Here is a 221,081-nt window from a genome sequence, read left to right as displayed (position 1 = left end):
CTGTGTAGACTTAAAAAGTGGAAAGGAAGCAATGGTGGTATGTGCAACGCTTTTTACACGGTGGTAAACCAAAGCTGTAGTTTGAGACTCAGCTCTCTTTTTGCTGTTTGCAAACACACCTCTTGTTGAAGAAGTCGTGTTTTATTGTAGTAACTCCTTTCCTGGAGTTACTTTGTACATCTCTGAATATCTCTGTAGTGCATACAGCCAATCTTTCCTTGTAACACTGAGGGCTTCTCTTCTGCAGTCTGATCCACTGCTGAAGACTCCCCAGGTGGAAGAGAAACTTTATCAACTGCAGAGTCTTGAAAAATAAAAAATCCCAGTTATGTGATAATCAGCTCTCCAACTAAATACCTTGCTAGATATTTGAGAGAACTGTCAGTAAAAGCATTGTGATGCTTGCTGGATAAAGTATCCAAAACCCATGCAGAATTGATATAATTGGGCCAAATTTGACTGGGAAAGTTCTCTACTATCAGAAGAGCCAAGCTTTTAGTGTGGTTGCTGGACTTGAATGTGTTTTGAGGGTGATATATTCACAGCCATGGAGCAATCTTATTTCTAGCTGAATGTTAATTTTTGTAGTAGTCCTGTAATGAGACCCATTCGTGACATTTTTAGCACGATGTTGGTGTCCGAGCAGAAGCCAATACTGGATGATCAGCAGCTGTTTGCTTAATTTAGCAAGCCTGTTAGCAGAGATTAATAGAAGCATCTCTGAAAGCTGGATGGTCTAAACTCTGATTTCTGGTGGAGCCACTGATTCAGTCAGGCTGATCTTGAGTAAACCACCAAACATTCCTGCTTCAGATTGCTGGGTGTGAAGTACTTGCTGTGTAGTTTTGCTTTGTGTGTTGACACAGAGTTTGCTAAGACAAGCCATGACTCCCTTCTGTCCATATTTGCATTCCCCCATGAAAATGCTAGGGGACAAAAAACCCAAATTAAAGAAAAACCAACAAACTCTTCAGGTCAAAGAAATAAGTTGGAAAAAGTGAAATTATGACCTCTGTAAAGAAAGGGGATGCTGGGTGCCTCTTCCTACCTCGAACCCAGAAGTGTTGATTTTCCCTCCAGGTAAGCTGTTTGAGTGTGCAGTCAGATACGTGTTTGTGCTGAATGATAAATGGCTCTGTGATCATTATTTAATGAAAACCACACATGACGAATTATCAGGCAAGGCACTTTGTTCTTTGCTGTAGAACACATGAAACAGCCCCTAAAATCTGTCAGCCTGCTGGTGCTGTTTGTGTTTTTTTGGAGATGGCTGTGTTGGTAGCAGTTGGCTCCTGCTGGTCTAGGTTGAGCAGTTAATGGCTATCGAATTCCTTCAGCATCAGTAATGCCAGCAGCAGACTGGGGTTGACACAGGAGACAGTGATTTGAAAAGAGGGAAAGTCGAAGTTAGTGATGCAGAAGCACGGTGGGTGCACACACGTGGGACAGCAGGCTTTCCAGAGCTTTTGCTGACAAGGGATGCAATTAGTTAGAGCCAAATCCACTGGGTTTTGCCTTGTTTGTTATCCCTAAGGACTGCTGTTTGTTCAGCTGCTTTTCCACTTGTCTTCTCTTTTCAGTATGAAGGACTGTCTGTAAATCAGTCTGAAATGTTAAGCTGGCATGATTCTTGCAGTCAGAGACTGAATTCTGTTGGAAAATAGGTGAAATTCTCCAGCTATTGAAACAGGCTGAGCAAACATGTAGGATATACTGCCCTTTGGGGACCTGTGGTGCCATCGGGGTCAGATGTGGCTGGAGACACTGTCACAGAAACCCTCTCCTGGCTGTGGGGCAGAAATGAATGCTACAGCCATTTCTGCAATGATTCTCTGGAGTAGAAAATGCAAATAAGGAGATGGCTCCATGTGCACGTTTCTCCATTTCTCCATCCCATCCTCTTTTAAAATTGCGTCTATAGATTCGATTTTGATTGCTCTGGGCTTTCATAAAGGTTTGCTTTGAAATTTAGTCTGAAATTCTGCATTGCTCTACTTTTAGTGCCAAAGCACCAAATATCCTTATGTGATTGGCTCCTACCAACTCTACTAACAAAGTCCTTTCTTGAGTTAATTCAGTTACAAAAAGGTGTTTCTAGAGGATATTTTGTGAATTCCCAGTGAGCAAGTATGGAAACTCCATAATTTTTTAAATGTCTCTGTACATAAGGGCTCACCAGAAAACCCTCTGGAGCCAAAGGAAATACTCTAATCCGTTCTAGTAGTGAAAATCCTATTAAATCAACATATTTTCTTCCTCTTTTTATAAACTTTGTTTTATCAACAAATTTTGGGTTTTACATCATCCTTTTTCCTTGCATCAGTTCTATCCTCTTGTTGCTGTGGGTAATAATTGTTGTAGCTGCTGTTCAAGGATCATCATTTGGAAGGAGAGTCTTGTCTTATGATGATGAATGGTTGGGAAACAATAGCTTGATTTCTTATAAGCATGCAGTGCATCCTAAGCAGAGCAGCCTCAACTGGAACTGGTGAAGTCTTTGAAATGCAATCATCCACTTGAGCTGTAGCTAAGTGTACCATAAATGTTACTGACCTCACATCTGCCTCAGTTAAGGATGTGTCTTGGCTGGGAAGCAGACAGCAGGGTAATCATGCTGACCATGATGCAGAGCTCCCAAAGCAGCAGCTGCCTTGCTCTGACTTACCCTTCTAATCGCCACCTCACTCACCTGACCCAAAGCTACCTTTGCTGCACTGAACCATATCCAGCTGGGATAGATCACCAGCTCTTGTCACTCAGAGATGCCATCACAACCTTTCCCCTCATGTGAACGAGCTGTAACTTAAACCAGAAGTAAAAACTGTGCCATGTGAGTTACAGGCGTGTGTTTCTTTCCCAGTGGGAGCCACATATCCAGAAAAAAAAGCCTCATGTCTAAAGCTTGCTCCTTCAAATACAGTCAGTGGGATAACTGGGGGAAGATAACCCAGACAGGGCAGAAAATGAGGTGCAATGAGTGTAATTTAGGCTGTAAATGTTGTCAGTGACAAATTAGACTGGTTTTAAGAGCAGAGCCAGGATCAACAGCTCTGTTTATCTGTCTGGATGAACAGGAGCTGGGTTTAGAATACTCAGAGTTTGTCTCCGTTTTCACATTAATAACTTGCAATTAGAACTTGGTGGATGTGACCACATTTTTTTGAACAAGTTATCCTTTTCCAGTAAGCTCAGAAGAAAATTTTAGTTCTGGTTAGTGCTAAAACATTACTCAAAAACAGATGCCAGTTTGACATTTGCACCTTTGCTTTTTCCACTTATGCTTATCTTAGGATAACATTCTCAAGGACATGCACACTCGTGAATACACAGTAGTGGTGTCCCTGGTTAGCATTTTCTCAAGGCCCGGTCCTCACGCAAAAAATGACATGGCCAAAACCTGTGTCAGTCATGGTTTTAGCTGTGCATGGTTCCCTGGGGCAGAGGGGATGCTAAAAGTATTCTTATGCTTTCATGGGCAGCAGTCGAGGGCTCTGGAGTGTCTGGTGTCACACGAATGCAAAGCTCGGCACTTCTCAAAGCTTGATTCCTCTAGTACCCCTCATCAATGAATCTGCTCTTCTCTAATTACTCCTCATGCCTCAAGCACTGTGGAAAGATGATCTGATTGCATGAAACACTAGATCTGACTCCTGCTTTAGTTAGAAAGAAAAGCAGCAGACTCATTTTCTGTGCCACCTTGAGCTTCTTATTATGGACATAAAGTTAATAATTCAACAAGCCCCTTCCAGCCAGGACACCCTATAAGGAATACTTCCCTTCTTACTGGACCAATAAAAGAGATTCAGACACTCAGAATTTATGGGATTTTGGTGCAAATGAGTTGCTTTCTAGTGAGTAGGTGGGTGCTGCTCTCCATCCAGTGAGACTTGGGGTGGTGTGGAGGAGGAGCTGTCACTGGGGAGGGGGTGCTGTGAATGTCTCTGCGGGCTGGGGTTGCATCATTGCCACTGAGATTTAGTGAATACAGTGTCCCAGCAGCTGAGCCTTTACAGAAGGGCAAGCAGAGGAGAGGGAATGCCAGTTTTACCTTTTAATAGAGGGAGAATAAAATACTTGGTCTGTCGTGGGGAGAGCTGCTATGATTTCAGGCACTGCCATTGCCCCAGCTCTTACAGACTGTTGGGAGGAAAGGGTTACCACTCACCCCCACACACAGCCAGCACTGAAGGGGGAAAACTAACTCCTGAAGCCAACATTTTAGTGGAGAAAAGGCCCTCTAATGAGAGTATGGAGCAAGCCCAGTGCTTGTTACTATGCTGATTGGGAGTGACAAGTATATCTCTGAATATTAGGGAAGTAGTTTAAAATATGCCATAGTTTTTAGCATAATAAGATGCACTGCAGATATGTCACATCCATTTTATTCTCTACAGCTGTTTACAAAAGGAAAAAAAAAACCCAAACCCTGAGATTGGAGCAGCTGTAGTCACTCAGCTGTCAATATGGGACAAGGCTCTTTCTGTTCTTTTATTTCCACTTCACTCTGTTCTGCTGCACATATTTGGCTGTTCTGTGAATTTGCAGATCATGAGATTTTTTTCAAACTGCTTTTGATCTATACAGAAAGACTCACCCCGTTCTCATTTGAATTCATTAATACTTTGAGTAGGCATTTTAATTTTATGTTTACTGGCTTGTTTCCCTTTGTAATGTTATCTAACTGACAAGTTTGTCATGCTCTGCATTACCTTTAGACTTTTGAATCTAAAACATTTCCTCTTTCCTGAAAGCTATGATAATTTTTAGAGATGCTACAAAGGCATCTTCATTTCCTCAGGAGAACCTGAATTACCCTCAGCTTTGATTACTATCAAATCAACATTGAAACACGTAATTTCTTTTATAGCATGAACAAAGTTTATTTTACACCATCAACTGTAGTTTGAATTGTAGTTTAAAAATCTGCTTAAGCACTAACAGCAGCATTTTGTTTGTGATTTCCATGCCAGGGAAGTCACAGCATTAAAGGAATTTTCTGTGTTGGAGTTTTTCCCATAAAGGTCTGCTGTCTTTTCCCCAACAATTGTGAATTTAGCACAATGTACAGAATTTTAGCAAGAACCCTCATTCCTAAACATTTGGCCAGAAGGATGAGGAGAGGCTGTGGTTTCTGCTGATCAAGCACAACCATTTCAGTGGAGAAAATGCACTACAGCTGGTCAGACAATTGATCTCATTGGTGGGGTAGTGCTGTCTTTGGGGAGGGTATAGATGTTAGCAAATCACCAAACTGTGAATCATTCACTGTCAGAAGCATTTGGCTTGTCTCTTCTTTAAGTTCTTGTGGTCATGTGTGGTACAGTGGGCTTGAGAAAGGAATGTGTTTTGGATGACCAGGATGATGAATGTATGATGCTTCACATTTATTTGTAATGTCCTTTTTATACTTAGAAATTGCTTACATGTGTATCTGTATGTAAATAAATGTTTAATCCTTTCCACTTGGTGTCTAAAGTGTTGGATTTGTTTGGTTTTTGATTTGGACTGCAAAGCAAAGTTGCCTTAAGTACAAAGCGTTCAATTGACGTGATTTGACGTTAGACCAGCAAATGAATGGCTACTGAGGATTTTCTGCTTGGGCTGAGCATACCGAGGCTCTTACAGCACTGAGACCGCACAAAAAGAGCAGATGTGGAGCTGCTGCCCATGGGAGCAGGGTCCCTCTGCAGTAGAAGAGAAAAAAAATACTCAAATTAGGAGAAATTACAGAGATTTGAAATGCCAAAGAAATGCCAACATCAGGCACTAGAGGGTGGCCTTTGACAGAGACACCCTCCACCCACTGACCTTGCAAACCTGTGGCAGGTTAAACTCTTGTTCATGCAAGATGCTGGATTTGTGTAGGATAAATGTTGGATGACGGTTGGATGCTTTGCTTGTCTTTTATTCCTTGACCTAGTCATTTTTTGTTTTTTAATGCCATTCCTACTGTTCAGCCTTCAACTTGCTGTTTTCATTCTCATTCAACTCCCCTGGAGTTCCCCAGTGAACTGTCTTCCTCAAGGCCTAGAATCCTTTTGCAGAAGATCTCCCAGTTTAAGGCTTTTTTCTTTTGGTAAATACATAAAGTTTGTGCTCGGACTTCTTCTGGGGCTCAGGTTTCCTCCCCTGTGCTCTGCCCCACATCAAAGATGACTCCTGCTAACACTGATGCTGAGAAACGAGCTGTGAAGCTTGAAGACACCATGTGTCTTTTTTTGCCTCTTCCACTGACCTTGAAGCTCCTTCCTTGGTAAATGTCTGACATGAGGGCTGGACCATCTGCTCTTGCTTCCCCAGGAAGCTGGCAATTTGAGTCAGTGAGAGAACAGAGAGGCATTTGGATAGGGAAAAGTCCCTGTATGCTTCTAGGTAGGTAGGAGGCAAAAGGAGGGGAAGAAAACATCCTTCAGATGCTCAGACCTCTTGGGATGTGAATATTTACTGAAAGAGAGGAGGGCTGGAGTGTGTTGCTTTTGGGAGTGATGGCTGGAGAAAACAGACCAAACTCTTCCTGGGGAAAGGTAAGGGGTACGTAAAGAGTGGCAGCTCTTCCTTCCAAGGAGCATGTAACCAGTGCGATGTGCAACCTTCTTCTTGTTCAGCAGGTGTAGCAGCAAGGGTACAGCCTGTGCCAGGCTTTGCTGAGGGTGAAAGGAACGGGAGCACACAAAGGCTCCCTGCAAAAAGTGAACAAGCTGCCCAGGGTGCAAGGCTGACTGACTACAGGAGCGAAAGCAAGAGAGCTTTTTGTGCCTCTCTACCATCCTCTCATGGTCAAAGTCTCTCTACCAAGCATGTGGGGAGCTCTGCCCAGAAGATGTCATCTTGCTGACAGGGGCCTGTCACACAACAATACTTTTTGCTCTCACTCTGTGTGCAGTCCTCTTGCACAAAGCACAGGAGATCTGAGTGCCCTGCTTTAATTTCAATGGTATGGCACAGACAGTTCTGCCTAATTTAAAATCTAGTCTTGATTTATGGATTTCTATGCATAGGGAATCAATCACAAAACCAGTGTGCATTTTCAGGAGTTTTATTACCCTCAGAATTAAACATGCTGAGCTTTAGTCTTTTTGTAAAAGCTTATAATTATAATCACATCAGCCTGCACCAAAGCTATCACTTACCCAAGTATGTGAATGAATTGTCTGCTGAAAAAAAAATCACTCATGCTGGACCAAGCATTTCATGTCAAGATGCTGTCAGGTATATGATGTAGAAGCTCTAGCAGTGTTTCACAGCCAACTGCATCAAGTCTCTGGTGTCTCACTTGGATCAGCTCTAACTCCTGGTGATAGAGCGGGTATCTGTCCAGTTCATCACAAGGGAGTGCTTAAAGAGCCAGTGATAACTGCAGTACCCTATTATGTGCTGTAGTAGAAAAAACTGGTTTCAAGTCTTATGATGCCTTAAAACCTTTTTCTGTATTGCCTTCCCCATGCTCAGTGATTTGGGTATGAGTAATGCTGTCTTTCACTTCATTTCTTCTACATAAGCTATCCATGCAGATTTATAATTTCCAGGCAGGCAACATTTCTTCCTTCTTTTCCACTTGCCCCAAGGGTTCATCAAGTAGGATTTTATTTGCAATACATAAAATCTTTTCAATAGGCATAGCACTTGGTAAATGCAGGCATGAGTCCAGGCCTTTTCACTTGGCCTCATCCTGGAGCCCTGCCCTACCCTGACTAAAGGAGCCCTGGTGTGGTTTTGGTGCCCTGATTTGCTGGGCTAAAGCTCAGCTGGACAACTCAGCAGCAGCTTGCGAAGGTCTTAAAAACTTCTTCTGGCTGTGCCAGGAGGCCTTCACAGGGAGCTCTGTGTCCTTTACAGCACAGCCCTGCAATGCTCTGCTGTCACTGGCACCACACTTAGCAAGCAACTGCACTCACAGGTTACCTTGGTCACCAAACCAGAATGGTTTTGGGTTGGAAAGGACTTCAAAGATCTTTTTCCAATCCCCCTGCCATGGGCAGCGACACCTTCCACTACACCAGCTTGCTCAGAGTCACATCCAACCTGGCCTTGAAGGCTTTCAGGGATGGCGCATCCACAGCTTCTCTGGGCAACCTGTGCCAGTGCCACACCACCCTCATGGTGAAGAATTTTTTCTAGGTGTCTAACCTAAATTTCCCCTCTGTCAGTTTAGAAACATCATCAGCTTATAAATTAAACATTGTTAAAAATTGTGATGTCTAATTCTGCTCTGTCTCTCTCTTTGCTATAACAAGATGTTCCTTTTTCTTCTGTTTATGTCTAGGGTTCAGGGACTGCAGAGCTCTAGGCTTGGACCTGTCAGAAGAAATCTTGCATCTCTTTCCACTGCCATCTGCTGTTTCAGGATCCTTAAATACCAGAGGAACTTTTGTGGTTTGCTTGAGATTCTTGCTGGGGACAGCAAGAAGAGATAAGGTCTTTCAGTGATCGCCAGAGCTGTGCTCCATGTCCTTTCAACACCAGGCAAGTCTTTGAACCTGTGCCTAGATTTCAACTGTAAATAAGGAGAGAAAAAAATAACCAAACCAACCAATGCTGACTTGAAAAAGCTTCTTTGTAGAAGGAATTTACCTGTGCAGACCTGCTGCATAACCACGTGTAACTTTTTCTTGGGTCAGCCCACAGCCTCAGCACACCTGCACCCTTGGCAGGAGAGGCTATACCTCATTTATATCCTGCTCAGCCACAGGAGAAGCTTGTTTGATTCCAAATACCCTTCTCCCTCCCATTTCTCAAGGGAAAAGCATTTGATTAGAAGGTGCAGAAGTTACTTTTAGGTCTGTTTCTGGTTCTACAAGTGTGGTGCATCCCCTTGGGCCACAGTAGGACCTTAAAACACTCACTCACAACAAAATGTCAGCATTTTCAGGCTGCTCAGATCCTGTGCCACCAGATTCCCACATCCTTCTGCAGGACCTGATGTACAAGCTTACAAGCAGCAAATCCAAGATTTCTCTGTTCAATGATCCTAAATGCAGCTGGTTTGGATTTGGGATACAGAAGACCTAAAAACATGGAGAGGGAAGACACTGCTAGGAGCCTGCCACTAGCAGTCTTTAACTTGAAAAAGCCTGTAGGAAAACTGGGGCTGCTACCAAGCTCTCAGGATGGCCCCCTCCACCCAACTCAAGGCTGTCACAGGATCCCAATGGGCTCAGATACAAGGCACCATCAAATCTTCCATGAAAACTTGGCCCTTCTCCCGAGAGTCAACAGGCAAGAATCTGGAGTGGACATGGATTCCAGTGTTGCTCTTGTGATGAGAAGACAGCAGTGAACATTAAAACACTTCACCTACTTGTACTTTATGAAGTGAGATCTAGTCAATACTGACACATTTACAAAAGTGTTTATTGCACATCCTAATTAATTTTCAAGAAAATATAGTAACTACAAATTCTAATTTCCCTCATCTCTGTGGTACAAAGGTCTGAAAATGAACCTAACTCCTCTTTGCAAGACATATGCTGACAGGTGTATAAACAATTTAACTTTTAAATAGCTCTTTTCTTCTACCAGATCCTTCCCAAAAGTTTAAAAAATTAAAAAGAACACAGCATAGAAATGTATCTTTCCTAGTATTCTGGCTTCTTGGTAAAAGGGGTCCGTGCTTGGAGGAACAGCTCAGGGGACCAGACAGTTGGCCTTTCCAACACAACCCCTGAATAATTTCCACCTGAGAGGTGATTCTCACGTTCTGAAGGGGAACAAGTTTTCAGGACAGGATCATTTAAAAACAAGGTCTTGGTGACACTTGCAGATAAAGGAGTTGTTAGAATCTTGGCTCTATCCCCAGGGCTTATTCTCTCATTTTGGATGAGAGATTCATCATTTTCACCGTTCTTTCTGCTTTCAGAAATAGGGTTGCTGCCAGTGTGCCCACAGGTGGATTGCAAGTCAGCAGCACAGCTAACTGCTTTAAAATCTAAAGATGCAGTTGGTTTCAGCCCTTTGTTTGAAGATGCAGGGATCCACTCCTCCAAGCTGGCAGGCAGTTGGCTGCTCATGAACTTCTGGGAAGCAGAGCTACCACTGTCTTTGTCTTTCCTGTTCCTTGGTCTCTCACGTTTCACTACCTTGCTGGTAAGCTGCTGCAGCAGAGTGTTCTGAAAGGAAGACCTAGATCGCTTGCATTTGGAATGGATTTTAGTTGGATTTTTAGGGGTGAAGAGGGTGATAAAAGAGCTTCTTTCCCCAACAGGCCATAGTTTTTGCAGAGGTTTAGTCATAGGAGTTGACTGTGAATAAGGAACGAAGTCCTGAGCACAAACTGAGCTGCATTCTGAATCCCAAAAGGAGTAAGTTACAGGTGTGCTGTGCTTGCTAAAAGCACGAGGGGACCTGGGCAGGGATGAGCTCAGTTTTGAACTGTAACAAGGAACACCTCCAGGAGAAAGCACTGATTCAGCTGTGACCTTCTCTGTCAAAGTATCCTCCTGTATTAAAGAATTACATGATTTATTTAAGAATTCCACAGGTTTTGCCACATCTCTTACACTTGCATCAAAGAGATCAGCAGAAGCATTGTATCTGCCTTCAGGGAGGATGTTGTTCCACTGCAGCTCTTTCCTACTAACACTTTTGAAGGTATTATCTGGCAGTTCTGTCAATGGTTTTAATTCTCTTTTATATATACTTCTTGCATTGTTGGGAATTGGTGGATCAGCGACCTGGCCCCCTGTGAGTGTAAGATCTGTTTTTTGGCTTGGTGTAGAATAGTTTTCTTTATTTTCACAAGAAGCTAAACAGCTTTCACAAGCAGAATGCACACAGGGGGCTGTCTTGCTCTTTTTTAAACAGGAGGTTTCTCCATGCAGCCTAATAAAAGACCAAGATGAATCTGCAGGGTCATTATTTGCTTCTTTGGACTGCACATATCTGCTCTGAGAAACAGAAGGCTCTGGTGTAACTGGTGAGGATGCTCCACCTTCTGTGAGGGTTGAAGATAAATCACTAGGGGAAGATTCATATTGTGAGACATCACTTGGAGGGTTTGCATTTGACTGAAGACAAGCAAAAACTGTGGTCTCCCAGCTGTCATTCCTTGCTGGTGGCAAGAGCCTCCCTGAGACACTGGCTGCAGGCAAATCACCTACAGCTTGCTTGGAATATGATTTCTTAAGATTTACACCTAACTTGCTACTTTCAAGATGGACAAGTTTGCCTGCATCAAGGGTGGGTGATGTTACAACACTCCTGCCATCCTCTATTCTGGCTAACAATTCATTTAGGCTTTCTGAGAATGGGAGTTCTTCCCAAAGCACAGAGTCCCTCTGAGACACTCCAGCTACGTTTACGTGATTGGGAGCTGAGGCATCTCTCTTGCAAACAAGGGCATTGTGGGATTTTTCTGCGTAACAATAATCTCTACTATCAGTTTTTGGGTAATTGTTTTTTACCTCAGGTTCCAAGGGATGTTGTAACAACTTGGAACTGTTTCCATGTGAACATTTGGTGTTTGAAGAGGAAACTCTCTCCAATTTATCAGTTGCAGAGATACCATCAGTACAACTAAGCTGTGAACTCGATTCATTATCCTGCTCTTTATCCCCTTCCTTCACAGAAGAGATCAGAAACTGTGAGTCCCAAAGAGTTTGATTGTTGAGGCTTACACTGCCCAATTCTACAGAGACAGGCTTCTCCTCTTGTTCCTGCTGTTCACTCACCAGCTTTCCCACTTCCAGAGTGGGAAAGTCTTCCACTGTTACCCAAGCAACAGATGAAGTCAGACCTAAGGATTGCTGCCAGCACCCTAAAAAACTTTCCCTGCCACTAGACTGAACAAAACAGGAGCTCCTGCTCAGGCTAGACAAGCTGCTGAGCTCACTGAGAGGTTCATCTATGGGAGCTGATGACGCATCAGGTAAATATGAGCTGTCCTTACAGCTCCTGAATTTTGCCGACTGCAGGAGACGATCTAAGTAGCTGATAACAGTGAAGCCAGTAACAGCAGCATTTGGCGGGAAGATCTGACATGCCACAAGGTTTTTCGTACTTCTATTAATTCTGGAACACTTCTGCAAGGTGCTGCTGGCAGCAGAATGGCCTCCACCTTCCCTTGCACAAACCTGGGTGGGGGGAAAGAAAACAACAAACCAATCAACTTAAAGAAAAAAATATTAACACATGTCTTTCAAGTGAGGAGTAAATTTAGATCTCCCTTTTTGTCAGGATCTGCAGGGGAGAGAATACAAAACAGCCTGTCACACAAGGCCCTCCCTGGGAAATAAACCCTGGCAAGGGCTGTAAAGGGCATCACAGTGAAAGGTTCTTTGCTTGTTGCAATTACAAATTTCGGAGCTGGAAAAACAACCAAGAACTCTGAGAAAGGACTTCACAGAAAATTTCTTCCTCTCTTTAGGGCACTGAATGCTTCCGGGCCTCCTCTAGTGGGAGGAGTGTGAATGGCTGGCAGCCTCAGGCCAGTGCTTTGCTTTTATGCAGGAGGCACTGGGCAGCACTTGAAACAAAGCACTGTGGTACCAGACACTTGACTTGGCAGCTCAGCTGCCAAAGCCAGCGTGGTACTTTCTGTGCACTACATCCGTGAAAGGGAAATAAGCTAGGACCTTTATCTGCTCTGATTTTTTCAGAGAGCAGTGTTTCAAAGGAGCTTCAACTGCAATTCTTTATAAAACCTGCTTCTCTCTACACTGAAATTACCGGTGAAAAATGACATTAAACAGAGAGTGAATTAGCTCATATTTTAAGAAGTGGATAAACCCTTTCTCATGTACCCCTCAAGGTCTGGCAAAGCCACAGAGGCCAAAAAGCAGATATAGTTATCTCCAATAACCCTCCTCTTCCCTCAGTCTGTGCAAGGTTTAAGGCTGAAGGCTGTTAGCCAAGGATAACATCCTCGTAGGTAAGTCTTTAAAAGTATCTTATGTTGACTCTGAGTATTATCTGGGACATATACAACAGCTGAACACAACTATACAGAAATTTCTACAGCCAAGGTCTGAGCAAAGTCTCTGAATGTGTGTTCAGCTCTTGTGTGTGCAGGAGCAGCCACAAGGCTGGTGACATCTAGGATTAGTTATATTTGTCAAGGCATCAGGCCCAGAGACCTGGTCAAAGGTTGCAGGTAAGTAAAATTAATCCAAGAAGTTCTCCAACTTCCATTACTTAAGATCAGTAATAAGCTGTACATCAGGAAAAATCTCAGTTCAGATACAACCTGTGGGAGAGGCAAAACACCTGCCAGGTAGGATTTAGTTCACAGATTTCATAATATGAATGACTCACATAAGCACCACTTGAAGAGAACTTTGAAGACTGTTTCTATATAAATACTGCTAAGAACTAATATTTCAAAGTGTGTTCAACACTTAAAAGAGCCACCAGTGCAGATGTTGAACAGCTGTACTTTAACAACATTTTGAAAATGCTCTTAAATCCAGAAATATTAAAATGCTACAAGGGGATGTGCTTGTCCTTACATTTTAGACTGGAAAGGAGAATACATGGCATAGGAAAGGTAGGGCAGTGCTTGGACAGAGAGTCTGTTTCTTGCTCCAACCGTACATGGTTTTTTTACAGGCTCCAAGCTGTTACTGATATGCACAGGAGCTGGCATTGCTCAGGCTCTCCAAAAAGCACCCTGACAAGCTGTTAAGCTGACTATTGCCATTCAAGATGATTTTTGGATGTGACTCATTCAAAAAAAACCCAAAACGACAGGAGTTTTGGGGAAAAGAAGCAGAATCCTTCTCATATCCTAGCCTTATATTTTCTCAAATTCCCAAAAGAAGCTGTACATGAAGCTTTGATAACTCAGTCTATGCCCCTAACTGGCAACAGAAACTCACTAAAAGGTCATAATGTGGATTAAAAGTTACCTTCACTCCAAATATAAACCTTTTTCCAATGAAACAGGTTTCCACTGCTTGAACCAATGCTCTTGTAGTTGACTCTGTGTTTGTTTCTCCTGACAGCTGATTGAAGTCTTGAATATACCTAGAATAAAAACACATGGAAGTACTGGACCAACAGAGGAAGAAGCCTTATGTAGCATTTTAGCTGTAATATAGTGTTAATGAGAACACATGGTAAGGAAAAGATTTTGTGCTAGCTTCAACTAAACTCACAATGAAAACAGGAAAACCATGAACCTGTAAATTAAATTCTTTAGTTCACCTAACTTGTTAGTGAGATAAAGTAAGCAAAACAACCACTCTGAACAAGTTTAATACACACACAACTTTCAGGTGTTCCCCACGTGGTTGTGATTTTTCTGCCAACACGGTGACTGTACAATGCTGGTCAAGATGCTGCTATTCCTTACACATCCTTCCTGCCCAGCCTTTACAGCATGGTGGTATCCATGTAAGACTTGGAAATAACTGCTTTTCACAGCTAACAGCAGTACAGCAGTGTAGGGCAGAATGCTTGTCATGAGCATGTCATTAATCTGCTAATATGCCACTACAAACAATTCATCTTTGAGCCAGGCATTGGGAAAGTAAAAGACTAGGGAAAGAAGCAGGGAATCTATCTGAATATCCCATCCTGGCAGTTTCACATTTTGTTGTTTGTTGTTTCAGATTTTAGAAAATCTGAAACCTATAATGTGGGTGGTCATGGTCTGAGGACTAACAGACTTTCTTAGAAATTCCTTCTTTCTTCAGGAAAGAAATCCCTTCTTTGGTCATAGTGCCAAATAGTCACAAGGTGCATTCAAACTCTTAGAAAATAAAATCCAGAGGCTCTATCTAGAAAAGCCAACTTACTTAAACAAAGGAAATTCAATCATCTCAAAAAAAAGGAGAAAGGACACAAAGAAGAAGCCAAACCAATCAAGCAGTGAGGCTCACTTAACAGGTAGTAGCAGCCTTCAATAGACAAGTGGAGGATTTCTTCTACTACCTAGAAGTAATCCATCTCAAAACATCAAGATTTCAGGAAGAAACAAACTTCCACACTTTCTCAAGGTGATGGGTACCAAGAAAATGCTGGAAGGGAGCACTTCAGCAGTTACTTCCCACCATCTAGGCTCATTGCAGCTTTTTTTTAGGCTGAATAAATAGCAGCAGATATATGGTCAGACAATCTATTCCTTACCTCTGCAGATTCTCTGCGGTGACCCCAAAGAATGGATCTAAGCAACTTCCAAAAACAGTGATGTCAAACAAATCATTAGTGTCAGCAATCTTTAGGGACAATCTATATCTGTAGCTTGCATCTTTAGCTTCACCTGTGCAGCCACATTTTAGACAGATGAACCTGACAAAAGACAGTAGAAGGATAAAAAAGATTGAATAGATGAACTTCTGTTCATCACTGCTGAGGCAAGAATTTATCTGCAGCCGTAAATATTACTACTATAATGTATCAAATATTCCATTAAAAACTGTAAGATTTTTTCCTTATTCTTTACTCCTTGAGGCATTAATCTTACCAAAGGCTCAGAGCAAGATGTGTGTATTATGACAGAATGCCTCTGGTTTCTTTCACTGATTTATTAAATGCTAGCCTGTTGTGAAATTGAAGGGACAGTGGGTTTTGAGAGATTGTTGGGGTGCAATTTTGAATTTCCTGCGCGCATTTTTCTCACATTTCATTCTGGTTTGGGATTTTTCTTCCTACAGCTTGAGTATAAATACCTAGGTTTAAAAAATAATCAGGAAACAGCACTGTTATTTTGTACTTCAGTATCTGAAACAACAGATATCCTTGTTTTACAAAGTCAGCTCCTTCCATTTAGTGCTGACATTCATTGATTTACTGTTCTTCTGTGTGTCAGAGATTTCACCCACCACTGCAATTAAAAAAGAAAGCTCATCCCTTTCTGGACATGCACTCAGTGAAGAGGCATATAGGACTACCAGGTGCTCTGCACATGTAGAATGAAATGAAAAAAAATAAAATCAGGATTTGATCTGGAGGGGCTGGATTTTCACCACTTTGTTTAGTGTTCAGCTAACAGACATCCCCAAGTTAATGGAAATCAGTACATGATTCCCAAAACAGGACATACCTCCTGGAATCCAGTATCAGCCTGGAAAAGCAATTTTGACAGGCAGGATAGATGAAGCAGGAATTCTGGATGGAAATCACAGAGGCAGCCAAGAGTCCCTGCACACTCTTCATGTGCTCACAGCATCACCTGAAACGAGTAAGTTGAAATGGTTAGAAGAGTTCTCATGAGGTGTTAATATCAACTGCTTTCAGTTGGGTTATTTTAACATTTTGAACAGCAACCTTCAGGAAATGATGATCTCTTTTTGAAAAGAGAAATTCTATTAATTAGCTCTTAAAAATAATAAAAAAGGGATAAAATTATGCAATATGAAGGAACTGTTCATGGCATTTGCACACAGATCATGCAAATTCTCACTTGCATTTAGAAATCTTTATCAGAATTATCCTTGGGCACAGCATTGCAGGAAACAGCTTTCTAATTATTTTCCTTAATTTAGAGTGAAGTCACAACATGGGGTTAAAAACTGAAGTGATTCTGCACTTGTAATTCTACAAATGTTTCAACCCCAATGACCTGGAGAGGTTACTCAGAAAATCCTGAAAAAGGCTCACAACAGCAATGATGTTTGCTCCTATGTCATGCTCTTTGAGCTAAAAGGGCAGCTCCTGGTCAACAGAGGCTGCACAAATTTGACAAATAAATGATGAACTAAACATTTAAATAAATAGGAATTAAATTATCTTTATTCAGTATTCAGTATTTTTATTCAGTATTATTTCCTGCAGATTTATTTTGGCTTTATTATACTATACTATACTGCCCAAAACATCAAGTTTTAGGAAACTTCCACTATTTTAGACAGACAACTTTTTTTTTTCTCAGCAAACGTTAAAAAAATGTAGATAGCAATCACAGAATCCTGGAAAGGCTTGGGTTGGAAGGGACCTTAAACATCACCTAGTTCCAGCCCCAGTGCCATGGGCAGGGACACCTTCCACTAGACCAAGTCACTTGGAGCTCAGCCAATCCCAAAGCACAGAGCTCCAACTCAAATGGCCAAAATGCTCTCTACAGCTCAAACGACTCCTTAAAAGTCTGTATGTGCACAAGCTCTTTTATCACAGCTGTAGCTAAATATAAATATCTCTTTGATATAAACTGCAGAATAGGAAGGGAATTCCACACCTTCATCCCAAAACTCTCTCTGAGAGGCAAAAGACCAAAGAGATAGAAGAGACTCAAGTATGGCTTTTACAGGTTAAAACAAAAATCCCACATTCTATGATCAACAATGATGTTTTGTTCATATTTTGCCACCAGAAAGTTAAGCTTACAGGCTGCTCCTTTGCCCTTTGGAACACCTTTCTCAGCATATCCTGGTAAAAACAAGTTCTGTAACACTGAGTACTGGAAAAACGTGAGTGACTGAACTCATTGCCTCTAAGTAGTTCAGATTAAAAAAAAAAAATCCCAGTATTCCCTATATCTGGAAAATGGAGGTAGGAGAAGGGAAAAGCTGTAATAGGGGACCAAAGAAAATAAGAAAAACCCCACTTTTTCAGAACATACATATTAATAGAAACTAATTTGACTCAGTATGTTGAATGGTGCATGCCCTCAACTCTTACCAAAAGGGAACTATTTTGTTTGAGTAACAAAGATTTTGTTTTAGCCCAAGATAACAGTAAAAAGCACGTGGAAAATACATCAATATACAGAAAAGGAGAAATAAAGTCTGATTTTTTTATTGCCCAAAAAGGTGGGCCTGGAGAAACTAGCACGTGCTTCATTCCCACCCGTTTTCAACGCAGAACTCCAGAAACAAAGTTTATGTAGTTCTTGTTACCTGCACTTTTATGAGACATTAAAAAATACACAACAAAACAAAAAACCCCTAACGCACACTCCAGAAAACAGAGAACACTGCAAGTATTAAACTGAAATACGGGAGATAAAGCACAGCGTGGAAGTGCTCACACAGGTTCTGCCAAGAGCAACCAGACTCAGGATCTCCACCTCCATTTCCCTTTGGAAGAGCTCACTACCGGGAGGCAGACTGAGAGAGGTCGGCACCACCAGCTCTGTTTCACTTGAACTTTTTGTAACAAACCAAACAACGCAAACCTCAGCGCCCGGCCGGGCAATCCGAGCCCTGCAGCTGCACTCGCTGCCTTCCCGCGGCGCGGCTCCTGCTGCCCTCTGGCGATGCCGCGGCCTCGCTCTCCCTAAGGAAAACCAAAGCACGTCAACACCTCTCGCTCCCGCTGGCACCCCTGAGCCTGCCCGAGGCGGACAGCTCCCCGGGGCCGGGCCGCTCCCACTCTCCCGGGCCGGGCCGGGCCGGGGGCGCAGCGCGGGCTCTGGGGGCAGGGCGGCACGGCGGAAGCGCGGCCGCTGAGGGCCGCCGCGGGGGCGGGGCGGGGCGGCGCTCAGCCAATCGCCACGCGCTCCGGGGGGCAGCGCGTCCCCTCTCCGCCAATCACAAAGCGAGAATGTCGGAGAGGCGAGACGGGCGGGTCACGTGCTTCTGGCCGCGTGGCCGAAACACCTATGGAAGCCGCCTCAGCCAATCGCGAAGGCGCGCGCGAGCCAGCCGCCGGCCGGCAGCCAATCGGAAGGCGCCGCTGGTTCGGGCCCGCCCCTGCACGTGTAGTTGGCCCCGCCCCCAGGGCCCCGCCGCTCCCCCGGGGCAGCCCCGGGCGGGGGAGCCGGGCCCTATAAAGCGGCGGGGCCGGGCCGGTGTCCGCTTCTGCTCCCGCCGGTCCTACGGGCCCCGCCGCCCCGGCCATGCTGCGGCTCCTCCTGCTCCTGCCGCTGCTCGGCGCGGCCGGCGCCCTGCCCGCCCCGCTGCGCCGCCGCCGGAGCGCCTCGCTGCCTGCCGGCCGCTACCTGACGCGCTACCTGAGCCAGCAGGTGGGAGCCCTTGTGAGGGGAGGGAGCTCCCTGGGGAGCTGGGGCACCTTCCCCTGTCACCAGCCTCCCCCGAGCCGCAGGCGGGACGCGACTATTCGCAGGCTTTAAAAAAAAAAAAAAAAGGCAGCCCAAAAAATCCCGGAATGCCGGTTCTCCTTGGAGGAAGGTTCCGAGCCGTGGGCGTTCGGTTGGGTGCGGTGTTTAAGGTCTTGCTCTCTTTGTCTCGTACTCCCGCGCCCGTGTCAGCGCGGGGCTGCGCTCCGCACATCGCGCCTGCGAGCCGCAGCCGCGTCCGGATTGTTTTGGTTCTGTAATCACAGAATGGTTTGGGTTGGGAGAGACCCTGAAGGTCCGTCTAATTCCTTCTTACCCCTGGCCATGGGCAGGGATGCTTTCCCCTGGATGGTGTTTGTCCATTTATTTCTTACCTTTTTTTTTTTTTTTTTTTTTTTTATGCGTTCTCCTTAGTCTTCGCACGTGTACTTGTGGCTCCGTAGCCTGTTGTATTAGTGGCTGGTTTTCTCAGTGATTTTCCATGGCCTTTCCCTAGGCAAAAAGACAAAACAAATTCCAGAGCTCCCAGCCCCAGGGGGCACAAGGCTCCTCTCCTATCTTGGTTCTTCCTGGGAACCAAGGTTGAGAACAACTCCTTGGGATACATTTCATGGGCAAAGTACAGCTACTACCAAAGAGGAGGCCTCCAGAGAAGGGGCTTGACCTGGGAGGGGGAATTGTGTCAACACTTATCTTATTAATTGGTGCTTTTTATCAATCATACTGATTGCCAAAAAACCTATAAAAATGTACGCACTCCTGTGGGGCTGGGCTTTTGTGAACTGGCTTTTTTGGGGACATCTTTCCATAGCTGCCTCTGAAACCCTTCAATAAAGGTTCACTTTTATATTACCTCCTTAGTAAAATTATCTCGGGTTTCATTTCCACTTTAGAAAAAAAGGCAAGTATGGAACATGGGACAGATTTCTGTTAACTGACTTGAGCTTTGTCATCCTGTGTCCTCCAGCAGCTCGTTGGTGAAATCCATGGCATGTGGATAGAATAGAGGGCTCTGCAGTGTTGTCTTTAAGTGTTGGTGTGATTTTCTTGAAAGCCACTTTGTTCACAGGTTTTCATAAAAACAGCAGTTCCTTGTGTGCGTCGAGCAGTGTCTGCAGTGTGCCCTGTTCTGCACCTGGGTTTCCTAGGGGAGGCAATGGTTCTTTTTGCGGGGAGGCATAGTAAGGGAGCAGGAGGTTTTCCTAGTCCTTCTACTCTCTTGGTTTGTTCAAAATCAGACTTGTGACGTGTGTCTGAATTTCATGCCCTGCTCTGCACGAGGAGTGGTGGGGAGGAGAAGGTGTTTAATTTAGAATAGAATAATAAGAATAGGATAGTTTAGGTTGAATAGCATTATAGACTAGAATAATTTAGATTGGAAAAGACCTTTGAGATCATCCATTAACCCAGTGCTGCCAAATGCACCACTAAACAATGTCCTCAAGTGCCATGTCTACACCTCTTTTAAAAATCTCCAGGGTTGTTGATTCAACCACTTCTCTGGGAAGCCTGCTCCAATGCTTGATAACCGTGTCAGTGAAATTATTATTTTTTAATATTTTATCTAAATGTCTCTTAGTGCAACTTATGGCTGGGCATCTTGGATGATACATGGATTGAATACCTCCTGTTTCAGCTTTGTACAAGGTGAAGTTATGGTGGAGTGAGCAAAATGGGAAGATTACGCTCACAGAGAGAACAGATGTAAAGAAAACAGATAACCTTTGTAAGATTATACTGAATAGCTATGGAATAATTTTAGGGTCAAGATCCCTGTCATTTGAGCTGGAAGATAGATTTGGAATTATTTTAATGAGAAATCCATCCACTGAGATTACAGTCTTCTGCAGATAGTGTTAATAGTTTGGGAATGCTCCAGCTCCAGGGATCTCCCTGCATAAATCATGGAATTCCCATGTCTTGACAACATCTCTGCCTCACGTTCACTCGGGATATGGGATTTGTGTCCCTGCATTAACTCTTCTAACAGCCCTGGAGCTTGTATGGTGAGCATTCTGCAGATAGCTTCTGCAGTGTGTGGCCAGTGTTGGCCAGGATATCACTCCTGCAGCAGTGGTGTAATTAACCCTAGTTGTTGTGGCACACTGGTTGTTGCACATTGCTATCATAGTATCAGTGATACTAATTCTGTGCTGTGCCCTGAGCCACCCTTTGTCACCATGTGTTACACCTCTGTCCTCGTCTCCTCCCGGGCTGTGGTGTCACCTGGCTGTTCTCCTCAGCTCTGGCCCTGGCAGCCCGGGTGCCATCCAGCTGCCAGCAGAGCTGCAGCGTGGTTGGGACCTGTGGGTTTTGGGACATAGGTAGGTATTGAGAGACAGGAGGGAAGAGTCACAGTAACAACCTGTTGTAAATATTGATGCCACATCTTGTTCACCCTTCTGTCTCTTCCTCTCATGCTTCAAGCAAGAGCCTGTTGGCTGAGACTGGCTGCAGAAAGAAGGGAACCCATTCACCGGCCTGGAAATCCTTGCTTTCCTTGTCCAAAGACTTACTAATATTGTTGAACAGAGCATGAGAGGTGTGTGTTCATCAAAGATTTGACTTCTGCTGCTTGGCACTTGAAAGATACAGGGGTAGCACGAGAGGTCTAATCACATGGAGAGCACAGGACACACTACCAGTAGCACAGCGTGTAGAACTGATAGCATTCAGCCCTGATAAAGCATGCACTCAGGGCTGCTGTCTGGGGATTTGTAATTGCATTATTATTATTCTGTAGTGCAACATAAAAGCTATGATTAACATGTTAAATAAGGTGTGGTGATAGTTTGCCACCTCTCAAGATTGTTGAAGTTTAATTACTTACATTATATTTCTTATGACGTGAATTACCTGCTTGTGTTCCTTGCTGCCAGTCTTTCTTTTTAGCTAAGGTTCCTGCTTTGATTCTTGTTTCTCTCTTTGGTGGTTTTCATCACAAATTGAAATAATTTATCTAAAAAGTATTCAATATAAAAAATACTTCATAATATGGCAAAATACCATGCTGTTACAAAGGAAATGGTTTTATACCTATTAATATTAAAAATACCTTAAAATAAAGTCTTTTAATACTTAATACTTCTACAGAAGAAAACTCTGAAAGTGTAAATAGATTCCTTACATGATTTGTTGCCTAAAAAGTTACTTCTTGATCACTGTGAATAATTTATTACTGCTGCACATTGGAACCTCTGGGCATGACAGTCTATAGACATGTAACATTGTTTGAGGGTCTAGTGTCAACTTTTACTGTGAATCAATGACATTTAAGTCTGTTTTCATAAAAATGGGGAAATAACAGGGTCAGAGTTAAGTTCAGTTCTCATTGCATTGAACTTCCTCCTGTTTACCACTTTAAGTGTCAGACATCTGTGATGATGAGGCTAAAGTCTAGAACATTGAGAAATCAGTCAAGCAGTGCCTGTGTCAGTGTGATCTTACCTTGTTTGGTGATCTGTGTATGTATTTAATAACTTTTATTATTTTGGCTTGGAGGTATGATTTTTTTTTTCTTTTCCTGTCCCTTCAAAAGTGACTGATGTCTTTCAGCCCTCTACTCCTCCTATGTATGAGTGAAATTACCCCAGTGAAAAGGTACCTCATGCAAACCTAGAAGAGGAGATGGCCCTTGAAGGAGAAACTGTGCCATCAGCCACATCTTTAACAAATTTTATCGTTTTGGGGATTATTATCTCCTTTATAGCTTTTCTGAGGTACTAATGTGACTTTTGTAGGCCTGTTACACAGTTAGTTGTGATTTGTGTGTTAAATTAATCCATCCAAAATGGAACTTGACAGAGAGAATGATGTGTAGAATATATAGAGCTGTATCAGGATCACCATTGTTGGGATGGCTTCTTTGCAAGCAGCTGGATCTGTGACCACAGTTCAAATTCATTGGAATGACTTGGTGAGGCATCCAAGACCCATCTAGTTCCATTTACCCAAGCAGAAATAACCTTACAGCATACTGAGAAGGGTCTGGAGTCAGTCAGTTCTGACTTTTGGGGAGCCTTGTGTTGTACCTTTACATCTTTCTTTGGTACACATACCAGTGTTTCAAAAACCAGAGCCTGAGGACTTGTGGTGCTTTATATGCACTACTGCTGAGAGCATGATGCCTTAAAATTGCTGATATTTGAGGGCTTCTCAGTGACAAACTCATCTTAGAAAGGAGAGTGGACATGGTGTCTCTTCACTCAATTTGATAATTGATGGCTGTGTGAGACTGTGCTGAGGAACCCTTCTCCTCAATCACAGTTTGTGAACTGCTATGAATTTGTCTAAGAACCAGTGTAACAAGTACAAATTAATTTTTATTCAGCAACTTACTGAGTGTGGTCCTTCAATCAGATTGTCTTTTGAACTAATACATGTCAGTTGTGTCACCCCTGCCAAAAGAAGGATTCTGATTGCATTTCATAACTTCCTAGGTTTCACACTGATGTCAGTATCTCATAATAAATTCACATGCAAATCTTTGTGCTCTGAAATGCATCCACATTTCATATTGTGTGTACATAAAAGGAAGATATGTTGAAGCTTCAAAGTGATGACGTTTAAAAAGTAATGCAATTTGATCCTTTCTGGCTTTGTCAGGAGTCTTTAATACCCTGTTTTCTGTTACAGACAAAAGTTCTGAAGTATAGAAAATAAAAGCCCCGATTGAAAATGTGAACATTAGAATGGATATAAATGTTTTTTAAACCTAATGAGATAGTTTTAAATCATAGGTCTGAAACTTGCTTAGGAAGACACTGAGATGGGTTGAGGTTATAATTTTTAATTGTGGTTAGCATCTTATTTAGCATCTTATTGTGACTCAGGTTGGTGTCTCAGAATAGTAACAGATGTTGGGAATGGTTACGAGGGGTTTGTTTTTCATGCCTGGCACTGTAATACAATAGCCCTTTTGGCTTCTGGTGAAGGAAAAAACAAAGTGCTTTTTACAGAGCCCCTTGGTACCAATTAAAAGTTGTGCCGGTGTTTAGAGAAGAAGTGGTGCTGATGTTTGTCTCTGAGGTGAATTACTTGGAATAATGTGTTTTACTCATCAAGTAGTACAGGAGTACTTGGCAGCTCTTACTCTGTGATTTCATAGCATGATTTAAAATGGGAACTGTAAGCTATAAACCAGAAACAATAGCTCTTACTCCATGAACAGGAAAACGGGGAAGTACTTGTTAAAGCTTGTCAGTGAAATTTTATTTTTATGCACTACTTATCAGTGGGGTCACAATGCAGACATCAGCTTCTCAAATTAATCAGGAAACAATTTCCTCACAACTTGCAGCCTCTTCCTTTAAGTGAGCAGTTAATACTAGTGACTCAAAAAACATCAATGATCACTGCTGTCTCACTAAAAATGAGCATATCTCACTAGCTTTAATTGTTAAAAGCTGTACTAGGCCACTGAAAGATTTCTGATAAACTGTCTAGATTAAAGTCTAAAGAACAAAACAGTAAGAACTGCCTGTGGCTGAAGTAGCAAGCCTTTCCTAAGCCAGATGTGCATGAGAACTCCTGTTACCTCCATTGAATTTGGCTTGTACCATGAGATTCTACAAGTTGAAGCAGAGTCTCAGAGCTGATTTTTTTTTTGTGGGGAGATATGGAGGAAAATGAAGTTCAAAATGAAATTTTATGCTAATGAGTTCTGTATCTATTCATGTGACTTTGAGGAGATCAAGACCAGCCATCAGCGTAAGAAGCTGTTGTAGATCGTGCAGATAATTTGTAGCATTTTGCCAAGTTGGTGAGAGACCAAAAGTCACACTTGATTATTTCATTTTAGGCTTTCAAAAACCAAATTTATTGGTTTATTTCATACATCCTATATTTGGATTTTATATCTAAAGCAGTAAAGCTTATAAGAAATTTAATGGGGTAAACCAGGCTGTACTGGGCCATCTTACTAATACTTGCAAATGGTTAATTTCTTTGTTTTCCAGGTATGTAAATTCAGAGAATTAAATAAACACAGAAGAATAGGAGTTGCATTTTTTTTAAGCACAGTCAGTAGATAGCCTTTGCCTGTGGTGTAATGGGATAATTTTCTTTTTTTTTATTTTAAATTATTAGTTTGACTCATGCTTTCGTTCAGCTCTAGCATGCATGTAGTGTGTTCTGATATTTGATGCTGTTATAATGCTGCTGTCAGGTGTGCTGTGCGTGGTTGTTGTTCTCTAAACACACACAGTGAGCACAGAACAGAGCTTCTGATCCTTGTGGGCTGTTGTTTCTAACTTTAAATTGATGTAACAGCTTTTCCCATTGCTCACATCTGCAGCCAAGATACAGAGCTTATGTACAAGTTCACCCTTGTGTCAGGCTTGAAGCCAAAGTGGTTATGTGAAGATTAGCTGGAAAAGGTGCTTGTAGAGTGAAATTTGAGATGCGACTCTTTCCTGCAGAGGAGATGGCTCACTGAAAAGCCTACCTGCATGGGATACCATGGAGCCATGATACTGTGTGATGTCCTTTCCCTCTGATTACCAGTATGGACACACTTGATGGTGCAGGGAGCCACAGATGATATTTCCCTGAATGCTGCTGGTTTCCCCATCATCCTGTCTACCAGCGTCTTGCAGCCCTGCAAGCAGAAGTTGTTCCTTGGTGTTGCAAGCTTGCCAGAGTAGCAGTTGCTACGTGGTATTTCTGCTATTGCATAAGGGCTGTAGAAGTAATTGCTGCTTTCCTGCTTTCTTTTGTGGCATTTTCTCTCCCCCCACCTCAGTGCTGATCAGAATTGGTGGCTGCTAAATGCATGATCCACAGTGGCACATATGAAACATTTAGCCTTTTAATACTGATAAATTGCCATCTCTGCACTGAGCTGTTGTCATTTAGTCTGTGCTCTGCCTAATTAGGATATTATCTGGATAGACGGCAGGACAGTTTTCCTGTTTGCTGTCATTGTTCATCTCTACTTCCTTGGATCCTCTTTTCTAGGATTAGCAATAGAAAATATAATACAAATAATAGTGGTTGAACTATGTCTGGGAGAATGATAAAGCAAATTTATTTGTAGTTGTGAAAATCTGGGAAATAAAACAATTGCAACCTGGATTAAACCTTCTAAAAATGTTTAGGAAAGTAGACAGTTCTAGACCTTTTTGGGGGTAGGGGTAGAGCTGGTTTAAATATTTAATTTGACTAAGTAAAAATATTATCCTAGATCTGAAATGCTTTTATTCCCTGTGTCTTTAAACAAAAAAAGAAAAATTGAGGAAGTGTTTCAAATGAGAACCATGTTCATCCGAGAAGATGAAACTTTGCAAATTCTTTTGCTTAAGCAATTAGTCCTACATAGAACTTTAGGTCACTCCTAAAAAGCCTGGAATGCTTTTATGCTGCTTAATCTGTGACATATTGACATTTCACATCCAATTTTTTCCTCTCCTCTGAAGTTAATCCTCTGAATGTGATGGATTTGTAATTTGATCTGGAAGGCACATGGAAAAAATTAGTGGCCTTAGCCTGTTAGGGGTCTGAGAGACCTTGCAAAGGGTAACTTCGCTCTTGCTGTAGTGTTCTTGGTGTAGTGCATCTTTGTTCTTTTTTCAGCCTTGAGAAATCACACCTTGTGAAGAAGGGCTCTGAGCTGGTTGTTCCCCATGCCTTGCCCCATCCCTTGTCCTGTGGAAGAATATCACCAGGAAAATAATACCTTGAATCAAATCAATGATGTGAACATTTGGGGTGTTTACTGCCATAGTAGTTAGTTGCAGAATTGTGTAGCTGGTGGAGTCGGAGCAGCACAAGCCTCTGCATTGCTCTGAAAAGAACCAGGTGGCAGGAGAATGGAGACTGGTTAAGGAGTGACAGCAGTAAAGCTGATTGAAGAGATTCCTGCCTTGGTCACCCATTCTCCCCCTTATGTTGGAGCTTTGTGACTCTCAAGTCTGGGACAGAAAATGTTGATAGTGCCTGTGGGTAGTTCTCCTTCCAAATGGAGGAGTTTTAACAGAGAACAGCATCTTCACTGTGTCTGCTGGAGGATTTTAAAGCCTAAACATGTTTATGGACTTCATCTTTACATGGTAAGCAGAATCTGGAGGTTCAATTGCAGCACAAAACTATTAATGGTTTGTGGAAGTTGAAATCAATTTGTTTGTGTTCTCATTAACTGGTTGGGCTTCCGACATAAAAATAACCTTTCATCATGTACTGTTTGTTTCTAACAAGGGCTGACCTGAGTACCCTGGTGCTTTCCTACAGCATATCCTGTAGCTGTTTAAATTTTCTTTGGTCTTTTCAAGTGCCTGTCCAAACTGTGTGACTCAGGACAGGAGTAGAGTTCCTGTCTGAAGTTTTCCTTGTTCATGTGTTTTAATCACTGAAGAGATAAATCAGTGCTAAAAATCAGACTTCCTTAAACATCATCAGAAGAGCAGGTGCTGTGATTTCTGCATCATAAGAGAAGCTTCAGAAAGATACATGAAGTGTAGAATCATAAACACATTTAGGCTGGAAAAGACGTTTAAGTTCATCAAGTCCATCCGTAATGTTACAGTGCCAGGGTTGTCACTAACCCATGTGTGTTATCAAAGACCAGTGTACTCTCAAGGAAACAGTTGCAATGATAAATTCTTTCTATTACAAGGATCCTAAGCCTGCATTTGCTTTGGGGGCATATTTGGCTGGAAGCTCATTATAGTCAAGGAAATCTTAGTAACAGTTGCCCTAGACCATTGCAGTAGTTGAATAGAAATTGGAAACTATAGTCAAAAAGCATGTCTGTTGTGATCCATATGGTTTGGTAAATGTGATGGATTAACAAATAAAATTAAATCTGGTCAACAAAACCTCTGAATTATGGAGCTTGTAGAAAATGACCATGACAGAGTCAGTCTTGGCTTGGATGAACGTACTCTTTGCTGGGTGGAAAACTGGCTGGATAGCTAAGCCCGGTGAGTGGGGTTAAATCCAGCTGCTGGTCTTCTGGAGGGCAGGAAGGCCCAGCAGAGGGATCTGGACAGGCTGAATCCATTGTCTGAAGCCAGTTGTATGAGGTTCAACAAGGCAAAGTGCTCAGTCCTGCCCTTGGGTCACAACGACCCTAGGCAGTGCTACTGCCTTGGGGAAGAATGGCTGGAGAGCTGCCCAGGGTAAAAGCATCTGGCAGTGCTGGCTGACAGCAGCTGAACAGGAGCCAGCAGTGCCCAGGTGGCCAGGAAGGCCAGTGACATCCTGGCCTGGATCAGCAATGGTGTGGCCAGCAGGACCAGGAGAGGGATTGTCCTCTGTACTGGGCACTGGTGAGGCCTCACCTTGAATCCTGTGTTCAGTTCCCTCCCTGCAAGAAGGACTTTGAGGGCCTGGAGCGTGTCCAGAGAAGGGCAGCAGAGCTGGGGAAGGGTCTGGAGCACAAAACTGATGAGGGCTGGCTGAGGGAACTGGGTGTTAGTCTGGTGAGGGGGAGGCTGAGGAGAGACCTTAATGCTCTCTACAACTTTTGTGAAAGGAAGTTGTGGGGAGGTGGGTTTTTGTCTCAAGTAACAAGCAATAGAATGAGAAGAAACGGCCTCAAGTTGCAGCAGGGGAGGTTTGGACTGGATAGCAGGAAATCTTCACTGAAAGGCTTGTCAGGCACTGCAACAGGATGCCCAGGGAAGTGGTGGAATTGCACCTCTGGAAGTGTTCAAAATCTGTGTGGATGTGGTTTCTTGGGGATGTGTTTAGGGGTGGGCTTGTCAGTGCTGGGTTAATTGTTGGACTCAGTCTTAAAGGTGTTGTTCCAGCCTAAGCAGTTATTCTAAGCTATGATCCTGTCTCTTAAATTTCTGGTATTCTTTATGTCTGAGACTTTCCAGATAGTGGGTTACACAGCCTGATTCAAAGAGGTGCAGTTTACATCTCCCTGCTCTTCCACAGAGCACTAAATGAATATGCATTTCAACAGAGGGGTGCAAATCTTCAGTCTCTGCTGTTCCTTGCACAACTATCAGCCTTGAAAGCAAGGAAACACCTCAATCCTTGCATTTAAAATTCAAAATATGAAACAAAGCTAAGCTTGACTTTTTTTTTGGTCTTTTTTCCCCCTCCCTTTCCTGCACTGAGCAGGACAAACAGGGAATCTTAGCAGTTACTGGTGGGATGAAACCTCAGTCCTGGCAGTGTCAACAAAATCTGTCTTCACCCCCTCCTCCTTTGTTATACAGACATGACAAGAAAGTCCCTGCCCTAATGAACTTCAAATTTGAATAGGGGAAGCAAAGGTTATAAGAGGAAACAAAACTAATAGGGCCAGCTGATTGAACTGGAGTCCCTCACAGCCCATCAGGAGTAAAAGCAGGAATAGAAACACATCAGTGAAATCCCAAGGAGTCTGAGTTCTACACTGCTGTTCACACAGGAGGATATCCTCAGGCTATCCTGTATCTTCCTGTCCTCAGGAAATAATTCAGACAGGATGAGCCCTCAAAACTGCTCCATGGACATGTGGAGAGTAAAGCACAACTTTATATCTCCTGGCTTCTCACCAGTAAAACAACTGGCTTGATTTCACATGAAATATCGAATTTGGGAAAACAAAGCTGTTGCATAGAGGATTAAAATTCAAGGCATCATAGAAAGGCTTTCAGACGCTCACAATCTTGCCAGAAACCCAAAAGCATAAAACCAGCAGATGCTGATTTACCACCTCAAATGATATTAGATGCTTTTAGTTAAAAACTGCCCTGTGAATTATAGTCTTTTTTTAGTAAAGGCTTGGCGTTGCTGCCCTGTCTCTGTAGTTACTGATGACCTTAAGGTGCTGCTGAGAAGGAAGTGGGTTTTAGCCCACATGTCCTGTTTTGTCTTTGTACTCTACTCATTGCCCGAGTTCCTGAATACTTCCAGAAGTACATTAAGCAGGCTAACATCTGTACAATAACTAACATCTGTTGAGCCTTTTTTGTCTCTTCCCAGGGGAGATGTGTGACAGAGTGGCTTGTTTTATTTTACATGGACTTTTAAAATAGCAAAAAAGCACATTACAAAAAACCCACCTTGAGATAAGTAATCTTTGAGAGTTTAACAAAAGCACATGGTACATGTGCACTTATAAGATAAAGATACAGAAAGGTGCTCCATAGTTCAAACAGAAGGCACCAGGGCACTGTTCCTCCCAGTGTGAGTTTGTTCAGTAAACCAGTCTGGGGAAGGTGCATCACCCTGAGCTGATGAGCTGCACTTCTCTGTAGAAAGTTTCTCTGAGCTGAAGGATCAAGTCAAAGCTGCTGATTTGATCCTTCAGTCTGGTGCTCTCATCATCCTCATGGGCTCAATGCCTTGTGCTGCCCACTGATGTTTGTCAGCAGCCCTGCCTTGGGTAGCGCCTACAGACTTCCATCAGAGCTGCCTGCCTCCAAGCCATCTGCTGTATGTTTGCTTTTATTTTCCCCAAATGCTTTGTGAGTCTTTGGACTCAAAGGTGTGCAGGAAAATACGAGGCTTTCTTAATCAAGCATTGTTCACAAAGGTTTTTTGTATGTGAAACTGAAATTTTTGTTCACTTTGCCATCCTGCCTGCCTCTGCTGACAAGAATTTCTCTTAAAAACTTATTCATAACTTATGAGCTTCAGTGCTGCTTTTTCTAATTTTATCCTTCCTCTTATTAGTATCAGAATGACTGTTCTTGTGTCAGTAGATCATACTTTCATCTGTAAAACATTTCTGTTGCATCACTGATCATGACTGTGTTGTTGTTTTTATCAAACTTGACACATAGTCCTCTTTACAGAAGCTTAGAACTTTGGGCTGAGTAACTGGTTTGCATTAATTCTAGAATAGTTTCGTTTTAGAAGTGAACTATGCCATCATCTCTTCAAATCTCCCACACAAAGCAGGGCCAATTTAAAAATTGTTTAGGATTGCTAAGGACCTTGTACTTACTGCTGACATCCTGGACACAGTTGTAATTATGAGAATTTTAATTGGAAAAACCACATATCTGCCGGTATACCATTACCATTGTTTTAACCAGCAGTTAGGTATTTTAAATGTGTACGAAACAGATTTTTTTTTTTCCTTTTTGCTGTTTTAGTCTGTTTCTAAAAGTCATTGCTTTTATCTTCATTTGTGTAAGAGTGGGGAAAAAACCTTTCTGGTTAAACTTTTTAATGTCATCTGCTTAAGGAAAAAAAGCTATAAAAATACCTGTTTGATTTTCGTACTACAGTAGGCATCACACAGTTGCTGGAGTTTATTACCCGTCTGCATGCCTGGTCTATAAAGAATGGTGAGATAAAGCAATTGTTTGACTGAGACCCTTGTGCACCCCTGTGCCCAGCCCTGCATGCTCCTGCTGCACTTTGGCTACACAACAGCTCCATCTGCTGTTCCTCAACTGCAGCTTTCCCTGGGTGTCCAAACCTTTCACCACACAATTTTGTATTGATTCTTGGGCTTCTTCCCTCTGGCTTGAAAAATGTTAACAGTTTTTACTCTTGTGAGAAGATATTCCTTGGGATACCTGCACGCGGTGTTTTGATGTTCTAGATTTAGAATTTCTTTTAATTTCTTGGCAATAACCAGCATTTGTGACACTATGTTTTCTGAGTGCCTAACAAACATTAGATTTTGGTTTGGTTTGGATTTTTTTTTACTCATGTTTTATGCCTTACCCTTAAAAAGACAAGTTAATACAAGGTACGAAGCCCCATCATCTAGAACTAGAGGAGTTTCTTCTTTTAAGCTGAATAATAGCTACTTGTGATTTTTTTTTTTTTCCCTGGAGAAGTCTGGATTTGTGTTTGTTCTGCCTGGGATCTTGCATGTGTCCATGGCTGGATGTGCTGTTTGTATGACGAACAGAGGCAATTTAGCTGTTGTGGGAGTATCAAATTTCTACAGATTGAGGGAGGAATGGGAAAGAATAACATGGCTGATGGCAGTGAGGGAGTGTACAGCGTGTCAGAGTCAAGACAGAGGATCATGACTCTGATCAACATGGTTACTAAAATCACCAAAAGAGAGCTTAAATTCCTGTATTTTTCTCCCTCTTAGTTTTGAAAGACAGACTCACTAGAGCATTGTAATTTTGCCGTTTGTTTTGGGGAAGCAGATTTGCAGATCACATCAGAGGAAAACTCCAGTAAATCACATCTCTAAAGAAAACCAGCCATAATTTGGGAAAAGATGTACATGTTGGAGTATCACTCTTCTAATTTTCTAGCTCCTGTGAAATAGGAACAGTTTAGAATCTGTTCTGCACAATGCCCCATTGGATAAGATCAGCCTGGTATCAAAAATTTTCTTTTTTTTTTTTGTTTGCTTAGGTTTTTTTTTTGTTTTTGCTTTGGTTTTCCCCTGTGCACTCTTTTTTGTCTGTTGCATGTTAAGTTGCCTGCACTGGTATATATCTTTGTAGTTAGGAAAGTTGAATACTTTTTGGGGTGTAGTCCTCTAGCTGGCACTCTGGCTTCAGGCAGGAAGGATGCAGAATCAAGTTCTAAATCTAAATATTTAATTTTAGATGATTCCATAAAAGGCAAGCAGGACACATGGGCCTGTTTTTCCTATCTCTGGCAAGCAGCCTAACAAGAAATTTTAAATAGAAAAATAATTTCTCCCATTTACAAACAGACGTGGAACAAAAAGATTTGTTAGTTGTACTTTCTAACAGTGTTGGAGTTTATCAACTATGTAGTGACTTTTTAGATCTGCCTTAACTGATTGCTCTCCTTAATTGTCCAAAGGTCTTATGACCAGAGACATTTTCAGTTGCTGACCTTGTTCTGCCTTTCTGCATTGAATCATTCTTAATAGGTGAAACTAAAATTAATAGCTGTGCAGGTGAGTTGTCAGTGTCAAACAAGCCCAGCGTGTGTCGGCAGTACTGAAGTTCAGTAAAAGAGCCCTGATAGCATCACCATGTACTTACGAGTAAGGAGCAAATGGCCTCCCTGTGGAAAACTATGAAAGTACTTAAAATAGTTTTATTTGGGTCTGGAAGCAGTCACTGAAGTTACTTATTGAAGGCAAAGACTTTGTCTCTCTTGTCTGTCCACACCATGCACAGACCTCCATCTGCTCCTCCTGCTGTTGTAGCAGTGAGCTGCAGCAATCCTCCCGCCTGAGTCCAAGAGTGAGTAACCTCTAAGGGAGTTAAGAAAAGACATTTTGCAACATTCTGTGCATCTGAAATAAGTTCCTGTGCTCTCTTTGACCCAAAACAAATGTCAGTACCTGGTAGTAGCTGGATCCTGCAGGTCAAGCGTTAGGCTTTTCTGAGCTGCCTAAAGGAATCCACCTAGCAGGTTACTGTGATAACAGCAAGTGCTTGGATTTGGGTGCAATCTGCTGCTCTTCAGCTTTATCTTACAGATGTTCCCAAAACAGAGAATGTGAAAGTCTGTTTCCTGTAGCAGCTGAGAGGTGTGGCAGAGTTTGGGTGTGAAGGCAGAGGGATGGGTGAGCAGAGATCCTCAAGCCAGCAGATGTCAGCCTGTTACCACCAGCAGGAACAGGAGAAGGTGGATTGATGTGCTGATAAAAGTCAAAATTGGGAAGCTACAGGTCATCTTCAGCTGATGAATAAAAACAGTAAAAAATTGTGAAAACGTGGTAATTAAGTAGGATAGGTCTTCTGGTGTAATTCTGTGGTTTGGTTTGTGTTTTTTCTTTTATATTTCATAGTAAAAGCCTGTATGTGTATTCCAGAATAAGATTATGCCTGTGCAGGGAGTTACTTGTAAAAGCAATTTACTTGTAAAAGTAAATTGGATGAATTCTAAGGAAAGAGTTGAGGTGGATGGTGAATACAAAGCAGTGTGAGTAAAAGATGGGGAAAAATGACCTTAGGAATTGAATTTCTAATGAGAGAATAAATCTAACACTGTGGGATTTAGGTTAAGGGGTATGATGTATATAGGCTGGCAATATTTGTAGAGCAGTGGTAAACAATAAAAACACTTTCTAACAAGAATCTGTTTAAATTTAATTCTTATGCCAGGAGGAGAGAAAGAAGAGGTGGGATTTTTGTTTGGTTTTGTTTTGGAGTTTTTTTGTTTAGTTTGCTGGGTTTTTAAAATAATTAGGCTAGTAAGGTTTTCCTGAGACTCAAAACATCCTGTGATGACTCTTTTAACTTGTTGATACAGTTTTATTGCAGGAGGTGCTTTCTGACCTCTCAGCAGATTTTTCCGACTTCCTAAATATATTTAGAATATCTGTTCAGTAGGATGCTATAAAAGGGGCGTGGATTTTCTTTCTTAATGCCTGAAGAGAGCATTTCTTCAGTATATACACCTGTAATTTTGGCTATTTTTTTCACAAAGCAGAAATAATTTGATGAATTAGGAATATAAATTAATTTAATGACGTTTTTAATCTGTTAAGTAACTGTCAGCACTCCCAGTGGGCTCTAGGATCAGTTCTAGCCTTCTGACCGTGTTGCTGATGCTTGTTCTTCCAGATTGATCACTTTGGGTTTGATGAAAATCGTACATTCCAGCAGCGGTACCTGGTAGCAGATCAGTACTGGAAGAAGGACAATGGACCAATTCTGTTTTATACAGGCAATGAAGGAGACATCGAGTGGTTCTGCAACAACACGGTAGGTGGGAAACAGTGGGATTGCAGTCCTGCCTGCCAGTAAGGGCATGCTGAAAAAGTGAGGAGGAGCAAGAAGACATTCACAGAAGGGCGTTGAAGGATAAGTTTGTAATGATTGCTGTGATGGTTATAGGAGGAAGAGGAAGCTGAACAAAAGCACAGAAAAAGTTTAAGGGGGTTCAGGGTCCTATTTGAAGCCCAAACAAACCAAGGAAGGGATACACTTCTATTAAAATCCTGGAGCTGTGAAGAAAATTTCTAGAGGAAACACCATAGTTGCCCTGAGCTAACAGTTCAGAATTTTGGGCCAAATTAAATTTATCCTAGTACTTTAGAGTCCCCAAGTAAAATGGAAGGTTTTCATGTTTAGAAAAATATGTGAAGAAAACTGGAAATCAGAGCCAGATAATTCTTGTTCTCTACAGTACCTGTGGAAGTTTTTACTTCCTGACTGATAAAAATGCAGAATGGAGTGTGTGGGTATTTTTCAGCCATTTCAAAACAAAGTCCAGTAACATGACAGGAGGTGGCATGTGCTCAGCTCAGAGCCACCAAGAGCTGCTTGTATGCTTTGTGCTGCCAGCCAGTGATCTCTGTCTGCTTCTTCTCATAGCTGGTGGTAACAAACTCTTATCAACAAGTTGTACTTATTTATTAGTTGAAAATAACTGTATTGCAATGCTCTAGATTATTGTTTATTGCTAAACAAGTTTTGTGTTTTCTGTAATGTAGTCCTAGGTCAAATGCATGCTTTTCTCCTGTAGCCTTTTTTATTTCCTGGGTGTTAAGCTTGTGGCATAGGAGTTCTGTTAAATTTCCTTTGTGTGGTCACAAAACAAGGATACTTAATGTTTCGCAGCATTGAATTATACATACTGTCTTTGTATATATCACCTTCCCTGGGTTGATACCTGTTTTGTGTGTTTTCTTAAGTGATACCTTAAAACCAAATTGCACTCTCTCTTTCCAGTGGTATTTTGATAGTGATATCTTTCTAATCAAAGAATTGGAATACACTAGACTGAAACTAGAGACTTTTAAACCATTTTAATCAATTATTTCCTGTGTCTGTTTTCCTCCAACCAGGGTTTTATGTGGGATGTGGCTGAAGAGCTTAATGCCATGTTGGTATTTGCTGAACATAGATATTATGGAGAATCTTTGCCCTTTGGGAATGAGTCTTTCAGCGTAAGTGTCATCTTTTGTCTTCTTAATAAATGTATTCCATACAAACATAATTCTGCATTGTTTTAATTCTTGCCAGGGCATTGAGTGTTAACTTGAGTAATATATAACTCTTTTGTAACTATCAATTCTAGGGTTAAAAAATAAAACCAAACTAGTTTTTTTTTAGTGCTTCAAGGGACACCTGCAAAGAATATTTCGTTTGTTCTCAGACACAATTTGCATTTCTGATTTTAGCTGTAGACCTGATTTTAGCTGTAGCTGCTGTGGGGAATAGAAAGAATGTTGCTGGAAATCACTTGTGCTGTCCATAACCTGCCTTCTTTCTCTCAGGATTCCAAGCATCTCAATTACCTGACATCAGAACAAGCTCTGGCAGACTTTGCAGTACTTGTTGAATACTTAAAGACAACCATTGCAGGAGCCCAGCACAGTCCAGTCATAGCTATTGGAGGGTCTTATGGAGGAATGCTTGCAGCCTGGTTTAGGATGAAGTATCCCCATGTGGTGGTTGGGTGAGTGTGCTCCTCCTGCTTAAACAGAGCAGGCATTTGTTACTTCTGTGCTATAAATATTATTGCTCTGGGAGAAGTGCCATAATTCAAGCTGGCTTGAATTTTTTAGTGCTGGGAGAATTCAAGTTACTTTGAATTTGGGAAGAGGCTCTATTTGCCTAACAAAGGCAACTGTTGGTCAGCAGGTACTGGATGCTGTATTTTGTCAGAGTTATCTGTTAGATTTGTGAAAACAACACATGAACACTGACTTGGCACCTAATTTTTTAGCATCTGCAGACTTTAGGCAGATCTTTAATCTCTTTAGTACCTTTGGAAACAAGCTAGAAAGTATATTTTTATGGACTGGGCCTCTCTTCATTTGAGTTCACACAATGCCTAGTGAGAAGGACCTAGCTGATAGATGAGAATAAAAAACAATAAAGTAATCAAGTCTGAATTTCTGCCTTTTGTTTGCTGATATTGTACCGGTGTCCAAGACTTACATCCTCTGTCAGCCTTTTGCATGCAGATCTGTGGAATAATTTTGCAGCATTATGGTTAGTTCACCTAGAGCACAGTGTCCAAGCTGAATTAAAAATGCTGCCTAGATGGTGGCTATTGGGGAGGGTATGGAAGTCCCTTCTGCAGGGGTTCAGGATGTTTTTATGTCCCTTTGCAGAGCTCTGGCAGCCTCTGCCCCAATCTGGCAGTTTGGTGATTTGGTTCCATGTGGCACGTTTTTCAGCATAGTGACCAATGATTTCAAAAAGAGTGGCAAGGGCTGCTCAGAGAGCATCCGGAATTCCTGGAATGCTATTAACCACCTTTCCTCAACAGGTAAGACCTCACCAGTGCTTTTTCAAAGAATAGTAAAGATCAGGAGTGTGTTATGAATTTCACCTGTGTATGTATTGGGTTTTTTTGAAACTCTGTTCCTAGTATTGAAAACTTTAATCTAGCACTACTTTTAAATGCCTGTTTTGTAGTATTACAAACTTCTTTCAGGCCTGGTGGGATGCAGAATCCAGGTCCAAACATTCCTAAGGTTAGATAAGGACAGACTTAAAATCAGAACCTCAAGGCTAATATTCCTTCTGACAAAATAGACCAGATAGTGATTACTATACAAAAAGTACTTTGCCAAATGAGGCATTCAGGAAAAGAAAATTACTGCAGTCACTATGAACTCAATGACAGGGATTCAGTTGGACTTGAGGATATTTTCTAACCTAAGTGATTTTGTGATTATACAACTACCTGAAAAGAGGTTGTAGTGAGGTGCTGACTAAAATTTGATGTGCTGTGCTTGTATGTGTGTGGAATAGTTTCACTAAATTAGTTAGGCTAAGCGAAAATGTTTTTTAGTAGCAGCATAACTGATGCATGTTAATTGTACAGTACATTAAATATTGTTTTATTAATTTATTAAAGATGCAGGTTTGCAGTGGCTGTCCAACACATTTCATTTGTGCAGCCCCTTAAAAACTCTTCAGGATGCTGCTGTATTGAAAAGTTGGCTGAGTGAAACATGGGTAAACTTGGCTATGGTGAATTATCCCTATAAAGCTGACTTCTTGCAGCCTCTGCCAGCTTGGCCTATACAGGTAATTTAGAATCAGTATCTTGTAGAATTGACTATTTGGTTTAATTAATTCTCTCCTCCTCTCCTAGCTTGTACCTTTTCCTTTATTTTTTTGGCTCCATAGAAGCAATGTGCTGAGAAAAGACAACCAAGATAATATCTTGTACATATCTTGGTTTATTGCATAACTGCCCCTTGTAGGTCTTACAGGTTATATCAACAGCCCAGAAGAAAAAAAGTGCCAGGGATGACTGAGAAACCTCAGCTGTCCTGCAGAGCTGTTCTTGAGTAGCAGAAATGCTGCACAAAAAGCACATGCAGTTAGGGTTTGTGATGTGAGACTTAGCTGACAGAGCTTGCAACTGAACAAGTTTTGAGCCTATGTCCTTTTTGATGTGGGAAAACTAGTGAGAGAAAATGTGGATCTCCACAGATATATTCCTTGCAGAGTCCCTTTTCAAAGCAGAACCTCTTTTTACACTTGCAAGCCTTTGCTTGTGCAGTTCTGTTTTTTCCCTGGAGTGTTCTTATTCTTTTAAGACTCTGGTTGAATTTCCCTGCAGGACTTTGGGTTACTATGTGAGGTAGGTAAGATATAAGTATTTTAGGCAGCAGCTAATGATAAAATAAAATCTTTCCCTTGTGTAGAGCTGCCTGATGGAGGAGAGAGGGAAATGAATCTGTCCTGTGTGGCTGTCTCAAAGAGCAGAATAAACACCTTGAAAGTTATTTCTGCTTATAAACCTAACCCAGAAGAGGCCACTGCCCATCTGGACAATACTAATGTATGAAATCTGATCCATATAAGCTGTTAAGATACTTCATTTTCTGAAACAGTAGCCCTGTTAGGACTCTGAGGGCAAGAAAGGGGGAGGGAGGTGTGGACTTGATGATCTTGAAGGTCTTTTCCAATGTTAATGAGTAGCTATATATATATATATATATATATGCATGTATGTCTGTATGTACGTTGTTTAATCTGTTCTCTCTTGTGAGCTGCCTACATCAAACTGCAGGGAACCCCAGTTGATACCTGAAGCTTCTTTGTTAGATATCTGTATGTACTGTCTTTAATTACAGAGGTACTAAATACTATTTATTAAATATAATCTATTTTAAAGTATGGGAAATGGATTGAAAAATTTGGTGAGTGAAACATTAAGGTGGCACTGTTGGGTTTTTTAAAATTTTTTTTTAGTCAAGAAATACAAAGTTACAGGTTCCTCATAGTAGCATGCACTACACATATATGATACTACATTTTGTGATAATCAGGGTATATAACTTCATAGACACTTTCTGGAAATGGTCTGATTGTACTTGGGAAAGACTTGAATATCCTACCAGGTGTCCTGTATTAATACTTAATTCCTGTAGATTGAGACAACTTCTTATCTCTTCATTGCAGGAAGTCTGCAAGTTCTTGAAGGATCCCAGTCTCTCTGACAAATTGTTGCTGCAGAATGTTTTCCAGGCAGTAAATTTATATTACAATTATACAGGAGAGGCCTCATGCTTAGATGTGTCGCAGACTGCAACAAAGAGTCTGGGTGAACTGGGTTGGTACTACCAGGTATGGTCACCAGTCTTTATAAGTTGCAAGTCAGTGGTGATTTTTTAATTTAGAGCTGATGAGAATTGTCATTTAGCTGTCAATATATTGTGCCAGAAGTATTGATGTACTGATGACAAACATAGTCACAAACCAAGTGTGATTGTAGTGGGGAAGGCAAGGCAGGAAAGAGAAGCAGCTTTCCCAGGAGGTTTAGACTGTATCTTCATTATCTAGCTACTTGTTGAGTTCCAGCTGTTCCTATAGACTGGAAAATTATGTTCAGCAGACAATTGTAAGTTGTGTAGGGCAGTCAATTGTATGAGGTCTAACAAGGCCAAGTGGTGGGTCCTGCACTTGGGTCAAAACAACATCATGCAGGGCTAGAGGCTGAGGGCAGAGTGGCTGTAGACCTGCCTGGTGGAAAAGGACCTGGAGTGTTGGTCAACAGCAGCTGAACATGAGCCAGCGTGTGGCCAAGAAGGCCAGTGGCATCCTGGTCTCTATCAGCAAGGGTGTGGCCAGCAGGATCAGGGCAGGGATTGTCCCCTGTACTCAGCACTGGTTGGTGAGGCCTCACCCCAAATCCTGGGCCCTTCACTACAAGAAAGACATTGAGGGGCTGGAGCATGTCCAGAGAAGGGCAACGGGGCTGGGGAAGGGTCTGGAGCACAAGTGCTTGAGGGAACTGAGGTATTCAGTCTAGAGAAAAGGAGGAGGCTGAAGAAGGACCTTAATGCTCTATACAGCTCCCCGAAAGGAGATTGTAGGCAGGTGGGTTCTGTCTCTTAAGTAATAAGCAATAGAATGAGAAGAAATGGACTCAAGTTGTACCAGGGGAGGTGTAGATTTGAATATTAGGAAAAATGTCAAGCACAGAAACAGCTACAAAGGGAAATGGTGGAGTCACCATTCTGGAGGTTTTTAAAAGATATTATGCACTTAGGTACATGGTTTAGAGGTGGACTTTGCACTTTCTGGTTTATGGTTGAATTCAGTCGTATAAGATCTTTTCCAACCTAAATGACAGCTAGGTAGTAATTACTGATCAAATGCTGTTTGAGCCTGCCTTTTAAATAATGCAGTAAGAGCTATTGGATGTTCTCCTCAGAATATACTTCATTGACTTGCCCTTTCTTTCAGGCTTGCACTGAGATGGTGATGCCCTTGTGCACAGATGGTGTCCATGACATGTTTGAGCCTCAGAAGTGGGACTTTGATGCACTTTCAGATGAGTGTTACAGGATGTGGGGAGTGAGGCCTCGCCTCTCTTGGATTCTTTCCATGTATGGAGGAAAAAACATCAGTTCACACAGCAACATCATCTTCAGGTAAGCCTCGATTCAACTGATGGTCTAGAGTCTTCCACCAGTTTGGGTTTCCTGGGTAGAGAATCTGCTCCAAATAGCAAAGGGATCTGTCTCCAGCTCTCCAGCTGAATAAATGATGGGCATGCTTTGTGTTGCTATTGAGAGTAAAATGGTCAGTCTGCAGTGGCCAAAGAAGCCAACTGTTCTGTTACTGCCTGTGTGACTCTAAAAGAAGAATCTGAGCTGGGATTCTGCCAAACATCATCTTTCCATGTGGATTCCTTCTTACCTTGTGGCCAAATTCCAGGTTTCCCATGCTGGTAAATTCCTACTTTTATGAACCCAAAGCACTGTTGCTTTACACACAAAAGGAAAGTCTAAATGAGTTCTAGCTGTAAGAATCTTGGTCACCAAAATTACTGCTCTGAGTGATAGCCTTGTGAAGGGGCTGGCATTGCATTCCTTCTTCCCTTTCATACAGAACAGAGCGGGAAGTAACTGGGAGTTTTTCTGTTACTGCCAACAGCTCTTTCTTTTAGTGGCATTTAGGCAAATTTCAACAAACTTATGTAAGATACAAAGATGTTTCTATTTTTGTAAGAAATACTGGTAATACAACAACAGTTTGTCTGAAACACCCTTGTATGTGGACAAAAAGTGAAATAAATGTTTCAGTCTAGCACAAAAAAGTAGCCCATGCTGCTTGCTCCTCTATTCAGCCTTCACTTCCCTGATTTTTGAGATTAAACTCTGCTGTCTTTAAAGGGAGGTTCATGTGGTTTTACTTGTGCTGTGAGGTGATCTAGGAGAGTATTGTCTATCCATCAGGTTCTTATGTGGGAGGGAGGTGTTCCACAAACCCATTGAGACCTCAGGAGTCCTTACTTGCTGTACCCATTGCCCACTGTGGGAAGCTCCTGGATGTTCCTTGGTGTTCTGGTTAAAATTTTACAAGGTCTTTACATAAAACACCTTGCCATTTCTACAAACCAAGCTCAGAATTAGTCTTTTGGATGTGGAAGATAGGTATGCATTTTAAAAGTAGGAAGTTCTCACTTGAATTGTGGATTATTTTCTGGATCACAGCTGTTAGTGTCAGTCTGTTTGGCTGCAAAGGCCTTTTGCTTTCCTCTTGTTTGCTTCTTGCCGTTTCTGTCCCAGCAGGATATCTACTCTGGAGGGAGAAATCCCACCCTTTTTTTGAAAACTTTTTAATAAAAAAATTTTGTTGGTTTCCCTTAGTTTCTGCAGAGTGTTGCTTATTTCCAAGGCTGCACAGCTCTGTACAGTAGAAATCTGCTTTGTAAGCAATAGACAAACAAATCTAAATAAGTGTTTAAGAATTTATGCCAGCTGAAGGAGCTGGAAATGAGAAAAGCCTGAAAGCAACCAAATGAATGTTAAAGTAGTGCTGTACACACAAAGCTTTTGGATCTCAAGCTGGGATGTTTCTCTTCAAACAAATACATTGTCAACACTGTACATTTTATATAAGAGCCTTTTATCCTCAAACACTGCAGAGTGCTTTACAAAAAACATCCCAGTGTTTACCAGGGGATGTGGCTCCCTATGGGGTGAAAAGGACTGTGTTTCAAGTGACAGGCAACTTGCACAACAGTGTAGAACAGGAAGGGAAAAGTACTCCATCTAAAGAGAACCACTGTAGGGTGGATTTATCCAGACGCAGTGGGATTTGGCCAGGATGCTCAAACTGGTGCTGCTGCTGCTTCTCCCTCTGTGAGCAGTACATCACTCTGCACAGTCACACTCTTGTTTGTACTGTGTGGGATTAATTCAGGGAATCCCATTGCCATTCTGGTATCTTCCTGGAGTTATGCAATGTGCAAGTGGTTACTTAGGCTGTGGGCAGGTGGTACTTGCCCGTTCTAGTTATTAAAACTAGTCTGAGGAAATTGAGGGTTTCAGAACACTATTTCCCCTTTCCCTTCCAGCAATTTTCCTTCCTCTTACTGGAACATGCTGTGCAGTTGTTGTGGAAGTGTTGCACAGTGGTGGGAAGAGACATTTTAATACTGTTCGTACATGTGGTGGCAGAGAGCTTGTAGCAGTTGTGGTGTCTCATCATCAGTGTACTGTGGTAGTCAAAATCGGCCCAGGTTATATCAGCCAGTATGAAATTTGGTGTGCACAGTCTAAAAATGGGATTTTTCAATCTCAGTGAATCACACCTGAGTTGTAGGCTTCTAAATTAAGGCACCCACGTATCCTGTCCTGCACTGGCATGGGAGAGGCAGAAAGTGAAGGCTCTGTTTTAAGAGATTCTGGTGCTCTGTGCAGAAGGGAGAATTGTTAGCACTAAAGGAAGGAATGGAGGCAGAGAAGAGAAGGCAGAACAATGTGTTTCTGAAGAGAAAAGGTTAGAGAAAAAAGTTAACAGGAGGCATGACAATTGTGGAGGGTGGTCACGTTAAAAAAGGATGCACAGACAGTGCTGCTACAACTGTGTAAAACTTCTGGGCAGGACAGAAGGGCTGAAGAGAATATAGGAAAGGGAACTGTGTGCTGTGGGATAGGCAGAACCCTATGTATGATGTCAAGGAAGTATATTAATTGAAAACATGCTGATTTTTGCACTATTTTTTTGCTGAAGTCCTGCTTGCCTGGCCACTGCTAGAAAGAAATTACTTATTCTTTCTCTTCTTTTGCTTCTTTGGTTTATACTGGGAAATTCCTGTCCTGTGAGATGGGCAACTGAGTACTTACATGCTTGCTTAGTTTTAACACATAAATAATTGATTCCAGTTGGAATGATCTTAATCTGCAAAAACTGTAAAGATTTATGATTTTGTGGTGAGCCCTCCATCCCCACTCCCTTCAAGTTTCACTTCCCAAACTGCATCAGTGCCTCTGGTGCCATCCTTTGGAAGGAGATGCAGAGGATGCAGCCAGAAGCTCACAGAAAAGCCTGTGGCATGCTTAGTTTCCACATGACTGGGACCAAAAGATCCAAGTTCATGTGCATCTTGAGTGCCTCAGCAACTCATTCCCCTGTTGCCAATGTGCTCTGCTGATTCAGGTGACCTTTTAAATCCAGTGCTTTTGGCTTATTGGGTAGCTCTCAATGCTTTTTGTTTTGCAGATACAAAATGTTTCTCTTGTCCTAAGTCATGTTTAGAATCACTGAAAGTAAAGAACTACTGAGACTCAAGATACTTAGTCGTTTTGGTTTTTTTCAGTGGTGAAACAAGTAAAATATTAGTTTAGACCCCAGGTTTTTACTTCTAGTTATTTCCAAAAAAGCTTTTTAAAAAATTCATTATTTTACTGTTATTTTCTGGTGCTACCATTGTGGTATTTTTCTAACTGTATATCTCTGTGTCAAGGATGTTTTAATTTCTTAGCTTCTTCTAGAAATTTACCCTCTCATGCCACAGCCCTGACATGTCCTTTTGTGGGCAGGTCCAGTGTTTTAAGTGAGAAACAGATCTGGGTTTGTGTAGTTCCACAGGTACATGAATGTTGCTTTTTTTGTGCAGAAAGATGGGCCATGTGTGGGAAGGTCATTGCAGTAAAGGAAAATAAGATGTAGTAGGGGTTGTTGGGTCAAGTCCAAAGCTAGGAATAGGAGATGGAAAGCTCTCTCCCAGCTGAGCCATTGGCCTGCTCTATTCTTGGAGCCATATCTATAGTGTAAGGAATTTTTGAAATTGATCTAGGATGAGGAAGGAGGGGGAGTAAATGGTATTAAATTGCCCTGTCACAGAGGAAGAGTCAGTTTAGACAGTTAAGGGATGTAATCTTCATTTTCATATGGTTGTTATTAAAGTCAGGGCACAAACAAACCATCCAAGCATTTCTTTGCAAAACCAGGTTGGCACTCATCTGAGATAGCAAAAGGTAGAACTTCCTAAAAATTCAGCTCTTAAGGGACTAGTGAGTAATTTGTTTATGACAGATTGTGAAGAAGGAAAGTGAAGTGCTTTGGTTTGGGAGTTTGGGCATGTTTTGGTAGAAGGAAACCTGAGACTTTAGTGATAATTACAGGCGGCAGCAGATTTCTCTTCAGAGGCTTTTGCACTTCTATAGGTTATTATCTGAATTAGCAGATAATTAATGAGAAGTGTAGCCTTACTTAAGCTGCTGATAGGTCCATACCTCTGTCAAAAAGTTGCTTCTTAGCAGAGGGGTGGGCAAAGACATTAAGTGTCTATGTGAGCTGCAGCCTTGCTGCTGCCGGCCGTGCACATGTACCCTAATGAAACAGTTTCTCCTTACAGCAATGGCGGCCTGGATCCGTGGTCTGCAGGTGGGGTGAGCCAGAACATCACCAGTTCCCTGGTGGCAGTTGTGATCCCGGATGGAGCCCATCACCTGGACCTGCGCAGCCGGAACCCTTTGGACCCCAAGTCTGTGCAGCAAGCTCGAGCCATGGAGATCTGCCTCATGAAGGAGTGGATTGAAAAGGCCAGGCACAGCCACTGAAGTGGTGCTGCAGCAACTGTGGCCATTGCACCTCTCTTGGCTTTGCTGGGAGTAGGGCCAGGCCTTGTGATATGGTCATTGGAGCATTTCCCTCCTGCTTCCTCACCTGCCCCACAGGTCACCATGGCTTGTGTCCATGAGAGAGGCAGGCAGCAGATGGATGGAGAGCATTCTCAGATGATAAACTCCAGTCAAAGTGCATGGATTGAGCTGCCTGCTCTGGTTTGCTTTCCTCTTCTGCTCTTTTTAAATGCTGTACTTTACTGCACAGTAATGGGTTCCTGTTCTAGGCTTGTTGTTCTCCTCACTGCAATGAGCAGTTGTTCCAGCTGCTGGTGCATCCAACAGTGGATTACATGGGAGTGGTGTTGGTGGTGAAACTCCTGCTGCCTCCAGTGTGACTGAATTTCAGACATCCTCTGCTGGTGGAGATGAGGGAACAGAAATCACATCTTACTGTGATGTTTGGTGGAGATGTAGGGAAGGCTGGGGAAAGTGGCTGTGCTGTTTGTAGGGAAACTAAACCCTTACCCAGCCCTTACCCTTTGGAATCGGTGTTGGAAAAGAAATGAATATACAACTTTTTTCGTACCTAGTTTTCCAGCAGCTTATTGATCGGTGGATTTTTGTATTCTGTGCTGTGCTGAATGGTCAGGGCTGGGCCCAGACTCACTCTGCTGATAACTGGCTGAGCATGTAGAATCTGCATCAAGATTTTACTTCTTCTTTTGCTGTGAGTCCTAATTCTGAGATATCTGTCACTGTCTGTGCTGGTGGTTACCAAAGAAAACTGAGTATATTTTGTGTATGTGTGTGTATCCCTCACAAATACTTAGCTTTTTAAAATCAGGAAGCTTTTGAAGCTATTCTCTTGAAGAGCAAATGTGACACTTGTGCTGGCTACATCTTATGAAGTGACAAATAATTGGGGCTGTGCCTTGTGTGGGTTCTTCCCTCCCCTCCATTCTGTGTATTGTTCAAATTCTGCATGATCTGTTTGCTGATGGCTCTTCAATAAAAGCCTTTTAAAAAAAATTGTTTGCTGGACTAACTATTGAAAACACAGAATGCAGCTATTCCCTTGGATCAGCCTAAAGCCTGATGCTGAGCTCACCAAGCCAGGTGCACTGGGCTTTCTGTAAGGCTTCCAAACCAGACAAACTGCCCTGATTCATGAGACAGCATATTTGACATTAATAAATGACTGGGGCTGTCCCCTTGTTTTCCAGCTTTGGCTTCATTCACACTGCAGCCCTTCTTCAGAAAGGATTCTTTGCAGTTTAAAGGACAACTCCATTTTAGAATAACTCAGGCAAGTTTTCATGTCCTCAGACTCCTAAAATTCCATCTCTGTTAAAAAGTTTTCTCAGCTTTGCTGATATGTCTGACAGTTGACTATATTCCTAAGATCCCACGTGGCCTTTTCTGTTTCCAAAGAGAACCCAACACTGAATTTTTATCTTTTCAAGCACTCCTCTGTATCTTCTTTCTAATAGATTATCTTTTTCCTCATCTAGTGTTAAACATGGCATTTATGTTCAGACTCTGCAGTCTGAACATTCCTGTGCTTTTGAGCAAGGTAATTTAGAGACTCCAGAGAACAAGGCCAGGGCTAAAGGATGAGTTGTGTAGGATTTGCCTGAATCCTGTTGGTGTTCCCCTTTTCCAATAGTTCCAGTTTCTGCTGTAAATATACTCACTCAGGGACTCTTAAAAACATTGAAACATTTAGAATCATTGGATAGAAACATATCCTTGATTCTTTTGAAACAAAATGTATTGGTTTTTAATCAATCATGTTACAGCAAAGTTTTTAGAAATGCTGTTTTATCTTCTTACACATTAATTGATGTGTGGTAGTGTCCTGGTTTACTGTGGTATGAGAAATGAAACCTATAAGACTTAAGATAAATTTGGGGATTAGAAATTATTTAATGGAGCAAGCAAGATCCTGGTCCAATTGCTCCCACTAGTTCACTGATTGCTCAGTGTGCTACTCCAAGTGAAAATTTTGGGATAAGCTTTTCCATGTTGTATAGATAAAGATGTGAGCAGCCCAAATTAACAGCTACTCTGTTATTCGTCAGCTTGTGTCTCCTCTCTCTCCTCTGCTAGTGAACTTACTGTCTCAGGAAGCAGCTGCTGCTTTGTTGTATGGAAAACACTTTTTAGTTTTAAGCAGCATAAGTAATTAAAAATTTCATTCCTCTTTCTCTATTCACTCCTTTCATAAGCAAGAAAGTTACCTTCAACAACATTTAGGACAACATGCAGTTTTTCAACTTTAAGTTTTGTGAATTAATACTTGCAAAATTTTCTTCAGAGGGGTTTTGTTTGTGTTTTTTGTTTCTTTGGGGGGGATGTTAATACTCTTTAATGTTCCATACTGTGTCTCTCTGTGAGACTGATTCAAGTGCATTTTGGATCAGGTTCTTATTGGTTGGACCAGTTTATGAATTATGTGACTTGTTTTTATGGTATTTTTAATTGATTTTGCTTTTATTCCCATCAAGCTGAGTAGTCAAAATTTTAGGCCTTATCTCAAACATGCAGACTTCATCTTAAAATCCATGTGCAAATCTTTGAATGCTACCAAGGGACTGCTTTGTGGTTTGTCTACCTTATCTAAATGTTAGCTCTCCTCTGTGTTTCATACAGGTGAGAATGAGTTGGGCCCTAACAAATGGTTGATGTATCTTTCCAGGCATATGATGATGGGCCATACTTTGTCTTGGGCTTACGTAAGTCCTTGGCTTGTGTCAGAAATTACTGGAATTTAAGACTGTATGTTTCCCACTCACTGGAAAAATGTAGAAGGAAAAAGAGTTAATGTTTTCCCTAAAGTCTGAATTTTAGTGGTGAGCCTGCAGTTTGTATCAATAAAAATACATGCAAATAATGACAAGTTTCTGAAACTGGATTTTGTTTTGCAGGGACATCAGTTTTTATCCTCTGGCAGATTTCAAGCTCTGTGAATGACATTGTCTGGTTTGTACTTGACTCTTGAGGAGCGGGGGGAGAGCTGGTTGCAGGAATCCGCGAGTCACGCACGTGGCAGTCAGGATGGCAGATGGTGAGTCTGCACCCCTTCGGGAGTTTCTCACTTCACAGCTTTGGCTGTGGTGAGGAGCAGGTGTATGAGCTGGTTGTTCTCTGTAGGTGACCACACTGAATGCAGTCAAGCTACCTATAATGGGAAAAATCCATTTTCCTTTTGAAAGCTTTCCCAGGCAAACACACGTTTCCCACATGTCCGTACTGAGGAAGGTTGTGAGGACAGATCTATAGCATCCCCTGACCTGGCAAGGAGAGGTTTTAACCAAATAATTAACAGGGCAGAGCTAAGCCTGCAGACTCTTGGCAAGGAGCTAAATAGGTTCTGCAACTCATTTGTTTGTAGGATAATTTTAATTTTGAAGATGATCAAATATTTCATCATCAAAAGAGTGTATAGATAGGTAATTCCCTCCTGGAGCATGGATTCTAAAGCACAGGAATAATGAGAAGTTTTGTCTCCCATGCTGTCTGCCCACCAAGGATGTTACAAAAAATGTCATTATGCTTTAAATAAAGGGATTTCTTTTTCTACCTCTGCTCTTAAAAGGGCTATTTAGCTGTTGTGAATTGAATCTCTAAGGAATAATGAGTGACCTAAAGAGCTTTATGTACGTTAAAGACAGCACATAGACTCTTGGATATTTTAGTTCCTTGCAGGACTAATGGTGGAATTATTGTGCCTTTCTGGCAGTCAGGAGGACACTATGCAACCACTAAACATGGGATGAAAGAATACAGGGGCTTGTATACTCCAAGCCTCCGTTTTTAGCTCTCCTCTGTTGATTCAGAACATCATTGTCACAATGTAACTGGCATCTTACTGAGAGTTAATACTGTAGCCTCTAGGTTTTAGGGGTTTTTTATAATTAACCTCTCTGTGGTTTTAAACCAAAGCCTTGATCTTACAAAGATGACTTCAAATCTGTCATATTTTTAGACTGTCTCTGTCAGAAAACCTACAATAGTTTATTTTGGCAGTGCAGGTTAGCAGAAAATGTGCAGTGAAGCAGTGGCAGAAAATATGAACTGAAGATATCTGCAGTAAATTCACAGTGCTTAAGTTCTTTTTAATTTCCCTTCCATTGTTTAAAAAAATCCAGATTTATCATCTAAAAGTGCTGGGCATTGGAGCTTCCACTGGTCTGAGCAGACTTGTGCTCCTGTATTGTTTGCATTCCTCAGTTTCCCAGTAAAGCCTCCAGCAGGAACATAAGCCTTTCTTGTTTTACCCCCCAGCCCAACTTTATTTTACCAGCAAATCTGATTTCATCCAATGCCTTAAGGCAGTGTCCATCTCTGTACCCTTTCAATACAAGCCCAATGAAGAAATTTCTTTACAGGAGAGTTAGACTGCTGACAGCTGACTGTGCTCCTACCCTGAGCCCTGCTGGGGTGGGGACCTGTCCTGTCCTTGCTCTGGGGGTCGCTGGGGCGTGATGCACAGACAGCAATGCCCTCAGCCCCCACGCCAGGGAAGGGTGAGGATGTGCTCCTTCACACGGAGCGCCTCACAGCTGTGCTCTGCCAGGCAGGAATCAGCTCAGCCCCAGCTGTCGCTGCTCCTGCAGTTGGGTTTTGGGTGCCAGATATTCAGCAGAGGAACATCGGCTGTGGGGGTGTAACCTGTGGCATCTCCATGTGTAACAATGTTCTCTCCAAAGTCCTCAGTGCTGTACCCAAGTGTTTCCTGGGTGTGGAGCCAGGGCTCCCCAGGGTGGGTGCGGCTCTCAGGGGCTTTTCCCTCCGCTGGTGATTTGAAAAATCTTTTGGTTCCATCCCCCAGTTTAGAAAGTAGGGGCAGTGAAACACTGAGACCGGGAATAGCAAATCCCTTCCGTTTGTCTTGTTGTTTTCTAATGTATGCGACCTCTCTGGGTGGTTTAAGCGGTTTAGGTACTTTCTATAAAAGGGATCTTTTAATGACAAAACTAATGTGATTATCTTACCAAGTGTGAGAGGCGTATTCAAGGTTTAAAGAAAATCTGTTAGAATAGCTGAATGTATCTGCTTAATCCTTTCTCTAATGTGGGTGGACAATGCTCTGGGAAGCAATTGGTCTTTCTTTCTTAGAGTAAATGCCTGGTCTCCAGAGGTAGGAACTTGTTTGCAGCTTTTTATACCCTTACGCTTCACCTTCTAGAGAATACAAAGGCACAGGAGAGAGGCAGAAAGCTTTGAGAGGCCAAGTTTTACCTCAAATAGCTGGGGGTGTAACCAATACAGGGCCAATTCCGGCAGGCTGCTGAGCACTCTCTGCTCCCTTTGACTGCCACCTGAATAGAGGGTCCTCCTTTTTTGCCCTCCTGCAAAACCACACTCCCTGCAACATGGAATACAGGAATGCATTGTCATTTCTGAGCGTGTGGTGAAGTCGTCTGCAGTTCCTTGGATGACAAGACCCTGTCTGGTTTTGTGCTTTGGGTGAGCAGCCCTACCCGTGCCGATCCAGGGCTTTAGACCCTAAGGTCCAGTCTTCCATATCAACCCCTTGGAAAGGTTTGCACCTTCTGACAAGTTTTTTCAGGGTGGTGCCTGAGCAGGGGAGGAAGGACAGCACCAAAGGGTGATGCTGTGGGATGCAGCCACAGCTGGACCTTGTTTGGCACCAGCCTGGTGGTGTTCAACTTCTCTGCTGTTCATAGGCCTGTGCTTGTGATTCTTTGGTTTCACCATGTCCATCTGAAGGCACAGGTTTATGACACATTAGGAAATGTTGTTGGGAACAGTTAGCAAGATAGGTAGAACCCCCCATGTTGCTGAAGCATTTAACAAAGCAAGTAGTGGCTCTGGGACTCTAACAAATGGATTTGGCTTTAACAGCAGAGACAAACATGTTGCATTTTCTGATTTGTTTTCTGAGCATCATCAAAACAGCACATCAGGAGGAAAAGGATATTGAACTATTGCTTTGCCCAGTTGGAATGAAACACCATCTCCTCTCACCACCCAGTAAAGCAACACAGGAAGAGGAGGTACCTCAACATCAGGGTGTTTTCCTTGTGAAGACAGACACTCATTTGTTACTATAGGACACGAGACAACATGACGCAGACATGCTGCTGTTCTCACGGCAGGAAAAAAGGAAGTTGATTTTCTAACTCCAACATTTATAGATTTCTAAAGGTGACAGTGGATTGGAGAGTGAAAGTGCCACCTTTCCAATGACACTGGACAAACCAACAGTCTATCAAATTTCTCCTCCTCCATAAAAGAATGCAAAACAATAAGTTGTTTACAGAAAGTGTATGAGAAAGTTTGCTACAAGAATGCAAACATCAGAAAGCTTAAAAAATCAGGGCGACACTCAGCTATACATCTATATCTCATCTGCCTGCCTTGACTGTGGACTTGATGCTGGGTTCTCTGTTGTGGAGAGAGAGACAGTGTTCCAGAACTTAGTGCACCACATAAAAACCAGTCCCAGATTGTATCAAACTGAATATTCTGAAGGAGGGAAAAGGATTCTGCACGACTGCAATGAGTCCTTCCCAAAGGAACAGGATTTTGTGCTTAGTCTCATGAATGCCATGAAGTTCTTGTCTCCTTCTTTCAGCACACGTATGAATGGCCACCCTTCCTTCAGTTCTTCCCTCTGACTTGGTGTCATCTGCAAGGCTAAGACATTCCAAAGAACTTGAAATCTTAGAACAGCATAGCTTCTTCATTGTCTTTCTTGTGGAAGATATGCTTGGACTAGTTTTGAAAACCTGGTTTCTTTAAAACTTTGGCAGCACTGAAAGGCTGACCACCTTCTTGCTGTCTGCATCCCTCCATCAGTCCTGTCATGGATTCTCAGCTGAGATCTGATCAGCTGCCAAGATAAGGGAGGGAAAGCTTTGGCTTCTCTGAGCTTTAGAAGTGATGTTCAGTCCTCACAGTCTCTGTGCTGCAATGAAAACAGGGCCCAGTAATTTCTGAAAGGGAGTGAAACAGGTTTAACAGTAAATCACTGTCCACAGCTGGGATGAGGAAGAGGAGCAGTCTGGGCTGCCTCCATACAAAGGTGAGGGGTTTCTTTTGGAGGTGGTTCATAGGGTCAAACAAGTCTGAGAGGGCTGTGGATGGGATCACCAGTGTTTCATCACAGGTGTTATATAATTATTTCATAAGTGGGAAATTTGGACCAGAATAAGATCAGTCAGGTCTAGGCTGTTTTTCTTCGGAAGGAATTATAAACATTTTAATGTATATCTCTGTCCAAATCTTCAGCGGTGCTCCAGGGCTGCTCAGCATTCCCTGGGAAGCTGTCCAGTACATCTGGGCAGATGCTGAGGAGTCATAAGGAGTGATGGCAGGCACCACTCAGTGTGTCACTATTTCCAAGACTGGCTTCCCAGAGCTCTGCTTCTCCACCTGCATCAGTCTGATACGAAGCAACCCAACTTTTTGCAGTGTCTGATGTCTCTTGGTGTTCCTCCAAGCATCTCACAGATCCACCGACTGTGCTCAACCCCTTGGCTGAGGCAGGGTCTGATGTGAGCCCCATTCCTTTGGTTTAAGGGGAGGACAGCGTGCTCCCCTCCACGGGACACGTATCTATGTGCGAGCTCACAGATGAGGGCAGTGCTTGCTAGGCAAACGAGACTAATAAATGTCGGGGCAGCAGGAGGTGAGTGCAATCAACTGTGAGAGCCTGAGTTATAGTGGTAACCTGCTGAATTCCTGGGTCACGAAGTAATTTACAGAACAACCCCGATGTCATTCAATAATTACTCCGACAGCCCGGGCCCCGGGGGGCGCAGCCTCCTGCCGCGGGTGTTATTAATACCATCAACAAGCAGCAGGATGTTGGTGTGAAGAAAAGAGCCACAGCACAAGCGTGTGAACCTGAGGAACAAATGGAAAATGGTATTAGTAGGATATTGTACCAGACTCTGGAAACTGATCTATCTTGTCCTAGCAAGTCATTCAGCGAAATATGAATGTGTCCCCTGTGGCAGTGGAAGTGGCTGATGGCAGTTTGCAGCAGAGGGGGAGGAAGATCCGTGTGTCCGTGCTGCTCATTTCTATTGCCCAGCCTCTGCGATAGTCCCCATGGAGACTGAACGGGAGCGGGGGGAGGAGGTGGTTTCCAAGCGCCCCAGAATAATTTAAATTAATATCCAGTGAACAATGTAAACCTTCCCTTTGACGTGGCGTGGGAATAGGCAGTCACAGCACTCGGGCTGGGTCAGCCAAAAGGGAAGGTAATGCCACAGCCCGGGATTTGATCAGCAGAGTAAGCCAGGGGCTCGACCTCTGCTGCCTCAGTTCCTCCCTTCCCTTCCTACCCCCCATCCTCCAGAATGTCGAGAATGGCAGCAAAAATACCTTTTGGTGAATGGATTTCTGGATAGAAAGGATGTATAGGAAACCTGCAAGTGGGTGTAGAGGGCAGTGCCACCTGCAATCTGTGTGGACCTTGGCATGTGGGTGCCAGGAGATGCAAGTGCCAGCAGGGTGGCGTTGGCACAGCTGTGCTTTAAAATCATTTCACAACACCACTTTGGGTTTTCTGAGCTTTTCTGTCCCACTCCAAGTTCTGTGTGCTCTAAAGGTGACTGCAGGTGCACAATAAGGAATTATGTGGGCAAAGTCTGAAGGGAATCAAGGCTGATGTAAATCTGAGTTGTTTCTCAGCTGGGAAATGACAGCAGAGGGCTACGTGCTACTTTGCTTTGATCTGGTACACATGGCAAATAAACAGAGCCCTCCTGGTTCTGATCCTTCCTTGTGCAGAGGAGCACAGAGTTTATTTAAACATGAGGGCAAGTGATTCTCCAGGGCTTTTAGAGCATCAGAGCTCTTCTTGGCCATTATGTCAGGGATAAAATAGCAGACATTGGCCTATAGCAGAAGAGGCTTAGCCCCAGGGCTGTTACCTCAGGCACTCCTTGGTGGATCCATGTCCTTGCTTGATCCACCCACCACGTGTGTGAGGAATAGGCCACCACCACTGACTGGGAAGTGACCGTCATGCCTGAGGTGCCCTCCTGGAGCATCTCCGGCCACAGGGTCAGGCTGTTACAGGAGCAGTAGCATCAACACTTTGACTTGGGGTATGAGATTAACTCAGTGGTCCTTTTTGCCACTTAAAAGTGCAAAATGAGTAAATCTCCACAAAATTTTGTGGCAAACAGAAGCAGGCCATGCGGAGCTGCCCAGTGGCAGGCAGTACCCTGGATGAGTTCATCCTCCACTGGGCACGCCTGGCATGTGAGGAGTGAACACGGCCAATTCACTGCTTTTCATAGGCTGGATAGAATCCAGATGTTTGTGCAACTAAATCAGAATTAAGCAGAGGTCCAGCAGCTGATAAATGTTCATCTGCCAAGGAGAAGTGCCCAGGAACCTGCAAAACCACCAGGCTGGAGAGAAGCCCAGCAGGCAGGCATTTTATGACTTAGACAATGCAGGGAGGCACAACACTATAACTGTGTGGATGCTTCATTCCTAAAAATGTTCAAGGTGTTGGGTGGAGCTTTGATCAATGTAGAGAAAGATGCCCCTATCCATGGCAAGGGGAATGGACTAGATGGTCTTTAAATGTCCCTTCCAACTCATTTGATCTAAGGCAATGTGGTGATGGGATTTCTGGCTGGGGACCAGGGGGAAGTAGGATAGATGAGTGTGTCCTACACCCATGGTGAGCAGTCACAGCCTGAGGTTTAAGAAGCAGCTCAGCCATACAAATTGTTCCACTGGCCACAAATGACTTCTTTCTGTGATCTTTTTCAATATTAGAATATTTCAATAGAGACCAGCACTCTTTTTCAGTTCTCAGTTCTGCCTTTGTGCTGCCAGTGCCTATCAGGCAGACAGGAGGTCTGCAGAGTACTGCAGGCATTGATGACAGGAGGTATGGGGGCATTCTGGTATTAGTTTTAGACTCTGGGCCCTTCCTTTTGTTCACAGTTTAGCAATACATTGCTGGTGACCTCCCCCCCATCTAACCTCTCTCACTGACTTTTCCTACACAGCACTGACAGAAGTGACTGCAATTTTGTGCCTGTGCTGCTTCTCTTGATGAGACCCAGGAAAAAGGGGTGAGAGATATGTTATTGTGATGTTATCACTGTTACTGCCTAAGAAGAGGATTACCAAAATTCTTCTATTTCCTCTATTTCCCCTTTTGTGCTCATGCACGGATGTTGCTACTGATATTCCCTGAATTCCCCTGAAAAATAAAGAGTGTTTTATCCGTATTCCCCAAGTGCCCAATACAAATGCAAATCAGCTCTGGGCCATTGGTTTGTTGTTTGGTTTTTTTGTTGTTTTTTTTTTTTTTTTTTTTTCCCTGTCTGGCTAGCATTGCTTGGCAGGTCTTTTCTCGCTTGCTTCTTTTCCTCCCTTTCCTTTAGCTGGTGTGTCCGAAGCAAGGTTCCCAGGAGGGTCAGAGACCTGCTTCATTCCCACACCTCTGCCCTCCTCTTCCTTCTCATCCTGTTGCCAAACTTGTGTCTTTATTAACCCTTTGTGCAGAAAGATCTGAAGGGCTAGAAATAAACCAGAACTCACTCAAATTCCCTAAAATAATAGTCAGGTGGGCCACAGTGGTTCCAGATGAGAACAGTCAAGCCATTATGTTGTTTTGCTGCTGCTCTGCACAGCTCATCCCTTGGACAAAATTGAGTAGGAAATCACAGCTATGGGGACCCAAGATCAGAGGGAGTAATGATTCTGAACTTTCCCATCACTTTAAATAAGTCAGGATTTTTAGGTAATAAACTACCTAAATGAGTGACTCCTATATCCCACAAGTGGGATTTGAAACAGGGGGATTTAAACTAGCGAGGCTGGTGAAAGTCACCAGTGCTCTAAACCCCTTGGGCCAAAGCAAGTGCCTACTCACTTAGAAAATTCATGCACAATTTTTTAGAAAGGACAAATAATAGACTGAGTTGCCAGGTTAAAGCCATGCCTGCCCTTTCTTCTTCTGCAGTTGGCAGTTTCATTATGTGCCCAAATTTCAGTCTGATGCTGAGATGTCCTCAGCATCTCTTGCCTATTTTAAAGTAAATTGCTTTTAATTGTATTTAAAGCTACAGCTGAACATATTTACAGGTTATGTTTAATATGTACAGGATTGCTACGGGGAGAAGTTAAAATGAGACACCAACATCAAAATTCAGCTCTAACAATCCGGCCAAAGGCAGCCTGCAGGTGCTGTGATCCGGAGCTGAGCATCACTGCCAGGGGCAGCCATGGACGTGGTCAGGATCCTCGCCTTCTTCCCATGGGTTTCAGATCAACCAAGAACTTAAATACACACTGACTAGCGGTGCATGAGCAGCTCCTGCCTACAAAAAGGTTCTCGCAATGGGCCTGGCTTTTGGGACACCCTTAAACCCCAGCAAAGGGCTGGTGAAGCCTGGGTGAGGCTGAGGGATGTAGCTTCCTTCCCTGCCTGGGTCCACAAAAGAGGCTTAAGAGCCCACAAATCTGCTGAGCCTCTGGCTTCATGTTGTGGTGTTGGGGCCCATGGAGACCAGGAGCTATCTGCTGGGGGTGAATGACTTTGTGTGGGAACCAGTAAGACCCCCTGCATCCCTTCATTGCTATTTCCCATTTCCCAGGTGCTGACACCAAGCAGTTTGTTCTGCCCTCAATGCTGCAGCTGAGCTTGTTCCTAAAAAAAAAAACAAACTCAAAGGGAAAAAAATAATTTGTGTGGGTTTCCTTCTTCCCTTTTCATCTTCTTTCCTGCTGCTATTCATTTAGCATGAAATAACCCTCCAAATCAATCCGGAAGAGATAATTTGCAACTGTTGCTGTTTTCCCATTGCTAATTGCTGGTTTGAAATCCCATTCAAATCGCCCTGAATACACAGTCCAATGTTCCTACACTAAGTGCCTACCAGGTATTTTTCCTGATGGGCTTTCATTTCCTTGCAAAAAACCCCACAAACAACCAGTCCTGGATCAGTGGTTGGATTTAATGGGACAATAGCATCTCCATAGTACATCTTGTTTCCGAAGCAGAGCAGTGTTTTGGCAGGAATCGACCTCTGCTGAGTTTCACAGGCCTGGTGGCATGTTTTGGTACTGGCAGAGCCAGAAATGAAGCAGTTAATTGCCCTACTGGGAAGGAGGAAATTTCTTGTAAAAATCCAGAATCTGGTTGAACAATGTGGCCTTTTATTTTTCAGCCTTGGAATCAAGCCTGGCTGCCCTTGTAAACAAAGAAAGGAAAGAATCACTGAACCAACCCAACACATAAAAACTGACCACGTCTGTCTTTGAAGTTCCCTTTATGTTGTTTGGAAAACTTGGGATTATAGAGATTTTTTTCTTTTTTTTTTTTTTTTTCTTCTTCTCCTTCTTTTTTTTTTCCCTTAGAAAAAGAGGGATGGAAGTTAAGGGAAACTTTTTCTTAAACAGAGCAGAAGTCATTAATTAAGTATCCCATTCATACCCGAGGCACCGGCTCATCAATCAGATTTCTTATTAGCATTCTGATGACCCGCCTGACCCCCTGTCTCTGCACTGTCTGCATGACGACACCGAGAGGCAGACCACACACCGAACAGAGGAGGAGGAGGAGGAGGATTATTCGGCACTTTTCCTTGCTCCGGGGCGGGGGAACCGGGCTGGGGAGAGGAACAGTGATGGACGTTGTTGTTTTGGGTGGAGGCGAGTCAATAAGTGGCTCCTGGAGAAACAGCCCTGAGAGCCTGGGAGAGTGACTCAGGAGGTGTCTGCTGCGTGCACAGCGCTGCTTCGGGGCTGGGAGCAGGGCTTGGTGCTATCACAGGGTTATATCAGCTATCACAGGGTATCTCTGCTCCCACCGTGGTCACAGGGAGCTTAAACCCAGCAGGAAGAACAGGATTTTAGCACAGTGACTCCTGTCAGGAAATGACTGGGTCCTGAAAATGTGCTGGTGGCTTTGGGCTCTGTAAGTAGGCTGCGTCCTCAAGGTGGGTAAGAGTCCCACATTACCAGTCCTCCAGCCTTTCTCCTTCCAAGTTATCCTAATTACAAGCACTTATCTGATTAAATCTTTACACAACTTATTTTGGGCAAGGTTTTTATGTTAAAGAAAAAAAAAGAGGACAGTGACAGCAGCAAGCTGTGAGGTGGGCACATCTTGAGAGAAAATGCAACTGCAGCAGCCCCTTGCTTAGAATGGGAATTTACACGTGCAAACACATGCTGACAGCGTGCAGGGTTGAAGGAGTGTTGGTTCAGATTAGGTATAAGAAAGAAGTTCTTTGCAATGAGGTTCAGAGACACGGGTTGCCCAGAGAGGAGGCGGATGCCCCATCCTTGGAACCATTTGAGGCCAGGTTGGATGGGGTTCTGACCAGCCTGGTGTAGCTGAAGGAGTCCCTGCTCATTGCAGATGATTTTAAAAGTATTCCATGATTCTGTGATTGCTGGTGGCCCTGACCAGGGAAGGCCGTGGCCAGTGGAGGAAGGCAGCAGTGGCAGTGTGAATGATGTGCCCGTGTGCCTGCCACAGGAATAGAACCACGAGTATGGCCCTACTCTTAGGGCAACTTGTTACCAAGAGTTGGCTGAGATTGCTAAATGAGATTTGTTTTGACAAGTGTTCTTAAAATAAAACATTTTGACTCTTGAAACTAGGGTTGCTATTCTCCTATTTCCTCATTCTTTTCTGGTTCTCTTTCTCTTCTTCAAAAGCAAAAGTATATTGTTGCAAGTAGGCCTCTGGCCAAGAATAATTGGCATAAACTCCATGTATTCGAGAAGGCTGATCAATAATCTTATTAAGAAACCTATTGCTCTTTTTTATACCCTAATTGCCTACAGGTGGAATTGATTGGTCCTCTAATTAAAACACCATCACCACTGTCTAATTAAGAAACCACCCTTTGGTAAACAAATCTCCATAACACATTCCACATGTTCACAATGCCAGGTGCAGCAACATAAGAATCGTTTCTCATTCTTTCCCCTGATCTTCTCACAGACTTTCCCAGAACGATGCCTGGCAAAGTTGTGCCAGGCATTGTTCTGTGGCCAGAGAGCTGCTGCCACAAAAGTACAGTGGTGTGTTTGGTGGATGGACAAAAGGAAATCTGGGAAATGTGAATAAAATTTCAAAGTTTATAATGTATTGTTGGTTTGAACCTGACCAAGTGTCACATATTCTCCATTAAGTCTCACAACCCTGGGGAGTTACCACCATAGACATCTCTGGCCTTAGGCAATATTCCCTGAGTTGTGCTAAAACTGGTAGGGATTAGACACCTTTAGGAGTCTGAGCCTCAGGATTTAGCCTAACAAGAAAAGTCCCTCTGGACAGCAAATTGCATCTTCTCTCCAGCCAAAACCCCAGTGTATGAAACATCCTTGTCTTTGGGGCTCATTCTCAAGGCAGAGGGTTGCTGTGACAAATAAAGGGAGCACGAAGGTCCTTCCTGGAGATGCAAAGATGTACATCAGTCTTTGCTGAGCAAGGAGGAAGGGAGAGGATGGAAGTGAAAGTGGGCAGCAGTTTCATGTGTCAAGTTAAACACCAAAGCAGCCAATTCCTGAACTCAGGGCTTCCCAGCCCATGCAGGAGCCTTTGGCACAAAGCTACAGGAACTCTTCAGCTTGCTGTCCCAATGGATCCTCAATTGGGCACCAGTGTGAGGGGTGCAAGTCAACTCCTTCTGCCCTGTGTTCTGAAATTAGCATTTTGTTGTGGTTTAACTCCAGCCAGCAGCTCAGCCCCACACAGCCATGCACTCATTCCCCCCACCTCCTCAGCAACACAGGGAAGAGAATGGGAAGAGTAGAAGTGAGAATTAATGACAGTTTAATAGGTGAAGAAAAAGCTGCACACAAAAGTAGAGCAAAATAAGGAATTCATTCCCCACTTCCTATGGGCAAGCAAGTATTCAGCCATCCCCAGAGGAAAGCAAGTAATGGTGACTTGGAAATGTTTTCTTAAACACCAGTCTGAACATCCCAGGCAGCCTCTGTGGCCCCAAGTGCCCAACTTTGACTAATATTGTAGAGGTATAACCATCCCCTCCTTGGCAAGTAACTGTGGACCAGGGCCAGCAGGATCACCTGGGGCAAGGATAAGGGCAGGTCAGATATCAGATTATCAGTCAAAGTAGCTGGAAAGTGGTTCCCTGGCTACTGACACAGATGTATCTTCCATGTGCTCAGAAAGGGATCTGTGCATCCCAGACACTTTTAAAAAGGCCGTATTTTTTCCTTGGTGATTGGAAGAGTGCCTTGACAGACAGCTCTTAATGATGGTACCTGACCCAGAGCATCTTCCCAAAGCTGCTTCTGCTCTCAGAGCCCTAAAGACTGATATCCCATTGGGTTATTGCTGGACCTCTCTACACAGCCCTTCCTGTCATGGAGAAAATCATGGATGGTGGGCACCATTGTGAGGCTCATCTCCACACCTCCATCAAGCTGATTACTGGTGTGTATTCTGCAGCTGGGACACAGAAAGGAATTAAACCCGTCACTTCTTGAGTTGTTAAGGGGGTGGTTTAGATATTGACAGTAAAGTCTAGTTTTCATGGCCCTTGTTAACCTAAGCAGTGCTCGATTTAATTCCTCCCTGAAGTATCAGGTGGGGAAAGACTTCTATGTGGAAGATCAAATAATGCACAGAATTGTGAGGAAGAAGGCTCAAACCCTCTCCAATCTCTCTCTGGTGCAGCAAACAAGGTCAGCTGGGTACCAGTTTGGTGGCTGCTGTTCTGGTGCTGGACCATCTCACACAGCGGTCAGGTATTGTTTGCAAAGATGGCATAAATTAAATTACATGGAAAAAAATTAAACTGGATCTCTGTTGCCAGAAGCTCCTCTTATCATTTCTGTAGCCTGTTCACATTCCCTGGCAGATAATTGCCATGACTAACATTTATCTGACACAGCCAATTTTGCCACCAAAATCTGTTTTCTGACCTTAGCTGACTCTTCACAAACATGACAGCTCCCCCCACAATAGCATAAACCCCAACAAAGCTCTCCTAGAAAATATATCGGTTTTGTGGGCACTACAAAATCAAAATAAGATGGAATGAATGCCTCAGAGAGCTGGATGGAGAGGTTGAGCGACTGTTATTTCTCTGTTTTAGTGGTGGTTTCCTTCACCTGATTTGTTTATTCTGCTGTTGTCTGTTGTATCTTCAGACACAGGGACACTTTGTGCAGTCAGATGGCCACGCTGGAGAATGAGCTGCCTGCCACATTCTTCATACCAACCTGACTTCTGGGCTTCCTTCATCTGTGATTTTCTGTATTTCCAAGAGGTCTGTAAGGCAGGAAAAGCTGGTACAAGGGTTTGGCAATGCAGTGAAGGGCTCTGGGTGTTTGATCAGCGTTCAGGTGAACCTGTCAAGAGTGAAAAAAGGACAGGTTTATCTTTTAGCAGCAATTTGGGCTGTTCACCATGGGGCTGTGTGTGATGCTGGCTACAGACAGTGGTGGGAGCTGAGGTTGAGACAGAGGAAAAGGAAGGACCACGACAGATGTGCACAGGTCTGCCTGTGGCTCATTAGCAGATTTCTAATCTAACAAGATTCTGCTGCCCTGACCAATTCCCTCTGAAGCTGACCCAAGTTTCCACAGATCTCCACTCAAGTCATGTGCATTATAAACCCTCAGTCTGTCCTCTGGGACACAGACTGGGCAGGATCTCAAGGAGCCCTTGCTGGATAGATATGGGAACATTTCATCCACAACGATTTTTTGAACACCTGATACTTAAGTTGTCTTTCTCAAGAACGAAATTTTGCAAGTGAATCTGCCCACCCCTTCCAAAATCCTGTTAACACTCCTTCTGCCCTCTTTCACCTTCTGATTCTTCCTCAATGAAGCCCATACCATCCCATGAACCAAAATCATGCTTCTAAGGAAAACCTTTAAATAGTGCATCTAGGCCATGTGTTAACTCTGCAGTGGTCCACACCTAGTGGTCCCCACCTGAAGATCAGAGATGAAGGCTCCAGACTGCAGAGATGGCACAAAGATGGTATCTTGTGCAAAAAAAATGTCACCAGATATACTCAAAACAGGTATACATAACTTTCTCTGGGCGAAATTGAGTGCATCATGTTTGTATCTCCATACCTTCATGTCTGGCTGCTTGTGAGGGTGACAGGCTCAGAACTGGCTTGAGTCACTGGCAAAATTGCCCACCCTGTCTGTGTCTGAAGAGGTAGTCTGAATCCTCTCATCCCTCAGGGCTTTCCAATGAATTCTATTCTTCCTCCTTGTGATGCCACTAGAAGACTGAATTTTGTTGATATTGGTGAGTCTCCCCATCCAAGCTGAATGACAGCTCCATATTCCCTTTCAGATCCTTCTTAAAAGTCCCTTTCATAGGCCCACAAGAAATAATTAGAAGTTGTTTGGAAGATAATGCCTGTCCTCACTTTCATTTTCCTGAGCATCCAGTCATATGAACAAGGCTTACTACATCTGGCAAATATTTGTTGTAGCGTCTGTACATTCTTGGCATGAGGCTAATTATGGATTTTTTTATATATTAGTAGACTTTCTAAATCTAAAAGTGGGAATAGGAGGGATTAGATGACTTGGAGATTTTTTTTCCCCTTTCCAACTTTGTTCCTTGTCCAGTTTAAAACTGCAATGAACAAAAGTCATTACTGGATGGGAGTCTCCCCCTCAAAAAAGAGCGTGGTGACCTCTGGATTTCTAAAAACCATTTTCAGGACATATTGGGCACTGGTTTGACACTTGTAGCTCCAACGGATGTTGGGACAAGTTGGCAGGTGCCCTGAGTTCTCCAGATCTGGTTGAGATTAGTTTGATTAGGTTGATAATGGACCCTTTTCATGGTCAGCAGGAAAACAAGGTCAGCAGCATCACTGAAATAGGGCAGGGAAGTTACTCTGGAGCTGCCTGTTTCTCCCCATGAATAAGAGATCGGGATGAGATCATGTAGGGTCCTCTTTGACAGCCACAATCAATGGCTTCTGAGTATTTCTTGTTAGGTTGTCATTTGGCAGTCTGGTGGGCAGGGTCTCCTTATTGAGGTCCTTGCTGAGCTGGGTGACAGCTGTGGCGATGGCTGTGCCATTCAGGCTGGCACAGCCGGGCTCCACACGGCGGGGACGACAGAAACCCTTGCACAGCTCACCCGAGGGAGGGTGGGAAGCAAAGAATCCCTGCATCCTCCAGCTGGGAAGCCCTGAGAGTGCAGGAAGGAAGATGAGAGCATGGGCAAAGCTTGAATCTGGTGCTGGAGGCCCAGGCCATGGAGGATGGTGCTGCCAGGCCCCATCGCGCCTGGCGCTCCGGACACGCCGAGCAGGAGCAGCACGTTCCCACCGCCGGGCGCGCCGCGATATGATGGCGTGCCAAAGGAGCTCAAGGGGGGGAATATCCTGGCATAGAATTTAAAATGTGCTCTAACCTTTTCTGCAAACTGAAAGCAAGAAAAATGCTCATAAAACTAGTCTTTGTGCACAGAAAGAAGTCCGTTTTTATACTGTTGCTAAGTTCCTTATTGTTTTCTGGCTGTTTTTTGTGTTTCTGTGGCAGCCTTTTCTGTGGGCCTCTTTCAGTGACTTAGCTATATTGGCCTGCAGATAATTAGATCAGTGCTATCATTTTCACTGTCCTTTTTCCTCTGGAGCAATTTGCATGATAATGGCAGTTTGTTCGACTCTCTCCCTCCGTCTCCCTCTCTCTTTTAACCAGACACCATTTCTAAACATGAAATAATTCAGGGAACAATCTGTGAGTGGCTCTGTTAAGAAAAGACTGAAACATCTGGTTAAGAAAACATTTCTGGTAACCCAGAATCCAATATTTATGTCAGCTATGGCTTTAAAAAAGATGCATTTTCTTAACAGCATTTTTAGTTTGTATTTTAGTCTACATGCAGTGTTGGCTGTATGCAAAGCTCCTAACCACAGTGTACTCCCACTCTGGGTATATATGTCTTTATTATATGTTTATTTAGACAATTTATAGGCAAATAAAATATTAAAATCTAAACTCCTAGTGAAACCTATGACAGGTACCATTTAAAAGGCAGCTGTGCCCCACAAACTGGTTCTGACCCCTCTTGCTGTGAGCTAAGTATTTTGTCCCACAAGATATGCCCAAATCTAAGCAGGAGAGCAAACCCATTGAAACCCAGAGCTTGGCCTCGGTGGCTGACACTGGTGTTGTGGTGATTTAGGGTCTGGGGCTTCCCATGCCAAGGGTGGGCCAAGGAAGCTCTTTGTGCAGGAGCAGAGTCTCCTGCCGTGCCCAGGTCCTGCAGACCAGTGGTCATCTCAGCCTCCAGGCTGTGCTGCACCACTGAGAAGATTATCTTTGCTGTAAGAAAGGGGTCTTGGGACCAATTCCTGCTCCTGATGAGATTAAACTCCCTGCAGACATATCTCAGCAAGGGAGAAAAATAAATAGTGAAAAAAAAATTAATAAAATTGATCCTGGTATCTGAAGAACGTGAAATTAATTTGGGATTTTGATTTCCCTGTGGCAGCTCAGAAAAGGAATATCAGCTGTCCTACACCTGATAATTTTTCACATGGATCTTCATGTCACTCTGGCAAAAACATATTCCTGGTCTGGCTTCAGACCTTGGAGGGCCTCTCAGAGCAGCCCAGTGCTGCAGTGGATGGGTGGCAAAGCTGGGAATAGAAAATCATATTTGCCTGTTGAGTTAAGCTTATTAAAGATGATTTGAAATTTCCTAATAGGCAATTTTTGATAGGCAAAAGTAGACACAGTTTTGATAGCTTTCTAAGTTAAAAGTAAAACAATTAAAATTTCCACAGTTGTTTTTCTTTTTATGAGAAAAATATTCTTGTAAAGAAATGAAGTTTAACCAGTTTTCATTTATTTGAATTAACTAATTATTTTTATTTAAATACTGGAACATGTTGCTGAACAGTATTTTTACAGATTTATTTGTGCTGCAAATATCTCATAACAATTGTAACACACCAGAAAAAGCTTTACCCTGTGGGTAAATATCTGTGAGGATTGGGATCTCTTGTTGTCTGCCATGGGGTCACACAGAATTACAGAATGGTTTGGGTTGGAAGGGACCTTAAAAGTCTAATTCCAAACCCCTACCATGGGCAGGGACACCTTCCACTAGACCAGATTGCTCAGAGCCTCATGCAGCCTGGCTTAGGACACTTCCAGGGTTGGGACATCCACAGCCTCTCTGGACAATCCATTCCAGAGCCTCAGCACCCTCACAGGAAAGATTTTCTTTCTTACACCTAACCCAAACCTATCTTCTTTCAGTCTAAAGCCATTCCCCCTTGTCTTGTCACTCCATGCACTTGTGAAAAGCCCCTCTCTGTCTCTCTTGTCACCTCTTTAGGTCCTGGAAGGTGCTTGAACATTTCCCCAGAGCCTTCTCCTCTCCTCATCTATCAGCTGAGCTGCACCATGTAAAGGAGTAGGAAAGGTTATGACAACGCTGCTGTGGTCAGACGTGCCTGAAAATCACCTTCAAGTCAGAGAGAAGTCACCTCCAAGTCAGCTGAAGCATCATTAGAGAGCTGCCCAGAGTGGCAGAGAGTGCTGATCCCAGGCCATGGGAGAGCTGGAAGGACAAGCAGAGTTCAGCTCACAGCTACATGGAGCAAAGATGCCACAAGTCACATGAAGATGTTGACATGGGGTTTCATGGCTCAAGAAAATTGATTATTCCCAAACAGAGTGCAGGGACAGGGAGTGGCTTACCAGAGTCATGAGAATTGCTGATGCCCAGCAATGTGAAATATTAAATCCACCAAGCAGAGTTATTCATCACTTGATGAAATTCAGTGGAAATGGCTTCACTGGGAATGGGACCAGGTCCAGAGCATAAATCCTAAAGAGAAGGCTTCTTTCTGAAACAGTGTTGCCAAGCTGTGTGTGACCAGGATCACACCCCAGAGGGCACCTGGCTCTCCTGTGCTCTCCCCTGTGCTGTGGATGGTGCCTGGCCAGACCTCTGAGGGGCACTGAACTCCTGTGGTGTCAGTGGCCCTTCTGGGATACATGAAGGCTCCTTTGCAGCATTTTTAAACCCTCACTATTTGCATCAGGTAAGGTTTGAGGAGCTCCTCCCTTCCCCAGAGCCACACAGCCCCTTCTCAAAGCCACGTAGCACCTCCTCAAAGCCTGCCAGGGACCAGGAGATCAAACAAGCTGGTCCCTGCCAAGCAAAAAAAAAAACAAAACAAACAAAAAACATTAGAGGTAAGATAGTCTGCAGCACACAGGACAGTGCTTGACATTACTTGCTGTCTGATAGCATTTCACATTTCTTCCAAGCAGCAACCTGCACTACTAGAGAAATAAAAGAAGGAATTTGATCCTAAGCCCTGCACATTTACCTTCAGGAATGTCTCTGAGTGAAGATGAAACCCCGAAAATTTAAAGGAATACACAAGAACTGAGGACAAAAAAAAAAAAAAAAAAAAAAATTCACAACAGTATGAAAACTGATTTATTTTCTAATTAATTTTACGTACTTGTAAATGTTTTCTCATAGAAAATTTCTACCAGTAGCCAAGTGCCAGATTATGAGCAAGACTTAATGAAAAACAAAATGAGAATTTCAAGGCCCAAAACCCTTTCCTGAAGATGCCAGTGGTGCTTTTCTCACAGCTCTTGCAGTGGTGAGTCACCAGCACATGAGGTGGCTTATCAACTTATTAAATGCACTATTTTTTTTGACAGAAAAGTTCATGATTTTGCAATTCTTGTGGGATTTTGATTTACTCCAGGTAATTTATAATCAAACTTTAAATACTTATAGACAATTTAGGTGGAAACCTGCTGCCATCACCTTATATATTATATACAAGATCTGAATAAAAATCACAACAGTATGAAGATGAGGGTTTCTTCAATCAGCAGGTTTATATAAGGAAAAATTAGCTACAATGTGAAACGTGAAAGCAACATAAAGTTTTTTAAGCTGGTGCTGAGGTTTCTTTTCAGATGAGCCTCCCCAGGAGTTAGATTTGGACATGGTCCCTTCCCCATTGCATGCTTCTTCTTATCTTCTTGTCCTTAATTTCCAGTCTACCATCACACAGATAGTTTCTCCCTACAATATTTCATATATAAAGTACAGAACACAGGTGAGAAATAGGATTTAAAACTGTCCAGATGAAGGAGAGTGAGATGGTTGTGATGGAAGAGCTGATTCACTGCTCCAGGTTTACACGGGAGTAACCTCATTGAAATAAGGAATTTCACTCCTCCAGAACCAAGACTTGGGTCAGGCTCAGCTGAACCATGGACTTTTGTATTCATTCAGAGGATTAAATGGAGTCTCCCATGTTTTTCAGCTGAGTCCTGCACACCTGACATGGGCAAAACAACCACTGCACTGTGAGCAACATGACAGAACTGGGCACTGAAGAACTGGACTGCATAGCACCACAGAATTTCAGAAAATACTGACAATCTGGAAATAAAGTGTCTCCCTCTGGACTTTATGAACTCAGTTCCAGTGGAAACTTTGCCTATATAAAGTTGATGGGATGAGGCATCTACATACAAATATTAAATTCACGTTAAGGGGACTAAATTTGGCTTAAGTGGAATATGCCTTTCATCTCTCCTGGTTTTACTGAGTATTTTATTGCAATTCTTTCTTTATTAGTGGGAAAGAAAATCAGTGTGTTTTAAAATTGTTCCCACTGTTGTGAGTATAAACTTCCTGAAGATTTTAGCCTGTTTGCAAGAGATTGAGTAAAATAAAGATTTTTTTTTTAGGTCAACATTTTCTTCTGGCAGACTGAGCCTGAAGTGCACTTTATTTCCCTTTAATTTAACAGCTCCAGCAGCTTTTCCAGTTAAATCGACTGTTCATTATTGAGCCCATTTATGAAGGGCTGTGCAGTGCAGTTTAATGAATCCCTGGCACAAAGCTCCCTTTCAGTGTAGGGAAAGAATAGCAGCCTATTTAGGTCCTGTAGGGCTGTATGTCAAAGGCTGCCTATAATACTTGTCAGGGAAGGGCAGAAATTCCCACTGATATAAGAATGTGCAAGAAATCAACTTTCACAACCAACTCGCCGATTAAGACGCGATCAGGAAATGAGTCCGTAGGTTGGGAGCGGTGACACCTGTTTGGGCAGCCAGATTTTCCCATAACTCCATCACCATATGGGCCATACAACCAGGAAGGGGAAAAAAATAAAAGAGAGAGCCCTCCCTCCCCTGTCGCAGAGATTTTCCTACTTTCACGCTGCCTTCCTGATGCCACGATGAAAGGAAAATGGGTGTTGTGAATTGTGAGAGCTGGGCTCAGCGCTGGGTTTGGTTTGCCTTCCCTAGGAGAAGGTTTTTGTAGTGATCGTAAGAACATGGAACAGTTTGGGTTGGAAGGGACTGTAAAGATCACCTGGTTCCAACCTCCCTCAGTGAGTGGGAACATCTTCAACAAGACCAGCTTGCTCAAAGCCTCATCCAGCCTGGCCTTGACACTTCCAGGGATGGGGAATCAACCACCTCTCTGGGCAACCTGTGCCACTGTTTCACAACTCCCATCATAAGACATTTCTTCTTTATATCAGCCTGAATTTATTTCCTTTTAGTGATGAGGCACAGAGTGAGATGTTCCTCCAGGCTGAATCCCAGTGGGATCCTGCCCTGCCATGGCAGAGGATTTACCCTGGGACACTTGGACACTGAGGTGGGTGGCTCCATGAGCTTCACGAGGGCAGACAGAGCCTCTGCAGCTGGCTCCAGTGAGGAGCTGCTCCACAGAAGTGCTGGCACTGTAACGCTGCCCTCCACTACGCAAGGCTTCCTTGCTTGTGGAAGCTGCTCTCCTTTCTGTCCAGCCTTGTCGGCAAGGATAACAAATTGTTCTTCTTGTGAAGGGCTAGATCGTGTGGCCATGAGCTCAATCTGTGGCCACAGCAAAGCATTAGTGATCAGGGCATGCTGCTCCCTTTGATTCTCAGAGTGACTGTGCCCTGGTTTTCCAAAAAAGCCAAGCTTGATGCCAAGGGTGTTACTCCCAGAAGCCTTTGTTCAAAAACCAGAGGTGGTTGAGATGCTTCTCCCTCTAACAAGCAAGAAAATGAACAAAACCAGATAAATTTCCTATGCAAAAGTGGGCAAAAAAAAAAGCAGTATAACCCCTGGAGCCCCTCAGTAAGCACTGAATGCTCTCCTGTGGGATGAAGGTCTGGGGTGGTGGAAGCAATTCTGCAGCCACTTCACTCACCCCAGTCTGTTAGGGGCAAAGTGCAGGGAAAAGGACATCTGGTCCAAAATTTTGCCTGGGGTTGGGGCTATTTTGTGGGTCTAAACTCAGCATTTCCTGGACATTAGACCCTGCTAGTGAGCTCAGGTGGATAGCTGGGCCTGAGAGTCACCACGAGTGGGCTGAGCATCAGCATCCTGAAAGGGCACAGACAGAAGACAAGCAGGCTCATACAGCTGCTAGAAAAGAGATGTTTTTCAAAAATAACCAAACTGCTGTTTCCTTGAAAAAAATTCAAGTTTCTTTACAAGTTGTTGACATCATGTGGCTTAGCAAATTTCCCTCCAGGCATTGCCCAACTCGGGGTAATCAGCTCTGCCTGAGAGAACACGGAGAATGAGCATGTTTAATGCAATTATGAAGGCTTTCTAAATCTCCAGATCTGGTTGAGAATATGTAAATTCAGCTGCTTAGCACAACTGAATGCAAACTTTCCTTTGCATGCCTGACAATTGTTTTAATACTCTCCAAGTTTTAGGAGGTAATAAAGTCTCCCGCTAAACCGTAGCTGAGCTCTCAAAGCTATTTAATTGAATGAATTCAGCCTCACAGAAGAGAAGCTGGGGCTTTCAGCTCTTTTTTATCTGAGCCACCGGATATTTATCCACTCTGCATATAATGCCACCCAGACTCATTAACAAACCCTTTAGACAAGCCACGGAATATTGCTGCTACGATGCTGAAGCGGATGCTAATTTGAGGACAACTTCATTGCCGCTCCATTTGAATTATTTCGTGTTGCTCACATAAGAAACAGACCCAGACTGTCTGCACATCCTGTGAAGGACGGCGACCCCCGTTTTCTAGACCCATGTGCAGTTCAAAGTGGCCTCACAGGGGACGCAAAACTATCTAGTGGAGCACACGGGGGATGTATATGTTGTTCTTTACATTTTCCCATCAATAAGGGAGCTTGGAGCAGGCTGCAAAGCTTGACAGGGCTTGACAGGGCCTGAGGGTAACAGCTCGGGTCGTTAATCCCTGTCAGTTGTGTTCGAGATAAGCAGTTTAAATCCACCTTCTATGCAGACATACTCATTCTGACATGGAGAGATACATAAACTTCCCATAGCCCTCTGCCTACCAGGGCTCTTTTGCTTCAATTACACAGTTACACTCAGAGCAAGTCCCGAAATAAGAGAGACTCTGGGAGCCTCCAGCTGAGCGAGTTTTGCAAAGGAGACCTTGTCCAGATGGGCTGGCACCAGAACCCAGGCTGTGCCTGGGACTGTGAGGTTCTGCCTGCCGCTGGGACCCTGCTGAGACCTGGTGGGAGATCAAGAAAATCAGCAATCCTGTTTTGTAGAGGATATTGAGCCTTCTTTTCCTCTCACGAAATATGTGCTTTCTCCTCTCTTCTCTTTGCAATACTTGCTTTGCATGCAACAAGTGTTTCAAACCACAGCGAGGTGAATTTGGCTGGTTTTTCCATTTTACCACTAGTTACAGTCCTAGGAGCCTGTCTCACTTTCCTTCTGCAGTTTTGCTTTCTGGTTTTTTCCTTCCAATACAAATCTGCTGCATTTCTAATGAACCGATGCAGACCATGAAAACTCACTTTATTTAATTCTAAATCAGATATGGATCTTCATTCAATTTTGGACATATAAAAGCATTGAACATAAATCTGGACCTGGGTTGAGGGTTGTTCTGCATCAATGTAAGAGTTGTTTGAAGGCAAATTGTAATACTTTTCCCCATAAAAAAGACAAGATAGTTCTTTCAGGAGCTGTTAACAGTACTTTAAGTGGCCACTTCACTAACTTTTTTACCTTCTATGTGGAAGATTTATACTGCTGCTTCACTAAATCCATGCAACACCACAAGCAAGGTGGTCTAGTGGAAGGTGTCTGTTCTCAGTGTAGGGGAGTTGAACTAGATGATCTTTAAAGTCCCTACCAGTCCAAACCATTGCATAATTTTGTGACTTTAACTCCAGTCATTTGAAAACTCTACTGGATCACAGCTCTGAATTTTCTTAGGACTTGACTAGACAGAGAATACACTATGTAATGTGCATATCAATGAGCTTGGAAAAAAGCATCCTTTACAAATCAGTTTAAGTGTGTGTATCCTGGTGGCTGTCAGAGCCAGAGCATGTCCCCGTGCCCTCGCCCCCAGAGCCGTGCAGGCGCCGGGCCTGACCCCAGACGGAGGAAGATGTTTTCTGCCAGCTGAGCAGCTGCAGCGCGGGGGACAAGACTGCCGGGGTCTGAAGGGTGCTGTGCACCAGCTCTGGGGTGCCTGCGTGTGTCTGCTCAGGTGATGCCTGTGCACCTGTCCCGGGCTGTGTGTGTACACCTGTCCCAGGGCGGGCGTGTCCAGGCCCCGGGGGTGATGCTCGTCCCGCCCCGCCGCTGCCGGTGCTCCCGCCCGGGTCGGTGCCTTGGTGGGTGCAGCCGGCCCGGCCCCCGGGCTCCTGGCGGGGAGGCGGGGAGGGCCGGGGCCAGCCCCGCTCTGATCCCTCCTCCTCCCCCTCCTTCCCCGCCCGCCGCCTTTTCCCCGCTGCCGCCGCCGCCGCCCGCCGGGCGCATCCCAGCGGACTCTGTCGGGACTCGGGGCGGCGGCGCTCGCCGCCGGCCATGGCCGTGCCCGCCGCGCTGCTCAGCCCCCACCACCTCCTCTCCTTCTGCTTCCCGGCCGCCGGCGGGCTCCTGGGCTATGCCGACCTGGAGAAGGGCTACGAGGGCGGCGGCGGCGACGCGGGGGACTTCAGAGAAGCCACCCGGGACCTGCTGAGCTTCATCGACTCGGCTTCCAGCAACATCAAGCTGGCGCTGGACCGGCCGGTGAAGTCCCGGCGGAAGGTGAACCACAGGAAGTACCTGCAGAAGCAGATCAAGCGCTGCACCGGCATCATCGCCGCCGCCGCGCCGCCGCCCGCCTGCCCGCCCGCCGCCTGCCCCGCCCGGCCCGCGCCGCGCCGGGAGCCCGCGCCGGCGGCGGGCAGCAGCCTGCAGAGCCGCAGCCTGGCCGCGCTCTTCGGCTCCCTGCAGCGGGGCCGGGGCGCGCCGGGCGCCGCCGAGGCCCGGGCGGGCGGCGGCGGCGCGGAGAAGGCGGCGGGCGGCCCGCGGAAGGTGCCGCTGCGGGACCGCAACCTGCCGCCCTCCTTCTTCACGGAGCCGGCGCTGCCCGGCCCCGCCGCCCGCGGGCCGCCCGCCAAGGAGCCGGAGAAGGGCGGCGGGGGCGGCGGCGCCGAGGCCGCCGAGTTCTTCGAGCTGCTGTGCCCCGAGTACGGCGCGCTGCTGCCCGAGCACGCCGCCCCGACCGACGCCTTCGGCGGCCGCCTGCCCGCCGAGCTGGGGCTGGAGCACGGGCTGTACGAGCTGCCGCTGCCCGCCGGGCCGCACCCGCTGCTGGGCGGGCTGCTGTACCCCGAGCCGCCCTGGAGCCCCGCCGCGCCCTGCAGCCCGCCCAGGAAGGCGCCGGCCGAGCCGCTGCGCCCCATCTACCCCGGCGGCGCCGAGCCCGTGCCCGGCGGCAACGAGGAGCCCGGCGGGCCCCTGCCCCCGGGGTTCGCCCCCTTCTTCCCCGAGTGCCCGCTGCCCCCGCCGCAGCCGCCCTACGACTTCGGCGGCGGGTACCACCGCGGGGGCTACCCCGGGCTGTAGGGCGGCCGGCGGGAGCGGAGCCCGCAGCCCCGCCGGGGCTCCCACACTCCGCTCCTGTGAGAGCCCCGCGGGCACGGCCCCCGCTGCAAATAAAATGTGAAACTTTGGGTTTCTTCAGGTCTTTTTGTAGCGGCCGGTGCCCCCCTTTCATCCTCCTTGCTTAGGGGCCAGGGCTTGGCCGCCTGTAGGCGGACGCGTTGCTGCACCTGTCGGCGAGATGGGGACAGGGGCCGCGCTCCTCAGAGGCCGCGGGGACCACTCGTCAATGATTTCAGTCTACATCTAAACCTCATGTCAACACTTGAGGTGCGTTTAGCGTTTTTCCGAGGCTCACGTTTGTCAGAAGTGCTGGCAGGTGTTCAGCTGAGGACACAAAGGCGAGAAAGTGAAGCAAAATTAAAAATGCTGCTACCAAAACTCAGTGTACTGAAATTTTAACAGCGTCTTGCAGGATCTTGCAAAAAGGCAATTTACAGTGATTCGTAAGTTAATTGATGGTGTAAGTTCGGGACAAAAATGTACTGTAGCCACTGAGGCCATGTGATTCCTACAGACTGTTGGATTTCTTCCAGGAATGTGTCAAAGCTCAGAAAGCGATGCGGCTCCGTCTCATTATGTACAGGAGATTATTTGATAATCATTTAAGTTATGTAAAAAGAGTCTATGATAGGTCCTATAAAAATAAAGCTACACAATAGATCCGAGCTGTGTGGTTGTTACTGCTGTTGAGACGCGGCGTTCAGGGGGCTTTCACCGTGTCTCCGTCCTCTGTAATGGTTTCTTGGCAGGAGTTAAGACAGGCAGCGGGTTTTGTCTTTTCTAAATCTTTTGAAACGCTGTATTTTATCCACAGCGACCCGTGCTTGTTTGGCCTTCATTTGTACCGTCTGTTTCCGTAACTTGGTAGAAAGAAAGGAGCGGTAATACGCTACAAAGTCAAGGGATGAAAATTGTTACAGTTATGAAAACAGATCAAAATACTCGGAGGTTTCCTATTGAGATGCAAGTTCTCAAAGGCAATCCCGCAGTCTGGCTCCCTGCCAGCCCCAAGTGGATTGTTTGTTTTTTAAACGGGATCCACATAGGGATCAGCCTGGGGTTTTACCCGCGGTGATGGTGACAAATCCTTGTGCCTTCTGTGTTTTAAAAGATAGTGTGGAAGGTAAAGCAATTTTTTTTCATTCTTCTAGCCAGATTTAACTTTTCAGAGATTTGGGGTCAGCATGCTGGGAAGTGTGGAGAGGTGAAGCAAAATCTTTTGGAGATAAACTGAGAGAATTTGTTTTCGCAAATGTTTTAATTTTACTTTTATAAGCAAGAGCTGTAACTGCTGCCTCCTCTTTCCTCTCCACAAGCTGCCCAAGGTGTCCAGAAGCTGTATGGAAAGGAACCACCATGGATGAATGTCCACAACACTCCCAGGATTTGATAGCTGGGTGCTGTTGAGGAAATGCACTTTTCAAAAACAATTTTGCAGCAGTTTATTTCACTCAGCTTCTCGAGAGCGTGTATGAGGATCAATGGGCAGCCAGTCCAGCCAAGGTAGCTACAAATTAGGTTAATCCTGCCCTGCTGCTGGTGATGGTGATGGGTTCTGCTCTGTAAGCTCTGTCCTGCCTTCTTCACTTTGGCAAACCTCCCAGCTGCACGCTACCAGCTCCCAGCAGAGCTTGCATCTAACTGCATCTGAGACTACCTGGGCAAGACCAGCTGGGGGATTATTTCAGGTGCACATGTGTTGGATTATTTTTTTCTTTGTTTAGCTCCTACTTTGCAGCATGTCTTGACAGCTGCTCAGAATTAATTCAGCTTGATGATGCTGTGCTAAAATCTCAGTGCCCATTTTACTCCCTGAGCTGTGCACCTAAGACTTGCGCTTTCAGCAAGCCAGGCAAATGATGGGGGAGTTGATAATGCAGTGGTTCCAGGTAAGGAACAAACGCACCCACCTAAGCTTATTTATCTCATAAGCTTAACAGGAAAATGTGTATTAACTGGGGATCTAATCCTGAAGACTTTATAACCTATCCTGTCAGCTGTCTCACAGGTGTCAGTGAGATTTTGCAGAAAAAGTCAAAAAGAGGTTTTCAGGCATTGGTTCTGGGATAGACACTGCAAACCTGAATAGTCTGATTGCCCACAGACCTCACCTTCTTATTCCAAGTAGCCCTGAAGGGACACAAATCTGAGCAGCTGGTGGTTTTTGCTCATGTGGTGCTCTGTGGCCTTGTAGGTAGTGAACTGTGGTGCTCAGAAGCAGAGCATCAATCAGCCTTCTTGGGTCACACCTTGTCTAAAACCAGTGGGAGAAGCAGCTCTGTGGGTACCAGCAGATCTGGGCTGATCCAAGGCTGGGGTGGCAGCCCATTCCCAGTGCTCCCAGCTTGGGAGGGTTCTTTGTGGGCTTGCAAGAGCTTGGGGTCTGGCTCTGGGAATCAGGCTGACTCAGCAGCAGCTGCACAAGTCTCTTCAGTTTAGCCTCTATCCTGCTATAGTTCCTTAAAGAGGAATATTCAGATTATAGGAGCTTGCACTGAAAGAAAAAAAGGAAATCTAGAAATCAGTGTTCTTCTAAGTATGGCTACATTGCTGCCAGAGGATGTATTTGTGTCTGAAGAGAACCTGGCATGGGAAGTCTGATGAGCCTGGAAAGGAGCTAACAACAGCTTTTCCCAACACAGACCAAACAAAAACTTCTGTGTAACTCCTGAGGAGCACTGGAGCCCCTCTCCACACTGTGGAGATGGTGAGGGCACCTGAACAGCCCAGGGTTGCCATCTAGTGAGGCTGCATCTTTGATCTCCTTTGTGCATGTGTGGGCTCTTTTTGTTGGGTTGCTTCCCCCAGCTTGAATAGTACAGGCACTGAAAACATCACCTAACAGTCTCACTCAGAAACACCCTTGGGAAATTGTTTTCTCCTCTGAAACACTGAAGATCATAATCTTAAGCATCTGCAAGAATAAAAGCTTTTGTAATTGAGCAAGATATTTTGGTTTTTTTGATGTACTTTTATAAGGAGTCTGTCCCTAAGGACTAAAGCTGATTCTTTTAAGCTTTTCTCTCTTAAAAGAAGTGTCTCCCTTTGAAAGGAAATGCGTTCTGTTTGGTTGGATCGAGGTCAGACTACCAAACTATTTAATTTTACAAAGCCTGCACAAAGTTCCTCAGATAACTAAACTCCATTTTATTGCTGGTGTATTTTACACGTACTGCCTGATGTTACTGGAGGTTTTGATGGGAAAACATACACATGTTAATAATTTTTCTTATATAGTCGAAGATGATAAAGGGGGATTACAAGAACCCTTGCTTCTCATTTTAAATGAGGGAATCTTAACCTTTCCTTAGTGGTGATTTACTGACAAGTAAGTAAGGGTTCACCATGAATAATTACTACTGTGTCTCAGTATTTTGTCACTTAAATAGTCTGGGTCTATTCCAAAGCCACTTTCAGAAAGCAGAAAGATTCCTTTTTTTAAAGTGTTTTGAAACAGGCTCATTAACTATTTCATGGCCTGAGCTTGGGATTGCTCTAGTACAGCCCAGCCATTGATGATGAGTCATCTTCGCTGAGTTTACATAGTTGATCAAAGTGTTAGTGAAAAAGATACAGAAGTTTTTTCTAAACTCTTTTTGTTTTCTGACTTTCTAAATAAACTGCTTTTGGCAACAGTGCAAAAACTGAAGGTCATTCTGCACTTATTGGCAACAGGAGGAAAAAGGTGGTGGAGCAATTCCATAGAGATGTGCAAGAAATTCAGATGAGACTGTGAGAATTCAAGCCTACAAGCCCGACTATATGAAGAGACAGCTGGGAATGCTTTTAGGATAGCTTTGAGTCAGCCAAAGAGGCTGGTGAACACTTCCTTAAAATCCAGTGGTGTTTGTAACACATCTACAAAAACAGCCAAAAGTAGAGTGTATGATAATGAGCACTCTCTCCCCAATTCTGTGTAGGTAAATATTGGCAGGAGATTGCTGAAAGGCGATGAATGATGAAGGTGTTTAATAATATTTTTCAATACCACACTGGAACCCTGATTATCCCCTCCCTTGCTGGCAAAGAACTACTTCAGCAGCCTGCAGGTTTTTAGGCTTTTGTGCTTTTTGGACTCCCTCCATATGAAATGGAAATGTACTGTCAAAGCCTTATCTTTAGGGTTGTTATGATTTTAGTCCACAGACCTACAGCTGTCCAGAGGTCACAGACTCAATGTCACTGCATTGCTGTCAGTGGGATGTATTTATAATTACTTGAATAGGCCAGTGTGGGATTTGAGGAATAGGCAGCAGTCCCAAATGATCCTTCATCTTTCCTTCTCTGAAATGGGGGAATCACATCTTATTTATACAATTTGTGTCATCCCCCAGAGGCAGCTAAAACTGCATGATTTACCCTGTGCTCCTTCCAGGTATTCCCCAACAATGTTGGGTATATAAGAAAATGTGAACTGGCTGCACTGAAGGAGGGAGGAGAGGATTCAGGATTTGTAGTAAAGGGTTCTGGTGCGCCTGTTAGTGCATGTTTTGTGTGCTAGGATGTCTCCTGGTGAGCATTTTAGACTGCTTCAGCCTCAGCAGCTAATTGTAATTAATTCTGTGGGCTCTGCTGAACAAATTCTGGCAAATCCTGCTGTGCCAGATGAGATGAATCTCAATTTCCTGCTCTCTCTTTGCCATAGGTGCCACCCCTTAGCTGCGTGCTGAAGGGAACTGTACCTGTGCCTCTGTTGCTACAACCTGTGATCAGTGCCCAAGTGCATCCTCCAGGAGGGTTTGGAGTGAAGTGGGGGCAGTTTGGCTTAGTCCAGGAATGGCTGGAGCTCAGCTCAGCCATTTCAGCCACAGCTAAGTGAAGCAGATCTCCTGTCAGACTGGGAGTGAGTTAAACCTAAAACACTACATGACAAATCACTTTACTGGTGCCTGCAGATGGGGAATACAGACTGCTCTCTCTTGGGGAAGCTGGCCATAATTGTTACTAATTTTATTTTTGTTCAGCTTCATAAAAGATAGAGGCCCACAGTTTCAACCCTTTGTACCTACATTGTGGTGAAAACTCAGTGAAGGATTTTTAATTTGATGTTGCCACAATACTCTTCAATCAGAAGAATCGTGCCTGAGAAGCTGCTGGACCAAGGATGGTGTCACAGGAGAAGCAGTGGCCCAGATTTTTGTCCCTTTTTTAATTGCAGAATGTGATACAGGCTTTTCTGTACCACAGGGTAAAGGAGAAATTTATAGGGACTGATTTCTATGACTCATTTCAGTGATGTAGCAGACATGACTCTTTTTGTCTTCTAAATCTCATAGCAAAGAGCTTGAGCCTGTGCAGTGTGCTCAGGACTCTGGGTTCAGGTGGACACAACACTCCAGGGTGGCACTGAGAGCTGTCCTGGACCCTCTCTTAGCATGACATTCTTATTTCCTTCTCTTCCAATCTCTCTTTGATGTGTTCAGCTCTCAAGCTCACCAGAATGTTTGGGTATTGAGGCTGAGCACCCTGAAAGGCGATGGAGGTTCATAGTCAGTCTGTGAGATCTCTGGACATCTCAGTGACTTTCCAGACCAATCTGCAGGAGTTACAGATTAAATAACATTTAGTGCTCTGACTGCTGACTGTATGAATGTGACTGTGAGTTGAGCTGGACTCTGGCAGATCTTGTTTCAGTAACAGCAGCAATGTTACAGTTCTGTGATCAAATCCCCATCCCATGCCAGCAGTCTCATCTCTGCCAGTGGTTTGACAGCTAGATTTGTTAGGTCTGGAGTAAACAGCCCTGTTATTCTCAAGATTCAGAAAGCCAAGATCAGAGGCATAAAATTGGGTATCAAGTTTAAATGAGGAGAAATTCCATCCTTCTACTATCATTTTTCATCAGTGGGTAACTAATCATTTTTTGCATAGAAACACCACACAGTAGACCTGGGCTTCAAATAACAGCTATAATTGCTTCGGTGCTCTCCAATAATTGCATATAAATCAATTACCACCATTTTAGGTATTTGAACAGCTCGCTCTATGAAGAAAAACCTTTCTTTCCTGTTTAATAGCCAGACCTTTAGCTTCTTTGTTTATCCACGTATCTGGGACAAATGATTCAAGCTCAGTCATTAATTAGTGATTTTATCAAGATTTTCCTTTCAGGATGTAAAGGTCATCAAACCCTTGAAGAGCCAGCAGAACAAATGTCTCCCATTTGCACACGAAGTCACGGCTTGTGAGGAAGAAGCCTCAGAACATGACTTAAAGGATAAAAGCTTAATTTTGGGTGGCTACTTGTAAAAACATGCCTGGTGTTACTAATACAAATGTGATGGCCAGACATCCTGACTTTTTCCCTAAAGTTTGTGATTAATTCTTTTTATGGCTTAGATGACCCTTGATGCCTAGAGCCAGCTGACAGAACACCAAGCACAGGGGCTGAAGTCAGGCCAGAGGAGGATGGCCCTGATTTCAATATAATTTATTTTTATTGTATTGTCCAGAGCCCCTTGGGTTGTCAGAGCCACACACTGGTTCCTGGATGCTCCTGGAGAAAAGCCAGTGCTACAGCCTGTGGCAACTCCAAGCAATGTGCTGTCTTGGCCAATAAATGGGCCCTGCCAGGGGAAGAACAACATATTTTACTACAGACAAATGCTACCTGGCTAATCCAGACCAACTGGAATAAGATGAAATTTTGTTAAATAAGAGGAGATAGATGAGTGACAAAGCAAAAAGAAATTAAGGGTTTTTTTCCTGGCAGAGGTAATTCAGGTATCAGGAAATGGCCAGGCCATCATGTTTGGATGACACAATAATCCCTTCTGAAATAGGTATTAAATAGGTATTAAATTAATTGCTAAATTATTATGTTTATTTATATATTTTTCTTGTGTTTATGATAGTTATAGCACTGGTTTCAAACGACCTCATTTTTCAAAAGAAGGAAAAAAAACCAATTTAAGAATAGAGACTTTTCCTGCTACTGAGAGAAAAACTGGGAATAGAGATATCCAAAATTAGCTGCTAGAAATATCTTTGCTTTAAAGCAGAAAACAAAACACAGCAGCTAAAAGTCCCACACTATTCAACTTGAGTTTTTTTCTACACCAGTTTAGACTCTTTTACTAGTTGATGTTCCTTGTAGGGCAGGCGCCCAGCAACTCCAACTCCAGTAAGTATTCCCTCTGCAGGAGACTCTTCTTGTACAAGACTGGACAAGAAAAGAATATTCACTGCCACTGCTTAAGTACCTGGTAAAATGCGAGGTGCTGCCGACAGGACCTTCTCTCCTGGGCAAAGATGCACACAGAAGTCCTCTGCAGCCCTCCAGTGGTTCCCTTTGGATCCTACACTGTGGGAACACGGCAAGGCGGGGCAGGCATGGCCTTGCTCCCATAAAAGGCTCCCACCCAACTTGCTGTGCTCCCCGAGCACACCTTCCCTTCAGCCCCACCAGCACAGGGAGTGTGTGCTGGAAGAGTTGCCAGCAATCCCTGTGTTCCTTCCCAGTTATGGTCAGAAGCACGCATCCTGCTGCCATAATATTCAGTGAGGCATGACAATGTCACAAGGCTGGGGGAGACCTCCCTGAAACTCTGTGACACAGAGAGACTCCCAGAGAGCCCTTGGCTGGTGGCACTGCTTCCTTAGCAGCGTCCATCAGGAGCTGCATCAATGTGATGGCTCTATGTGGTTCTGGGGGTGTCCTGATCTCTGGCTTGGCCGTCCCCTATGTGTCCCTTCACTCTTGTTCTCTTGAAGGGCCACCTGAATTGAGGAGGGGAGGGGCTGAGGGAGGTTTTGGGGTTTGTTTCCTTGGGGTGTGGCAGATGACAGTGCCAGGCTGTGTGACCCATGCACCACTTTGGGTTGGCTGACACTCCCCAACGTCAGGGACTCCAGAAGCAGAAGTGAGTAGTGCTTCCCAAGTGTGCAACTCTCCCAGGGCAATGCACACACCTCCCATTACATCCAGAGAGCCACAGGCAAAGTGGCTCTCATGTGTGAGGGATGGCCACATGGATTTGAGCTTCCTATGGGCACTCCCAGTAGCAGTGGGATTCTGTGCTTCTGAGGTGGCAGCTTATCCCAAGGCAGCTGAGGGCAGGCAGTATGTTAAGCAATCAGCAATCAGCAGTGCTGACTGACTGGCATGGGCTGCAGCCAGTCTGCCTCTCCCTTGGAGGAGCCACTGCCCACCCTGGACTTCATTTTATTCCCTACTGACATGCTCCCCAAGACAAAAATCAGTGCCAAGTAAAAACCAACTTGGATTAATTTACTTTTATCATTCTGCAAGCCTGGAAGTGTGCTATATCAGCAATGACATGGGCCACAGGAACTGATGGCAAAATGAGAGAACAATTCTCACAAAACCTTATATACTTTGTGTTTGCATGGCTGCAGGGGGCCACCTGTAATCATCAAAAACAAAAGAATCATAGTCAGAGCTGTACATGAGCTGTTTCACAAAGGTTTCCTTGTCTGCTGGCTCAGGGTACGAAGAAGCGAGGCCATGCTTGTAGGCCCAGTCAACAATCTGCAAAAAGATGACAAAATGAGCTGCTGAAACAATGCTGGCACATTATGAAGTTGAAATCAACTGCAGTTTGGCTCTGTCTGTGTTTCCCTCTTTCCTCCTCTCAGAATTGTGCAGCTTTTTGCTTTTTTCTCTCTGTGAGTCAGCTGCACCTCACCCTCAGTTGGGTGAGGGAGTGTAAGCTGCCCGCAAGCAGTGGCTGCTAAGAAAAGCACCCCCTGCCCTGGCAGAATGGTTGGGGTGTGCAGGTGAAGAGGGAGAGCAGCCCTTTGGCCAGCTCTGCTCACACCTGTGAGCTCCTTGGCCATGCTCTGCATCCATCAGTAGCTCTGAGCAGGCCAAGGAGATTCTCAGTGGGTGTCTCTGAATCACAGATCTGATGTATACAGGGCACCAAACCCGTAATTAGACAAGTCCACATGTGGAATAGTACTTATGTACTTAGGTCCCTACCAAACACATGAGGAAAGGTTCCAAAATAGCAATTTGGAACCTACAATCTTTTGGCAATTTGAGTAATGTTTGAATTTGACTCTAAACCTCATTTTTTGAAGTGCTGAAGACTCACAGTTTCAAGCAATAAAGCAGAGCTTTGTGAGCTGTGAGGCACCCAGAATCAGAATGCATTTTTTCACATCTGGGTTTTAATGATAGAAGAAATCAAAGCAGCAATTATGGCCAGAAGAATTCCTGAGAATGACTGCTTTAGACTTTAGAATAAATTGAATTAAATAAAAAACCAAAAAAACCCCACAAACCATAAACCAAAAATGCCATTTTTGGGCATTTCCTCCCTTCCTACCAGGAAAAATTGAAGTAAGAATGGAAATACTCACTTTCACAGCAATTTTGAGAGACACTTCTCTGATGGTGTCCAAGGGGGGATAGAGTCTTCCTTCTGCAAGATGCTGCTCTGTCACCTCGGCAGCAATAGCCTAGAAAGAAGAGGATGGCAGTTTTAGGGGTGGTCTCAAGCACATACCACAGTCCCTCATATTACATGGTATGTGGCTGAAACCTCAGCAGCACTGGGGCTGGGACTAGTCCTGATGGGAACTCGTGACCTGTTCAAACACACGTGCGTACACATTTCCTCACAGACTTCAGACTGAGCCAGAGTGGGGCACTGCTGTGTTAGGGCAGCAGGTGTGGAGAAGCAGAACCCTGTCATGACTCCTTGCACCTCTGTAGGTGTAATGGAAGCATGAGCTTTCCCTGACCCAGGAGAAGGCTGCAGCTTTTTGCTGAGGCTGAGCTGTTTCCTCTCCATGCATTGTCCTGGGCCAGGTTCTTTAAAACTTCTGAAGTAGACACATGTGCCTCTTATCATCTTGTTTACAGTATCAGTTAAATGTCATTTGGAAACCTCTGCTGTGATGAGGAAGATTTCATCAGAGATGTGCCGGACCCCGCTGGCAATGACTCCCAGAGCCACTCCTGGGAAGACGTAGGCGTTGTTTCCTTGGCCAGGGAAGAAGGTCTGTCCATTGGGCAGGGTTACCTTTGGGAACGGACTCCCACTTGCAAATATTCCCCGGCCCTGATCAAAGAGAGAGAAAAAAGCATTCAGATTCGGAGGAGAAGTGTTAGATTTCTGCTGCTCATCATGACCTGTGCTCAGGGGACACTGGTGACAAAGTTGCCAAAACTCAGTCAGCAAAGGCATCTCCACCAGAGCCACCTGACATTTTGGGAGGACCCACACCCCCAGAGCCAGGATCAGGGCCATGGAAAGGGCCATCATGCACTGAGCATGTGTTTGTACTGCAAGTTGCTGAGGAGTCTTTCCATCTCTCTATCAACCATCTATGGAGTATGAAGAGAGACTCGTGGGATAAAGGTGTGGGGCTGTGTGCTTGCTCTGGCCATAGGCAGGTGGTGGGGAAGGCAAAGAAAAGAGTGAGACAAGGGCTCCTCTCTCAAGCCAAGTCAATCCACATGACTAATTCTTCAGTGGCATTGGGTCTAAGATGGGTGATGAAATAGTTACATAAACAACTAGGTTGGCATAACACAGGGGACAGAAACCGGAGAGGATGGGACATCTCAGACAGCTGTGGGTGAAGGAGGCAAGCACTTTCTTTAGAGGGTCACAAAGTAATTCAGGCTGGTAGGGACCCAAATTCTTGCACACAGCAAGGTCAGCTACGAAATCAGATCAGCTTGCTCAGGGCTTTACCCAGTCTGGTCTTGGAAAACTTGCAACGACAGAGACTGCACGAGCAACCTTGGCCCTGCCCCCTGCTCCACCTCCTGACCCTCCTCACAGCATCAAAGTCTTTTTTACACCCAGCTCGACTATCTCTTATTTCAATTTATGCAGGCTGTCATTTGTTTGCAGCATGCCCCACTGTGGTGTCCTGAGTCCAGCCAGGCCCCGAGCTCCCCGTGCTGAGCTGTGGTACCTGTGAGGTACACCAGGGTGAGGTACCTGTGTGAGGTACCAGGGTGAGGAGGTACCAGGGTGAGGAGGTACCAGGGTGAGGCAGTACCTGGGTGAGGCGGTAGCACTGCTCTGCTGTGCACTCTGCTTTGCTCGTGGGGTTGCTCAGGGCGAACACGATGGGCCTCTCATTGAAGGCTGCCATGTCCTTCAGCAGCTTCTCAGTGAAAGCTCCTGCAACAGCCGCCACACCTGGAACAGCAACAGCAGAGTTGCTCACCCTTCCCACTGTGTGACTTCAGAGCATCGGGCTGCTCCTCTGGGACTGGTGAATGAACTGTGGGAGGCAACCAGCTTTATCTCTGGAGATGCAGGTGGCATCTTTCTCATATGACAGTGAGATTTAAAGCCTGTCTCAAAACAAAGCCCTCTGCTCCTCCAGGCAGAGTGGGCACCAGTGTTTTGTCCAGCCTGACTGCAGCACTCTGATTCCCAAAGACCTTCCTGAGGTGCCTGTTGTCATCCTCATCCCTCTCAGCCTGACAGGGCCAAGTTTGTTGCTTGAGAGCCCCGGATTCTGCCTCCCCCAGCACTTCCCTCTACAGCTCTGTCTGAAAGAATTCCTACAGCTCCAAAGGAGTGAGGAAGCCTGTGCCCCATAGTTAACACAAAAAGGATATGGAGAACTCAACCAACAAAATGGGGGTGAAAAAAGCTCATTTTGTTTTGACTAGGAGAACAAAAGGAGACTCTGGAGGAAAGACAGAAACTTTCCTAAGAATTGAATGGACATGAAAAGGTCATATCAAGTGAACTCACCTATAACTGCTGTAGGCTTAACTTTCTGCACAACCTCTTCCAGTGTGTCTACACCAGGGTGGTCCTGAGCAAACATTTCTTTCTCATGGTTCAGGTGACTCCTGCCCTGTGAGGAAAAAGGAATCAGACCTTGGTCTGTTGGCAAAAGGTGCACACATAACATGGTAACTCATCTTCAGCTCATTTAATCTCTCAGCCCTCTACCTAAAGCAGATTCCACAGAGCAGGAGCTCAGCATCAGCCAGTCAGGCATGGAGGGGTTGGTGAAATGTCACAGTGGGCTGGCCTCTGCTCCTCTCACCCACCGAAGTACACTGACTGTGTGGAGGAGGGACCTGGCTTCCCTTCACTTGTACACAAAGCACAAGTCTCCTCCAGTCTGAGGAGGGACAAGGGCAGAGGCTCTGGGGACACAGGGAGTGCAGAATGGAGCTGGGCCAGGCTGGGTCACCAAGCAGGGCACAATGCTGTGATAATGCTCCATATGATGTGCAAGACTTCCAGTACTGCTTGAGGCCATGGCCAGCAGGGTATCCTTCCACTTTAGAGGCCCAGCCTGAAGCGTTGCCTTTAGGGCAGCCAGTGCTGCTGGCACACTTGTCACCATGAGACCTAGTCCTCTGAAAGCAGGAGCAGCAATGCTGACACCAATAAAACCACAGCCTTTACTTCAGGGCTGAGCAGGGGTCCAGGGTATCTGCCTGCTCTGGCCCCTCTAGCTGGCACTGGATGGCAGGTGAGTGGAGCTCAGCTCTGGAGACAAATTCACCTTCACAATCAGTCCCTTGGAGTCCACCATCCAAATTTTTTTGATGGCATCCTCTCGTGAAACTCCTTCCTTTTCCATGGCCATGAGGATGAGATGAGCTATGCCCATGGCAGCCTGGAACACAGTATATAAACACTTCATTGGGATATCATTATATATTGGGGGAAGATTTTAAATGAGAGGTGGGTTGTGTCATCCCCCAGCACTGCACAAAGCAGGAAGACTTTCTGTTGTACAGTGCCAAGGAATGGGGCTGATTTTAGCATTGTAGGTGCTGCCAAAAATAAAACCCCTCACAATCATTCAGCAGAGCAGGTTGCAGGTGAGGCTGAAGAAGCAGAGGTGGTACCTTGACAAGCAGGGGTTGTCTCCATAATTTAAACCAGCTGCTGCAGGGGAGGAAGAGATGCAGACACTTAAAAAATGCTGGTGGCAATGCCAGTACAGAGGAACTCAAAGCCAAGCGGGACTGCTGCATTTGAAATACGGCCATGAGGAAAGTCTTGTCCCATTCTCCTGCCTGGAAAAGCAGCCCTGGACATTCTGTGTGTTTCTGGTCCTACAGCCATGCCTGGTCCTTCTACCCCGAGGGGGACTAACGAGGCAGGAGGGACTCTGGGCCACGGAGATGGTGACCAGCACAGACACATGTGGCAGCAGGGGTGGAGAGGCAGAGAGCAATCTTTTTCTCAGTGAGGGATAGACAAGTAATAACAGACCTTCCCGAAGTCTCACAGGTGGGTAAGAGCTGAGACAGGTCCTGGACCAACACCTTTAGTCCATGGACCAGGCTTTGGAGGGTCCAAGGACCCACTGACCCTCCATCGACCCTTTTTCTGCCTCTCTCTTTGAGCAAGGTGCCACACAGGCAACCTGGCTTCTGCCATGGAGCACTATGACTGACTCCAGATAGAAAGGTTCTGTTCTTACAGTTCTTTGAGTCTGAGTCCTTTGGACTCTGCTGCTAAAGAAATTCTAGTTTACTCTAGACATCAACCCTGAGAACTCAAACCAGCCTCCTTAATATTTTTGCCTCATAAGGAACTTCCCTAAAGGTATTTAAAGCCCCACTGACACATGGGCAGTTTCAGGATTCGTGGGCCAAAAAATCACTGTCAGACTGTTGGTAACTTCCACACAGCAGCAAGATCCACCTGTAGGATCCTGCCCAGTGACAAGGAACCTGCTTCTGTGCTTCATCCTTATGAAGCCAAGCCTTGCAGGAAGTTTCACAGTTGACTTTTCTCTCTCTAAATTTGAAACTGGAGCATATTAAGGTGCAAGCTCAGGAACATTCGTACCTCTCCAGCTCCCTGGAAAACAAACTTCTGGTCAGAGAGCTTGTTCTTTGTGATCCTTAAGGCTGCAATGAGGCCAGCGACTGCAACAGATGCTGTGCCTGAAAGACAGAAACACAATGAGAGGGACATCCTGGCAAATACACTGTCTACCCTGCAGATATACTGTCAGAAACCTTGTGGTAGGAATCATTCTCTTAGATTCTGTCACTGAAGGATCAGACTACCTTCCTTGTGCTGAAATATTAACAAATTATCATTATTAATATTAATATATTATTGAGATTCCCCTGCAAGGCTGGAAAACACCAATTTTCCTCCACGTAGAGTCAAAGAGATACCAAATCCCAGAATGTCAGAAGAAGTTAATACCTAATTTGCAAGGGTTTAAGATGCACCTGACTTCTCTAAGGTCACATAAGACCCCTGTAGCAGAGCAGTGGTTTGAACTTGGGTCCCCTTGTCAAAAAATCCTCTGTGATTATGGAATTACCGTCTTCTTCTCCTATTTACCTTCACAGCCCAGCATCACTCTAACACCCTGATACCCTGACTCACAGCCATCACATCCTGCTGCTAAACATTAAGGAGTCATTAAGGACAGGAGGTGGTCCCAGATTAGTGAGGAACAATGCAGTAAATGGAGCAGAGTCCTGCTGTGACAGCCACTGTGATATCTACAGCTTGCCATGCATTAAGGGGGGGGCAAATGTCCAGACTGAATAACCTGCCTTTACCCCACATAACTCACACATAAATCGCATCCAACATTCATCTAATGTCCTGTCCCAGGTGAAGAATATGGTGGAAATAAATAAGGCATAAGGTAATAAGGATTCAGGCACTGGCAGTATCTCAGCTCACTTGGGCAAGTGGGATGCAACGTTAAAGGGGACCTGGGAATGAAGGTGGAAGTTTGATCACAGAATACAGAAAGTTGGAGGGACCCATAAGGATCAAAAAGTCGATTAGTTTTATTCCTTAGCATTTGAAAGAATATCAGTCTGGATATGCCCTAGTTTTGATCTGTTCTCAGCTCTAGTGCTTGTCTCTCCATTCTCATCTTTAGAAGCTTTGTGGGAAATCAGGGAGACCCTATAGTAACGAGTCTTGTGGGGGGTGGTCATAGCTGGGGCAGGCAGTGACCACTTTAAGGCTAATATACTTGATTTCAGCAAATTTCCAGCATTTCCTATTTTGCTGCCCACGTAATCAGCCAGCGGTTCAGGATTTTAAATAGTCAGTGCTTCACTGAGGTTCCCTGCAGGGTCCTTAGGGCCTGGGGTGCTGCAAGGCATCAGGAAGAGTCTGTCTGAGAAACAGCAGCTCCTGAGCAGACATGAGCACGAGCAGTGACACCAGCAGATGGAGCTGCCCCATCTCTGAAGGACCCAGAAAACAAATTCAGCTTTACCTGCTCCTTTTCTTTAGTGCGAAAACCACAGACAAGCCAGGAATCTGCTGGTATATCACTGGGGAATGATTCACACTCTTATCATTTCCTAGCAAGCAGGAAATATAGTGGAAGCACAAGTACTCTGTCAAAGAAGTACTTTTATTTACATGACTTATCTTGTTTAGGCAACCTATATACACAACTCTGACAAAGTAAATCTTTATAGGCCAGATCAGAAGTATTTGTCTGTACAATGTGAAACACTTTGTGACTATAACTCAGATGAATTTCCTTCTCTAAAAGCTAATAATTAGCCTCTGTTAAGAGTGATTCTGGTTTAGCAGAGGTGACAGCAGCCACACTTCTGCAACAGATGTGGTGTCCACACTGGCACACAATGGCAGTATCACTTCATAGAACCATAGAGTGGTTTGGGTTGGAAGGGACCTCAAAGACCATCTAGTTCCACTCCCCTGACACAAGCAGGGACATCTTCCACTAGATCAGGTTGTTCCAAGCCCCATCCAACCTGTCCTTGAACACTTCCAGGGATAAGGCATCCATGACTTCATGAGGGCACTGCAAGCCTTCATGCCTTAAACACAAAACAGACTAGACTGATGGTTGATAACCTCATAAACTTCTTTCTTGAAATGAATCACTTGGGACACTCCCTTCAGCACCAAGGATGAATTCTCTTGATCAGCTCAGAAAAGTTTTTACCATTACATTTCCAGACCCAGACCATCTGAGTTCAGTTTAAAAGGGAGTCAGCAGGGAAGGAACCAGCCACTGAGCACCTTGTTGCTTCAGTATTAACATGTCACACAACTGAAGGAAGTGTACAAAGGATTTCCCCTTGCTCCTCCTGCACTACATCTCTGCCTTTTAATGCTCCCTTTAGAATCGTGTATTTGCCTGGTGAAATTCCACTGAACTAGGAAAATCACAGAGGAAGATAATGAACATCCAGGAAATTTAAAAGAACACTGGATAATTGCCTAGTTTTTAGATTTTGTGTTTTATGGGTGTCACATAACCAGTCCATGCTCATTCTCTGTGTTATGGTGAGTCTATAATCAGCAGGGCTGCTTGGCGTGCCATGACAGACGCTGAGGAGGGGACTCCTCTAAACAAACATGTATGATCCTGCTTATGCTAAAGCAGCCAGCTGAACTGGGTTAAATGAAATACACCCTAGAAGAGTCACTACCACCACATGTTTTTTAGACAGACAAGGTAACTGGAATACATGTAGGCACTTCTGTTGCAGACACCTAATCTGTGTGGAAAGAGATTCCACTCTGTAAGTCTGAACTGCAAAGAAATGGGGAGAGACCAGCTGTCAGCAATGCCAGGCTTGTGACATGCAGTAGAGTATGAACATCTATGTGTACTCTCACACATGTTCACACACTATCTCCAAGGCTTACTTTGCACAGAAATCCCCAAATTCCCATGTGGGTGGGAGTGGGGAACTGATCAAAGTTAAAAAACCAGAAGTGACATCATTACAGTGTGATGGTGTAAGTGTCAGGTCATAGCATTAGCAGTGATAGATGCCTGGAAAATATTGAAAAGACTGAAATGTAACTGGAGAAATATCTTGTTTCTCTTGGTCCTGACCCAGGCAAAACTGCTTTATACCTTTTGATCGTCAAGAAGGCTGATGGGACAAATGCTGGTATTTGCAAACCCATTTAAGTGGGAAATGCTCTTGAGAGATTTCAACAGAGGGAGGTACTTGAGGTACTTTTCTAAGGTGTCACTAGCAGGAATTTGACAAGTGGTGTATATGGAAAGAAAGGGGACAGACTCAGTCTGCAGAGCAGAGACCTGTGGGACTGGGTGTGCCATTACTCATCCCCTGCACTTGTGCTGCAGCTTTGACTAACAGCAGGACTCTGTTCAGCTCTGCCACTCCTAATCCTCCTCTCTTGTTCCAATGTGTTTCTAATCCCTCCATGTCTCCCAAATTCCATCTCACCCTCATTACTCAAGTAATAAAGTTACTGTACCTTGGCCTTAGCTCAATATTTTTCTTTGAAAATTACAATTTCTGAGCACAGAACAACAGAGTATCTCTGTGGAGAAGGGTTCACAGCTGGTTCATGTAAAGAACTGGCTAATCATTTGCTTCAGTTCTAAAAGAATCAGAAAGTCAGACTGGAGCAGGGAACTCTCAGCATGGCAAGAAAACACCAGCTATCCTTCAACACATTGGTCTATCTGTTTTCCAAAAAGAATGAGTGCTGCTATTGCAGATAACTGCTTCCCTAAGTAATTAGCAAGAGCCAGCTTGGCTGGTCTGTATCTGAGGTGAGATATGGAGTGGTACAGAGAGAAGAAAGGAAAGTGCTTTCAAACCATCCTGTCTATCCAAGACTTAAAGTGAGTGCTAAATTTTGATATCACAAAATAGCAAGCAGACCTCGGGACCTCTCTGGGAAGTCCACAGCAACAGAACCAGTAGAAAAAAAGAGGCATTTAGAATTAAGGCACAGTCAGGAACATGGCCATCTCAATCAACTGAATGAGAATTCATTCATTCAGAATCAATTTCTGACACTCAGGCACATTCAGAATATTGTAAAACACGAAGGAAAACCCTGTGGGGTTGATGTTCCACTTGTACTACTGCAAGTGAGAACAAGCCCCAGTAGATGTCAGTGGAGGTACACTGGAGCACAACCTGAGAAAGGATCTGCTCCCCTGCATCGCATGAGAAAGGCTGCAGCAGAGAGGCTCCCATTCCCGAGGACCTGGCCCTTCCTCAGAGTGGGGAGAGGGGCAGAGGGGCTCTCAGCTCCTCTGAGTTACAGGGAGCACTGCACGAGTCTCCGGGGAAAGTGCTGCCCAGCGCCGAGCTCAAGGCTGTGCCAGCAGCCAGTGGCTAAGCAGGGAACACAGGGAAAAGCATGGACCATGGGGGTGCTTGGGGCAGGAGTCCTCTCATGCTGATAGCTGGCACTGCCCTGTCACCTGTCCTGGAGGGCTGACTGAACTGAGCATCACCACCATACAGAGTCCTTCCCATTGCAGCAGCAATGGGAACGTGCAGCCACACCACTGCCTGTTTCTTCACACAACACCTATGTGGGTGATTTCCCCTTTGCCATAGTACACTGGTGGAAAAGATGACCAAATTCAGACTGATCTTTTTTTTTCTTCTCTTGACCTGCCTGCTTACACTTCACCCTGTCAAACCATGCCAGTATGAGGGCCCAGGGAACAGCAAACTCTAGTTTAACAGCTCTAGCAAAGGGCAGCCAAGGAAATATATCTAAATTTATGGATGAGGAGGAAGCCTAGGGCTTTTCCAAATTCTGGTTCACATTAACTCCCTGCAGCAGTTCCGCCCATTACTGGAAAGCAGAGTGGAGCTTGTCCAGATCCACTCCAAATGCATACTCAAAAGTCAAACACAACAAAGCTGGAGCAAAAAACTGCCACAGTGTTTGCAACTCAAGGTCTTCCCCTCCATGGCTGTGGGCTAGTGTTACCCTTCCCCCAGAGGGCCTCTGTAAGACATTAAGAAAATAAACTTAGAAATGGTGCAGAGTTAGTCAACAAGAAGAGCAGTAAAATGCAAAGCACTGATGCACAGGGGTGGAACTTGTTCTCTGAAGGGTGACCCAGAATTGTTGGCAGCATGGAGAAGAGCTGCCTGACAATGGAGAAGCCTAATGAGGCCATCTCTAGGTTCCTTTTAATTTTTCCACTATAAAGTTCTTGGACTATACTGTGCATAACCTTCATGACCGGTTCTGACCATGGCAGCAGTGCCCTCCCTCCTGCCTGCAGGGTGCCAGCCTGCACCACTGTGCCCACACAGGCTGAGCCCCTCGGGCACGCACATATGGGCAGAGGCTGTCAGGCAGCTGCCAGGAGTCTGCAAGAAAGCATCCCCATCACAGCACTGGGGACTCTGTGCATGCTGCTGCACACCAACAAGCTGAACCAGGTCAGAGCACAGCCCTTTCTTCTGTCCATTTGGCCTCCTTAGCCTGGACTTAAAAGATGGCAGACAGCTTAACACACAGGTGACCTGTGCTCTTTTTCACTACAGAGGAGGGCTTGGCAGTGGCATCCATTGAATGACATCAACAGCAAACAAGAAAACCAGGAAAAGAAAGGGAAACAAATGCCACAATTCCCCAAAGTGACAGAAGATAAGGGCTTGATCTTTACAGTGCTGCAAGGATAAGCCCAAGAAAATGAGGCCCATTTACATCCTGGAGTCCACACTGTTCTGACCTGCCTTGTGAAGCAGTCAGTGTGTGAATTCAGCACAAACCCAGGAGCTGGCCCTTGCAGCCTCTTCTGCTGCGGAGCACAGCAGGTCCAGAGGGACTGTTAATAGTGAACCTCTACAGGACTGAGAACACCTCCACCTCTATCTCCAGGCTGGGTAAATCCCCAAGGGAAGTGTGCTGCTCAGGAGCTGCCTGGCAAGACATTGCCTGCTTTGTTCCCCAGTAAGGTACCGTCCCTCACTCCCTTCCCATTGTGCTTCCCCCTCCTTAGCTTCCTGTGATAATTACCGATGCATTTGCCACGCCAGCTGAAACAACAAAGTAAGATACTGTACCATTTTAATCTGCTGAAATTAGTTACTGCTGAGCCAAGAACTCTCACTTTGCCTGCTTCTCGCAGCACATGGAAACGTGCCTGTGAAACGGGCCTCGTTTGCACATGATTGATTTCCAACTTGCCCAAGTGTTTGAAGCTGCTCAGATTTGTGACACTGGAGTCAGCCTGTTCCCAGCCTCAGCTGAGATCTGGAGCACTGTTGCTTCAGGCCAGGCACTGCTTCCTGAAGTGTCTTGGGAAGGTTATGGAAAGGTTATCAGCTAGGATAATGAGAAAAGGTGGTTGGTGGGTCAAAAGATATTTTGAGGACCATCAGCAGTCACACATCCTACAACCAAGGGGAATCATTGCTGTAATGACTTGGAAAAGACTCAGAGATGTTCTGTGAAAGGGGGGACCCTGAGCATTGCCCACAGACTACTTTAGATAACGGGCTTTATGCTTTTGTTCACTGTTCTCTTTGCCCTGCCTGCATGTGTGAAAAACTTTTGAATGACATGATCCGACACAATTAATTACATAACACATTAAAGATTTCTTTATTTTTTCTGCAATTCTGACTAAACTTGAAGAACAACTTCTGCTGTTCATTACTGAGCAAACATCTCAAGAGGCATCTAAGTTGGTCAGGTATGATTTGCCTTGGGAGATCCATACTGTTCTCATTCACCTTCATGTTCCTGGGTGGACTTCCAGAAGACTTGCTTTGTCATCCCCAGACACTGTGGTTAGGCTAGCTGGGCTAAAATTCCTTGAATCTTTCTTTTTGACTTTCTTGAAGATAGGTGTGACATTTGTCTTTTTTTCAGGAATTAGGATCTCCTCAATTACCATAACCTTTCAAAGAGTGACTTTGTAATGCTGTTGGCCACATACCTCAGATGAATCCTTAGATGCATCTCATCAGGTCTCATGGACTTTGTCTCTTGAATAATCCCTGCTAAATAGGCAGAAGTCCATAGAGATGCTGTAATTTTGCATGCGTAAAGTTCTCATCATGGAAATAGAACTCTGGATGTTTTCCTTGATTTGCATGAAGGCTTTGACATAATCCCCCAAAACATCCTTGTAGCCAAACTGGAGAGGAACAGACTGAACAAGTGGGTGAAAAAGTGGCTGGGCTGGTAGGCTCAAAGGTTTGTAGTCAGTGGTACAAAGAGGCCAATACTATTTAAATTCTCATAACAATCTGGATTATAAAACAGAATGCACTTCTGTAAAGTTCACGGATGATTACAAATTGGGGATAGTGATTGACACAGTGGTGGTATGACAGTCATTCACAGGGATCTCAGCAGGCTGGAGAAACCTCGGGGCTAGGGAAACCTCGTGAGTGTCAGCAAAGGCAAATGCAAAGTCCTGCAGCTTTGCAGAAGAAAACTTTGGGGTGGCCAGCAAGTGGAGGATGAGCCAGCAATAAGCCCGTGTGACACAGAAGACCAACAGCCTGCTAGGCTGTGTCAACAGTAGGTAAAAAAAAAAAAAAGTATAATTTTTTCTATTTCAGTACTTTTGAGGCCATCCCTAGACAAGCACGTTCCATTTGGGGCTTTCAGCACAATGACAGACTGGAGCAAGTCCAGAGGAGGGACACAAATATGACCAGAGTATACAAAAAGGATTGAGGAGCTTGGGTTTGAAAGTGCCGGAGAAGACTAAGAGGATATCTAATTTCTGTTTACAAGCACTGGTTGGAGTGTTTGTAAAGAGGCCAGATTCTTCTCAGAGGTGTAGCAAAAAAAAGATGAGGCACATTGAACACAAGTTGCATCTAGCAAAATTCCAATTAGATATTACGGGAAAAATGCACAAGGAAGATGAGAAACCTTTGGAACAGGTAGTGAAAAGAGATTGTGGATACCCATCCTTGTATATACTGCAAAGTATTTGGCTGGACAAGGCTCTGAGGAACTTGAAATAATATAAAACTTGGATCTAAGTTTGAAATCACCCTTTATTTTAGTGAGGGCTGGCTGATGTCCAGAGGTCCCTTCCATACTAATGCTTTCAATGGCTTTATGTAATTTCTTGTATGAAGCAGGAATCCAGAGATGTCTGCTTCAAGGACTCACCAGACTTGACAACTTTGTAAGACTTTTAAGTTGTCTACTTTCTGTTTAACACTGAACAATTAAATGGAGCAAAGTTAGAGGAGGAAGAGAAAGAGCAGGAGCTAAAGCCTTCTCATGTACCTCTAATCTTATGTGCTTCAGAGCCTGCCCTTGTACTTTACTGAGGAAAAGGAAGAAGTGACAATCAATTTTCTCCCTCAGAGCTGTAATTGAAGCTGCTGCCCCTTGCATGAACCCAGACAGAGCTGGGAAAGGACTGATGTCATCACCCCCTTAGAGGAAGGAGAAGCACTCCCTCAATGGGAGCTCCCACACACGGGCACTGTGAGCCAGCTCCTGCCTAGATCCCAGGCTGATGGCTTTCAGAATAAGCAGTCACCTCGTCCCAGTTGGTGGTACCTGGCAGGCATCCCACCCAGCATCAGCGGGCTGGCTCCAACTGGAAGGGCTCTGAGTCACCTTCATTCTCTGGGGTTAGGATGGATTTGGAAATACAGTAATTTGTAAGAAAAAAAAAAAAAGAAGTAGGTATTAATATTTTAAACTGTTTTTCATTTTGTTTAGGCCCTGGGGCGAGAACAGGGAGGCCTAAAGGATCTTAAGGGAAGCAATTTATACCTCTATTCCTCATCTCATCTGGGTGTGTATGTGTAGGCACACTGCATCCAGAGTCCCAATAACCAAAGGCCAATGAGTCAATGAGTTTAATTAGTATAGCTCAGGCCTCATCTACCTTGCACTGCTTGTGCCTAAGATGTTTTTAATTCAACATACTTAAAACATTGCCAGCTCAGAAGCTGGAATAATTCAGGCTTCACAAGGTCTGTTCCTGTCTCGCTTGGGTAAAATTAATCCAGCTTGCATTAACAAGGCTTTGTATAATTCTCATTAATCATTTAAACACTACTTACATTGAACTCTAACACTTTCTAAAGTAGGTGAGTCATGAAAGATCATCACGTTAGAAAAGAGAGAGTCTAAGGTAAACTCAAAGGACAGGAGGGAGTAAGTGAGAAAATGCCAGTTCCTATCATCTGAGGATACAAAGGGACATATTAGGGTGGGTAAATCAGACTACTCATCCCAGATTCAACTCTTTTATGTCTGACATGACTTCAAGACAGAGTTAAGTGAGTAGATATATATTACTTAAGCATTCCAAAGGTCCTCAAAACTAATTTCTGACTAGTAACCTAGCTTGGATTTCCCTTTTCTTTCTGACAGCTCCATAAAAAAGACTAAACAGGTGCTTGCTTCCTTCGACTCATTGCTTGTTGTGCAAAAGCTCAGCAGGATTTCTTTACTTATCTACTACTGAGAAACCAGTGCCAGCAAAATGCTTTATTTGAAATATAACCATGTTTTACTACAAAGAATGTAGTAACTACATGTTTTACTACCATGTTTTACTCTTTGAAAAGGCAGGACTTGAAATAATTTTCAGGGGGCTTGACACCTCCCATGCACTGTAAGATGCATCTAACTGGGGAGAATCAGATAAGGTTCATTTTATGACAATACTGTTTTACAGCATCCTCCTGGATGTGGTTTGCTGCTCTGGGGCAGTTGTTACCAGGAACTGTCTGAGTCATTCAGCTATGACCTATGGCCAAAAGAAAGCAATAAAAAATAGTCTGCTGCTTCCCACTCAGAATATGCAGTTTAGCTTTAATGTTCTATTTTTCTCCTGTTATCAAAGAAACCTTCCAAATTCACCAAGAAAACTTTGCCATTCACTCCAGTTCTTCCAAGAAAACCTACATCCAGGCCTCTGATGTGTGATTTGCCATATCACTTGGCCTCTTTTTGACTGCTTGAGTCCCCTTCCATTTTCAGAGATAGCAACTAATCAAAAAAAAATCTTTACAACATCAGCTTCTTATTATGCCTTCATCTGCCCATCTTCATAGAAGTCTGAGTGCTTGGTTCCCCCATTCAATACTTCCATTAAAAAACTTATCTCCTGGGTTTTCTTTTTCTGTGCTTCTCTCTCCACTGGAAGTTTTTGGGGGTGGCAAGAATACCTGATGAGTCTTCTTGTACAGGAGTATCCATCTGCCCTTCCCTGAAATGCCTTTGCTTGTGTGCTTCTAAACCCTCCCCATGAAAATGTCTTTGAGCAGGTCCATGCACCCCACTACACCAACCACATTTCCCCAAACCAGGATCTTACTCCTTGTGTCAGATAGGAAGAAGCTGCTGTACACATTGCCAAATATTGTTAGATAAGCAGCAGATGCAGAAACAGCACTGGAAAGTCTGCTCACAAAAGAACCAGCATTGTGTGAAAAATAACACTGATGTTTCTTTCAGTCTCTTTCAAGTACAAGTGAGGATGAATCCAACTGACTGCAAATAATTAAATCAAACACTGGAAATTTCTGCATGTTTCAAGCAGGACTAGACAAAAGAAAAGATGAAGGGACTCAGAGGAGAACTGGTTGTTTGCAGAGACTTGGGAAAATCCTGTCCCTGTCAAATGGGCAAACAGCCCTTCCAAAGGTTTAAAGCAAAGTCAGCATCAGACCAGGATGCAGAGTGCATCCCTGTGGGCATTGATCAATCCTGCTGACTGCTGAGCCTCTCAGGACCTGGAGACTTGTTTGCTATAACCCCAGCATTGCTGCTGTCACTTCTCTTTGATGCTGGAAGAGTTATGTTAACCACGCTAGGGGAGAACAGATCTGTTCTCAGATTACTGCAGAGTTAGCATCCACAGAGAGGAAAGAAGATGGTTTACCTTTATTTTTGTGCATGTAGTAAAGAGTCTAACAATAGAGGGAAAATGCCAGGATCAGCTAATGACCACCTGGCTCACGAAAACGGAAAGCCTTGCATAACTGTTAAAATGTCATCATTGTTTTAGGTAAATTATAGAAAATTAATGGAACTCTCTAAGTTACCTGCATAATCTAAAGCATATGATCCATTTTCTCCCTGAATGTTTCTTCAATGAACAGCTAAATTCCTAAAAACAATGGAGACTCACTTTTCAACTCAGATGGCTGAGCTTTCGTTTATATTTTTAAATGCTTCTGTGTAAACTCCAAAATCTGTCAGACATCTGACTACTGTATAATAAACAGTCTTGTGATATGAACCAATGCTTCTTATGACAAGGTGAAGGTTAAATTTGATTTTCCTAACAGTACTTACCCTGAATATCATCATTGAATGTACAGTATTTGTTGCGGTATTTATTGAGGAGACGAAAAGCGTTAGCATTGGCAAAATCTTCAAACTGGATCAGGCAATTCATGCCATACCTGCAAGTTAAAGAGCAATTTAAAATGAATAAATAGGACAAGATATACACATTTTACCAAGGCAATGTAGCTAGACACTAGTGCAGAAATAAAGTAGTGCAGAAATAGAAGTATCATGATAGAAATGCAGCACAGTAACAGCAAACAGGATCACATGCATCCCAAGGTCCATACACTGAGAAATGTGGAGTCACCAGGATTAAACTGCATTCATAATTCAAATGGCTTCTTAATATGTGTAGTTGTATACCTATATGTACATGCATCTTTGGACTTCTGGCATGAGAAATTTTCAGTGGTGTATTTGCAGAGGAGCTCCGCAAAGCAAAGGAAACACTCTTTGTATTGCAGCTCAGCTGCCACACTGCATCACAGCAAATCTGACTGCAAAGGGGACACCAGTTAAAGGGACACCGCCAGGGGCCCACTTCAACTGCAAGTGGTCAAGAGATGACAAAAAAATCTGCTTGTAGGATCCCATGGAGTGAGTGTTTCACGGGGGGACTGAGTGGTTCATGATGTGATTTCACAGCTACACTTCTGTGCTTTGGAAATGTTTTTCTCCACTGAGTTGTTTAGCAGGAAACCAGCAGGCAATGACAGCTAGCGACCTGTAGAGTGAAAAGGCAGGAAATAATTGCAAACTTTCCATAACTGTCCAGTAATTTCCAGCAATTTCAAGGAGAAGTGTGCAGTTTATAAATTGGGTAATATTCAGACTGGTCCATATGTATATACATTCATCAATTTGTATGACTCTAGGCTGCATTAAAGCTCTGCAAATAAAATCTAAAAGGGCTATAATTACTCGTTTCTCACACATAAATGTGATAGGGCAGTGAGAGAAACTCAGGGAATGAGTAATGCAACTATTAGCAACCTCTGGGCTGCAGGCAGGTGAAGGGGCTGAATAAAGAGCTGCACTTTGTTAGACGTAGCATCACCTTACATATCTTCTATTCAGACTTTCCTCCTTTGCCACTGACATCTGAGGTAGAACACTCCTTCTTTAGTGTAGAAACTGATACTGGATAAAACATACTCCATTTGAGAACTGAGGCTTCTGTCATGAAAAGGTCTTTTCACGGCACTCACAGTGTGGGCAGTCAGGCTCTTGTAGAAGGACCTTGAATTTTTATTATTATTATTTTCCATTTCAATTATATCTGTCAGTAAGGAAACAAGGATAAGCACATGCATTATGCTCCTTTATTTTTCCATCCTGAGAATCTCTCACTTGATAAAACCCCTGGTCTCAAAAAGGGACAAGGGTTGGCTCTAACACTTGCTTCCTATTCTCTGCGTTTGTTTTTAGAAAAGGACCACAATGGGGACAGAGCTTTTAGTAGGGCCTGTAGCAACAGGACAAGGGGTAATGGTTTTAAACTGAAAGAGGGCAAATTCAAACTAGATGTAAGGAAAATACTTTTTAAAGGGAGGGTGGTTAAAGACTGACACAGGCTGCACAGAGAGGTAGTGGATGCCCCATCCCTGGTAACATTCAGGGTAAAGGTAGAGGGGGCTCTGAGCAACCTGGTCTGGCTGAAGATCAGCTTACTAATGGATGTTCCTCTTATTCATCACTTGGATGTGTAAGGAAAACATGGCTAAGAGGGAGATGACACAGCATCCCGAATATCTGCCAATATCTCACAGCAAATGATTAGCAAATTTTTATGCAACTTCAGTTGCTATAGAAACTATTTATTTAACACCAGTCTTATTTATTGGTATCACCGAGGAAGTAACATTCCTGACTTGCTTAACAAAACCAGTGATCTCAGCCAGCATTAATGTACACATGACCAGCTCTGTGAACTCCTTCCTCACTTCACATTTGTGGTCTGCAGCATGGGACAGTGCACAAGTTACTTCTATTTTCATCTTTGATCCCTGTTTATTAAGCAGAGTACAAAAGAAGTATGTTAGCCCATAAACACTTAATTTCTCTTTCCGCCCCTCAGTATAACAGGACAGTGCTGCAGTGCAAGCTCTTCTCACTAAGGTATTTTGTGAAGATTGTGCTCTTTTTCACTGCAACACATCTATTGAGCATTTTAAAGTATGAACTCCATTTTTGAGCTTATGTGAACCTTTGAATAACGTGAAAACTAAAGTTTTCATTCATAAAGACCACAAATTGGTCATGGCAAGACTGATGACTGGATGCTTTAAATGAAAGAACCAAGTATTTCGGATTCACAGTTAACGATGGGAATCTCTTAGTCCTCAAGGGCTACTCACCTTACTGAAGTTTTGAGAGAAATTTAAAGAACTTGTGCTACCCAGTGTCACTGAAATTAAACACAGCTAGGCAGCTGACTTACTGAGTTGTCTTAGAAATCTACCAGTTGATCCTGCTGCCCTTTTCTCGTGGAACTTTGGCAGCTGCGTGCAGTGCTCCATCCAAGGGTGACCAGAGCAGACTAAGGATGAACTTAGCAAGGAGTTTGAACAAACCAGCTGCTGGGGCCATGTGCAGTAAGATCTTTGTGAGCATCAACATGATGAGTCAGTTCTACTGTCCCTCCCCCACAGCCAGCATTTCAATATTTGTGTAATTCCTTTCATCCCGAAGGAATTCAGAGCTTTCTACAAAGAATGTTTGGGTTGCACCCAAAAGTAAAATGTAGCCAACTTGGGACTAGAGCACAGAAGTCCTCTAATATGCAATAATGCTAAGAAAAGGTCCAGCTTGGGTAAGATGGTGGAGAATACTTGGTACTGCACAGGAAAAGGGTGACCCAAGAGCTGCTACATGTGCTGGAATCTAGCCAATAAAATGCAGTGCAGAATGGGATTTCCTCAACTACCTTTACATAACTAAAAGTTGGTTGTGTAATGCCCAGCTGTGTATTGCCCAGCTGGACAATTCTGACTGCCCTCTCAGACCATGGAGAAAAAGAGCATCTCCAGTAGCAACTTCTTTCAACGAGTCTAAGTGAAAAATGGAAGTAGGCAACATCTCTGGAGATGCCTTTTTTTCAGAGTATCTATAAAGGCAGACTATGATGACCAACCTAAATTTAGATATCTAACTTTAGATACCTAAATTAGGAGAGGTAATCTAATATTATCTAATTATCACAGTTGGGAAGATCTGGTTGGGAAGATCTTAAATATATGTCATGCACCTTAGGTCACTGGCTTATCACCCTTTCACTGCAATACTATGCTGCCCTTCAATGTCTGCAATTTCTTTGTTGATGTCTGCAGGAACTACCCTGCTCCATCCCTTGTGTATGGTGTCCAAGTGGTCCCCTGTCAGCAAGCACAGAAGTACTTGATGAAGTGAATTATACTGGCCAATCTTCCCCCATCATAATGTTTTAAAATGAAAACTCATTTTGCAAAATTGTGTTTAATTGGAAACATTGCATTTTCTACTAAGAAACCAACATTAATTAATTCCTTTGGCAGAGTCATTTTTTATGAGGTATGCTTTTGTGGAACCTTCTGTTCTGTTTAATACATGACATGTCATATGAATACAGTCCCAGTTAGTACTCACATACTTGCTGTCTACAGGTGCAGGATGCCTTTTAATAGAAAGAGTGTTCATAAAGTGAGTATTTGAGCAAGGATTTATGAAGATCCCTTCCAAGACATTTAAATATTCTTAAATTTGAAGTAAAAATTGATGCTGGCCCTGCAGAGAGATCTTCAAAACTGCTGTGATAGGAAGAGACTCTTGAGGTCAGTCTGCTTGGCTTGTTGTCAGTTCTCATAGATTCTTCCACTGATCCATGTGACTCATCTCCTAACTTTCAGCTGAGAGCCCTGAAGGAGATTTGGAAGCAGATCAGCAGGTCACATCAGGACTGAATGTTTTCCAGTCCAGGAAAGGCATAGCCAGCTAAGGTTGGCTCTCTCCAGCAATCTCATCCTGACTGTCAATGATTCATCTTCTCTAGAGCGTTCTATGATCTTCTTGGCATGGGACACGAGTAGTTAAACAGCCAGGATCTGACTGCCTTTATCTACAAGGAAAGCTTAAATGTACACTATCAGGATTTCAGACTGATAAGGTACATTGAAACTGAGAAAGTGCCACAGTCCCGTGTGGTTTCTCCCATTTCTGTTCTTTATCTCCCTTTAAAAAAAAGGAAGGTTGTATTTTTGGAATGGTTTTGGGCTCAAAGTGTTGCCATTCCTCTTGAGCACACTGCAGTTTGCATTTCATGGGATCTCTGCAGTTCCATGTCTCCTTGTGGAACTGGAGCTTTCCCCTCAGCATGAGTCATTCTTACATCTGTAGGCTGTCAAGAAGGATCCTTGGACAGAGGTGTTTTTGAAAGAATTCAGACATGTTGAAACTTGTAACTGGTTACACTACAAGAGGCATTATTTAACACTGTCACCATGTCTCCTCTTGGCTGCCAGACCACCATCTGGGGGATCCTGTTCTCTGCCACTTCTGGAATTAATTTACCCATTTTATAGAATTGGAAACAAAAAGATACAGTTTGTCAGTTCTTCCTCATCCAAAAAAATTCACTGGTCTTTCAGGCAAAGATTACATTGCTGTCTCATTAGTTTGCTTATTTCATGGTTTTGTGCCACAAATAATTATGACCCAAATTCTGTCTCTCATACCTTGCAAAAATCTTCCTGTGGAAATAGCCTCACTGGGAAATGCTTTATAGAATGGTCCCATACACTCATTTTAGTCCAATCTCCAGCCTTTGCCTAGCAAATCTTGTACAAACAGTACTTTCAATGAAACAATACACTATTGATTAAAATAACAGTACAAACTGTCACCCTAATGAAGGATGACTCTAGGAGCTAAACACATATAAAATTATAAACCTATTGTAAAAATTATCACCTGAAAATCTTTATTAAGAATTGTTCCCTTTTCCTGGGAAACACACAAACATAGGATTCATGCTTTGTTTGTAGCTGTATTGTTGTTCTGGTACTGTTACTATCCACCTAGATCTACACAGAACCCCATGGCTGCTCCAAGAGAAAAGATGCTCTCAGCAAAGTCTGCACCCCTGCAGAGAATGATACACATTTCCCTTGGATGGCCACCTGGAACAAGTGGTGGAACAAAAATGTGGAATAAAAGAGCATGAATCCCAGAAAAGGAGCAATGATTACATTGTTTTTAGATTCATTATTCAAGAGCCTTCTCAGTTGCCTAAACAGTCTCATTATGCAATTTTTTCTTTCATCCTCATTTGTATGTACCTCTTTGAGTTCATTCAGACTCATTATAAGCCATGAGGTCAGAGAGGAACGAATTAATGAGGCAACAGTTACCATTTGAGAAGCATTGACCAAAACTGCCCAAGTCAGAACTTCAAGGGTGGCCTGAGGACCTATGCAGTGCCTTTGCTGACCAGTATCAAAAGGTGGGGTTTTTTTTGACAGTGAGGAGGGAATATAATATATTCTTACATGCATGCATGCATGCAAAAAAAAACAATCCAAAACCAACCCCCCTCAAAAAAACCCCCAACAACAACAACAACAACAAAAAAAACCTATTTGCAAGAAGATCCTGTTCCTTTATAGAAAGAATAATAAGAAAGAAGTTCCAGTCCTTGTCAGAATTTAAAGTTTTATAGCACTGCTTTCAGCCATTCATTATGGAAGGAATCTGCTTTGAGGAGCTGCAACTCCTTTCCATAGTCTTAGATAAAACCAGGCAGAGAAGAAATAAATTGTCCTTGTCCTCGTCATCTTCTTATTGCTGCTTGAAACACCAGCAACCAAATTCTGATTTCCAAGGAAAACTAAATTATCTGTAAAGAAGCCCATCATCAGAAAAATATCATGCTTGGCAAGTGCTCAGCATTTAAGATTTGAAAAACAAAGTCCACTCAAGCAAGTAAAACAAGACTAGAACCTGAGTCTCTCTGGTGTCCTGAGGCCAATCTCAGCATTAAATTGTTACTATGATATTTGTCAGGCTTTTCATCACACCAGCCACACATCCAACCATCTCATCAGACCCTGCCACACAGTTCCTGACCGCAGGCTAGGGGTCACTTTGGTCAGGCACCTCCTCAAGAGGCCAGCTGGGAGCAGCCCTGTGGAGAAGGACTTGGGGTTGGATGGAGAACTGAATATGCTCTCAGCCTAGAAAGCCAGCTGGGCCAGGATGTGTCCTGGGCTGCATCCAAAGCAATGTGGGCAGCAGGGCAAGGGAGGGGATTATGTCCCTTCTGAGATCCCACCTGGATCCAGCTCTGGGGACTCCACCACAAGAAGAATGTGGACCTGTTGCAGTGGGTCTAGAGGAGGCTATGAAGATGTTCAAAAAGGGCTGGAGCATCTCTCCTACTGAAGACAGGCTGAGAGAGCTGGGGCTGTTCAGCTGGAGGAGAGAAGGCTCCAGGGAGACCTTGAAGCCAATACAAACTTCAGAACTCTGGGTCCTGGGTTTAGAAATCCCATGCTAGGGAGCTGCATCACAAACCCAATGGGACCTTCTGCCTGCCTCACCATCATCTTAGGCTACAGACAGTTTCTAAATTGGGCAGGAGTCTCACTGGGTTTCTGCCAACATAAACATAGCCACCATGCTCTGAGGCACAGAGCCTGCTGTGGATTCAGGGAGTGCTGCGTCAGTAAAAGCACTCCTTGAATCACAAACATATCAGGAAATCCCAGAATTGTACATTTTGGAAACTGGGGCATGTGCTAAGGATTGTTGTTCTTAGTCATATGCCAGGGCATCTGCTATGAGCTACTGTTAGAAACAGGATAAGGGGCAAAATGAAGTTAAGATCAATTACAAAGGTCTTGGGGATAAAAGAATCTTGAAAATTCAGTCAACTTTCACTATATTCTTTTTAAGGGAAAATCTTAAACAACTATTTTGCACTTCAATCTCATGACTTTGAAGCACTAAGACCAGAACTAATGGCTTCTGTGACCATTCTAGTGCTTTTATACAAAATGACATCATCCTGCTTGTAGCTGGTGAGAGGAAGGACTGCAGCTGGAGCTACAAGGCTTCTCAGGAGCAGCCAAAAGCAGGAGATGCAACCATATTAGTGCTGACCCTCAGATGTAGCCTTGAGCTACTCTCTGGCACACACCAAGGAGCAGAAAGAGCCTCACCCTGTATCTTCTGCACAAAGAGATCTTCTCCAGCTGCACCTTACCGAAACTGCTGTGGTTCACCAGAGGAACCACATCATCACCTGGTAGAAAAGCCCAGACAAAAGCCTAGAGCAGAGGACTCTGTGACATCTGTAACTGCATTACCCTAGAGGATTTGAGCTCATGGTAATAAAAGCCTCAGTGATCACTAGCAGCACATCTGGAGCTCAGTCATTCCTCAGTAGCAGAAAATCAAGCTAATGAAACCTAAATATTGTTCCTTGACTTAAAATATCATCCAGTGTCTTAAAGCAGATTACAGACGCTGGCTGATGATCTTATCTCACATCAAGCCAGGACAACGTACAGCTGGGGTGGCTCTTCCCATCTCCATCACTTCTCCCTCATGAATGCTGTCAGGGTCCCTCTGGCCATGGTAACTGGGGTAGATGGGTAAGGAGAATATTCACCTTGTATTCCATGAGGGCTGGATCTGGTCTACACAATGCCCAGGGCACTAGTGATGGTGTGCAGGCCTCCTAAGAGACACACAGATGCTAGGGAGTGACTTTGAGTATTAGCATGTGTGAGGGTTTTTTTGAAGCCCATCAGTGCCTAGAAACTGGTGCCTAGAAAATGAAGTCTAATCTTTCAGGATCAATTAGCCAAGTTAACCAGAGCATGTGAAGAAATAACATGGGGTATACCTGTACTGTTGATTTTATTTCTGGAAAATGCTGGTGAATTTGTGATCCATGACCCTCAAGAACTGCTGAAACAGAGGTAGCTTCTTTTCAAAAAGGTTCTGATTGTTGAAGAGCACATGAGACCTGACTTGGTATGTTTGTGAGTAAAAGTACTGGGAAGGCATTAGGCAAAGAGAAATCAGGTATGCAACACACACAACGAAAGAGAAACTCAGCAGAGGTATCTTTCTTTTCCATCTGAGAAATAGAACACTTGATCTCCTGGTGCCTTCTGTGCTCTGCCTTACAGTACAGGCTGACAGAAATCTTGTTCCCCTGGTCACTCTGTTAATAAGCACTGATGGGAAAGGAAAGGGGAGTGCAGTTGTGACAGGTTAATGAGGCTTCTGTGACACGGTTTGCTGGCGCGGGGAACTGCATCCCGTAGAGTCTCAGGCTGCACATTCCACATCTGCCAGCCAGTGACTGAGGCTGGACCTCTAAAGGGAAGCTGGAGTTCTGGGACAGGTCTGGCCCCTTGGAGCATGATGAAAGCTACACAAGCATTAATTTGATCAGATATTCAAGCTCCAGAAACTCTGGGGTTTATTCTGATTATAATTCTTGGACACTTAAGGTGAATACTTATTTCAGCCTAAAGAAATGTACCAGGTTAAGAGCAAAACTGACTTGTTCTTTGCTACAGTAACTGAGCAGATGGAAAACTGAAGCAGTTCATTTTCCCATGTGAAGAATATTGCTGCTCACAGCAATTTGTCAGGCTGCTTCATTCAGACACAGGTAGGCTCAATGGGCCAAATTTTGCATCTAGTTGCTTCCCAAGAGGAGCAAAAGGCATGGCTTAGAGCTGTTGTTAAAGAGCTTAGCCATTTCACCTGTTTTAGATGAAAGAGTAATGAATGGTGGTCTACACAGCAAGAAAACACAAAAATTTATCCAGATGTTCCAGAAAGAGCTTTTCTTTCTAAAATTGCCCAGGGTGCCCACACTTTATTTCAAAATACTGGAACTGCTAATTCTGAAGCCTCTGGCACACGCCTCATTTCATTACTAGGTGGTTATTATGAGACCAGGAGTCCTTTCTACTGACTGTATGGGTCTCCAGCAACATAAATTTGACATCTGTTTGATATTATTATTCCATTACAAGATTAAATCTTCACTCCCTTGGCTTTCTTGTGGGCTCCAACACATTCCACTTCAGTGACAAACGTCCCTTGAGCCAGCAGTGCTTTGACAGGGTGGGAGGTGCCCTGCAGAGGAACTGACAAATGGTTTCCATAAGAAGTTAAAGTACCCTCTGGAAGTAGAATTTCTGCATGAATATCAAGATGAAAAGGAAACCCCCAAATTGCAAGGGATTTGTGGCGAAAAACCAATAGCTTCCTCCCCAAGTAACTGAATTTGCATGTGCCGTTACAGACTTGCATAAGACATTGCGGCAGCTCATACTCACAGGTTGCCTCAAAAGTGGAAGCAGGCTACAATAAAGCTGCATATTCTTGACCTTTTGAACACTTTCAGCTTCCTTTTGTAACAGAAGCGACAGCTCCTACTGGGTTGAATCCAACAAATGAACCTGCTTCATATGACTTTGCCAAACCCAGGCTGATAGCAGGATTATTCGCTGGCCCAGAGTGCATAAGGATCACACCCCAACAATGATTTAAAGTACACTGGTGGTCAGGATGATAATACAGGGTAATGGCTCCTTCTGCTCTAGGATCTCCAAATACTTTACAGATGTGAATGGAGAAGTGCAAAGCAGAATTTCCCAGCCCCACTTTGCTGAGAGCTTTCAGGGGCCTTAATGTGTGCAAGGAATTCATCCTGGTTAAGGGAATTAGAAAAGCAGGGATAGGGGCCCCAGGAACTTGATTACCAAGTTGCTTGGATGAAAGCATTAGACATGACTTCACAGCCTCTCAAGATAAGAGTTCATTGTTGCATGGTCTTCTCCCATCAATGTGGAGATTAGCTCATGTAAACTAAACACAGGATAGTAACAGCCAATCCTTCCTCTCCAACAGAAAGCACAGAAAAGGCAAATTATCTCTAGTGGGTGCAATGAGCTTTGCATTTAACACTACAAGCATAAATCTCAGAGCCAAATTTATGATGGCTGAGACCATCATCTGCTTTCTCATTATATTGTTCCCATTCTATCATCAACACCAACACTGCAATACCCCCATGGTCTTCTGGCCAGAAAAAAAGCAGGATAGGGTTTCCCTGAAGGATTAATTAGTGACTACAATGAAAATAAACAAAACCCCCACAAATCAACCCTGATGACTCTTAAATCGTTTCTACTTGTCTCTTGTGATTTCCTAGTTATATTTTACCAGCTTTCTGGCTTCTAACAATTTCTTCTCACTAGATAGTGCACAAAGCATCTAACATAATATTACAATGTAATCAAATTACATTTGGGTCAAGGTTCTTTATCAAATATAAAGAAGGTTCAGCTGTGACTGGATAATCCTCTGCATTTCTGTCCCTATTTCCTCTACCCAGAGCCAGCAGGGCAGGCACAACGTGTAAACCCATCCTTCTCAGTGGATGGGGAGGTGCTGTGTCAGACACTGCTCATGGTGCCTCCTGTTTACAGGGAGACAGGGAGCTGTGAGGTGATGACACATGTACCACCCGCTCCCTCGCCTCTGTGCAGGAACACACACACATACAGCCTGGAGACACAGCGGGAAGGTCAAACATAGCTTCTTCCCTGGGAAGAAAAGACAGGCAGCAGTTTGCAATCAGGCTCAGACTGCAGCTCTCTGCTGCTTCTTATCAGTATCATCTGTGGCTTTAGGACATGCAAAAAAAGCTGCTTTGGAGGTTGTAGTTCTCCAAATATGAGTCTTTTTTTCCTTAACAATTGTCCTCACGGTCCTTCTCAGATAATCTCTTTGGATAGTCATGGAGAGTTGAATACAATCTATTTTATTTTTCAGAGAGAGGTGCACAGGGCTCAGGTGGTAGTTCTGCTCTTCCTATATTAAACTTCCTGGTACATCAGAGACTCTCTATCCAAGCTAGTGAGTATAAATGGAAGTATGCAGCTGGTCTGTGCTTATAATCCTGGCCTTCTCACTCCACAGCTTAAATCCCAGCAGGAAAATTCTTATTTTTGACAAAGCCATAGAGAGGCAGTCTGGAGACTCCACTTTGTGTGAAGGAACACGCCATTGCCATTTAGATGATTTCCTTCACAATGGCATGAGCTAGAAACTTCCTTTCTAAAGTGTAAACAAACTGAAGTTTAAGTTCTGACTATGCTGAATGAGGCTCATAACTACATGACAGAGGACAGATCCAGCCCACAGGACATATGTTTGACACCTCTGGCCTATGTGGATAGGAAATGCTTATAAATAGTCAGCCCCATTTCGGTTCTCTGGAGACAAATATTTTTGACACAGAGTGCTCAAGCACAAAGAGTCATTTGCAGACCACCCACGAGACTTGCATTGAAATGACCTTCCTTTGCTTGGATGATGAATTATACTGATGTTTATTTCAGGAGTTGCAACATTTGTTCTTAAATGGAAGCAGCCCGGAGGAGCCATGTATATAACCCCACTTACTTGTTGGTAACTGCCTGCATAAACTCATCAATCAGTTCGTCGTACTGTTTCCCACGAACCCTCTTGTGTTTCAGTCCAATATACAGTGGATCATTCAGGAGAGCCTAGGACACAAAGCAATTCTGTTGACATCGTCTCTTCTGTACATGGACAGAGATTTATGTCCCAGCCTAGCAAAAATTTTTGTCTGATGTAGTCATACTACTTTTACTTACTATGCCAGCTCACACGTCTCCTCCCAAGCAGGAAGTGTTTCTGTAGGAAGCTATGGCCTATCTTTTAACATAAATAAAGTCAGAGGGATGCAACAGCTCTTGACTGCCATGGGAAATGGAGCTCTGCATCCCCAGAACCAAAGGCTCTCTGCCAAAGTGCCTCACTCTCAGTGAATAAAACTGACCCTGTGTGGGGGTGTTCACTGTGCATTCAGTTCTTAATTCTGCACTGAGGGCAGGACAGCTGATGACCACAAACAGTGCTTTGTGCAATGAAGACCACCTGATGTGACTTGAAATGATGTGTCATTTAGGCCTTTTAGGTGACAGCACAGAGTTGACCACAATCAATGATCAGATGGCAGAATGTTCCCAAAATCTGCACCTGCCTACCACTCACCTCAGTTATCTGGCAGGTATGAAGTCAAGGTATTTTATACAACAGATTAATTTCTATTTTGGTTTCCAATAGGAACATAAATTCAGGCCATTCCTCCAAGGAGTTAAGTCAACATCCATAAGCCACCTAAAAAGGATTGGGTCAGTGCAGAAATTACAGGACAAACACTGGCAGGAGACAGGTGGGCCAACACCTCTAAGAGTCACTGCAAAGGAACTCTACTTTCCTTCCAATTTCAGGAACCAAACTATCCATATGAGGGGAAGATGAACCATCTCAAACTTATTTTCCTGCAGCCATATAATCTAAATATTGGCAGGCATGCTAATATCAGATCTGCTTTTACAGACAGACCTGTTTTCCCTTAGAAGGAAAGATGAAAGAGGTTTTCCTGTGAGTTTGATACATTAGGGCTCTGCAGGGCCACGACACAGAAAGAACCATTTGCATAACTTCACTGATTGCTTCCACAGCACTGCGTGCTCTGGGGCTTGCTCATGGAGTGCAAAATTCTGCCACAGACAAGCTGAGAAATGCCAAGCTCTGAAAATAGACTGATTTGCTGAAAGTGTATACAAAGTATTACGGACTGTCAGGAGAAGAAGCTGGCAACTGATGCTAAAAATATAATATAACGGCTGTATTAAATGAGTTCTACCTGAGATTCATATGTTACCAACACAGTCACCCTTGGTTCACCAGATGTTAATGGGCAGAGATGAACAGGATGAATGCTTGTAAGAGGTATCTTATTAGTGTACTGATAAACAAGTTTACTTGTGGGGCAGGATGCTCCTAGGATGTGCTTAGGGTTCAGTTAATTTGGGTTTATGCACAAGAGAAAGCCATTAAATAAATAAGCCAACAAATTATTTATATGGTGAGGAAATACATTGTTCATATTGCTGGAAAACAGCGGCTTCTATATTTTAACCCCAGATGTGGAAATTGTCATCATAGAGAAGTTCCCAAACACATAAATTACATCTAATCTTGGGCAGAAGAAAAAGAGTCCAAGACTGATTCCGTAAGTCCCTTCTTCTGATGCCATCTGACCCTTGCAGAGGCCTAAAAACTATTGGTGCCATTTTGGATTTTAGTGTCCCCTGCCAGCTGAGACAGAAACAAGATGGACATGCCCCGTCAGATGCTTTTCATGGGAAGGGCACTTTTACCCAGATCCCTCTGGGAGAAGCTCCAGATGGGAGGCTCAAAGCACTGGTGGCGCGAAGATCAGCACAGAGGATAAGGAAGAAATTAAGGATCCAAAATAAAGTGCAATGTTCTATTGACTGGAGACTGCAGTAAGTGAGAGACTGAGACTTAACTCCTGCTTTAGCCTCAGTGGGTCCAGACTCAGAGTTCTCCCTTTTCAGGAGACCATGAATCAGGCTGAGATGAACACACCCTGTATTTCACAAGTCCATGACAGGCTGCTATGCTAAAGGGTAACATAATCCTGGAGCCAAAGACAAAAGAGGTAATAGAGATTCTCAGATGTCATCTATGGGCACTGATTTTGCATTCTTTAATTCTTTTCAAGGGTCCAGTGTGAGAGGCTTTGGGCAGGATTGAAAGGGGTGCAGAAAATCTAGCTGTCCAGTGAGCATCAGCAGGTCTGAAAACGTCAGCCTTAATTTGTCTTTATACACAAACTCAAAGGTTTTATGCCCCAGATTTTTTATGTCCCTCAAGAAATGTGTGTTTGGTTTACATGGGGTCATGTGAAGCACAAGTACATTTTATAAAAATGGACAAGCCTGGGCCATCACATTGCTATAGGATATTAATTTTAAAAAGACATCCTCACAGATGTCCATTCTGGCATTGCTGAAATGTTTTACTTTGGCCTTTCCAGGCCAGAGTCATAAGGCAAGAATCTGCAAACAGATGGAGTGCTCTTGTTTGGTTATCATGTGCAGTAACATGTGTAATCTAAAAAAACAGTGACATTAATCATTCCCAAACCACTCACCAGGGATTCTCCATTTCTGGAATATAGTCATCTCTACACAGACATGAATATCTGCCTGTTCACTCAAAATTACCAAAGGAAGAATAATTCTGGGACTTCCTGTATGAAGCCTGTAAACTCACTTTGTCATGCTGAAAGGTGGAGCTTCCCACTTCCCTGCAGTGCTGGTCTAGCCATCATCTCATTTTGGATGTCTCCAGCTTTGTCCCCACCTTTAGGGAACTGGCCCCAATTAAGCGCTAATCTTGATTCTTTCTCCCCCATCAGATTTATGAAAATTTGTCTTACCTCGTTGTCTGTGCCAACATCCAGTAGGACAGGGAGACATTGCTGTGGGTTGACTCCACCACAAGCTGTGTACAAAGCAAGCTTTCCAACTGGGATGCCCATGCCGTAACTTCCTAGGTCTCCTAAACCAAGAATCCTCTCTCCATCTGTCACCACAATAGCCTAGGAGGATCAAAAGAGACTGTTGTATGGGGTTGCCAAGGCTCTAGAAGCAAAACCAGCTCCACTGTTTCCACACTGATGCCACTTTGCAGATGCATTGTGCAATGGATATTTGCTCCTTGTCCTCAACAGCATGTTAATTAGCTGTCAGCAACAGAGCGCTGCTATTTTTGGGGTAGAGGTAGTGTGGTTAACAGGTAGCAGCTCACAGTGTGGGACAACAGCAGCTCTGCTGGAGAATACTTCAATTCACTGTAGCAGAGCCCAAGCAGCATGGCTTTTTGTGCATCCCCAGCTGTACTACAAGAAGTATCACAAATGAGATCTGGCCTTGATTTTTTAAATCTTTTTTTTTTCTAGAAGAATAAAGTGTGCTTAGGAGCTGCATCTGTGGAAGAAACATATTTCAGTGTTTTTTCTTATTCAACATAAACTATACACATATTTGAACTTTTTGCTATTTGCTTTTCCTTTGGAGTCAATGTGAAGTGTAAGCAATGAGAAAGTCTCTTTTTGGGTGGGCTCCATCTGGTTTTGGGTGTGTGCTCACTTCTTTACCACGCCCAGAGGATGCAGTTGGGATTGAAAGGCAGTAATGGGAATAGGGAAAGCAGCAAGCATAAGCACAGCTACAGGTTTATCCTGAAATTAAATGGAGTTAATATTCCAACTATGCAGAGAATAGTAAAACAAAATTAAGTTCTAATGAATCAAAATATTACTCTGGAGCACTGATCCCCTTTCATCCCCCTTTCATCCAAATAAGTGTTCTCAGGCAAACCTAAAAACCTTTCAATAGCATTTAGATATCCATCAGAGACAGAAAAATTCTTCAGCCTAGGATGGGCTGTAGCACTCCATAGTTACCAAAGTTCCTCAAGGTAACACTGACAAATGAATCCTAACAGAAAATACAGGATGGGAGAAATGCATTGGTATTTGTAAGAGAGGGGGAACTGGATTCACATTTGTTTGAGGCTCTTTGGATTTGAAAAACTGCAAAAAAAAGGGCACAGTTTTGGTGAGCACCTGATACACAAGGACATTAATGTTTTTATTCACTCATGTTCATATGATCAGAACTCAACAAATAGGACATTAATCTCCGGCTGAGCAGGGCAGATCCTTCTACCTGAAGGTAGGAAGTTACAGGTTTAACAGTTAGGAACCTGCTTTCTACTTCCATCTGTGATACAAATTTTCTTGATGACTCCAGTGAAGTCACTGTTATACAGAGGTTAGGTGTGCAGTTTATGACAGCCATCTAAATGGATTCTAAACTCATTTGACATCTGATGGGGAGACACAGAAACCTCCAGAGGGCATCTCCTCTCTCCAGCAGCCATTTTGGGAACAGATGGATGAATTATTTCTCTTTGAAAAGCTCAGTTCCCTCTTCCCTGGCACTGCAGAAGGACTTGCAATATGAGACTAGGCACTAAGTCCCCAGGCAGCCGATATTAACGGAGATGACTCTGGACCTCAGGCTGCACCCAGTTAACCAGTGCAGGTTTGCAGTGCTTTAATAGCAGGCATGTGGCCCAGCACATTGGTCCAGTCTGTGCTGATCTCCAGGCTGCCAAGGCAATGCAGTGAGGGAAGTGCTGCTGTTGGCATTCCCAGTTCTCTGCGCTGATTGCATGGGGTCAGCCTTTACAGGATGAACTGATACTCTGCATTGAATGAACCAACAGAAAACACTCCATGGGAGGGATTTTGAACAGCCCTGTACAGCAGTAATCCTGGTGGGGATTCAAGATCCTGAGTGCACTTTTAGGGCAGGCATCCCACAGAAAGAGGAAGGAATGAAGGGAGGCAAGGCAGGATGGAAGGCCAGTGCAGTAGCTTGCATGGCAGCACACTTGTCTTGGAATAAAATACATGTTTCCTCACCATCCTTACTTTGAGTGGCTTGAATTCATAGCTGCTAGGATGACACCCATCCTGTATGACTCTTTGCATTCTTTTTGCTTTAGCTGGGCCGTTGTGAAGAAAAGAGTACAAGACTACAAGAGTACAAGAATCAGAGAGAAAATTGTCAAGGGAAGGCACTCCTGAGGATGGCCAGAATTTCATGCAATATTTCTTCACGTCAGGATTCATTAGCCATCCTGGAAGAGACACAAAACCCCCACATTCCCACATAAGTATGGTTTCTTCTCACTTGTTCTGCTTCTAGTACTATGATTCTTTCAAGGCAGCCCAGCTTTGACAGGAGAGTTGAAGGTGCAGCTCATTAGAGCTTGGCTGAAGCTTTGCTAAGCTAAGCAGAGCACCAGCACCCTTGCAGCCCTTCTAGGCAGAGGATTCAGGGTTTGGCCCAGAGTTGCATTTCTAGAGTAAACACTGTTGCCATGAAGCCCTGATGAGCCAAATCTAATGAGCAAAATGTGGGCAGCACCTCCAGGTATTTCTGCCCTGTCTTTAGTGGGTGGTGTTCAATGGTGGGGGGTGTTCAGCCTCTAAAAAAAAATCCAAACCTGGGTCCCTCTAGGGACTTAGGCGCAGTCCAGGTGCCTCCCTACTTATCTCAAAATCTTGAGTATTCCAGTAGCCTACCAGTTCAGGCATGAAGAAGTCTGTGCACAAAGACACAGGGAACCTGTGCTGCTAAAATGAGCTGCCTTTGTAGTCTGGCAAACCTGGAAAGTAGATAGTCTGAATCTCTTTCATGGACCATTGCCTTTCCTATGGTCTGTTTTGGGTGCCAGAGGGGCTGTTTCAACAACAGCCTCTAATCTTTCTGTGCCAGTTTCCCCATCTGCAAAAACATTTCTATTAGCCATAATGAATTCTGCTCACAGTTCTGAGTTTGAAACAAATGGAAATACTGAGTTTGTTGGACAGAACAAGGACAAAATACCTAGCCTGCCTCTCTTCTCCATGGTTCCAAACACAAGTTTGTATGACTGTGATCACTTTTTCTGAAAATATGTTAAATTCCCATTTTTTTCCCCCTTAGAAATGGAAAATGCTTGCAAGATTTTCTCAGCTGCCAAACCTTTGTTCTGGGAAGAAGCAGATGAGTGACAGGGGACCAAAACTCTGTCAAAAGCCATGAAAATTCCCAGGAAGATGTACTTTCAGACTGATAGAATAAGGTGAGGTGACTGGCAAGACCTGTCTTAACTGTTGACTTCATTTCATGCCAGGGACTTGCCCAGCCCTGAGCTGTAGTGAAAAACACTTCACAAGAACACTTTTTGGGTGGGGTGTCAGTAATATTTTCAGCTGCTGGATATCAAACATGATTTGTAGAGTTGCCAGTGTTCTCGATGCTGCATGACTCACTGGATTTGGGAAGGAGTCCTACAAGCATGTTAATTACAGACGTATCTAAAAGAGCTATGGTAAAAGTTAGCCACACAATTCTTCAATACACATATCTTACTTTTTCACTAGAGCCCCTTTTCTGTACCAATTTATTAACATGCCTTTTTTTTTCATTGACCAAGATCCTGCGATCTGATCAAGAACAACTGAAAAAGTTGTTCTTGACTGCATACACACATTCTAAGAGTCTCTGAAGTCCCAGCTTGACTGAAAATTGAAACTCAAGTTCAGCCTGAAAATCGTCTGAGGGAGAGAAGCATTCTTTGCTGGTCCTTTTAAACAGCCAGTTCTGTAAATGATGCCAAAATGGGATATTTAGTTCCACTAAATATCCCATTTTACACCAAACTGCCTGTAATTCCCCAGTCCACAGAAGACATGCCACATACCTTAACATTTTCTTCAGGCCAAGAGTTTAGCATTGTTGCAATATGGCCTCTGTCATGGATGGTGATAAACAATCCCCTAAGAGAGGAAAAGAAAAGGAAAGAAAGTGAAGAAAAATAAGCCTTGCAATAAAACTAGTAACTCCAAGATAAAAGAAAACAGGTGAACTTGAAAATGGAGGGATGTGAGCTGCTGAGCACAAAACCAGGCAACTCGCTGATATAAAAATGAGACCTCAAGGGACTGCTAATACAAGGTAAAGTCTCATTTTCAAACCAAAAAGCTCACCGTCCTTAATGGCAACTTCATTCAGCAGCCACCAGTGTTGAACATTTAACACTTGTGAAACATCTTTGCTTCAGGGAGCAAATTCTGCCTTAGTGCAGAAGAGTTTTCTAGTTAAAACAATTTAGATAAATGAAGTGGAGGCTGATGGTTTTACCATAAGCCTTGTTCCTCATTCTTTCCTGAGGAGCTTATAGCACTTGGTCATCCAGACAGTGAAAGCATGATTCGTCTCTCCTGGCTACCAGGGTCAATGATGGGAATGATGGGAATGGCTACTCCAGAGATAGATGTTTTGGGTCACCTCTCTAGTCCACAGAACTCCAATCCAACTGGATCAATATCTGCCATGACATTTGCTTTGGTCAAGCCAAACCTGCCCTTGTGACAGTGTTTCTTTTTTCCCCACAAATATCTGATCCCAGTTTTTGTCATTCACCAAGTGAAAACAATGAAAAATTATGAGAAGTGAAACAGAAAATTAAATGTTTGGGTGTAACTTCAGTGTGAATTGTTTATATAGAAAATAACATAGCTGATTGCACTAAGGTAAATCACTTCTCAATACAAAGGTCTTCAGGGTTTAAACAAAAGTGCCTTCTTTTTAAATAAAATTAGGATCTGGAAGAGATTGTTTTTGAAACATGTTTTAGATTTGTGGCTTTTTTTTTTGCCTCTCTGCTGCTGTTATCAAAAAGAGTATCTGTAGCAGGGATTCTTTCAATAGCTGGGACAATATTATTTACATTGACTGATCGCTGCTCTGATTTTGGTGAAGTTCCTTTTAGGCTGCACTAACCCCAAAAGAAGCAACCTGTCCTCTATACCTATGTCAGGCAAAATTGCTTACATTGCTGACAGTGTTGTCTAATCAGTGCAAATCAAGGGCTCCAACTCGAGGTCTCCCCTTGGCAGAAGGATGCAGCCATTCTCCTTGCCTTGTTATCTGCTCACAAAAGCAGGAGTTGTGCCAGCAATTAGTAACAGTTGGAAAAATGGAGAGATGCATTTTTGCTGCTTCCATCTCTCAACTATTGCTCAGCCCCAGAAAGTTCAGATCCGGTCATGGTCCGGGCTTCTAATGTGAAACATTAGGGAGAAGAAGCTTGAAAACAACTTCCATTGTAAGGCCATATGAGTGATGGATAATCAAACATAATTGGGCTGCTCACTCTGGCAAGGGCTTGTCTCACATGACTCTTCTAGGGGAGAGATCTCTTCCCACAGTCAACTGTGGGATTCCTAATGAAAATGCCCTTTACTTCGAAAAGAAGAAAAATAAAAGTGCTGACTTCAACACTGATCAAGTCACAATCACACAGACAGATCAGAAAGGCAAAAAAGGAAAATAACATTTCATTTATTCAGTGTAATTCTTTAACACTGTGCCAATAACCAATGAACTAATCACATACACATGGCTTGCCTCAAAGGCAGTATTCACAGATGTCAATCTTCATAAAAAGGGAGTACTGTACTGCTGCCATCTGTGTTTAGAAAGCAGTTATTAACTGGGAATTAAAAGTGCAAATTAGTAACATCACTGCATATATTTCAGGTTGTGATATGCTTTTAGGAAGAATGCTATTGTTTGAAGGTAACATTTTCCATACATAATGAAGACACCTATTAAGTGTCTAGCTGTGTGCCTCATACATTCACATGTCTTCAGTACTGAAGGGAGTCCAGCATCTATTGAACCTTTGAAAAACATCCTGAGCTCACAGCAGAAGCTGAACCCAACTGTCTAGCCACTGCTGGTCATGCAGCTCGATGGAACTGAGAGTTGTTTCATATGAAAGTGCAGAGGGCAGCTACCCAATGCCCCTTGATTCTGTCCCTTGAATTGGGAGGGCAGTGGGCTGGTCTTCAATCCCTGCTTGGGACTTGCCAGCAGACAGAGTTCAGCTTGGGTCTTCCAAAATCTGATTACTATTCTCACTATGCTCCTTGGGAGAGGACTCTCACAGCTGTCATCGGACTGGCGTAGCTTAGATAGCCTGGTTGGTGACTGAAAACCAGGCATGGAGAGACAGCCCTCCAGAATTCGTATTTGCTTCCTTAGTATTATGTATTTGATGCTAATTGTTCCTTACCTTACTTCAGGCAAAATCAGATGGCTTATTTTAGACTAACACCCTAATGGCACTACCATTTTTACAAGGAAAACCATCAGGAGGAGCAGAAATGGTGATGCATGGGGAAAAGTGGGGAAAGTGACCTCTCTCAGTGACACAACCACATCAGTAAGTGGGCATGTAAGCAAGCCTTATATTTCACTAATACTGACTCTGAGAGCCAAGGGCCCAGGTTCAATGAAACACCTGAATTTCCAATGCCTTTAGGCAACCAGCTGAAGCAAGTCCCTGAATCTGGCTGAGGCTCTGAGGCCTCCCATTACGCGTTCAAGCATTGAGAAGGGAATTCTGGTAGTAGTGAGCTGGAAATCCCTTTGCAGATGGAATATGCAATGACCAATTCTGACAGGCAGTTGAGCAAATTCAGACTATTTTTGAGATGCAAAGGGAAACAGACACATCAGACTTTAGAGTCAGGGGTCACAGGTATGTCCTCATTTTGTATGTTACCCAGGAGAGTTGTGCTCTCTCTCCTGACAACACCTTACCCATAGAGATGAGCTGGCCAATTAGTGAAATAAACATGCTCCAAACTGGCAGAGGGTTTATCTGTCCAAAAATCCCTTCTGCAAGACAGGCAGAAGGAACAGACAAGCTCCACAAACCACACTCAGAAAAAGTTTTGCTGATGAGTGAACAGGGAAGAGTAGCAGCCAGGTTTGTCCGAAGGACACACAAACACTTTACTGTGAGGGTGGTGAGGCACTGGAACAGAGAAACTGTGGATGCACCTTCCCTGGCGGTATTCAAGGCCAGGTTGGATAGCCTCAAGCAAGATGGTCTAGTGGAACATGGCCCTGCCCATGGCAAGGGGGTGGGTTACATGATCTCTCATCATTTCCAACTCAAACCATTCTATGGTTCCATGATTATAGGAGAGGTAACAGGAGTAAAATCTTATTTGTGCCTTTGAGAACAGCAAGGTAGAGCTCTGAATAATAAGAGGAACAGAATGGCCTATGTGGACCAGTAGTAAATAAGAAACATCCAAGTGGAAACAAAATAAATTAACTTGATTTTTCTGTGGAAAAGATGCAGCCTAAGGCTTCTGAAGGAGAAATGAAATCTCAGCAACCTTTATCATCTTTATTCTGCCTTTATCATCATGTCTGCTCCAATTCACTTGAGATTACAGTTGATAAATTGCTTCAGAGAAACAAAAAGAAATGAAGCAGTTTTCCTTTAATCTCCTTGGCACTCAATAACAAGGATTCAATTAAAATGTAAAGCTAAAAATGTAAGTAATTTTGATTAAGTCACGTAATACAGGCATTGTGTGGGGCAGAGATACAATGTTTTTCCAGACCAAAAAACTCACCTGTGCCCAGGAACCTGCCATTCTACATGGGCTTACTCATGCATGGGGACAAAATTACAAGAACTAGAGCTTAGTAAAAATTAACTACCTCAGCAATTTCAATCCAGAATGTAGATGCTGTACCCTTATTTCTGGTTAAATAGTAACCTTCAGAGAGCTGTTAGCTTTGTGGGGGTAATTAAAAGTGGGGAGTGCTTCAGCCTGCATTCATTAGGGTTTCAGAGCTGCAGTCTCATATTCAGTCCATTAACATCACAGGTTTCACTACAGCTGCCTTTGGTTAAGGTGGGAGTCAGACTAGATTTTATTGTGCCCTGAGCACATCTATAAGAATCCAGCAAACTTCAAGGAGAGTTACAGCTTCTTAATTTGTCACTGAGGCAGTATTTCTGTCTGGATGTCAGCAAGTCCAGTCAAACTGCCTGAACTGGACTGCAGGATCTAAAAAACTGCAGGCCACTGCAGAATCCATCAAAGGCCTCGAGTATATTCACCCACAACACCTTTTCTCACCCCTAAGCCAGGGCCATTATCTTTTCTTTTCTGGTTTTATCCTGACTGAGTTCATGGCAGTACTCCAGGACTTATAAAGCTACACAGTGTACCATAAGAAGAATCCTGCTCTGAGCCCCAGTACTGGTTAGATCTTGGTCATCCTAGAGGCATTCTGGAAGTCCCACAATGACAAAAAATCCCTTAACTACAAGGCTCATTACAGAAAAAGTTCAGAGACAAAGAAAACATAGCACATTTGATACTTAGAGGAGGTTATACTAGATACTGGTGATGGCCTTTTTGGAATAACATTTATATTTTTTACAAGGACAAGAAGTGATAGGACAAGAGATAATACCTCTTTCAAACTGGAAGAGGGCAGGTTTAGATTAGATATTAGAAAGAAATTGTTTACTGTGAGGATAGAAAGGCACTGCAACATGTTGCCCTGAGAGTTTGGGGACTTGCCATCCCTAGAAGTGTTCAAGGCCAGGCTGGATGGGGCTTTGAGCAATCTGACCTAGTAGTAGGTGTTCCTGCCCGTGGCAGGGAGGTTGAAACTAGATAATCATTATGGCCCCTTTTAACCCAAACCATTCCATGGTTCTATGGTTCTTTTAGACATTTGGGATGGAATTAGTTTTAACAAGTCTAAGATATTAGAAAAAAAAATCCATTAATCCTTTCATGCAATAAGAAGTTACTTCTTTAAAAAGGCTAACTAGTGTTCCAGTTTCTGATAGTCCTGGTTAGCAATGCTGCCTTGTGAGCTATTTCCCATTAGAAACAAAAGTGGAGCCAGCAGTGCTATCTCTAAAGCGCTATTGTTTGTTTACAGAGAATGTTCATTTCCCAAAGCACAGAGGGGAGTGAAAAACATTATGCAATCCATCCTCACAGCTCTAAATCTCTCCCCACTTCCCTCCTACCCAGAAGTCTCTCTCCCTCTCCTAATGGCTTTTCCTTTGCAATTACCAATGCTCCTGTGGCTATATTTGCAACCCTCCTGGTGTAGTCTTGCACCACTGCTGCCTCTGACATGAAATCAAACAGAAATCCTCTGCAATCAAATGCAATCAATGCCTTTGCTTCACAAGCTCCATGTAAAATCTCTTTGGTCATTGCTGTGGTGTTCTTCCACTCTTGTCCTGTGCTGTAGGTTTGGACAGCATTCCTATGACTTCAGTTACCCGTTTACATCTATAAAATTAATGGCCTCTTTGCACTCATCATGTATGAGTAACATATATGTTACTCAGCAATTATACCCATCAGTATTCACATCACACTAGTCAAAAGCCACAAAAGAGCAGAACAAATGATGCCACTGATCACTGATACATATACTAGCATGAAGCAAAAGGACATCACTCTTTGATTCACCTGAACTTCCGTCACTGAGACTGAAGATGATTGCATATTCAGGATCTGTGGAGGAAAAGAGAAACCACCAGAAGGATGTCAAAAGCGCCTAAGTTGACAAGAGCTGACAAACACAACCCTCCCCACTCAACTACTGCAGCTTCATCCTTCTTCTCCTTGCTCACTTCTCCAAAGGACTTCTCCCTGAAGAATACGATACTCAGTATTTGCACAGTGTTATCCAATATTTACTGACATTGCAATGGTCAGGCTTTCTTAGGGTTTGGTATACAGCAGGAAGAACACAAAAAACCTTGGCTGCAAGTTCCACATGCTTTCTGCACAGAGACCAGTCCATCAGCCTTGTTTATTCAGAAAAGAAGTGTCTTCTTTAATGGGCTACCAGGCTTTGCCTTATATAATTACTTATTCCGGAAAAGATGAACCGATGGAGGGAAGTAGATTACATGATAGCTAAGGTCCCTAATTCTCCAGATACTTCTCAGTCAGCCAAGGAAGGGTCCTTGCAAGGAGTCTGGCTCCCTGTGTGTATGCTGCCATAGCAGTTCAGTGAACTGCAATACTAAACATAACAGAACTCAAGCTTTGTTTGATTTTCTTTGCACTTATGACCTTCTAGTCTGGGTGCTATGAGGGGAACTTGTTCCACAAGTGATGAGATGATAAAAACTACTGTGTAAGTTAACGTTAAGAAAATGCACATATTCCCAATACTTACATCAGACAAGCAGGCATCATGAGAAAGTGTTTTTATCTGGATAGGAATGGCTCATTCTTGGAATACTAATAAAGGTTAAGTGTCTCCACTTACAACCTGAAAGTGATGAAATTCTACTCACATAAAAGTCCTTGAACGTTTTAACTTAATTTGGCCTGGACTCCCCTTAGAAGACATAGGAAGTCCATGGGAAATAATTGCTTAAAAAAGCAACAAACAAAAGAGATGAGTCAGATCTTTGCCAGCATCCCAGCCTGCACCAGGCTGCCGTTGGCCAGTCATGAGAAAGTTGTGAGACAGCAGCCAGAAACCTACAGTGAGTTACAAGGTTGGACAGAAACGGCTCTGACAGGCATGGCACAAGCTGATCTTCTGCAGGGATCACAGCCATTCCTTACACAAAGGCATGATGGTCGCAGAAAATCTGGAGCAAAACCGTCTCAGAGTAACACTGAAATCCACATGTCAAAATTATTTTCACACTGGGGAAATGAAAAACCAAGCTGGCTTGTCACGGTGGAGGGATGCTGACTGCCACTGCACGCTGCCCTGTGCTCTTTGCAGTCTGGCTGAGTTATGCCCCAAGCCCAGCTGACATGTAGGGATTTTGGCTGCCCAAGGGACACAGGCAAGGGAGGGATCAGCTGATGGACTTGGCTTTTGTTGCGTACTAACCACAGAAAACTCTCTCTGCTGTGCCAGAGGAACGGGCTGGAGGAGCCATTCTGGATTTAAGGCCAGTCTGTGCTAGAGATGAAATAAAATGTGTTACAGTAAGGGCCTACATTTGGTTTATTTTCACTTTCAAAACTCATATACAAAATTGACAGGTTGAGCAATACGAGCAATTAGCATTTCCACCAGCTGCACCTCCACTGTTGACTTTTTTTGGTTCTGGTCTCTGCCAGAACAGGACAAAAGGCTTCAGAACAACAAAATAAACTTTGAAATTGCTTGGCTGTTTTAGGGAGCTTGAGATTACAAATGCCTGTGGGCTACAGACTTTGGAGAGAAACTTTGTGCTAGCATGCACTGATTTGTCTAAATACAGTACAATTAATCATCAGATCAGACAAAATCTCTGTGATGATTAATCAGCTATTTTTTTTCAGATTTTTTTTTATTAAGGCCAAGAAATTTTCATTGTTTTAGGTAATTTTCTTTGTAAATTGTAGGCTACTGACCAGTACCCGGAGGTAATAATGAAAAAATAATAGAAACCAAGAACAATCAACTATTAGAGAAATCTATACAGAGATTTACAAGGCAATATTTCTGTAATTTAAATTCAGTATGAGATTTAATTTCAAATGATCTGCAACATGAACAATTTCATTACTACTATAAATGTCCTTATCACCATATATTTTAGGTAGGAAACCCAAAATTCAGTGTGGAAGCCAGAAGATGCAGGCTCCAAGGTACAATAATGAAAGATTCACTATCCATACAACCCCTCTAAACCCACACTGGGAAATCTCCATGATCCCAAGGGATTGAAAGCTGCTAAGCTGTAGAAAACTGCCAAAGATCAGGAGCAGAGAGATTGAAGTGAGCACATATGAGTGCAAGCTGTAGCTCTCCCCATGCTTTGACATAGTCCACCCCCTGCCACAGCAGGAAGGTCCAGACCACAGCCTAAGCAAAGCTTTTGGATCCATCTCCTATCTGCCAAATTATTAACACCCACCACTACTTTTAGCAGTGCTTTTTTTTTTCCCCAGGAAAAGGGCAGTTATACTGTGTCCTCTCTTACCTGCTAGCTCATTTCAACAAATTTATCAGAAAGGCAAAGGTCTCAAAGATGTTTGTTCCCATACCCTTTTATGAAAATTACTGTTGAGATAAAGAAAAAAGATAAAGGGGTTCATGTCCTCACCACTCTGGGGAGGGGAACATAGACCTTACAATGACAATTATCCTGACAGCTGCCCAAAAACACAGTTTGCAGCTGCACATAACATGTGCTGCTTCCCACATGTACCTATTCAGCTCTTGCTAACAAAGCCTTGGAGCTTTCCTGGGCTGCAGGAATAAGCAGAAGGCAGAGAAAAGGAGAAAAAAGGTGACTGTAGAGGAAACCAAATGAAAAAACAGAATGGTTATGGGGCAGGATCAAAAAGACACAGATGTGCTCACTGGTCCCTAAGGAAGATAGGAGGGAAGGTTAGGAGCACAAGGTGCTGTGGGTGGCTATAGGGAAGCACAGGTGGATAAGAAAAAAGGATGAAGGGGATGTGGAAAGGAACGTAAGTTTTCACAGGTAATGAAATGTTAGAGGGCAGTGAACAGAAACCAGGAAGAATCCTGGATTTATTAGTTCTGCTAGTCAGGCATCAGCCTAAAGAATAAATATCCTTTTTTTTTGTCTCCAGGGGGAAGTTGCTGGAGAAAGACCAGCTCAGTACTTGTTGTTATTGGTCATTATGCAACAATGTGAAAAGGCAAGAGGGTTGGAATCAGGTCCCCAGTGGATCTCTGCTATCCACATTCTAGGATTAAGGCAAGAGGCAAGCAGACCCATGCTGCTCTTGGCTTGTCATGAGCTGCTTTTCCCTACTGTATTCTCAGAACTGGATTCTCTGGTTGAACCAGAGAACTGCCAATTCATAGCATAATTTGGGGATTAAATCCTCCTTGTATTTTAAAACTTGACAACCCCAAATATCCCAGTGTCCTTTCCAGCAGTGGTGTTTCAATGATGTTTAGGAGGGCCTCCAAGAAGGTCTGTCTGTGTGAGAATCAGGCTGCTGGAGCCAAGGACTGGGTAAAAGCCTAGCAGGTCTGCAGTGTGGGGTCTGACTCTGGCTTACCCCAGATCTCCCTTCTTGCTAATGTGCAGGAGGGAGAGGGAAAGACCACAAATAAATTTACAGATGCAGTTGGGTAAGGACCAGGCATTGAGGTGAGATGAAAGTTTCCATCATCCCGGGGCTCCACCAACCAGCAAGAGCGGGTATTTCCCAAATTCAGTAACCTTTGCTGTGTTAAGCTCATCATGCTCAAGGGGCTTGATATTCTTTGTTCAAAAACAATTTCAGGTGTAGGAAAATTTGACTCAGCCCTGATTTTCCTCTGCACACCTGACTGTGTGCTGGACCCTGGAAGTACCTCAGTAACTGGAAGATTATAGGATTACAAAGAGAAACATGCTGAGATGGTCAATCAGTGCTGTTGCTCAGTTGATTTTGACCAAGGAGCCCTTATCTGTTCCACTGCTGAGCACACAATGTATTCTGTTTTACTTGATAGTGCAGAGGTTAAGGTGGGACCAAAAACCCCCGGGAAGTTAAATTAAGTCCTACCCTGATTATATTTCCTTCCTGTGCTGCGCAAATTCTTCCAGGACCCACACCTTCCCTTTTAAAGTGCACTGCAGGGAGCCCCAAGAATGAACACAGAATTAGAACAAAGTTTGACAAAGAAAAGAAACATTATTTTGACAATAATAGAGAAATTAGCTTCCAGATAAATGAAATATGATTTGGCATACTTTTAATGAATCCATCTAATTAAAAAAAAATTCAACTTTTGCTACAAATTGCAGCAAATACAGAAAGTAACATCAGCTTTTATATTAATTCTTCCATAATCAGGTCATAGAATCTTAGGCTCATGGAACTGTTTGGTCTGAAGAGGACATTAAAGACAATCTAACCACAGCAAACCATCTAATCATGGCAAACCTCATGCCATGGGCCGGGACACCTTTTCCTGCACCAGGTTGCTCAGAGCCCCATTCAGTCTGGCCTTGAACATTTCCAGGGATCGGGTATCCACAGCTTCTCTTGGCAACCTGTGCCAGTGCCTCACAGTCAAAAACTTCCTGTACCTGACCTAAACCTACCCTCTTTCAGTTTAAAACCACTGCTCCTTATCCTATTACTACATGCCCTCATGCAAGCCCCTCTCCAGCTCTCCTGGTACTGTAGGTGCTGTAAGGTGTCGCTGGAACCTTCCCTTCTCCAGGCTGAACAACCCCAGCTCTCTCAGCCTGCCTTCACAGGAGAGGATCTCCAGCCATCTGAGTGTCTCTGCGGTCATCTCTGAACTCTCTACAAAAGATCCATGTCCTTCTTGTGTTGGGGGCCCCAGAGCTGGACACAGCACCCCAGATGGGTCTCACCAGAGCAGATAGAAGGGAGAATCACCTCTCTTGCCCTGCAGGCCACTCTGCTTTGGATACAGCCCAGGACACGGTTGGCTTTCTGAGCACAATCCATGCTTGTTCCACAGTCCAATGGATACTGCTGTGCAAGGTTTTCATGATAGTCAGCACCATTTCCCCTCAAATTGACATCCTGGTATTCATTATTCTAAATAATTCTTCTCCCTCCTCCCCGTCTTTGGCATTTTTTGTTTGAGGTGGGGTTGTTTCTTGTGGCAGCAGCATAGATTTATGTCAGATCAAAGGAGAACACATTCTCTTGTATTTCCTTCACCAGGTCAACCTCTTTCTTTTGGACAACTCCACCTCTTCCTTCGAGCTTCTCCTGGTGTATCAGGGAATTTCAACAGACTTAAATCTAAATCACCTCTGACAGAAGCGGAAAGCCTCACCTTCATAAATTAACATGAGATTTGCTGTTAACTTCTGTGGGCCTGACATTTTCCCTCATGCCCATAAAAGTTTTTCATGGTTGTTAGAGCCAGTGCATACACATTTTTCTTAGGAAATGTGATGAAAAGAGAGAGAGAGAAGACTGGAGATATGGAACAAGGAGCATTGACTGTTTTTCTAATGAAAAGATGGAGCTAAGTCCTTTTTCACTCATTTTTTCACTTACTGCAATGTAGAAACTGTATTACAGCCTCACAACACCAATAGTGTCCATCCCATTCCCCAGCCTGCATGGAACCTCAGATCAGGACCAATACACCAGCTCTTCTCCTTGTATGCCCACAAACCAATCTGTGCTTGTCTCCACATTCTGAAAAACACTTCAGTGAAGTGGAAACAGAGAGGGGACAAGGATAAGGGTACAGCACCCTGAAAAGACTTGCCTGAAGAAAGTGGGGAGAGAGAGAGAGCAGTGAGAACCTTTGAATTACTTTGCCAGCTCTCAGAAGTTGCACACAGGCTGAGCCATTTTTAGCAGCTTTGGGCTCCCTTTGCATGAGCTATTTTCTCCTCACCTATTCCAACCATGGTCTTCACCCCCTCATTCAATAATCTTGTCCCTTACCAATGACCATCTCTCACTTATGTGTCCTGACAGCCTCTTCAGGGCTTCCTGGCTCCACATGGTCTCTGTGAGACTTTCCACAGAAAGAAAGGGGAAAGTTTCCCTCCCCTTCAGTCAGTCACAAGACCAGTGTTTGTGTGGCTGTGGCAATGTTACCTAAACACACTGTTAAACACATTCCTCTTCTCATGCACTGATTTCAGCTGCCTCTGGAAGAAGGCTGAATCAGGCTGGTGGCAACAGGAGAATTTATGATGACTGGTGTTTTCACAAGAAGTAGAGATTGTCTAAAGGGGTTTCAAAACAAACTTTCAGGACAATAATCCAAAGCCCAGTCTTCCCACTCACTTCTGGTCTCCAATGTTTTATAGAAGAGGGAATTCTGTGGTTAGGGACAAGTCTATGGGATTACCACTTATGTTCCAATTCCATTTGATTTGGTCTTAAAGTGTCCAGAAATGGCAGGTAACTTTCTCTCTTTCCCGTCTGCTGCTCAGACAGCACAACACCACAAAAAAAAAAGTCACTGATCAGAGCCAGACCTGCTGACAAGACAATTATGTAGATTGACTGATGTTTCATTTACTCATTTTTCTTCAGAGACACAGATCATTATTCTGTCAGACTTAATTTTCACACCATCTGCATCCTGTTAGCTTTCTCCAGGTTCAGCTTAATCCCAACATGTTTTGCATTGTTCTGCAAATAGTTCTCAAGGATATTTACATTTGTAGGAAAAAAAGTGAATTTACGCAAGTTTTTTCTGTCCCCGTAACTGTTCTCCAATGGTGATACACCCACATTTTCCAGCCCTACTCTCAGGGGATACCAAAAGCTTTTGAGGAGCAGCTGACAACTTCATACTTTCAAATACCACTATGTTTATAAATTAACTAGTGTCTTGAGAGACTGTGGTCTTATGCCACTGTAATAAACTACCCCATACCATCACAGAAGAAATAAAACCCTGATTCCATGCCCTAAACTTCCTCTTTATTATCTTCTTGAGAAGATAGTAAAGAGATACTTTCAAAGACAGTGTCACAATTAAAAGAGATCCTCAGGCTTAAAACACACCTTTTAAATAGCATTGCACATGTTCAGTCCTGGGCTCCATAAGGACCCCCACAGTACTCATTAAGTGCATTTTACATTTAAAAAAAAGAGCAAAAATATCGAAATACTACTATGCACTTTTTTTTGTAGAGGCTTTGTACCCTTACTCTAAAGCAAAAAGGACTCTCAACCACATCCTGAAACCTTATGAGGTGGTAGAAGCATTTCCTAATGAAATGGTGACTCTGTCTGTTAGCAGGATCAAAGAACCAAGATTCGGCCTTCCTTCCTTCATTTATTGTCTCAAAGTTGCAAGCCCTGCTCTTCTCATTCTTTCCTTCTAACAAACTTCTGATGTGTATAAGGGGTTCCTGGGCTTTGAAAAGCAAACACATCAAGGCACATATTCCTTGGATACCCTAGGATAGCTTGTCCTTTGCTGGAAGCCAGTTTTGTTATCACTGCTGCTGAACACAAGCAAACCTGCCCTCCCCACACCTTGAGCAGCCTGCTTCTGCTTCAGCACAGCAGCACAGCTCCTGTCCAGGTGAACTGGCTATTCGAACTACTGCCAGCCTGGCCCAAAAGGACTTGCATCTGCCCAGATTTATCCTGGAACCATCATTACACAGCAGCGTGGACATCTGTAGAGGCACAGGGGGAATGGGAGGGAGGAGTGAAGGGATGCCAGGGATCGACTACAGGAGCAAAGCTGCATGTTTGCAGACATAGGATCTGAAGCTGTACAACTCTGCAAGAAATCTCCCTTAAGTCTAAATCACCCTTGATCATCAAAGACTGCAACAGATATATTCTTTATATGAAACAAGTACTGTCACCTCGGGACTCTTATGTTCAGTCACATCCTCTGGCCTTGACAATGTGCATACATCTGGGTCCCCTCACCACCTTTACTTAACTTGTGAGTCAAAGAGAGCAGTGGATTTTTGTAACAAAAGTGCAGCCACAAGACACAAAATGAGGAGGAGCATAACCTGAGAAGTCCCCATGAAGTGAGCAAGTTTGCCTATCTAGTCCTGTACTCCTCCTGTTACTGGCCACAGCTGCAGACAGGACCTGTGCTTAGGAAGACTTCTCTTTGGACGTGTTACTCTTATTTTGTGCTTATTTAACATGGCTTGATCATAGAAAAGAGATTTTGACAGGGTTCTTAATCATTACTGCAGAAGAGGTGCTATTGCTTAGTACTTTAACCTGTACTTACAAATTACATAATAATTTATATTTCTTATTTTAAAAATTCAAAATACAAAATTAAACTGTACTTTAGCCTGAAGGTTGTAATGCTTCTTACATGGTTTTAAATAAACAAATATTGTTAAATCACCAGGGAGCTGACTGGAAAATAAGATGGGAAAAATGTATTCAACATAGACACCTTCCAGCAAAAACTTCATAGCTCTTAGGCAATAGTGTCTGAATGTAATTTTTATAAATTTTATGGTTCCACCTTTATTTCAGTCATTCTAAACCTCTGAGGCTTAATCACATAGGAAGACGTCTGGGGCCAATGGAAAAAAAAATCTTGCCTGAAGAATTTAAAGCAACTAGTAAAGAGAGAGGCAGTAGGAATTTGGGGAAGGCAGAGAACCTGCTGGAGCTATGCCTGGCCCACCAGAAGAAGTGGGCATCATAGATAAGCATGAGAACAGTTGAATGCATGCAAGTGTTTTTGTTCCTAGTAGCTCTTTTCTACTGTTAAATATAGAAAACCTGTTCATTTAGACTGCTGTCTGGACAGCTTTTTGAAAGAAAGGAACACCAGGTGTCTTATTCCATTTGGAGCAGATAAATCTGTTTGCAGGGAGTATTATGCTGGAGCTCTGACCTGGAAGGAGAACTCTGTCCACTGACCCCATAAAAGTGCAGGTTAGAGAGGTTTTACCCTTTAAGGGTTTGCATATAAAGACTAAGAAAGGGAAAAGAGGAATTGAGTCCTGCAATTACAACAACAGTATCTGACAAACAAAACCTGCAGGCATGTAAACATAGATAAATGTGCTCTGATCAATGATTCTGAGAGAAGCTGGACATGTTGGGACTGTTTTTAGATGCAGCTTTACAAGAGCTGCTTTGTAAGCAAGTGATGTGCACTGTAATCCTTCCAGGCTCAACCTTCAAGTATAAAGCAAGGACTAATGGGGCTGAGAAAGATCCCAGGGTTAGAAGCTAAGTGCCAAACCATGCCAAACCATGCCAGTGTATCAAAAGGTTGCTGCTGCTATGGCCACAGACAGACTGCACAATAAGCTGTGCTATGTGGGCACATCCATCCATGTTGGAACGCAATGTGGGGCTTTAAAACAGAGATTTTAGCAGAATATTGGCATCCTACCTTGAACTATGTGTCTTGCAGGCCAGCTCCTAATATATGTAATATGCTCCAGGACAGAAAATATATCCTCCAAGACAGTAAGAGTCAGATTGAAAAAACCAGCACATATATAAACTTCCCATTTTAGTCTCATCACTTTACATGACATAACCACTCTTTTATTTTTGCAATAAAAACATTTGTCTGCTAAAACAACCTTGGTTACATCCAAATCTGAAGCTAGGCTGGAATTCCTTATCTTCAGAAAAACAAACTCCCCACCACAGGAAATCCAGTGTACCAAGGACATGGCCATTTGCTCTTTCCTGAAGAAGCCATAGGCTGGAATCCAGAAAAGACCCAGCCCAAATTTAGCAGAAAAACTGTTGGACTATGAGAACAGACATTCCTATCACATTAGTAAAATAATGGGGATTTAAAACATGAGAAAGACAGGAGCTACAGGAAGAGGAATTCTCCAACAGAAACAACTGCAGAAAGAGTTCAGTATGTGGAAAGACATCCCTGTTTTCCTGAAGATAATGGATGGAAAATAAAAGAAGCAAAACTCCCAAATATTGTTTTAACTTATTGCAAGGTAAAGGCAGCTGGAAGGCAAAGACACGGTGGGTGTACAGCAGGAATTGCATGAATATTGATTACCCGAGAATCAGCAGCTGCTGCATTAATATTGATTAGCTGAGAACCAGCAGTGTGCTCTTCTCTGCCTGACAGTGCTCACAGCTCAACACCTGGAGACACAATCTGGGCTGCTTTATCTCTGCTATCTTTTATTCATGCCCAGAAGAAGTTAGTGCCCTCCCCCTATACACAAAGTGCAGATCCTTCTCTGGTTTCCTCATCACATTGAGGAGGAGGGGATAAGATCAAGGTTTGGATCGATGAATGACTTTTCCACAGCCCAGCAGATCCACAAGTTGCACATGAGGGCCTAGAACACAATTACCTGGCACAGACACAAGCCAAAAGGCAATCCTGAGGAGCAGCTCACGTGAAGGAATACACTGGCTTTATTAGGAATTTTTATCACAAGCAGGAAGCAAGCATGTTTGTCAAGATAATCTTATACATAAAAGTTATTAATTGTCTTGTCTACACAGCCCTTACATTTTTGAGGTGTGCCTCAGGGACCCCTGTGACCTAGACTCAGGAGAACTTGCCTCAGTTGCCCCATCTGTAGCACTACTCTCAGCTGAAACTGCAGTCAAACCTCATGCTTGTGAAATGCTTAGAAAATGGTATTATTCCATTCCTTTACTTTGCAGATTTCTATCGCAAAAGCTTAAATGTTCATCTGACTGTTGGTGCATTTCAAGGACCAAAAGATTTAAAAGCCTACAAAGAAAACTGAACCATACCATTGAATTTTCAGGCTAGGTTAAAAAGTACTTCAAAAGGCTAACAAGGGATTTATCTAAGCATTAATCATTAAAAAGAGTTATGCAGAATGGGGTCTTCCAACATGGTACAGAGTGCTTAGTGTTGCATGAATTTATACAGTGACTGTTCTGAGCAGAGAGGGAGGCACTGATGCAGAGCATCATCTATGAAGATGATTCTAGTGGGGTAGTTTGTGGAAGTGCATACAAAAGTTCAAAATCAGCACAATGTATCCAAACCCCAACAATTACTCAAACAGCATTGCAGAGGGCACTCGATGCTCCTGAGACAGCAGATGGGGAGGGGTGCAGCCCTAAGTTCAGCAAGCTGTTTGGGGACTGTACAGCACTGTTTGAGAACAAAACCACTCTGTTCATTGTTTATAGGAAGAAGTCAGAGCTGTTCTCGACTCCCCAACTCATCATCAAACGTACACACACAAAGCTGCTGGCTTTTTGATGAGAGATTGAGTTTTAGATGTTTTGGGCCACCCACAAAAAGATGGTGTCAATACAAAAGAAACATTCAGATGAAATTAAAAAAATTGCAAACACAGTCTCTTCACTCACCGTGGTCTCCTGAAAGCCAAACCATACTGCTGACAAGCCAGGCCAACTGTTGGGGTGTAAACTATGGGCATGAATTTCTCAATATCAGAGGTCAGCACTCGGTAAAAAAGCTTCTCATTCCTGTCTTGCAATGTCATAAGAATAATATACCTTTAAAGCAATAAAAATAAGTTATATATCAGTATTTTTGGTAGTTCACAGTTTCACAAAAAGCAGTCATTGTCTCACTCAGTATGCACTCAGCTCTCCCAAGCCCTGACACTCCTTTGTGCTACATCATGAGCAGATACTTGGAGCAAAATTTCCCAGAGGGCCTGGCCAGCTCCACCATCCTCAGTGACAGCTCACAAAGACTCAGTAGGGCAGGATGTCACACCCATGCACAACCTTAGAATTTTGAAATTTTCTTCAAAAGGTATCATACAGAGCTATCAATGTAGAATTTTCAAGATCAACATAGATATTTGTGACAAAGGAAAGCCAGTGCAATTGGTCTACAGATTAAGAGTCCTGCTGCCTCAGTTCTCAGATCAATGAAGCTGAGAGAGATGGAGATGCAAACCCTGCTGTCCATCACAGCAGGTATCAAACAGCATTTTCCATCAGTACATTTTCCATCAGATGAATAATAGTGGAGGCAATGAAAACTCAGACGGATTAGCCAATACAATATTGCTTCTGTTTTATTTTTATTTTTTCTTACATACTGACAGTTTTTTTCTGTTCTTCCATCCAGTATTCTAGTGAATGTACTGAGGAGCACACAGATAGGTACATGAACTACATGGGTTCACTATACCTCCAGTGCACTTCTTCTTTCTTGTAGCCAAAGTATACCAGAACTCTCCAGTAATGGAGTGGTAGAAAAAAGTAACATCAGTGGACCTGTTGGAACAGGTCCAGAGGAGGCTCATGAAGATAATCAGAGGGCTGGAGCACTTCTCCTATGAAGACAGGCTGAGAGAGTTGGTGATGTTCAGCCCGGAGAAGGGACAGTGCTGGGGACATCTAGTAACTTCCAGTATATAAACAGGGCCCAAATAAAGGCTGGAGAAGGACTTTTACAAGGGCATGTATTGATAGGACAAAAGGGAACAGCTTCAAATTGAAAGAGGGTAGGTTTAGATTAGATATTAGGAAGAAATTTTTGAGTGTCAGCATGGTGAGGCACTGGCACAAGTTGCCCAGAGAAGCTGTGGATGTCCCAGACCTGTCCCAGCCCTGTTCAAGACCAGATTGAATGGGGTTTGAGCAACCTGGTCACGTGGAAGGTCTCCCTGCCCATGGCAGGGGGCTTGGGAGTACATCATCTTTAAGGTCCCTTTAAACCTAAACTACTCTATGATTCTGCTGCTGGAGAGTATGGACAGCTGGCATAAAGGGACTCGGAGGCAAACGTGTACATTGAACCAGAATCCACAATTTTTCCTGGAGGCTTTAAAGAACTGAAAAGTAAAGGGGGAAGGAAGAGGAAATAAGATGTTTTTTGACATACTTGTCTAGATCATTAGATTGCTTTTCAAAGTTTTTCATCACACGAAGGAGTTGAACGTCTTGGCTCAGGAAACAAGGAGGAAGGAGGCCATGAATGCCCAGCTGTAGCCTTTCTTCAAGTGTAAAAGCCATTCCCTGGGAAGAAAAAAGGAAGGCACATTCAAATGGCATAATATGCACTACCAGCTAGGATATCCAAGAAGAAAGCAAGAAACAGCATGCAGCCCCTGTGGGCCTGCAGGCAGTCCTGCCCCACAGGGATTGTGGGCTCCAGACCACCCAGACCTGCAGCTTCTGGATTAGCTGTCCAACATCAGTAATACTTTAATGACTCACACTCTTTTGCCATCTGAATTTGATTTATTTCTATAGTTTTTACACATATTCTTAGTGTTTCTTTCACTTCATACTCTTTTTATATTATTTCCATTAGCTCATGCCTACTAGTTTCCATGGCCTTCCTGGAAGCACAGCGATCATACTCCTTTACAAATCACATAACATGTGTAGAATCATGGAATCATTTAGGTTGGAAAAGACTTCAAACTTCATCAAGTTCAACCCTTAACCCAGCACTGCCAAGTCCACCACTAAATTATGTCCACAAGCACATCTACATGGCTTTTAAATACCTTCCGGTGACTCCACCACTTCCCTGGGCAGCCTGCTCCAATGCTTGATGACACTTCACATGAAGAAATCTTTCCTAATATCCAATATAAACCCTTCTTGATACAATTTGAGACTGTCCCCTCTCATCCTATTTATCACTTGTTACTTGGGAGAAGAGACTGACCCTGACCTAGCTACAACGACCTTTAGGTGGTTGTAGAGAGCAACATGGCCCCTGAGCCTCCTTTTTTCTAGGGTAAACACCCCCAGCTTCCTCAACTGCTCCTCATCAGTTTTGTGCTCCAGACCCTTCCCCTGCCCCATTGCCCTTCTCTGGAGATGCTCCAGCCCCTCAATGTCTTTCTTGCAGCGAGGGACCCAGAACTGAACACAGGATTTGAGGTGTGGCCTCACCAGTGCCCAGTACAGAGGAAAATCCCTGCCCTGCTCCTGCTGGCCACACCATTGCTGACACAGACCAGGATGCCATTGTTCTTGCAGGACCCAGCACTCCACTTTGTTGAACCTCATGCAATTTGCCTTGGCCCATCAATCCAGTCAGTGCAGATCCCTCTGCAGAGCCTTCCTGCCTCCAACACTCCCACCCAACCTGCAAGTGGTGCAGATGCTGGCAAAAATGTTTGTAAAACTATCAGCAATGCCAAGGAACCTGTGCCAGGAATGACTGAAACTAATTTTCCTGTTTGCCAGATCCATGCTTTGTACATACATGCTGTAACACTCCTTTCATTACTAAAACGTGCACTAGTGCAAATGAAAAGAAAAAAAAGTCTTCATTCATTTTAGAAAAGTTATTCAGTCTCCAGGATAGCTGAAAACAATCTTTATCTCACAAGTATTTTCACTGGATTTTTTCATACCCTGAATCAGGATGGAATCAAGTATTTTCAAAAATCTTTGCTGTAAGAGTATAGCAGAGAGAAATTGTTCTTCTTCCAGCCAGCAGATGAGGAGTCAGCAGTTGCCTGGGTGGCAGGAGGCCAGGATTTTGCTGCCAAGCCCAGAAAGAACATTGAGGCCTCCATGGTTGTTGTTGAATGTTGTACCCAGGACATTTCTGTTTCTGCTGAAATGCCTGACATTTCTGACCCAAATTTCCTTCCTGGACAAGAGAAACTTTCCCCCCAATGAGTTTCATAGCAGAACTGGTACAGTCCCACAAGATAAAAGTCTGAATTTTTGTAAGTAATCATTTCTGAATTAAAAAAGAGGCAACAAGTTCTCATCAGAAAATTTGTAATCATCTGCATTCTCCAGGCTGGAGACTTCTGAAGTACTAGACTAAGATCAACATTGGACATCAGCTCTGTGTCAATATTTGGCTTTACATTGCCAATATTATACCCCAGCAGGGAAAATACAGCTACTGTGAATGTCAAATTTTATCTACAATGAATGCGTAAAAAAGAATACAATTTCAAACCATTTACTTCCTGTGACCTTTGCAAATGGAGGACAGATAATGGGAGACAGAAATATTTGTCAGTAAATACTCTACTTGCTTGTCTAGACAACGTCATATCAAAGATTGGCCAATCAGGGTTCAGACCTGCCCCCTGCTCATACCCTAGAACAGAAATGAAGCAAGCAAACACAGTAAAGCAGCAGTGGTTACTCTTCTGAAACGGGCAGAAAAGGCAGAAACACAGCATCCTAGCCATTTCTGCATCCAACCACTGAACATCTTCTTGTGGTAATTTTTCAATTGGAAATAAAATCCTTTCAGTGATTTTCCACACAATAAAACAGTGAGAAGTTTTAATATTTCATCAAATGATCACACATCCAATACAAGAAAAAAAATCCAGCATTTCAGCTCATTTCTATTCAAAATAATACCATGATGCCTTACAGAAATGACAGCCTGAATGGCCACTACATTAACCCTTTCTTCTTTTCTGGCTTGGGCTCTGCCTGATTGACATCTCCAACCATCCCACAAGACCAGGAGCAGCTCAAACTGCTCCAACAGCCCAAACTGTTTAAATACAACCAGAGTTGTGCTGTTAATAGTCCAAGGCTAAGCATGGCAATGGTGACACACAACACCTCTAACTCACTGCATTTACTGCAGCTCTGAATTTATCTGAAGGAGCTATACCAATGTAAGCACCTTCATACTGAGCAATGGCAAACATGTGTGATGAGGAACCTGTTGCTTTCACAACCAGTTAAATCTCCAAAACACTTTTCAGTACAGAGCTGGTCCATTATCCAGTGCCTCCGTGGCAGGGGTGAGAGTGGTACAGAAATTTCCAGCTCTAACATTAAGGCTGCTTTCTGAAGTTTCTGTGAAGGCCTAGGAATAGGACCCCATGGTGGGGTGGTTATATTCACTGAAACAGCACAGCGTGAAATGAATCTGGAAACACATTCTGCCCCACATCAAAAGCTCAAATTCACTGAGGTATTGCTATGTTTAAGATTAAAGCTTTCAGACTTGGATTTTTTTAAAAGACTGCCTGAAAGCCATATTGTACTTCTCTTTTTCTGGTCTTGAAAGGTCTAATGATTAGATGATGAGCCACAACCTTGCACAGCTAAAGCCAGGTGCTGCAATTCAATTTTAAATGTATTGGAAATGAGTTGGCATGGAGAGGGCAGATGCTATGTCACTAACCAAAAACAAAGGCAAAAATATCAGCTGCCCACAAGGCTTCACACTACATAGAAGCTAAGTGAGGGGTTTTGTTCTGAAAAAGGCTTACTGCAAATAACCTCCAATGCTTCTGTTTTCTTACTGCTGACAGCACCAAGTCTCTTATGTGGCAGGTCCCTCTTTGCAGTTCAATCCCATAGAAGCCACTTATTTTGTAAACCGAAGGATGAAGCCAATTCACAGATAATGATTAGTTTTATCACTGCTTGCACTTTATAGCAGTGAGAAGGGAGTGTTTTCTTCAGGGCTGGATACAAGCAGGGGGGATGCTGGCAAGGCTTGTGTTTATAATTTACTCGTCATAGATCAGCCTTCTGCAGGTGGGAATAAAGACACAAATGATAGTTCCTATGGTATCAGAAAACTACTTTTAATGTAATGGGTGCCTAATCAAGGGCTGAATTATTCTTTACCTAGTGTAGAACATCCAGAGTCCAGTGTAACTCAGATTATCTCCAGATCTGAGATAGAAAGATATCTCATTTGCTCCTAAAAGAGGAGCTCCAGCTCCTCTTTTAGGAGCAAAGCTTTGGCTTAGTGCATCTATCCATATCCCTGTGCTCTAGAGAGCAATGAGCAGCCACAGCACAGGGAGGGCAGTGGAACTTCTTGGATGGCCAGACCAAGGGGTTCATGGCAGTTTACACTGTCCCAGGCAACTACCCTCTGTGATGCTGGGACTCCAGCTGCAGTTCTCAGGAAACCCTTGGGACCACATCCTTCATCCATGCAAGTGAAAGCTGCTTTGGCAGTCTCTGAGCTGAGTAAACAAGTGAACATCTCCAACCCTTTGGCAACAGTCCCTGCAACTTGGAACTTCCTAGTCTGACTACAGCAGAGTGCTGGAAGGGCACACTGGGGAAATACAGACACACAGGGATCACCACTGCAAGTTGCAAGAGGAGGTGCAGTTAATCTGTTTCTCCTTTACAACTATTTTGTTAGCAGCCATGCTAAGGAAGACCTAATAGTCAGGGAACTTAACAATTTTATTCTATACAGTTTTTTCCTGTAATGTGTTTTCCATAGATATTTGCACCCATCCGGTTTTATGGTAGGGATGTACTTCGACTATCTGCTAGCAAAAGTTCCTCCCATAAGGGGTCAGCATCAGAAGCTAAACTAATCCCCACTGAGACTGCACATGGGCTGGGGAGCAGAGAGCAACAGCAGAACACATCCATTTTCTACATGGAGAAAGATTCTTCTACAGAGATCAGATCCTACAGTGACCTCCTTGACTCCAACTGTCTTGATAAGCTTCTTCACAGCTTTTTATTCTTCTCAGCTACTCAAGCTTCTCTTCCTGGTGAGGAGGGACTGACAGGCACTGAACTCCACCCTGAGAAAAGCTGTATTGAAAATATTTGCAAAAAAAGAGTGAGGGAGGGACATCAGAGGGCCAATTCTTTCTTTTCTCCTTTTAAAAGTTTTCGTATTACCTTTAATTTGGATGTGATTGTGCTCTTCAGTTTAGAAAAACCCAAACCTGTGATGCTTTGGGGTATGGGGAAGACATTTCTGAAACCTGGAAAGAAGAATCCCTTCTGTGTCTTCTCAGCAGTTATTGCTGGGCAAACATTTTGTTGACTGTGATTTACAAACTCTTCTCATAGTGTCTATTCCTCTTTCTGAGTTCACAGTCACTAGATGAAAAATCCCTTACTCTCAGCCATCCCCTTTGTTACAAAATGATCTAATAGTGGATTTCTAATCCTTTCATATTGTTCATCCTTCCTCTCCCACAGAGCCTGGGAACACTATTAAAAACTCCAAGACAAAGGTAATTAAGCAACTCAACTTTGTGTTCGTTTTAGTTCCTGGGGAACCATCTTTAATGAGGTCGTCTAATTCAATTACAACGTAAGTTGTCTCTACTATTAATGAGGTTTTACCAGTAACTCTTTTGTTTTGTGCAAGTAACTTTTTTTCACTGGATTACGTGTCTATTATTTTTCTCAGTGACTTTTGATTTACACCAATGTACGAACGAGCAGAACTGGAACATGACAAAGCCCCTGTGCCAGAGGGACCTGATCCTGCACAGCTTATTCTCACAGAAGTAACTGCTTTCCTGGTGAGGACATTCCTGCTGCAAGATGTGACAGGGTCCCAAGCAAAAAGCAGCAAAGCTGTGCTGTTCCCACATGTTGCAGGAGGTTTTCTTCAATAAATAAAACTCATAAGGCAAATGTCTTCAGGGATTTGTTCATTAATCCATAGGAAGAACTGCAGTGCTAAACTCAAGCTCTGCACTGTGATTTCAGACTGCAGTGGTACAGCTCTATACCAAAGTTAGTAGAGAACTCATTATTATTTCCTCTAGTTTGTCAGCCTCCAGGGCAGCAATTTGTCCTCCACATAAAAAAAAATCTATTTGCTAAAGACTTTATGTGTTTTGTCTGCAAATAATTTTCTGTTGCATTGAGAAAAACAGATTTTTAAAAGATAAATGACACAGAATTCCCCAAAAAACACCTTGTTTGGCACACTTGCTTCTTCCCACAAAAGCAATGTTAAGATCTTCTCAAAGTTCTAGCCAAGCTAATGGGAATATTTATTTGGGTCTGTGGAGGGATAGATAAGTCTTTTGATTTTGACTAGATTCACAAATGCATGATGTGTCTACACACAAGCTTCTGTGTCTTTTGGTAAAGGAGAAAAGTAAAATCACTTCAGGAAGAACAAGACTGCCATATACAGAAAAATATGGTGGCATGGGGAAGAAAATCCCCAGAGAAATCCTCAGAAGTTAGGAGCAGTAGAGCAATGCAGAATCCCAAACAGTGGGGGACACATGGTGCATGCAAACAACCGAGTAGAAGACCATTCCTGCCTGGATCAGCCTAAATCATGAAGCACTTGCTGGTTACCCCCTCATGTGTAGCAAAATACTGTAGACAAGGTTGGCCTGATGGAGTAAGCAGCAATGAGGACATCAGGTTTTGGGCTACTGCCAAGCTGTTGGGCAGAACCCTGAGGCAAACCCCAAATTCTCAGTCCCTTACCAAAAGTATCCCATGTAATCCTGGCACACAGATTCTGGTGGATTGCCCCTCCTCAATCCAAAGCAAAGGAAGACTCCCTGGTGGCTCCCCTACTTTATTCCTGAAATAATTCCACATCAGTTTTACACCTACAACTGCCAGAGCTTTTCATGCCAATTAGTGAGTGAAACGAGCTAGTCCAGGACAGAAAGGTCTCATAGTCCATATGCCTGTCTCAGCAAAGAGGGAAGCTATTATTTCTTCTCATGAGGAAAGGGGGCAGGGTAAAATCAGTTTCTGCAGGCAGTTTGCCAAGCACTAACCCAAATATTTCAGTTACTGTGATGTTGGAGATACACTTTTCTCCCAAATATAATGTTGCCACAAGACAGGAAGAATGTAGAACAAATGACAATGCTTGCTTTCCTAAGCCTGTGAAAACCAGCCATCATCATCAATTTGAAAGAGGAAGTATGTCTGAGAAGAAAGATCAAGGCAATTCTAAGGTTTAAATGTGATTCCAAAACATTATGAAAATACAGTTTTAAAAGCCAATTTTACAACGTCTGGAAACTTCTCCCATTGTACATGCAGCTGATCATGTGAGTTGTGGTCGCATATAATTTGTGTCTGGGCCTACTGAGAGCACTAACTTCCTTTTGAGGTCCCTTTTGAGTAAATCACATAAAACGAGACTTGTGCACTTACTGTTTGCACACAAACTGCACCATGCTGTAGGTCTGGAGGGTGGGAACCTCTCTGCAATTTGTGTCTCTTTTGCTACTGCCACCCCAGCAAATGGGGCTGCTCCAAATATAGGCTGCAGCTGGATTACAGTTCATGGATGATTGCTGATGCTGTATTCTGTTAAACAACACTGAAAAGCATTGCTTCAGCCATAAAATTAGCTGTTTCACAAGAAAATAGCTTGGATAGAAACTGATACTGAATGAAACCAAAAGCAGTTTTGTTACAGACTGTACCAGAGATGTTTTCTCTGCTGCAGCACTCCTATGTCCTGGTCACTGTCCTCCTTCACATGCTGCTTCTACCAAAGCTTTGTAGACAAGAACCATAGCAGCAGCTTCTTGAGCATTACCAGATGTTCTTTGCACATCCTTGTCTAATCCAGGAGAACAGGCTTGGCTCCTGAACCATGATTTTGACAGCTGTGCAAGGAGATCTAACACACGGCTTCAGAACATGTGAGATGTTTACAAAACATTCAGATACCCTCTCAGATAAAGCATTCTAGAGAAAGGCAATGTTGTCCTTTAGAAATCAGGAACAAGAGAAACAGACAAGGCTCTAACTAAGAAATTTGCCATCTTAGTAAAACAAACACACTAGAAAAGATACCCTGAGTTCTCATTTAATGATACAACCACCACTCCAAGCAACTAAACATGCAGGTAAACACAGAGCATCCCACAGGAAATCTGTGTGAGCTTCCATTTCCTATTTGAGTAATTTGTACAACTTTTGTTTTTCCCTCACTGCTTCTGCAGTCCTGCATGGCAAAGTCACTGATGGACTTCAACCCAGGCAGCTTGTGCTGGGGCTCAACAGAGAAACCATCTCCCAGAGCATTGCCCATTGGCACTGGAACGTACCAGAGGCATACAGTAATCTCAAGAGTGTCCAGCTTCCCTTTGGAGATCTTTGTGCAGTCCCCATTTGGCAGCTCACCTTAGAATTTAGCTGTGCTCTGTGCCACACTGATATTTTTCTTCCTCTTGTCAGCCTTCAAGAGATTCAACCCTCCAGTGGTTTTGTCTCTCAAGGCATTAAGCAAGTTGCTTTCCTCTCTTTTCTCCAGCATTTCTACAGCTGCATTTCACAAAACCCCCTTTTAAGACTGATGGGTAGCTGAAGATGTATATATGCACACACACAAATGTGTGTGTGTGTGTCTGTGTGTGTGTGTACATATATACAAACACTTAGCCCCAGGGCATGTCCGTTTCCAATCCAGCTTCCAGCCAGTCCCAAAATGATCTCCATGCTGACCTCAGGGGCCTGTCTCTTTGCCAAGCACATGTTTTTCCTAAGCACACATGGGCCTTCTAACTGTCCAAACTACTTTTGGCACCACCAGGAGAGTAGCTGGCCTATCGTGACTAGCCTGTGACCTGTGCCCTTCTTCTCCTTGTCTGAATACTTTACTTCAAAACTTTTATTCTTTATAATGCATAGAGGAAAAAGGCAGATGCATGAAGTGCTCACATACATGCAGGCTGACCCTCTGTCTCCAGCTCTCATCACCTCTGTGTGCACTCTCCCTGGTTTGTTCACTGACAACTCGATGTGAGCTGTTGCTAAATCCTATGCATTTGAATGCTCAGCACTTGGCACACTTGGCCCTGACACTGAAGCATCTGGGCTGCAATTTCTACAGAAACACAATACAAAATGATACATCCTTTCTATCAAACTTCCCCTTCAGGACCTCTAAATGTTCTTCCAATTATACAGTCCTTTTATTTTCCAGTTTCTTTGCTCCTCAAAATTTCAGTTCTATTGTTTCCATATGGTGTGAGTACACTATGTCCAAATATTCCAGGTGACAAAATACCACTAATTTCATACCAGTGCTTTAATTTTTATCACTTTCTCAAAACTGAGCTTAACCACTTCAAGTTTCAAAAGCACACACTGCTCTATAAACTATAAATCAAATACCTAATAAAGTTCCTGAGATTTTTTAAAAAGAAAGTTAAAAAATGAAACTCCCATCCTCCTCTTCCAACTGTTTTTAATCAAGGACAATATGAAATAAGTTATCCAAGTTCAGAATGAAAAAATAAAGAGAAGGCACAATTACTCAGAGATGAAATTTGAAGATTAAACCCCTTTTGATTCCTTGAGCTGTCTGACAAACATTTCTGTGGGACAGCAATTGCAGCAAGATATTATGAAATATTTATGTCAGTTTGTACCATGCGTGACCACATGTTGGTCAAGACAGCTGAACTGTTCATTATTGCTAGGAAGTTGCAAATCACCCCTCTGGCAAACCTTCACATGAGTTTCGAAATAAATTGGTTCTGTTCTTGGTCCCATTAGATGCTATAGCTTGAAATGCAAACAATATTATTGTTGGCATGGCTGCTGCCTGTCCACCTCGCCTCAATTACTCCAGCCTGTCCTAGCTCAAACAAGTATTGTCCGAGGCCAAAGCAGTGGCTTCCTTCCTCCAGCAGAACATCCATTCCTCTGCACCCAAAACAATTTGGCTAAGTGACACAAAGATGAAGCGTGACTTCATCAAGCAGTAAGGATAGCAAACAGTCCAGGCTCTTTGAATAAACAAATGTTATCCCAAAGTAATTTGATATATGAGTGGTCAGGTAAAGATTATGCTTAAAGCATTGATTCCACTCATGCACCTCAGTCATGACCTCACTCATGCACCTCCAATTCTGCTATTCAAAGTGGGGTTTCAACTTAACAACAGCTGCCTTGCTAAAAAGAGATGTTGCAGTGTGGGGAGCATTGGAGGCAGAGCCAGTCTGCAAATACTGGGAACACTGACATGATTTTTGCTCATGGCCTGCCATGAAAGACCTGTAGGCAGGACATATATTTGGGAATAGACCCCTCAAACTCAGGTTTTGATTCTCCTCTGCCTGGCATCACAGTAATGCAGCAACATCAGAGTAAAGCGAATGTAAAATGACTTTTGACTTCTCAGTGTTTGAAATAAATGAAGGTCTGGATATAGAGAGCTGAAAAGTTGTATGGAGACCTTATACTGGCCTTTAAAAATAAAAAGGGCACTTATGGGAAGGATGGGGACAGACTTTTTAGTAGGGCCTGTTGTGATAGGAGAATGGTTAGTGGTTTTAAACTGAAAGAGGGTAGGTTTAGACTGGACACAAGGAAGACTTATTTTAGAATAATAATAATATTTTTTGATAAGGGTATGTAATGATGAGACAAGGGAGAATGGCTTTAAACTGAAAGAGGGCAGGTTTAGGTTAGATACTGGGAAAAAATTATTTCCTGAGAGGGTGGTAAGACACTGTAAGAGGTTGCCCAGAGAAGCTGTGGATGTCCCATCCCTGAAAATGTTCAAGGCCACTTTGGATGGGTATTTGAGCAACCTGATATAGTGAGTGACATCCTAACCCATGAGAGAGGGTTGGAATTAGATGATCTTTAAGGTCCCCTCCAGGCCAATCCAAGAGTCTGTGTTCTGAGGAAAACAAGGCTACAACTCACCATTAGTATGCTTTTGGCAGCTGTCAATGGCTATGTGGAGTTTTATCATATCCAGCATCTTCTTCCTGGGCCTGAAACTCAGATGTAAGAAGTTATCACACTATCTATAAAATCTGAGTGAGAGAGCACTCCTGAAGTTGTAGGTTACCATTATGTTTAGTACTGAACAAAACCTAAGAAGTCACATTCTGCTTTGTTACTCCTCACAACAAAAGCATGGTTGTCAGAGTATGAGTCCATATGGCATATCTTTTATGTGTTTACAAAAGCTTTGTCTTCTGTTCCATCAGTACACAGAAGTGCTGACTCTTCCATGTCAGTCATTAACCAACATCACTTACTTCCTGGCACTGTGTCTGACTTGCTGCCACACAGCAACATCCCTTCCAAACCCAGAAGAGGCTGGCAGTTTTGACTGACTGATCCATCACAGATTTTGACGAACTAAGAATTCTCTTGGAGGGAACTCCTGAAGCTGAGTTGCACCACAGGGAGTTACTAACAGTTATTTAAGAATGCGCATACAACTGCATCAGCAGCCTCCCCAGTGAATAAAAGGCATAGGCTGGACAAAAGCCCATGAGCCAGAGAGATGGAATCCCAGTCCTGACTGGAACTGGTGTGGGCAAACAGAGAAATCGATTTTTTGGTGCAGCTCTCTAATAGTATGCAATGGTCAGGAGAAAGCCAGTGGGATACTTCAGCCCTCACAGCAGGGTCAGCACTGCCCCAGGAGATGACTCTTTCCAGAGCCCAAGGGGAGTTCCCAGTCACTTGGACATGAGCATTTCCAAGATCAAGTGCATTTCCATTCGTAGAGCAGTTTTTACTGTTTTGTTACAACACAGATGTAGAATGCTTCTTCTGTCCTCTCTCTCTTTTCTGATTTTCTTTCACTGAAAATGCAAAGAACTTACATGGCAGAGGTGGTAATGAATGCCAGATTATCTCATGGCTGTTGCTATTTCCAGGATGTATCACTCAGAGCTTTCAAGAACGTCAGTGAACATTTTGTTTGGGCTGCAGTACTGACACACTCATTGTATTTCCTCTGATGACTTCCTGGAGCAAGGCTTTTGTTTTTTCTAGCTGATAGCAGATGTATGTGTGCCAGAAGCTAAGGAAATGAACACCATTAGTGCCAAACCTGCAGGATGAACCTGACTGCTGCTTCAGCACACAATTAAAAAAAAACCTTACACTAAAAGTTGATTATTTTCACAGTTATTAGTAACTTATTATTAGTACTTTCATGATAGCATTCTGTGTACAAATAATGTCAGTAAAAACGAAAGATAATCCTACAGACAGTGCCTACATATTTATTGCTCTAGGCTGTGTACCAACTCGGTACACACTTATTTAAAGATCACAAAATCACTCCTGCTGACACACAGTGGTGACCTACTCCCTTCAGGACATTGGCTGTTGTGAGTTCACAGCCTTCTGTTCAAGTGCACACACTGTATTTCAGCCAACAACGTTAAACCTTGCTTTCTAAAGAAATCAATCTCTCAAGTTGCTTCCAACCCTTACTAAGATTTCATGAACCGAGCCCTTGGATACAGACTGAATTTTGACTTAGAGCTTGGTCTGTGAACCACTGCAATGTCTGGTGTGCTGAGGCAGGGCACACACCACATCCTGAGGCAAACCTGTGTGCAAGCTTCATAAATGCTGTCAAAGATATCTAGCTCTGGAAGAAGCTTTCAGAGAATGTCAAGAAGATCCTGGGTGTGATCTTCTGGAAATAACCAAAAACCTTTCTCTTCAGCAACAGCACCCCTAACAATTTGAAACAAACTTTTATTCCTAAAGCCCTATCAACTCAACTCTTCAAAAACACAAAGCACAACAGAGAGCTTAACCACAGATGGAGTCTGGACTCCCCAAAGGAAAGAGGGTGGTGTCTCCATGTCTGAGTCCCAGGATGACAATTAGTAATATGAAGTTTAAAGATGAGCAGTTGCTTGTCTAAAGACAAAAGCACTGAGTTAATCCTTCTGCAAGAACAAATTTAAAAAATTAGATCTTTAAAACCAATTTAGAAATTTTTCTGAAAGCCATCTCTTCTGCCCAAAGCTTGCAGATTTGTTCTGAGCCTAATGCAGGCCTTCACTCAGCAGCAGGCTAGGGTGGAAATTATGAAGCTGACATTTAGGCCTGGCAAAATCAAACCCTGTAAGTACTGAAACAGAAAGCAAAGTGGAATAAGCTTCCTTTGTTCCTTAGCCAGAGAGTTTGGCTTAGCACTTAGCCTAGCCCTTCTTCCCAGCTTAAGAGAAACTGGACTCCAGTGGTAAAACTCTGGCTCCACAGCAAAACTCATGTTTAATCCAGAGCAGATCAGATCAGATCAGATAAGTCTTTGAAATGTATTTACTAGACAAAAATGTAAATGTAAACAATGACAATTACTACATTATTATTAAAAAATAAAGCCTCCTTTAAATGGAAGTTGAAGCAATGGCAAGATACACCAAGGTTTAATCATATCAAACGTGCAAGGTCCTGTGAGGAGCAGGGAGTAGGACTCAGCGATCCTCATGGGTCACTTCCAGCCAGAGATATTATAAGATTCTGTGATCTTACAGACTTAAGGTTTTTAAAATAAATGTAACTTTGGCAGCAAAAGAAATGTTGCATTATTAAGCTATATGGCTAGGAAGAAAATCTCATGCTTTTTAATTTATGCAGAATCAATAGAGCCAAAGTCAGTATCAGGTACTGGATGTAACAAATGCCAGTGAAGTGCACTCTTTCAAATAGAAATCTTTTAATTTCTGCTATTCTGAAATGCCCTCAAATTAGTGTCTTTGGATTTGAATTTAGCTAGCAGGTACAATATATTCTCTCCATTTGGGCTAGCCACAAAGTTGGAAAATCAACTCATATTTGATAAAGGAGAACTGTTTTTTCCTTCACCATTCTTTTACCAAGAAAATGAATCAAAATTAAAATCCATTTAGTCAAAATGAAAACAAAATTAATATAAATTTCATTTTCTTCATGAAAAGAGTACTACTTTCCAGGTGTATTTAGGTACTTGTAGATGCATAAATATACCTCCTTGGATTATTGAAGATATTTTAATCAAGTATGTCTCTAATCTTCATTGTGTTCAGATCCCAGAGCTTTAATATAGCTCTGCCTAAATATTTCTACAAGTCCAAATGAAAAGATAGTAAGAAACAACATATTCTATATTTGCTGTATTCTATTTATTTTATAAACTAGGTTTTCTCATAACATTATTGTGCAAGGCTGGGTACACACACAGACACACACACACAAACACACACACACACAATGCACACAAAAAAACAAGCCATAAAATTTACTTAAAAGAGACCTCGCCAAATGGCCCTAATGTAAAATCAGAATAAAAGCATCTGGGAAAGAAAAAGAGAACAGATATGAATGGATCTAGACAAGCTATCTGGCTGCTCAACTAAAAACAAAGTCTTGGGGCTGTCTTCTGATAACAAGAACTTGCTTACACCATACGTGCGCATAAGCATTGCCAGCCACAGAAAAAGAACATTAAGGAAAATAAAGACAAAATACAAAGTCAGGTTTCCTTCTTGTGACAGGTCAGACCTCAGTGAGCCAGTACTTCCCTCCAGATAATTCACTCCAGCAGGATGCTGTTTCTGCACCACAGTGCTGTAACTCCTGAGTTGCTTTCACTACAGGGATTCATTTTGTTGAGGGGACTATGTGAGTTTTTCTAGATGTATAGTTTGTTTGACAACCAAGTTCCTCATCTTCTGATCTTCTGATTTTGAGACCTCCTCTGCAATTTCTAGGGCTCAGAACATCCCAGCTTATTAGAAGGATGTGCACATGCATGGCATTGATAGTTTTGTTAATGAGTCCAGAATCAGTAGGAGGTTAGGGTCCCTAACAAAAGCGCTAAAGGTAAAATGGCATTTTGGGAAAGCCTCTACCAGTTGATTTCTTCTATTTAATCATGAACAAACAAAAAGAAAAAAAAAGAAGTTAAAAGTGAATACTCAACACATTTTTCACATGGAGCCATGTAAATGAATCTTTTCTGTTGATTTTTTTTTCTTTTTTTTTGTTTGTTTAGAGGAAGAGAAAACAATGATGTGCAGGTGTTAAATTGTACTCAGGAGACAGACATACTCTGTTAGTGTGGTTTTGTCAGCAAACATTTGATTACTTGGAGCTTTCTTTAGAGCCTGGAGCAGAGCCAGGTGGTGACTAGTGGTGGCACTGAAAGAAGAGGAACACGGTGGAAGTCAGTCACCAGAAGAGACCTTTTTGCTTGTGCTTTGCCAAGTTGCTTGACAACGTGGCTGATGGAAACAGCTTCTTTTCATCAGTTACAATGCGATTCTTTCAGGCTGTCTCTCCGCTCAGCCTTATTGTCAGCCCTGTACACAGCCCAGTGCCGAGTTCAGCAATGAAGTCACCATAGAAATGACATGATGAGCATGTACTGACCTCCCAACTGTGTTTCCTGGTCCTGAAATAAATTTGAGCTCAGTTATTACGGTGCCTCTGATTTAATAATTGGCTTTTGGGAGACACTCAAATGCTTCAAATGGAATCTTTTCTTAGGGTCAAATCTTGTCTCTTATTGTAGCCTACGGGAATTCTGCCATTGGACTTTAATGAGACAACAATTTGGCCATTAATCCATGAAAATTTGCTACTCTGGTTCACACTGCCCTCCCATTTAGGACCCTGTTGTTCAATTCGCTCTGAACCAGCTTGTTTTCACTTTCAAGATAATTGTGCAGACTAAAGAGTAATTCAAACAACAAATTCAGCAAGAGCAGGCATTAGCTGCATTAACTGTATGGCTGCTGGCTGGACACTGCCAAACCCCACTGCAGCATCCTCCTGAACCTGCTAACAGTCACTAAGTCACTGAATAATAATTTCAACAAAAAGACAATAAAAGCACCATAAACAAGGAGTTTCTGTGGTGCACAGCCTAGGACCATGAATATCTTTCACCTCTGAGAGAGAGGAGCCAATTCTTTAGGTCAGGAAACATCAAGGATCAAATTCTCTCTAGTTGTATATGAGGGCTCACATTACTGGGAGTGGACCTTACAGCACACTTTCCAAACTGCCTCTTGCACATTGGCTGACTTCTGTGAATTTCTGTCTCTCATAACATATTGCATTTTTGTAGCCTTGTTTGAGTCATAGGCCTCTGATAATCTTCAAGCAAGTTACAAGTGCTTTTAGAAATATCTGTACAGTGCTGTTCAGCAGCTGCTCATTTGTGTTCCTAACCACTCTTCACAGACTTGCTTTTCATGGACTCCTGGGGCTCCAGGATTAAACACCAGTGCTACAGAAAATATTGCAGACTTTCAGGGGTGACCAAGATCACAGTAACTACCGCTAATTTCAAGTCTGTTAGATAACTTTTCCTACCTTGGCAATTGCTGATCGCTCTTGTTCACAGCTAAATTTAAGTTAGTCTCCAGGACTTGATTCCTACATTTTGCAGCACCTAGAGAAATGCCTTTATACATGCAATTTATTTCTTTATGTGGAAGAGGGTTGAATAAAAGAATCTCCATTTTTCCCTGTCTCTGGTTAATAAAACATAGCATTTCTCTCCTGTTGCCCCTCATCGATCCTGTTTAAGTGGGCTGGCACGCTCTGAAAATGCACAAGGGCTCTATTATGTACAGGCAGTAGGTACAGCAGGTTTCACTGGACTGTAACTGATTTGTTTCAGATGAAGGGACGCTGTTAACCACCACTGTGAATATAATTGCTTAGTTGATTTCCACATTCTTGTCATTGTTGGCCTGGCTACTGCAAGAACAAGCTGGTGAGGAATTCCCTACTGCTGGTTAAAAAAAAGAAAAGTAAAAAAAGGAAGTCTTCAGGTCAAACCAAGAGTTCATTCAGACATGCCCACACCAGAGGCAATACAAATAAGCCTTTTCACCACTTCACTGCTTTTCCTTTGCTCCTTCTTTAGATCAGAACCAATTCCAGAAGGAGAGATCCTTTAGGTGAAGAGGGAAAGGGACTTGTGCATATGGTCAGAATACAGAGGTGCCACCTCTGAGCTTGGCTGAGCAATACCTGATTTCTTCTGTGACACGTGGCAGGGGGCTCAGAAGCCTTTAGCAGACTTTCAGTGCTGGCTGTTGCTTGCAGTCTGTCCTTACACAAAGCACAACTCTGCTCCTGATGCGATGCCTCTCTAGCATGCCCTGTGCTGTGAAGTTTGTGGGAAAGCCCCCAGATTTCAGCTGAAAGCAGAGCCCCAGAGCATAAAAACACAGTTAATTTATCCCACTGGGTATTAGAGGTTCTCGATTTGGTTCCTTCCCTCCCCTCTCACAGGCTCAGACCGGAGTGTTTCAACCATGGAGTCTGGTAGCACCTGCAGCCTCCAAGAAAGACTGATGCCTGTCTGTGCCAGACATTATACATACACAGGGTTCATAGGTTCTCATCTAAAGGTTGTTGAGCAGCACTAGGAGCGGGAATGTTCCAGGGAAGGTATTTGCAAAGGTATAACTGGAGAAGTCTGGTAGTCCATGGGTCCTGGGTGTTCAGGAGACTTTAACATCTCTCTACTGTCAAATGCCACTACATTTTTAATCTACATTCTTTGGATTTTTGTTAACTTCATCTCTTCCATGGAAAACTCACCTGCACATCCTTTCTCCTCTAACTTATTCTTTTCAAAACACCAGAAATGAAGGCTTTCTCTTTTTAGAGGCTTTTGGACATGCTTTTTGTCTCCATCTGACATGGAACATCAAGTGCACACATAATTCTTTATAGACTGGGACTCCTAAGCCTGCTTTCTTACCATTTAACTTATCACCTTCATCATTATTATCTAAATATGGGGTGTATCATATTATTCATTTCTCAGAAAAACTCCTTGGAAAATAAGGTGGAAACACTATCATTTATAGCCTTTTGAACATTTTACTTGGTTTAAGTAATTAACCAACATGAAATTTCCTTATGAATAAAAACAAACCAAACCAACAAACCACTGTGGTGAGACACAGCTCTTTACAGAAACAGCCTGGCAGCATTAAGTATTAACAACTAGGCTTGCAAGCTTTGCTTACCAGCAGAACGGACACATAAGCTCAATGCACTCCAGGTACCAAGAGAGGACTCTAACTTGCAGACTGACTGAAAGAAAAGCAGCTTATTTATTTTAAATAAATGCAAAGGTGTTGTTCTGGACTATGAACAAACCCTGAAAAACATTCATATTAGAATAGCCCTTGTCATGCATCACAGTCTTAGGGTCCAAAGCACATTGTAAAAAAAAATACAGGAGACCAAAACAAAGCAATGAAGAAAGGTGGGCTCTGTCCCAAAGACATGACTGGTACAGAGAGGCAGGAGACAGCAGAGGAGCAGCACTGATTAGCAGGATGAGCTTCATCCTCAGCACAAGCCTCGCAGTGCTCTCAGCACGCCTGCTGCCAAGTCAGTAAGTCAGCTCAAAAATATTTGTTATGTTAAAGTAATCCTCTGTGCAAGTCGTTTTAGTGTAGGATGACATTCGTCTCGGAGGTAAAACACAAAGGATCTGTGGCTGAATTCTTATTGTGAGTGACATGAGGAAAAACCCCTCGCCATAGGACACCGATTTATTGCCTATGGCCCCATTGAAATGTCTGCATAGAAAATCAGGCTACTCCCATCGAGCTGCACGACACCCAGCTGAGCATGCCGTGCAAATGAGGAGCTCACAGTGCCAGCTTTGGCAGACACCAGGCCTGCTGAGGACAGACATGGCTAAGCAGGACAATCATCCTATAGCATAACACAGTCAAGGGGTGCTTCCTTGGAGGGACAACACTGAACAGACCTTATGGATCTATGCAGCAGAGTGGAAAAGAGAGCATGTTGTTCTTTGAACAAGCAAGGAAGACCGAGGAAGAGATGCTCCAGATTTCTGCCTTGCTTCATGTAATTGGGATGCATTACCAGCTGCAGGAGGTATGTAACCAACATAAATTACTGCATCATTAGCTACCTAATAGGCAACTTTTGCTCTCAGAATTAATTGGGCAAGCCAAGAAGGGCAGAATAAAAGTAGACAATGACACTGTATGAGATGTTTTCCTTCTAAAACCATTCAGTAACAGCATTAGACCACCCCCATCTGAAGGCTGTAAGGAAAAATTTTGGGACGGCACTACAGCAAAGAGTACAGATGGCTCCTAGTAATATTCTGTCACCAGGGACCTTGTATGGAGTCCTATCACATTCTTTCACATATTTTGTGAATACATCACTGATCCTACAAATCTGACATGTAGTAAATAAGTTAAAAGATGAACTAGTTTTCCCAATAGCTTACTTCCCATATACATTTTACTGCAAACACAAAGGCATTTCAGCTTCCTGGCACTGCTGCCATGCAAATTTCACAAGGTGAATTTTGTGATCTGTCTCTGGCGTGCAAAATGACTTTTTAGTTTTACTGCATCAAAGGGAAGTTTCTCCAGACTGCAGAAGCGCAGTCAAACATGGATGTTCAGTTTCAGCCTCACAGGAAGGGCTGAGAAGCATACACAAAGCACGCTCCTGCCAGCACAGCCCTTCAGGGAGGTCACAGGTTTACAGCACTTTCCCTAAAACAGGAAAGGAATTAAGTAATTGTTTCTATACTGGACAAAATGTTAAAGAAAGACTCAAAGGCCAGGCTCAGTGGTAAGCAGATGGAACCCACCAAATACTTGGTGAACTTCCTTCTCTCCTTGAACTACCATGGCACCTTTGGGGGACATCTCTGCTAGTGAGACCCAGAGCAGATGTTTTGGAGGTGGTACAAACAGAACAAATCCTGCCCAAATAAGACTAATAAAGCATAGGAAGTCCAGCTTCCAGGTCCAGGCACACAGTAGGGCACAAATGTGTACCTGCAATATAAGCAGATTTTGAGAGATGTGGTGCTTAGGGACATGGTTTAGTGATGGACTTGGCAGTCCTGGCCATGGCCATGCTAACAGCTGGACTTGATCTTTAAGATCTTTTTCCACCTAAACAATTCTATGATTCTGTATCAGTAGCTTAACTTGGTCAGGTAGTAATTTTTTGAAAAGTTGGTTGAGTGTTTCAGCTTTGGTGGTACACAAAGGAAGTTCTTTCCAATGTGGAGAAAACAAGGGAAATATTACAAAAAATATTACAAAGGAATGACATAGGAATGACATGTTGCAGGCTGCTTTCAATCAGCATTCAACATCTGACAATAAATAAAAGAAGCCATGCAATAAGAATCACCTGTGAACCGCTCTGACCACAAAGACTGGTTAGATTCATTACAGAAATGTGGAAAAAGAACAGCAGCACACAGAAAAGCCAGAAACAAAGCAAAAATACTTCAGGTTAATTCACATACAGGATTCTAAAAGCCCAGATGAAATGACAGCTGTATGACATTTCAGCATAAGAAAGACCATGCACTGGAGATGTTATGCAAAAAGACACTAAGAACATGCAGATATACTGAGTGCAACCTTTAGAGAGACACAGAGTGCCTGCTTACATTGAGATGGAGGCTGCTGCAGCTTACAGTGATCCAAAAAGGCAGGGAATGAAATACCAAGTTCACCATCCTAGGTACATAAGGATGAGCTAACAGCCAGATAGCCTTAAGAAAAGTCAGATAAAATTGTATCTGAAATAGGCTAAATTGTAGTTTGCAGAGAAAGGACTGCAGTTTGGAAAGAGATTGGCATGTGGAGAAATATAAAATATACATCACACATAGGTGATGGTAGTTGCACTTGTAGTTATGGTTAAGGTCAAGGGAAAAGAAAGGGACAAACAGCAGGAGATCTTCCCCCGAAGTCTTCTAGTGAGTAGAAAATAAAAATGTGATGAGAGATGTATGAATAGAGGCAAACAGCCACAGATGGCAAAGGATGATAGGACTTCAAGAACAGAGATGTCAGGGACTTTGTTGAAGCTGATGGAGATTGGAATAGAAGGAAGGGTGTAAAATACTGGTTTTGAGTCAGTTTTTTTCCTAAGACAAGGAGGTCTTGTCACTAGAAATGTTTCTCCCAGCAGGAATATGCAGTATGTACCACATCGTTATTTAGAATACAGAGAAATGCTGATTTTAACATTAATCGAAGAAGAAGAAACTTCCATATCACTAGGATCTGGTCCTACCCCACTAATTTCACATTCCTGGTGTCATACCTGTTGTGTCTGAAAAAGAAAAAAAAAAAAAGTGGGGCAAAGGATTTATGACTTTCTGTAAATAGGAGACAGGGAGAAACTTGCATGAAAAGACAGCAAAACCTCAGAAAGGGGGGAAGTAGTGACAATGGAATGACAATAACTCTCAGTGCACAACTCTTGTCCTGTCATTTCACATTCCTACTGAAAACAGGTTGAACATTTTGATGTGAAAAGCTTGTATCAGCCTTAAAACACCCATAAGGTATGAACTCCTAACTTTGTAGAAATTAATACTTAGCCTTCAAAAATCTTGCTAGGGATTTGAACGTGCCCTGTCCAAAAGCTCCAGGTCTCTGCATCCATTTCTACATGGAGCCTACCGAGGGGGCAATGCCAGCAGCAGCAGCAGGGATGCCCCTGTGGCACCTGGAGGAAGGTCTTAGCTAAGCCAGCAATCTCCTGCAACCAACATCAGAGTTGAAGGCAGCTGTCAAGAGAGAAGATTCCCCATAGCTTGGGGTCCTTCTCTCTCTTTTGATTCCTTCTGAATCCTGGCCAGCTCATCAGGGCAATTCCCTGATCCAGAGCCAGAGCAATTTGAACACTTACAACCTGGTGGTTATTGAACATTTCCCCCAATAGCATGCATCTCTGTTTACAGTGCCCTTGACTAATACAGGCCCTTCCCAATGCTGAACCTATAGGACTGCGTATTTTAACAGGGTATTCCTTTTGTATTAAAAAAGCATCCCTTAACTGTAGACAGATGTCCACTGAACTCTACAAAAAAAGCTTTTTCCACCAGTGCCACTTGGTTTACTCTTACATCTGTTGCGTAGCTCAGGAATTAGTAGAATGTAAAACGTTTTATGAATTCCCTCTGCTCTCATTCAGTGTTAATGTATTCAACATGTTTTTCTGAAACCACATGCACGTTTTTTCCATTTCTTCTAATTTACTTGCATAACTTAACTCCCATAGCTAACCTGGAAAATTCACAGAAATTGGAGACAAACCCCATCCACCTATATAAGAGCTTGGTCCGTTTCTTGCTTCAGAGAGGATCATTTCCAAAGGGTGAAATCTGACCTGACTGAAATTAAGGGCAAAACTTTGAGGGGCATCATTAAAAGCAACTTTGTCTCAAAACTACCCCCAGGACTCTTCCCTCACCCCTGTTATTTATGGTTATGACACACCAAGCACTCTATATAAACATGTTTGAATCAGTATTCAGAAGTTTAAAGCTCCTTGGACTGTACTTAAGCTTATACACATCATAATGGCATCATGGAATTATTAGCATCTCTGTTTGTTATATTCCTAGACATTTCTTTTCTGTCTGAGACTGAACTTTCCATCTTATTTTTTCTCTTTAATGTCAACAAGTAAGCATTGGTGTCAGATTTACCAAATAAATCCCAAATCATCTTGATCTTTTTTTTGGAAATGAGCAAGGAGAAAATGAAAAACTGTAATCACCATCTTACTGTCTTTTGTGTGAAGCCCAAATTGCTTCATACTTGCATAAATAGTAATTTTGCCTTTCAAAGTAAATTCTGACCTGATTTCAGTTTTCTTCTTAGTTAAAAAGGTCATTGGTTGTTGCATAGAAGGATGGAGAAAGCAAGTACTCCCTATGTTGCCTATGTGGTACAGATGCACCAAGTAAGGTTGTGAAAACCAATGAGCAGGAATTTGCTGGTTTGGATGCTGCATTTCCATCATTCTGATTTCAGGCTGTACTCACAGTGCCAACATAAATCCACAGAGAGCAGCAGCCTCTGCACATCTTGTGCTTCCAGCTGAACTTGCTACTTTAATGAAAGTGAATTCCTGTGCATGCTGTTCCCCAGCTGAATGCTTCAATGGGCAAACCCAGCTCCTCTCCTTGCCAATGTCCTGCTGACATTGCCCACATAATGACACTGCATATTGGCACAGGGTAGGAAATACATCTGGATGAGGTTCTATGTCCAATTTTGTAGTCATGAGCCAACTTTTTTTGCCAAATGCTTCTTGCCCCTATTAGTTCTCCTGGGGTGGGGAAAGAAAACATATGATTACTGATTTGCCTGAAGGGGTTACATTCCCCACCAAGTGGCCTTGGGAGAGTATTAATTTCCTTCCCACTCAGCCAAGCTTCCATGAGAATGTCACATAGCCAATACATCCTTTGGGTCTAAGGTCTGCTCAGCTGCAAAGCTACTTGCTTTTAGTTACAGAGAAGAAAAGGAGTTGGAGGAGGCATGAAGAGGTCCTCTGGCTCGTAAGACAAGAAGAAGTACACCTACATCTCTCTGGACAGACCTTCTCTTTACTCTTAACAATCTCCTGTGTTAGATGTTCCACATCACCCATTCAGTTCACTTCAGAAAACCATCCTGTTGTCCATCCCTCACTTGCAGTGAAGCTCACTACTTCACATCATGTGTCCCACAGATACAAAAATCAATTTATGCCTCTGTGTTACTGTCCCACTTTAGACATGTGAATACCACTGTCCTTTATGGAACATACCTACAGCTTCTGACCAAGGGGCCACATCTCCTTGGAAGTGCTGTGTGCCTGATGGGGCGTGGCACCCTGCTCAATTCCACAGGCCAAAGGGAGGAGAAGGTTCACTAAATGCATCTTGCAAAGAGCAACCCAATCTATACATAGTCATATGAAGACTGGAATTTTTTTTCACAACAGTATGAGATTGCTGTATTCTGTTTGGTTTGAGATCCACCACAATCCCCGCAACCCCCATCTGGATCCTTCCCTGCAGATGTGCTCCTTGGCTGGATTTTTCCCCTCAGCTTGTGTTTGCACTGTTGATTATTGCAAATCAACCTCACATATGTATGCTTTTCCACGTAATTCCTGCAGTTTGTGCAAATCCTTTTGAGTTCTCGTTCTGCCCTTGGATGTGGCCACAGACACCCCATAGCTTGTAATGAATAAATACTGTGTTTGCATTGCTTTAAAATCACTGCTAACTCAAACCCTACAATACACAGAAAGCAGTAAAAAGCACAGAAAATAGAGCCCTCTGTTATATCACTGCTGGCATCTAAATTTCTAACAGCCAGCTTAAAGGAACGATTTCTCAGTTTTGTGTTCTGCCATGGGAAAGTGCATGGATCATGATGGAAGGTTCTTATGGTCTCAGTAAACTCAGGAAGGGGGAATCACTGCTCCCAGTACCAACAGCATTCCCATGATCCCGAGTAGCAGCTGATAAATGCAGATTGCTCAGGCCTTCTGAGTCCTTTAGAACTTGGAGAGAGCAGAGAGTACAGTGAACAACCAGGTAACATTGCCATGGAGTCATTTTACCATACAATTTCTTTATTGTTTACTGTATCATTTCTATCAAAACCATTCAAAGCACAAGATGTTCAGGCAAATAGAAAGTAAGTATTGCAACTGCCACTACCAGAAATGTTTGCTGCACCTCACATTTCAGGAGAAAACTCCTAGACTGGATGCTTCAAAGAGCAGCAGGTTCCCACCAGAATGAGTTACTTGGCAGCTACAGCCAAGAGAATTTCCGTACCACGCTTCTTGGGGGAAAAACGCAGGACTGGAAAAGTCAAATTCGAACAAGCCATTTGTTTAATTTGTACACCATGATTGTTTAAAAGTGTAACAGGAGGGAAAATATTTCCAAAAGCATGAAATTAAGCAAAAAGTGGTTAAAGGAAATGCAGGTTATGTACATATTTCTCTGTTTCGTACATCTTTTTTCCCCTGCCTTTGTTCTCTCCTACCTGTTCCTTTAAGCTTAGGCACACTACATCACAGTGATGAGCATTCTTGAATTATCATTCCTTCACTACCATGTCCTACATCACAGCCCTGTGCACAGCACCAAGGCAGTTCACTGCTGTCTGGCATGACTGTCCATCTCCAGACACAGCTCTCAGCTGTGGCTGCAATCAGCTGGGACAGCTCAGGGCTGCAGGCAGAAGCAGCTGCCAGCTCACATCAGGAGCCAGCTGATGGCTGCTTCAGTCAGCTGAAGGACTTGTTCCTCACTGCACACTTCCAGCAATGCCTCTCACAGTCCATGACTTTTACAGTTCCCCTGCAAATCCTCTGCACTGAAATGGAAAGAGATGCAGAGGGCTTGGTGCCAGCTCCTCTCTGTACTGAAAAAAATCTTTTATATCAGCTTTATCTACCCAGTACACAGGCCTTTTATGATCCTGCATCAGCCAACCTACAGACCAAATGCTGGGCATGGGATCATCGCATTCATGACTTTCATTGAGGGAATGAAAACAAAAATTTCCCCATTCCCTAATGTACAGCCAGGAAGGATAAACAACATAATTCAGCCTCAAAAGGTCTCCTCTTCCAGACTTGGACAATAATCTAGAGGCAGTCAAGGAAAACTGGCAATAACCAAGAAGGCGTCTCCTGCCTCCCCATGGGAGCAGAATAAGTAAGAATGTTAAGCTGTGTTTTCCCATTTCTCCTAGCCTCTCCAAAGGCCATATCAAAAAGGGAGTAGGAAAAAACAACTTGGTGAAGTGATCCTGCTGCAGTCCATCCGTCTTTTCAAAAGCTTGAGTCAGCAAGCTGTGGAGGCTGGAGCACTTGCCTTGGGAGTACATCAACCTCAGGGAACAGCACGGCAGCAGCAGAGCCTCAGCATGCCACAGCAAGTCCCCCTCCACCACAGCACCTTGCTGCACTAGCAAAGTCCAGCCTCAGTGTTTCTGAAAAGCTGGACTCTGCAGAGTGGGAATGCATGGGATGGAGGGAAGGCAGGAGGTGCAGGCAGGATGCAGAGCAGCCACAACAGCACAAGCAGAGCAGCAACAGTGTCAGACCAGTGACCCAAGCAATCTGCTCAGGAGAGCAGGCTCTGACAACGGCCAGCACCAGCTGCTTGAAAAAGTGGGAAATTATTTGCAAAGATGGCAAATAGGCACCTGCTTTGCATCCAGTGTGTTTCCTTTCAAAGGTCTGGGACTTTTGCCTGAACAGTGTATCTGCACCTACACATGTATTGGCTGAGGTGTTCATGCACTTGGTTTAAGAGGCTTTGGAAGTAGAAAATAAAGACCTGTATTTGTATTATGATTTCACAATGCTCCAAACTTTCAAGTTAATTCAGTAAATAACAGGAAAGTCCAGGAAACTACAACACCAAGTCTCTTGAATCTCAGCCTTTCTGTGAGTCTCATTTGAAAAACAGGTGATGCTCCTCACTTCACTGCTTCTTTCCACTTTCCCTCCATCTCATAGGGGCTACTGCTGCCTCTTCAGCACCCATCTCAAGCCCAGCACAGATTCATCACCCTGGTCTTACTGCTCCAGCTCCATCGCCCCAACATGCAAGCAGAGTCCTGCATTAGGCTGTGGCTTAGGCAGAGAGTACTCTACTTCTTCCTGGAGTCCAGATTTCCAACACAATACCTTTACAGTCTCATCTCGGGTAACTGTAAATACTATATTAAATGTTAGCTTCAACACTGTCCAGAATTTGATGGGTTTTATAAGCAATTTTTTTCTTCTTGTAACTACACTATTGAAACTGTGGCATGCTGGGAAGAAGAAGAAAAAAAAGAAAGGAGAGCCCCAAAAATATTTAGAAATCTCACTTTATGATGAAGCACAAAATTATGATTATTTCACCAAAGCAAAGGATATGGGCTAAAACATTTGAATACTTTAGATTTCTATACACAGGAGAATAGGAAAAAATTAGCAAACAACTCAGGTACCTACTAAACAAAGGACAGAAACAGGTCACGGCAGGTCAAATAGCTAAACCCTGCTTTTCAGGCCAAACTGATCTGAATTCAAATCAATGATGTCCAATTCTGTAATTTACAGCTTAGTAGCATCTCCCTCTGGAATGTCAAAATAGCAACTCAATGCATAGTCCAGTGCTTTCACACTTCCTTAATGGAGTTATTCACATGCTGAACAAAGCCTGAAAGGAGCCAGGCTAGGAGGAAAAAAGTATGAATCTCACTAAATATTCAGTATTTAAAATGCAGGTCAGAGAACACAATTGAGTTTAATTAGAAAACTCAAACGGGACCCTGCATGTTAACGCACTTGCTCACTGCTTGGGTTCATTTCAAAGTGTTCCCACTTGATTGTCCTTGGAGACATTTGTGTTTGTATCTAACAAAGAAGATAAAAAATGACAGGAAATGTTTGTTCTGGGTGTATCTGTGTAAATCTGCTTGCAGCAAAGCTGTTATTGCAGCCCTCTACTACAGCACTGAGTTCATCAGACAGGAATGGTTGGACACTCAGTGCTGCATGAACTTTCTTCCCTGGAAAACCCCTTACTAAACTGCATCCGTAGCAAAATGTAGTTTCCAGGGCACTGGGGTTTGACTTTTAGAACTCTGGAAAATACTGTAAAGAATTACAGCAGTGACACAAAACTATACAGATCACAACCTGCCTGGAAATAATCAGGTTTTCAATTCCCAGCTGCAGTGCACAGATGCAATGATGATGTATTTATAAAGCAAAACTTCACATGCTTTTATTCAGGGTCATAAATAAAATTGCTTCTTGAAATGACTGAGTGTAATAATATACCCTTAGTATGAGAAGCACAGTCTCCACTGAAGTTCATGAGCTGCTCCTGTTGGTACTACTTAAATATTATTATAGTGAAACAAGTTGGGTAGCATTCCTCTAGCTAAATTTTTCAAACCCTTTGAAGTTTAGCCCTTCACTATTTGTTTTTCAGAAGTTATCATATAAATCAGCAATTTTTATTGCTAGATTTAATGTATTTTATAGAACTGAAAATAAAGATGCGATGTTTCCTTCAGTTTATGGCTTTTGTGGAAAAAACATAAGGCACAAGTCAGAGCTGAATTAAACACTAAAAAAATACATTCAAGAAACAGTTTAGATTACTTCAGGCCAGGACTGTCCTGAAGGGAGCTACTAGAGGGTTATTATTGCCAGTATCCTTATGAAAGAATTGACCTCCTTCCTTGTCCTTCCTAAAGACATTACAAGAAGTATATATATAGGTATAAAAAAAAATATCTGACTGGAGGCACACAATGTTTGCAACAGACCTGAACAAACAGTCCAGTGGGAATGGTTCAAAAAGTCTGAATATTTTCAGACTATTCCTATCTTTCTGTTGTGTTTGCAGTGCAAATGTTTTCAATGCTAAACTAGTGCACTGGTTCTCAAATTTTCCTGACAGATCTCCTTTCTTCCAGAGAGACCCATCCTGACTAAAAGACAGCACTCCTGTTTGCAAGGTGCAGTAAAGGATGGAGAGCTGGAATCCCAGTACTGGGACACATAATGAAGTGAATTGGAATCAAAACAGATTATGAACAGAAGATTAACCTGTGTAGATGCTTGTTATTTCAGCTGAATTAAATGCAACTAATAGCAAGTGGCAGCAAACATACGCACATAAACTAAGGTTGTTAACATCAAATATAGGATGTAAGACATACTTTTGAAGAAATATTCGAGCCCATTTGAAAGCATTATCCACAGATAAATGAGTCACAGTAATACAATGAGGTGAGGATCTGAAAGAATATCCTGTTCTGTTCTTTAGGACTGGCTCAGGATCAAGAAAAATTGTAAAGCTGGAAATTCAACACGGGATTGTCCTGTGTTGCATGACAACCACCTATAACGTGGCCACTGTGCATACTATGAAAAGTCCTGTTTTGTGTTGCTTCAGCTGGAAAAAGGCTGGCTTAAGTGGTTTTTGAAATAACTTAATATCCAGTTCATACACTTGGTCAAGAGTGGTGTATGTGGGTCATGCTGCTTGGTGTGACCCATGCCCATGGGGCAGGGCTAAGGAGTCCATCCACGGTTCAGTGCTCACCACTGTCCTTCCCACAATCTGCACATTATGGAACCAGCCATGGGCATCTTTCTGAGTTTTAATCACAGAGGACCAATATTTTATCCTAGACAAGGTCTGCTGCTGCTAAAAGCTGTTCCATGAGGGGCATTCCCCCTCCACACAGACTGAGTGCACTCAAGAACAGTCTCAATCTAAGTCCCACTTCCAGCAGCTGCAGATGGGACTTGACAAAGGCACAACTCTCCATCCCATCTTCCTGCCCTTATTCTCCCTTGTGGTCATCAACCAATCCCATGCTCACTCGAGGAGTCAGTTTGGACACTGACATCCCAAACAATTCTCCCAGGAGGGACTAGCAGAGCTGTGGCATCTCTCCAGCCACCCCTATGTGAAGAGCACACACTGCTCTTCAGAGAAGGAGACTGAAACATGGGACAACTGTTAATCACCTCATTTGAGTCAAACCTGACCAAATAAACCAGAACCTGCTTTTAAATCCCATAACTCCTAATTTGTGACTATTTGGCTTGCAGATGCCTGTATGCTTGCATTTGGTCTAATGAGAGATGTTCCCCTTCCTGCCCTCAGCAAAATACCCTGGATTTCACTCTCCAGCAGTGCAACAGGAATTTGAGGGCTGCATTTTTTCTTTCCCAAAGGGGAGACAAAAGCTACCAAGCATCTCTACTCCTTTGAACCTTGCAGACAAACTGGAAAAAAATCTCATTACTTGGGACATATTTTACCTCCTGCAAAGGGTGAAACGGGCCAAGTGCAGAGATAGTTAAAAGAGCAAACCCAGTCCCCTTCCTCCATCCTTGCAAACTCACTGGAGCCTAAAGCATTTCCAGAGAACTCCCACTGTGGGGAGCTACAGACCACAGTGCCCTCGAATCACCCAGAAAGAAATAAAATTAAAGGGCTTTAATATAGCAGGTAGGAATTGGATGTCAGGGTTTCCTTCAGGACAATGTGGAATAATTGCTGTGGTATACAGAGAGTCAAAGAGATGAGTACCCAGATTCCATAACCAAGCTGATCCCCTGAGCAAAAGGCTGGCAGCCCCCTTTGGCATGTCCCCGTCTAAGCTGCAGGTAGCTGATGCCCTGAAGGAATGTGAGCTTTCCCCTCCTTCAGAAATGCTTCTGGATCTTTGTGTTCTGCTCCTGATAGAGGAAATCCCTTCCCAACCCCCAGCAGGAGATCACTTTAGGCATGTGCACAGACAGACAGCCTGCTATGCCAGCCAAAATAGGTTTTCTTAAATCCTGCACATTGACATCAGGTCGTGAGCTGATGTCTAAGAAAATTAATAGAAAAACTTATAGCTGTAAACAGATGGCCCCAGTTCACCTAGCAGAGAGCAATGAGAAAAATCAAATAACTGTCTGATGAACACATGAATGAAGAGAGGCAAAGCAGCACAAAGATTTCAACATGAGCTAAACACAGAACTGAGAGCTTAAATCTGACATGAGCTTTTGGGTCCCAGCAAAAAGCCTCACACAGAAAAGGGAGTGGAAATGCAACTCAGAAAGCCATGGCAAAGTGGCAGCCTGTCCATCATGAGCAGATGAGAAGATGCTGTTCCCTAAGATACCTGCAGGGCTGACTTGTATTTGAAGATTTAGCTCAAATACCCACTCACCTACGAGACTCTTGGGTGCACCAAGACACTGACCTCCCAAAAGGTCAAATTCTTAATAAGCATCAGAGTGAAGAAAGCACAAGAAACAGCCTGTTTTACAAATTCCAGGCAGGACAAATCCACCCCATCAGCCATGGAGCAGTGTCTGATAATGCCAAATTCAGCCCTGCTTGGGGCTGGACTTCAGCTGCCAGGCTGAATCTGATCCAAGCAGTTAAAAGACAGTAGTTTAGCATCATCCCTCACACACACCCAAATTACTACTATTTTTCACCTTTAGAAAAATTAAGACTTGTTACAAAGAACACAGGCCAGACAAATGAAAATTGCTCCATTTGAAATTGCTAAGGTGAGAGACCTCCCTTTCTGGCAGGGAGACGAATCAAGATCACTTACAAGGCTGCTTAAGTTGTTTTTTTGGATTCAGAGCAGAGACCATGAAAAGTATTCACAGATACAGCAATGAAGGCGTTATGATCCCCATAGTTTATCAGGCTGAACAAGAAAGTGCTTTTCTGCAGCAGGTTACAGAAGTATAAAATCCTTCTTTCCTGTATTTTCACGCTATCTGCTGTATTTTCACCAACATAACAGTCAGTAAGTTCTTTAAAGCACAAGACCTCAGGATTCAGCAGAAGCATTGGCAATATGCAACGCACATAAAATGAGGCAAAATTTCTATCAGTTCCTCCTTTCCATCTGCCTTATGGCCTCTTTTGTCTCTTGCCTACTCCCTGTGCTGTAGACTTTCTCATTTACCTCTCTCTGTACATGTGATTTTGGCAAATTATCTGGAAGCATCACAGTAATGAAGTTTTAGGAGCTTCAGTTTATAAAAATGAAAGAAAAATGACCAAACAGCAAAGCTACATTTAAATGTTTGCTTTTTACTTCAGAGAGGTTGAGCACCTTAGACAAAAGAAGTTTATTTTAAATACCTGCAGAGTCTCGTGGACCACAGCATCAAAACACCAGTGCAAAGGCTCCCTCATGCTCTGTGGGTTTAGAGTTTTATTGAGTAGATATAGCTTAAAATAGGATAGCTGCATTCCTGGCAAGAGATGAGGAGCGCTTAAGTCAACAGTCTTAGGGAAAAGTTGATGGAAAGGAGACAACAAACACCCATTTTGTAATATGCTGCAGTAATTCCTTTCTTTGAACTCTTCCTCTTCTTTCAGAGCTCTGTGTTGAGTTGCCCTGCCTATATTAGACTCACAGAAGATGTGCAGTATTCATATGCAGGATGGCCCCAAAGGCAGGAAACACTTGTGTAGAAGCACACACTAATAATTTGCCATTAACTTCAGCAGAACTGAAATCATGCTGACATGAGACCACAGTTTATGTCTCATTTGGGTTCTAATTACTATAAGTAGTTTTCCTCCCAAAATTGTATACAGGCACATGCACAGCTGCTGAAGTGGATGCAGGTAGGAAACACATTTACTGTGTAACTCTTCAAGAGTTAGAAAAAATAGTTGGCTAACAGTAATTTTTTTCTCTCAATTGCAACATTTTACCAATATAGATACATAACCTGTAAATGAAAACCAGAATAAGACATATTAGAGATACATCACCTTTAAAGCTTTTTGGTGTTAAAGCAGTTAAATTTTCAGTGTTTCATATATTGGACCCCTCCTATAATTTCACATCAAACGTACATGGCCAAAGTGGATGAAAAGCAAAGTGACACCAAATCACAGGCAAGATACAGTACAGGTAGCAGAATTCTACATTTTAAGGTCCCTTCAGGAACTGCCTTTCTGGAGATTTTGAATGCAACTCTAACATAAATTTAACATTCACAGGACATGTATTTACAGCTTGAAAAGGAAACAAACCTTGAAACTGGCAGAACGTAATCTTCTTACGCCTTAAGGAGAGCATGCTTAGGTGCAACAAAACACCTGGAAGCACAGGATTCTGTAACAGCAAAATACTCCAAATAATAGAAAGCAAGAGTGGGCAGGTAGGGGGAGTAATTTAGGACAGGACTCTGTGCCAAATCTGGCATACAGATTAGGTTATTGTGTGTGAAGCATGAAATGCCTGCAGCAAGCTCCACATGGCAAATCCAATGAGATACGCGTATGTTCAAGCACCCTGGGATTGCTGAATGCTGCAAACAGGGAAAATCAGTTTGAAATCAGGAAAGATATGGCATCTGAGGATCCCAGGATAGTGTTAGTCACACAAGGTCAGGAAAGCAGAGAGAAGTCCAGTCTAGAAGCAGCATGAGGGATCAGTGCTCTCCCAGGTGGCAAAGCAGGAAAAGAAAGAAATTTTCAACATACATTTAATCAAGTCCTAAAGCAGAATTACTACTGAAACTCCAAAACAAGAAGCCTAAAAGGTCAGAGAAAGGAGGAAACATCATCCCCTCTATAGAAGGCGAAGTCTCACCCTGAGTGACCAGAGTACTCACAAGGTCAAGTCAGCTCTTTGGCAGAGCAGCCTCAGGTGGCTGGAAGAGGAGGCAGCTGCAGTGGGCCAAGAAACTACTACTGAAAAAGAAGGGTATTGGCTAAATACCCCCTAGAAGGACATTTTCTTATCACTTTTTTCGGTAGATGTTCAAAGTAGTACAACTGTAGCCTGTGATCATATTTATGAAGATAAAGGTCAAACATAACTCTTTGAGTTATGGCTGGTACTCAACAACTCCCCAGTGATCTGGCAGTTTTGGGGAACCTTTGGGAGCAGCAAAGTGAATTGACAAATTCTCTCAGAAATAAGCTAATGGGTTCTCTAAAGCTGGAGATACTCTTTACACACTCCTGGAAGCAGCTGATTTAGGAACTGGTGGAACAACAGAGAGGTCTTCAGGTCTCTTCAGTGGGTGAGAATCCACTGCCTGAAGGCAAAGAGCGGGAGTGTAAGTCAGTCACTGACCCTGAAAACACTGTCTCATTCCATCATTCAGAAATTAATATGGTTAAACTAAATGTCCTGGGAATAAATAAGTCATTTGAAGGACACAGTATAGAACAGATAGTTTGAGCATTTATGGCTTTGGGTTGGTTTTTGAACTTATTAACTAGGCATCTTGCAAAAAAATGCATTTCTGTGACCCCATGTGCAACTCTAAAAGCTGGTACATGCTTCAGAGAGACCTAAGTCTACCCAAGAGTCTTGTATGTTAACTACAGATGCATTGCCCTGGGATGAGACAAATATTCTCTACCCAATGTGACCAACCTTCAGAGTCTGATGATTACAATATTTCATTTTTTTAGCAATTTTCATGGTCTTCAGACACAAGCATTTGCAATTATTGCATTATCTAGATCAACACTTTAATACATAAATTAAAATTACATAGTTAAGCTCACAATCTTGCCTAGCAGCATTTCCTGTTCAGTGATTCGGATCAGCGTGGGCTGATCCTTATTGGAATGCCTGAGACCTTTAATGGTATTGCACGTGAACACAACAGGATTTTATGTTCATGGCAGTGATTTAATGTCCACTCCTCTTTAATGAAGTCTTTTAAGTTATCCATAGAGAAAAAGTTAACAGCTTTAATACTGTGGCTTACAGGAGCCCCTTTATCGATCAGCACAAACCCCAATACTTCTGTAACAACTCTCATAGCAAATAAATGTCAGCAGCAGTTGGTCTGGTTTGGAAATGAGTGCTGCTCTTCTGGCAACAGTTTAAGGACACAGTTTTCCCTTGAAATAGTGAGACCAGTTCTCATTAAAAATCTGATTCTGATAGCACTTATCAGCAATACCTAGAGCAACTCTACTGATGTTAATAACATAACAATGGGGTAAAATCAGGCTAACTGAAAATAAGGACTCGAGACCACAGACAATAAAAGTTTTGTGTCTGTTTATATTGGACCCAAGCTTGGCCTGGCTGATCTAACATGTATTCATGAAAAACAAGTATGTACAATGCAGCAGAAGTACCCAAGTAAAGCTGCAAAACCACCCACTGGAATATTTTTGGCTGCTTCTAATCTTCTAATCTTTTATTTACTCAGTGAATGCTTTTTCCCCCCAACAGAGACAAACTCAAAAATTACTTTCCTCTTTCCTTTTTTATTCTGGCAACATCCTTCGGAAGACTGTGAACAATCTGGGGGCTGTATCATACACCTACATGAAAGAGCAGGAATTTACTGTTCTCACATTCCAATCTAAATGAACCCAGAGCCACTCTGCTCTGGAAACAAAGCAGCAGGCCACTTTGGCAGTGACTAATGTGGCCACAGTCTTCTTAACAGGAACTACGTTATTACATAGTTTTCTAGCCAGTTTTCTAGCAGAAGCAAGTAAAAGTCAAGTCTCTCTAGACCCATTTCCTTGGGAAAAACTTGTGTCTTACAAAATATCGTCCAAGTAATACTCAGAAATTTGAGTATTGTGACTAATTTGAGGGTGTCATGCTGAAGCAATTCGTGTCTGACTTTTAGATACCAGTAGAAGACATAACTTTATCAATTTCTGGAGATGGCCAGGACTTCAGAAACAAAATGACACTGGAAATACTAAAACAAATCAAATTAAATTCATGTCTCAATTTTAGACCTGAGAAGTTAAGGAAGGCACTAAGAAATGCAGATGGAACTTGTGACATTTCTATCTCACTGTTTTAACACCTGGGGATTTTCTTTCAAGAGATAACTTCTGAAAATTATATCCTACTTTTCATACATGCTTGGAAAACTAAAGTCATCTTTGTCCATCCTTTCCATGATACATACAATTTTAGAACCCAAATAATCCAAATATGGTCAGTTGTTCCTTATATGAAGCCCTGCTGCTATTCTGGTGACCTTTGGCAGGAGATCCCTTTTTGCAGAGCATTTACAAATGAGATGGGCAGAACAGATCTCAGCACAGATTCTTCTGGAATGTCACTGGTAACTCCATTCACCCCAATACTTTGTTTCTTCTCTTTTAATTACAGATATAACTATGCCAGGATCTTCTCCCTTCTATCACAATTGCTTCATCTTCTAGAAAGTCTTTGGCAAGGGCTGAATCAAAAACTTATCGAATTCCATACTGACAATATTAATCAAACCATGTTATCTCTGTATTTGTTGATCCCTTCAGAGATGTACAAAACAAGGTGTTTACAACAGTCCTTAAAGAAGCCTATGGATTCTTCCCCAGCAGACTCAGTTGTCCAAGCATCTACTCATTCCATCCCTTAGCAGGCCTGTAGCTCCCCACATTCCCTCAGAATGCTTTGAAGCTGGACATCCATCATCCACCTTGAGACCTTCAGACACTGAGAAAGTTTTAAGCAATGATACATTTTACTACAAGCAACACAGCTATTTCATGTGTGAGTTTCCTTAGGCTCTCAGGTGAACACCATTACGTTTTACTATCTACTGCACCGTAACTTCCTCCACAGTGGCCTCAATATGGGATATATTCTCTCATGAATTTACCCCAAAATGCTCTGTCTCACCCGTTTCTTCAATAGTGAATAACAATGCAGATAATGAATTTGGCCTCTCTGCAAAGGGGTGTCAATCATGTCCATCTGCTCAGTTTTAAACTATGACCATAAAGTGATGCTACAGTCTCTGGTCAGCTTTTTGCTTTTGAGGGTTTGAAGAATTAATACTGGTTTTTTGAGTTCTTTTGCTCCTTTTTTTGCTTTATATTTTTGTATCTTTATATCTCCTCATGGAGATTAGGATCATTTGCCTTCTCATCCTTTGGATGTGTTTTTAGCTTTTTAGAAAGTACCTTTCCATCTTTCATAACCTAATTTACTTTGCTGTTTAGCCTGTACCTGCTCCCTTTGACCATTTCCTTTTTTTTCACCCTTGTAAGAGGGTGATATGTATTAACAATTCTGGCTGGGTATCATTCAGCAGCCCCATATCTCCTCTTAGAGTTTAATTCTCATAAAAAACCATTTTAATGTTCTTTTATTAATTTTCTTCATACACACACACTCTTAATCTTACAGAGCTGAGCATGACTGCAGTGGATGTTTGGCTTTTTTATTTTGCAGGGACAGTGAATCTACTGGACGCTGTAGTCACTGGTATGTGCTGCACTTAAAATGTAAAATTATCAGCCAGATCTGGCACCTAACTTGGTGTCAAATCTAAGCTTTTTATTTTTTTTTCCCTTTTTTTTTTTTCTTTTTCCTTTTTTTTTTGGGGGGGGCACCTTGATTAGCTGCTGCAGGAAACAAACACTGACACTGTCTGCCCATTTTACCTCAGGGCAAACCTTAGACAAAATGTGAGGCAACAGATGTAGTGGTAACTGGATTTTTCACATACAAGAGTATTTTCTGCCCCTGTGATCTCTGTGAATGCAGTTAGAGTCACGGTTCTGATGAAGGGACAACAGTAAGGATCTAATGTTTTTCTATTCATATTGAAAATGAAATTTCAGCCCAGGCTGCCCAAAATTCCTAACAATTCTTGCTACCAAATGTGAACTTTAAAGTATTCACAATTTTTTTCTGACTGATCTCAAGTGCTACAAATTCATGTCCAGACTTGTACCTTACTGTGAATTAAGTCCTTCCAGATAGTAGGTGATACTCACACGCACTCATTCACACAGTTACACGCTCACACTCACACACACACACAGATGATATCAAAACATTGGAAGTACAGTTGTTCTTGTCTCTCTTATTTCCAAAATAAACCTTTGACAGGTTTTTCTGATGGTCTTTAAAGAAAGAATAGTCTATGTTCAAATCTCTTTTTTTAAATTAATAGCAAAAAAAGGAAAGAGTATGAAAATTGTTGCAAAGTATGGATTGATTTTTGTGTGGAACTGCTATTTGTAAGGATTTTATGTCAGTGCCTGTGAGAGATGAGATGGCAGCAGCTATCTGTCTGCCTGGCTTTCACATACACACAGCAGATGCTATTCTCAGAATTATTCTCCATAACCCTGTAGCACTATAACGAGCACATGGACTCTCATCTTGAGCAATGGCACAGATATTTCTAGTGGAAAACAAGTCAAGCCCTGGCTTCAAGTTTTAAATGAGCCAGAGACTTTCGTGCATGAAAACAAATTGTCCAAGTACTCTTGCCATCCAAGAGTGCATATAAGTAATCTCTTAAGACCTACCTGGCAAGAGCAATGTTCTTGCTCTTCTCTGTTTCAGAGATGCTGTGTGGATGTGCATAGGTTTTTAAACTTTGAAAGCTCTATGCTGAGGAATAGGGAAGGGGAAACAAACAACAATTCTCTTGGCATAGATTAAAAAAAATACACCTTCTGCCAAAAGTTGTAGTTTAATTTTGGTCTCACTTAAAAAATAATCTTTACAGAACATTAAAATTCTACATTTTGTGTCCCTTAGGCAGCCATAAAGTATTAATTAATGCCAAGCTAAATAAAAAGAAACAAACCCATTTGTTTTTAATATCTAGAAATTAATAGCTAGAAATTAAAGTCTTCAACCCCTTAAGCTCTTGGCTTCAACCACAAGGACAGAGCCTACTCTTCTTGCTGTCCAGGTCAGCAGTGGAGGCAGAACTCCAAGGACAAAATTTACTGAAGTACAATCTCCCTCAGGAACATGAATGTCACACAGCCACTGATGAATGTAGGCAGAAAGGGACCTCCAGAGCAGATCAGCTTGTTCAGGATGATGCCTTCTTAGTGGTTTGCAAAAACCAGGTGGGTTTGACACAGCAAAGAGAATAGTGTGACAGCAGCACAGCACTGACCTAATAATTTAGAATTTAGAAACTTTTCAGAATAAAAGAGATGGAATAGTAGAAAAATGAACATGTTTTGGATAACCATAGTAAACCTAGTTTTGTAGTGTGGGGTTTTGTTTGTTTGTTTTAAAGAAAATGAGCAGGAACAGAAACAAGCAAAGTATTTCTTGTTGCCCAGACCTGGCATGCTGTGCAAGGTGACCTGAAGCAGGCATGCCAGACTGTCTCATCCTCCTGGAGCTCTTCAGTGAAAGTCACTGACAGAGCATCTGCATCCTTGTTTATCTGCCTGAAGGAACCAAAGCCAAATGCCTCTTGATCTTTAATTGCTCCTCTCCCATTCCCCGCTTCTCTCATGTGGCAGAGAACAACAGAACAGTGTTTCTCACTATTTGAATTAACCTAATTAGCCAGAGACCCCAGGCCACACATGCTGGACAGATCTAAACAATATAATTACACAAATATTTTCATTTTAAGAATGTTTTTGTTCGCATATTCCACTTGTGCCTCAGTTTTCCTCAGATGTATTACTGAAAAACTCATCTGATTGTGTTCACTGAGTGCCTATAGGACCCTTGGAGAAGGTTGGCTTTTGTTACTCAAATCTTATTTCCTCCTCTCATGTTCTGTCTTTCTGAAAGAAAATAATTCAATTCTTCCCTCCTTACACATTTTAAACTCATTTTTCCTCTAGCTCCTTAAGTTTGAGCTATTAAAATAAAAAACCCTGCAATATGGTAACAGGAGGAAGAACAAAAAACAGTAGGTAGGCTTTTGTTGTACTTAGTGACAAAAACTAAAACTTCTTAAAAAAGACTAAACTAAAAACAAGAGAGTTTTACTATTTCATTTTTATTAGAAAATGGAAAACTTCTAACAAAAGCCTTCTGCAAAAAATTTTGAAAGACACTTTTGTAAGGAAAAAGACTTTTAACAGCAAATAAATTAAACCCCAAAGTAAGCTCTCATTTTAGAACCTTGGGGACAGACCTTTTAGTAGGGCCTGTAGGGACAGCGCAAGGGATAATGGTTTTCTACTAAAAGACGGTAAATTCAGACTACTTATAAAAAAGAATTTTTTTGCAGTGAAGGTGGAACAGGAACATGTTGCCCAGAGAGGTGGTAGATGCCCCCTCCCTGGAAACATTCAAGGCCAGGCTGGACAGGGCTCTGAGCAACCCTGATCATAGCAGGGGGGTTGGACTAGTTGAACTTGAAAGGTCCCTTCCAACCCAAAATATTCTGTATTTCTGTCTATTCACAAGACATCAGGTTGACCCCTTGTCCAGCACTATCAGCCCCACTGGAAAAGCTGATTAATAACTTTCAGCTGATGTCCAACTTCTAATTAGACTTCAGGACAAAACAGCTCAGTTCCCTGCACTCTACCACAAATCAACAGAGACCTGCTGAAAGAATTCCAGGTCAAATTCCCTGGATGCAAGTGAGGTGAATTATGACAACCATAACACAGGCTCTAATAACAGTCTGAAATGAAAAAAAGCAAAACAACCCAACAGAAAACCCAATCACACTGCTGAACAAATAGCCAGGACAGATGAAACTGCACAGACCCACAGGGCTTTCTGCAGTAGCAACTTGGAAGTAGATGCCAAGAGAGCTGCTTAATGTACCTGGGGTACAAAAGTTGAAAAAGCTACAAATGATGTGGCCAGGAAAGAATTTTAGAGGCAAAGTTGAGAGGAACGCTTTAGCAGAGCTGCACCTCTCCAGAGAGATGAGCACTTGTGGCCATGGCAGTCCCCACAGGCCTCTCTAAGGGCACACAGTCCTGAGGACAACACAGAAGGCTGAGTCCACAGGTGCCTTGACTTCCCTCAGGTTATCCTCCCTCATGTGGCATCTCCAGCACTGTACTGGCAGAAATCTCCCCACAATTTTGATAGGGCTTTCCATCTCCATATCTCTCCAATCAGCAACATTTTTCCTTGGATCTAGGTTTCAGACTTTCTTTCACATTCTCTGCAGAACTGAAGCCCAGTGTGCGATCCTCAGAGAAACCTCTCAGTGAACGAAGCATAAAGCAGATGGGATTAAGAGTATAAATGAGTTTTGGGATCTGCTCCTACAGCTCCACAGAGCATCCCTAGGGAGTTTCTACTGAGGCTGCAATGATGAATCTGATGGTTTTGCATTCGTTCTCATACAAGCTAATAATGAACCCTCAGAGCAGCAGATGACTTCAAAATACGTGGAAATTTCAAAGCCAGCCTGTGACAACATAGGTTGTCACATAGGTTTAATTTATTTTAAATTAAAGCCAGGCTCAGAGCAAATGATTACATAAAATAGGCAAGGACTGCTTCTTTAAGAAAAAAAGCATTTTACAGTGGTTTGTTTTAATGAAAATCAACACAAAAAAAAAACTTGTTGTGAAGACCTTTACGGCTTATCGCTACAGCTTTACCACCACAGTGGTGTTTACCCTTTCACAGAGGAATTTGTATTGAAATTCTATCCTATTGATTTATTAAAATGCTTTGAGGCTGTAGAATATGTTCTTATGTGCTGCACTTGAAGTTACATTTTCAAATAAGGGTAGCAATTTTCATTTCAGAGCTGTACTTTAGATACTGCTTTAGAATTCTTATTTCCTTATGAAATGAGAAACATTACTTTCTATAAATGCACATTTCAAATTAATTTTCTAGCTCTACTCCAACACACTAGGGATTGTAAAAATCAAGTCTCCACCCTATTTTTGAATTTTTCACTCATTCACCATGAGAATTTTAGCAGCTGGTTGAGAACCAATTACGTTTAAAAAGATGTGCTAATTTTTCTAATTTTTGGTAATGCTGCTCTGTGGTGTCTATTATTATTTGTTGTTATTTTTTCACCTTGGTGAGACTCAAAATGAATCTGCTTCAAATGAAACTCATATTTCCTGACTCTTAGTATTATTCTCTTCCCTGCACACACTGGAAAAAAAACCCAGTGTTGAGATTGAGTAGGTCATAAGTATCTGAGCATTAATAATGTAATATATTAGCCAGAAAACTTGAAAGTAAAGAAGAGAGATCCACTCTGTCTAGTTAGCCCCAGTAATAGGTCCCCAAGACTGAGAAATTGACTGGTACATGTTGTCCTACTTCAAAGCCTTCATCCCACCACCTCAAGGCCTTCTTTATTGATGCCTTTGTTCCCTCAATACCTCAGGCTCTGAGATGCTCTGGAAGTCTCTCTTGAAAAGTTGCTGGAAATCATATTTCTCCTGGAGGGACAAAGAAATATGTGATTATTCCCAGTCTCTTCTAAGAGAAGGGCAAGAGGACATCAAACAATTCTCCCAAGCTGCAGGTTCAAAATAAATGAAGTATTTCTTTATACAACTCTCAGTCATCTTAATCAACTAATTACCTTGGATGTTACTTCATTTAATATGTAGTTTAAAAGCACTTAACAAGCAGGAGGGGAAAAAATATTTTGAAGCCTATTAAATGGAATTATTTAAGTTTGTAGGTCCCCGAGACAGATACTGCTGGTGGCAGGAAACACTGTTGCTGCTTGCCTGACTTCCCCTGTTTTTCCCTAAGCATCTGCTGCTGGCCACTCTAGGAACAGGACACTGGCACAAATCTTCTGGTCTAATTAAAGCCAAACAGACATACCCAAGGATTGAAATTACTAATCTACTTGAAATCCAGGAAAGACAGGATATGAACAGTCATTTGCTTGGCAGGAATACAAGGAGCTCCCCCAACATTAGCTGAAGTTGCTAGTGGCTTTTTCCATACTATTTCTTGCTGTGGGGTTCTCCACACATATCTTTAGCATTGACTGTCCAAACCAAATTCATTGCAGAGCCAAGGCATGTGTCAGGGGATCTTACCACACAGTTTGTGCAGAAACCAAAATTCTGCAACTACCAAGAAGTGGCTTGTAACAATATCCCTTAAAAAGGCAAAAGTGTATTCTAATAATTTATAAAGCACTGAAAACAGCATTAAGAACAACTTGAGTAGCTGGACATTGTCTTAACACCAACATAAGATTTCACTTTCTGAACAGTAAACTTCACACTGGGGTGGTTATGATTCATGGCTGAATTGGATTTCCTAACAACAGAGAACTGGAAATGAAATAGGGGAACCTCTGAGATTTCTTCACTTTTATATTTTTCCTTTCCAAACTGTGGAACAGGGGAAAACGAATCAGAGGGTAGGTGCAGGGAGAGCAGAACACAGTCAGCTTGACCAGCCAAACTCTGCTGACAGAGCCAAGTATCAGCCAGCATGTTATTGGCCAAAAAGCTCTATACTGACAAGCTCTGCCTGTACAGTTTCTGCTATTGAGGTACATGTAGTTACAGCCACAACAGCCAGGCATAAATGCTGAAATAAACACAAACAAGGTATAGGTAGCGCTACAGAAATAGAAACCCTGACAGAGTGAAACAGACATGAACGGCTTTAGATGAATGGGCTGTAAAGAAAAAATAATGCAAGAGTGTTTTGCTGTTTGAAACCCTTTGGATGTAACACTGCTGTTAATACAAGCATATTGAGAAGGAATGCTCTGTAAAGAGCAAGATTAAAGAAGCTATATCAAGAGCAAGATTAAGTAGCTATATCATCCATAGTTGGGGTTTTTTTGCCTTTATGTACACACCTAAGTGTAACAAGGTGATTCTCAAACTTCTGCTTGTGGGGCAGCTCTCTGGCTGTGAAAGGCCTTCACAGAAAAGAAGCTGACTATCATCTGTCACTGGAAAGATTAGCAAGGCACAAACATCCTTTGGAACAACAGCATAAACCCCATCACATGCTCTCTACTACTAACACGTTCACATGTACCCAGCTGGCACTACTTAGAGGATTTATCCCACAGATAAGCAGTCAATACAAAATCCATGTCTCAGAAGTTTGTGAAGTCAGAAACTAAGATCTAGTGTTTCTTCAAAAACATTAATTATACTTAAAATCTGCCTACTTTTTTGAAGTGCTGAGGCATGGCACAGAGAAAGTGTGCGCCATTCAGCTAGATCCCATCCCTATGCCAGATCTGTCTGAAATATCACACTGACACCTGACAGTGCTTCAGAACTGAGTCTTGCTCAGCATAACAACAGCAGGCTTTTCTTCATATTTAACAAAAACCCGCCTGCAAAAAACCCATTTTTTTGTCCTTTTATACAGAAACATGGCCTTCATTTGTAGAAAGAAGACTTGACAACACTCTATGAACAAGCAGAACCCTTCAGGGCTCACAGATGCAGCAGATCCTTTCAAAAGCCAAACCCACATAGAAGGGTTTGTACCACAACAGTGAGGAGGGTCCTTTGAAGGTCTGTGAACTGCTATGGTGGTAAAGCTTTGTTCAAGGCATGAATACTGGCTTTTGGGTAGAATACGTGTCACAAGGCCCTGAAGATAAATGCTGCAGAGATTTAAGGTCTTTTAGTCTCCGATGGTCCAATTTGACTGTTTAGCCTTGCTTAAATATATTGCTGCTGTAGTAAGGTGAGCAAGACTCTGTCCACATAAAGCATGAGGGAACAAGTCTAAACCACTGATGAAAGGTCAACCGTGGAGCACAATAGATATAAATAAATTCTGAAGCTCCCTTTGACCGTGGCTCTTTAACTCCAGAACACCCGTTACCTAACTACTGAACACCATTCATCCCTTGACAGGCATCGTTTTTGGAAGGATGATGAACTAGTATTTGAAACACAAGTCACCACTTTGGGGTTGATGAAGTACTACTTTTCAGAGGTCCATTAGACTCCTAGCCTTGTATTTGGAACCTTTCCCACACACGTATCTCTGTGAGAAGACTTTTATACATACCTTCCAATCCCTCCAACCTTACAGGTGTTGCAGGTAGGAGAGCATTTCCTTCAATGGCCAAAAAACCCCAAGGGTACTGGCAATCACCAGAAATTGTGAGGCTTTAAGCAACCCTGTTCCAGAAAACAGACCTTATAAATGGGCTCTAGTTCTTCATTCCTCTCTAAAACAGCTACCCAATTTAGGTGAGAAGCAACAAACAAAATACCATAAACTCTTAATGCAAATCAATTAAGAAGCCAAAGTTTAAAAGACATTATTAGAGAAAAATATTTTAAATATTAAAGTTTGAAAACTAAAAAGATCAATTCTCCTATGTAAAATTATCTGCAATTACTTTCTCAGTTTCCATATTAATTATCATAATGAAAAATTAGTCCAAGAGAAGAATACCATCCTGGGGGAATGAAAAGCTTTCCCATTAGAAATGCCAGGCAAATGCATTAACCATTCTGCACTAACCACAAGCACTGCCATTCTCAGTCTCAGAATTATGAGCCCCCGGAATGCCATCATTGCCATTTTGCTTGGTGATGCAATACAGTCGTAGATAAAAAAGTAATGGATAAGCTTTCAGGGTCACAAATTCTTCTTCAAATACTGGAAGTTTTTGTTTACTCTAGACCATTTAACCAACCATTTAATTTGTGGGTTTAATGCCTCATGATTCATCAACACCAAGGAAGCCCACAAGAAATATAATTTTCAAAGAATTTCTTAAAAATGTGAGTGGAAAATCCCTGTTTGCTGCAGAAGAGGTCTTTGACTCTGCTGTGAACGAGCATAAAATCCCACAAGCAGCTGTCACACAGACCACACTGGATTCACACTGAAAAGGTGCAGGCAGAGAGGTCTGGGCAAGCAGATCTGCACTGACACTCTAAGGTGTCGGTGTCCTTTCCATTGTCTACGCTTTTAGCCACAACTCTGTAAGTCTCATTGAAGCAAGATGACACCACACACAAAATTAATAATTTTCATACCTTATTCCAAAGCAAATAAACAGAAATAACATCACAACTGAATAACATCTGTTGTTTCAAACAGAAAGAACATCACACCATCAAGAACAGTAAGGCAATGTGAAGTACTTTGCATAGTTTGAATTTTAAGACTAAAGTTAGAATTAGATTTCACTTCAAAAAGAAATTCTACTTCTATCCAGAAGTTCTTCACATGGTGACTCATGTCTCTAAGTAGAAAGAATGGGACAAAAGAAGAAAACCTTATCACTGATGTGGAAAGAAAAAGAAACCCAACAACCCAAACTAAATAAACACACCTATTCCTCAAATTAAAATAACATCATCAATTAAAAGTCTCCCTGGCTAAAAAAATGAAAGACTGTAAAACCTTAGTTTGTATTTTGAGATTTAAAGAAAACTGAGAACAAAACCGAAACTGTACTATTGTTACTATATCAAAAGTAGAACTGCACTTGAAAACAAGTGTAGGAGAATAATTAGATACAGCTTATGCTGTATATACTGAATTTGTTAGTACAGAGACTGCCTACATCTGATGTATGTCATTTGGGGTTTCTAGAGTTTTTACATCAGCAGGAATCCAGTACAACACAAAACTGAAAGCAGACCAATTCACAGAAAGTGCTGACCGACATGTTCCCCTGAGACAGGGATGAACTTGAGCCATAAAGCCTGCATTAAGGCTTTTATCTGTAATCAGATTATAAATATGAACATTTAATTATGTCATTGAAACTAGTTCAGATGTCAAAGTAGCCCAAAGTGGTTTTAAATGAGCATCAGGATGTCCTGATCAATTAGTAATCCAAAGAAGTCTGGTAGTGATCACAACTCTGTTGAAAGCTGGCAGATTACTGCAGGTTGAGAAGGATAATACATCACATTTGATTTTGATTGTAGAGATAAAGCTACAACATTTCTGGATATCACCCACACAAAAACCTCCAATCACTTTCAAAAAGCTTATGTCACCATTTCCTTAAGAGCTCATCTGCAATACCTGCCCTTAAAAACAGTACACTTCTTTCAACATCATCACATCACCAAAACCTGTTGTCTGTCAAAGCACAGTGAAGACAAAGAGGTATTTCTAAGGGAAATCTTAATTTTCATTTTAAATCAGATGTTTTCCTGAAGTCTTTCTAGATGTATCAGACGGCTAAGTAAACTGTGGGCAATTATGTTTACATAAACTGTGGGCAATTATGCTTACATCCAGTGAATGAATTTGTTTGTAGCAAAAAGCATCTGGATTGAAAAATGGTTTCTCTATTCTTTCCTTGGTAGCTGATCATGTTCCCAGAAGAAGATAAAATCTTGCAAACCTTAAACTTGACTGTAAATTTTCACCACATGTTTAAGTCCTCAAAGGCAAGAGAGAGGCATATGTATCCATTTTATCTTTGCTTTCCTGAGACATATTGATAAAGTTAAAAAAATTATCATCTCCTTGACTTCGGGGTGGCACAAGATACCTATCTCTGTGCTAATGTAGTGCAAACTCAAGAGAGCTACTGACACAGAATGAGGAGGGAATGTGCACTGTGCTGCAGCTATATGGTACTTCATACCTACAAAATGCATTATGCAGACTTCACTCCCTTCCCTCCCCACTGTACAGGAGCAGAATTTTGTTTTAGTCATTTTGACAGGATTGTTTTTGCTTAGAGATAAAGAGAAGTAAACTGACTGGAAACATATACATATTATACAAGATTTCAGAAACAGGAACACCACCTACTTCCACTGTGTCTTTCAAAATTCCAGGCTCCAGACCTGTTTCACTGCTTGCCCATCTTGTTCACCCTCAAAAACCCACCATGGGACACTACCAGGATGATCAGGCTGCTACAACTGAGCAAAGCTCTCAAGTACAGTCTGTGCCTTCAGTCAAGCATATGCCTTTCTCCTGTGGGGCAGCAGATCACAGGGAAGCTCAGATATGCCCTTTCTCATCCATTTTTCAGCAACCTGATGCCAACAGATAGGATCACATATACTTCTTCCTGAAGAGTTTGCACAGGAGTTTGCATTTCATGAACAAGATGAAGCTGAGCTGCTTACCAAGACAAATGAGCAGACAGAACCAGGATCTGGGCTCGTCCAAACCAGCCCAAATACAGTATAGACACAGGCAAAACATCAAATTACTTTTGCTATCGGTCTTGCATTTATTATAGGGCAGAGATTTTGTTTCTCATCTCCTTATGTCGTATTCCTGATGATAAAATCCCCTTAGTTACATTAAAATTGTTTTCTGACATGTCATAATTAAAATAAGGTTGTATTAATAGCATGAAACATTTCACACTTTTCTCAAGTGTTACATATTCTCCACAGAATTCAGCTTCAGATTTGAAGTTATGCCTGCATTTCCAAAGCATTTCTATTCATGATCTACACACAATATTAATAAAAGAAGAACTCTAAAAGAGACAGCTTTTGCAAATATGTCTAGAAGATATTATTCAAAGCTGTTACTGCTTCAGAAGAATGTTTTTAGTTGTAAAATACAGAATATGGATTAACACAAAGTAGATAAACACATCATTTGTAGACCACAGAACACACAAACTGAAGCTGATGTTCACCTAACAAATTGGTTCCATGACAAAATACATTCAGTCTCTTAATTTCCCTGTTTGACGTAAGATAAGGATATGCCATTGAATATTCTTAAAAAGTCACCATATGCTGAGAGGTCAGTGTGGTTTTAGCATGATGTAGATGCTGATGCACTGCAGATGGCAGTAGCAATGCCTCTGCCTGCATGACAATCAGAAGAGAATTTCAGAAAACAGCAGTGAATCAGAACTTATAATAAAGAGGCCAGATTCTGCCAACAACCATGGTCTAGGCACATGCATGTGATTGTTTATGGGGGGAAAAAAGGGCAGTTTCAGATAAATTTAATGTAAAATTCTACTTTGATAAGCATCCACAATATATTTAAGTTGTTCAAATCTTATACTCTTGGGAATGTTTTGAATCTATGACAATCTTACTGCTGACTAGAAGTTATGTTAAATGCAAAGATATTCCCCTGCAGTTGCACATTTTGAAGTCACTTCCTATTACATGCAAATATACAGAATCTATATTACATTATGCTGGCCTCAGTCAAACTATCCGCATAAAAGCTAACCTGATGCTTCTACAAGCCTTTTTCTCTCCAGACAATATAAAGAAGTTCTGCAAAACTTGAGGTTACCTGAATAACTCAGAGACATTAAAAAAAATAAAACTGTTTTTCCTAAAAGCCAACAACTTCTAAGCTATGTTTATGTTGGAACAACATTGCTAAGACTCAGCAAGAGGCAAACATTCTGGGTTTATTTTTGTCCTTACTGAAAATCTATGCCTTGGAGTTTTGTTTGCACAGACCTAGGCATCCACACTCATATTATTCACCAATCTTTCTACCACTGAATTTTCTCATCAAATCTCAGAATGTGTGCATAATCCTGAAACTACTACCTGGTATAAGTCTTTCCACGTGGATCAAGGAGATAAGATTTCACTTCCACACTGTAAGCAAGTGTATCTAAGGAGCTGTAGGATAAACCCCCAAACATTTACACAACGTTGCTGATCTGTTTTCTTTCCAAGAAATACATTGACTGTTGGCTTGCAAAGTGCCTGGCATATAGAAGAGGGCCCAAGTTTGCCATGACTGTGGGTTTTATTCCTTTTATCATACTTTACAGGCAATCCTCACTATGATCTTTGTTACTGCTACACTTTGCTTTGCTTTCTGTAGCTTTCCAAATGCAGGAACGAGAGAGTTGGAATTTCAGAACCAGAACAGCAAATGTCTCAGAGTATGTTCTTTCACACTAAGACAAAGTGAACCAATATTTAATGTCTGACTGTCTGGGGAGAATGGTTTAGAAAGGTTTGCTCTCCATAGCTTGGAAGCAGATCCTGGCTCCAAACATCCTTAACGTGTCTATTTTACCAATGATACTTTAATCTTACTGCTCAGTTACTGCATAGCACATGGGGAAGACAGGTCAAACTCCTACACCACCATTAGAGAATCCAGGATCTAAACCCACTATAATACATTGATCTGTCATATCACTTCAGGATTTCTTCTTCCATGCATCCACTACACTTCTGCTCTTCCTCTTTCAAATTAAAGAAAGTGATTCAGTGAAAAAATGCCATGTAACCTCAATTGAGGGCAGATTATACACTGAAAGTGACTGTGTTTTACTTCTTATTTATTTAATACAGCAAATGCCAACTGGAGACATCTGAAGCTCATCCTGCAAATTAATTTCAATTTTGCAGTTGGTTTTCTTCTGCCTGGTACTCAAAAATACAGATTATTATCTTGTAGTTTTGCTTCTCTTCCCTCTAAATGCAGAGCAAAGTGCATCACCATTTGTTTACAACCCAGCTGTGCTCCTATAAATCCACTCCTCAGATAGGCGTTAGCCAGAAGACACCCGGAGTCTTACAGCAGTGGGATACTAAATCAAAAACCTATGCCCTACTTCAGGAAAGCACTTTCTTAAACAATATGAAGCCAGTAAGATTATAACTTCACTGCAAAGGGCTGTAAATACTCATTTGCTTCCCATAAAATTCAATCTGCTTTGGATCTAGTCCTAGACATTTGCCGGAAGGTGTTATTAAATAAAATGAGAGGAAATTCAGGCCAGTAATCTTTTGATTTCTAAGAAATCACTGGTTGTTACATCTGTCTCATCAGATGCTTGAGCAGCAGTCACAGGGGGACCACATATCACACCCACTAGCCCACTTTCTGGCCCATTGGATTTAAGTGCAATTATTTAGCCTATTTTGGTTCTCCCTTTGAATTACTATTTTAATTATGCAGACAAGGTAATAAGCTCAAGTTTACAGGTATTGGTGTCTGTAACTTATACATACTGTGATTTGAAGTTTTGAACTGTTATGAAATAAACCCAGAAATTTTAAGTGACTAAATAGAAAAAAAAATAAATGAAGTGAGCTCTGGTAAACAGAATTAAAATAACTTCCTATAACAACTGTGTATTAGCACTCCCTTTGTGCACAGCTTTTGAGAAATATTTCACAAAAGAATTTTTATCTTATACAACAATGCATGTTTGGTGGCCTGTATGGGATATAGCAGTTGATACATCATGTGTGTTTCTAACAGGCTGTGGTGGAGATTGTTTTTGGTACAGATAATAAATGCTACAAAAAGACAACTGAGCAAACAGGTTTGCTGGCTGAATGGTGAGGGAATTTATTCTGAGACTCATATTCACCTACAAATGTCCCATATTACCTTGGGCGAGCTAAATTCAGCTCCCCACTGAAGTACTCCAAAACCAAATGAAAATTATGAAAACATGATGCCCATGACTGCATGATCCTTTCTGGAATGCTTATCAGTGATTCAGAAACTGTCCTCCATAACTGATAAGAAATGGGACAGAGTTGAAAAGTGTTTGATGTAATGCAGCAGTGTGTTAGGGCTCCAGTCTGAATAAATCTCATTAATGAAAAGCAGAAAGTGAATGATACATGCCTTGAAAGTCCCAAGAACTAGGAATAAGAAATAAACCACAAATATTTCTCTCTGTCACATTTTTTCCTTTTTGTTTTTTTTTCCAGTCTTGACATTCAAATTCAATAGTTTCTATATTTTACTAAAATCTGGAAGCCACAGCTGAGGATTATGTGTCTAACCACAGTTTCACTGGACAGAAAAAGTAATCTGTAACTCCATTTTATGCTAGAGTTGGAGAAAATTCTACAAAAATGATGCATTCTAGCTAAATAAGATGTTTCTTAATTTGAAGAGCAATTAATATAAACTAAACTTCTAGTATTTTCTCTTCACCTCTCATTTGTCAGGTGAATTAACAAACATGAATAGAGATGTTCTTCCTAAAGAATGAGCTCTATTCTCTCCTGTACAGATATCGCAAGGCATTCACTCTGTTTCTACCTAGATTTTCTGTTGTTGAAAAATGTTAGGATTTTGGCTGTTGCCCTGTGATTTCAGAAAGTCCAGGAGCTGGTTCAGAGCTTCAGCCTCACATGATGAATTAGTCTGCAAGTGGACAGCAAATGCAATGCATCCCAAGTATGATCAGCCTCTGCATATGCACAGACTATATACAAAGGAGAAGAAGCCCCAGACACCTGGCCCATCTCATCCAGAATGGAGATGAGGAATATCTACAATGCACAAAGTTTGTCCAGATGGCCTACCACAGATCTGGAAACTCTCACATACTTGCAGCTCCTCAGCCTCACCTTTCTTAGCAGTATTCTTCTGCCTGGAAAGGAAAATGCAGTGCTTCCCCAAAGTAAAGGCTTAAGCCTCTCTTCAATAGACATAAAGTGTTTTCCACAGTATAAAATTACTACAAATCTGAAAGTAAAGAGACTGACAGTACTTCAAGCCAATTTGGTTTGGGCCCTAAATCAGGGTTCACTGCAATCAGCTCAGCTTGAGAAAAATTTTCCAAAACTAGGAAAATTAATACCAGTGATGAACTGACCAGGTGACTCTTTTATCAACGAGTTTATACCTCCTACAAGCACACCTGATACAGTGCTGCAGTTCAGAGAGTACATTAGGATGGTGCCAATCAGACATTGAGAAAGAATAGAGAATGGTTCCAGCTGCTCACTGTGTCCTAGCAGATCTGTAGCCACATTCACCACTGCTCTTCCCTGCTCCAACACTGTGCCACATTTAACCTCCTGTAAGATGTTCTAGTTATTCTCTGACAAAAAAAAGAAAAAACAACAAAACCTGAAAAGTTAAAAGCATCTACTTTACTGAATTTGCTGTTTCTCAGGAAATACTAATTGAAAACTTCTTGCTCTGTGTTACAAATTGCAGTACAAATATTATGATTCTGTAAGTCAAACAAGATTAATATCCCTCTTTCCCTGCAGGAAATCCTAATAAATGCTACAAGGGTTTCCAGCTTTGCAGGAAGTGAAACTGCTGGACTCTCATACTCTTTTATATTTGGCTTCACTGGGAAACTCATTTTGCAACTCCATCAAATACCAGTTACATTCCTAAAAGGAAAACAGTCCAGCTGCCAGTCAATAGGACATTCGACCTTGCAGAGAAACCTGAAAGGCACTTGTACAAAACAACGAGATCTGGTTACAGTTTCACTGTCACTGCCAATTCCATTAAAGCTTATCTTTAAAATGTAATGAGCTTTTTAAAAGTGGCCAACACTAAACCCATTTTACAGCACCAGCCAGAATCTCGCTGCTGTTTTCCAGCACCTTCCCATCACTTCCTTTCTATTTATATGAGAAACTACTTTGTTATCTTATAACTTCAAATACAGTTAACATGCTAAATACAAAACAATTACTTGCCCCTAGGAAGAGTGGCCCAGTTTCAGCAAGCATGAGTCATGCACTCATTCTGCTTTCATAACCCCACCCCATTACCCTTGACCAGTGGACATTTAGAAGGTCACAGTTCAAAGGCACTTTTGTAAATTTTATTAAGCTACAAGAACTCTGCAGGACAGCTTCAAGCTCTCCAAGGCATCTCACTTAGTGCCCTTGTTTTTCCTCCAGCAGGTCTTGTGAAGAAGTCCAGCTCTTCTTGCTTTCATGTCAGAGGACAGCTTCTGGCATTGGCAAGGCATCACTGAGCGGGTCACTCCAAAGCTCTTATGGAAGATGAATGAGTTTAAGCAGACACACCAAAATAAAGAACACTAACATGCACTTTTGATTTTTAGGACACACAACTATGAGAGTAGTTGGAGTCTTCATGGGATTATCTATCAGTAGAAATTGGTATTATTAATAAATTCCATTTTTGGTTTGAGACTTTGGCTAAAACAATCAGTAAGGACAATTTTTTGCACATACTTTCATTTTAATTACCATTTATTAACAGAGCAAGGTGATGACATTTGACAATCTACTACCTTTAACCTTCATAGTCTGTAATGAAAATGATCTTGTATCTTGAATGGTGCAGCTGCTTATTCCTAAATTCAAAAAAGGCTCAATGTAAAGTTGACTGAAGTCAACAGAAACCCTCCCAATGACTTAAGCCTACACTGCCCCTTAGAAACCAAAGAACAATGCTCAGGCAAGGCTCTGCTGTTGCAAGCATTTTTCCCCCCTAGACACAAGCCAGGAAAAGCTGCTGGCATCAGCACATGGAGTGAAAGGCACGTTCCACATCTCCTTCGAATAAATACTGCTGCACATCACAACCTGGGCAAGTTACCAAACCTAAGAGGAATCTGCTGCATGTGTGCAATGAGCAGCAAGTCACAGTGGTATGTGCACTGAAAATCCTTACAACTCGAGACAAAAAAAATTCTTTTATTTTACCTTTACCTTTAAACATCTATTTTTGTGTTTGAATACAATTTACAAACTCGTGAGCCACCGATGGCAGGTTAATTCATTAAATGAGTATAAAGTAGCAGAAACTGCACAATGAGCCTCTGTATTAAGACCAGCAGTGAATTCCACTTGGAAAGTTTTCTGTAAAGCTGCCTACCTGGAGCACATGGTCACCTCTATCACTGCTTTTCATGGCTTTCATACATCAAGCCACTGTATCTGCCAGGCATCCACTGTACATTACTTTTCCCTAAAAGAGTTTGAATTCTGCTGGAATTCAGACTTTATGCACACTCCACTAGTGCAAATTACTTTCTCTTGCAGCAGTTTGTTTTGGTGGATTTTTTTGTGTTTTTTTTTTTTTTGCTAGATTTTAAAGAGGTTTTGTCATAGAAAAATAAAAGCCAAAACAATGGAGATACAACTTTTAGATTTTTTCTTCACCAGCAGTTAGATTTAGCACTTCAGCAAATAATTTTTGTTACTGATCTCATTTAATGGCTAGATATAGAAGCCTTCATGCAGTATTGGGGAAAAGAATAGACCTGACCCTCCAGTAATTGTGATCAAGGAACCTGATTTACAGAGGCAGTTGTTTTATGACAGAAATTAGCTATAGACACAAGTGACAACACGAAGACATCAAATTCCCTGTGAGGTAAGAAATGGCTAAAAGGGAGAAGTTCTTTTGGCTTGGGTGGTGGTAGGGTTGTTTGCAGTTTTTTGTCGGATTTTTCTTTCTTTGTTTATTGGACCAAGTAATCCAGCTGGGGATATGAAAAAATAGTCACTAGAAGAAGGGCTACAAACATGAAAATCCCTGGACTTACTTCTCCCCTTTCCCCCACTTCTCAATCATTAGGCACAATAAAACAGATTATTGCTTGCTCCAGCCTCTGCCCTGCTTACCTGCTTGGACCATCTTGACAACAGAAACCCTTAATAATCTGGACACTTCAAAAAAAATAACAGGATTTGGCAGTTTAATCCATTCTCTCATTTATAATAATCACAAATAATGCAAATATAATGAAATCACCTGCAGGTTTTACATCAAACCATTCAAATGAAGATTAAAAAGAATTTAATAGTTTCCATAATGAATTTAACCACTAGGCAAAGTGACAAATCCATTGGCCCAGCCAAAGAGAAAACGTTCAAGACATCTTGTCCAGGAGAACATAGCACTGTTGGGTTTTGAAATAACCTATTTTTTCCAGTATTTAGAAACAATGTAGTCTTAACTACACGTTTTATGAGGCTGAACACAGCTAATACATACGGACCTATTATAAAACAGACTTACCATTTTTTAAGCTAGACATACAGAATAGAATTCTCTAAGGTGTGGAGCTAATCTTTTTTATATATACAATACAGAAAGGTACTGAAAATCTGTTTCAGTTCTGTGGGTCGACATGTTGAGAAAGGTTACATGTGCAACAGAGAGCTGCAAAGCAGAAAATGTTGATATGCAGAAAACTTTTGCATTGGCCTTATTTTCTTTGTCAGAACCATAGTCTGCTCAGTTCCTGTCTTAGTTTTGTGCTTGGCAGCTGCAGAACTATAAAAAGCTTTGCCATTTAAAACATTTTTAGAAGAAAGATATTGTATTAGGCTGACAATACAGAAGTCATTTATCAAAATGTCACATTGTCTGGGGGGACAGATAACAAGTGTCACCCCTGGACCTCAAAGAGGAGGTTAAAAAATTAAAAACGTGCTCATCATCTCCACTAGAGCACATTCTAAACTGAAAGTAGTCATGTTTGCTGTTGTGCTAAGCCATCTATTGAAAGAGAGGGAATTTCAGCAGTGTTTATTCTCCCCCAAAGACCAAGGCCTGTCTGACCTGCTTACAACAGCTCCAAAGCATAGTCTGTCCCAAAAGAATTTATTTGGGTAAGTGCTACAATAGGCTGTTCATGGTTTGGTAGCAGGTCTGTATTTCAGTGAGAAAAAGACAAAAAAATAAGTAACAGAGGAAAAGAAAGAGACAAAGCAAAACCCAAATCAACAAAAAAACCTAAAGGCTCCCCAGAAAAATAAGACTATCTATAGAACTGTATGCCATTTAATTAAGAGAGAGGTAGAGGCAAGACTCCTTCTGTGCAGGGCAGCATCCAGCTCTCAGCTACAGCAGCCATGTGCATTGGCAGCTTCCCTATCAAACTCGAGGCCCAACCTCTGCCTGGGGCTCAGTGCTAGAAATGCCAGAGTCCTGCCTGCATGGGGGTACGTGGTGACAGAGGCTCTCTTTGAAGAGAAGAATGAGTAAAACACCTAAAGTACAGGAGAGCTGCCAAAAGGTATGTTTGAACAGTATGTCCCATCAGCCAGGCAAGTGAGGCAGGGCAGGAAGGTAGATCAGCATCATTTACAGAAGCCAGAAAAGAAAACTATCCCAAAGTCCTGAAGGGGCCTAAATACTATAAAAAATTGTAACTGTCCCACCTTCAGCAAAGGATATCAAGAGAGCACAGTTATTCATTAAAGAACAACCTTTCCTTTCTCATCTCTGAATGAAGGTCAGTAACAGCACTAAGTGTTCTGGAGGTGACTGCTGCAGAAGCAAAGAGGAATTCAATTTGCATTGTCTTCATCAGCAAAAGTTAATACAGTAAAAAAAGAGACAGTCTAGGAAGCTTTTAGTGTGTGGAGGACAATGTTTTGTCGCAGCTGGTGAGTGAGCCCACCAGGGGAGGGATTACATTAGACCTGCTGTTTGCAAATAGAGATGAGCTGGTGGGAGAGGCTTGGGGCACAGTGACCAAGAAATTATAGAGTTCTTGGTATCTGGTGAAATCAGGAGGAACATCAATAAGACTTTTACACTGGACTTCCAGAGGACTGACTTTGGCCTATTTAGGCAACTTTTTCAGAGAGTTCCTCAGGAATCAGCCTTTAAAAACAAAGGAGGCCAGGAAAGGTGGGCAAGCCTCAAAACAGAGATCTTGAGGGCACAGGAACAGACTGTCCCTGTGTGCTGAAAGATGAGTCAATGAGTCAAACATCCAGCCTGAATGGGCAAGGAGGTTTTGAATGAATTTAGGAATAAAAAGAGGATGTATCATCTTTGGAAGGAGGGTCAGGTCTCTCAGGAAGTATTTAAGAGGGTTGCTAGGGCACGTAGGAAAAAAAAATTAGGGAGGCCAAAGCTCAGTTTGAACTTAATTTGGCAACTTTTGTAAAGGAAAATAAAAAATGATTTTACAAATGCATTAATGGCAAAAGGAAGGGTAAGACCAACCTTTATTCTCTGTTGGATGAGGGAGGGAACTTAGCAACTGCAGATGAGAAGGCAGAAGTGCTTTACTGCCTTCTTTGCTGAAGTCTTTAGTGGGAAGATGGCTTGTCCTCCTGGGTAGATGGTATCAGGGAGCAGGTTCCCCTGTTATGCAGGAGGAGGCAGTCAGAGAACTGCTGAGCTGCTTGGATGTTCATAAATCTATGGGACCAGATGGGATCCATCCCAGGGTGATGAGAGAGCTGACAGATGAGCTTGTAAAGCCACTCTTTACAAGCCAGGGCTTGTAAAGCCCTGGCTCACTGGTGAGGTTCCAGAGGACTGGAAGCTGGCCAATGTGACATCCATCCACAAAAAAGTGGGAAGGGGATCCTGGTAACTATAGGCCAGTTAGCCTGACCTCAGTACCTGGTAAGGTGATGGAACAGTTTATATTGAGTGTCAGCATGCAGCACTTACAGGACGGCCAGGGAATCAGACCCAGCCAGCACGGGTTTAGCAGGGGTAGGTCATGTTTGACCAACCTGGTCTCCTTTTATGACCTGCCTGGTGGATGCAGGAAAGGCTGTGGATGTTGTGTACCTGGACTTCAGCACAGCCTTTGACACTGTCTCCCACAGCACACTCCTGGAGGAGCTGGCAGCCCACGGCTTGGACAGGAGCACTCTTTGATGGGTTAGGAACTGGCTGGATGGCCGGGCCCAGAGAGTGGTGGTGAACAGTGCTGCATGCAGCTGGGGCCAGTCACCAGTGGTGTCCCTCAGGGCTCTCTGCTGGGACCAGTTCTGTTTAATATCTTTATTGATGACATGGATGAGGGTATTAAGTCTTTCACTAGTAAATTTGCAGACAGCACTAAGCTGGGAGCGTGTGTCAATCTGTTGGAAGGTAGGAGGGCTCTGCAGAGAGACCCAGAATGGTTGGATGGATGGGCAGAGCCCAATAAGATGAAGTTTAATAAATCCAAGTGCCAAGTCCTGCATTTTGGCCACAATAACCCCCTGCAGCGCTACAGCTGGGGACGGTGTGGCTGGACAGTGCCCAGGCAGAAAGGGACCTGGGGGTGCTGACAGCTGGCTGAACATGAGCCAGCAGTGTGCCCTGGTGGCCAAGGGCATCCTGGCCTGGATCAGGAACAGTGTGGCCAGCAGGAGCAGGGAGGTAATCCCTCCCTATACTCAGCGCTGGTGAGGCCAGACCCTCCTTAACGCTGCGTCCAGTTCTGGGCCCTCAGTTTGGGAAGGACATTGAGACACTTGAGCACATCCAGAGGAGGCAACGAGGCTGGTGAGGGACTTGGAACACAAACCCTGTGAGGAACAACTGAGGGAGCTGGGGGTGTTTAGCCTGGAGAAAAGGTGACCCAGAGGTGACCTTATCACTCTCTACAACTCCCTGGAAGGTGGCTGTAGCCAGGTGGGGGTTGGTCTCTTTCTCCAGGAAGCAACTGACAGAACCAGAGGACACAGTCTGAAGCTGCACCATGGGAAATATGGGTTGGATATTAGGAAAAAGTTTTTTACAGAAAGAGTGATCAAGTACTGGAATGGTCTGCCCGTGGAGGTGGTGGTGTCACCATCCCTGGATGTGTTTGAAAAAGGACTGGATGAGGCACTCGGTGGCATGGTTTAGTTGAGGTGTTAGGGCATGGGCTGGACTTGATGATCTTGTAGGTCTCTTCCAACCTAGTGATTCTGTAATCCAAAATCAAGTCAAATGGAATTAGCTCTAGGTCCAGTTTTGTTTATCAATGCCAGATCTAACACATGAAAATCAAAAACTCAGTAGTCAAAATCTGCCACACAGCATTACAAGGCTGCCAGATCCATCTCTAGTGCATACAGTACTGCACGTCCAAACCACGTGAAAGCAAAACTGAGCCACAGACTATAGGTCTTCACTTCATCTTGGGGGTCAGCACTGCCTTTCAGCACCTTCAGGTGAATCATCACTAATTATGACAAGCACTGATCGTCAAAGAGCAGCACAGTCTCCGATATCAGTGACATTCTATGTCGTGCCACTTATGAGGGACAAGGCTTGGAGTGTGCCGAGGTCAGTGGAGCACATACTGTTCACCCCACACATAATATGCTCAGTCTTCCTGACAACATCTACAGTGTTTCCAAAGTAATCAACTAGTAGCTTACCCCATATTTCACTAGATGCAAGGAATAGGAATGTGAACAACCTGCAATACTCAGCACTACATCCATTCTAACTGCAACAATATAAATTTTCATATTCTTCACCAAAGAGTTTGTGTTACTTAAGTGCAAATTTTATTCAAGTGCCAGAAAAGCTTAGCCCATCCTATGAAACCAGAGCTACATTCATTCTTGGCTCTGCCTTACCAAAACATGCCTGATGTAAAGATTAAGGCTTCTCCAAAAGAAAGGGCGTGATGAAAAGAAAGCAACATAAGCAGCTGCCAAACTGATGAATTTCGTCAACTTAAAGGCAGTTTTAAAGGTACTTTTACAACATTTTCAGAAAACAGAAAGAAGTGTTTTGTTCCAAAACCAATTAATTTTTATTAAAATCTTATACTGAGTGCAAGCATAAACTCAGCACTTATAAAAGCTGCTCAACCAATGCTTCCAAGATCTCTCAATTTCATTTATAAAGGCTGAAGGGAAAACAAGGACCAACATATTACCAGATTGTACAGCACAGAGGCAAGGTCTGCATCAGCCCCCCTCTCACCCTCACAGCAACAGATATCCTATGCACTTCCAAGCTTTTCCATGGGAACGGTACTCCCAAAGCATTAGCAGCATCTCGAAGGGGAGAGTAACAGTGTTGGCAAGAGGTTATGCAGGCAGACAGGAAGGCAGATAGCTTCTTGGTTTGGCTATGATAAGAGAGATGAACTGGAATCCAGGCTGGGGGAGTAAAGGGACTTTTGCAGGCTGCTGCTAATACCAGAAGCACCAACAGATTTAGTTTGGGCTCAGTCTGCTGACCACACCATAACAACAAGTTCTTTGGCACCAAAACATTAGGAAAGGTCCTTGCCAAAAGACAGTCTGGCCTTAGAAAAATATATGATTGACACTAACACCAAGCAAATAAAAATGAAAGTTGACGTGCCAGGATGATGGCCAAAACAAATCTAACTGAGCAATCATATTTCCAGAACACCACCTCATTTGCCAAAATATTTGGACAAAGCTCACCTCCACGGAGTTTGTTTCCAGTTAAAGTAATGGGGGATACATGCACCTTGGCCTGAACTAATGAAGCACAAACATGTAAAGAGCCTCTCTGCTACGGGCACCATTGAATGCTTACCAGGATGCACAGTGCTCCAGCTCACTCACATTTCTTCTCTAGAGTATTTAGAAGCTGATTTTACAAAACATCATCTCTCAGCTATAGTTTTACTTGGTCTAAAGTTGCAGGGTTTGGCTATGCAAGTGTCTTGTTTGACATCCCTAGAAACTCAATAGTACCATCAGGTCAGTTCATGTACGTGAACATCCTGTCTCCTGCAGCAGCCACAAGCCTTAAGAAGAGTAAATAACTCAGGCTAATAGGATACTCTTCCACTGCACTCTCCCATCTTTTCACCATCTTCAGTTTGGAGACTTTATAAGCCATGTGTTTTTTTAAACTATTTAGTAACCCCCAGTGGATTTTTTTTCCCCTAAATTAACTTATCCAGTCTAAAATTTGCCCCCCCAAGTTTGCTCAAATAGTTCCAGGCTCCTGAAAAAATATGAGGGGAACCTCTAAACTCTGCCCACCTCATATCCTTCCTTTGCAAAACATGAACAGATGGTAAGTTAACAAACGCCGGAATGCACACGCTTAAAGCCCCATGCATCACTCAGTTGTTATGGATCTATCCAAACCTAAAGCTAGCCAACTGAAAACTCCAGCTGCAAGAGAAACTCCAGTTGTAAGAACTCAATCCTGTGGATTTAGAGAGATTCACTACTTTGAAAACAGAATTCTGCCTCGATTTGATCTTGCCAACTAATTTCAGACACACTGCTCTTGTGCTCAGTACTAATTCTTTTAAAATAAAATCATTTTACAAATCCACCTAATTTTAGCTCTGTTTCACCACAGCTGCCAAGTGCAGCCGTGTGCAAGATCACTCAATTTGTTTCTCAGCTGCAGTGGCAAATTACTGACACTGTTCAAAGAACCCTCAGTTAGCTCAATTTCAATCCCTGCAAAGCTGAAGGACAACCAACCTTTCTGCATTTTAATCATGTATACAGCAGTACATTCAAAAAATGCTGCAGAAACCTACAGCAGTTCTTTAAGGTTTGATTCTTACAGATCTAGACTAGTAATTTTTTTTTTTTTTTTTTTTTGGCAATTCATCATGACATTCCATGAAAAACAATGGAGAACATACATGCACATCAGAGGAGTAGAGAGTATCTAGATGTACTGAGAGAACACAAAGTCAGATCCCTGCATTGCACTTGCAGGAAAGTTTAATGGATTATCTTAACCCTTCAAATAGGGCAATATCCTGCCACTCTGAAAACAAACTGTGACCTCCAGTGCTGCATCTGTTTGTGATGGCAAATCTCCAAGCAGGCATGATTTATCACAGAATTAGAACTTCCAGAAAAATGCAAGAAGCGTCATCAGCCTTCCAGTCAGATGTCATGAGCAAAGTTACAGTCAATTTTGGACACAATAAGATTTTTGAGTCCCTGCAGATGTGTAGTCAAACTGGGGATTGTCCAGCTCAGCCTGTGTTTGTTCAAATACAAAACAGGCACATGAATTTGACAGTCTCGAGAAAAACTGGGAATCATACATAGAAGGCACATCTGAGATGAACAGAACTGCACAAATCTTAAGAACTGACAGCAGTGTCAGAGAGAACAGGACATGGACTTGACCACACCAAACACATGGCAGCTTTGATAAACAAGGTAGTTGGTAAGGGAAGCCCGATCTCTCCTCCCAGGGTCTGAGCACTGAATAGCTTTTCACACGGCTGAGGTCCCACAGTAAAACAGCCTTCTTTCTCAGCAAGTCCAGTTTTCATTGGATTACCACAGAACACTCTCACCAGTGCTCTGTGGTTATCTGACATTATTAACATTTTTAGGTTTTCCGATTTTGCGGCGTTCAAGGTCTGGAAAAGAATTTCTTCATGAAGCACTTCGTAAAAACATGTGACAAGTTCTTCTTCACCCTCTTGTTATTTCTGAGACTCCTCAGACAAATAACAACTGCTATTGCCTTTTAAAGCTGCAAGTACCTCTCATAAAAATGATGATGTTTCCCAAGTCCTGTCCTTGGATTAAACATGGACTGTCACAGTCCACAACTCACGGAAGAACAGTATTTGAATACCACAGTAGTAAGAAATGTAGTTCATAGTAAACAAATACCAAAGGGAAGAAACAACTGCCAATTTATTAAATCCATAAATAGTTTTTGGATTTATTTTTCTTCTTCTTCTCAGGCAGTTTTGGAAACCAGGGGAACTTCTCAGAGGACAGCCTGCTATTAGCTTTTACTAATATTTAGGATATTACAGAGGACCTGCCAGCAGCGGATTTTGAGTCTGCTTCTTCTTCAAAGCACCTTCAACCTAGTAAGCAAGCAAAAACTTGGATCAATAACCTCAGACTGTAAATCTGTCTGCAATTCTGCTGAAGGGACAGTGTTCTTCATTGAATAAATACCACACACTTCACAGCTTCAGACTGACAGCTGAAACTTCATCCAAAACCTATAAAACAGCCATGGTATTGAATAAAGCAGCAAAACACTTGCTGCCCAAAGTCTCCCTTTTGAACTTTTTTTTCAGAGGTTCTTGGAGAGATGTAAGGACTATTCCCTGCAGAGTTGCTTGCAATCAGTTGAAAATTTAGATTAAAGTGAGATCCACTGTAGAAAAACAGCAATAACCCCATGCTTGCATTTAGTTACCAAAGGGGTAAAGAGTAATTGCAATGTGATGAGAGTACAACAGCTGAAAACCTAGCTAAATCAGGGATCCCTAATTTTGATTTACACTGCTGCAGCACAGCAGACCAAAGGGCCACCGATCCCACGCTGACAACATATGAACTGCCTGAAAAACACCGTTTCAGCTGAACACAGGTAATTCTTCAGAGGCTACAATGAACTGCTAAGAGCCACATAGAAATGGAAGCCTGTTTAGAAAAGTCTGGAAAGAGGTCACGAGCATTTAGCAATGATGGGTTACCTAGGTGCATACACAGGCAGTCTTTATCTCTCACCACAGATGTAAGCCATCTCTGTCTTGACTTGGATGCTGTGCAGACGATTTATCTCAGTGACTGTGAAATGCAGCAAACAGCAAACACACAGGCCAGCTGGGAGACTTCTCATGCCCAATTAAACACGGCACACTACAGTACATTCTTCCTTTAACAGGAACAGTTTTCTACCCTTGTCACCACATGGACAAAAATTCCATTTAAATGTCAAGAAAAACACTTTATTTCACTGGGAGGAGGGAAAACACTCAAGAAAAGCCTCAGTTCTGAGAATTATAAAACAGGACATTAAGTAGTTAAAAATCGACTCTTTCATCAGCCAGACTCAACTGTGTGTTATTATTGCATTACATAGAGGAAAGGTCAAAGTATTAATTTTTCAGTTCAAATCAATATACGCAAGAAAACAAGAAACATTAGCTATGTCACTCTTTGTAACTACCATGAAGCACCCATCAAAACCTCTTAATGCCGACAAATTACTGTTATTTATGACCTAGTTGGCAGTCCCTTTTCTCTTCAGCCTTACACACAGGCACTATATAATGATTCAAACCAGACAGCCTACAAAGTTGTTGCATATTCAGTAACACCCAGTGTCAGTAATATTCAGTGTCATCGCATGCCTTGGACCTTTGGGATTCATCTCTATGGATGCTGAAATGGCACCAGAAGATGCAGCTCATCCTACACAAAGCAAAAGAGGTCATCCAAAGGGTCTCCAGTCTGGAAGACGACATAGGAGGCTCATGGATTGGATAACTGTGTGCAAGCATATGACAAATAGCCACAACCCAATCAATCAATCAATCAATCAATCAATGTCAGTACCATGCTTAATACCTGCTCATTTTAGGTAAATAATGCACTTGTAGTTATTTCTAGTAATATTAACACAAGAAAGTAGAACCCAACATTATTGAGTCTGACATGTTTGATCCCAGTATTGGCATCCAGATTATTTTTTTTCCCTTCAAATTATGAAAAAAAGTGTAGAGTTAAGTTATGGAGTCTCACTTCACATGCTTTGTAGACTTCACTAAAAACTTTCTCCAAAAGCATTTTTTAATTCTTCTTCTTATAACTGTATTGTTAATGTTTCCACAGTGTTGATGATAAACACATCTTCAGCATGGCGAGATATTGCTTTGGTAGTGGAGCACACACAGCTATGGATATGCTATGAAAGGAAGAGTGAAAACAAGAACAGCCACACATGCTCGTTTCATCATGAAGGTGTAAATGACCCGTTTCACAGCTACATGCGTTTAAAAAAAAAAAAATATATATATATATATGTAACTAAGATTTTGGTATTGGACTTTAAAGAGAAGTTGTATTTTCTCCATCCCAATTCTTGTGCTTTCGGGCACACAGCTTCAGTTCCCAGGCAGGCTAGGTCACTTCTGCCCTGCGCAGGCTGTGTCAGTGTCACTGCGGCAGCAGGACAGCGGTCAGCGGGGCGGCAGGTGCCCGACTCCACAGGAGGCCGCAGCACCGAGCCCGCAGCTGGGCACCCGGCACACCTCCCGTGCTCCTTCCAGCCCAACCCACGGCCGCTCGCCCTGCCCAGCGTTTCACGCCTTTGGGGCCGTCCCCAGGGAGCGATCCGGGCCTTCCCCACGCCGCCGCCCTGACCGAGGCCCGGGCCGCGCACGGCCCTGCCGCAGCCCGGCCGAAGGCACCCACCTTGTTGAGGTGGGGGTTCCTGGTGATGTCGTACCCTCGCTTCTTGATGGCCGGGGCGGCGCTCCCCGCCTGGCTGCTGCGGGCCCGGGTGACGGCGAGCGGGAGCGGCCCCCGGCCGGCCGCCACCACCGGCAGCAGGCGGCGGGCGCAGACCCCGCCGCACACCGGCACCATCGCCGCTCCTGCCGCAGGCAGCCCGCGGGGCTGGGCGGGCGCGGCCGGCCCGGCCCAGGCGTGCCCTGCCAGGTGAGCCCGGCGCGGCGCGCCCGCCGAAGCGAAAGGAAACCGGGGAAGGAGATCCCGGCGCAGCCCCGCGGCGGCGGCCGCCCCTCCTCCGTTACCTGTTAAGGCTCCGCCGGCGGCGGCGGGGAGGGGGAGCCGGGGCGGGCCCGCCCCCGCCGGGCACAGCGGCGCGCCCGCCCGGAGCCCGCTGGCTGCGGGGTGCCCGGCTCGGGCCTTGCGGTGCCCGCCCGCCGTGCCCGCGCCGTGCCCGTGAGCCGCGGAGCCTGGGCACCCTGCGCAAGGACACGGGGCCTTGGCGGGACACGGAGCGGAGCCGCGCGGAGGAGCTGTTAGTGCTTAAGGAGCATCCTCAAAAGAACTTTTCAGTCCCGGAGTGTGAACAGCCGTGGTTGGTTAGGCATTTCAAGCCGCATATAATCCATAAATTCCCTATGTGAAATTTAGATACACCGTATATTGTACATATAATGTATTTACTATGCATTTAGTTATATCATGTATATAACCTGTATTTCTTTATGTTGTAATTATATATTCGCTGAAGAAGACAGGTCCCTGCATCCATCTTTTTTATTTATTTTATTTTATTTTTTAATAAATGAGCTCTTTTATCCTTTGAAATGGTGAAAACATCATCACCACCACCACTACCATCACCACAACTACTTCTGTGGAAAAACAGTGCTCTGATTACCCTCCCAAAACAGTGGAAGGACTTCAATTTAATGGTCAATTTCATCTTAAGATCAACACTTCTTCTGGACCTTCATCCCTCCCATGAAGTTCACATCTGCCTTGCTAGAGGGACACTCTCCAGCTTACCCTTCCATTAGTGTTGCTGTCTGCATGTGTACTTTTTAATATGCTTTAATATATTCATGGATAAACTATACAGTCCATGCAAAAAAGAACAGACTGCTGAGCAAAAGATGACTAGATGGATATGGTTGGTTTTCCTTGCCTTGCCTCTAAGCACTCAGTAGAATAGACTGTTGCAATTTCATTCCACAATCTTATGATTTCTCCCTAAAGAGCACATGGTTTCATGCATTGTTCTAGGTGTGTTCAAGATATTTACACCCCTGCTGTAGGCAATGATTATATTCAAACCTCATACTTGAGAACTGTGGCAGCTTCATAACTACTATGGGGGGGGAAAAGACTCCTGGAAGTAGGGTTGTCTGTCTGGTCTTTGGGTCTTTCCCTAAAAATTTGGTCATAAATGGACACACTCCTGAGGAGACCCAGATGGTGAAGGGAAGGAGTATGTGCATCACTGAGGCCAGAATATTATCAGGGAGTTTGTTAGTGCACAGAAGACACAAGAAGAAATATACCACTATTCTTATGTTGTGTAGCTATAAACTGGAAAAATCTAGAGATTTTGACTTCCTCAGGAACAATTTTGCATAAAAGCGAAGTCAATATCATGCCAGCTTGCCAAAGCTTTCTTTCTCCCACCAGCCAGCTGGTACACCAGCCACCCTGTCAGACCTCCGACATCTTCGTGGCCTCCTCTGGACCTGCTCCAACAGGTCCACATCCTTCTTATGTTGGAGGTCTGGAACTGGACGCAGCACTCTGGGTAGGGTCTCATGAAAGTGGAATAAAGGGGGAGAATCCCTTCCCTGACCTGCTGGGATGTTTCTGATGCAGCCCGGGAATGTAGTCAGGGAGAAATCATTTGCCTCGGGCTACAACAAAGGAGCGGTCAAATGGCAAAGGTGGGAATTCCTACACAGCCCTTCTACAATGGATTAGCAAAAAGTGAGAACTTGGGGAGTGAGGGAAGTGCTGTATCTGTAATGTCTCATTTCTAAGTGGGCTGCAGAAACAGTTGCATATGTGATCTCCCATTATTGACTGCTGAGGTTATTGGGCAGGGATATTTTTAACAAGTGCACGGGATTATAAGCATTTTTGGCTCATGCACACACTGCCACAAGAAGATATATACTCATACATATGCTTTTGGCTTTATTGATTCTGTGTGGACTCTTTCACATACTTTATTTCTTTAATTCTAAAATTCTAGCTTATGTGCTTTTCAGAGCTGGGATGTATTATAAATTTATAGGTGTAAAATTAATTTTTTCTCTGCATCCACAAATTCTCTCCCTACTTTTGTGCAGCCACTGAACAGTGCCTTGCAGGGGCCATCTCATCTTTTATCTCCTATTGGCTGACAGTAGCCATCAAAATGACTTTTTCATCTTAGTGAGAAATAAATTACAAATGCTGGGCCTCTAAAATTTACCTGGCGCTGCAAAATAAAGCCTGAATCTGATTTAGATTCATTATCTCCAAGCTGCAGAGTGCTTTCTGTAAGATGCCCATGAATGTACTTCATCTAATGTGCAAGCCTCTCTTGAATGCAAATTGAATAAAAGAGATGGTCACATTCTTGATTAAAAAACTAGAAAGAACATTACAAAAAAAAGCTATAAAAGCAATGAAATGCACACTTAGATTAATCATTGAGGTCTTAGGATTTTTTAAGCTATTTTTCAGCAGCAGGAAGGAAACAATGATTGTGGAGTGGGATTCCATATACACTTGGGGATTTGAGAGTTGCTGCAGAATGCAATTGAAATTACAAAGCATGTTACAAGACCCAATTTATTCCTCCAGTAATTTAAGAAACCTCTTTGTGCTGTGGCCTTGCATTTAACAGTTTGGTATCTAATAGAATGCCAATGAAATACTCTTTAAGCTTACCAGAGAATGAATCTCTGACATATAAAGCAGAATTGTATAGTGTCTCTTCTTCCATGGCATTATCTTTCCTCTCACGAAATGAATTGAGCTGCAGTTATAAACTTTCATTGTAGTGATTTTCAAATCAGATACCTTGAGAATTCCTGGCATTGTGCAGCCATGTGTCCCCTGGTTTATTAGATTTTGCACAGACTATATACTCTTCAGACTGTTAATTGAAATTCAATGTGACATGAGAAGCCTAACACAAGTGGAGTAATGAGTTTTGGTTAGGACCCCTCTGTACAACAAATAGTGCTAGAACAGCTCTAAGTGCTGTAGAAGAGTCTGGAGCCAACTGATTCACAGATAGAGAGTCATGTAGGTTTGAAAAGACCTAAAATCATTGGGTTCCAAGTTTATCTTACACTGCCAAGTCCATCACTAAACCATGTCCCTACACACTACATTTTTATGACTTCAAATACCTTCAGGGATGATGAGGAACCACTTTCCTGGGCAGCCTATTCCACTGCTTAATCACCTTTCAGTGGAGAAATTTTTTTTAGTTTCTCACCTGAACTCCTCTGGTACAACTTGAAGCCATTTCCTCTGGTCTTGTCTCTTGTTGCTTGGTATATGAGACTGACCCCACCTCACTGCAGCCTCCTTACAGGCAGTTGTGGAGAGCAATAAGGTCCCCCCTGAGCCTCCTTTTCTCCAGGCTAAACACCCCCAGCTCCCTCAGCCACTCCTCATCAGACTTGTGCTCCAGACCCTTCCCCAGCTCAGCTGCCCTTCTCTGGATGCACTCCAGCCCCTCAATGTCTTTTTGTTAGTGAGGGGCCCAGAACTGAACACAGGATTGGAGGTGTGGTCTCACCAGTGCCAAGTACAGGGGACAATCACTGCCCTGATCCTGCTGGGATTTAAGACACCACAGGGATCATTGTGCCAACCTTCTCTATGTGCAAGAAATTATCTTCTTGATGTTTAATCCACAAGGATTCACAAAGCCTGTTTTGGATGTAGCAGCCACAGAACTCTTCTGTTCACCTCTAGTGAACACAAGACCCAGTGTTATAGACAGAATGCCACAGATGGTGCCATAGGATAGCAGACCCCTGCAATGGGAGAACAAGCCTCTCTGGTCTGAAAAATCCTTATTACTGCAGCCTGTCCCATGCAGTGAAGTTCAAAGTTTTTTTAAAATATAAGTACAGTTAATGCCACTGTGCTAATTCCATATTGTCTCATACACATTACAGATGGAGGGACATGCAGAGGATTCTTGTTTTTGGTCACATAGCTAGACAGTGATGGAGCTGGGAACTGCATCCATACATCCTGGATGTCAATCCTTTGCTTACTCTGTCTTCTATCACTAGGCTGCCTTTGTCACAGTTTACTTCCTTGCTGTCATGGTGTTATTCTTCAGCACTGAGAGACTTCATTGTCATCCAGACAAAAAACTCTGCAGTGATGCCTTAATCAGACTCCTGGACCTCTTTCTTGGTTTTGGCTAATTTTAAGTGATAATGATGATAGTTTATCTCTTCAAATGAATAATAAGGATGGAAATAAAGATACTTCAGTCAATAAATTCTCCCTTCCTCTCCAGCACAAATGCTGTCTTTTGGTTGTTCTTATTCTGTTTTACTCCCATCTTACTACATGTCCTAAGCAGTGCAGTAACCTACAGAGCACATGCATGATCCTCAGTGCCCAAAGTTTTGAAGAGGACAGAACAGCAAAGACGTTGCACTATTAAATGTTTCAATCAATTTATAGTGATATGTAAGCATTTAATATTGATTTATTAAAAAAAAATTAATATGGATAGGCTTCAAGCTTCCTGCCATAGAAGGTGGCATAGATTTTGCAATTGGCTTCAATAGGACTTAAATAGTGCTATAGTCCAGCTATAAATTTTAGCCATACTTTAAATTCAAAAATTATTCCATATACAGTGCAAGAGTACAATTTTCATCTAGCATGGTAACACTATTTTTAAGTGACATCGTACATATCTAAACAGAATGTTCTGAAATCAAAAAAAGAGGTGGATTTTTTTGTTGTTGTTATTTGAAGGAGCATCTGGACTGAGAGGAGCATCTGACTGACATCCAACTGGTAATGTGGCACAAGTCTGACCTGGACCATTACTTTTGCTAAAAATCTTTGAGCAGTTGAAATATTGAATTAACAATATGGAGTCACTAAAATGATGCTGAGCGAGACTTTGCAGCTTACAAAATAAAAAATAAAAAAGAGCTGTGCCAATAATGCCTTGTGATATAAAAAGAGTCAAGGGGGTGATCAAAGACTGAGACACATGAACAAGAGCTGTTATACAAGTTACTGAGGGATAAAATTACTGTGTCAACTGGTCCACCCATGCACATCCTCACTTACTGCTGCTGTCAAGGCAGTTCAGGGTGGGTTAACTATAACTGAAAGTGCACTACAGTGATCTGTGTTCCCTTCAGCCTGACTGAGGCAAGCACACAGACAGTTAAGGTGTTTCTGAATAGCCACATTTGCCATGGTATGGAAACATGTACATGCACAGCTGATATGCAGCAAGTTTAACAATTCATGGCCACTAAAGTTGTAATAGTCCTCTCTGGCTGTAAAGATATTTTTATATATTTATCTTCATACCACAGTTTGGTCAGAGGAGCTTTAACTTTTTAAATTTTTTATTACTTTCAGACTAATATATAAGGGAAATATTTTTTTTATGATGAGGGTGGTGAAACACAGGAACAGATTGCTGAGAGAGGTGGTGGATGCCCCATCTCTGTAAACATTCAAGGTCTGTTTGGACATGGCTCTGAGCAGCCTGACCTTGTTGAAGATGTCCCTGGTCACTGCAGGGCTGTTGCTACTAGATGGCTTTTAAAGGTTCCTTCCAATGCAAACTGTTCTATCATTTTATAATTCTATTTATTTCAGGTCATGTTCTGACATTCCTAAGTGTTCTGGAGCAGTATGAGTCTATATGATGAAAGGACAAAACTGTGTGAGAAGCTTTTAATCAGAGAGGACAATTTTACTTCATAAGTGTATTAATTTGCATCTTTCACAATGGAATTTTTAAATGTTTTAACTGTATGTGTGAAAAGGCAAGGTTTGAAAATAGCTATTTTTGAACATTGCAAAATGAGAAAATAATACCAGATTGTGCATAAGTGAACATTCTGAAAACAGCTTCAGAGCCAGGTAAACCTGGATATCATATTGAAAAAATCCTATGAAGAAATCTGCATGCCTACATGCAAAGCATTTCTTCACTCAACTTCTACAACCTTCATTTTTTGAATATAAATTCCTAGAAGACAAGGCTTACTAATGTTAGGTGGAGAACTCTCCAAGTTATATATTTATATAATGCTCTTTATACTCATCCCTATCCCAAAGTGTATCCTCCTTAGCAGGCAAGTCTCCAATAAGAACTGTAGTAAGAGTAAGAACTGGAAGAATTCATCTGTTGAAGATTTCTCAGGCTGTTAGAGAAACTGGTGCTGGTGTGATACAAGACCCCCTTACAAATCTGCTTTAACTTGGCTGGCCTCTGTATAATTGTATTAGCTCTGCCATTAACAATCAGGAGCTATCAAGTGAAACTGCAACCATGGCCTCCTGGTGAAATCATCTCATTAGTGCAGTATCCAAAAGCGTGCCTCCTTTAAACTCTTTGGGAGAGGGAAAACACTGGCACAAAATTTCCGAGTGATAACCAGTTCACAGAGGGCAGCAGCCTCTCACTGACCTTGCTATGCATCCAGCTATGCATGACAGAGCTCTTCAGAGCTCTATTGATGAAATACAGGGCTGATAAGCAAAGTAAACAGCTGAAAGTGAGAAGTAGCTTGAAAGGTCAGTTACAGAACAGGTACAGATATACTCAGCTGCCAGCACACTCTCCTACCTGAAGCAGAGCTCTCAGTCTTGCTGCCATTTAAAAAAATATATGTAAGGTCAGTTTTGCAAAGTCCTATGCAATCATAAAATAATCTTTTTAAAAAAGTGACAGGCTTCAAATCATATGGCATAAAAACATGTTATTTACATAAGTAAAGCAGAAATGTTTGCTGGTTTTCTCAATTAAGTTCTCTTCTTCAGCATACAATGGTTTTCAAAATTTTTATCTGTTCATCAAGCCTTCAGTTAATTCTCTAACTTCCAAACTAATCTCCCAAAAAGCTTTTGGGTCTCATTTTAGGAGACTTTGAGTCTCTTCTGCATCTTAAAATAAATGAGGGATAACGTTTTTGAAGTCAATGGTCCTATATTTTTGACTGATATAAATCAGCATATCTTTTTTTAACATTTCTCTTATTTGCACACTAGCAGAAGCTTAGCAGCCTTGTATCGCTGACCTTAACTCTTCATTCCAAACAAACAGTGTTTCTCCTGAATGCTTGTAGTCAGAAGTACCTATTTATTGCAGAGACAGAAAACCCAGAAAGTAGGAAATGAACACTTTAAAAGGCCATTTAATAAAAGTACAGGAAAACTTGCACTGCTGAAAATAAATTATATTAGATGGTTCACTGAGAAAAATCTCTCGGATACTCTGCTGAGAAGATCTGACAGTTGGGTAATACACTTTATTTCATGGAACCTGCATACATGAGACAGCTGTAGAAAGGAATTTTAATCAGTGTGTTCATTTTCTAATCAAAGCTTTTAAAAATAGTGGCCTGCCAAGCTCCAGCTGCAGCCCAGGTTTGCACTGAGGCTGCTGGGAGCTGGGCAGACATGCTTCTGCTGACTCTGCTCTGAGAAATCAACTTCTGGCAAAGGAGGTGGACAGCAGCTGGCTCTGCTGATGTTGTAAACTTCTGCAGCACAAGTTGCCAGCCCTATGTGTCAGAGAGGGGTGCTGTTGCTTTTGATATTTTTTTTTTAAGAGGAGGGAGAAGACAGCAATTAAAACCTTGAACCAGGCAGCAATGAGTTGTGGGGTTTTTTTTGCAAATAGACATTCTTTTGGTCACAGTGGGGAATTGTGACTTTGCAAAGGGGATGAATGAATTAGTAGGCAAAGTAAGAAGAGTCTCTACTTGTAGCTGTAATGTGCAAATGCTGCCAGCACATCCATACGGGCTCCATGCTGAAGTCTGGGAGGCTTCCAAAAGCTTTTTAACCCATGGAAAATGCCACATGTGAAAGTTAATGTTTTCTGAATTGCCATTTAATACAAGGGGAAAACACAGATCATTGTAATGGTGAACATAATTTATGCCATAATGAATCTTAGATGATGAACTAATTTGTGTTGCTTCTAAATTAAGAGGAAAGGATGTAGCAAGCCACAGGCCCATCCCTAGGGAGCTCAGACTAACTCTACTAACACCTATTGGCATGTGCAATGCTGATGAATAAGCTCATTCTCTGGGGCTGAGTGGAGTCAATCCATCACTGATACAGAGAAATCTGCAAGCAACAAAGATTGCAGCGAGCAATTTATTAGTGAGGAGATGCTTCCCAGGAATTACAAAAGGCAATTTGATAACAAAATAACTTCATGTCCAAAACTTGTATCAAAATCAGCGTAAAACTCTATCTGTTTCCCAACAACACTAGAGACAGTAATGGAAAGAATCACAGGGGAGAAAGGTAGAGACATTCCCAGTTCAAAGTGCACACACAAATTATAGATAATCTCTGAAATCTGAAGAGCTGTTGAAATCCAAACATTTCCACAGGATACATCATGCACCTAGCAGCAGTGTGTGGGTGGACAGGCTATGCAGTAGTGCATATTTCACTGAAATGGAGCTGTGAATGTCAACATGGACAACTCCTAAGAACCCTCTCTTTTTCCACTGCAACAGAATATGTAAGAGTTCAGTGCAGGGAGCAGCTGAGGGTTAGTGGGACAGATTCTCAAAACTGAACTATCAGAATAATAAAGAGGACATGGATACCACCTTTTTATCACAAGACAAACTATCGCTTGCACAAGTGTCAAATTGCCAATGCAATGCAATAAAAAATTGTATAACACAACAAAAATAATGAAAAACCTTTGAGCCCAAAATTATACAAAATGCTCCTAAAACATTAGATGTTGCTTAACTGCTAAAAAAAGGAGGGATAGTCTAGGATAAGTGAGCAGAGTCTAATCTTGAGCAAACAGAGAAAGACATCACCAGAGGCCACTTTCTCCCATCCTAAAATCAGCACCCCAGGGGGTGTGAATCACCAGCTGGGAAGTGCCTCACTCCTCTAATCCTAAAGAATGGAGATACATCTTCAAGCTGCTGTCTAATATTTAAACATGCAAAACAAACTAGGATTAACCCTTAGAATCCACCTGTAATGAGCCCAGCTCGTATGCCTTGTACAGTACAGTTTATAAGTCATGTATAAACAGTTTATAAACAATTATATTTCTTTCATTGAAGCTGGCTGCCTCCGTTACTGTGTATTCACATCAGTATTCCCTGACAAAAGCTAAACTTTTCCTGCAGCGAGAGGAGGGTCTTTACTGACAGCTAACTCCCAGTTAGGTGCCATATCTGCAGTCGTGACATCTTGATAACTGAAGGATTAAATCTGAGAAAGGATGTCTACGTGTGTGCTGGAAGGAGGGAGGAAGAGAAGATGAAAAGCAGAAAAGCAAAATTGCTTTGGAGTACGAAATGTGCTGGAGCCTCTGGTATGACAGTCTGTGCACTCACAGCCATAACCAAAGTGCAGACAAATCCTTGCAGCCTGCCAGGCTTCTCCCCCGTCCCAGTACAGGCAGATACAAGAGACCTTCCCCTTCCCACTCACATTCCCTAAAACCTGGATGCTTATTGACACTTGGCTGTATTTCAGAGCCAGTGTGAGTCACTGAGCAAGGGTTTATTACTCATTGCTGAGCAATAGCTCAGGAATTAGGAGCTCTGGGGTTCATGTGTCAGTGGTCACTGTGATGTTAAATAGGGCAGGTTTGCCTGGGAACCCTCCGAGTCATCCCTGGGAACCCTCTAAGTCATCCCTATTTTCCTTCCTTCCATTTATTTATTTATATATTTATTTAGTTTTCAACAGGGTTCAGGGACAGGGTGTTCCTGCTTTCTGGGTTATTTTGTTACCCAAGGGTGAGCAAGAAGACAAACTGTGCAAGAAAATGGATTTTATTCATTGTGGGAAAGTCAGTGTATACGGGGGAAAAAAATGTGTTCCACATTCTCTCCACATGATGAATCTAGGATTCATGTGGAGATAAACCAAAAATACCCATGACACAGCTTTGGTTTTTGCATTTCATTTCCACAGGAGATTCCCAGAGTTGTTTGTTTGAAATAAACAACATGAAAGGAGACCCTCTGCCCACTCTGATGTGAAGCAATTAATGGCTGGATCAGCATTTCCACTCTTAATTCTGCTTTTCATATGGTTTGTTTTAAAAATTTGCTCCAGTCATGAACTTACCATGTAATAATACTTTGCATTTAGAAAGGTCTTTAGTCTGAACAGCATAAAGTGCTTTGAAAATGTTAGTCAATTAGTATTCACACTAGCATGAGAAATACAGGCTTTTTTCCCAAGAGAAAGAGGCATTTGGGGTGAGACACCCTGATGACATTTTGTATGGTGATATGACAGAGTATCAGAAACCCAGATTTCTGTTCATTAATTCTGATAATCATTTGAACCCATCACTCTTTTGATGTTCTCCTTTAAAACAATCTTTTTCATTTTCATACTGACAAGAAATTTTAAACAGTTAGTCCACTAATTTTTTTCTATGTGGCTAGATGTAGGTTCAGGATATGAGTAATAATAAATAATATAATGTAAAAATATATTGTATGTATAATCTTCATGAATGATTGTAAGACTTCATTGATGAAACAGAGGAAGTCACCTGCTGTTGATCTGCAGTCATCTTATGGGTGTCAAGCATCAAATATTAACAGAACAGTATATCTGCACTGCAGCAGAGCCTGCAACTGATAGTGCAGGAGGGAAGAGGAACTGTAAATTACACTTATCTGGGGCAGAATTTGCTCTTGGTCTCATGATCATTGAGAGTCTGGATGGGGTTAAGTCTAGGTAATTTAGACAACTAATTTACACTCTAAATTTCCCAAACTGAGTATAACAGTTCTTGTCCTATACAGGCTGGGTGTCCATTTCCAAAGACACTGTAAGCTTCCAAAGGCACTTCCCTCTTTTCATTGACCATGCAGACCACAAGGATTCTAAGGTTCTGCCTTTTAAAATATTACTTCTTAGCTGGATACAATTCAGGGTACCACTTGGTTGCTTCCATTAGGCAGACTGGATGCACATGTCTTTATGATGTTCTGCAAAAATTGCAGTGGGATCTACAATGCCTAAGTCTCTCCTACTGATTTCAGCACTCCCTGCAGCATTTAGGACTTGCCTAAGGATCTCTCAGCCCAGTTTTTGGAGCTAGTCTTCTCCTTGAGAATATATAAGTTCACAACACAATACAGCCAAACTACATGTGAAAGTCTTATTTTTACAGCACAAGAAGCAACACTAAAAGTTTTTTGTTTTTTTTCTTGCTTATTTTGCTTAGGAAGAACAGCTGCTAAGATGTTCTGTGCTGTGGCAGACAAGATTACCCAACCATACCCTGCATGATGTGACACCCAGCCTAAGCCTGTGGGTGCTCTGTGTACTATGGGAATGATCTATAAAGAAATAAGTCAGAAATTACCCTTGTCCTTTACAACCTTGATCCCTGACATATGGAAGATTGCAGAAAGTGGTTGTATCATGCAATCGGGAGGAACAGAGGAAAGAAAATAAATTTTATAGGATCCCACAGGATTACATAGCTCTACTGCATGCCAAAACAAGTAGTTTCAAGTCATGTAGTTGCAAAAGAGTGAAGTAGAAGTAGATGTAAAATTGATGAAAGGGAGATGAGATGCCTCGCCTGTCCACCTGCCCACCTGCAAGCTGGAACAGCTTGGCACAAAACGTAGTGGCAGGTGTAGGAAAAGCTGGCAGACAAACTGGAGGAACTGGAGCTGGAGCTGGGCTCTTGAGTACCTAGTAATCTCCCAAGTCACAGATTTCACAAAATTAATGTGGACCGTGGCACTCTGATATCCTACTTGGTTTGTGACATTTCGTTTGACCTTGATATCCTATTTTGGAACAAGACAATGCCATTACCTTAGCTGAGAAACAAGAGCCCTGGAAAGAAAACTGTAGTGGGCTCCATTTGAGGTACTGCAGACAGAAGCATGGAGGGAGAAGGTAAGTCATCATTAGTCCTGTTAACTCTATTTCTCTTTCTGAACATGTTTTTTTCCACCAATTACAACAATTGATCAAATTTCAGTAGTCAAGGACCACGATCTTTGCTCCTCTCACAGTCCAATCTGCAATGCAGAGATTAATTACCCATGTTTTACACTTAATTGCATAACTAAGAACAAAAACTAACAGTATATCAGTAAGTTTCCATCCAAACAAATAAATTAAAACTTTGTTTTAACCATGACATACGACGTTGGCAGGGACTTCAAGGATCAGCTGGTCCAACCTTGTTCAAATCCCCTGAAGACTGTAATACCAAAGTTTGCATATAAACTGGTTCCCTGACCTTTACCAGGAGAAAATGTATTTCAGCTTTAACTCTGGAGAGGCAAGGGTAAGGAACTTGTGTGACTGCTATTAAGGTGTGCAGCACAGGAGCTCTGGGAGGATTGCAGAGTCATGCATTTCCCTAATGACTCTTAAGAGGGAGTGACAGTCCTGCTCCACAGTGTATTGATCAGCAGAGCAGCTGCCAAACAAAACAGCAGTGACACATCAAATATACATTGAACTTGGCTCTGTTTCTCACAGTATCTTATTCCAGGGTTTGTAACTGAACAACTTGAGGCATGAAATGGTCCTGTTTGCATTAACTGTGTGTTCCTTCTGGGGAGCTCTCTGTAACTATGGTGTCAAAATGCTTCCCATCTTCTGACACATAGTTCTTGCTCCAGTCTCCTGTGGTTCCCATTTTTCAGAAGACGACCAGCACCATAACTGAACAGGGTCTTTTTTAGGATCACATGGGAAGTGTGTGTCAAAACAGAGAAGTTTCACCTGTTCATCATAGTGGCCTAAGAGCCATCTTTCAGTAGGTTCTCAGGTATAATCCATTTTTCTGCCAAACTGTTACAATGCTGAGTGCCATAGGTCTTCTGATTGCAAGTGCAGTAAAGCAAATAGAAATAATTCTTGTGGCACTAAACAAGAAACTGGGGAAGCTGCACACAGTAACAAGTGGTAACTCTAAACTGGTGTATTGCACTGAGCACGGTGGTAGCAAAGGGACTGATGTAGGGATTGTAACTTCATCAAGACTGATGAAGGGATTGTAACAGAAGCCCCGCTGCAGACAGGGCTTCAACTTTCATTTTGTGTGGCAGCTTTCTATGTTGCAGGTTCTCTTCTTTTTTCTTTGTTGATTAATCTAGATCTATTGTTGGTGGTATAAAATCCTTTTCACAGATTGCTTAGGGCATGGCCCACTGTGATCAAGGGCAGCACATTCTGTCCCTGTCATTAAACAGTGCTGCCTTTAATCACCAGAGGTGAATGATGTTACATACTTTTACGATGCGGCAAATACATATGGCAATGTTCAGATGTGGGTTATGAGGGAGCGTTTTTTACACGCACAAATGCAAACATATAAAACTGTTCTGAGCAAGGTCAGAATAATTCGTGACACATATTTTGTCTCAGCTTGAGGATCACCAGCAAAACCTGCATACAGAAAATAGCAGGCAAGATTAATAAAAAATCTAACAGTTTGTTATGACTTGGTTTCAGAGCCCTTCCAGCTGCTCTTTTCTCATGACAATAAACATTGGCCATTACCTGCCCATGCACCTTTTGTTTAGCTTGGCATGAACTACACCTCAAAAAAGACACTACAAAAAAGCTTTAGAGGAACTTTCTACAAGGGCATATAGTGATAGGACAAAGGGGAATGTTTCTAAGCTGAGTGAGGGCAGGTTTAGATTAGATATTGGAGGAAATTCTTTACTGTGAGGGTGGTGGGGCACTAGCACAGGTAGCCCAGAGAATTGTGGATGTCCCACCCTGGAAGTGTTCAAGGCCAGGCTAGATGGGATTTTGAGCAACCCGGTGAAGTGAAAGGGTCCCTGCCTATGTGTAAAGACTTACAGACCAGAGTTGCCTGTCTCAAACACTGTGAAGACCACAAAAGGACTTTGCAATGAGATGTGTACAGAAGGGAGCGACAAGATGGCACTAACTCCAGTCCTGGTGGACGTGAGATCTGGTCAGCACATCCCGGGTAACGCATCCAGACAAAAATTTACACTGTGGTAAACTTTATAAAGAAGTAACTGCTTGTATGGATATCACTGCTCAGAAAAAGATCATTCCAAGTTATGGGACAGATGGCATCTGTGACCACCAATGACTACCAAAGCCCCCTGAATATACCTGGAACCTGGACTGTAAGTTAAGCTGCCACTGAAGGAACCTGAGATAAGATAAAGGTGGTACTATTGTCTTAGATGTTATCTCAGACCTAGGGGAAGGTTAACAAAGCTAGGGAGGAAGAATGTATCACTGATAATAGACACAAAAATTGCAGAATTTATGGCCAACTTGGAAAACCAACTCAACTGAACTCAGATCAGATGGGGTAAAAGGTAAGTCTGGCAGGGGGAGATCACGACCCCCAACTCACAGATCAGCAACCCCAGAAACCGACTGAACTCAAAAAAAGAGAAAGACAGAGCATGTGGACTAATTAGCATTAGAAGTGAGGGAATAATTTAACCAATAGAATAAGAAAACTCTGTAGCCAATGAACATTAATTCCTTTGTTTGCTAAGGTGTATACAGGGTGAAAAGTTTTGAATGACCTTGGGACCTCCACCACCAAGAAATTCAGGGTGAAGAAGGATGAACAGGATAGGATGCTGCTGGATCCACGGGTTGAGACTATCTGCTGCTTGATCCCTCTTTCTCTCTTTCTTCTTGCTCTTCTATTTCTTCATCTCTCTCTACCTCACATTTATTGTTAAATAAAATTGTATTATTGACTTCCACATATGGTCTTGTTTGTGCCTTAATTTGGGCAGAGGCACCTCTCAGTAGTTGGATCTTAATACCATGGCAGGGAGTTTGAATCTATGTGATCTTTAACAGCCCAATCCAAAACCATTGTATGATTCTATATGGGAAGGATGTTTGTGTAGACACTCAGTGGTCTGCAAGAACCAAGCCAGATCTGGTATTTTATAGCCACACCCAGAAGAACTACATCAGAGTCACTTCTCTGTGTCAAAAGTTAGTTTCAAAACAGAGCCTTGTTTATAAACTATTCCTTTTTAAGACTAATTCCAGAACATTAGATGACTCTGGGTAGTTTTAACTATTATTTTATTTGTCTGATAAGAGTCCTACTTGAATATTTGAGACTTATCCTGGTGAGCACACTAACAGGATACGGTCACATCAACATCTGACAGCAAGGTTCACTAGCCGTGAACTTACAAAACCTCAGCTATTTTGTGGAACCAGCCCTTTGCACGCCTGATCCCCTGGCGCCAGGGAACAAGCTCCCTGGATCAGACCACAGTGACCATGGAGTATGCTCCAGTGGTTACTGGGATGCTCCAGCAGTTACTGGCTGCTCTGTGAACCCATATCCCAATTAACCCCTCAAGAACATGTTCACAGGCCTAAACACAAGACATTTAATCTGCAACATACAATAACAGGCACTCTTCAGCATCAGGTAGAGAATGTTCTCGTCATGTGAGAGATTTTGGATGTTAACAGAGGGTGGGAGCAATGGCTTTGCCAGTGAGTGGGTTTTGAGACAAGCTTTAGAGGAAGAGAAGATTCTTAGAATGCTGAAAGCCTAAAAAGCAAGGATTTTTTTTCCCCTCCAAATAACAAACAAAGCTGAGACCACAGTCTGCCCATCCCGAGTCCCTGGGATACTGGAGGGAGATGATGAGTGATTAGAAACAGCTGAAATACTGTTTTAAACCTCTATTAATTAATCCTGTAGCAATCCCACTGTCTTCAGAACTTCCTTCAACAGGAAATTTTCCTTCCATTCTCTGAAGGCTGGAGACCATTTTTTACTTGTTGTTATATGTCAAAAACTTGTTTTGAAATGAATTTGTCAGACTGCCCTGAGTGATGCCGTACCTACCAAATAACCCTGCAAATGTGAAGAACTGCCACAGAGCATTAAACAACTCACTCCACCTATAGGAAACAGCCTGCAGTGCATAAACATCGCCCGGGGCAGGATCACATCGGTGTTCCCACTGCCAGGTATCCAGTTTGGCAGGACACCAACGTTCAGCTTCTAAAAACAAACCTGTGGCAGCAGCAGGAGGCTGTCACGGGCTCGCTCCCACATCAGTTTTAGTCGTCCTCCAAAGCTGGGGCTGGGAAGTTGGTGCGTCAGTTGGCACCTTTGAAGAGGTGCCAACAAAGAGAATTTTCCTAACTATCCTACAGGGAGAGTCTGCACCTCAGGATGTGTGTGTATGGATCCCATCAGTACTACTGCACAGCTAGGACACCCAGGAATTGTAGTGCTGAAAACCCCAACAATTCAAGACCCTCATCTGCAACAAAAAGAGGCAGGAACACGAAATGAAACATGAAATAGGTGTTAATTGTGTTGTTCTTGCTCTGCATGACACTGACTCATTCCTTCCATTTTGACAGGCTATATCCAGAAAAACAACTCTCAGTGATGGCTGGTGCTGCCTGCAATCCTGGCAGAGATACAGCAAGAGAGATCACACCTGGTTTTATGGGTGTAAAAAGGCCAACATCGAGAAACAATCAAGACGGAAGAAGGCCTTTTTGTTTACTCTGCAAAGCTGTTTGAGAAGGGGGCACATTCTATTCTGTCCTTTCCACCTTTTCTCCTGGATTACTTTTTCACTGGGACAGGCTCTAATCTCCCCTCCATGGAGAAAAAAGCCACGGGGGCAGTGTAAGTAACCTGGCCCTGCGTCTGTGAGTTCTGCTCACACTGAGCTTGCTTCGCTTTTGAGTCTGTCAGCTACGTGTGTGTCATCTGGGAAAGCCAGAGGATTTCTCTGATACTCTGACACAAAACTCACATGGGAATGATTTCCTAAAGCTGAGCCACAACCTCATAATGGATCTCCACACAAAGAGGGGAAGAGTGCTGGGAAGAAATGCTGGGAATGGTAACTGGAAGATGCAGCTGATGACAAGAGAAGGGAAGAGAGTCCCAAGAAGCTTAAAAGAGTGAACCTCATGTATCAAAACACGTTGCTGCTGTCCTGTTCTGAGGATAACTCAAATGCCTGAGATAAGACTGGCAATTAAGTGTGGTGTGGTCCTCTGAAAGCCTATGGGGTATAAAGCAGCATGTGGGAGAAGGATGCTATCCCTTCCCATTACACAGTGGTTTTTCCATAACCATGTAGGAAGTTGTGGCAGAGCTGGACCTTGGACTTGGTCTGAAGAGCCCCAGCAGCCAGAGCCACCCCTGTTTGCTGGCTGCAGATGCTGTGCTTCTCCCATTGACTGAACAAGGCCTGAACATCACAAATGTCCAAAAGGCAGCAGCATTAAACTGGTATTATCTCACAGAGTGAAACAAAAAGAAGCACAAACATAGAATAATGTAAATCCATGGGATTATTAACATTTATAAGAAAATAAAAATAACCCAAAAACCTGAACATACTCAGTTCCTGCTGCCACTGGAACATGCTGCAGTGTGTTCATCTTTACCCGCAAGGAAGGGATGGGAGAACAAATTCCAAATGCCAGATGTCTTATTGCATAATGTATTACTGGAAAATGGAATAAGGATGAATATATAGATCAGTGGTGAATAATACAAAATATGTAATAACAAAATTCACTCTCATGCAAGAAGCACAATAATTATCCATAGGAACCAGAGGAAACTCCATTCCCGTGTCAGAGTTTCAGCTAGACTTGACAGAGGATACTCATCAGGAATATGCATGAGAAAATGATAAATCATATTATCTGGACCAGTTTACCATCTCTAAAAAAAAAAAAAAATCACACTACAAAAAATTCTGGTTTAATACATTCAATTCACAAATGGGTTGGTTTTTTACTTGGTAAGATAACTTGGCAGAAGCCGACTGCCTTTTTATTCACTTGAAGATTTTCCTCTGTTAGATAAGAATTAAGAAAATATCTTTTTTAGCTCATTGAAGAAAAAAAAAATTACTTTAATAGTGACTTCTTCTTCCAAAGACTAGAAGTCATCGTAAAACAGGTCTATGATTAATGTCTTGGTGTAAATCTACCCAAATCTACAGGGTTTTTTTAATCCAATTTGCCCAGGCCACCAACTCCTACCAGATGGAACCTGAACTCTGAGTCACAGAGTTCCGTGAAACCAACAGCTAACAGGGACTCTCCTGTGTTTCAGTGGCTGCTTTCTCTGAGCCACATGTTCATTCATGCAGTGAAATTTTAAGTAACTACAGCTTGAAGGCATCATCTGTTCTGAGAGCCTTCAGAGTAAAGGGACCAGCAGGTACTGAGATTGCATTTTAACAGATGTTTTCCTGGGTTCCTATGCCACCTACTTCTAAACAGCAAGGTCCATGGCATGCTTTAAAACTCTAAGACATGATTTACACAGAGGCAAACAGCTTGATGCAGCATAGGCTACCTTTTTTCAGAACTGCTGAAAGTCACTGGTTATTTTCCTCACCTCTACTTTTCTCCATGCCTTGCTTCTTTCTGTTTCCTGACTCCAACATCACTATTTGAATACATCATGAAACCACACACTGAGCCTGAGAGTATTTCTAGAGAAATGCTTGTGATACCTATTGAGAAAGGGTATGGCAACAACAGGATGGGGACACATGCCTGGAAGAAGGCACGGAGACGGAAAAAAAAAGACAGGTAAAAGTACAGAAAGTAAGTTTCTACATATTGTCTTGATGAATGCAGTAGAAACACCTTAAAGAGGAGTAAGGCATTGGAAGTGCTGATACAGAGAGCCAGTGCAAGCAAGTGGACAAAGACCAGTCAATTGAGACAGACCTAGCTAGGCAAAGAGAAGGAAAGGGAAGGACAGACTTAGATAATGGCAGTACTACGGGCTTTATCATCTGGGCATCCTTGCACAGAGCCTAAAGTTCATGGCTTCATGCTGTAGAACAGCACTGAGGCATTGAACTTTGGGGTTTGAGAGGGTAAATGGGGTTGCCATTTCAGGCATCCAAACTAGGGTGCAGGAATGCAACAAGAGGGCTGTGTTACTACAGCTTGATGAATCACTGCCCATCAGCTGTACACACCAACATAAAACAACTTCACCTTTCATATCTGCCACCCAAAATGTGTGAATCCACCTGAGATGAATGTCGATCCCTTCCAAGGCAATGTGAGAGGAGTTTCAGCAAGTTCATGTTGATTGTTACCCAGACAGGCTTAAAACAAACCTGAGGTGCATCTTATGGGACAGATGGCAAAATCACAGTATTTACATTGCTTTTATTCAGATAGTCATATAAATTACCATGGTTTTGGTACTGATAGTCTGCAGTCAGTGATTTCCCCATATATTTCATGGACTTTCCTTATAAGGCACACTGAAAAAACTGTTATTTTCCCTTTCTTGGACCCTGTATTAAAAAGAAATATGAATATTATTAAACTGCCCTGGGAAGAAGAGAGAGGGCTGAGTTTCATACCAATAGCTACAGGGTTTTTTTAATCCAAGCCCAGATGACAAGGCACCCTTCGTGTATTAGAAAACTCTTCATGTAAATAAATCATAAGCCTCTTGGGCGGAGGAGGAGTTAGAGACTGCTAATCTTTCCCTTTAGGGTCTGTGCACTGGATAGTTTGGGAACCTCCCTTTTTTTCTGTGCTGCAGGCAGATGTTTGAGTTCAGCTAAGCCATTCCAGCAGATATTTCCTAACATTCATGAACCTTGTGGATACGCTCCATCCCAAGCAAGCAGTTATTGGCATTGCTGATGTATGGTGAGATTCTGTTAGCAAGGGACTAGCAAAAGTGTAGGGGACAAAGCCAAGAAAACAGCTAAGTGTCACTCGGCCTTTTTTTAACATGTTCATTCAGTTTATTATGCAGAGGTAGTTTTAAAAATCATCATTGCATTGTTCCTTAGTTTAGGGAAGCACCAAAGCTGCAGGATGCCCAGTAGTAATCTTTCTCATGGTTAAATAAAACTTTGTGTTTACAAGGCACTTTCTGGTGTGAAAAAGGCTCTATCATTCTTATATCTATCTAAGGAGTTTGACCCTTACATATTAAAAAGTTCAAACTGGGCTGCTGATAAAAAAGTAAATGTGGCCAAATGCAATAGAGGTCGTGTAAACATTGCACACACAAGCACACTCTCAGATATGTGGGAAATGTATATTTAAGTAGTGTATCTGAGGCATATGTATGCTCAAGTAGTGCATCTGTGTGCCCTGAATACTGTACACTTGAATGAACTTTCCCTCAGAACAAAAGTGTAGTTTTCCATCTTGCACTCATAATTTTTTCCCCATAAAAATATTTTAATGATTTAAGTCCCACAAGCCCAAGAGTTCCAGATGCATATTTTAGTTGTTTGTCATAAGAACTATCCAACATAAAAAATGACCACCCTTTTAGCCAGAATGAGTTTGCATAATGTTAAAGTGAAGCAGAAGAGTTTTTCACTGTAGTGAAATAAGTCCTTGTAAAAATGCCATTTGTGAAACTTTAAAACCAGCAGTGGAAAAATAAGATTTTTGTTGCCATCTGAAATTCTTTAAAAGGAAATATGTCTCTAGAAGGTAATCTCTTGTTCCTATCAAAGGCAGCAATAACTTTCCGATTCATTTCAATGGTGCTTAAATTTTAGACAGAGATACATCTTTTAGCTTTTTCACTTTTTGGGTTTTTTTGAGTCTTGAATTATCACCATCCTACTATTTTGGGAAGAGCTGTGTACCTATCATATTAACCAAACTCTCCTGCAAGGGTGAATAAATAAAAGTCACAGATGTTTTTCCTAAGCCATCCTAATAGATGAGTGAAACAAAGCACTGAAATTCCAGAGGGCCACACAACACACTGCTCACCTGCTGCTGAGGTAAGGCATGGCATGGGTCAAGGCAAGGCATGGGTCTACCTGTCTGGTTTCCTCTTTCTTCTGCTGGGTGTATCCATCCACTTTGTTGGGGTATTTTGTATGTTTGTATTTGGATGCAACAGAGAAACCCAACAGAATTCCATGTATGGATGGAAATGGATGCAAGTTTCAGTGCAAATTGGATTTGCACTGATTTCAGGAGGCAAAATTCACTGTCGTCTCCTGAGGAACCGGATTTGGATGCATGTCTCAGGACCTTTTCTTCCAAACATACCTATTTCTATCTCTTGGTGAAAAGTGCTTGCAGGGGCACATGCCAGAGGGAACAGACTGCTTCAAGTCAGATGTGGTTAATGGAACATCCACTCCTCATCTCTGTATAAGACAGAGTCATCCATTTCCCAATTATTTTCAAACTGCTTATTTTTCACTCTGGGTTAATGATTTTCCCAGAAGCAATACTCTTTGTTTCTGGAATTACTTGGGTGATGCCCACTCAGTTGCCCTCTGCCCTTTTCACCTTGGGGTGGACTGAGATGTGGAGAGTGATTTACCTAAAAGGGAAAGTTCTTGCAGTCTTCAGTTAAATATTTACTTATGCCTTTTTTGGTGTGCCTCATCCTTGGTACTCCCAAGTCCTCTGAGACATCAGTATCAATTCCCAGTGACTCTACAGACACTCCCCTCCTCAAGGAGGGTTACTCAATACTGTTTTGGACACATTTTCTGCTACTTAACTAGACTGCAAATATTTTTGTATTTGTGTTACTAAGGTCAACAGAGACCTTGTCGACAATTTCCTTCTGTTCTTAGAAAAGTATGTGCCAGTGTGGTTAGGATGCAGACATTTCAAACTGGGTTCAGAGTGGACTGCAGGACCAGGCTGAGGAGCCTTGTGGCGCTCCAAGAGGGGTTCCCTACCTCTTAAAATACCTGTGTGCTGCCAATTTGAAGAGTGCTGTTCAGGGTGGCAGCTGGCTGAGGCAATCCAAACACTCCCATTTGGATACTCATGTAAAAGCACCTCAGGTTAGAAGGTTTTTGTGTTTGTCTTGAAGATGACTGATCAGATTTAAGACAAGCTGTTTTCAACAAGCCTTGAACATGCCCACAGGGATGGGAGGTATCTGGGAGGGACAGTGCTGAGCCTTCTTTGTGCATGTTTAGGTTGCTGATAACGTTTGAAAAGTGTGGCAAAACCCTCCTGGCACAGCATGTACTTTGAGACAGCACCAAGTGCTTAGTGGAAATGTTGTCTTCTTCCCCTAGAGGTGATCAGGCTCCTACATATCATGACATTTCTTCAAAAGCTACCCAGTGATGCTTTGCCCAGTGTGCTTAACTGGTCCATGGAGCTTGTTATTTAGAAGTCCCACTGGCTGCAGCTGTAGCACTAAA

At 42.7% G+C, this 221,081-nt stretch overlaps 4 protein-coding genes and 2 long non-coding RNA genes across 11 annotated transcripts; 3 read left to right on the top strand and 3 right to left on the bottom strand.

Annotated features, from left to right (window-relative positions):
• Window positions 1-3,965: 3,965 nt before the first annotated feature.
• LOC135294428 (uncharacterized) lies at window positions 3,966-8,875 on the bottom strand. The gene is made up of 2 exons (XR_010356531.1): window positions 5,809-8,875; window positions 3,966-5,684 (listed from the first exon to the last, which is right to left on the bottom strand). It is a non-coding gene; the product is annotated as an uncharacterized LOC135294428 (long non-coding RNA).
• A 458-nt stretch (window positions 8,876-9,333) lies between these two features.
• DDIAS (DNA damage induced apoptosis suppressor) lies at window positions 9,334-18,297 on the bottom strand. 2 transcript variants are annotated; one of them, XM_064409629.1, is made up of 5 exons: window positions 18,050-18,297; window positions 15,980-16,108; window positions 15,064-15,225; window positions 13,842-13,959; window positions 9,334-12,068 (listed from the first exon to the last, which is right to left on the bottom strand). In XM_064409629.1, the coding sequence occupies exons 2-5, from the start codon at window positions 16,090-16,092 to the stop codon at window positions 9,576-9,578; spliced, it is 2,886 nt and encodes a 961-aa protein (XP_064265699.1). In that variant the 5' UTR covers window positions 16,093-16,108; window positions 18,050-18,297; the 3' UTR covers window positions 9,334-9,575. The 2 variants fall into 2 exon arrangements, with proteins under 2 accessions (XP_064265699.1, XP_064265701.1); XM_064409631.1 differs by lacking the exon at window positions 18,050-18,297 and adding an exon at window positions 17,903-17,933.
• Window positions 18,298-18,595: 298 nt separating this feature from the next.
• Window positions 18,596-47,910, top strand: PRCP (prolylcarboxypeptidase). The gene is made up of 9 exons (XM_064409599.1): window positions 18,596-18,838; window positions 34,303-34,443; window positions 35,529-35,630; window positions 35,961-36,142; window positions 36,804-36,961; window positions 37,556-37,728; window positions 39,115-39,279; window positions 40,402-40,589; window positions 44,807-47,910. Exons 1-9 carry the CDS (start codon window positions 18,713-18,715, stop codon window positions 45,009-45,011), a joined length of 1,440 nt encoding a protein of 479 aa, XP_064265669.1. The 5' UTR covers window positions 18,596-18,712; the 3' UTR covers window positions 45,012-47,910.
• A 23,818-nt stretch (window positions 47,911-71,728) lies between these two features.
• On the top strand, window positions 71,729-73,558 carry FAM181B (family with sequence similarity 181 member B). The gene has a single exon (XM_064409600.1). It carries the CDS (start codon window positions 71,826-71,828, stop codon window positions 72,852-72,854), a length of 1,029 nt encoding a protein of 342 aa, XP_064265670.1. The 5' UTR covers window positions 71,729-71,825; the 3' UTR covers window positions 72,855-73,558.
• A 7,544-nt stretch (window positions 73,559-81,102) lies between these two features.
• ME3 (malic enzyme 3) lies at window positions 81,103-198,986 on the bottom strand. Of its 4 annotated transcripts, XM_064409595.1 has the most exons (15): window positions 198,625-198,959; window positions 175,483-175,542; window positions 134,479-134,612; window positions 132,984-133,133; window positions 116,102-116,177; window positions 112,218-112,379; window positions 109,340-109,443; window positions 97,871-97,980; window positions 86,657-86,754; window positions 85,356-85,469; window positions 84,587-84,692; window positions 83,877-84,019; window positions 82,751-82,924; window positions 82,221-82,319; window positions 81,103-81,384 (listed from the first exon to the last, which is right to left on the bottom strand). In XM_064409595.1, exons 1-15 carry the CDS (start codon window positions 198,796-198,798, stop codon window positions 81,223-81,225), a joined length of 1,866 nt encoding a protein of 621 aa, XP_064265665.1. In that variant the 5' UTR covers window positions 198,799-198,959; the 3' UTR covers window positions 81,103-81,222. The 4 variants fall into 4 exon arrangements, with proteins under 4 accessions (XP_064265665.1, XP_064265667.1, XP_064265666.1 ...); XM_064409597.1 differs by lacking the exons at window positions 175,483-175,542; window positions 198,625-198,959 and adding an exon at window positions 198,966-198,986; XM_064409596.1 differs by lacking the exon at window positions 175,483-175,542.
• Window positions 106,197-111,374, top strand: LOC135294413 (uncharacterized). 2 transcript variants are annotated; one of them, XR_010356516.1, is made up of 5 exons: window positions 106,197-106,365; window positions 106,435-106,529; window positions 108,707-108,790; window positions 110,027-110,135; window positions 111,055-111,374. It is a non-coding gene; the product is annotated as an uncharacterized LOC135294413 (long non-coding RNA). The 2 variants fall into 2 exon arrangements; XR_010356515.1 differs by lacking the exon at window positions 106,435-106,529.
• Window positions 198,987-221,081: the final 22,095 nt, after the last annotated feature.

Source organism: Passer domesticus, chromosome 2, assembly GCF_036417665.1.
Source record: "Passer domesticus isolate bPasDom1 chromosome 2, bPasDom1.hap1, whole genome shotgun sequence".
Taxonomy (NCBI): domain Eukaryota; kingdom Metazoa; phylum Chordata; class Aves; order Passeriformes; family Passeridae; genus Passer; species Passer domesticus.
This window is presented reverse-complemented; position numbering and strand designations above follow the sequence as displayed.

Bases quoted from the DNA above. Each gene is read 5' to 3' on its own strand.
- DDIAS (XM_064409629.1), bottom strand. From the start codon at position 16,092: ATGAAGAGTGTGCAGGGACTCTTGGCTGCCTCTGTGATTTCCATCCAG. The intron at 15,226-15,979 runs GTATGTCCTGTT...GTCTTTTGTCAG, and splicing joins CTGATACTGGATTCCAGGAG to GTTCATCTGTCTAAAATGTG. The intron at 13,960-15,063 runs GTAAGGAATAGA...TTTTTATTCTAG, and splicing joins ACCGCAGAGAATCTGCAGAG to GTATATTCAAGACTTCAATC.
- PRCP (XM_064409599.1), top strand. From the start codon at position 18,713: ATGCTGCGGCTCCTCCTGCTCCTGCCGCTGCTCGGCGCGGCCGGCGCC. The intron at 35,631-35,960 runs GTAAGTGTCATC...TCTTTCTCTCAG, and splicing joins TTGGGAATGAGTCTTTCAGC to GATTCCAAGCATCTCAATTA. The intron at 36,962-37,555 runs GTAAGACCTCAC...AATTTATTAAAG, and splicing joins TAACCACCTTTCCTCAACAG to ATGCAGGTTTGCAGTGGCTG.
- FAM181B (XM_064409600.1), top strand. From the start codon at position 71,826: ATGGCCGTGCCCGCCGCGCTGCTCAGCCCCCACCACCTCCTCTCCTTC.
- ME3 (XM_064409595.1), bottom strand. From the start codon at position 198,798: ATGGTGCCGGTGTGCGGCGGGGTCTGCGCCCGCCGCCTGCTGCCGGTG. The intron at 82,925-83,876 runs GTACTGCCTCAC...CTCTTTGATCAG, and splicing joins AGTGCTACCGCCTCACCCAG to GGCCGGGGAATATTTGCAAG. The intron at 81,385-82,220 runs GTGAGTATTTCC...ATCTTTTTGCAG, and splicing joins CTCTCAAAATTGCTGTGAAA to ATTGTTGACTGGGCCTACAA.